Consider the following 288,358-nt stretch of genomic DNA (forward strand, 5'->3'; position numbering starts at 1 on the left):
GACCCTCGAAATAAAGTGTAACTTGTTTTAGAAAACTAACAGCTGTGTATTGCAGTAACTTTTTGATATATTTTTTAAAAGAACATTTTTAGTAAACTTAACTGCCAGGGAACATAGACCAACATAACAAGCCAGCTCATAATTTGTGTCTGATCTACAAATATTCTCACTCCCAGCTAAGAATTGTTTAATTAAGCTTGATGTCAGATCATGCAGGTCAATGTTACAGAAACAGACACTGCAACAGAAACTGAATAACAGTGCCAACTCTTTTGGATTGTCTGCTTGGATGTGCCTTTTATTCTTTTGTTAAAACTAAAAAGATATCCCCCATTCTATTATATTAGAATGATTTCTGAATCATGTGACACTGAAGACTGGAGTAATGATGCTAAAATTTAGCTTTGCATCACAGGAATAAATTACAATAGAAAATCTATAATAGAAAAAAGGTTATTTTAAATTGTCATAATATTTTACAATATTACTGTTTTACTGTATTTTTGATCAAATTTAAATGCAGCCTTGTTGAGCATAAGAGACTTCTTTCATAAAAAAAAAAAAAAATCCTATTTATTATTCCAAACTTTGGACCACCTATGTAAATTTCCATAATTTGCTTAAAATGCTTGCATAAAAAACAACAACATATAAAGTACTATATAGTGAACCAATATAATTTCTATCAACAATGTAAGCTATACTTTAAAATGACCCAGTATACTGTACATAGCCCTATATAACATTTTACTTGTTTTATGTGATGGAAAGATGCAATTAATTAAAAAAAAATTTTTTATCTGTTGTTTCTTTGACACAATATTTGATGTAAGATTCTTATGTATAAATGCTTCATCCGCCCAGAAAGACCTGGTCTAGAAACTTCTCTCAGAAGTGATTTTTACATACACATGCCATTATGTAAAGCATTTATGATCAGATAATGGTGCGCAGATCATCTTTAGTGGCTGACTGTAGCATATATTTCAGATTGGCAGCACAGAATTTTTTGAGAGAGAGTGTCAAATGGTTGAATCTTCTTCTTCTAAAAAAAAAAATCCAGTCTGACATTCCAGGGGCCCATCCCACTGTACTGTCTCTTAGTTTTGTGTGTCCTGACCACCAGACTAAACTAATCACGCCTACCGTTTCATTCCACCCATCAGACATCTGCCGTCAAATCACAGTCAAAGAGGTACACTCTGCTATAGATTGCTAATGTCTGTACTTTCTGAGTGTACAGAGCAGTTAGGAGAGAAACATCTGGATGAGACAACGCTGGAAAAAAATAGTTTCTCTGCAACGTGGCATTTTCCATTCTGGCCTCTGCAGACACTGAAAGCAGGCCACGGAGGAGGTGTAATTATTCTCTGCAGACGTGGCGCTGTCTGAGAGATGATCTAACAAGATCGCAAAGGGTCACAGACTCCCTGAAACACATTTCTATTATAAGGGGGGGGGGGGGGGGGGGGTAAAAATGAAATCTACACACACACACACACACACACACATATATATATATATTTATATAAAATTATAATGTACTATCAAGCAATAATATGTGTTTTGAGATGACGTGTCAAAAAATGTTGCATCACAAATGCTGGCCCTTGATTTATTTTGATTTATTGCCCCTCTTTTGGTTCATTTACGGGAAATACCTCTCTTGGGGCCGGACTGAAAATAGCTCGATTCTGAATTACACACCAGACGGTGGGATTTCGACCACCATTTCCTCAATAAAGTTCCACAGGCTCTTCAAAGATTCCCATCCTTTAAGGAATAAGGTGCCTTTTCATCCTAGTTCCTGTTTAGACTTTAGGTAAACTCTGGCCAACGGGACCAGCGAATAATATCAACACTGGACGGGAATATATCATCACACATTAGTTCACTGTACATATACAGGATGTGTGAATAAATCCTATGATTTATAGAGCAGGTTCAGGTGGCTCATGCTGATAAATCTGAAATATTATTTAGAAATCACCATATTATATAACTTATATTGTCAGTAAAGCAATTAATTTTCATCCTCCAAAAAAAAGTTGCGATGGGAAATACATTGACAGAATGTGTTTGGCAAGAGAAACCTCTCCTTGTCATTACGTCAACTGAAATGAGCCCACACAAACTGAACGTGTCTTTGCACAGTGAACCATCTCATTGTCTCAAGACCTGCTCTGTAATTTGGAAATAGACCCCATAATCTTTGCCAGTGTGGCTACTGTGCAAACTACTACCACATGCCACACACTCTTTTATTTATGTGATTCAGGTGCATATATCATAGTGAAGGCTCTGAATCCAGCTTTGATAGTTGTAGACTTTGAGTACAGGTCCAGTGCTCAAAGGCAAAATGGTAATTGCTAATTTATTGCTAAGCTTATTTGTTTGTTTGTTTGTTTAAAAGGGTCATGACGTGAGAAATCAAATTTGCCTTGATCTTTCGACATAATATGCAGCTCGTTTTTGATATTGCGGGATCTGTGACGTCACACAGGCAAATACATTTGCATATGACTGCCTCCATTGCAAGACATCGACCAATAGTTATACGTCATCGCACCATAGGCCCCACCCACTGGAGTTCAGTAGCTTAATGGCTGACATTTGCCTGCACTGGATGTGAGCATCGCGTTGGATGTAGCGAGTGGACGTTGATACTGGGTGCTTCTCGATGTCCTTCAAGATGGCTGATTACGATCGGTTTCCGGGTCACTGGCTGGAGGACGTAGGAGCGAAGAAACGAGGAAGCATCAATTTGAGGATTGAGAAGCACCCATAGTTTCCTATGATGTTTACTGACAAGCCTTAAAGGAGCCGCCACTTAAAAACGGATAATTTCAGACAGAAAATTATACCTTTCAAGAAAGAAGGTTGAAAATGATTGTTTTTCTGCATTTATATTTGTTTTGTTGTACAAACAACCCTTTTAACATATTAACATATTAAAATAATAATAAATAAAAAAAACATGTCATGACCTCTTTAAAATATGAATGGATGACGGTCAATACTACAATATAAAGTATTTATTTATTGAATGCGTTTTATTATTTCATTTAGAACATCAATGGGCAACAAACAATATTGTGAATTTATTTATTTATTGCCATGTTTTTTTTTTTTTACATCAAAGGACGATGGTCAATTTTGGGAAATCAAGTATTTTTAATTTTTTTTTTATTTAATATCATGTTCTTTTATTATTTAATTTAAAACATTATTGGTCAATATTGTGAAATCAAGTATTTATTTTTTTAATCATTTTTATTTATTTGTCATGTTTTTATAACATTTAATTTAAAATATTAATAAAATTATTACGGCAATTTTAATTTCTTTGTGCTGCATCGGCAGTGTACAGACAGTATTAATCTCCATAAACTGTAAGGCATGCTAGATGCAGATTAAGCCATGGATCTAACAACACTGTCAATGATGCCGCAAATCCTTTTCAGTGTAGGAATAGATGTAATCTGTGGCCATAAAGTGGCCATCTCATCCGACAGTAAAGATGCTGAGGTAAGCCGTGTTATGGTGAGAACTCTGAAAGCGTGGAGAAACAGATGGGAGCAATGTACTAGACAAAATACAATGGAGCTTCCTCTGTATTCCTTATTTCCTTTATTACAAAGATGACTTGGACAGATAGACATGGAGAGAAAACATCTGGTCGTCGATTCAGGAAGACAATACTGGTAAACTGACAGATGGAGCGAATGGACAGATCAGTTAGAATGTTATGATTCCCTAGAGTGTCTAACTAGATCAGAATGCAGCGTTGGGATGTTGGCATCAGATGCTCTCAGTGGGACGGCCTGTCAGTGGTTGTTCCAGAATCCTGATCTGCTGCTGGAGGTGACCTGGTGACGTGTACAGTAAAGACTAGATGAAGCCCAGTGATTATGTTCAGGTTGTACTCAAACTGAGATAGGTTGATTTTTATATGCAGATGTCTACATTTTTTATAATATATGTGAGACTCAAAGAGAAATTTCAAGCAAGTTTAGTAGCTACATAGGGTCCAAATATAGGATTCTATTTTAAACTTGAAAGAAAAAAGTTGTTTGAACAAATTTAAAACAGAAAATATGTAAAACTCAAATTTTTTAACCCCACAGTATATTTAAAATAGAAATTAAATACTACTTACACTGTTTGATTTATTTTAATTTGTTCCTTGAGGTTCACTTATAGCGTTAAATATATCATTTGTAACCCTCTGTCTGAAATGATCAGTTTTTTAAGGGGCGGCTCCTTCAAGGCTTGTCAATAAACGGCCACTGTTATGATTGGCTAACGTCACAGCATAGGAAGCAGTATCAATGTTCACCCACTATTGCACTTGACGTATAACTATTGGTCAATGTCTTGATCTGGAGGCAGTCATATGCAAATGCGCTTGCCCGTGTGACGTCACAGGTCACCTGATTTCAAAAACGAGCTGTTTTTCGAGGTTGATTATTAAATGCTTTGTTTATAATGAGGAGGATGATTTGAGCTATGAAACTTGCAGGATGATTTATTGGTACAGAAAGCTATTATATGTCGAAAGATTAAGGCAAATTTGATTTCTCATGTCATAACCCATTTAACACCTCCAGGAGAACTGCAAAATGATCAGTCCCTGCAGCCTCCTCTTTTTTATTTCTCTTCCCTTTTTTCCATTTCCTCGCCAACTGTGTGAACAACACTTCTATCATCTCACTGCAGCTCAATTTTAATCAATTCCTTTTATAATGACATTCCTAAAGGCCGTTATTCCGTTATAATCCCCACAAGGAGCATTCGATGCCGAAGACATTTAAAACATTTGACAAGCGCCGATGACAAGAATATTAAGAGTAGAAATATGATCTCATAAAAATGTCCTTTTGTTGCCACATCAGCAGCTTTCTTCTGAAATCTGAATCATATGAATAATCCATAGAGTCTTTCTACTAAACATTATTTAAAGACAGAAATGAAAGCAGCATGGAATTAACGCTGTGTTCATAATTAGCTTCAGGCCCCATCTGGAAAGATTTTAGTGATTTTTTCTCACAATTCTGACTTTATAACTCGCAATTGCGAGATTCCAAAATATAAAAACTCACAGTTCCTAGAAAAAAGTCAGAACTGCACGTTTATATCTCGTAATTCTGACGTTTTTTTTTTGTCAGAATAGTGAGGCATAAACTCAGAATTGGAAGGAAATAGTCAGAATTGTGAGCAATTAAAACAAGCTTCCCTATTTTCGAGTACTATAGCGCTTTAAGAAATCTTACAATGATCATTTTGTCATGTTTCATTGAGATATTTTTTTCTGTCGGTTTATGCATAAACCTACATTATTATGTAATTTCTTATTTTTGATCTTCTTTTATATTTTTATTTTCTTCTATTATATATGTTTGCAGTAAGTGCAGGGCGTTTGTTGAGATGGAGAAGTCTGCACACTGGCTGAGGGTGTGCTTTTGTTACCTTGATCAGAGTACATGATTACACTTGTCTCATGGATGCATGGCATCTCACTCTGTATAGTCATATCCTATAGGCTCAATATTTTAGAAAAAAGAAAGGAATTCTTTTCAATGCCATGGCATGTAGCATTTATCAGTAGAGTTTATCCTTTGCACATTTTACTGTTTTCAAAAGTACCAAAGGGGAAAAATGCACATATTCTAGATTGTAGTTATTTGACACTGGATTTGGCCAGTCCTGAACTGCTTCTTCTGATACAGTAGTTGTTAATTTTTGCAGGGAAAGCCCTGTTTGAGCCTGTAACCAAGCAGCTGTGTCTGACACCTGATATGTGTGTGTGTGTGTGTGTGTGTGTGTGTGTGTGTGTGTGTGTGTGTGTGTGTGTGTGTGTGTGTGTGTGTGTGTGTGTGTGTGTGTGTGTGTGTGTGTGTGTGTGTGTGAGAGTGCGTGCATGTGTGTTTGTGTGTGTGTGTGTGTGTGTGTGTTTGTGTGCTATATTTAAGTAAACAAAATCACACTATTAATTTCATTAATCATGAAAAAAATTAATTCCTCTTACAAAAGATGTGGGAATAGATTTAGGCACTGCACTTAAATTAGGGTGGGTAATTTAATTTTCTGAGAGCAGGGGTTAAAGCAAAAAAAAACCTCGGCCAACCCCATTCCACAGCCTGTCACACACCCAGCTTCACAGCAGTTTTTTCTTCTTCTTGTAGAGAAGAACATTTGCATTTAAAGAAAGGCCATTTTGAACTGCGTTTCTATTATTTACACACTTTATATATGAAATTTCAATGTTTTCAGTCTAATGCTTTTACAAGACTTGACTCTTTGTGATGTAGTCATACACATAATTAACCATTTGCATAACTTTAACACAAGTTTTTATTTCTCAAATAATAAAAGCCAACTGAGCTTTTGCCGAAAAGTGAGCTACAGTACTATCCCAATACATAATATAATATCCGTTTTTAACCTAGCCATTATAAGTAAATAACATAATGTTATTTTCTAATTGTATCTATGTTGATTAAATGAAAAGTGAACAGCATGAGCAGGGCCGTAAATTATTTGTCAAGGAGATAACAGATTCTTAAACATGAGAATCAGTTTAAATGCTGCAACGAATGATCCACACTACAAAATGGAAATGCAGAATGTTTATGCTTATTTTTGACAAAACACAATCACATATTCGAAACGGGAATGGTCTTAAATTAGAAATGATTCAAGGATTATATTGCATAGATGTTACATTTCAATCAAATGCCAATGCAATACTTCTGTGTCCAGAGGCAAATGAGCGATTTATATGAGCATCAAAGATTGGTTTCAGCAACTTGTTCTGTTCATTTAATTCAATTCAATTGTTCACTCATGAAGACAGTCACTTGTCGCCACCTACTGACTTAATGATGCAAGTTGGACAAACACTCCCATTGCTGATACTGGTGAAATATAACATATTCGAGGACCATATAAAAATATGAATATTTATTCAAATTTGTTCATTAAAGGCTCAAATCTTTCCAGTATGTTGTTGACTTTGAATTATAATAAATGTGACTCGGCTAGCAGTTTTGTAAAAGTACATGTTTTACTCAGTTTACTCATATGCAGTGAGCATGAAGCCCTTATATTGTGTCTGGTGATTTCTATTTGCAAAAACCCTTGATGACAAAAAGAAACATCTAAGTATACAGCCGACTTTCATCTGTCATTTAAGGCTGTCTGAGAACTGTCCCTTCATTTGTCATGCAAAGAAAGAAAAGCGAAGGAACTATGCATAAGCTATACTTGTATCCTTGTTGTATACCTATGGGTTTCTTTGCCATTCTCTGCTTTATCCAGCCGGCGGGAACCATGCAGATCTTTTTGACACGTTACAGTTGTGAAGAAGGCTTCTCCAGTCACATGGCCTGGATGGTTGAGCATTCCTTGCATTTTCTCTTTTCAATCCAGCCATTCCACACAACAAAAGATCAATTGTGTGGACACCACAGTAGCATGAGCGAGTTTCCATCTCTATTCCCATCACTTAAAACCAGCTTGGCATGGGTGAAGACAGTCTTACTCTTGTCTTTTGGTTAGTTGTTGAGTGTGATGTGTAAATAGGCTTACAACACTGCTGCATTCTGTCCAGGGTCTATTTCCAGAGTTACATGGTATTGTTTTATCAGTAAATAAATATTCATAGATATACAGTATGTTGTTTGCCCCTGCTGACAGCCCTGGTTTAGTACAGCTGCATTGCCTGTCAACATCTCCTCTGTGCTTTCATAGGCTACACCCTTAGCAATTATAAACCAGCTTGAACAATGGGAAAAAGCAAGTCGCTGATTCACTCTTTCAGATTCTTTTCGGGTAAGAACCTGTTCTACATCAATGAGAACAATGCACTCACTTATATTTTGTGGATCTGTATTCCACACACCTGACACAGCTGATACTACACACAAATGTGCTATAGACATATTGGTATCCAGCAAACACCCATTTCTAAAGTACAAAAATGTGCTATAGACATATCCAGCAAACACCCATTTCCAAAGTACAAAAATGTGCTATAGACATATTGGTATCCAGCAAACACCCATTTCTAAAGTACAAGCAGTGTGCACAGTCATTTGTATTAAAATGAGACTTTGTCCCTTGAGCTGCTGATTGTAATACATTCCTACGCAGCAGCTTGATGACTACATTTTGCGAAACAGCTCGTATGGCATTTCTTTGTTACTCTCTTGTGATTATGACCCTTGTACTTCTGTAGAATACCTCCCTAGTGGAGCCATCCGTAGGATTTGTGGTTTCCCGGGAACATCTCCTTGAACAGTGTCCCTAAAGCGCAAGCTTTATTTATTTCAAATTAGTTGCGCCACCTTTTTAGTGATAGGACATATAGTTGACTTGCCAACATCAACGTCAATGGCTTTGGGTCTTTTTGCATTCAAAAATTGTATAAACGTTTTCTTTGTTCGTGGGCTTTTGCCTTCATCAATAGGGCAGTATAGAGCTCTAATGTATCACGAGAATGAGAACAAAACTGCATTCCAATAGAATATAGTAAATGTTTAACTTAGGCTGTGTGATGTAGATTCAGTTTACATTTAACAGAGATCTTTAACAGGGGGTCAGCAAATTTTTGTAACTTCAACCAATCCTCAAAAAGCAAGAATTCAGAGTTTTTAATCTTCTCTTCACAATAAAATGTATCATGTAAACTAACCCAACAAACCGTTAATAATAAATAATGTAAATACATGAATGTATACATCTCTCAGTCCACCAAGGGGGTCATTGGGATGAAAAAAAAAAAACATTCAGACACTCAATTTACAAAATGCTGCCTTGAAAATGGATTTGTTTTATTGAAAGGGTAACATTGCCCCCTACTGGTGCCGAGGCTAAAAATGTAAGCCTACTGACAGAAGTCCATTTGCTTCACAAATAATATAAAGATGTGATTTTGTACTGTAACCAATATTACTTCATTAGGTGCCTTAAAGGGATAGTTCACCCCAAAATGTTGTCATTACTTACTCACCCTCAAGTGGTTCCAAACCTGTATGAGTTTCTCTCTTCTGTTGAACACAAAATTAAATATTTCGAAAAATGTTGGTAACCAGACAGTTGATGGTAACCATTGACTTTCATAGTGGGAAAAAAATACTGTGGAAATTCAATGGGTTCCAATAACTGTCTGATTACCAACATTCTTTAAAACATTTTCTTATGTGTTCAACAGAAGAAAGAAACTCATACAGGTTTGGAACAACATGAGGGTGAATAAATGATGACAACATTTTTGGGTGAACTATCTCTTTAAGGTGTTGTGTAAAAAAGCATTTCAAATCAAGTTGAAAGGGCCATTAAAAAGGTAAGAATTATATTAAGCATTTAAGCGCTCTCTTAACAGTTATATTAACATAATTTGTTGAACAATATATATTTGTTAAAAAATATTAAACTAAAACCATCAAAACATTTGCGTTACTTAAAATAATATAAACATTATCTGATATAAAATAAAATATATAAAAAACTAAAAGAAACAACAATTTTAGATAGTTGCAAAGGCAACATTTCTCGTTTGCATTTAGTTTAACTCAATGTACTAAAATAACACAAAAAAATATAAATACTATATAAACATAATTTAAAAACAAACTTGTAAAAATGACAAAACGCACAGAAAAACAACTAACACTTTAACGAAAATTAACCCTAGGCAAGAGTGGAAAATGATCATCAAAAAATTATTGCATGTCACTTTTAACATAAGTAAAACATTTCCAATTGGATTTTTGAAATATTTGATTTTATGAGTTGTATCTCCCAGGATACATTGCTCTATTAGGGTATAAATAAAAGGCTTAAGTCAATGTTTCTGTGATTTGTTTGATGCAAAAAAAAATATGTAATATGCTGCATGTATGACATGTCTAAATGTCCTAAAATTGAGGCATATACATTTCTTATATTTGTTCACTGCTGAACAGTTTCGTCTTCAACCTCAGTTGTGGGAAACTCAAGCCCTTGAGCTCCACTGTCCTGCAGGCATTAGCTCCATCCTTAATCAATCATATAATGTGATTTATGATACAACTTTTGTGTGAACTTTTGTATGATAATTTTAAAGTAACCCTAAAGACTGAAGTTAGACTTTACAGGTGTGTTTGTTAATCTGGTAACGTAGCCTATCTCAGGGGATACACACTTTTCAAAATGCGGTAAATAACAGCATGATCAACATATGACCTAATTTTCTCTTTCCACATCTTAAGACAATGTTCACAATTAATATTAGCAGGTGTATTGTTTTTATTTTATTTTATTGTTTTCAGGAAAAAGTCAGATTAATATATGCCTACTTTATACAAAGTCAGAATGTCCAGCACTATGGGCGGACATGTTGGCTTTAGGTCAAACTGACAAAATGAGCACAGCAAATTTGAACCAAGTCATGTGACCCACATACTCCAAACAGACTCAACTATGATATTGACAACAGCACTGGATGAAAAATGATTTATCGTGCTTCCTACAAGAGACATAAGAATAATGTGGTACACGTTGCCTGTTTTGGGGTTAAAATGAAAATATAAAATTAAAAACTAATTCAAAATATTAATAAGAACTATAAAAGTAAAATAATTAATAATAATTTGTTACATTTATATAGCGCTTTCTCAGCACTCAAAGTGCTTTACATAGAAGGGGGAATCTCCTTCTCAATTATATTAGTTTTAGACAAACACCAAACATTCACAAAGTTTTGTTTTCCTCCAGGTAAATACAGGAATCTTTATTTGAATTATCATCTGGAGACTTACAACAATTCCAAGCAGAAAAGTGTAGCATGAAAACAACCACACTGTAAACGGTTAGATTTCAACATTGTTATAATTGACAAGAAATCTGCCTTATATCTGCACTTCATGATGCTCTGCTGAACAGATTTCCTTCAGTGGTCCCGAAGATACGTGATGATTTATCTGATGTGTGATGAACGGTCCCAATTCATAATCCTCAAAGCAGCACGATTCTATTAAAACATGGTTCAACGAATCAAAATAGAGTACTATCAATAGTACTTTGCAATTAATGACAGCTGCTTCTCTCACCTTTTAGTTTTTTAATGTATAATATTTCATTTTAGACCGATGTAGGTAACAGTTTTCCCAGTCTTTTTCAGTGTTTCCAGAAGAACATCTGTGTCTTTGTCTGACTCAATGAAGACCTTCTTATTGGGGAGATCAATGTCAAACTTGACATCTGCTAAAAAAACAACAACACACAACTGTACTATGAACTATGACAAAGACTTAAAGGGGCAATGCCCACACATGAAAAGGCACATCTTAGAAAAGAAAAGGAAATTAAGCTACATTTAGGATGTTTTTATCTAATGTAGTTTCACTTTCACAAACATCTAGTTTAAATAGCTTTGACAGGTTTACACACGGTTAAAAATGACTTACAGGAGTAGACTGTTTGAAATATGAAATATTTAAATGCCTACCCAGTTTTTTAAGCACTCGAGTTACTGCACCAGAGCATCCCTCACATGTCATGTCAACAAAAAACTCGTGAGTCTGTCCGTGAGAGAAGAAAACATATTTGATTCAATTAGAGAATCACAAGCTAGCTACAAAGCTAAGTGTCTGTGAAGTTATATTTTTTTTAAAGTGATTTACGATATCCAGATATCTGGCAGCAACATATAAACTGATCGTTGTGAGTTAAATTTTTTGATTAAATGTGAAATTACCGTCATGATCGATCCGATTGTCTCTGCCAGCTCAAAAGTCTACAGTGCAGACTCGCTTTTGTTGGGACTTGCTGCACATATGATGACGCGCTGTTTAGTTTAGGGCTTATCACTAAAATACTAATATTTTTGACCAAAAGTGTTCAATTGGAACACCAACTAAACGTACATATATCCACTGAAAGGGCGCATGTTGTGAGACTCTTCTATAATAGATATCACGTTTGTGTTACGGTTACAAGAGTTACAATGTACAAGCGTTTTAAAAACGTACAATAAACAATTGCTCGACGCTCCCTCTGCAGGGATAATAATAATAATAATAATAATAAAACAAGCAAGCAAACAAATAAATAAATAAGAAATAATGAAATACAAAAAAATAATGCTAATTAGGCTATGTACCGAATGTGAGTGTTTCGGCATAATTTACGTTGCCAAAGGCGTAACATGGGATGTGGATAGAATTTAAGAGTTGAACTCTTTATTTTTTTTAAAAAAGAAACATTTGTTGTTTGTCATGTTTGTTGTCAACATTTGTCATGTTTGTTGTTTTGCTCTGTACCATAGATAGCCATATAGACTGTAAAGGCAGAAGTGAAATCAGCTGACCGCCACGTGTTAATGGTCATGTGACAGCAGCAGCAGTTGGAGGACGCGCGCGTCGCGTTGCGTCGCAGCAGAATCAGATCTCAGCCTGATCTCAGCGGACAGGAGACAGCAGATTCGGATCAGATCATGTCTGCTCATCTGTTCGCGTCTGTGTTGATAGCATATCCGGGTTCAGATAACTTTATGAGCTTCATATAGTAGATGAATATCATTGAGCTGTGTTTGCGGTAAGTCCAAGTCTGTCATCTCATGTATGTAGTAGCTATACATTAGCTAGCATAAACAGGAGACAAGACCTTCAGGTGTGACAGCGTCGACAGCTGAATGCTGTCGGGAACTTCAGGGCATATTACTGGTTATTTTTGAAAGCATTACAATTTATTACTAAAGATTACTGTCGTGAACGCTCTAAAGGGAGCTCTAAAAATACACTTCAAGATTGAGGGCTTTCCTTTCTTTCCTGCTTTGCATTCTCATATGTGTGGGAGTCATGCTCCGATAACTGTAGCAAAAGAGCTTTATGAGGCTATCATTTGTGGTTTAATCATTTTAGTTACAGCTTTTACTCAGTGACTGAATGAGTTTGCTGAATTGTCTAACATCTTTCCACATATGTGGTTTGGAACAGTTTCAAATAGTTGTGACATCTTTCTGACATACACAACTGGTGTATTTCACACTCATGATGAGCATTAATATCTGAGTGTCACGTTTGACTGCATGTTAGAAATATGGCAAACGTCAAAAGAATGGTCCAAAAAGTTTTTTATTTTTTTTATTTTTTTTTTTATTTAACAGGGACAATACACTAAGCATTGCTACACTAGACAACCGATGCTGTGTACATGGGGCATATAGCGTAAAGTTAAGAGAAGATATCATGATCGCCCTTCACAAACAAGGAACAGGATACAAAACGATAGCGAAGGCACTAATTGTTCCTAGAGACACTGTTGGAAGCATAGTTTGCAAGTTCAAAGTTAAAGGAACAGTGGTTACACTACCTGGACGGGACAGAAAAAATAGGCTATCAATGGCTGCAAACAGATTTCTGAGAAGGCAGGTTCAGAAAAACCCTTGAGTGACTGCAAAAGACCTGAAGCAAGACTTGGTGGCAACAGACACTGAGGTTTCAGCTTGCACAGTAAGGCACGTACTAAACGCATGCGTTTTCCATGCCGGAACTCCAAGACGTTCACCACTATTGACCCAAAAGCTCAAGAAAAGTCAGCTCCAATTTGCCCAAAATCATACAAATAAGCCACCGACATTTGGGGGATTCTGGTCTGTGGAGCGATGAAACAAAACTGAAACTTTTCGGCCCTATAGATCAGAGGTATGTCTGGAGGAAGGAGAATGAAGCATATGCTGAAAAGAACACTGTCTACAGTTCAGCACGGTGGGCTCAGTGATGCACTGGGGCTGCTTTGCATCCTCTGGCACTGGAAACCTGCAGCGTGTGAAAGGCTAAATGGATTCATTGAAGTATCAGGAAATCCTAGGAGAAAACATCATGCTGTTAGTGAGGAATCTGAAGCTTGGGCGTCATTGGACCTTCCAACAGGACAATGATCCCAAGCATACCTCAAATTTCACCAAGGCTTGGTTGCAGAAGAAGTCCGGGAAGATTCTACAGTGACACAGTCACCTGACATGAACCCCATAGAAGATCTCTGGTGGGATTTAAAGAAGGTGGTTGCAGCACGCAAAACCCAAGAATATTACTGAACAAGGCCATTGCTCATGAGGAATGGGCTAAGATTCCTCAGAAACGCTGCCAGAAGCTTGTGTCTGGTTATACATCCTGTTGCAGCAGGTCATAACAACAAAAGCGTGTTCTACTAAGTACTAAAGATTCTTGCCATGAAAGGGTTGAATAATTTTAACACAGCAGAAGACATTAAAAGTTGCATTTTCAGATGAATTTGGGAATACCATTTGTTGTGTTGAGCCATTTCAATTAATTTTGTTTGATTGGTTCATTGCAAACAGCTGAAAGTCTGTACATTTTGCCAATGAATCTGATTTGCAATGGAGGTTAAATCATTTGGATATATCTGACAACTAGACAACGCATTAATAATTCTTTCCTCATCATTTTCTCTAGATGCATGATAATACAGATTGTGGCTGCGAATGATGCAGTAGTTCATTTGAGCTGCTGTGTGAAATTCTCACTTCTACATTAAAGTGTCAGATATGACTAATGTTGATTGTATAGTCGTTTTGCATGTTTGAAATCCTCATATTGTTTTCAGCCTCAAGAGATGACCCAGAAAGGGCACTGTGTGCGTCATGCGTGTGTTCCAGGAGGGCTATTAACTCTGTTCATTTGTCTGCGATCACAGTTCCTGTAGATGCAGCGTCTCCGCAGGGAAGCTTTTGATCAGTGAAGCTATCAGTGGCAAATTACACCCTACCAAAGCAAACATGGCCTCTGATATCAACTATCAGGATGGTAAACCAATTTCCTTTGCAATATGGTACACTGATTGTGACTACTGTTGTTTTTTTTGTTTTGTTTTTTGGCTAAGCTTAGTGAAAGATGATGTTATAAAAGAATGAACAAACATACACTACTGTTCAAAACGTTTGAAGTCAGTAAGATTGTTTTTTTTTTTGTAAGGAAATGAATACTTTTATTTTGTAAGGATGCATTAAATTGAGTAAAGACATGTATGATGTTACAAAAGATTTTTAATTCAAATAAATGCTGTTTTTTTTAGCTTTCTATTCATTAAAGAATCCTCAAAAACAGTGTATCGCGGTTTCCACAAAAACATTTAAGCAGCACATCTGCTTTCAAAATTGATGATAATAAGAAATGTCAAATCTGCATGTTAGAATGATTTCTGAAGGATCATGTGACACTGAAGACTGGAGTAATGATGCTGATAATTCAGCTTTGCCATCACAGGAATAAATTACATTTCAAAAATGCATTAAAACCACTGATCTATATAGAATGACATTATATAGATCAGTGATTAAAACCAAAAACAGTTATTTTAAATCAAAATGGTAATAATATTTCACAAATTATTACTGCTTTTACTGTGTTTTTGATCAAATAAATAGGCAGTCATAAGAGACTTCTTCCAAAAATAGAAAAACATCTTGCCAACGCCAAACTTTTAAACAATGGTGTATGTGTTTTTTTTCTATTCAATGTTTAATATTATATGAAAGCTATATCTGTGTGTTGGTCCTAGGCCCAGATTTTTCTGGAAGAGCCGAGAGCCCCACTGAAGATGAGCCCATCTGCTCACCTGGTTCCCCAAGGCAGACCGAATATGAACGGATCGGAGGAAGAACAGGATCCTCGTAAGCACTGTGATCTTCGCCTATTAAAACTTTTATGTTCATTGACCTATTTTAATTGTTTTATTTTTTCCAGTTTTTTTCAGACCATAATTCATTTACTAAAAGGAAATATTGGCACGGGACTGCTCGGATTGCCTCTGGCTGTCAAGAATGCAGGACTCGTGGTAGGACAGAACATTTAATTTGGAGATTAATGCATTATGATGTTGCAATTTTATTTTTAACTGTTCTTGTGTTCTGGTTTATCTTGTATCCTCATTGTGGCAGTTGTTGTATGTCCTTATCTGAACATGATCTATTTCAACATCATGTCAGCCTTTCATTTTCATTTATCTATTGCTTCTCAGTAGATGTGTGTTATGAGTGTATATTAAGAACTTCCACACCTTTTGGTTTTTGAACAGGCAACACAAACCGTGATTGTTCATTTTTGTGGGTTGTCATTTTGTTCCCACTGACTGAGATCTGGTCATGTGGTAGTATAGGGTGTAGCAAAAAATAACTATATTGTTTCTATAAACTTTGGTATTTGTATTGAGAAACAGAAACCTAAGCACAATTAGTATAATATAAATGCAAAAAATAAAAAAGACTAATATTTCATCACTCCTCTAATACTTAATACATTATACATGACTATTTACATGACTATTTTAATATATTTACATTTAATATGAATATACCACATTTCTGCCAAAATACCATGGGCACAGTTAGTGTTACTACTACAGCAAATCCATGGTAAACATTGGTGATCAGGGCGACTTCTAAGAAATTTTAGTGTCACTGGCATGAAAATAAAAAATAATAAAAATAAAAATGCCTTTTTCTTTACAGAGTTTAAGGAAACAAAAGACTAGAATCATAAGATTTATTTTTAATTTTTACATTTTTAATACTTTAATTATTCATATTCTGGTTTCAAGATTTTTGTTTTCCTACCTCGATGTACACTACCATTCAAAAAAAATTGTGTCAGTAAGATTTCTGATGTTTTTATTAGAGAAGTTTAAGTATTTTATGCTCTTTGTTCAAAAAAAGTAACATTGTGAAATATTATTACAATTTAGTGTTTTAATGTATTATTAATGTGCTATCATGACTGTTTTCTATTCTAATATATTTTAAAATGTAATTTATTCCTGTGATGCAAAGCTAAATTTTCAGCATCATTACTCCAGTCTTCAGTGTCACATGATCCTTCAGAAATCATTCTAATATGATGATTTGATGCGCAAGAAACATTTCTTACTATTATCAATGTTGAAAACAGTTGTGCCACTTCATATTTTCTCAGGATTCTTTGATGAACAGAAAGTTAAAAATAAGAGTATTTGAACAGTAAATGCCTTTACTGCCAATATTTTATCAATTTAATGTCCTTCATTCTGAATAAAAGTATTAATTTACATGTTAATTGTACTGACCCCAAACTTTTGAAGAGTAATATGTCAATTTTATTTATTTTTTTAATATATATTTTTTAGTCATGACTTTAAAAAAAAAAATAGCACACCCTCAACAATCTGCGTAATTTAGTGCCTCAGTCATGTCCATAGCACAAACTAAGTTTAGGAGCCATGTTTACAGCCTCTGAAGAGCACTGAAACCTCTCTCAGCATCAGCTGAGGACACAGGGACAGTCTGACAGTGTTTCCACCTAATCAAAGATGACACAGATGTGTAGCCACATCCCTGAAGAATGCCTCCTGCCAGACGAATATCACGCTTTCACCTTTTTGTCAGTTGTATTTTTAGGGATGCTTTGTGTAGTTGCACCACAACATTACGATTCCTTATCATATAAAAACCTTTCCTCCCAAATTGGTCTCTAGAGTGCATAGTGGGGATGCACAAACCTAACCAGTTAAATGTTAATAAGTGTTGTGAATATGCAGAAACCCTGCGCGGGAGTGTTTTTTCAATCCCGCTGCTGCTGAATTTCTGACCACTACCGCCCGCGCCCGCAATATTTGTGTCCGCTCCCGCCCGCACCTGCAAACATTGTAACAGCTTGTAGAAACTGTGAAAAATGACACAAACTTCAGGGCTATATGCTAAACGTTCAGAACAGCAGACATACAACTTTGCGTTTGCCCTTCTTTGGTTTATAACCACAAAAGCAGATTTTAATTTCCTGCTCGCGCTCATCCATTCAATGGCTGTGAGAATAGCGACCAGCATCACATTTTTCAAAAAAGACACAAAGGTATCACAGAATGATCCTATGCGATACGTGCCGTGTATTCTAAATGATCTGGGGGTATACGATATGAATTTTAATGTATTAAACGGAAATCCTGACCTTGCCTGATGATCTGTGCTGCGCGTTCATGAGACAGCACCGCAGTTCACCCCGCTCGCGCAGAAAAACACACTATTTGCGAGAAATCAAGATTAACAAAAATAAGCTACAAACACAAAATATAATCCACATCTTCTTCTCTGAGGTGAATATACCTGTTGTGTTTGACATAACAAGTAGTTTTCGCACATACATCAACTGTCATTCTGACTGTCATCTTACAAACGGAATTCCTGTCCGAAGTTGAACTCTGAAGATATAGCCTACCTAACTCAGTGAAGAAAGTTCCTTGACACTTTTTTTTGGGGGGGGATTTCTATGCGTTGTATTTGTATTTACCTAACGAATGAATGACATAATGAATGAATCACTTGGCCTAGCCTACTACAGAATGCTTTAGAGAAAGAGTAGGCTACACGGCACATCGCAGGGTTATTTTTTTGACCGCCCGCTCCCGCGAGATTTGCGTTGGGTCCCGCAGGAGCTCAATCCCAATGCAGCCCTTTAGTGCACATTTTGTGTTCTACACTGATAACAATAAGAAATGTTTCTTTAGCAACAATCAGCATATTAGAATGATTTCTGAAGGATCATGTGACACTGAAGACTGGAGTAATGATGCTGTAAAATAATTCAGTTTTGCCATCACAGGAATAAATTACATTTTAAAATATATTTAAAAAAGAACAGAGTTAATTTAAATTGTAATTATATTTACAATGTGGCTTTGATTTTCAACCAGTTAAGTTTGTATAGTGTATTTATGTTCAAAAAGCGGGGTGACGGTTTGCAAGTTAAACAAGCTTTATCATTGGGTTGATGTTCTCCGTCTCTTCTTATGTTGCAGGTGGGGCCTTTAAGTCTTCTGGCCATGGGAATAGTGGCTATACATTGCATGAACCTCCTTGTGAAATGTGCACATCATCTAAGCGTAAAGTAAGAATAAACAGCTTGAATGATTTTAGAAATACTGCCCCTCATGTTTTTGACAGGTTTTCTGACACACGACACCCTTTTTTTTATTATGCCATGGTGGATTTGAGTTTTGTTTTGTTTGCTTTATCATTTGCATCTGGCCAAAGAGTTAAATATTTTTCAAAGCCTCATATAGTCAGTGTTAAAGGGATAGTTCACCCCAAAAAAATTAAATCCTGACAGTTGACGGTAGTCATTGACTTCCATAGTATTTTTGTTTCCTACTATGGAAGTCAATTGCTGCCGTCAACTGTCTGGTTATCAACATTCTCCAAAATATCTTTCTTTGTGTTCAAAAGAAGAAAGAAAGTCATACAGGTTTGGAACAACTTGAGGTTGAGTAAATGACGACATAATCTTCATATTGGGGTGAACTATCCCTTTAAACACGAATCTACCACTCATATAGGGCTGTCACTTGAATTCATGAGTCTAATTAGTTAATTAATGAATCCATGGTTTAATAATTACATTTTGGTGTTTGTTCAGGAACATTTTTAGTAGAAAATAAATATATTTTTGTTTTGTTTTGTCATACAATTGACCGTTAAATGACACTTTTTTTTTCTCTAAATGAAATATTGTCTTTATTTAGGATGGGCAAGCCCTTTCTTTCCTATGGAGATGCAGTGGAGCATGGCATGGAGAACGTGCCATGGCTGAGCAGACACTCTTTGTGGGGAAGGTAACTGAACGGCTTTGTTTCAGTGCTTACAAGGCAGTTTTTTTTTTATTCAGTAGACTGTTAAAGTTGACGTGCAGTTTGTGCTGTTCTCACCATAATCTTTGACCACTTGTGACTCTTTTAGAACCTGGTTTATGAGCAACGTCACTGTTTCACGTCTTGCACATGATAGCATATATAGTAATCTTAAACTACTGTTCAAATGGTTGGAGTCAGTAAGATTTTTAAAAATGTTTATTGAAGAAGTCTCGGTAACGCTTCCTTTTACAGTACAGTACTTACGTGTACTTACGGTGTACTTACCTAGAAAGTACTGGCTAATATAAGGTAAGTACATGGGTTAGGGGTAGGTTTAGGGATAGGTTCAGGGTTAGTACCTAGTTATTACCCAGTAATTATAATTACTATAATAAGTACATAGTATGTACATGGGTAACATGACTGTAAAAGGAAGCGTTACCGAAGTCTCTTATGCTCACCAACGCACCGTTTTAGCGGTAATATTGTGAAATTATTAAGTTTTCTATTTGAATACATCTTAAGATATAATTTATTCCTGTGATGACAAAGCTGAATTTTCAGCATCATTACTCCAGTCTTCAGTGTCACATGATCCTTCAGAAATCGTTCTTCTAGGCTTGATTTGCTGATCAAGAAACATTTACTATTATTATCAATGCTGAAAACAAGTGCTGCTCGATATTTTTGTGAAAACCGTTATTTATTTATTTTTGATGAATAGAAAGTTCAAAAGAACATTATTTTTAAATAACATTATAAATGTCTTTACTGTCACTTTTGATAAACTGTATGCATCCTTCCTCAATAAAAGTAATAATTTCTGTCACAAAAAAAAAAAAGAATCTTGCTGACCCCAAACATTTGAACAGTTGTGTGTGTGTGCTTACTGGTGTGCTTGTCTAATAAATAAACTTGTGACATTTAGATTACTAAAAATTACTAAAAAATAGTTAGACCTGTACCTGAACATAATGATTTGTTTTGTTTTTCGGCTTTCAGGCGTGTGGTAAATATGTTCCTCAACATAACCCAGCTGGGCTTCTGCTGCGTGTACTTTGTGTTCCTCAGTGACAATGTCAAACAGGTGAGAGATCTTTAAATACAGAAGAAGAGACATTTTACAGATTTTAATAAAGGTTTTTTTGTCCACAATAAAATAATAAACTTTAAAATCACTTCGCATAATTTCCTTTACTATCATATTATTAAATATTCCTGTTGGCCAATTGGTTGAACAGTGATGTTAGATGCCAGAGTCATTGGTTTTATTTGCGTAGAATGTATAAACTGCTAAAAAAATATTTCCCCTAAATGGATTGTCTCTTTGGATAAAAGCTTCAGCCAAATGTATAAAATGTAAATGCGTAAAAAAAAAAAAAAAAATGTTGTGACTGATTTTGTTTTCACCACAAGAGGGCAGCATTGCCTTTCACTTCATTTGGAGTTTAACCACCTGGGTTTGCTTCTCCCCAACAAAAAAGATGTTCTTCCTTTCTTTATTTTTGAAACTACAAGTGTAAAATTCTCTCAGTACAATCTGTCATATTGTTATTAACATAAAGTAATCTTTCCATTGTAGGTGGTTGAGACTGCCAATGCGACAACAGTGAACTGTCACAACAACGAGACAGCAGTGACTGTCCCCAGCTACGACTCTCGCCTCTACATGCTCTTCTTCCTTCCCTTTATCATCGTGTTGGTGTTTATCCGCAACCTCAAGTACTTGGCTCCTCTGTCGTTTGTAGCAAACATTTCCATGTGTGTCAGCCTGGTCCTCATATACTACTACTGTCTGACGGTAAGACACATTAAACACGCAACACACACAAAATATATACACATATAATAGTGCACAAAATATGTTGAAAGTGTATCTTTGTTCCATGCATTGGTTCATTATTTATTGTAAATCAGCCCACAATCAAAAAATATTTGAACACTTAAGCCACACTATGTAGGAATGTAATTGCATTATATAACAAAGTATTAATCCAATTGGTATTTATTTTAGACACATTTATAGTACACACTTTTCAGGCAAACATTTTTTTTTACAAAGTCTAGTCACACTTTATGTTAGTTGTCTTTAGCTACTGTGTACTTGCATCATAAAATATTTTTAGTTACCATGTACGATAACACTTCACTTGAAGGGGTGTGCATACGACTGACATGACACCTTCATGATCATTTCATGACACATGTCATGAATATGAAGGAGGTTTTATGCATGTTTATGACAACTGCCAATAAGTGTCATTCTCTCAATTATGACATTTTTAATGCAAATATGACATTGTTTGAGATGTCTTTGTTATGACAACTTGACATAAACCAATACATCATAACCTGTCAGTGTCTTTATCATGACAACTTGACATTACGAAGACAACACAACTGCCAACATAAATATGTCATAAACATGACATAGCAGATTAATTAAGAAAACTTAAGAAACCACTTAGCTTTAGGGGTTTAACATTACATTAAACTGTCATGTGGTTGGTTTTGACATTGGCTGTCATGAGGCCATTATAACATTTTAATGACAAATTCTATTTGTACCACTGTAGTTGAGGTCATGAAAAATATTCATGACACAGTTATAACGGCCTCATGACAGCCAATGTCAAAACCAACCACATGACAATTAACCAGACTTCCTTGTTTGTTTAAAAAAAACAAAAGTTTTATTTTTGGCAAATGTAAAGGCCTTGAAGTGAAATGAATACTCCTCAGACTGAAGGAAATGCAAATTCATGCCTGCAGTAGATACAATAAATGGGAAAAGCAAAGTAACTTATTTGAAAAAGTTACTCTGATATTTTGTTGTACATATAAAAGTAATGTTACTTTACTAGTACTAGTGATTTACGTAATGAGATATTCATGTAACTAGTAAAGTAACACTACTTTTAAATTTACAACAAAATAATAAAGAGTTACTTTTTCAAATTGTGTTACATACATGTTTTCAGTGGTACTATAAGTGCACTTGAAATAATACAATAGATCCTCTGCTCCAAGCAATTTGCAGGACCAAGCCTTCTCCCCTGGGATGCTGATTCAGTCTCAGGTGTTATGGATATAGAGTTAAGTGTAAATAACAGGTTTCCGGGTTGTTTTTCAGAGCCCGTTTCCTATTGAACAGCTTTAAATGCTTTAAATCGTACCCTCACACCTGTAATTGGCAAGGCAGCTACTGAGAAATGAGCAAGTGGGTAGCACAATTTCTCAGTGAGGGAAGAAAGATTGTCTTGGTGGAAACAGCAAGAGGAAGTTGCATGGCTGAAGATTGCAAATTGGTTTGTTGTTCGCAAAAACATTTTTTTATGAAGAGTCAGGGGTTTCAAGAATGCTTACAGGGCTGCAAAAAGGACTCAAAATGTTCCTCTAAATGCTTCTTGAACCTGAACAGCACATCATAAGATCACCTGATTTTATTTGCATAACATTTATGCTCTAAAACATTATTTAAAATTTTTATTTAAAATCAGTGTCCTGGTTTATACAAAAGTATAAGACTTTGCAAATCTAAATCATATCATCATATACTGTAGTCAGAGATTTTAACAGTTTTAAACCCACATTTGAGTTATAATGAACAATTAATAAGAAATATTTAAGATAACTATTTAACTATATATTTGTTCAATTAAATTGAATAAAAATAAAAACAAAAACTTGCATTAAATTGATCAAAAGTGACGGTAAAGACATTTATAATGTTGCAAAAGATCAAATATAACTGTAAATTCTGTTCTTTTGAACTTTCTATTTATTAAAGATTCCTGAAAAAAAGTATCACAAATAAATGAAGCAGCACAATTGTTTTCAACATTGATAGTAATAAGCAATGAAGACTGTGTATCTAATGATGGTGAAAATTCAGCTTTGCCATCACAGGAATAAATTACATTTTTAAAATCTATTTAAATAGAGAAGAGTTAGTTGAAATTAGAATTGAAAATTTCACAAAATTACTGTATTTTTAAATCTAGCTTTGGTGAGTATAAGATACTTAAATTAACTTTGTACGATAGTGTATATAAGTATACTTAATTATAATTGAAAAGAAATTGGCAAAGAAGAATGCAAACCAGCAGCATTTTCTTGGTCTCAGGCTATTGGACCTCGCTATATATTCATGTCAACTTTTTTGAAATATTCTCAGTGTCACAGACTGCCAGACATGTTTTTCTTTTTTGCATCCTCAGAATATCCCATACCCCATCAACCTCCCGCTGGCCGGACGGGCAGTTGACTATCCTCTCTTCTTTGGAACGGCAATATTCGCCTTTGAGGGAATTGGAGTTGTACGTTTTTCTTTTGCTCTGATATTTTGTTTGTCACCAAAGAAGTAGTATTCAGGGGAAAAAAGTTCAATTCAAAAAGATGTCGCTCTCGATCTTCATCATTTACAGGTGCTACCACTTGAGAATAAGATGCAGAATCCCAGAAAGTTCCCCATGGTTCTGTACCTTGGCATGGGCATCGTCACCACCCTCTACATCTCCCTGGGCACCATCGGCTACATTGGCTTTGGAGAGCAAATTCGGGGCAGCATCACATTAAACTTACCGTTGTGCTGGTGAGTGCCAGGGAATAGTTAATGTGTATTGTCTTCTAGTCCCACTTTTTTATTTAGATTTTGTTGATGAAGATGATGAAAAAGATTCATGTAAACTGAAATTATACAAGATTTCATGGTTTCTAGGTTGAGCATTAGTTAGTCTAATCATTTTATTAAAGTATTACTATCATGCTCATATCCATAACTCATATTCACAAAGCGGATTAAAAATGGATCAACACATTTTTTTTTATTATTCGTGGAGGTGTTGCTCGTTCAAAAGTTTGAGGTAAATACGATTTTATTTTTATTTTTTAAAAGAAAATAATGTTTTTGTTCAGCAAGGACATATTAAATGGATCAAAAGTGATAGTAAAGACACTTTTTTTTAAAAGAAATTAATATTTTTTTTCAGCAAGGATGCATTCAATTTTCTATTTTAAATAAATGCCGTTCTTTTGAACTTTCTATTCAACAAAGAATCCTGAAAATAAATGTCAGTTTCCACAAAAATATTAAACGGCATAACTGTTTTCTACTGATAATAATAAGAAATGTTTCTTGAGCAGCTAATCATCATATTAGAATGATTCCTGGAGAATCATGTGACACTGAAGACTAGAGTAATGATGCTGGAAATTTAGCTTTGCATCACAGGAATAAATTACATTTTAAAATGTTTACAAATTGTAATAATATTTAAAACATTGCTGTATTTTTGATAAAATAAATGCAGCCTTGGTGAGCATAAGAGACTTTTTTTCAAAAGCTTGATTACTAAACTTTTGAAAGGTAGTTTGACATAAATGACTGCAAAAATAAGAAATGCATGTAATGTGTGTCTGTTCTGTAGGCTATATCAGGTCGTGAAGCTGCTGTACTCTTTCGGGATCTACATCACCTACGCTCTGCAGTTCTACGTGTCAGCAGAAATCCTGATCCCGCCGGCGGTGGCGCGCTGCGGCCCCAGGTGGGCGGTGATGGTGGACCTCTGCATCCGCGTGGCTCTCGTAGGCCTCACATGTGAGTCATGCTGCAACAGAAACACCTTGACACACCTCTTCACTCCAGCAGTCTTTCAGCCAAATCCATGAACCATTGGGCCGCTCGCGTCAAAAGTCAGGAACGTTGTCAACGGCTCATTTGCTTGGGCACACGTCCATGCTAGTGTCAAACGTCACCTTTTCACCGCGACTCGAGGTTGTTCAGGCACTTCGCAGGGCATTTGTCATTGTTAGATGAAGTCTATTTTTACCTTTTGTCACTTTTTCTGAAATAAGCCAAACCTTGAACACAACACTGCCCTACAAAGGCAAAAGACCTTAACTTGCAAGAGTGTTGAACTGAGAAAAAGGACTTTAAAGATTTTTAGTTGTCCAGCCAAAATAATTATAGGCAGGACACTGGAAATTAGTAGTTTTAGTAATGAAAAGGATCTAGATAAATAAATCTTTGCGCTCAAACTTGACTTTTGACCACTATTTTGAAGTTACTGTACTCTGCCTTTGTATTGTCTGCAAAAAGCGAGAAGTCACACCAAGGCAAATTCCAGTAACTTCCTTTGCTTTGTTATATGGAGCAGTTTGGTTGCCTATTCATTATAGTTGACTAGCCTATTTATGCTATAGGCTGCTAGCTAAATTAAGTAGATTGTGATCTCTCATTTGTTTGTCTAATGCATATTTTGTGTTACTTGACCTTGATGTCTGCGTTTCAAAGCCATGTCAACTATCATTTTTCTTTGAGAGCAATGGGCCATCCTTAAATGCTATTAGTAAAAACAACCACTCAACTAAACTTGCTTTACCTACACTTTTATTCAGGTATCGTGTGTCAGAAGTGCTTCAGTGACAGATGTATGACACAGGCTACACCGTAATTTAAACGCAGCAAATTTTAATGGACAGTAAACAAAGGCAGAATGCAGTAACTCCAGGACGGCACAGTAACTTCTAAACAATAATAGCAGAGTACTCTAGCTCAATTTGAGCTTTCCAAACAAAGGCGAAGAACAGTAACTGGCGTTACGGTGTTCTGTCTTGGTTTCTTCTGTGCTTTTGGAAGTTACTTTTAAGACAACCCATTATTTTCTCGAATAAACAACGGAATTGACTCAAGATGCTTATTCACATGATAAAGGAGATCTTGAATGTCCCAAAAATATCAATAACTAATTTTCGACCAAAAATGAACTGTTCATTACTGTCTTTTGCCTTTGTAGGGCAGAACAGAGAATGTTTTCGGCGTGTGACTCAGCCCTGTGATAGATATTCGGATGGAGTGCTGAAAGTAAATTGGTTGGACAATGTAGGTGGGTTGAAGAAGGTGGTCAGGTAGTGTAGTGGACTAGTCTGGGTTTCCCCATACTGCCTTCCCGCAGCGCGACTTTATTCACGCTGAAAGGCGGTATGGATACCATGGACCAAATTTTCGCCTCATTTAGGGAACCAATCACAGAACGGGGAGGGAGCAGCAAGACGATGACGCGTCTATGTGACACACCGAAGCAGTTTGTTTATACCTATGGATCAAACATGGCAGTAGACGCGAAGTTACCTTTCGATGCAGCCTTACGGCCGTTTCACACATAGGTTTCACACCGCAAGCGTGAGCGGCATTTGAGCAGCGCATCAGCGTAACTAGATCGTCACTGCAGCTGCAGACGCGCGAGAGTATTCACACTGGAAGCGTTTGTAGACAGTGTCACAGCAGCGGCTCCAAAGCTACATGTCGTTAGCCTCATAGCATAATTGCTTAAGTCATTTTGTGTTTTTTCTTGTTTTCCAAAGACATTGAAATATGACTTCGGCATTATATATAAGCGAGCAATTCTTTACAAAGACAACTATACATTTGTTTTTAGAAGTTGGTCATTTTATAACATTGATAGTCTTGAAAGTTTGTAATGGGGAGGTGTACAACATTCGCATATAAGTTAAATGTAATACAACAAAACAACCCAGAAAATGGCTCCAATCTATTAGTTTCAGTCATACTTTCGATGTTTACAAGACCGCAGCAACTCCGTGGATAAAAAACAAAACACACAAATAAACCACACACTCGGGTTTGATTTGGGTTGTGCTAGCCTGTAGCTGTCTGTGTGTTAACGTTACATGAACTAACGTTTATATATATTTTCTGGCTAGTTTACTTTAGTTTTTATTTATTTATATAATACACAACTTTCACCCAAACTGAATAATTAAAAACAAGTTTTTACCGGGTAAATCTTCTATAAATATTTTAGAGTCTTTATTTTCTTTAATCTGCCTACTCAAGTTCTTGTTAAAACTTTTTGTGTCATTTTTTGTGTGAAATCACATTTATTTTTGTCCATCAAAAGTGTGCTTTCACTTTAATTTAGCGTGAGCAATGCAGCAAAAAACAGATTCGAAACCCCCGCTTCACTGCTGCTCACGCACCGCTCCTGCTCGACGCTCACGCGCTGCTCCCGGTGTGAATGCACTCATTGCTTAACATGCACGCCGAAAAAAATACGCGCCGCTCACGCATGCGGTGTGAAACGGCCGTTAGATACACGCCATCGTGTAGGCTACACTTAAATCTCTGACCCATCGGCCATCGTCGTCTCCCTCGTCTAATTTCTGTCGCTCTGCATACGTCATCTGGTATAATCGAAACGATTGGCTATGAGCTACGTACAGGCGCATTTGATAGACATTCTTAGCACCCAATAAACGGCTCTGGGCATTCGTAAACCACGCCTCAAATACGAGAAAATGAACATGTGGTTCCCAGACCCAAGTCTCAACGAGAATTGGGTCTGGCGTTAGCCAGGCTAGTAGTGGACCTGAAAGCGTGCCTCTTTTGCTGTAGATGAAGGTCCTCTTTTTAAAATATCAGTGAATGGCACGTGCCTGATCAAACCACTCTACTTTCAGCACAGCAGCTACATCCCTTTAAATGTATTTTTAGAAATATCTGGGGTTAGTGTTTTTTTTTAAGTTTTTTTTTAGCAGTTGTATTGATTTCCTTTGAAACCCGAGGTTGTTAATTCCTGTTTGACACGTGAGGTGGCCGTTCTGCTCTGACAGTGTTTTCTTCACTAGGAGGCAGTCTTGAACACTGCTTCCACTTATATTTGTTAATCTTAATATACTTTAATTTGTCACAAGTGTCGCTCATCAGTAATCACGCCACCTAACCCTAGCCTCGTCCTGTTCGCCACAATGCTGTTCTTTTGAAGGGACAAAACTTATTTCAAGATATATTTGCTGATACAAGCATTAATATGCAATTTGTCCTTGTTTTTAAAACGTGACATTGCCATATCTTGAACTTTCTCTTTGTGCCAACCTCTCGATGCCTTAGTCTTTGTGTTTTCTAACTTTTGTCCTGGTTTGCAGCTTCGCCTGAAGTTTTCAGTCCATTTGGATTATCTCAGTGTAAGCACAGAATAAAGCATAGCATTCTTCTGTCTGCTCAGCAGTTTGCATCAATATTCACTCGGTAGCATTTGCATCTTAACTCTTCTTTCTTTCTTTTTTTTAATTCTGAAACCGAACTCTAACACTGGAGACTCTCTGCATTGAGGGCAGACAGGACGTGGTTGAGAGTGCCTTTGTCTTGAAGATGAAGAGACCACCAGACCAAGAGACTGTGACGTCTCATTTGTATATCTCCAGAGAGAAGCTAGAGGGCTTCATCTAGCACACAGAGCTGAGGCTCTTCTTCCACCTTGTGTGATCACAAGTGCATGCAGAATCCATCAAAGGACAACAGCAGCTGTGCTGTGCTGATAGTGTGGATGCAATAAGCATGCTTTGCAGAGAATAACGTTAGAAGAACACTGTGTTTGACAAGAGGACTAATCCTTTACCCTTAAGGGGCTTCACTGCTGTGCTGACTGACATATAGGTGGCATATTGAACATGTCTAGAGCTGCTTGTGCCAAAGGAATAACATCACTTCAAAAGAACGTGATCGGTTACAAAACATGCTTCTCATTTATACAGATACACGGCACAAATCAATGCACATCAACATACAAAATCTAAATATGTAGGGAGAGCGGTACTAGTTGTTCCAATAGAAAGTTGTCATAAGGGCTGTATTTAAAGTGTGTTTTAAGTGATGTAATTTTATATAATTTCTTTAACTATAATATATACATACACTCACTGGCCACTTTATTAGCTACGCCTTGCTTGTATTTGGGTTGGAGCCCTTTTGCGTTCAGAACTGCCTTAATTCTTCTTGGCATAGATTCAACAAGGTCCTGGAAACATTCCTTAGAGATTGTGGTCCATACTGACATGATGGCATCATGCAGTTGCTGCAGATTTTTTGGCCGCACATCCAAGATGTGATTCTCCCGGTGCCATCAAAGATGCTCTATTGGATTGAGATCTGGTGACTGCGGAGGCCATTTGAGTAGTGAACTCAATGTCATGTTCAAGAAACCAGTTGAAGATGATTTTAGGTTTGACACGGTGCGTTTTCCTGCTGGAAGTAGCCATCTGAAGATGGGCACGGTGGTCATAAATGGATGAACATGGTCAACAACAATACTCTTTTAAACTGCATTTAAACTATGCTCGAATGGTGCTAAGGGGCCCAAAGCGTGCCAATAAAATATCCCCTACATCATTACACCATCAACAGCAGCCTCAACCCTTTCATTCAAGGCAGGATGAATCCATGCTTTTAATGTTGTTTATGGCAAATTCTGACCCTACCATCTGAATGTCACAGCAGAAATAGTGACTCATCAGACCAGGCAACATTTTTACAGTCTTCTATTGCCCAATTTTGGGGAGCCTGTTCAAATTGTAGCCTCAGTTTCCTGTTTTCAGCTGACAGGTGTGGCACTGGTTTGTCTTCTGCTGCTGTAGCTCATCTGCTTCAAGCTTGACGTGTTGTGCGTTCAGAGATGCTCTTCTGTAGACCTTGTTTGTAATGAGTAGTTATTTGAGTTACTGTTGCCTTTCTATCAGCTGGAACCAGTCTGGTCATTCTCCTCTGGCATCAACAAGGCATTTTTCGCCCACAGAACTGCCACTCACTGGTTATTTTCTATTTTTCGGACCATTCTCTGCAAACTGCAAAGGTGGTTGAGGATGAAAATACCAGTAGATCAGGAATACTCAGATCAGCCCGTCTGGCACCAACCATGCCACGTTCAAAGTCCCATAAATCACATTTGTTACCCATTCTGATGCTCACTTTGAACTTTAGCTGATCATCTTGACCTGCCCTGCATCTCAATGTCCATACTATCCACCCTAAACAGTATGTGAGATAAAAATAAGTGTGTCCCAAAGCATAGTATGTTGAAAAGAGTATGCCAGAAGTCCCCGGATGGTCTACTATTTCCTGTCGATTTTCGATGTGTGGGTCCGTGCACACTCTATAGGCTTATATTGCCCACAACCCAGAGCGCTTTGGAGGAGGAACTACAAACACAAGTAAAAAGTGTTTAAAAAACTACAAAACATGGCGGATATGCGCGACCGATGGTGAGAGGTTTAGATAAAGGTTTGAGTGACTAATCAAAGCTTAACCTGATAAAAAATATTTATTTCCTATCATCCGTTATATTTCATATGCAATAACAATGTGCACTTTTATAAAGATTCATTTGACCATTAACTTTTAAATGCATCATTATGCATTAATATGAGGAGAGTTCTCTGCATGAAAGATCCACGACTGCAGATCAACGTGCAACTGCATTTCTCTCCAATATGGTAGGAAATTAAATGAAATGAAATGTGGAGGATTTTAACCGTGACAAGATGATTGACAGGCCCGTTTACTGTGACAGGATGTGACAGAGAGCAACTGTTAAAGATGCAATTGTATGACGTGATAGTATGTCCCAAAGCTTGTGTACTCTTTTGCTACACACTCAAAAGTATCTACTTTTTCTTCACAAAAAGAGTACATACTTTTTGGGCGTAGTATAAGTAGGCGAATTGAGACGCAGCTCATGTCTACATTCCTTAGTGCAATGAGGTGCTGCTGCCATGTGATTGGCTGACTACATATTTGCGTTAATGAGCAGTTGAACAGGTGTACCTCATAAAGTGGCCGCTAAGTGTATTAATGTTTGATATTTTTGTATGTTACTTTTTACATTTATATTAATATAGATTTTATTATTTGTTTTACTGTTTAAAGTGATGTTGGGTGACGTCACTTCTTGTTGACGTTCGAAGTATTGTCAAACAAAACGGAGGCTAGCTAGACCCTCCCTCCTCCTCATCCGCGCACTAACCCCCCAAATCCTTCTTGTCAGTTATTGACTGGAACAGTTTATGTTTGTGGTGCGGGTTTGCCCAGTTTGTTTTTGTTGCCGTTTGTGGAGCTTGGGGTGTCTACAGAGACCGTGTTTTTTTTTACAGTGTGTTCAGGGGACAGGCAGCTAGCGGATATTGAGGAGATGTTTGCTGTATGTGAAAAAAAAAATGTTTTGGCCTAAAAAACGTGTGACATCGCTTAGAGCACCTTAATAGGCTCTTTAATGGCACGCTCCAATGTGACAACTTACTCCATATAGTGGGACATGGTTCATGCAATTAGGTTAAAATGCGAGTCGGTTTTAGACAGTAATGCTGGAAATCAGTGTCTGTACTGAAATTGGCTTTCATAAGAAAATGTACCCTAAACATACCCGTCAGTGGGGCATAATTGTATGAAAACGAATGAATGCAATCGTTCAAATTCATATGAATTAGCCACCAATTTCCCAAAATGTTAAATAAATGGCATGAGATGGCAATTTATAACCTGAAACCCTAACCAACGGCTTGCAGTTCACTACTCGCTACTCCTAATATGTGTGCACTAACTTGGATGCAGAGGACAAATTCTGAGTATGGGTTACCATACTTGGCCTTTACATGTCGCTTACACTAGATTGTGTTATTTCTGCAACACGAAATACAATTGCAAAAAACAAAACAAAAAATTCTAAACAGGTTTCTGCCTTAGGCTATCTAGCCTGTAAAATTCATCTAATACTTCAGGCTAATGTTAGCAATAACCAGTTTAGCATCTGTAAATCATATCATTTCACATACCCTGTTTTTTGTTGTTGCTCATTTTAATTTGAAAAATGAATGAACAGTTCTCTATACAGTGTAACACATTGTGAATGTTGCACCAATATTTACTGTTTACATGTATCACTTTCATTACATTCATTCTTCTGCAAAAGAAGGTTTTCTTTCGAAGAATGTTTTGCCCATTTAATGCAAGTCAGCAGGGTCTAAAACAACACTGGACCCCATTGAATTTCATTGTATGGACAAAGAACGCTGATATATTTACATAAGAAAGAACTTCATGTTTGGAACAACATGCAAGAGAATAAATGATAAGAGAATTGTAATTTTTCTGTGAACTATCCCTTTAATAATACAAAAGAATGATAGTCTTTGTTTAAATCGCCGATAATTCTTCTTCAGCTGCTTTCAAAAACTCCCTTAGGACTTAGGACTTAAAACTCCCTAGTCTTAGGACTGCAGAAATAGGACGTTTTACTAATTTCGTCTAATCAAACATTTTAAAGGTTAAATGCCTTAAAGGGATATATAGACTGGAAAATCTCAACTCACTACAAAAATCATCTGACACACACTGATAAAGCTTATTTAATGTTGCACGCTGTATCCGCTCTTATTAATTCATGAGCAGTTGCAGAGTTTGTCTGTGTTGCATTACTCTTTATAAGTTTAATTGCTTCTGATAATCTCCCTAGACTCATGTTGTACTGTCATAAAACTGTTCCTCTCTGATCTGATGTTTTATTTTCCTCTTTGTGCTTAGTTCTAGCTGTTCAGCTTTCAGATCTAGGAAATGAAACCGGATTAAATACTCTATTCAATGCTTATTTGCCATTTTGCAGGCTCTCGTGTTGTGGTTTGATTTCAAACCAGGCTTCAAAGGAACGCAGACCAGCTTACCAATACATAAATGCTTTGCCAATTATGTTTTCCTCTTTTTTACTAATTCCTCTTTTAGGCTCTATTATTCTTTACAATTTGACGTGCAAATTGAGAGGAAAATTGTGTGTTTTCCATTTCAATGAGAGTAAGTCACATCAAGACTGATACTTTGAGACAATGGGCCCTATTTTAACGATCTGAAACGCAAGTATCAAGCGCAAGTAACTTTGTGGGCGGATCCCGGCGCTGTTGCTATTTTACCGGCGGGATAAATGACTCTTGCGCCCGATGCAAGTTTAAAAGGGGTTGGTCTGAAATAGCTTCATTATTCATAGGTGTGGTTTGGGCGTAACGTGAAATAAACCAATCAGAGCGTCATCCAACATACCCTTTAAGAGCAGGTGCGCATAGCCTACGAGTGCGCGGATTAGAACCACTGATTATATAATGAGATGTTCCTGATTCACCATCGTCCGTCGCGTCTGGCCTCTGAAAAAATCTTTTAAGGCTAGCCTGCCTGGGCCTGGCCATATTTGAAACGTCTCACTCAATCGTTCGTTGTTTAGGTCTATATTACAGCCGTTTAGGCGTGCACTTTATTTGAAATGCAGCATGTGATGTTGTAATAACTTTCAAATGGTAGAGCCTGTTCCTTTATAACATAGCCAAAGGTCGGTGTATTTTTGCTTTATACAATTTAGGCTTATTCTCAAATTCATATTGTGTTGGGGGGGCGGGATTATTACGCAATTTTAATCGGACAATTTGACCGGAGAGATTTAATTTTGTCGGACATTTCATTTTTTTCCCGGCCGATGTCCGGTTATTACCGGACAACGGAAACCCTGCCTAGGCTATATTATGATCAAACTCTGTCCATAAAAGGTAAACTTGTGAAGAAAAGAATAAGGAATAGTTTAATAGTTATTAGATATGTATTTTTTAATAGTTTTAAAAAACTTTTATAATATCTCAATTAAGTTAACATGGGGATGGATTTTTTATTATTTTATTACTTTAGTTTGAGTGGATGGTGGCAATTTTGCCATGTTCCCACTTTTAATATTATTTATTAAGGAATATTCCAGATCTTTTTTTTGTTCTTGCCTTTTTCTAACTTAAATATTTCAAGAAAAAAAAAGTTTTAATTAGTAATCAATGTATATGTCCGTCTTTTGTAAGGCGTTTGTAATAACCCTGTAACTAACAGAAGCCAGTTCTTAAATTGCATCATTTGACTAGTAGTAGAAGAAATGGATCTTATGAATTCTGATGCTGTTAGTTTCTCTAAACTGTAAACGTGTTCAAAAACATTGAACAAAGTCTTTTATGCTCACCAAGGCTGCATTTATCTGGTAAAAAATACACTAAAAACACTAATGTTGAGGTTTTCTGTCTTAATATATTGGAAAATCTAATTTATTCCTGTAATGGCAATGCTGAAAATTCAGCATCATTACTCCAGACTTCAACACATTAAAAATTACATTTAGAGATAACTAATAAAATCTATTTCCGTGTTATATATTAAAATGAAGTATTTATTTCTATATGTACACTTAAATGCCATCTAGGTGGATAAAATATTTAATATGTCTCATTCTTTGGCAGTTACACCGTTCGACAGATTCAGTCTTAACTTTCGTAAAAAAATGGTGCAAGTCATTTTTAATTACAAAAAATCAACAAATACACTATATACATTTTAACATACCTGATGCATGCTTTTAAAACAAGTTTGTACAAGATTTTCACATTTCTCATCTTGACAAACCTTATTTGTCACTGACCCGGCTATTGACTCTGCAGAAAGTTAGACTTCTGACCACGCTGACCCCGCTCTGTGATTTTTACAGGGCCTACCACTTCGTGGTTGAGTTGCTGTTGTTCCCAATTGCTTTCACTTTGTTATAATACCACTAACAGTTGACTGTGGAATATTTCACAAATGTACTTATTGGACAGGTGGTAACCTATATCACGGTACCACGCTTAAATTTACTGAGCTCCTGAGAGCGACCCATTCTTTCACAAATGTTTGTAGAAGCAGTCTGCATGCCTAGGTGCTTGATTTTATACAACTGTGGTAATGGAAGTGAATGTAACACCTGAATTCAATGATTTAGAGGGGTGTCCCAATACATTTGGCAATATAGTGTATGTCCTGTCCTGAAAGATTAAAGCTGTCGATCATCTTGTTCCCTTCAGAAACTAATGAGTTTCTCAAGGTTTTTTTATGTTGGGCACTGTGGGCAATGGGCATGGATCCTCTGAGCTGTAATTGGTGTGTCAGCAGGGACTACGTAGTTGTATCCCTCCAGATGAATGAGGAAATAGATCTTTACATCTTTCCACACTCCTCCATCTCCCCCCAGCTGTAAACAGTACTTAGATTAACCACAAAGGCTGTGGAAATGCACACAGGAGATGGGTAAAAAGGCAATATGTCACTGCTTAGAAGTCAATCCAGTTTAAAGCTATCAGATTGAGAAGAGACCACAGCCATGATGCCTTCCATCTGTTTACACGTCTCGACTGAAGGATACTTGATTCGACTGCTGTTATAAAACATGCAGTGGTTAAGTAGTGGTTCTTGAAATCACAAAACCTTTTAAGAACATCAGTCACTCTGCAAATAAAGACGTGCATCGTAAAGATACATTATCATTCATTCTCAAAGTCTCTAAGAAATGAGCTCGTGCTATATGTAAGGCAAGAAGAGTATGTCGAGAACGTTAGATTAATCTACCATTTGCCCTGAAAGGGTGATAAAAATCCTTGTTTTGTCCTTTGGCTCATAATCACTGACCTAGTTGTATGAACTGTGTTTCATGTTGTTTGCTTTCAGATTAATGTGGTCTTACGAAAGTTGTTGTTGTCCTGTTCACCTGTTGTCTGCCTTGTTTTTGCTTAATTGAGGTTGAAGAAAGGAGAGCATTGTGTAGACATCAGGGGCCTCATTTATAACCGTTGCGTACGCACAAAACAGGCCCTGATAGAGGCGTACGCCACTTCCGACGCATAAGTTGTGATTTATAAAAACAAACTTGACGGAAAAATGTGCGCACCTGCACGCAAACTCTGACCCATGCGTACGAACGTTTTGGAGACGGAGCAGTTTGGCGACACCGATGGTGAGCTGGAGTTAAATGTCTTTTTGGTCACTTTTAGACAGAAAATCTAAAGAAAATTATACATAGGCTATACAGAAAGAAAATACAAATATAATTTCACTCACCAAGCATATCACTTGAGGCAAATATTGATCCCTTCTTAAATGTCCGCGCCAGCGAGCGCGTGGTGCCGTTTAGTGAAACTAACGCCTATCTAACGACAGAGTCCTAATCATAAAAACAGTGCATGTTCACAATAACAGTTTAAATAAATAAAAAAATGATTTAAACTGTTTTACTTCTGATATAAACATTTAGATTAAATATGCCATTGTCATTGATGGAGTTAAACACTTAAACATGAAATCATTACTGAGAAGTTACAACATTTTTTATATTCAATAAATATAAATATTTATGCAACGCTTTTGAACACTTTTCCTCTGGCATGCTGTGTTTTAATATTTTAACTAAAGAGATAATTGCTTATAGAAGATTGTCTGAGAAAATAGTTTCGTGCAAATAATGCACAACAGTCTATCTGTTTCCATTAAAAATATAAATCAATAAAAAATACTATTTGGTCAGTGGAAAAGATTGTGAAAACTTTCTCTGAAATGTATTTTACACTATTTGATTTATTTATTCAAAAACAAGGCAAGGATAGGCTACTAAATCATTTTTATTAATGTAGGCTAATGTGACGGCACATCCGTATTAGGCTATTTCATATTTTCCTAATGTCTATACCGTTAAACATGTTATCACGTGGATGAATAATCATATGCAAATGATATGCAGATGAGGATATGCATAGTAAAACTAGGCGTTGTAAGCTCCATATATGGTTATTTCGAGGAGGAGACGCGTGTGCGCACAATCTTCCGCTGACTGAGATTTATCGGGATTTATAAAGTGAATTCTGCGCAGGTTCTGGCGTACGCACGGTTTTATAAATCTGAATTTTTTTTTGCGTACGCCATTTTTGGCTTTCGGGCGCACGTACACTTTTAGTAAGGATCCTACGCACAGTTTTATAAATGAGGCCCCAGATCATGCAACCAAGCTAGCCTATTATGAAGGATACACAATACTCCTATTATTCCCTTTTATGGAGTCTTGATTTGGTTTTTGGGATGTACTAGAATATGCTTTCATGCTTGATTGATAAAAAAAAAACTACATTATTATTCTATATTCTACATTATTACAGCACCTATCTCTCCTATCTGGCTCGAACGCGTCGTTATTACCTGTTTAGATGAAGCTTCTCATTCCAAAATACGAAAAGTGCTGTCATTGGTTAGCTGGCAGTGTGTTGGGATTGGCACCGCTCAGCTCGTGTTTGGGAAATGTCACGCCCCTTTCCATAACCGCAAGTTTCTTCTACTCGGATGTATTAATGATGGTGTAAATTTCAAACTAATTCAAGCCTGATTTAGACTTAAGAATGTTAACAAATAAGAGGATCGTTCAGAGCGGATTTCATGCACGGACTTTGCAAGCACGGATTTCACAGGACGTTTCAGAGTGGTATATTTGTTTTTTTGCAATTCTCTTATACATTTTAGATACGATGTTATACACAATAAATCATGCTATTTTTTTTGGAAAACTATGGTAATACAGACCGTAATCGATCACAAAACCATGGTTAATTTTCCTTACAAAAGCGAGAGGTTTTAAAAGCTACAGGAAACACTATATCAATACTGTAATGTTAGTTAGCAGGCTAGCGGAGGTAAAGCTTTGCCCTTTGCTTACATCATAGCAACTACATAAAACTTATAATGGGAACTGTTTATAAGAAAGAAAAAAAACATTCTTAAACTATGAGAAAGAAAATCAGCAACCAGTATTGGAATAGGCCAATTTGCTTGTAAAAAATTGGCAATCATAATCGGTCATGAAAAATCATCATCGGTGCATCCCTAGCAAATATTTTGTAAAATACATTTCTATTTAAAAAAATAAATAAATAATTAATTTCAGTTACTTTTCAAGATTGAATTATTTCTCTCAAATTAACCATCTTGGATATTTTCCTTTCATTTCGAACATTGCAGTGCATTCTGGGATTGTTTTCTTTGTGATTGTCTCCTTTTGGCCAAAATCTGTCTTAGGAGACATTTTATAATATCCAATGTTTAAAATATCCAAGAAATTTAAGATATTCCTGCGGCAGCCAAGTGGGCCAGTGAAATGGACCATAAAAATAAGAGATGAATAGTACCAAATGGAACATGGACATGCATAGCTGAGCATTTATAAGATAAGACCTCGTCTCCCTGTTTCTGTTTGCCTCACGATAGTGGTCTGACAGAACTTAAATTCCTTTTTTTTTTTTTGCATGACTGCATGCATGCACATGCAACTTGTGGCATTATCATTCCCATCTAGTTCTTACATGCACTTGATATGCATGTGGCAGGCACACACAAGATACGCTGAATAAAATGCATGGTCCGTTCATACTTTGCTGTTAAAACAACAGTGACACACATTTCCTGCAGCTAGCACTCATTTCATCTACATTACTCAGAACAAAAGCATCCTGTACAAATCATGATACAGTCTTTTAATGACTAATTCACAGCAAAAACAGCTCTTCAGAGTTAAAAATTCTTTCAGTTTTTTTAGCAAGCTTCCTAATGCTGTTCAAAGAATGTTAAGCTCTAACCGTAGTTTGAATGTAAAATGCCTGAGTTGTTTAATTCTGTAAGTGTCACAGTATTGTGTCTCTGCTTTGATTTACCAAGGTGAGAAAACTGTCTGTCTTTCATTTGTTCAAGACTTTGTTAAGAATCCTCTCTGTCTGGTTCATGTTGGATGAATTAAGTGCAGAAAGTTCCTCTGTTTGCCTTGCTCCCCGAAAGCTCATTTAGAATTCATTGAAGAAAGTTGTAGGAATTTGGTGGGTGTGTGACGTGTAGAAACAAGAAATCAACGCTCAATCAAACCATTTGTACTTCTTATAAAGGCTCAATTCTCACAGTGGATTGCCTGCTCGAAATCGACTTCACAGAAGAGCACATCAAAGCTAGCTCAGAAAAGATGAGAGTGGTATTACTGGGTTTCCAAGAGTGCAAGCGTGCCTGTGCACGCTCTTAATGGAAAGTGGAATGGACAGTGCGTGAGCCCCCTCTGGTCCTGTACTTTTTCTGGGAATGCACTGCTACTGCTGACAGCACGCTGACACATGAGCACCAGGGCATTCTGACTGTGCCGTGTTCCTCTACTTTACCTCAGGAGCTGCTGAAACTGACCTCCCGTAGCCCCAGGGAGGCTCCAACCCTGCTTCCTTCAGTCCTGCTGAAACAAAAGGAGACACCTGAACCATGCGGCTCCAAAGGTCTCTGAAAATGCCATTCAGTAAAGAGTGAAGGTCTTTGAAGCTATTATGTGACTCGCGTGACACCAGGCTCACCGTTCATGTGACGATCTGACCTTTAATCGTTTATAGAGACCTCCTAATCATTGCTTACATCTGACCTTTTACTGTATGTATTTCCTTAACATTTTTCTTCTGTTAAGTGAGGGATAATGTACAGTCAGATATGAAGCACAGCTACTTGCCAGATTAGGGCTACACTGTTTTGATAAAAATTGCAATTTAAAATGTGATTTTAAAAAAGGTTTGCTGTGCTTGTTTTAAAGGCTGTACAATTTGGAAATAACAAATTATAAGATAAACTATATAAAATTTTAACTCCGAGAAGATGCAGAAATAGTGTGGAGCAGCATTTACTGTAAACGGAGCCGCTCTGAGACACTAAAAACACTGGCGGATCATTAGCTGCTCGCGTGTAAAAACACTGTGCTGCGCTTCACTCTGAAACACACTGCGCATTTATTTAATTTAAACCACAGCCCTATATCACAATTTATGTTAATTTCGATTAATCATGCAGCCCTATGTCAAAGGAATAAATAATGCACATGAAATAGTTTATTATTATTATTATTATTATGTGAAAAGAAAGACAATGGAGTGATATGAAACAATGCAGTTGCTAAAGAGTACTTTAGAGTTGCTCACTGCTAGTGGTCAATGAGATATATAGATATACACTCACCTAAAGGATTATTAGGAACACCTGTTCAATTTCTCATTAATGGAATTATCTAATCAACCAATCACATGACAGTTGCTTCAGTGCATTTAGGGGTGTGGTCCTGGTCAAGACAATCTCCCGAACTCCAAACTGAATGTCAGAATGGGAAAGAAAGGTGATTTAAGCAATTTTGAGCGTGGCATGGTTGTTGGTGCCAGACGGGCCGGTCTGAGTATTTCACAATCTGCACACTTTAGGTCCCTTAGTGCCAATTGGGCATCGTTTAAATGCCACAGCCTACCTGAGCATTGTTTCTGACCATGTCCATCCCTTTATGGCCACCATGTACCCATCCTCTGATGGCTACTTCCAGCAGGATAATGCACCATGTCACAAAGCTCGAATCATTTCAAATTGGTTTCTTGAACATGACAATGAGTTCACTGTACTAAAATGGCCCCCACAGTCACCAGATCTCAACCCAATAGAGCATCTTTGGGATGTGGTGGAACGGGAGCTTCGTGCCCTGGATGTGCATCCCACAAATCTCCATCAACTGCAAGATGCTATCCTATCAATATGGGCCAACATTTCTAAAGAATGCTTTCAGCACCTTGTTGAATCAATGTCACGTAGAATTAAGGCAGTTCTGAAGGCGAAAGGGGGTCAAACACAGTATTAGTATGGTGTTCCTAATAATCCTTTAGGTGAGTGTATATATATATATATATAGTGGCATATTTTTTACCTTTTTTAATTATCTGCTCTTGCAGATAGGTAAATTAATAACTAGTTATTGGCCGTTTGGCTGATGTGCAGGATGTGACTTTTATTTTGACAGCACGCAGGACTTATTTTATCAGCGCTGAAATGCCACCCTACTCAGTAAAATATTGCCGTTGGCCATCAAAAAATCTATATTGATCGACCACAGCTTACTGCCAAGTCTCTAGATATGCCTTGGGGTCCCTCCTTTAAAGTAAGTCTACAGGAAATTTGTAAATTGTGAGCACGATAATTATAAATGAGATTGATAAGGTAAAAAGGTTCATGTCAGAGCCTTGACCTAGTAGTTAGTGATTGCATGTGCTCCATCGTGTTGAGCATTGATCCTCATTCGAGTTGAATCTAGTTTGTCATCTCCTAATCCAATTCCCCCCTCTTTTCCCCATTTGTCCTCTTTCCTCTTTTTAACGACTTCATCATTAAAAATAGGGAAAAAAATCTAAAGAAATCTTAAATGTTCAGTACTGAATTATTAGTGAAATGATCCCTAATATTCCTCAGCTAAGTGATTGAGTAATTTAAGCAATTGTGCTGTTAGGTAGCTGTTTACCATTTTTCCTCAAGATAAGTGCAAGAAGATGTTTTTACATTGCAATTTAGAGAGGTTCCATAGAAACGTGTCCAAATGAAATGAAATACACAAGCATCGATTTTAGTCCTCAGGAATGATATATCGTCAGTATATGATGCTCATTTTGACCATAATGATAAATACTCATAATTAGGAATGTGTGCGTTCAGGGAATCTAAGACATTTTCCCAGCTCTTTCATATATCCAATGATGAGATGGTACATTCAGACCTGTCAGTATGTTTCTGGAGTAGTATTGTAACTGAGATTCGACTCATAGTTCCATTTATAATGACATTATAGTCTCAGCTTCAGTATCTCTCCTCGTTCTGACCATAGGAATTTTCTTCTCTGCCATAAGAAAGACTGAAACCAAAGTCCCTTTAAGACAAGTCATTTCACTTGGCGGCCATCTTTGAAACACCTCTCAGGCATGCAAGTGCCGCTCCTATCTCTTTGAATGGGGCAACATCAAATTCTCCTAAACTGTTCGCCAAGCTTACAATAAAATGTTCATATTTAAATTCATATCTGTTTCTATAGGAACCGGAGCTTCTAACGGCAGCTGCAGTGACGCAGTGACTTTACCAATCGGCGGTTGGCTCCTATTTAGAAGGCGGGACTTATTTTGCCATATTGAGCACTGCACCTTTCCCCATTTGAAACAATACGAGTGACACGTCTTGTGTTATTCTAAAGTCTGTTGTGAACTTTTTTTCTTCTAAAGAGTAGAAAACTCAGAAGCGAGGACCAGGAGACTTGGTTGTATCTTCAGCAGGATTCTTTATTGAGAAACACGAGCTGTTGGTAGCTGCAATCATCGTCAAGTCTGACTAAGGGAACGTTCCCTTGCAATCTATATACATTTAGGGGCGGGATATACATTTTGATGAGACACTATTGAACAAAGCATGTAAAAGAAGTATACAGGTTTAGAAACCTGCCCTAGACTGAGAGTGATACCAATCCTAATCCAATCAGCATAACTATTCAAACTGAGCCAGGGTCTCCAAGAGCCATTAAAGACAAAGAGTCTCAGTAATCTGATTCATTTAACTTACAATAGAGAGACCAGGACTGGCAGAATCTCTTGCTGGAAACTCTGATATAATCATCATTTATACCTCAAATGCTAAATTCAGTCTACTAAACTTTCTCATTTTATATACTATTGTACTGGAACCTAAATTAAACATTTAATAAATTTGTAACACTACAAGTCTTTCCTGAAACACGCTATTTTTCATGGCTAATACCTCAGCTTTCATGACGCTAACGGTCCCCGACATTGTAATGAGGTGTTATGTTGAGTTTCCTCCTGTATTTGAAGGCTCTTCTATTCCACATAACATATTCCTTGTGCCTTTCTGTCCCTCTGTCAGTTTAATAGTAGCTCATTCTAAAATGCTGCTGAGAAATAAATAGCTTTTTCATGACTGATATGTCTGAGATGAACTTATTAATTTTACATAACGGCCACTGACAACAGGCCTTCTTCATGGACTGAAAGGATCCATTGAGAACATCTCAATGGACTTGTTATTGACAATATATATGTATTTATTTCTCTATTAATTTTGAGAATGGCCAAAGGCCTTTTCCTCACACTAGAATGTTTTCTCTGCAGCCAGTCTGTGGCTCCTGAATAATGTAATAGACAAGCAGTTTCAGCTTTTGGTGCGTTATATGATTTATATGAATGGTTGCTCACTTTCTAAGGAGCACATGTTAAAACATTAATCTGACTTCTGATGTGGTGCGTATGCAGTGAGTCATATGATCGCCAGCATCAAACTTTCATTAAAGTGAAGCAGGCCTGTTTGTGTCCAACAGCTGCCTACCGTGTGTGTTGTCCTGCTTCGTGATATTCTGAAGAGAGATATTTATAAACAGAACTACAATTTTTTAGGGTATTTCTTTCCAGAATATCAGATGGATTCTTAGTGCTATTCAAGTGTTTTCAAGATACTTCCTTGAGGCAAACATTCATTACTGCTCAAATACAGGCAACCCCATCTGTCTCCTGGCGATGGACCCGTGATGAGCCTCTTTTTATTTTTCAAACAGTCATTGTCTGACAGTCAGGAGTTGTTCAGAAGGGGATAATGGGTTATTTGTCGCAGTGTTTGCGCTCCCCTCTGTAGTTTTGTCACAGTACACCCCAAGAAATCATCACATGGCAAAGGGGGATTCACGTTGTGCGTGAATATAAATTGGATTCTTATTAAATTCTCACTTGTGTGGTCGGATTACCCTGGAACTTTCAGAGCCTGAAATAAACAAATTAGCCTGGCCAACCTCCAACGTCAACCAACCAATTTTCTAGTCATCAGAGCCGGGAATATTTTGAAGTGATGTGTTGTCAAAGGCGAGGCACTTTATGTGGACTCCCTCGCTCTGACCCAGAGCTGACATTGCCATGCTCTGTTGTCTCTGAGTGCTGAAAAGTGCAGATATGCCCATATGTCTTGTGTGTTTACAGCTGTGAAATATGTCCCTGAGGTCTGCTGCATTTGGTAATTAAGAGACTGAGGATATGTTATATATGTATATATAGCTTCGGATATTGTGGCCTTGAGACTCGTTTTAGCTCATTCCTGGTCCTGTAGTGTTGTTTGCATTGTAATTTGCAACAAAAAGCCAAGGATCTCCTAATGTCACCACCAAGCCTAATAATCACCACACAGGCTGTTGGTTGTTTATTACCTCCTCTAAATGTGGTCACAATTATAAAGGGAACATTTGGATGGGTGGATACATCCTGAAGCATCCATACTTTTGATAATGATGTTGTTCCAATGGAATCAATCCCGATTTTAACTACTGCATCAAATACTGGAGACATTATATTGATCTATTCATTGATGTGATGATTGTTGTGAATGTATTTACATTAAAAGTTATTGGATTGACCATAAAGACATTTAAAGTGTTAAAAAAACAAGTTCTTTTGATTTTTCTTTTCATCAAATAGTCCTAAATCATGGTTTACTTTAAACGCATCAACATTGATAATAATCAAAAATGTTTCTTGAGCATCAAATCACCATATTAGAATGATAATGTGACACTGAGGACTGGAGTAATGATGCTGAAAATTCAGCTTTACCATGCAATGGATAAATAACCATTTAAAACAAAGTAAAATAGTAGTCTATTTTAAATTGTAATAATATAATAATAAAAATTAAATGCAGAATGAGAGCATACGTGACTTAATAGCATTATCTGAATTTGTGGCCTTGATTATTTGATAACAAATATTAACAGATGAACAGATATTATTTAAATAATATAATTTAATTTATTTGAATAATAATTGCATTGAAAAAAGGACATGAACCATTGCATTATGTCAAGTTACACAGGCATTCACATTTTCTTTAGAAAGAGTAAAAGTCTAGTCTGCTTGTGGCATTTTACACCAGTAAATGTGCTTGATATGCACTGGATCTGATAATGAATTTCATACTGTGCTGCTGAGCCTATAAGACTGTGCTCTGGGGTTAAATATGATTAACGAGAAATGATGTCCATTGCCAACAGCTCTTAGATCCTCTGTTGCTCTACACCTTTTTTCGCTTGACACATTTTAAGTTTCTATGAAGGTCTGAAAGTGGGCTTCTCATACTCTTCCATACATAAATCAATTTGCTTCAAAGCACAGTTGTCAAACTTGCTGTGCGTGCAAATCAAATGCTTGCTGTGCAAGAACTGGCTTTATAAAAATAGCTTCAATAAAGTGGCAGACCTCATTAATATAGAAGCCCTTCAATTGACACAGCATAGCCCTTTCCCTTTCCAAGAGGAGAAATGTGCTGACTCCAGTCGTGGTTTCATTGACATGTCAAGGTGAGCCCAAGGTGAGTTCTGAAATGGATGAGGGAAACTCGCTCGGACCTGGGATGTGCCTGACGTCCAATTGATGGCCGAGAGGAATGGGCCTGTCTGATTAAACACTATCTTTCAGTGGTATTTTGGACGGTTCGATTTTTAGGATGTGGATCCAATGATACAGGACTGGGGATGTGGCCGGCTGAGTATAGGGAAACCAGATGGCAGCTGTCCTCGATACAGAGCTGGCCTCGATCTCTGAAATTTGGAAAAGGACATGAAGTACAAAACACTGAGCTGGGACATGAGGATGTGGCTCCAGCTGTTGTCTAATATAGGCTCTGTGAAATCTTCCTGACTGAATGATATTTGATTGTTAGATAGGGCACTATGACATCAGCAAACTAAGAGGATCTCGAATCTTTTCAGATATATATTCTTCATACTAATAAAGCAGAATGGCTTTAATAAATAAAAAATATGATTATTCATGATAAAAACAAATCTAGTGTAAAACATAAGTTTTTTGGAAATGTTCTTTATATATTTATGATGGTTTCATGTGGTTTTTGAACACTTGTATACCATCTTCAAGAGAATTTGTCAATTTACTGTCTCTGAAAATGTCATGTGGTGGTGTAACCATCAAGTAAAAAGTTATAACCGTTTCCTTACACCTTGACACACTACGCATCTTAATCATTCTTTTTTAAAAAGTGTTTTTTTTTTTTTTTTTTACATGTTTTTCATTTTACAACCTGAACTAACCTGGCCTTGTTATAAAAATGATCAGATTTTGCATCACATGACTTTTTTTAAATACTTATAATTACGCCAAACTACGTCAGTTTTCTTTTCAAAATGTTCATTATTATAATGAATGCTTTTGTCTTTATGAAATCAGTTTTTTTGAAATCAGACTTTATTCCCTCAAAATATAATTTAGAAATTAAAAACATAAAAAACATGCATTAAAAACAAGATGTTTATTCAGATCATTGTATCAATTTATGTATAAATTGCATTTTCAACGTGTTTGTGAAGAAATAAATAGCATCAGGTCATTGACCCATACAATAATCTTTCTGCAAATTCATGTCCTCTATCATCATAGTCCAGAACGATTGAGTAACAGGCCGAGAACGCCTGTACATTATAGTTTGTTAGAAGAGCAGAGGTCCATCAATTGATCCAGCACATGTCCTTAATGTGCATTTACTTTGCAGCTTTTAAAGCCTTGTTCTGCTCTCGGTCCCAGAGGGGGATCTGTCACCTGTGCCTCCTTTATAAGCTGCTTGGTGTGCGCTTCTCAAATCTTCAAAGTGACCTACATCTCAACCCATTTGGACTATTTGTCTTCTTTGGACTTTAATTTGGCCACAACACCTCTCAAAGAAAGGCATGTCCTTCGAAAAGATCAACCTTTCAATGCTGATTTTTGCAGGATTCCCTGGTTGAAAGAATCTTATGTGTCAAATGAGAAGCCGACCATCCCTACAAAATGATAATAAGTGACAGGAAGTGCGCCATGCGCTCAAATGTGTGTGTTCATGTGTGACAGACAGGAATTTGCAATGTGAGCATTTGAAGATTTAAAAGCTGCGGTGTATTCCCGCCGTGCATAGTGTGAAAAACACAGGAACATTTGGAGGGGAGGGGATTGAGAACATCAGAGGTGGCTTGTTTGATTGAGAACAAAGCCTTTCCATGCCCACATCTATCTCCTTAGCAACAGATCAAGATAACTCATTCCCATAGCACCACACGGCATGGCCACTGTCCTCACCCAAACATGAAACACACTCATCGGCATTAAAGGTTTAGTTCACCCAAAAATGAAAATCCGGTCATCAATTACTCACCCTCATGTCATTCCAAACCCGTAACACTTTCTTTGGAACACAAATGATGATGAGGTTTCTGTCCCTCCATTGAAAGTGTATTCACCCAAAAATATGACGCTTTGAAGCGTTCATAAAGAGATTGTAAAAGAAATCCATTTGAATTGAGCAGTTTAGTCCAAGTCTTCTGCATAGACATGATCACTTTGTATGATGAACAGATTTCATTTAGGATTCTATTCACATGTTGATCAGTAAATGTACAAATAGCATTTAGATTTGGTCAAGGAAGGAAGGTTCATTCCCGTGTTACGCAGCATGTTTGAGCTTCCGCAAGAGCCAATGAGGTTCATTCTCGTATTATGCAGCACGCTTGAGCTTCAGCAAGAACCAATGGGGTTTGTTCTTGTGCATCGAGCAGTACGGTTGAGCTTCTGTTTATGTTTGCTGATCAATGTTTATATGTGAATAAAAGCCTGAATTAAATATCATCATATACAGTGATCATGTCTATTCTGAAGACTTGGATTAAACTGCTCCATTCATATGGATTACTTTTTACAGTCTCTTTATAAATGCTTTGATGCATCAGAGTTTTGGGTGAATAGACTTTGAATAGAGGAACAGAAAACTCTCAAAAATATATTCAGTTGTGTTCCAAAGACGATCGAAGGTCTTATAGTTCTCTTACTAGAGGTTCTCTCGTATTGTCAAGTCAAGTCAAGTCAAGTCAAATATATTTATATAGCGCTTTTCACAATACAGATTGTATCAAAGCTGCTTCACAGTATCAATCAAAACAACTTAACAGTGTTTGTTTATTACTGGAAAAGACATCCAAGTTTGGTAGAGCTGATCAGTGGTATGATGGGTCATTTAATTTGAATATCCCCAACTGAGCAAGCCAAAGGCAACAGTGGCAAGGAACCGAAAAACTCCATCAAGTGACCCGATGGTGTCCTAAAACTCCATCAGATGACCCAATGGAGAAAAAAAAAACTTGGGAGAACCCAGGCTCAGTCGGGGCCAGTTCTCCTCTGGCGTTTAAGAAGTAGAGGCCGAATTTACAGTAACTGTAAGATTAAAACTGTAACTTCTTAAAAGCCTGACGATCCGACGGTAGCTGCTCGTATCTCAGCCTGCCTGACAGACATTTCTGGCTGGATGAAGGACCACCACCTTCAACTAAACCTTGCGAAGACAGAGCTACTTGTGGTCCCGGCCAACCCAACACTTCATCACAACTTCTCCATTCAGCTAGGCTCGTCATCCATAACTCCATCAAGGTCAGCTAAGAACCTTGGGGTTGTAATTGATGATCAGTTGAAATTCACAGACCACATTGCTAGAACTGCCCGGTCCTGCAGATTTGCCTTGCACAACATTAGGAGGATCAGGCCCTTCCTTACAGAGCATGCCACACAACTCCTTGTCCAAGCACTTGTTTTATCCAGACTGGACTATTGTAATGCTCTCCTGGCTGGTCTTCCAGCTTGCTCTGTCAAACCTCTACAATTGATCCAGAATGCTGCAGCCAGAGTAGTCTTTAATGAGCTGAAGAGAGCACACGTCACTCCTCTCCTCACACAATTGCACTGGTTGCCAGTTGCCGCTCGCATTAAATTCAAGGCACTGACGTTTGCCTACAGAACAACCACTGGCACTGCTCCCTCTTACCTAAACTCATTACTTCAGACTTATGTGCCATCCAGAAACCTGCGCTCTACTAGCGAATGTCGTCTTGTGGTACCATCTCAAAGAGGCACAAAATCTCTTTCTCGGACCTTTACCATGGCTGTTCTCTGTTGGTGGAATGATCTGCCTAACTCAACCAGAGCTTCTGAGTCAGTAGCCACTTTCAAGAAACTGCTGAAGACGTATCTTTTTCGGCAGCACTTGATTCAGTAGAAATAACACTTTCTCTTCTATTCTATAAAAAAAAAAAAACTGCACTAAAATTAAACTGAGAGGGGTTATAGCACTTACATATTGTTGTCCTACTGTTAGTTTAACTGCTTCTATTGTTCTCATTTGTAAGTCGCTTTGGATAAAAGCGTCTGCTAAATGAATAAATGTAAATGTAAAAATTGTATATGAATGCCTGGCTAAATAGATGTGTCTTTAGTCTAGTTTTAAACTGGGAGAACGAGTCTGAGCAACGAATAATATCAGGAAGGCTATTCCAGAGCTTCGGAGCTAAATGTGAAAATGCTCTCCCTCCTTTGGTGGATCTGGATATCCTAGGAATGACCAGAAGCCTCGAATTTAGTGATCTTAAAGAGCGCGATGGATTATAGGGCGATAGAAGATCCGTTAAATAGACTGGAGCTAAACCATTCAGAGCTTTACAAGTCAAAAGCAAGACCTTGTAATTAATACGGAACTTTATAGGTAACCAATGAAGTGATGATAGAATCGGTGTTATATGATCATATTTTCTTGATCTAGTAAGAACTCTAGCGGCTGCATTTTGGACTAACTGTAGCTTGTTTATTGAAGATGCAGGACAACCAGCTAATAAAGCATTACAGTAATCTAGTCTCGAGGTCATGAATGCATGAACTAACTTTTCTGCATCAGGGACTGATAGCATATTACGTAGCTTAGCAATGTTTCTAAGGTGGAAAAAGGCTGTTTTTGTAACATTTGAAATATGCTTTTCAAAAGACAGGTTGTAACACCAATGTAACACCCAGGTCTTTTACTGTAGTGGATAAAGTAACAGGGCATCCTAATAAGCTAAAGTCGTGCTGTGAAAGGTTTTGTGGACGGTTTTTAGAACCGATAAGTATTTCCTCTGTCTTGTCTGGATTTAATAAAAGAAAATTACGCGTCATCCAATCTTTTATATCTTTAACACAATCCGTCAATTTGGATAATTTAGCGTATTCATCTGGCCGTGATGAAATATATATTTGAGTGTCATCGGCATAACAATGGAAACTAATTCCATGTTTCCTTAGAATATTACCAAGTGGCAGCATATATATTGAGAATAATAAAGGGCCTAGCACAGATCCCTGCGACACTCCATAGTTTGCCGAAGTTATGATCGATTTTTCTCCATTTAAGTAGACGAAATGGTAGCGGTCAGATAAGTATGACCTGAACCAGCTTAATGCTTGTTCTTGAACACCAATGTAATTTTGTAGTCGATCTAAGAGTATTGTGTGATCTATAGTATCGAACGCAGCACTAAGATCAAGTAAAACGTACTCGGTTACTAACGTAACCTCGGTTCTCTCTAGAGAGGGAACAAGTACTGCGTAATAGCTTACGCTAGGGGAAAACCTCTTTTCCACGAGATATTGAAGCCAAAAATTATCCTTAATTTTTTATTAATGTAAAACGCTTTGCAGCAGCAAGCAGACACAGGCGAGACAGCTCGCGCGCCTATTGGCTGCTCTTGCGGCAAATGCAGCAGCCTATCGAGAGAGACTCTGCGTGACGTAATGACCAATGGGGGCAACTCGCGCCCATATTGTCACGTCCCGCCAGAAAAGGGCGTGGTCTCACTCTATAAATATGCTCGTTAGGCTGGTACAAGCTGGTTTTCATCGCCGAAGCGAACCAGAGCGTATTCCAAGCACGGCAAGATGCGCAGTACTCGTTCCCTCTCTAGAGAGAACCGAGGTTACGTTAGTAACCGAGTATGTTCTCTTACGAGAGTATCTCTCGTACTGCGTAATAGCTTACGCTAGGGGAACACAATGCAACACGCCGTGCGTACAGGGATCCAACACCAAAGTCCCAGGGGCCGAAGCCCAGGGCTCATATAGTGCATAATCACCATAAACTCACATAGAGTGGAGGAAGAGAGGCTGGAAGCGTCATTCCTTATAAAATAGCACCCAGCGGGGCTTATCATATGAAAATAAACGCGCAGCCAGGGTGAAAGCTTTCAGCCTGATCTGGGTGGCCATACGTGTGTCAACACTCATGGGGCTGCAGTAAACTCAGCATCTGGGCCGCACAGCGGGGCAGATAGCACTGAATTTTAGACCGCCAAAAGCTTAGCTTGTAAGGCGGGTACCTCCAGGTTATAGTATTTTATAAATGTAGACGGCGAGGCCCAGCCCGCGGCCGTACAGATATCTTGCAGGGAAACCCCGCTAGACCATGCCCACGCACTGCAGGCCCTTTGCAGTGTAAGCGAGCGCAATGGCATCCACTATCCATCTGGATAGGCTCTGTTTTGAGGCGGCAAGTCCCTTGGAGCGCCCGCCAAACAAAACGAAAAGCTGCTCAGTCTGTCTGAAAACAGACGAGCGCGACACATAAGCTCTTAATGCCCTGACGGGGTAAAGGAGACTCGCGTCCTCCTCCTCATTGAGAACCGCAAGGGCGGACAGGGAAATTACCTGGGCCCTAAACGGTGTATTGAGGGATTTCGGCACATACCCGTGCTTAGGTTTGAGAATGACGTTCGAGTCATTAGGCCCAAACTCTATACATGTCGCGCTTACTGCAAGTCCCCTATGCGCTTCACTGAAGCGAGAGCCATGAGAAACAGTGTTTTGAACGACAGGTGTTTCATGTCCACCAGCTGGATTGGCTCGAACGGGGCGCCTTTCATGGCCTCCAGGACTGTGGAAAGGTCCCACGTCGGGACTGAAGGGGGCCTGGGAGGGTTTAGCCTCCGAGCTCCCCTAAGGAAACGCACGACTAAGTCGTTCTTCCCCAGCGACTGGCCAGACACCGGTTTTGCAAACGTTGCTATGGCCGCCACATATACTTTGAGCGTGGATGGGGTCCTGCCCTTATCCAGTAGCTCTTGAAGGAAGGAAAGCACTTCCGAAACCCCGCATTCCACAGGTGAAAAGCTCTGGGCTTGACACCATGCAGAGAAAACAGACCATTTCGAGGAGTAGAGCCGCCTGGTAGACGGAGCTCTAGCCTGCGCGATCGTGTTTAACACTCCTTCTGGGAGGCTAGCGGGTACCCGTTGATGGCCCATGCGTGCAGGGACCACAGCTCCGGGCGAGGGTGCCAAATCGAGCCCTCCGCCTGAGAGAGGAGGTCTCTCCTCAATGGTACACGCCATGGGGCAGTGCTGGTCAGCTGCATCAGGGCAGGGAACCACGTCTGGTTTGTCCAGAGCGGAGCTATGAGCAGCACTGGGCATCCGTTTTCCCTGATTCGTTCCAACACCTGAGGCAGGAGCGAGACAGGAGGAAAAGCATATAGGGGGCAGCGGGGCCAAACATGAGCCAGCGCGTCCTTGCTTTTCGAGAAAAACTTCGGGCAATGAGCGTTTTCGTGGGACGCGAATAGGTCCACCTGTGCTCTGCCGAACGTTTTCCACAGCAGCTGGACCGTCTGCGGGTGCAGCGACCACTCCCCTGCTGGAACATTGTTCCTGGACAGTCTGTCTGGTCCCACATTCAGGTGACCAGGCACGTGCACTGCTCTCAGTGAGAGCAGGTTGTGCTGAGCCCAGACCAGGAGGCGTTCCGTCAGCCTGTGAAGGTTTCGTGACCTGAAGCCGCCCTGGCGATTTATGTATGCCACCACTGACATGTTGTCCGACCAGACCAAGACGTGGTGGCCTGTTACCTGGGGACAAAAACGCCGTAGCGCTTTGTCGACTGCTATCATCTCCAAGCAGTTTATGTGAAGGAGCTTTTCCCGTTCTGACCACAGGCCAGCTAGCGGTCTGCCCTCGAGCAGTGCTCCCCACCCCGAGGTGGAGGCGTCCGTAGACACCACCTTCACACTCGAAGCGGTCCCCAGACTCACACCTGACTGATACCAGTCGGTTATTTTCCAAGGTTCCAGAGCTGAAACACACTGTAGGTCGACCCTGAGGCGAAACAGACCCGCTGTCCATGCCCTGGGTGGAACCCGCGCTTTCAGCCACATCTGCAGTGGGCACATGCGAAGCAAGCCCAACTGGAGTACAGAGGCCGCTGAGGCCATCAGCCCCAGCATTTTCTGAAACCTTTTGAGCGGAACTATCGAGCCGTGGCGGAAGGATTTCGCGGCGCGCTGAATATTTAGTCCGCGCTCTGGTGACAGGCGTGCCGTCATGGATAGCGAGTCTAACACTGTTCCCAGAAAGGAAATTTTCTGACTGGGAGACAGTGAGCTCTTCGCCCAATTGACTGTGAGGCCCAGCTCCTCGAGGTGCTTGAGTAATGCGGCCCTGTGTTCTATGAGCTCCGATCATGATCGAGCTAGAATCAGCCAATCGTCCAAGTAGTTCAGGACTCGCATGCCCTGAAGTCTCAGGGGTGCGAGCGCCGCGTCCATGCACTTCGTGAATGTACAAGGTGCTAGGGACAGGCCGAACGGTAGGACTGTGTATTGATATGCCTGGCCCGCGAAAGCGAATCTCAAGAATCGCCTGTGATGGGACGCTATTTGTATTTGGAAATAGGCGTCTTTCAGATCTATTGACATAAACCAGTCCCCGTGGCGCACTTGCACGAGGATTTTCCTGGTCGTAAGCATTCTGAACTGGCGTTTCACAAGCGCTCTGTTCAGCTGTCGCAGATCTAAAATGGGTCTGAGACCCCCATCCTTTTTCGGTACCAGAAAATATCTGCTGTATAGGCCCCCTTTGCTCTGAGCCTGAGATAAAGGTTCTATGGCCCCTTTGCTCAGTAGTTTCGCTATCTCGGCACGAAGTAGATGAGACACTTCGTTTTTCACCGTAGTTTCGACACGCGCCGTATAACGGCGAGGGCGTCGAGCGAATTGTAGCGAATAGCCTCTCTTTATAGTGTTCAGCACCCATTCTGATACCCCGGGAAGCTTTGACCACGCATCTGCATGAATAGCTAGAGGCACCGTGTTTACAGCGTTCGAGGCGGGGGGCGCGCTGATCACAGCGGGCAGCCTAGCCGCGCTCAGCTTTTCTATGGCAGATTGTGCAGAAAAAGTAAGCGGGGCAGATCCCGTAGGATTCGGCGTGTCTGTGAGAAAATGTGGGCGCGGGACTGCGGGCACATTTACTACACTGAAAACATTGTCGGTTAGAGCCGACTGAATGTGTGTTGGTTTCGTTTTTACAGAAACCAAGGGACACGCAGCATGCAGTGTAAGCGGGCATTGTGACATGGGCGCGTTCACTACATTGTTTGCACAATCGACCTGAGTCGATTTTATTTGTGCTTGCTCTGCACCGTGGCGGGCTGTGTCTGGGTGTGGGAATGGGCACTGGGGCGTGGGCATTCTTACAACACTCATAACACCATCGGCCGTGGCCGGAACAGCAGAAAATGCACTCTTTATTGGATTTATCTGGGTAGCCGTAAAAACGGCTTTTGTGCGCAGGCAAACGGGCTGAGACACCGGCTGGCTCACTGCGAAATACACTGGGACAGTCGCGATGCTTGGAACTGACCGAGCGAGAAGTTTTGGTGGAAATCCGGCCGCAGCGGGATCTGAACACCGTCGCTTTCCTAGAATGGCTAGGAAGACTTTGAGGCCTTGGGCTTGATCTCAATCCTCGGCCGGGGCCCGCGCTGAGGGGGGCGGCGTCCAGCAGAGCGAGAGCGCGGCCTTTGGTCTCGGGCGTGGCGGCGCTGTGTAGCGGCGGCGGCGGGCGGTGCAGGTTGCGGCTGAGAGCTGCGAGCAGACGGCTGTTTTGAGCGGCCTGCAGCGGAGCTCGAGCGCTTCGGAAGGAAGTGCTTCATAGCCTGTGAAGTCTTCTGCACCTCCATGAATCTGTCCGCGAAATCTTTGACGGCAGATCCGAAGAGGCCCGCTGGTGAAATGGGCGCGTCGAGGAACACAGAGCGCTCGGCTTCCGTCATCTCGGACAGCGTCAGCCATAAGTGTCTCTCAGCCACGGTGAGAGAGGCCATATTTCGTCCTATGGCCTGTGCAGCGGCTTTAGCAGCGCGAAGAGCGAGGTCTGTAGCGCTTCTCAGGTCCGCCACGCAGATCGCTTCGGGTCCTTCCTCGTCCAGTTTAAGGAGAAGGTCGGCCTGGAAGATCTGCAGGATAGCCATAGTGTGCAGCGCTGAAACTGCTTGCCCGGCGGCGGTGTAAGCGCGTCCGTGCATGGCTGACGTCACTCGGCAGGCTTTAGATGGTAGCGTCGTGTGAGCGCGCCGTCCAGCGGAGGGCGGGCAGAGATGAGATGCTACAGCTGGTTCCACAGGGGGAACGGAGAGGTACCCTCTGTCCTTCGCGCCATCCACCGAGGAGAATGCAGCAGAGGCAGAGGTACGCAGCCTGGTGGAGAAGGGGCCGTTCCACGACTTAGTCACTTCCTCGTGTAGTTCCGGGAGGAAGGGCGCGGGCCTTGACTTTGACGGAGCCTCGTCATTTCCGAGAAAACGTCCGTCCAGTCTGTTGCGCGGGCGCCTCCCAGTCGAGGCCGATGCTTTCCATGGCCTGAGAGAGCAGACGCATCAGCTCAGTCTCAATGCCGGCTCTCTTACCAGTGGTTTGGCGGGAAACGCTAGCGGAGGGGAGGTCCACGGAGCTCGCCCAATCCTCGCTATAGGATGCCAGAAGAGAACACGCCTCGGTGGGTTCGTCGAACTCGTGGTCGGACGCGGCGGCAGGCGGTGGCCGTTGTCCGTCAGTGAGCGACTCGAGCGAAGCCGGCGAATCTGGCGGGCGAACCGGCGAGCTTTGGCGGGCTGGAGAGAGCTTGGGAGCGCGCTGGGCGCGGCGCTTCTTGCGGCGCGGCACCACGGCGGGCTGTGGTGAAGGCTCGGAGAATGATGCCAGGCGAGTCCTCAGAGTCACCATAGGCAAAAGCTCGCAATGAGGGCATCCGCCGTCAGCGAGCGCGATGGCCGCGTGATCCTTACCCAGGCAAGACACACAGATGACGTGACGGTCCCCGTCGCTGAGTGGGGCGCGGCACGAGCCACAGGATGGCATCTTTAAAAAGACGCAGCTCTTTTGTGATGAGAAGTGTGAGTCGCGTCAAGTAAGCGAGCAAACACTCTCAGCAGAGTAAGGATACAAAGTGATATAAAAGGATATAGAACGCCGGAAAGCGCAGCAGGTACGGCAGTTGAAGGCGGCGAGGCCAGCGACTCCAGAGCTCGTCCCGCTGAAAAGCTTGCTTCGACGGCGCGGCTTCTCACTCCGGATCCAGCGACGCGTGTGCTTCGCTGAAGAGATGAAAATCAGCTTGTACCAGCCTAACGAGCATATTTATAGAGTGAGACCACGCCCCTTTTCTGGCGGGACGTGACGATATGGGCGCGAGTTGCCCCCATTGGTCATTACGTCACGCAGAGTCTCTCTCGATAGGCTGCTGCATTTGCCGCAAGAGCACCCAATAGGCGCGCGAGCTGTCTCGCCTGTGTCTGCTTGCTGCTGCAAAGCGTTTTACATTAATAAAAAATTAAGGATAATTTTTGGCTTCAATATCTCGTGGAAAAGAGGTTTTCCCCTAGTGTAAGCTATTACGCAGTACGAGAGATACTCTCGTAAGAGAACTAGTACTGAGATACAGCCTTGGTCCGAAGCTAAAAGTAAATAATTTGTGTTTCTAACAAGCGTAGTTTTAGTGCTATGTTGTGGCCTGAATCCAGACTGAAACTTTTCATAGATGTCGTTTTCTTGCAAGAAAGAGCCGAGTTGAGCGGACACAACTTTTTCTAATATTTTTGACATGAATGGAAGATTTGAGATGGGTCTGTAATTTGCTAGGTTATTTGGATCTAATTGTGGTTTCTTAATAAGAGGTTTTATAACTGCCAGCTTGAACGTTCTTGGAACATGACCTAAAGATAAAGATGAGTTAATAATATTGAGAAGAGGCTCTTCCACTATAGGTAACACTTCTTTCAATAGTTTAGTTGGTATAGGATCTAATAAACATGTTGTTGTTTTGGATGAAGTGATAAGTTTATTTAACTCTTTTTGTTCTATGGTTGTAAAGCATTGTAATTGTTCTTGCGGGGTGATAATTGCGGCTGAATTATAAGGCGCGAGCAAGGATTGAGCGTTTACGATTGTGAGTCTGATGCTTTCAATTTTCTCGGTGAAGAAGTTCATGAAATCGTTACTACTAAACTGTAACAAGGTATTTTGTTCAGACGACGTCTGTTTATTTGTTAGTCTAGCCACGGTATTAAATAAAAACCTTGGATTATTTCGGTTGTTTTCTATTAGTTTGCTGAGGTGCTCAGCCCTGGCTGTTTTAAGGGCCTTTTTATAACGTGACATACTGTCTTTCCACGCGATTCTAAAGACCTCTAAATTATTTTTTTTCCATTTGCGCTCTAAATTACGGGTTTCTCTCTTTAAAACATACGTAGTATTATTGTACCATGGTGCTATACTTTTTTCTCTGACCTTTTTTAATCTAATGGGTGCAACAATATCCAATGTTCTAGAGAGAATGGAGCTCATAGTGCTAGTTAATTCGTCTAGTTCATCTGTTTGTTTGGGTTCAGGCAGCAGCTGAGTCAGATCAGATAAGCTATTTGAGAAATGATCTATGGTGGATGGAAGAATTGTTCTACCTGGTCGATAACGTGGCGCAGCATGACATATTACGGAAGTGCGTAATATGCAAGTTACCATGTAATGGTCTGTGACATCATCACTTTGTGGAATGATATCTATATCGGTTGGATCGGTTCCATATGATATAATTAAATCGAGTGTATGATTAAGACGATGAGTTGGTCCGGTGACGTTTTGCTTGACCCTGAAGGAGTTTAATAAATCTGTATTGCTTAAGTTGCTTACACTACGGGTAAAGTTATCTTTTCTTGAGATCTGAAGCCAAAAAATTATCCTTAATTTTGTATTTATTATCAACGCAGTGCAGCGGACAGCAGACCATAGCAGGCTGTATAAGTGTGCTCATTGGCTGTCCTGCAGCAACTACAGCAGCCTATCGGTGAGCCCCGCGTGATGTCACGCCCTCTACGCGTCACAGCCCGCCAGAATGGGAGTGGGAATGGGAGTCTTTAGCGAAACTCTTCGCGTCGCTGGATCTTGAGAAGCCGCCGCCGTCGAAGCAAGCGGCCAGCAAGCTTAGGAAGCGTCTGGAGAAGCCGGCCGTCTTCACCGCCTTCAGCCATCCGTGCCTGCTACGCTATCCGGCGACAAAAGTATCATTTTATCTTCTCTCTGTGTGTGCTCGCCGTTGCGACGCACACATTTATTTATCTAAAAGAGCGCGAGGCGTTTTTATCAAAATGCCTCACTCTTCCTGTGCCTCGGGCCGAGCCCCGCTCGGCACCAGAGACCGCCATCTCATCTGCGCTCTCTGTCTGGGCCGTGAGCACGCAGCCATCGCACTCTCTTCGGGCGGCTGCCCTGAGTGCTAAGATCTTTCAATGTCGACTTGAGATCTTCAACGACAACGCCGCCGCTCCGCCTGTCTCTGCTGGACAGCGAAGGAAGATGCGCAGCTCCCAGAGGCCACCGGAGACCGATGTGGCGCCCAGAAGCTCGCTGGAACCTTTCCCTCGCGCTTCTTCTTTTTCTCCTGAACCAGAGTTCAGCCTGTTGAGCCCCTCTTTTATATACGCTAGCCACTCCCATTCTGGCGGGCTGTGATGCGTAGAGGGCGCAAAACGCCCTCATTGGGCGTGACATCACACGGGGCTCACCGATAGGCTGCTGTAGTTGCTGCAGGACAGCCAATGAGCACGCTTATACAGCCTGCTATGGTCTGCTGTCTGCTGCACTGCATTGACAATAAATACAAAATTAAAGATAATTTTTTGGCTTCAGATCTCAAGAAAAGATAACTTTACCCGCAGCGTAAGCAACTTACGCAATACTCGTTCCCTACGTTTCTAGAGAGAACCGAGGATACATTAGGTAACCGAGTACGGTTTGTAACAGCAAAAGGGTGAGTAAATGATGACAGAATTTTTGGGTTAACTTATGGCTCGTTTCCACTGAGTGGTACGGTACGGTACAGTTCGGTTCGGTACGCAATTTTTTGCGTTTCCACTGTCAAAAGTTGTGAAAGGTACCAAAAAGCCGTACCGTACCACTTTTTGGGTACCCTTCCGTTGGGGTACCTACGTACCACAGTGGTACGGTACTAAAAGGTGGAGCTAGACTCACTGCAGAACGGTGATTGGTTGACAGAGTATCGTCACTTGCGCGTGCTACAGGGGGATTAGAAGCATACAGTTGAAATATAATACTGTTATTGTGACACGAAATTTAGTTATAAGAGTTTTTCAGGCGAGAAAGTAGTTTTTTAAAACTCAAATCTGTGGTTTATTTATAGATTTATGATAATTTGAAGATCCATTCCAAGCAATCACCGGACGCTCAGCGCTCGTGCACCCCGCCTGGAGCAGCCTTTCCCCGGCTAGTCATTCTGATGTTTGCCGCTGACTCTGACGTCTCTGTAGTGGTTAAACATGAGATATAATTCGTCTTGTACAGACCTAACAGGCGATCTTTGGTCTCGTGAATCTATAATTCGTTCCCTGGCCAATAGTTTTGGCAGAAGGCTAAGTGAAATTTCATATATTTGAGCGCTGAATTTGTATATTTGACTGAATTGTTTGCTTTATGTTATTAAAGCTTTACTGTATATCTTTTTGTACCTTTTACTTTTATAATGGCTATTATTGATAAAACTGAAATTCAACAAAAATAGTTTTGTCATTTTTTTATTTTATTACAAGATCATCTGTAATGTTGTTTATTGCAACATTTGTACCAATGCAATATGCAATACATTGCCTGGAATATGTTTAATATTTTTAAATTTAAACGAAAAGAGGCAGGGTTGTGTTTTATATTTAGTTTTGTTATAAATATAACGTTACATACATGCAGTGAATATAATCAATAGGCTATGCGTTGCCTGAACCACATTTGTGTGCTTATAATTAGGGCTGCAACAACTTATCGATAAAATCGATAATAATCGATTATGAAAATCGTTGTCAACGAATGTCATTATCGATTAGTTGGTCTGCTTACGTCACGGGGAACGTTTACTGGTGATTGGTTGAAACAGGCCAATCAGGATGCTCTCTGTCTTACACGCGCTTCATGAGGCACACACGCAGGCCCCGTCCACACTACTGCGTTTTCGTTTAAAAACGGAGACCTTTTGCTACGTTTGCACCTCCCGTCCACACTAAAACGGAAAAAACGGAGACCCAAAACGGAGAAGTTTAGAAACGCTGCCGATCCGTTTTTCGTTTTGAATCTCCGAAGGGCATTTTAGTAGCCTGGATGCCAGCCCGAACCCCGCCCACAACATTTTTTGGTCGGGAAGTTCGGTCTGGACTCGCTCCATTGAGGAGTAATTATGATCAGTCAAAAAATGTTCGGGCCAATCAAATTGCCAGGGCGGGCTTTATACGATGATGGACAGATGATCTGCAGTTACGTAATCCTCACGTTATCAAAGAGCGCTTAACTGGTTTCCCTCACAGATGACTGCAGCTGGAGAACTGAGATGTACAGATTCCGCTATCGTCTGTTGTAAAAGAAATCGACAGCGCATTCATTTTAAAAGACGAACAGAGAACTGCAATCAAGGCATTTGTCGATCGGAAAGATGTGTTTGCCGTCCTTCCTATGGGATTCAGCAAAAGTTTAATTTATCAGCTGGCTCCGATGGTAACTGAGAAGATGGGACGCAATGAAAACCCTGTGGTCGTTGTGGTTTCTCCTTTGGTCGTACTCATAGAGGACCAAGTAAAAGAAGCAACACTCGTTATTTTACTTCTTCCAGCGTGCGTGCATTTGAGTTCTGTAGTTGACAACTGTGCTATGCAAAGTAGTTGACTTACTGCGTTGCTCTCATTGGTTGTAGGTCTATCCAATTGAGTGCAGAGTTTTTGTTTTTTTCCTGGTTCGGTTAAGACACGCCTCATAATCAAAGCCCTATGGAGCAGTATCAGACTCACATTCTGACTAGAATATGAGTATGACGAAGTCAGGCTAGCGTTTTAGTGTAGACGGGTCAAAACGGAGGACTTAGAAACGATGACGTAGTAAAGGCTCACGCTCGGCTCTGTGATTGGGTGTCATCAGTCATGGCGTATATCTTTGCTAGCAGCTGTTGTACAAGTAAATTCTGCATTTTACAACGCTATAACTGCTTACATGCGCCGGAGTCAAGCTATTATTCGAGCGATCTGTGACAATTCCCGTGTGCAGCGGCGGCGTTGACCGTACATGGAGCGTCGGTTTGGGGTTAACCCAGAGCATGGTGGGATAATTTTATCAATGAAGTTGTGTTTACACCGGCACGCGCATGCCCAGTGTTGGTGAATGGTCACGTGATCCGCGTTTTCAGTCGTTTTAATGTGGACGGAGATCAATTCTAATACGCAGCTAAAACGCTGGTGTGGACGGAGATTGTATTCGTTTTAATTATCCGTTTCTAAACTAAAACGCAGTAGTGTGGATGGGGCCGCAGTCTCTCTCCCTCCGTTGCTCTGCCGCGCGCCCGCGCTACACGGTTTGGAGCACAGTCTCTTCTGTCTCGCATGCGCGCTCTTGCTTGCGCGCTCAAATCCCGGTAGTTTGAACTAATTTGCGAGCATCAGGGAGCCGCTATCAATATGCGGGTGACTTCCAGAACTTCCGGGAGACTTGGGATGTCTGTATTTTGCGTCTCGAGCATCAGGTTGCGCAATCAGTTCACTCGCAACATAAGTGATGGATTGAAATAGTGCTACCGCAGAAATATTAAATTAAAACGGTCTTTACAAAGCGAAGCACTAAATATAAAGGCAGTTAATAACAGCAGAAGTAAATTATTGTTTTTTAGTCACTGTACTCAGTGGTTTTCAGCGAATGTTTGTGCACTAATGCATCATTTTTCCTGTCTTTGTAATCAAGCCTGTTAGCTTGCTGCGTACCTCCATTACGTTCTCTTTATATAGCATTTGTCTACTATTAAGTTTTAATTGTTTTTCAAACGCGATCTACTGCGGCTCTATGTTAACACGCTTGTTTTCAGTCTTTGAATTAAATTAAATGAATTGTATATTTGAGATGTTTTTAGTTTATATCTTCACATCTGAACAACATTTCTGTAAATTTGTTTTAACAAAAATTGTGTTAAAACAATATGTTGGATATAAATGTTTTTTTTTTTTTTACATTAATCATGGTTGTCAACTTGCCATCAGCAATTATCATTAAAAACAATGCAAATATTGATATTTGTAAAACTCAATGTGTGGCTTTTGCACTTTTTAAAGTACACTTTTACACATAAATATCCTAATTTAGGGTTTTAGGTAACACTTTATTTTACGGTGTCCTTGTTACATATGTTACATGTACTTACTGTAGTAATAACAGTAAATTATGCATAATTACATGCAACTAACCCTCAACCTAATCCTACCCTATTCCTATAGTAAGTACATGTAGTTACTTAATATTACTCTGTACTTAAATATATAATTACACTGTAACAAGGACACCTTAAAATAAAGTATAACCGGGTTTTATTTAGTTATAATAAACAAAAAATCGAATTGAGATTTTTATCAGATTAATCGATTAATCGGAAAAATAATCGTCCGATTAATCGATTATCAAAATAATCGTTAGTTGCAGCCCTACTTATAATGTTTAAAATGTATTTAAATTAAATCGAAAAGAAGCAGAGTGGTGTTTTAGAACATATTTAGTTTTATTGTTGCCTAAAATGTACATAACCGGAGTAGCAGAGCGAGCTGAGTGGCACATTCAAGAACGCGCTGTTCCATCAGCAGAATAACTGGACTCGCGTCCTCGGGATCATTCTCCTGAGTCGGACTTTGCGTGGCTACTTCGTATAGAGAAACACCTAATGCCAGCGCTTGTTTCTTGTGACAAACATGCCGAGAAGCAAGAACAAGATCTGCTGTCTGTCATCCATTGTTGTTTACTATGTCGCTTTCTTCGCGCGAAAATGACGTTGATCGCTTCTTTCCGGCAAACACCACGCCTATCAAGTAAGGGTACTGTTGGCAGTGGAAACGCTAGCCGGATCATGCTGTACCGATCCGACCCGTACTGTACTGTACCGTACCGTACCGTACGCCTCAGTGGAAACGAGCCATTAGGTTCCCTTTTAGTTCAGCTTCTGGCTCTTTACATTTCTCTCTCTCTCTCTCTCTCTCTCTCTCTCTCTCAGCTGGAAGTGGTGGCGCGGTTTAACACGATGTTCCTTTTGCTGTTTCACCACAGGTGTTCTCGCCATATTGATCCCGGAGCTTGACCTAGTCATCTCTCTGGTGGGCTCCGTGAGTAGCAGCGCTCTGGCCCTCATCATTCCTCCCCTGCTTCAGATCATCACCTTCCATAATGAAGACATGAAGCTCTGGGTCATGGTGAAGGACATCGGCATCAGCCTCATTGGCCTTGTGGGCTTTGTGGCGGGGACGTACATCTCCATCCAGGAGATTGTGGCACGGAACGGCAGCAGACACAACAGCACGCACCTTCAGCTCCTGTGAATGTTGACCGAGTGACAGATTAAATGGAGGCCGTACAGACCCACTGAATCATTTACTCACTACAGGCTCCTTTGATTTCTGCTGAATTCCTCTTGGGATTCTTCGTACTGAATGTCCGTAGATGGCTCATGGATTTTTGATGTGCTTTTGTCTTTCAGTTTTTGCAGCACTGAAGTCTTATAGTATCGAGTTTCCCAAGTTACATTGGTTTTAAAGTCACTGTTTTAAAATTTTGGGTAAAACATAGCCAAATGTAAAGCTGAAAGTCAGAATAATCAGAATAATCTCTGTATTGTTCATCTATGTTGTTTACAGTGTTTAAATGAACCCATTCTCAGTATTTTTTGTCACATTAATTTTTGATTTATTTGATGTTCACAAAGTATTGTTTACTCATTCAGCCTTATCAACCGTCTTATTAAAAAAAAGATATTCAACAGATTCCATCTGTTTAATCTAGCAGAGAAATCTGTTGATATAACATTCGATTTTTTCTAACTGTTTTACATATGACCTGATCTCAATCAAGTTATGCAGTAGTTTTAAAACAAGCTCTAGATCTCATGATGTTTAGCACCCAAATGACTTAAAGTTCAGGCAAACCAACAGGAGTGGTTTAACTGCAAGTATGTTGAGTAACTTTAATTTTAAAACTTAACACCAGTACGGTTGTGTTAAATGCTTATTACTGAGGTACTTGAATTGTTTTCCAGTTTGTTTGCTTCATATCAATCTGCTGTATATATGTTAACGGCAGTGCCAAAGTTTTTGTTGTTGTTGTGGTTTTTTTTTTGGATAATTTACTGTACACTTAGTTGCACTCATTTCCAGCTGTTGTAATTGCATTATTTGTTTTGGATTTGTTTCATTTTTGCCTTATTGTACATATACTGTAAGTATTTTGACCATGCTCACCTTGTTGAAAATGAACATATTTTAAAACTTTAAACTTGGTGAAATTATGTAAAAATGATATATAAAAAAAAAAATGGACAGACATCATATTACTAGTTCATTTATGTTGATTATCAACATGAGAGTTTCATGGTCCACTAGTTAAGTTAAATCTGCTGGCTGGTATGTGCTCTGTGGTTGAATTAAAGAACGGATAGCCTGCCTTGATGTTTATTAGTGTACTGCCTCTTCTTCGGGTGTGACTTTTCTCTCTGCATCTGTTGTTGTAGGACAGTGGTTTCTAACCGAAAGTATGCATGCTCCAAGGGAACTTGGAAAGGTTTTGTATTTTGAAATTGTTGAAATACTTCCTGTCTCAAGCCATCTTTTTACAGAGTAACTGTTGACAGTTGTTTCTGGATGTCAAATGTGGCTTTAGTCGCATTAGTTTTAGACATTTTAGAAAGAGCAACACTTTCAGGAGGGGTATTTATAAATGCTTGGTTGCTGGTCATTCCTCCATTCTCATTGGTGCCTGTCTGTGACGTACAGTATACCAGTATGGCAATGAGGCTTTTTGTGAGGCTTTTTTTACACGGAGTAATAAAAGGCAGATGTCATCACTGAATATCAGCATGGCTATGATTACCATACATGTAGGATTTGTGTGAATTATAGCTTTGTTTATTCATTCATTTTAATTGAAATTGATGGAGATTGGAATAATAGTGTTTTGCTCTTTGACAGATCAAAAGGAAATTGCTATGGTACTAGGATGTCATTTATTTATGAGGAAAAAAATACAGTGTGGATTAAGACAAGTGTTGAGCATGTTCTATTATGTAGTTCTGGGCCTCAAATGTTTTTACTTTTCTTCAGCTGCTCGACAACACACAAAGAACTCCCAGTGTCTGTCAGTCTGGATGTGAGGAAGGTCAAGTAATATGTGACTTGTGTCAAGAATCATTACAGAAATGTTTCTTGTTCAATACAAGTCAAGCTCTGGGTATTGTCTGTGGCATGCTGCCGATTACAATAGGCAGTAACTTTGGAGGCCTATGGGAAAAGGCATTCCACTAAGTTTAAAAGTAAAAATGGGGGCTCATACTGTTAAATCCTTCCATGCAATAGTGAGTATTATTTAAGGTGTCACAGTCACATTATCAACTGATTTAGATTCAAGACCCAGCTTTTACATTGAACATCAAGTGGAAACCCAACACAGAAATTGTTTATTGTGCAATTTCAAGGTTTCATGCTCTCGGCAGCCAGTAATTCACCACATAAAAACGTATTGTGTTTGGCACAAACCATGTTTACACTTGCAGCAAGTGAACCTCTATTTAATATAGCCTGAGTCATGTTTTCATTTGTCTTGTCTAGTTTTTCTTCATGGTATTTGAGGACCATGATACAACCGATCCACACTGGCATCTGGGTAATTTGGCTAGCTTCTGCCAAGAGAGAGATGAATTTTATTAATTTTTACAAAACAAATGCGAAGCGTGTCTCGACTCGTGAGAAAGTTGCATGGCCTACGAGCTGCAAACGAGTTTAATAAGTAACGATAATACATACAGTTAAACCAAATAATTAAATATTTTTTGTTAAAGACACATATTATAAAGTTGGACAGACTACCGCAAGTTTGAGTGCACTGATATTCAGCATTGCCATAGTCGATGTTGAACATTTGGAAATATCTGGCTGCTGATTATATCTCAAGAGTATGTATTTGACCATATATTCAGCGTAATGGCCTGCCTGGAGAAATCATTTAATCATGTCCAGCCATAGATGCTACTTGACAGTCTATCTTTTGAGCAAAACCTAAGCAGTGTTGTAGAATAACTGATTTGAGCTTTCTGTGTGACGTTTCCCTATTTTATTCTGAAACCCTGAGGCATAAATCTACCATCTACAAACTATTTGTCCTCGCTGACCCACAAAGCTCCCTGTCAGAGATCTATACTTTACTTCCCCCGAACCTGCTTTGAATGGTTAATGATGACTGGCAGCACACTATGAAGAAAACTGCCCTGGGATAGTGTTCATTTCTAAGGTGTGTTGTCTTGCGAGTATTTATTGTTTGTAAAACTCTTGAGGTGCTGAAAACAGCATATGTTTTGGCAAGCATGTTCTTCTGGTGTTCATCTATGAAATCAACCACGTATCAGAAAAGGGTTATTTACTTTAAGTCAAACACCGCTTCCTTTGCCCACAGTGCAGTGAATATTTCTTATATGTGACCCTGGACCACAAAACACTGTATGGGTCAAAATTATAGATTTTTCTTTTATGCCAAAAATCATTAGGATATTAAGTAAAGATCATGATCCATGAAGATATTTAGTAAATTTCCTGCCTTAAATAAATCAAAATTTTATTTGCGTAAGTGGATGCAGCACAATCGCCAACAGAAATGGAAACCTTTAAAAATGATTTTCTCAATATTTCGATTTTTTTGCACCCTCAGATACCCGATTTCAAATATCTCGGCCAAATATTGTCCTATCCTAACAAACCATACATCAATGGAAAGCTTATTTATTCAGCATAAAAAATGGACACATAAGACTGCTTTTGTGGTCCAGGGTCACATATTTTCTTATGTTGCACTGTTAAGCACAGTGATCAGATTTTATTAGGACATATTACTATTAAACATTGTCCTGAGAATGAATGCAGAGCTCAGATTCCAATGGCATTCATAGGAATGTCTACATACTGTATAAAAATATGATTGTTTAATAAATATTTGATCAGAAAATTGTGCAGAGTGGGGATTTCACAGTATTCCACTTATGATATCCAACCACCTTAACACGCAAAAACACAAATATTTGCAGGATGCATGGAAGTGATTTCCATTGCAACACTCAGGAAAATAATATTCTTTTTGCATTTTTTCCAACATTCAACTTCATGAATCTATTGTGAACTGATAAACTGCTCTAACTTCCCACTTGTAATCCATTTTCTTTGTGTTAGTCAGAAAACAGGCAATAATATAATTTTGTAATAATTTGATATAATTTTATCAGTTAATTTGTATTAATATATTTGTGTAAAATAATTTAGAATATTTCAAACATTCTTTTTCTGTAATTGAGGTATATAATAAAGTAATTTCATTTAGCATAACCCTATTCCTTCAGCGACAATATGCTCACAGAAGTAATCTATCAAAATCTCATATATCATACATCCTCTTCACCCTAATAAAATTGATATAATTAAGTTCATTAAATTGAGATTAAATGATGTGTGCATTTAAGTTCATAAACTTAACTATAACCGGAAAATTCTCTCAACATGCATAATAACTCGTTTGACATCCTCCATTAGCACTTCAAATATTCACTAATTGTTTTGTTAGATCTTTCTACAATGTAATCAAATATTTAACATGTAAATGAGACACCATGATCAGGACGATAATGCTGAAATTAAAAATCACCGAACAAGTTTAAAAGAAATAGCATTTCAGACTTTTTAAAAACGTATTATATTCAAACATTACATTTTTAGGCATTTGAATGTTATACTAAATCGATGTTAAATCAAATCAAGCAATATTTTAATTAAAATAGTATTTCAAATGAACATTATCAGAGGTTTTGCTTAGTTTTGTGGCACCATCTTTTACATTTAGATGCCAATTAAATATTTAAATAAGAACTTATGTAGATGATAATGTAAACAAGAAACTCAAGTTCAAACTGTGCAAAATTAAGCATGTACATATAGTGACTCAAAATATGTTCATATTTGGTACAACAAAATTCAAACAATAAAAAAAAATATTCAAATGAAAAAAGATGCATCATTGACTTTTGAAAAACTTTTGAATAACATGAATTTTAAGAATGACACAGTGCTTTTTTCATTGTGCATAACTCAACAATTGAACTTGAAAATAGCAAGTACAATCCTTTTATACTCTTTTCGAAAGTTGTGGTTTAGCACTCCATATATAACACCATTTAGGCAGCTGTTGAAGTATGCCATGAAGTAGCTGGCTGTGAAGAGCCATTCTGGTATATCTTGACCTAGTCTAGGGTGGATAGCAACCGCCAGGCCTATAAGGTTCAACGGAGCCCAGCAGACAGCGAACAGCACAAACACCACAAACATGGTGAGAAAGTTCCGGAAGTCATGAGGCTTGATCTTGGGCCGACTGTCGGGCTTGACCCGTCTGCGGACCTGTATGACGAGGATCCAGATGCGCAGGTAGCAGTATGTGACGATGCCGATGGGCAGAATGAAGTGTACCACCACCACCGTAATGGTGTAAAGCGAGCTCACTGACTGGGCGAAGGTGCACGAGTAGACGCGTGGGTCGTACTGCAGAGACTCCACAAACCAATTGGGGACGATTGCCAGGACAGTCAGTGCCCAGACCAGCACCACATAGCATACTGTATTCTTGTTGGAGAAGAGCTTGTCGTACTTAAGGCTGTGGCAGATATAGCAGTAGCGGTTGATGGCGATACCTGTGATGTTGAAAATAGAGCCGATCACGCTGAGCCCCATGAGGAAGCCACTGATTTGGCAGTGAATGTCGCCAGCGATCCAGCGGTCATGGAAGATGGCCGTTAGGACGAGTGGGTAGGGGTAGATGGCTACTACCAGGTCTGCTATTGCCAAACTCACCACAAATGCATTGCCTGTAGGGACGAGAGAAAAAGATCACTGAAAACAGGGTGTAGAGATATTTCGTGTGGAGTTTTTTATTTTTTTATTCTCTACTAGAATATCACAAATAACAAACTCAAGCATAGAAGGAAATGTCTAGACAACACGTTGCAAATGGGCCGTTGCACGGTTATGCAAGATTCAACCTGATCTCATGAGACAACGCAACTGGTGGCAATTTCGAAGGAATTCGCACAATGTGATTTGCACAGACACTTGCGATTTCAGTGGGGTGTTAGCAGATCTTGTGAAAACATGAATGAGAGAATTCATGCGAATTAGCCAACAATTCGCTAAAACATTATGATTAGCCAAGAGAGAGTGTTGGCAATATCATATCCCCTTCAGAATCCTATATTCTCGATTCCACCTAAACCCCAATTCCTGTAAAAACATAGTGTGTAATTATGATATCTTGTTTTAGCTATTAAAAAGAGCTTTTCTTACCAGGTTAGTGCTTTGTTAAGCTAGAAGGATAACGTTCAAAAAAGTTAAATGTTTAATTTGACCATTTTTAGGTTTACTAATGTGTTCATCCATCCATTCTCCAAAACACTTGTCCTTTATTGGGCTGTGGGTATAATGTGATGTGATGTGTAATTTAAAAGCATCAATCTCATGATGATTAAGAATAAATACACCATAAAGTGATTTCTATTATTTCTAATCTGAATAAATATGAATTCAAAATGGTCTCAGTCATTGGATCCTGTGCAATAGGATCTTGCGTGACACTGCCATGACAGTAGAAGAAGACATTGTGCATTACTTCTCGCTATAGCGCCCATTGTGGAAACATTAAAAATGCAAGGATTGTCAGTTATTTATTTGTATAGTGTTTTTAGGGTGCTTTCACATAGTTTGGTTCATTTGGTCCTGACCAAAGGCGAAAAATTATACCTTGTAGCATTTTTCAGGGGTTTCGGTTCGTTTTCACACCACACTGATTGCTCTGGTCCGAATCAGTTGATGAGTTGATGAAACCAACCAAAATATAGTCATGTGACAACATCCACATCACTCAGTTGGCCAGATGTGTCTTGAACATATTTCCATAACTGCACTTCGATTGGTCTGAATTAACGTGCGGGGAAATTCCAACAGAACTCCTGGAAGTAAACAAAGAGGAGGAAAATCCGGCTGACATGCGGAGAATTCGCTCACAATTTATGTTCAGAATCAGCACGAGCTTTATCCTTTCGTAAATCCCCTCATAAACAACAAAGTCTAGACGTGATACAAATAAGAGATTCACTGTGCAGTGCGGACAACTTCAGTGTTTATGATGAGAGTTTTAGTGAGAGTGCAGAATGCGGAAAGTCAGTCATGGCTTAAAGGGATACTTCAGGATTTAGCATTAAGCTTTGTATTAGTAGAAAACTTGTAGTACTATTTTCGAATTACCATGCTTTCCACCCACATATCCCCCTGAGACAAGAGATTTATGTATTTTTTGTCTGGAAAAAATCCTCCGATGACGCAAAAATCGTCATTTTGCGTCATCGGAGGATTTTTTGACCAGAGGCTAAAGACTACAGTCAGTAGTAGGGGCTGTCCCGCATGTTCTCAACCCGCCCACAGAGGGTGGGATCTCACTCACAGAATGTACACATAGTGTCAGCCATATTTTTTTTGGAAGCTAAGCTAGCAGGCTCTTGTTCTGTGGAGAAAGCTGAGTAGTAGGGGTTACCATCCTCTTTTTCCCGGACATGTCCGGCCGTCGATGTCCGGGATTCAGCTTTTGCTTTCTGCAGTCGCCATTCATTGTTTGAATGAATGAATGAACTGAATTCATTCCGATTGGTGAATCTGAATGTAGTGTTTACATGAACGCTAAACAAGTGATCGGTTGATGTGCGTTTTAACATTGCTAAGAAAATTCCCGCTCCTCCGTGAGAGATACGAGACCGGTGCGTCTCACAGGTGTCGCTCATCGGTAATCACGCCACCGGCTTCGCGTTCCCGCGTCCCGCGGCCCTCACTCGTCCTGCTCGTCACAGTAAACATAATGAATGGCGACTGTAGAACGCAAAAGCCGAATCCCAGACATTTTGGGCGATCTCGAAAGACATTTTCGGGCAGACTCATCACGGAGACTCACTAGTAGCCTAGACTTGTTGTTTAACTACTGCGCTCTGTTACCGGTAGGCGTGGCCTCCTAGGGCAGCGAAGCAAGTGCATTCTGGGAGTTGTTGTCTTTCATCCACATAAGCCAAAAACACATTTTCTGGCTTTTCTCAGTCTAGAAAGCTCCAAATTCAAAAATAATTTCACATTTCTTCTACATAAATGACCCATTTTAAATACACATTCATCTTTCCAGAGGTGAAGTATCCCTTTAAAGGGAGCGCTATTGACAATCTAAATAATAGTTTTGTTTGACTACGGCAGCTGGTTTAGTCCAAAAACGTGCAGTTCTTTGGCAGTTGGGTCTGTTCGAGGTCGGATCACATTCTCACCACAAAGAGAACCGCTCCAGAGTTCATTTGAAAGCGTACCGAGACCTCCTCGCACGCTTGTTTGGTCCGCTTTTGGTGCGCACCCGAGTGCGCTTGCTGCTTTCACACCTGCCCAATCGAACCGCACCAAGGGGGAAAACGAACTCTAGTGCGATTCAACCGAACTAAATGAGGCAGGTGTGAAAGCACCCTTACAATCCATGTTGTTTTATAGCCATGTTAGCATGTTTGCGAGTTTTGCGCACTTCACCATCTGGACCCAAAAAGACTTAAATTCTGACTTTATAATTGCAACAACATTCCGAATAATTTGCTACAAGGCATGATTGGCTCAAGCTCAAAAAAGAAGCATCCGTGAACAAAGATAGCAGATTTCAAATTGCGTATGCCATTAAGATTATTTTATCCAGGTGTTATAGACTAATTTCAACATGCAATGACTCATTAAATCAAGCATGCAAAGTTAAAGCATTTGCATTCATATACTTGAGGCCTGACTGTAATGCAATAGAGGAACCGCAGAACACCTGACTGAACACGTGAGAAAAGCTTGTAATCATACAAATCATCTCATTTAGCATTAACAGTCCAGGATGGTAAAATCTCTTGTTGGCCTCTGTTGTGCGACTGAAATTACCAGACATGTTACCTTTCATGTGTGGATTATCATTCTTTACTTTGCAACGAACTTCAAAACCCAATCTGTGTGATAAGCCCAAAACAAATAGACGTGCTTGAAATGAGTCACAAACAAACCTTATGTGCAGTAAATATCAATATCAAACTGTGTGTAGACAAATCCAGGGGTTTCAAACAATGACCTACACGGTATAATTGGATCTTGAAATGTTTGAGCAATGTCTTCATACTACATTACACTGTAGCTCATGTAGCTAAAGATGGCACACATTATAGGACCAGTGATTGGCCTTTCTTCTTTAATGAAAGGATTTGCTAGTTCTGTGTAACTACATTAACAAGCTTATAACATCTAATGAAACAATTAAAACGTGTCCATGCCTGTAGAGTACTTTGAACACGTGCATTCATTTTTTTATGAAAAAATAATGAAACGACTAATTAAATTGTTTTATTTTGAATTTCAATATCTATTTAAAAGGCACCTTTGAACACTCCAGGTACTAGATGCTCCATTAAACAAGTGCTGCATTGTGCCAAGCATGCCTCACATCTGCGCTAATCTCCCACGTGTCTCCCCGCAGGGCTCGTACGTGAACAACGCAGTTATTCCAAATGATTTTAACCCTCCTATGCCGGTATCATTTTTAACATTTTTGATATTTTAGTTTACTTTCAGGTGTTTTCTAAATTGCTCAAACCAGAGTGCCATATCTTCTGCTTGTCGACTCAATCCATCAGGGTAACACTTTACTTGAAGGGGTGTACATAAGACTGACATGACACCTTCATAACCATGACATGACATATGTCATGAATATGAAGTAGGGTTTATGCATGTTTATGACAACTGTCATTAAGTGTCTTTCGCTCAATAATGACATTTTGAATGCAAATATGACATTGTTTAAGATGTCTTTGTTATGACACCTTGACATAAACCATAACATCATAACCTGTCAGTGCCTTTGTCATGACAACTTGACATTAAATTAATTTAAACTATCATGTGGTTGGTTTTGACATTGGCTGTCATAAGGCCATTATAACTGTGTCATGAATATTTTCCGTGACCTCAACTACAGTGGTACAAATTGAATTTGTCATTAAACAGTTATAATGGCTTCATGACAGCCAATGTCAAAACCAACCACCTGACAGTTTAATGTAATGTTAACCAATAAAGCTAAGTGGTTTCTTAAGTTTGATAATTAATCTGCTATGTCATGTTTATGACAGGTTGTGTTGTCTTAGTAATGTCAAGTTGTCATGACAAAGACACTGCCAGGTTATGATGTATTGGTTTGTCAAGGTGTCATAACAAAGACATCTGAAACAATATCATATTTGCATTAAAAATGTCATAATTGAGCGAATGACACTTAATGACAGTTGTCACAAACATGCATAAAACTTCCTTCATATTCATAACATGTGTCATGTCATGATTATGAAGGTGTCATGTTAGTCTTATGCACACCCCTTCAAGTAAAGTGTTACCTCAATCAGCAACTAATGAGAGCAGTAATTGTTACTTTATTTGCCTTAACAGTGTTTCACATTGAGGTAGAGCTCATCTCAGTTTTCTGAACATGTTAATGGTGCATCATTAACATGTCATCTCAGTCATCATCACAGTGCAGAAATTGGGGACAGGTTTGCATGATCGACTCCAGATATTCAGATCCAGTGATGTGGAAAAGTGTATGTAGTTACAAAGGTGTCAAATGATATGAAGACACGATGAAGTACTGTAATTCTGGTTTTGTTTGTTCAAGATTTTCTGTGTTGCACAGGTAGCACTACACAATTACTCCACAGATCACCTTGCCTTGCTCAACAGATATCTGTGATGACAGGACACATGTAAATTCATGCCTACAGCCTGTCACTCTGAAACAAGCTTGCAGCGTTGTTCTGCGAGTTCAGTTAGGTGATCAAAGTAGTAGACTTTTTACTGATGGATGTGTGTGATTTTTGATGGACTGGATTGTTCTTCATATGAACTCTGTTGGCTTTTTCTCCCTTTCTGTTTGCCACAGTTGCCTTGTGCTTGCTTAGTTGGGGTTTAAAAGATACTTCATATTCAGTAATATTATCAATTTTACTGTACTGACACTGTTGAATGAGAAAAAAAACTTGAACTGAATTGAGCTGGATGATGACACTGTTGTCTTCTGTAGAGCTTCTTTACAGCTCAGATTGAATTTGTTTCATAATTGATGAATTTCGCAACATTGACCCTGTTATTGAACTGAACTGAATCAATATTGAACTGACTTAAGCTGAATAACAATACTGTTGTCTTGTCTGCAATAGCTGAATTGAACTTATTTGAAAATTTATGAACTGAAACACTGAACTGAATTGAGCTGAATAATGACACTACTGTCTTTTTAGAGCTTCTTTACAGCAGTATTTGCATTTGTCTTACATTAAAATTTGCATCATTGATTAGTGATTAGTAGAGATAAGTTATTCATAAGTAGATTAAATGGCATCATTTGCAGGTGGTGGAGTAATAACTTCTGCTAATTATTCGATTCCAGATTGCAATTAAAAGACAGGGTAGGCATATTTGTTCCAGAATTTTTTGTTGTTGTTGTTATGCAGTCTCTTCACATTCTGATAGCAATCACTAAGTTAAGTATTTATATGTATATCGTCTGTGGAAGGTGTAGGACCGTAAAATGTTTATACACCTCTGCGCACCTGCTCGCGCAGACATCACACGTCATCAGTGCGTTTCATGCTATGAGTTAGACAAACGTCAGTCACCGAGCACCGCAACCGAAACAGCAGCCACCTTTTACAGTTCCCTTCTGAACCAAAACATCAAGCTTATCTTGCTTTCACGCCATAACTACTGTAGCTTGGAAGAAATGGATACTGGTGATGTTATACTCGAAGCGGTTTGTTACTTAAATTTATGTCTCTCAATGGCAACAATATCATCGCCTAAATGAATCTGCAGCAGTCAGGTGGTACAGGTCAGTGCTCTTTAAGCTGTTTATGTTCATTATTATTGAATTGTTATGTGCTTTGAGACATGAGGTAGTTTAATGCCGTTTCTCATCCCGTGACGCTTTGCAGACTCTGCTATGTTCGATCATGTGTTTTGAAGGAGGCGTGACTTTGGAGACGCTCTGAAGGGAGGGTGGGATCTCATGCTTTCAAATCTAACTTGCCATTGCTAGCTTCTCTGAAAATGTCCTACCAATTTAACAATGTAACATTATTATAGTTCTATCATGACTCTTCTAGTAAGAGTTTAGCATGGTAATGGATATGACATTGTTATTGTTATTGTACTGTTGATTTTTGCTGCTGCTACTGCTGCTGAGCAAGTACTGAGCATGTAAGACATGCTGCTGCTGCTGCACAAATAGTATATATGAAATTAGCCGTAGCAGATCTATACAGGTGGAGCTGGATCTATCAGCCTGCTCTATCTAGAGTTTCATGACAGAACTTGGTATTTAATTTACATATGTCATGATTCTGCCATCATGTTATTGATTATTCCTAGTCGTGTGGCAGGATCATGACAGAACCAATGTATTGTGTACAAGCGCATGGCCAATTGTTTGGCCATGTGCTTGTGGTGTCTCGTTACGTCACCCCGCCCCCTTGTTATCCTCGTCTTGTCATTATTGTCTAGTCAGTTTCACCTGTCCTCGTCATTAGTGTTCCCCATATAATCCCCTTGTGTTTGCTGTCCTGTGTCGGTTCATTGTTTGACGTTGTGTGTTTCTAACAGTGAGTATTTCATAGAGAAGTCAGTTATTCAAGAAGTGTCTGTTCGTGTCTTTATTTTGTTCCTGTCTTAGTCTGGAGTGTTCTACCCTGTCTTGTTTACCCCCTCGTGGGTTTTGTTTTCCTGTTTTTGTATCAATAAATCCTGTGTTCATTGCATCTGCTGTCTGCGCCTGGGTTCACCTTCCTCCACGTAACAGAATGAACCGACCAGAACCGAACCCAGCAGACATTACGTCCTCTTATGTCAGGCATAACCTTGATGATCTTAAGGATTGGTGGCACAGGATCATCGCTGACTCTAAGAGGGGCAAACTCCCGATTCCCTCCCAGGGAGAGTTATCATTGTGTGAGTATGCCCGGGTCGCCAACGAGAGGAGGTTTTTCCTGCCTGATCACCTCCTAAACCGCTACCTCATTGCGGGTCTCAACTCTCCTCCACCCCTGGCTGAACGGGAGAGCCTGGTTTGCCATTCGTTCGCTGATGTGGTGGATTGTTTATCGAGGAGAGAGTCCCGGGGGTCCATCTTGTCTTCACCACCAGTCAAGCTGCCAGTTATTCCGGAGGGTCGTGTCCTAGGCGTCGTTTCCCAGGGGAATCAAGCTGGTTCCACTCCCGTGACGTCATCCGGACCCGAAGGTCTACTCGGCAAACGAGAGAGACGGCTGTCGTGGGAGTCGACTTCGGAGTCCTCTTCCACTGAGACTGCAGTCCCTGCTGTGCTTCCGCAACTGGTCACAAGCCCGGCTACGTCCTCTGCACCGCGACCCAGGAAGAAGAAGAGGAAGAAGGGAGCCTCTTGTCCTCCGTCTCTGTCTTCCCCAGAGCCCGCTCCAGCGAGCGCCGTCCCAGAGCCCACTCCAGCGAGCGCCGATCCCAAGTCAGCTGCTGTGAGAGCTGCGGCCGATCAAGCTCCAACAAGCGCCGTGCCAGAGCCCGCTCCAGCGAGCGTCGATCCCAAGTCAGCTGCTGTGAGAGCTGCGGCCGATCAAGCTGCAGAAGCAGTCCTGCGATCGGTATCAGCTCATCAAAGGATGCCTGTTGTCATTGCCGCTGAGGCTTTAGATAATTGTTTGTCAAGTCTTGTCAAAATCCTTGAACCTGTCTGTCCTGCCTTGTCCTCAACACCCGAGCCTGTCACGGTGAGCGCAGCACCCACGCATGTCTCCGTGAGCGCTGCACCTGGTCCTGTCCCTGTGAGCACAGCACTCGATCCGGTCCCTGTCTGTCCCGTCTTGACCCCAGCCACGGTATCTGCCACTGTGAGCGCTGCACCCGAGCCTGCCGCCGTGATCGCTGCACCCTGTCCTGCCCCTTCGCCTGCTATGTCCCATGTCAGGAGTCCCGGTTCCTCATCCTCTGTGTCCTCGTCTGAATCTGTTGCTGCTAATTCCCGGTCTGTTTCCCCGTTCGTCCCTGTTTCCACTAGTCCCCGGTCTGTTTCCCCGTTTGTCCCTGTCTCCACTAGTCCCCGGACTGTTTCACCGTTCGTTCCTGTCTCCACTTGTCCCCGGACTGTTTCCCCTGTCACCATTAAACCCCGGACTGTGTCGCCCAAGCCCCCTCCTCGTGTGTCCCCCTCCAAACCTGCCCAGAGTTCTCGTCCTCAGCCCTCATCCCATGGACCCAAGATCCCCAGTTCCCCCGTCCACCCTGGACCTTCCCCCATGAACTATGTGTTTCCTCCACCTCCCTTGCCTTGTATGTTGTTCTTGATGTTTCACCCGAACCCTGTTATTGTTTATTCATGTATGCCATTGTTGATGTTCACCATGTTTTGTTGGTTCTTGTCCATGTCTCGTTCAGTCTTGTCTTGTGCTTAGTGTCCCTTTGAGGAGCGTCTGGAAGCCGCTCCTTAAAGTGGGGGTTCTGTCATGATTCTGCCATCATGTTATTGATTATTCCTAGTCGTGTGGCAGGATCATGACAGAACCAATGTTTTGTGTACAAGCGCATGGCCAATTGTTTGGCCATGTGCTTGTGGTGTCTCGTTACGTCACCCCGCCCCCTTGTTATCCTCGTCTTGTCATTATTGTCTAGTCAGTTTCACCTGTCCTCGTCATTAGTGTTCCCCATATAATCCCCTTGTGTTTGCTGTCCTGTGTCGGTTCATTGTTTGACGTTGTGTATTTCTAACAGTGAGTATTTCATAGAGAAGTCAGTTATTCAAGAAGTGTCTGTTCGTGTCTTTATTTTGTTCCTGTCTTAGTCTGGAGTGTTCTACCCTGTCTTGTTTGCCCCCTCGTGGGTTTTGTTTTCCTGTTTTTGTATCAATAAATCCTGTGTTCATTGCATCTGCTGTCTGCGCCTGGGTTCACCTTCCTCCACGTAACAACATAAACAATAGAAGGCAATAGAAACAATAGAATGTAGTTCAGTCAGTCAGCAGCTTTCTCCACAACATAACTTCCCTGACATGCTGCTAGTGAACTGAGGGCTACTTCATTGTTTTTGTTCCCTGTAATTTTTCCCTCATACTTCATACTCTGGGATTCCCTTATGCATTTATGCACATGCGCACTCTTCGAAAACAGCGATGATTTTTGACACGCTAAAATGTATACATTGAAGAGAGCTACGAACCACGTAAGTTTGCGACGCTGTTCGCGAATGTTCGTTGGAGCTATGGTTTCGGGAAACACCAAATCGTTCAACTGCTGGTAACGACAGAACTTGAGACCATAGTTGGCTAACAATGTTTTTGGGAAACGCACCCCTTTCTGCTACTTAAATAAATATGACGACTTCAATGTCACAAGAATTGAGGTCAAGAATATTTTAAATTTGTGAGCTATAAATACATTTTTGGCTATTGATGAAAATGGAAATGGGACACAAATTGAATTTTGTCACTTGTGCGTGACTCAGTCTGAAATGTCAGGACCTGTGATGGAATAAATCATCACATTTATCACATATTAGCTTTGATCCAGATCCACTATCTGTAATGGATCTGCCCTCACTGAGCATCAAGTGGGCGAGAAAAGTACAGCTGCACGTGTTTAAAATGAAAACACATTTAAAGACCTACATAGAGCTATATAGTGCCTTATAGTATTGTCTGGTCATTGCTATACACTGAAAATTTTTCAATACCAAAAATATTATTTTACACTTTCACATTTCAACATATTGAGAAGTTTTTCTTACAAGAAAAAAAAAAAACATTTCCCAGTAGTGCAAGAAAAATAAACTATATAGATAATAAGTGTTCTCTTCTTATACACAGTCCTGCTTCTCAAGTAAATGTATCTTGTTTCAAGGATCTTTAGATATTTTTCACTGAAAGCATGGTGAAAATACTGATACAAGAAAATGTTGTTTTGCAGTGTACTTATGTCAAGGCTATGAAAGAAAAAAAGAGAGAGAAGGGAATCACCAATAGATCATATGAGGTGCAAATAATGTGATGGTATCTCTAAACAAACACACACATCACATTGCAGCAAAACACTAGAGCTCTAATTACTGGGGGTGTGTCAGCAGTTCATGAACCCCTCTCACTGCCAGCTCCTGCATTAAAATGGTGTTAATGGCTTCATATAGAGGAAATATTGACAATACAAACCACAGTTTGTTTAGTGTTCCTTCAGGGAGTCTAATCAACAGAAATGAACATCACATAAAAGAACATTTCTGTCTGGAACTATTTAGTTATCTAAAAGACTGCACGTGTTGCATTAGCCAGATAATTATAAGATCTATATGTGTCTGGTTAACAGGTATCTCAGTTTCAAGCTCTGTTTGAAACTTTATTTCTCATTAAAAAAAAAGGGGAGATCATTAGAAAAGATCATCAAATGTTTCTTATTGGTTGTATCTTTTAAAGGTCAATCATTAGTTGGTCAGACAAAGTGACTGCACATTAGAAACACTTTAAAGTTTAAATCTCCTAAGGAAAAGGTCAGGCTGTGCTGTGTTCATGAGATAAGACCATGCAGTGGCCGGAGGTAGATTGAGATGTTGCAACTCACGCCACAGACTAAAACTGAGAATGTTAGCAGAGCCGCAAGCAGAGGCATCCATAGAGCAGCTGATACCACCATGCTTTTGTCTTTTCAGTTTGACGCCTCATGTGATCATAATGGTCTGGAAATCATTGATGAGTCGATTACTCTGTCTGAATCTTTAAAAACAAAAGAATGAGCAGAGATAACTGATAGTCAGTTATTGGTACTTTAATATCGGGTCAGTGAATAAATATCACCATTTGACAATGGGAAATGATGCCTGGTGATCACAGTTTGTTGTGCAAATTGTTGTTTGCATAATTAATTGTTTTTCAGCCGTTAATTCTCAATAAAGTTTAACAGTTAAACAGACAAAACTATGGTGAAAAGTTGTGACAATTTAGCTCGCAAAACAATTGTGCATAAATATGATTAGTATTGCATTATTATTATTATTAATAACCTATTATTGTTGTTGATGTTAGTTGAGTAGATAGGCCTATTATTAGTATTAAGAAGGAGTTGGAGTATTAAGTAGGAGTTGAAATAGTAAGGAGTTGAAAAGATAATGACTCATGCTGCAAAACATTATTATTATGAAGAAGAGGAAGAAAATTAAAAAGATGAAAAATAATAACTGCAGGGGGAAAAAGGGTTGATTTGGTTTGCTGGTCTTACAGGTCAGACTGCTCTGTTGTCTTGTTTTAGCGGGATTTTGGGCACTTTTATTAGTTAGTCAGGTTTAAAGACCAGCATAGGTGATAATAATAAATATTCATAATGCTTTTAGACTAATGCTTATTTATTTGCAACTCTGTCAAGAATAAAACCATTTTTAAAATGATGTTCTGTTCTTGATCAATCAGAGATATCAGTCGATATCACTAATAATGTTACTTCAGAAGCTTATTGCCAATAAAACACAAATACATAAACTGTCAGCATGATGAATTATAGAGATGAAGACATTTACCTGCCTTCCTGAGCTTTCTGTTTCTGAAGACTGATACAATGACCAACAGGTTGCCCAGAACATCTACTATAATCGTAGTGATCAGAACACTGGAGAGTAAAGTCACCACCCAGGGGAAAGAGATGTACTTGCTGTCCCGATTTCCTGTCGAAATGTTTCTCAGAGGGGCGTCCGTTCCCTCCACCATCCTCAATTCATCATTACAGGGCAGCAGTGAGGGGTCCAGTCCTCCGTGCCACGGGTATCTTCCGCGCAACGGGCGCATCCAGACACCGAGCTGCTGCGGGTCGTGCTCCAGTTCAGTTGTGCGCTTTTACAGCTGCCATAAAAGGATTTCGAGTTGATAAAATGGAAAGCAGTTATTAAATCGTGAATCAAAGGAAAATAGTACCGTGTCAAATAAACATGCGGCGATTCAGACTCGTTTTTAGACATACAATCCCGCTTGACAAGCGGAGGGACATTTGTAATCCAGCGTCTCTTTGGTCGATCATGGGAATTTATGAAGCGCGCTGTGCTTGTCAAGATGCCCATTCATAAATCGGATTCATGTGCACATGAAATACAAGTCGTGTTCATTCACTTCTTAACCGTGCGTCTCTCATTCACAATTCTGCCTCCAAGAAAGACGCCATGGCTACAATAGTGGATAAACACCTCCCAAACTTCAAAAGTTCTCACTTCGTCACCGTCAGACGCAGTTGGAGATCCAGAGACCTGTTTCATTTATATCCGCATGTGCTCTGACTTGTGTTGCCTTCGTGTGAAGCTGGATGCTGCTGATGCTCGTGCTGATCATGTGAGGGCAGCTGGTGACTACAGCTTGGAGAGCGCAGTTAAAGCTCACTGTCGTGTCCCAATTAGCAGGTGTAGGCTACACGAGAGGACACTATAACCACAATGCGATTTATGGGGGGATGGGGTCGGTCTGACCCTTACAGCTGCCCTAAAAATGTTTGAAACGAAGTCGGGGGTCTTGGAAGCCCATTTCAGCCACATGAAATATAAATCTTAACCCTCTGGTGTCGTTCGGTCATTTTAGACAAAACTATTTTTTTTGAAAACTACTCTGTGACTTTTCTGGCAGTCATATAAAAAAAAATCGACTTGATTTGAAAAAGCTAAATGGTGGTAAAAAAAAAGTCACATTTGTGTTGTTCGCACTCTAACAACACAAATGTGTTTAAATCGCTAACTCGCTAACAAATGCGCTAACTCGGGCTCAATCGGCCCAAATTAAGTCCGGCATCCGACCAGCACGGAAGGAATTTATACAACCTCAATCGTACAAATTCGTACGTTTTTTTGCTAATTCGTACATATTTTACGAGTTACCAAATTCGTAAGATTTCGTACGAATGACCTACCCCTGACCCCGCCCCTAAACCTACCCATCACATGGGTTTAGACAAATCGTACAAATTCGTACGAGTCAGGTCGTACGAATTTGTACGAATTAGCCACCTTTTAATCACTCGTACGAATTCGTACGAATTGCTCGTGAGATAGCATTGGTCTTTACGTGTTACTGTCTTCTCTCGTGGCAAAGTATTTTTGATTAAATGCAATACATTTTCTCATATGTATTTTCTCGTTGTTTCATCTGAATCCATAAATGAAAAGGTTTTAATGATATCCGTGCATTAATTAAATGTTAGCGAATGTTTGACTATTCCTTTTAACTCTAATGAAAATAATGTCCAAATCAGTTAGAATGATCAAATGTAACAATTTATTATGTCAGGTAAATGTATCATTCACATTTCATAATCAGTTCAAAGATAATCAATACAAAACATTAAATGCTCTGGAATAAAGAGGGGAAATGTTAACCCGACATTAGAAATACATGATGCTGAGAGTCTTGGCGACTTGAGTCTCAGCATTCACGGGCCACGGGCTGATCTGAGGTACAGAAGGCCCCGAGGCCCTTGCTCATTATATAGACAGAAACTTCTTTCACATGAAACATGTGCTAACAATGGATATTTGCATTCAGAGGTTACACCTTTTGAGGGTAGGAGACCATTTGTCTAGAGACCACATTCCTTTGTGTGCCAGTTATCTCTAAACTCTTTAAAACCTTATTACCTTTTGTTTTACTTATTTGGGAATGAGACACTTGTACCAGTCACCCCGAGACATTTCGAATGATACTAAATATGTATAATACTCAATGATAATTATTCACATTAAACCATATAGATTCTTGTGTGAGTTTGGGTAATCTCTGCAAGAGCGGAGGATGAGGGGAAGAAATGTAGGATGCGGGAGGTGAGAACTTCGTCTCAATTGTGCCCAAGGGGGAGTTCAAGTGTTAATTTGCAGCAAGGTCCTTTGTCTACCCGAGGCTCAGTCTTACAGAAATTAAAGGGAAATGCAATGCAGAAAAAAGATCTGTTTGTTTTGATTTCTGTTCTTGTCTGTGTTTGGTTAATCTGTTAATTAGTTCAGTTCTGTCTTTCTCCACCCCCTGCCTGTTTGTTTATATGGTTTTTGATTTGATTTGAGTTTCAGTTCAGCTGTGTCTCGTTAATTAGTCTCATTAGTTCATCTGTTTTCTGTCTATTTAAGCCTTGTGTTTCTTTCAGTTATTTGTCAGTTATATGTTGCATTTAGTTGGTTGTTCTGTACCTGTACCTGTACCTGTACCTGTACCTGTACCTGTACCTGTACCTGTACCTGTACCTGTACCTGTACCTGTACCTGTACCTGTACCTGTACCTAGTGGTGGGCAGATCGAGGCTTCGTGAAACACTGAAACAGTTGAAGCAAATGTGCCGTATTGTGTCGAGTCTTCGAAACAATCCGACACCCGTCTCCATGGTGACCCTAGTGGTCAGAACAGTGTAAATGCAACAAAAACCCAGGCCAAACATGCATAAAAACCTCTTTCACAAATCTATTGCAAATGTTTTATTGAAAGTAAAATCTTTCAAATGTAATTATCTAATCATCTAATAAGATTATCAAGTGTATATTATTTTATCAATTGTCAGAGTTTGTTTTGTTAGTTCTATGAATGGCTAATGTCTAATTAAATAGTCTACAAATGTATAAAACTGATCAGAGATCAGGTAAAACCCACAGACACTTGTTCAATGGTTCTCAGTGAATCCTCATGATTCATGGGTCGACAGAGATCATCGCCCCCAGCGGTGAACCATTAAAATTTTGAATTTTAAATTTTGAAATCACGTGACTCTGGCAGTTTGATACACGCTCCGAACCATTGATTCGGGACAAACAATTTGTAAAGGCTTCGAAGCTTCATGAAGCAGTGTTTTGAAATTGCCATCACTACCTGTACCTGTACCTGTACCTGTACCTGTACCTGTACCTGTACCTGTACCTGTACCTGAGATCCGAGATTTTTTTTTGAGTTTGTCTTTGCATAAAGCTGCTGCACTTAGATCCTGTTTCATCCCTGCTGCAACCTTCTTATAACAGAGTGACATTGTAAAATATCAAGAGTGCAATATAGACACACTCGACCTTCCCCCAAACATACATGAACGGGTGTGACTGAAACACAAAGTAGCCTATAAGGTTTTGCAAATGTGTAAAATAAAATCAATAATTTAGCCACAATGCAGAGAAACAACGGACAGCAAGGAAGGGGTTACACTCTAAAACATCAAGAGTACAAAACAGACATTCACTTAAACACACACACACAACACACTTATACACGCATAAATTATATGGTTTGGCTGTAACAATATGGAAAAATTGAGCCAGAAGACTCAAGTAAGAGGTTGATATCAGATTAATTAAGCTCTGATAAAGAATTCCTTTTCAATTTGTTACATATTTATTTAATTTTTATGTTATATGTAACAAAATGTTTTTATCTGTGTTCAGGTTTGACGGTAGTAAAATTAATGGAAAAACTGACACTTCAAATCAACATTTCAAACTACAAATATCTAAACCTTGACAAAAAGTAGTCTTTGAGAATTTCTAAATATATATCCAAATCCACAAACTAATAAAAGTTAGTTTTTATGTAAAAAAAAACAACTATAGACAAGACTCTTTTTATAGAGCTATATTATATTAATCTAGTGTGCATCATTATATAAGTTTTTCCCTTTTTTTACCAGATGACACTAATCTGCCTTCAAAAAATGTCTCTATTTTAACAAATCGAAAAAAGTGTATTATTTTCAATGGGAAAATATTATCATAATTATTGTATATATATGAATTAGTAACATAAAATTGTCTGAAGTATAAAATCATTGGTTACCCGTAAGCCAATCACATAACGTTTGGTTATGACGTGTGTTATTCGCCAGCTCAGCCGCATCGAACTTCCACTGTAAACATGTATGATGCGAAAACGAAAACATCGAGCGAAATACCGGAGTGATGGCTGACCGAGTTTTGCTGCCTCCTTAACCTGATCCTCCGTGAGTGCAACCAAGGGGGACACAATCACAACGATCGCCTTGCCGGCCTTTGGCCTCCCCAGTTTCTCGCTGACGATCGGTCTTTAAACTTTTCCCAAAACCTGTCGGCAGTAGGGCCACAACATCACCTCCATTCAAAATGCTTAACAAACACTCTTCTTGTTCGGGCTTCAGTTTGCAAATGCCGGGAATATTCTCCACAACAGAGCGAATTGCATACCGTGTCTCCATATCCGCGGTCGTTTTCGATTTCCCTAACCTAAAATACAATCTTAAACTCGGTACTTAGCGTCTACGTCACGGCTCTCAGCCCGCCCTCTGTTCGTTGATTGGCCGGCTGTTTTCAGGCCGGAGGAAAACTGAGAGATAGGTTGCTATCTCAGACTAAGTACAGAAGCGAACTGAAATTGAGAGGAATTACGAAGTCTGACATAGTCAGGCTAAGCCCGAACCCCTCCCACAACACTTTTTGGTTGGGAAGTCTGGACTCGATCCATTGAGGAATAATTATTATCTGTTCAGAAATTGTCGGGCCAAATTGCCAGGGCGGGCTTTATACGATGATGGACAGATGATCTGCAGTTTACGTAATCATCACGTTTTATTGTCGAGATCTAATCCTAAACGGAGAACTTGTTCGTATATTCACCTTTTCTATTTCTCTCAAAAATTCTTTTCGTGTTTGCAAGTTCTCCGCGAATCCTTAAATTCTTTTTACAACACCGGCAAAGATCGTTTACACTCATTATTTTACTACTTCTTCCAGCGTGCGTGCAGTTGAGTTCTGTTGACAACTATGCGTCGCTCAACATACGTCACTTACTGCGTTGCTCTGATTGGTTGTAGGTCTATCCAATTGAGTGCAGAGGTTTTTTTTTTCCCTGGTTCGGTTAAGACGCGCCTCATAATCAAAGCCCTATGGAGCAGTATCAGACTCACATTCTGACTAGAATATGAGTATGACAAAGTCAGGCTAATAATTTTGAATGTTTAAGTCATAACTATGACTTCATATTTTTGACATTATGCCATAATTTGTCATAATTTTGACTAAGTATGTCATAATTAGGATTTACCAAAGCATGATTTTTTTATGTAAAGAAACAGGACACAACTTAAGCAAAAGCAGTGCCATCCTTGCTTTATTTCATTGACTTTTGACATTTCAGAAACTTAAAAATCCTCCAGCGATTGCTCCATTACACAGGTGTCATTTTGAAAGATGCATTGAAAACTTGTAACCCCACTTCATTCATCAAAACAAATATGCAAAACCCTTGCACCTCAATGTTAGCCATTGCAATATCTTTACTGTATATACGTATGTGTCAGCTACTGTTTTATTGAACGTGAATGCTAGGTTTTTTCCCATGAGGGTGGCATAGTCTCTTCTTTGAGCTGTAAGATGAAAAGTAAATTTGTGAATTATGAGGTTTGAAGTTTCTTGAATAATTCTAATAAGTGAGTTTCTTGTAATATAGACTGTAAAGATTATTTGCATTTTGATTTCGTTATCTCTTGTTTATATTGCCCTTAGTTTTCTCAGTGTTGGTTGTGCTATGCACGGTTTTGTTTGTTTAATCATTGTGGATGCTCTTCTTTTGTTTTATTTTCAAAAGTAAAGTTATTGTTGCTAAACTAAACTGCTGTTCCTCTCCTCATCTCCTTCTTAATCTGGTCTTGCTGAAAAAACGACCTGTTTACCTTAATTGTAATATCCCAGCAATCCCATCATTCTGTTTTCTAGCGGATATATCACAAATAAAGCCCACACTGGAATACACATCATCCCTTCTTCTTTCTATCGCCAAGAAAACAATTTTGATCAATTGGAAAAATAAAATCACCACCACACAATGGCTACAGTTATTAATAGACCATAATAACAAAGAAAAACAAATTCTATCAATCCCAAATGACCTACATTTAAATATATATATATATATATATATATATATATATATATATATATATATATATATATATATATATATATATATATATATATATATATAAATATAGCACCGTTGCTGCCTCTCTAAACATTAGCATGGCCACATGATGGGTGAATTAATGGCCCGCAGCGATTACATACATTAGGTAAAATGTGTATGCATCAATATTACTGAACATTGTCCAAAAATATATATAGTGTGTGTCTCTTTTGTTTTTCTTTGTCTTTTATCAGATAAAATCAACTAGATTGTAATTATATAAAGAAGAACAATAAGACCATATTTACTTTGCATTTTCACAACTTTCACACCATTTTCACACTTTTTTTTCTCTTTGTTTGTTTGTTTATTGGTTTCCTCTTTTACTATGCATTTATTTTTTATTTTTTGTAAGTTAGATTATTTTGTTACACTTTATTTTGATGGCCCATTTTAGACATACTAACTATAACTAACTTTGCAACATGTCAGCTAACTCTCATTAAAGTATTAGTAGAGTATTCGTAGACCATAGATTATGGTAACACTTTACTTGAAGGGGTGTGCATAAGACTGACATGACACCTTCATAATCATGACATGACATATGTCATGAATATGAAGGAGGGTTTATGCATGTGTATGACAACTGTCATTAAGTGTCATTCGTTCAATTATGACATTTTACTGCAAATATGACATTGTTTGAGATGTCCTTGTTATGACAACTTGACATAAACCAATACATCATAACCTGTCAGTGTCTTTGTCATGGCAACTTGACATTACTAAGACAACACAACCTGTCATAAACATGACATAGCAGATTAATTATCAAACTTAAGAAACCACTTAGCTTTATGGGTTAACACATTAAACTGTCATGTGGTTGGTTTTGACATTGGCTGTCATGAGGCCATTATAACTGTGCCATGAATATTATTCTGGACCTCAACTACAGTGGTAAAAATTGAATTTGTCATTAAAATGTTATAATGGCCTCATGACAGCCAATGTCAAAACCAACCACATGACAGTTGTAATGTTAACCCATAAAGCTAAGTGGTTTCTTAAGTTTGATCATTAATCTGCTATGTCATGTTTATGACATATTTATGACAGGTTGTGGTGTCTTAGTAATGTCAAGTTGTCCTGACAAAGACACTGCAGATTATGATGTATTGGTTTTTGTAAAGTTGTCATGACAAAGACACTGACAGGATATGATGTATTGGTTTATGTCAAGGTGTCATCAAACAATATCATATTTGCATTAAAAATGTCATAATTGAACGAATGACACTTATTGACAGTTGTCATAAACATGCATGAAACCTATATATTTATGACATGTGTCATGTCATGATTATGAAGGTGTCATGTTAGTCCTATGCACACCCCTTCAAGTAAAGTGTTACCTAGATTTTTAGGTTAGGGGTTCGGGTCAGTAAATAAGTTGACATGAAGTTGCAAAGTTGTTTATAGTCAGTAGAGTGTTTGTTGGAGGAGCATCACGATAAAGAGTTAGCAGATATTAAGCAGACAGTCTACTAATACTCTAATGACTGCTAGTTCACATGTAGTTGCAAAGTTACTTATAGTTATTAGAGTGTCTAAATTAATTTGAAATAAAGTGTTACTGATTATTTGTCTGGTATTTGTATTCTCCAGTCCTATATTTGCTTTGGTGTATCTGTTTGTATTGTTTTGGTAAAAAAAAAAAAAAAACATCGGTGAGGGCTTTATGGCTCATAATAAGCTGTCAGTAATGGTATATTTTCTGATATATATTCCACCGCCTCATCATCTGTCAGTGTGCCAGGTCCATAAATATTTTATCCTTTAGGTTGTCATTCACGGTTGGTTTATTGACAAGTTTATGACAGCATAATAGTGGCAAGGCATGTAGGAGTACATACACTCTCACTTACTTCATATTATTATTCTGTGTAAGATAAAAAATATATATATTTTTTTTTTCAGAATTTTTTTTTGAAATTTTTATGAAACTAAGTACAACAACTAAATGTATGATTAATGTGGCAACTGTCCAATATTTCATGCTCCACCATGATGCCATGTATGTACAACAGATTTACAATCGTCTATCAGTTTCCAAACAGACAAATGTGTCAATTGCTGGGGGTCACATAATAACCAGACTTCATTGTTTGCAGAGTATGATGCTGAATGAATGTGCGGTGCGGTGCTCTCCAGCCACCGTATTTAACAATCCAGATGTGATCGAATATTACCAATAAGACTGTTTATCATGCTACGAGTGTACACACAGGGTATCCCTTTAAAAGTAGGACTCGCTGCTTCGTACCAGTGTGTGTGTGTGTGTGTGTGTGAGTGAGTGAAATGGTGTTTTTTTAGGGGTGTAACGATGCCCTCATGTCCCGATTCGATACATATCACGATACTGAACTCACGATTCAATATTATTGCCATACTCCAAGACATATGATAAAAGGTTAACAAAAAATGAACTGTTGATTAAAATGATAAATTTAATATTACATTGTGTGTTTAAATTAATAGGGTTGGACTTCTGGAAATACAGGACAATAGAGACACCAGAATAACAATATTCATGATTCTGAAGCTGAACATTCAGAATTATTATAGACGAATATGCTTGCACTCTTTCACTGACTAGATATATTTAAAATAATGTAGCACTTTTTACTGGTAACATCAGACATTTGGAATTATCAGGACACACATATATTCCCCATTGCATTATTATACATTATATTCAACATTTTATATAGCAGTTTAATGTAGTACTGCTGACACTAAAACTCGAATTTGAAAACTTTCCTCAAATTTTCATTGGGTGAATTATACACAATACATATTGCCACTATCCACGATACATATTGATGCATTTTTGTATTGCGATATATTGTGACACGATATATTGTTACACCCCTAGTGTTTCTTATGGATCTTGACTGGCATCTGAATAATGCTCAATGGCAGGGCTGATTACAGACATTTGGGCCACAACCGATCGAGTTCACAAAAGGTTTGTATGAGGCGACCCTTTTATGCTAATGATCATCCTGGATGAGCTTCTGCTTTGAATCGATCAGTCTCTTGATCAGTTTTGTACTGAATATTGAGGGAACGGTGCAAACAGCTGCTCGGTTGTTGATAATCTTTTCACAGCGTGTAATTGTGGACATTAAAGTCACCATGAAATCAAATTAGACAATTCTTATTTCTTATGGAATGTTCGTATTGCTGTATTTGTCCTTGCACATCTTTTTTTAATTCATCATAATCTTTTATTAAACTAACTCTTCCCCTCTCCCTTGCAATCTATTGTGTTTACTGGCGCGAGGGCGGGACAACCTGTCACTCACATAAGATCGACCAACAATCCAATCAATTCCACAGGGACAAAATAAAGAAAGAAAAAAAAAGACTTTTTTTCTTGTTCGAGAAGACATTTCACCTGGATAACACGTTCAAGATGAGTTAGGCTACTCAGCACTGTTATTAGTTGACACTTATTTCTGAAACCCTAAAGGGTCCTCAGCCGTGAGGAGATTCCTCTGCCTCAAGACAGAAGTATACATTATGTATATCATATTTCACTCGAACATAAATCTTGTGAAATTGCTGAGTTACAGACAGCCCCCGGCGAGCTGAGTCGCAGCTCCTCTGAGTGTTGATCGCTTATGTTTTTCTATGATACTAAACACATTTATTCTATGTGTGAAAGCTAATGAGTCTCCCTCATCCATCGCTAAATTCATTCTGAGATGTCTGGAATGGTAACAGTGTGATGCCCTTTTACTAAAAGTAAATAAAACTAAAATATCTATAAAAACACAGCATTGCATAGCTATTAAAAAATGTAGGTGTTACCAAATAAAGCACATTTCTATATATATTTTTTATGCTATAGCATTCAAAGGTTTGAGGTTGGTAAGATTCCGTAATGTTTGTGAAATTAGTATTTTATTCTCACCAAGGCTGCATTTATTTGATCCAAATATAGTATACTGTAATTTTGTGAAATATTATTACAACTTGAACAGTCTGATTTCTATTTGAATATATTTTGAAATGTAATTTATTCTTGTGATGCAAAGCTGAATTTTCAGCATCATCCACTCCAGTCTTCAGTGTCACATGATCCCTCCGAAATCATTCTAATATGATTGATGATTTAACTCTCAAGAAACGTTGTGCTGCTTAATATTGTTTTGTAGAAACCGTCAAACATTTTATTCAGGATTCTGTGATTAAATAGAAAGTTGAAAAGAACTAGAATAGAAATATTTTGTAACATTCTAAATGTCTTTACTGTCACTTTTGAGCAATTGATCAATGCATTCTTCCTGAATAAAAGTTTAAACGAAAAAAAAAATCAAACTTTTGGAATTTTTGAATCCTTAGGTAATAATGGTAAATTGAAATACAACACAGTGCATTCAGTATATTAAACATAATTTTATTTAATATAGTTCATAGTATTTTCTACAGAGATGGGAAATGGCAAAGACAACACAGATTCTCTCACAGAGGAACTCATTTTAAACATGGGTTTCATCCCACATTGAATTTTCAAAATATAAAAAAAGAGAACGAAAAAATCCATTCGCACATACCGCACCCACTGCACAAACATCCGGCAGATCAGAATAACAAATAATTGCGACAGCTGCCATTAATATGTACATCAACACTGCACTATGTCATTTGAAACACTACAGGCTAAACACTACAGTCAGTGAGGGAAGGAAGCAGTTTCATTGAGCACATGCAATACAATTTGGTGAAACATGCACCCGTCTGATAAATGAATCTCCAAAGCTTTTCACATTCAGGTCATCTTTGCATCCAATAAGATGTGCTGTGGTGGGAATCCCTATTCATAACTTCTCCAAAAAAAAAAAAAGATGACATCACTGTTATGAACACAGATCATAGACAGAAGCGCTTTAGAATATAAAATGCAGCTGTTGTTTGTGATGTACACACACACACTTCTTCAATCAATCCAATTTCTTTCATACTTTGGCAGTATTTTTTATCTTTTTAATGATAAGTAAGCATTATGACAGTTAAGAAGCATAATTGAGCCATACAAAGCTGCATATGGATTTCTTATGGCCTTGTTAGATTGCCTTGGATCACTGGAAACTCTTAAAACTGCGTAACATCTGCGGCACGAGAAGCTAAAGCCAGTGCATAGTTCACATGTAAAATTACTATTCACAAAACACAGCAATTCATACACATCTTAACAGAACAGCCAAATTTCCCAAGAACCAATGACACATCAACTTGCGGGGGAACTATATTTGATATTTCACATTGTGTACTTAATTTTTGATCCAGCAGGGAGCCAGCCTCTGCTGCAGTCGACTGTACAAATCAATATAACCACTATACTGCTGTTTTGTTGTAGTGAAATGTGCTTCTACTGTATATACCCGGCATCACTAAACACGTTTACTATGGCACGCTTGAAAATGATTCAAATGTCTTCAAAGAGCACCACACCTCAGCTAAGTTTACAGGAATATTTTTTCCGTCCCACAGCTGGCATCCAATCTGATAATGACATGCATCACTACAATCAGTCATTTAAAAAATTTGCTAATAACAATATATAGTTTTCCCAACCAAACCGGACGGGGTGCGATTGAACTCGCAATAACAAATAAGGGCGCATTATCTCTAGACACTACTGACGTCATTTACAGTATAACCACACTGTAGTCTTTTTAAGGTCATGCAATAATTCTACAGATTCGTAAAAGGCAAAACAATGAGAAAAGTCGCATTTCACACAGATGTATTTGTTTTCCCTGAAAGTGACTATTAATACTGATAGTGCTTCTGTGGCTTTTAGCCAGTGAGCTTCATATACTATACGCACGAGACAACCGTCCCCTCTATAATCATACGGGACCTTTGATCCACCGCAGACTCCTCTTTTTGTTGCCTAGAACATGACCTCCTCACAGCTGCCGTAGTCACTCTCCACCATGTCTGAGCCAGTATAACTGCGAGCGGTCCTTCTAGTGAATCCGCCGCTGTCCGCATAGGAAGGCTGTGCCACGCTCAAACGCACACTGAGCCTCTTATGGCTGCTGGAGACGTTGTCCAGGCTGCGAGTGTGCTGGGTAGGGTAGTAGCTTATGGCCGTGTACTCATTAGGGCACTGAGAGCTGGGCAGCGGCAGCCCGTCCGGCCCCAAGAAGTCATCTAAGTTCTGGTTGCTGTAACAAGGGGGCAACGGAGCACGGCGGTCGGCCCGGTCCAGCGGGAAAGGGAAGCCTCCGAAACGAGAGTTCCTGCGCGACTCTGTGGAAGTAGATGAGTAGGTGCTTTCCACAATGTCAAACTGTGGGAACGCTTGAACGGAGGGTCGGCCATAGTAGTCTGGATCAGCTGGATACACTGTGAAGGAGAATTATTATAAATTGTTTATTTGTTCTTTTAGCAAAGGGTTGCACAGATTTGATGATTAGTTCTGCAAGTAGTAGATGAGTTGGGTCTATGTCGAATTGTCGGGCCACATGACTGTTGTAAGGTGCACTTGTGTTCTAGTAATACAAATTCTGTCTCAAACATTATTTTCATGATATGCTCGACGGACAATAAATGGCCTTGTCTGAAAGTTTGGGGTAGGTACGTTTTTTTTAATCTTTTTGAAATAAGCTCACCAAGGCTGCATTAATTTGGTCAATACAGTAAAACATTAATATTGTGAAATATGATTATAATTTCAAATATCTGGGTTCTATGTGAATATATTTAAAAATGTAATTTATTCCTGTGATGGCAAAGCTGAATTTTCAGCATCATTATTCCAGTCTTCAGTCTCACAGTTGTGCCTCTCAATATTTTTGTTCATTTTAATGTGTTCTTGCTAGTGCTGTCAAATCGATTAATGAAGGTTTTTGTTTATGTAATAAATGTGTATATATTTATATAGGTTTATATATAAAACATAGGTAATGTGTATATATATATATATATATATATAAAATATATGTATGTGTTTGTGTGTGTATGTGTGTGTATTTATATATATATGTATATATATATATATATATATATATATATATATATAGCCTATCTGTATATTTGTGTATGTGTGTATATATATATATATATATATATATATATATGCATACATAAATGGGTAAACACACACATATACATATATATAATATATAATAGATATATAATAGATATACACACATATATTATATAAACAAAGACTATGTTAGATGTCATTAATCACGATTAATTGATTTGACAGCAATAGTTAAAAAAATAGATTAAAAAATCGTACTGATTCCAAACTTTTTTCTTTTTTTTTTACTATTTTGCCTAAATGTATAAAGAAAAATAAAATCAGTAATATTAAATTCTACATGTGAATTTAGGCATCACAACATTATACATTTTTTCTGTAGGCTATATTGTAAAATTGTATATACATCACCATTTTGAATGTGCTATTGACAGTTTTTAAGCCATAGCTTTTAAGGAGAGCGACATGTGGAGAAACTCTCAGTGCAGAAAACAGAAGATAGAATTGAATATGACCTACACATGCTTTGCATTGACCTGCACAAGCACACGCAGCTATTTGTCCTCCGCCTCTCTCATCTTTCGGGATGTGACTAAATTCTAAATTAAGTGAAGAGCCTGTAGAAGCTGGGAAAATAATCAATAAAACTGTAGTTCTCACCTTCGTAGTCATGCTCCCAATTGTTTTTCCTAATTGAGTCGTTGTCAGAGCTGGTGGAGGGTGGAGGAGGTAGATTGGGGGCCACACTGCAAATCACAGGACCCTGAGGCCTCTGAGACCGGGGTCCCACCTGAGGGCCGAGCTCCCGCTGTCCACGAGGTTTGAGTGAACGGAAAGGACTGTTGTCCGGATCACATGAGCCAATCAGAGTGCTGATCTCCATGGGAGAGCTGATCTCAGTTTCTTTCATCATGTTTTTGGGTAAAGTTGGGAAGTAACCGTTGGAATCTTGCACGCAGCCGGACTTGTGCTTCTTTTTGCTGATGTGACGTTTCCGGAAACACACAAAGGCCGCGACGAGGAGGACAAGCCCCAATATGCCTGCGCAGATCTCTGCGATTTCCACATAAGGAGGGGAGGTGGTGCGCTCACAGTGGATGGAGTTCCCCGCCATTGAACAGGCGAAACCATCCAGACAGGGATTTGGAGAGCAAGCAATCTGACATCTGCAAAGAGAAGGAACAATTGACTGAATGTAGGAGTGTGTGTGGGCCACACTGATCTAGATACACTCAAACTCAGATACCACAGCTGAATTACTATTCAATGGAAATGGTATACGCCATCCTGTATGTCATTTATGGATTATCAGAAATTAATATCTTCTTCATTCTAAACGTCCAGTGTACCAGATCAATTTTTTTTCAAATGCTATCAAGCTACCATCTGGGTGTTTTTGCACAACTCATCAATGAATAAATGGGAATGCAAATTAACTTGTGTTATGAAAAAGTAACTCGGATATATTGTTGTAAATTTAAAAGTAATGCATTACTTTACAAGTTACTTGAAAAATCTGATTACATAACTCACATTTCTTGGAATATGTTAATGTGTCGAAAAAGAAATATGTACAAATATATATATTCTTTTTCATATAACAATTTCGAGTGAAAATGATTTTCAAATACCATCTGTGATTTTAGATGGTATTTGCACTAGTGCTCCAGGAAAAAATACATTATAAATAATATGAAAAAAAAAAAAAAAAGACTTTAAAAATAACTAATTATGCAGTATACATAGTAAATGTGCTGTTATGTCTTGCAACACTAATGAAAATTATATTTTTTACATAATTATACATTACAATCATATATTACATATCATGTGCAGATATCATACAGGACATTATTGCACAGTTCCCCCAAACAGAAAAACAAAACAAATATTGCATTATTTGATAACTAAACAGTTTTTGTAAAGTTTCCCGTCTTGGGCTGTGCATAAACTGTAATTATGCTTTGATGCACACAGAGACAGACACACAGAAGGACATCTATTGATTGAAATTCTCACTCCATGACTAATTGCCTCTAATTTGCTTTGGAGTATTATATGAATGAGGACAATCAATAATGTTTTAAATTGTTAACTAAAAGGCGAGTTACGGGAGAATGTCAAACGCACATATCACATGTAACCTGTGTGGGCTCGGGTTCATGAAAGATATAAAGAGGCAGAGTACACAAGTATTCATTTTCATGCAGATTAGTCAGACTTCTCAATGCCTTCACCAAGGACATAATATGCATGTGGGATTTCAAGAGCTCCGCTGTGTGAGTTTTACCTGTTTCCAGCTATTTGTGTGGAGCAGTTGCAGATGTACCCTTGATGATTTGGCATACACGATCCATTGGCACATGGCTGGGATGCACAAGGATTGTCCGGCAGCTTGCTGTTCTCACAGAGAGAGCCATTGTATAGCAATGGACAGATACAGCGAAACCCTGGAGGACAGACGTTAAAAAAAGCATCTTTTAATGGCCAAGATAACAAAGTCATATCCATAGGAACTTCTCTGTTCTGAGATCAAAGTAGACTGACACTGGAGTATTGAGAGATCTTTTGGATGCAGATCATCTCCCTAGCTTTATTTCCATATCTGTGTTGTGTTGCTTATCCAAAGACAATTCAAGCATTTTGGTTTGTTGTCCCTTAACAATCTGTCAAGGGACCTCTTAAATGAATTCCCTACTTCACAATTGTATTACATGAAACAGAGATGAAAACCAAAAATGTGAAATATGTTGAAGAGTGAATACATTTGCATCACTTTAGCACACTTTCATGAACCATCCATGTGCTAGTTTAGCACTATGGCAGGTGTATTCAAATTAATTAGAGACAATTTCCAATAACGTTTAGTTCACTGTCATTAGTTAATGCATTAGAAACTAACAATATTTTTTTTTTACAGCATTTATTAATCTAGGTTAATGTTCCTGTTAATTAACTAATGTAAACGATTCAACTTTATTTTAAAGTGTCTCCAATTAATAAATTGTTATTGTTGTTGTTGCAGTGCAATCTGTATTTTATTAAACCTTATCTGTTTTTATATACAGTATATACTATTATTTTGGTTTAAAAAAAATGCATTTAATTTTACAGAGATGTTTGTGTGCAGTTGTGTGTCCTTTAACAATTTGTTACTACTGTATGTATCAGAAACTAACAATGAACCATCATTTCTTACAGCATGTTTTTAAAATATCATTATTAATCTATGTTAATGTTAATTTAATAATAGAGTTGTTCACTGTTAATTCATGTTGCAATATATCATAATGCATTAGTTAATTTATAACTTGAAGTGTTAAAAATGTATTATTTTTAATTAGTATTTTATATTAACATTAACCTGGATTAATAATGATATTAAAAAGTAATGTTCATCATTAGTTGATGATACTGAATGATTTTTGATGTATGGATGATTATAATGCAACATCATGGATCTGCATATGATGAATTCCTGCTGCCATGATCACTAGAAAATGTCCATAAACATCTCTGTAAAATTAGTATTTCATATTAACGTTAACCTGGATTAATAATGATATTAAAAAGTAATGTTCATCATTAGTTGATGATACTGAATGCATTAACTAATGTTAACGATTTAAACATTATTTTAAAGTGTTACCAATGAATACATTTTTATCATCACAAACCTTTTCCAGTTTTATTATTTCTATACTACTATTTTGCCAATAAAATGCATTTCATTTTACAGAGATGTTTATGGACATTTTCTAGTGATCATGCAAGCAGGAATTCATCATATGCTGATATGCATATGCATGATGTTGCATTATAATCATCCATATATCAAAAATCGTGGTGTAGACAAGCAAAATGGGAAACTATATTGTGCAAATGGCATACAAATTTGGTGACCCAATTTGCATACCTTATTTTATAAAGAACTAGGTAAAACAATATAGACAGTGTGTGAGTAGAGTATCATTGCTTTCCCACCTTCACTGGAGTCTTCGACACAAGTGCCTCCGTTCTCACAAGGATTACTGGCACAGATCTTCACATCAGAGCAGCATTGGTAGATCCCAAAGAGTGTGCCGATCTGCGGGCCAGTTCCTGTCACCCCCTCCTTTCCTCTCACCACTTCTCCATTGAAACGTAATCTCTCCAAACAGCCAGTGAAGCCCAGTCGCTCTGCATCTGTGCTGGGATTAGAGCCGGCCAGCACCAGCGCCCCACCGGACTGAGTGAGCTTGCAGGGTTGTGGCAGAACGACAGACTTGGAGTGGCTGGCATCAATGGTGAGTCTAAGGGTTGTGCCATTGACCTCCAGAGAGACATGATGCCAGCGGCCATCGGCCACAGGGTGGTTGTCCACCTGTATACTGGCAGAAGCCATGTTGCCACATCCATATCTGAACCACAGCTCCTTGTCCACCAGCTAGAAACACAAACACAAAAGAGTCAACGACAAATAACAATGTTCATGATAAAGAACAGGGGGAAATTTAAAAAATAAAATAAAAATCTAGTTTAAAACACATATGGCAAGTTTTTGCAATGTTTCTGCATGTTGGTTGAATGAAGTTGAGTGTGTTTGGAAAGTGAGTGTAGCACTTTTCTGTAACCCTTTATTTCTACTGTATAAGTAACTTTGCAACTACATGTGAACTAGCAGTCATTAGAGTATTAGTAGACTGTCTGCTGAATATCTGCTAACTTTATTGTGATGCTCCTCCAACAAACACTCTACTGACTAAGCAACTTTGCAAGTACATGTCAACCTATTCTACTAACCCATTTGCCCTAACCTAAGAATCTACTAATCCTCAAATGAGAGTTAGTTGACATGTAGGTAAGGGTTAATGAGAGTTAGTTGACATGTTTGTAGTTGCTAAGTTATTTATAGTTAGTAGAATGTCTTCTTAAGTGGACTATCGCAAATAAAGTAACCCACTTTTCTTCTAAAGCTTAAAGTTTGAAACTTTTCACATACATACATGTCACTGTAAGTATGAATTGCATATTGAATGTAATTTTGAATAGGTATTTTTAATTAAAGAAAAATGTCAATGTCTGATGAAAATACTTCATCACCTAAAAACTATACAATTCGGCTTAAATAAAGTTACATATTTATGGATTATGTTAAGGCTCTTGCTGAGGTAGGTTACATAGCTTGTGTTTTGGCTCAGTTGGGAGCGTGTGCTCTCAGCGCTCGCTCTGTGGGAGATAAGAAGCCCTTTGAGCATTGAAGGTAGCTGAAAGACAGAGCTCGATGGAGATTGCAGTTAGTTCTTGTTAAACCGCATCAACGACTTTGTGATGCAAAGCAACAGTCCAATCAGGAGCATCCGAAAGCACACTGACATTATGACTCCTCAGCATTCCTCCCACAAATAATAGATCACTCACAAATGCATGTATTACTTTCCTGTTCTGTGCATTAAAAAAACATAGCTCGTGTGTGCACTACACATTTGAAAGTATTACACTGATGCTAAGAGTATGCATTATTAAGCATCATCTCCTTCACCCCAGCCTCTTAATTGCTGCGGCAGAATCTTCAGAGAGTTTTGTGATGTAAGAAGTGAGCACAGAGCCTTTTGCTCTGATCTGATACCAGTCAGCCCATGGGTTTTGCTCATTTGCTTTCATTGGACAGAGATGCTGTTTGACTTTGCTGTACTGGGTTGAGCTGAGTGTGCAGTGATGATGGTGGTGAGATAATCAAATTAAAGAAGATAAACTTTTCCCAGGAGGACTCATCGAGGGTGAATGTTCGATCTGAGTTTTGGTTTCTTGAGGGCAATGCTGAGTTTGACAGGTAAGAAGACTGTTTATCCACCAGAGTCCACATATTAGAAAAAAACATATAGCACATGATCTCGCTGTGCTTGTAAATCAGCTACAAAACAACAGATATCTAAACATTTATGGTCAAGCAAGCAGTGTAAAGTATCCTTCAAAGGAAGTGATATTCTCTTCCCACCTGGAGAAGATCATGAAATTCTGCTGATATAGTTGGTAACACTTTACTTGAAGGGGTGTGCATAAGACTGACATGACACCTTCATAACCATGACATGACATATATCATGAATATGAAGTAGGGTTTATGCATGTTTATGACAACTGTCATTAAGTGTCTTTCGCTCAATAATGACATTTTGAATGCAAATATGACATTGTTTAAGATGTCTTTGTTATGACATCTTGACATAAACCATAACATCATAACCTGTCAGTGTCTTTGTCATGACAACTTAAACTTAAACTTGACAACTTAAATTAAATTAAACTGTCATGTAGTTGGTTTTGACACTGGCTGTCATGAGGCCATTATAACTGTGTCATGAATATTTTTCGTGACCTCAACTACAGTGGTACACATTCAATTTGTCATTAAAAAGTTATAATGGCTTCATGACAGCCAATGTCAAAACCAACCACATGACAGTTTAATGTAATTTTAACCAATAAAGCTAAGTGGTTTCTTAAGTTTGATCATTAATCTGCTAGGTCATGTTTATGACAGGTTGTGTTGTCTTAGTAATGTCAAGTTGCCATGACAACAACACTGACAGGTTATGATGTATTTGTTTATGTCAAGGTGTCATAACAAAGACATTTCAAACAATGTCATATTTGCATTAAAAATGTCATAACTGAGCGAATGACACTTAATGACAGTTGTCATAAACATGCATACAACTTCCTTCATATTCATAACATGTGTCATGTCATGATTATGAAGGTGTCATGTTAGTCTTATGCACACCCCTTCAAGTAAAGTGTTACCTCCTAAACAGGGCAAATTAGCGTAATTCTGAAAAAGCTCTGATGGGAGTGGATAACACAGTAGTCTCATCCCAAGACGTCATATGACTGACGCTTTTGACCATACGTCAACATCCGACGTTTTAGGGTACCCTTTAACGTCAGTTAGATGACGATCCTAGGGCGTCATATGTCTGACGCTTTACCTTTAGCGTCAGTTACATGACGCGGGTAGGTTTAGGTCTGGGGTAGGGTTAGGATTTCATAGTGTCATATACTGACGTTAAAGGGTACCCTAAAACGTTGTCTTCAGTCCCCTTACGAAAAATATGTTTATTCAAGTGTGCTATTAGTACACTTCTTTTTCGTAAGGGTAGGTACTGACAGTACTTTTTTAATGGCAAAAGAGGGTTTGCGCTGGCGCAAGATGTTAGTAAATTTGGCCCTTAGTAGTGAATGACTGAATTGCTTTTAGATTAAAGTATATTCACTAGTTTGGGGTCAGTAAGATTGTTTAATGTTTTGACGCACTGTGACACATTTCTCCTATAACCAGAATAAAAAATTTGTCTGACTTGTGCCACAGTAGACCTTCTGTTGGTTCGGACCAGATGGGATAGCCTTCAACGCCTCGGGCATCGGGTTGTGGTTTGTCCTTCCTTGAACAACGGTTGGTACATTCCCACCACTGCTGACCGAGAGCAACCCACAAGCCTTGCCATTTCAGAGATACTCTGACCTAGTTACCTTGCCATAACAATTTGGCCCTTGTCAAAGTCTCTCAGATCTTTAATCCTGCCCATTTCTCCTGCATCCAACATGTTGATAACAAGAACGGATTGTTTGCTTACCATCTAATCTACTCGGACCTTAATATGTGGCCTTGTTAGGAGATGATCAATGATATCCGCTTCACCTGTGTCTGGTCATGATGTTTTGGCTCATCAGTGTATATATTTATAAATAAATCTAAGTCGATCTCTCGTCTTTGATAAAATGCTGCTTTACATTACAGATCTTAGAAGCATAATTTTGCTCCCTACTGTTTGGAAGAGTCTTGGCATCGGGAGCGTGCCTGTGATGCCTTTCAATGCCGTCTAGATAGGTTTCGTAACAGACCTGATGCGAGTCCAGTTAAAAGAAAAACCTAATTATTGCGATCAATGCCCCCATGCTCGGACTCCTCACAGCATTAAAGGGTATCAGTTCCACTGTATCTATCCCGCAACATATCTTGTTTCTCTTAATCATGTTAGATCAGAGCTGTCGGTATTCATAAATGCTATACCGCTGCTTAACTGACAAGTCACCTTTTATTCCCTTTCTCTTGTCAGAGGTGGCTTTGCTCAAATAGGCTGAATTTCCATTTGAAAGTAAATACTTAAAAGGTAAGAAAGCGTAAAAAAATGTTAGCTGAGGAGTAGATTTGAATTTTGCAAGTTTCAAAAACATGAGCTGTCGCTCCTCTCAAATGAAACGATTGATAAGACGTGAAGTGATATAAATTTGCTGATATGCAGCGGAATGTTAATTCTCCAGAGAGACACATAAATTATGTCATGCATGGCTATGCAGCATGCGAAGATGTATGCCCTAAAGATTTCTTGGATGACCATGTTTAACAATTCCTTTTGAAGCCCCTCTGCAACAATGAGATAGTCCATCTTGCCAAGTTCCAAAACCCAGAGGAAAAGTGCACTTTTGATGTTGCAAGCCACTTAAATTGAATATTCAATTATTGCGCATAAATGAGGCGCCCTCCAAGAGATACGTCATGTGATTTTGAAACAGAGGCCGCTGTTTTAATTCATGTTTTCCGCATTCTTTATATTTCTCACAATATATAGGTTTTCTTTTGTGTAGTCCCTTCCTGTAGCTGAAGCTTCAAAGCTGCATTAAGAGGTTTAAATAAACAATTACTCAAAGATCCCTCACTGTGCCTCTGAGAGTAGTCAGCCATGAATTCATCATAACACTCATTTCAGAAACACAGGTTGATTTATCACTGATGTGCTCAAAGGGCGGGATGAAATCCACATCACAAGTTCTTTACTTCCCTTGTGAAATGCACTCTTGAATATTAACGTGTTTAATGCGCAAGTTAGTCGTTCATGAGAATAAACAAGCTTTTGTTGCGCACATTTGGATGTTGTATTTGTCATGGGGTGGAGTGAAGTTTCCAGTGATCGTTCCATTGTTATCTAGATGGCAGGGTTTTCTTTGCATTTTAGATTTATACCTGGCTTTAACATACACCAGTGCACTCAAAATAAGCCTTTTGTGCAAGAATGTGGCAGACAAAAGAATAAGTTAAAATTCTTTTGTCAGAGTATTTGAGAAATGTTGTACCTCTAATGTTGCCCAGTCAGAGGCGTTGGTGGTCATCACTGTGCCTTCTGCAGCAGATGTCTTGAGTCGAAGAGACAGATGGAAGTTCTCGTTGCCCTCTTCTATTTGATAGAGGTATTTCAGATAACCCTTGCCGTCAAACCTCACAGCCGATTCTGCAATGCAGAAAGCATAAATAGTAAATACATTTGGCAAAATGTGCTGCAACAGTCCACTTCCTGTTGAAACTAAGTTAAACAGGCCTACCAGTATCTCACTAAATAAATTAATGTAAAGCATCTTTTTTACTTCCACTTTAAATGAATATTTCACCAAAAATATATATATATATATTTTACAGACACTACCATTCAAAAGTTTGGGTTAAGATTTTTTTTAAGGATATTAAGTATTCAGCAACACTATCGATCAATAAGTTATGACAACGTGTTTTTACATTGCTTAAACTCATCAAAACAAGTTAAGCAATTTTCAACTTTTTTAAATAAGTAATACAAGATTCAAGTCAGTTTAATGTAATTTAAGTTGAAATGACTTAAACATCCAAGTTGATTGTACTTAAAAATCTAAGGTTTCTTAAGCATAAATTGTGCATATTAGAATGATTTCTGAAGGATCATGTGACACTGAAGACTGGAGTAATGATGCTGAAAATTCAGCTTTGTCATCACAGGAATAAATTACATTTTACAATATATCAAAATAGAAAACCGTTATTTGAAATTGTAATAGTATTTCACAATATTACACTGTAGTTTTGATCAAATAAATGTCAGCATAAGAAATTATTTAAAAAAATCTTACTGACACCAAACCTTTGAACGGAAGTGCACATGAAACACAAATCAATGAAAGCACATAGTGCCCAGGAGCTGTCAAGATCTAAAAGAATAAATCTAAAATAAAAGTATCAATATAAATACAAAAGTACTGTAAATTTAATGTGTTTGCTCCTAGTAATCAATAGACTGATTTTGCAGTCATTATTCACAAAATATTTTCCCCTTTGGCATAATTCTCAAATCTTATTAATGTTCTCATACATTTAAACATAATGTGCCACAACTCATCACACTTGACGTCAATTGGTTATTGTATGTCTCATGTCACACACAATGAGCATGTGCAATGTTGCCATATAGCTTCAGACACTTTGAATGATAATAAAGTCATAGATAGACCTATTGGTTCTCAACCCTTTTGACTCCAAAGTATCCCATTGTCCACAAAAATATTCAAATGCCCCATGACTTTTCCAGTCATTCATCATTTACTGGATAAGGATTAAGGATAAAGATTTTTAAAAAAAAAATCTTTACCAGCATTACTGGAAAAAAATAAATACATTATATAGAAATCAAAATGATACTTCATCATATATTCATGTTTCTAAGACACAGGGATCCTAGTTTTTCAAAGACAAAAACAGTTAATGAAGGAGCGATTTATAGGAAGTATTTTGATTTAAATTTAAAGCTTGTTTTGACTTATTGTAAATCATTTTTAAAGTAATCCTGAAATTGGGCCCTGGCCCTCTGATTGAGAACCACTGATATAGACTACTGCTTTTGTCCTGATTGGAGCTTGAAAGCCCCTGGCCACAATATGTTTTTGTTGTATGAAATGGCGCAGCTTGAAATATCTGCTAAATGTTTTCTTTTGTGTTCCCTGGACAATGAAAATCCTAGGATTTTGGAATGACATGAAAGGGCATTTCATTTCAGGTTAACTGTCCCTTTAAGGTAAACCCAGAGCAGTCAAAACAAAGGTGCAACTAAGTGAGAAACTTGATAATATTCAAGGCCTCTGGGTTTATCCTCAGTGGAATGCAGAATAAGAGGTGGTCTGCCTACCATTGCAGGAGCACACACTCTCCCAGCTGTGCTGCGGGGTGATGAAGTTCGCCCGTGCAGTGGCGTAGTTACTCATTCTCCCCTGCCTCATCACTACTGCGTTCCTGCAACCCTGATGTGGGCAACCAGCGCCCACACAGTCACCATGCTTCAGTCTCAAGACATTCAAACCCAGTAAATCTCCTTTATTTGAAAGGAACCCAGTCAGGCGTTGAACAGACACTGGCTGGACGGAGCCATTTGGAGCTCGACGGACCAGCAGTACCTCCATGTTGACGGAGTTCGGCTGTTGTTGCAAGCTGGCGATGTGCAGCTCTTGTCTGGGTATGTTTAACTCCAAGCCCAGGCTGTGCTGGAGGCCTCTCCAGTGATCAGACACAAACTCTTCAGCCGAAAGTCCAGCCAACTGCAACGTAAAGCCCTGATTCAGAGCATGTTGAGCGCCAGCCCAAACGTGGACCTTCACTCCAGCCCAAATGCTAAATGTTCCATCGGACACGCTCACGTTCAAGTGGTACAGGCCTGGCTCCAGGTCCTTTTCCACCACGATCTTTCCATCCACTGTGTCCACAGAGAACAGGCCTCGGTCCAGGGCATCAGAGACCAGTTTGTAGGACAGGATGTCTTGGGGATCTTGGTCCGTGGCGTGCAGCTTGCCGATGACACGTTTGGAGAACGTCCCCCCAGCTGTGGTGATGAAAACCTCTAGTGGAGACACAGTGGGTGGATATCGACTCTGCTCTGTGATGTTGATCTTCACCACGCATATAGAGGACAGCGGAGGGTGGCCGCTGTCAGTGACCTGTAGAGATGATATTTATGTGAAGTGTGAAAAAAACATTGCGACGTGTGAACAATACACTGACCTTTGAGGAGTCGCTTTAAATAATTTAAAATGGAGTGGTAAAATCCCTGGCCCACAGATAACAATCAAGTTTACAACCATATGTCAGCTTGTGCTGAACCATGCAAGTCATATTTCATTTGAAGGGATGGTTCACCGAAAAATGTAAGATTCTTTCATCGTTTATTCGCTCTTATGTTGTTACAAGCCATATGACTTTTGTTTTGTTTTTTATTCTGTGGAAGACAGGAAGGAGAAGTTTTGAAGAATGTTCATGCTACTCTTTTCTGTATAACAGTTATATCAGTGAATGGGGACCTGGGTTGAGCACCACATAGAATTTGATTAAGAATGCTTTTGAACTTCCAATGCAATTCTTTGAATTTGAAAATTGAGGTAGCAAAAAAGGATTCGGGATTCCAATTCAAATTTATAGGTAACACGTTATTTTACAGTGCCTTTGTTACCACATGTAGTTACTATAGTAATTATATAATTTGTGCATAATTAGATGCATATAGCCCTAAACCATACCCCAATCCTTCCCGTATAGTAAGTACATGTAGTTAATTATTATTAATCAGCACTTAAATGTATAATTACACTGTACCACGGGAACCTTACAACATAGGGTTACACTTTATTTTAAGGTGTCATTGTTACAGTGTAATTGTACATTTAAGTACTGAGTAATATTAATTAACTACATGTACTTACTGTAGGGTTAGGGTAGGATTAGGATTTGGTTGAGGGTTAGTTGTACCTAATGTAATGTAATTATGCATAATTTACTGTTATTACTATGGCAAGTACATGTAACATTATGTAACAAGGACACTGTAAAATAAAGTTCCACTTGGCCACTTGAATTCACCATGCTGATAAACAGAAAACTGCTTAATATATCACTATGCTATTGACAAAACACAACAGACCTTTTTTTTGCCCACAAAATTTTGCTGACATATTGCTAATGTTACCGCACCGTTAGAACAACATAAGGATGAGTAAATGATGACAGTCTTTCATTTTTTGGTTGAACTATTCCTTTAAACTTATAACAAGCATGTGTTGTAAACATGTGTTGTACTCGTAACTGAAGTTAATGAATGAAATCTTTCACCTGGATTTTTAGCAGATGCTGAGGCTTGGCTCTCCTCCTCAGCGGGGAGGATACGGACAGCAGTCCTCCTTGGTCAATATGAAAACTCCTGTCCTCATTTCCCGAGACAATATGGAAGGAGAAGGGAGGGCCGTTCTGAGGCGTATCTCTGTCTGTTACCAGCAGCTGCAGAATCCCTCTGCCAACAAAATCCCCTTCCTGTATCCAGAAAAACACCATTAATCAAGCCGCACATGCTTGGGAAAATAGCATCTGACTTTTAGGAAAGTTGTGGATGTCCTTTCTTAAACAAATAACATAAATAGATTATGTATTTTGATCAGGACGATTCTCGCTCTGAAGTGAGTTTTATTGTATTCTATTGCATTGGCAACAGAATGAGTCTTGGTGACCAGAGACAAATCATCAGAATGGTTGGAAAAGAATAACCATGATCAATCTGCTCTGATGTTTGTATGTTTCTTTCTGTTTTTCAAAATCTGTCACGGTATTTTGGTATTTCTGTCACGGGACTAATTTTTAATGTCAACAAAAAAACAAATCTAAGCTTGAAGACACACCCCAATTCTGTCTAAATGAAAGAACAGCCAGAACAGATGGTGATTTTTATCACTCTGTCTGCATTTGTCAACAAAGTGCTACCGATTGGATTGACGTGCTGCTCGTCTCCGTTCAAGCTGGCACAACTGGAACAGGTAATTGAAACAGAATGCTTGGCTGACAGAGCTGAGCCTAATTGCTACTGACCACCTACATGGTGCCGAATAGCCACTGCACTCTAAAGACACAGACACCTTAGGTGAGGTAAATGGGGTGTGAGAAATATTTCCAAGTCAGCAGAGTTGGCCCTATAATTAGAAGCAATGGATCCGGCTGACTCTGAAGGGGTAAACAGGCGGTCCGAATGCTGGCACAGAAAATATATTATGCATGGCTGATTGGCTCTTTAGCCTGAACTCTTGCCTTCCCCTATGCCCATGTGCAGCTTAGAGCAGAAATGAGATGACAACTGTGTCCGAAACTTGAAAACAAATCAGTATATGAAGGCATCTAGTTTTTGGCACATTTGATGCAGTGCCAGGCGCGAAGCAAGTGGTTTTTTGCTAGTTTCAGCTTGACGCAGTTATCATTTTCACGTCCTGCGTCACGTTGTTTAAATAGCAAATGCATTTGCGCACATTTGTGCACAAAAATAAAAGGATTACAATGTAAAAGATTATTATTGTGTACATATGGTGGAATCCGGCTTGTCCCGTAGATGATCAGCTTGAGCTTTAACCTCGCGCACGAGTAGATCCGTTTCCTCTCTGGAGACGTCTTTCTGCTTGCAAATTGCGCCATGTAAAAAGCAATCCGCTATGGCGCGAGCGAAACTGGCTTTTAAAGGTAATGGGAGAGGAGACTCTGATTGGTTTATTGCATGTTATGCCCAAATTACACCCATTACTCATTAAGAGAATAGGGACAACCCTTTTAGACCATTTTCCCGTCGTTAAACTATCAAAAGTGGATTCGGACACACCCTAAGTGCACTTGCGCTGTGCGCTTTAGACCGTGCGCTTAGATCGTTAAAATAGCGCCCTATGTGTGAATACTATTGTAATCATTAAATATTTGCTTGGTTATCTCTAATGCGCATTTGAATTTGTTCTAGATCGTTTGCCATGATATTACGGTGTCTTGGAAGACTTAAAACTGTCTGTTTGAAGAAAGTCAAGTCATTGACTAGCTTTGCAGGGAGGAAAAAGGGTAGGTTTTGGACGACGTGTGTGTTTTTACCTGAAGAACGAGGCTGTGATTGATCTGCGAGAACGTCGGTGGGTTGTCGTTGACGTCAGATACGGTCACTGTCACCTGGACGGCAGAGGATAAAGGGGGATCGCCTTCATCGGCAGCTTGCACAGTTAATGAGTAGTGGGTTATCTGAAAGGCGAAGGGCTGTGTCAGTGGGATTATGAAGATATGAACAGTCAAATATCCACAGTAGTGATTAAAATGTTAATCTGTGATCAGAGGATATAACTAAACAAGCAAGTACGTGTTCTGGGTTGCGATTCAGGAACTCACCTCTTCCCTATCAAGCATGGAGCGGACCGTTAAGTGTCCGGTGCGAGGGTCGATGCTGAACTGCTGCTTTGGATCACCGTTCACAATGGAGTATATGATGAAGTTATTCGGAGGCCCATCAAGGTCGACGGCACTTACCTGAGACAGATGCACAGTGAATGAAAGGAAGATGAGCACACCTGAGTGGTTTTAAGCAAAGCTTTAAAGCTCTGGATAAGAGACGATTCTTCTAATCCAGCGGTCTCTTTCAGACACGCCTAATGTCCCAATGAATATCTGAGAAGGCTGTGAGTGCTCATAAACAATCAATCACCATTAGCTGATTGCTGCAAAATGTTTTTTTTCTGATTGCTTAACTGCGGTAAATCATTTGCTCAACAGCTGCCACAATAGCTTGTTTCAATCCAAGCACCATATTGACAACAGCTGTCTTCACTTTGCTTCATAGAAAGCATTGTTTTACGTAAAAGAAAATCCCTAAAACAAGACACATTCAGTTAAAAAAAGGGTGAAATAAAATATTTATATAAATATTAAATGAAAAAAATAAACTTAAAATGGTAACACTTTACAAAAAAATCTCATTTATTAACATTAGTTAAAGGTGCTATATGGAACTTTTCTTCTAAAATGAATCCTTTTTTTATTGCCTGTGTGTGAAGGGGTTGTAATCACACATTACAATGATCCACTTATCGGGTTTTGCTATTACCTCTGAAGGCCAATATTCATATTTATATGTGAAGTCTCCGGGTCGGATTTACCGCAAAATCCATCGGATGTGACGTGCATGCGCGCTCCCGAGCCGCTCTCCTTATATACAGTCTATGCGACCGACGGCACTGCAGCTGATGACATGGAGTCTGATAACACCCAAAAACGACCTGCCTCCAGCACAACACACACTCCAACACTAACTCCACATAAATATAAAAAACAAAACAAAGTTTTATCTGCTGAAGCTCGTCAGGCCAAACGTGATTCTGATCGACTCAGGACGAAAACACGGATCAACATAGGCAGAGCTTTTGAATTATTAGTAAACTCAAATGAAATAGCAAGGTAAACTACATGAGACATGGAATGAATACAAAAGACTGTTCCAGGATAAGAAAAGGTGCTTTAGGATACTTGTTTTATGTACTAGATCTACGTTATAGATCGGTACGCTATAACGTAACGTTAATTCATCCCACTATCATATTGTTTATAATAAACATTTCCAGACACGTTCAGTACAGTAATGTTACTTCCTACTGTCTTACTGCACTGTAAAACCTGATGAGTTAGTTCAACTCAAACCGTTTGAGGACACCGATTGCCTTAAATCATTTAAGTTTATTAACTCAAACAATTTAAGCTTAAAAAAATATTTGATTTGTGTTCAAGTAACTCAATAACTTATTGTTAAGATAACTTGGGTAAATAAAGTTAATAGTACTAATTCCATTCAGTTAATATAACTTAAATCTATGAAGTACACTGTAAACCCAAATAAGTTGGCAGAACTCAAAATACTTTTATTAGTATGAACTTAGTTAGCTTTAAAAAGCTAATCTGCTAACATAGCAAATGCTAACATATTAGCAATAGTATGTTATACAGAAACACTTACTGTATGAGCACAGCAATATAAATGGATCATTTGCTCTCAAATCAAGCTGCATGCACCACTTGTCACCATGATGGTAACTATCCTAAAGCCAACATTAACAGAAATTCTTCTAAATTAGCATAACAAAACATGAATCACTACTAAATCTCACACATAACATTAATCTTACACACAAAAAAAAACATTATATTACACTTAATTTTTGCATTTACTCTCCCTTTCGAGTGCCATCGGCAAAGCATGCTGGGAAATAGACATCCCAGCTGTTTCAGTTAAACTTAAGTTCGTCTAAATTAAAATAAATAATTTCACAAAACTCAAAACAATGAAACAGTTCAGTTTACTTAAAATATATCAGTTCAGTGAACTTGAAAGAAAAAGAAAGTGCTAAATACTCATAAAAGTTAATTTGACAACTAATTTGTTTAATTTAACCCTTTAAGGTACGCACCATGAAAAAAGCAAAGGAAAAATTATTTCTCTGCATTTTTTATTCAATTATGATAACAATAACAACAATCAAAAAAAAAAATTTAATTAGACCCTACAGTATTTTAGATACAATCCTCTACCAAACGGTTGAGACGTCTGTTCATAATAAAAGAACAAAATTCAAAACAAGTCATATTAAGTGCATTTTCTTGACCAATAAAAAAATCTGATGGCTGCTATTGATGGCTCTTACAATGCTAGTCATATAGTAATACACAAACATAGTCAATTTTAAATTATGAAATTAATAGTAACACCAGAATTGGTATTAATTCTTCAAAGGTATTCTTGATATTTACCATAATACAGTACAGAAATGGTGAAAAAATGATATTGATCAAATATTTTTCATCAAATATGTAATTGAATAATATTAAAATTAATAATTTTAACAACACTAACCCTTTTTTTCATTGTAAATAGCTAATTTTAACAAAATTAGCTATTTTATTAGCTAATTTTTACTACCTTAAAAGGACAACTCAACCGTTTGGTAGAGCATGTTTAAAAAAAATTATTTGACCCTTATAAGACTTATTTTTGTTTAATTAAGTTACATAATTCTGTTTAACAACTCCGATAATATGTCAACCAAATAGTCTTACCTTTAAAAGTCCCGCCGATATGCGTCATCAAAGGAGGAGCAAATTTTCGCTGTGTCATGTGCTGTTTGAAGGAACACTGAAATGGCATGCTGCTCACAGACACAGTGCCATCTAGTGGATTTTTTTAGCATTGCACAACTACACCAAACGGTAGAGATGGCTCATTCAGGTTGAGTTAAGCTTGATGCATTTTTCAATAAAATATAGTGACTTGAAGTGTGGTCTACCAAATGGTTGAGTAGTACCTTAAAGGGTTAAGTTTGTCCTACTCAAACCAATTAATTATTTTGAGCATTAGGGTTTACAGTGTGTTACACTGACATTGTTCAGTCTAGTTCACTAACCGTTTTCGTTATCATTATTATACATTCACCTGTGTTGACATTGTTGATTGTGAAAGATACACGAATAGTTAGTGAAATGCCGTAGGCTATGCTAGATAACATCATATGTCGGCTAAATGCAGTCAAGGCTAAATGCAGTCAATGTAATGTTATCATGGTACGAGCATGGAGCATTAGTTCAACTTCAAGCTGATAAAAGTAGCCTATTATTGTAACGTTGCAGTGGGAGTTTACATGAGTTTCCAGCATGTTGTGTGATGCTTTCGCCGTTGCGTTGAAAGTCTCCGTGTGGCCGGTAGTGAATGCTCGCTCCTGAGATCGCACACGAGCACGAGCGCTCTTGTTGCAATCTGAAACATCACCACTAGAGGCTGCTAAAAGTTCCATAGAGCACCTTTAAATAATGTATTAGTAAATGCTGAAATTAATATTAACTAAGATTATTAATAATAATAAATTCTGTAGAAGTCTTGTTAATTCTTAGTTCACGTTAACTAAAGTCGTTAATGAAACCTTATTGTAAAGTGTTACCCTTAAAGCTGCAGTCCGCAGTTTTTCCTCTTTGTCGCCATCTCTGTTCGAAATCTGCAATTGCAGTCATTCGCGGAATTATCAACTTTACGTGAGTTGTACCTCGACACGGCACAGCGCGGATGAATCCAATGTTTGAGGAGAGTGTGCAGCTGTCAGTCACTGCGCCGGTGTGGATACTGTCATTCAGAATCACACATTCTACTTTTTGGAAGTATGACCAACATAATAATTTTCACCGGAAAATGTCATCTGAACAAGTAAGTAACATCCACTTTTGTTCTTCTGACCAACTAACTGAAAAAAATCCTTGCAGTAAATTGCGCTGATTAAATCTAACGATCGTTTATCATATCACGTCAAACCATGAAAATTATGCTTTGTGCTCAAATTGTTAATGTTAACAACGTCAGCATTGCGTGACTACATTTAAAGCTCTTCAGATATGTATCCTTGTTTTCGCATGGGGCGGTTGCAGTCTCTTTTTCCAAACTCTCAGTCCAAAGTCTTTTGTATTTTACAACGGGTGAATCTCTAGTTGTCACTGGTGATTTGTCGTTTGAATCTTTCTGGATCCGCCATCAAATTGATAAGTTTAATTATATCAAGTGCTGTGAGAAAAGGCTATAAATCTACACCTCCAACATCCTCACTCGCAATATAGCCTACTAGCCGAGACTCTTCTTTATGTGTACAGATGTGACGTAATGACACAAAGACATGCTCGAATCTCCCGCGGAAATCCACCAGTACCACTGGAATTAAAAACATTATTACAAGCTTACCGCTTTGAATCGAGCTACGGCAAGCAGATAGTTTTGAACACTGGCTGGTTATGTACTTGCTCAAAAATTTATTTTGGATAATTTTTAACCCCAAAAAGTTACGGACTGGAGCTTTAAAATGTGTCTTTCACAAATTATTAAAGAACTAAAATTATTAAAACTAAAACTTTTAAATAAATAAAAAATCAAGCTAAATAGAACTATTTAAAAAAAACAATAACAAGGACAAAAGCACATGATTAAATTATTAAACTTAATTATTAAAAATAAATATTAATAAATACTATAATAGTATATAAATAATACTAGATTATTTATTCATTTAACCAGTTTGTTTATATAATATATGTGTGTATGTATTATAATATTTATATACACAAACATATATATATATATATATATATATATATATATATATATATATATATAATATAGAGAGAGAGAGATTATCAAACTTTTATTTTAGAATTTTAGATTTATTTATTTTAGATTTGACTGCACTAATATATATATATATATATATATGCAGTTTTGTTTCTCAAGCAAATGTATCTTAATATATTTAGATATTTTTATTATAAGAAAATGATCATTTGCAAGGAATAATGGAGTCAGCTTTAGCCTTATTTTGAAAAGCTTCATCACTGGATGTTCAGTGATAGTTAAGGGAAAGTGTGATACCTGCAGAACCATGTCCCCAGGTGAAATGTCCTCTGCAATCACGGTTCTGTAGCTACTGCTGTTAAAGACAGGCGGGTTGTCGTTGACGTCTGTGATATTGATGATAACCGTGGCAATTTCACTGAGCAGTGGTTTGCCCCTTGCCCCTTCCACTGACAGGTAATACTCGCGGCACAGCTCAAAATCCAGCGGAGCGTTCAGCGACAGCAAACCTGTGGCACAGAGCAACAAAATAACATCCAGTCAGTCCTGGCTGGTATTCTCAGTTCTTCTCAGAAAACATCCAGCATACATTATCTCTTTATCAGTTTGCACAGAAATACTGACCAGTGCAAAACTAAAAGTGCAAAAATTGCATAGAAAATTAAAGTGTGTTCTGAAAAAAAGATCTAGCACCATTTACTTAAAATGCTTCATATTCAAAAAGGCTTGATATTGCTTCATTAATCTGTGAACAATAATGGCAAAATACAAAATATCTTGATGAGTTTGTATGAGTTTGTTCTGCAGTTTCCCAGTAATAGAAGCACAACTGATCTGGGGGTTTGATGATGAGCTCATTTACAATTCTCATATAAACTTGTTTCTAATGTGAAGTGTGATTTATTGTTCAGTGTCTATTTCTGCTGTACCGTGTGCCTAACATACTGTATGTTCAGTAGTGCTGACAGAAACGTTCGGATAGAATGGGAGTTAAAGCATTTCAATATAATACCGGCTGATTTTCTTTTATCGCTGTATAAGCTGACCGCTTGCATTCAATCTTGACTAATAACTCTCATGTACTTCCCAGTGGAGTTGGACTGAATGCATGACATCTTTTATGCAATGTTGCATTTCTGTTTTTGCAAAGCGCTTGATTCCTACAAGAGGCTGATTCATCTAAAAGTATTTGAAGATCCGGTGGGATTTGCTCTGTGCATTATGGGTAGACGCTGCTATTTGTATGTCTCATTCTCCAGCAGCAGAGAAAGTTGACTACTGGACTTCTTGCTGATCTGTCTGCTCACATTATCAGAGTAAAACAAGATGGAACAGAACAACAAAAGCATAGGCATTCTTGCTTAAAGCTCAAGAATCGAGTTTTCAGTGCAAAATTGCTCTGTGTAATGTTTCTTTTCATTGATTTAAAAGATCAAGGGCTATGTTGTGTCACTTAATGGCTTTCTTAGAGATCCACCACCATATTATAAACAGCGCAGTGTTTTTCCTTGGCACATGTTCTGTCAATATAGGAGTGTTTGTACTTGTGTTGAACAGAGCTTTTGTTCCATGCAAGAGTGGACAGCCATAGTAATCCTCGTCTAAGCAAAATGAGCACTTTTCAATGTCAAGTGTGATGAAGATGCATCAATGTTCTCTGCATTTAGCCATGAATGGCTGACTAGGGCTAAATGTGTATTTATCATTTAATTGGAGCGTGATGATGGCTGTTATGGGAACAAATGGCTCAGCCTTCATTAAAATAACAGTCCATATGGACTGCAATAACCATCAATGTCAGACATCAGCTTACATCATTTTATTTTGTTTTTGGTTCGAAAGAGACCGGCAACTGATATTGTCGTGAGAGGGGCAATGTGACACTGAACCATGGGTAATAAGATGTAAAACTGTGACATCTACTGGAAGATGCAAAAACTGGGAGAAAAAAAATATTTCATGAAGGTTTATATGATTCATGAGTTCCTGGAATGACAAAATCATGTGCTTAATCATGTCACAATGTCTAAAAACAGTGTTGAAACTATAATACAGCTTTTCTTATCCTCTGATGTTGATGTCACACATATGAATGTTTTATTGACAAGGGATTACTTCCTTTCAGCCCTCAAACACATATCATGTTGAATACCTTCACCTTTTTTCATAATTGGTGTGATAATAAATGTCTTGACTGACGATCAACATCCAGATCAACCTACTGAACAGACTGCACTTCATTGTCATTCACAGAAAGAAAAACAAAATGCTACCTCGATCCATCTACCTTGACTAAAGGTAATTTTGTAGTTAATTTGCCTACAGTAACCTGCTAAATGAGTCACTTGCAATTTATTAACCTTTTTGAACATGTGCAAACATGTATGTTCATCCATCAGGTTAAGATATGCATTGATATTCTTATTTGTATAGTTATTCTTTTTATTGCTGAGTCATTTTAAAATTGCTGAAGCAAACATGTTTTTTTTTTTAAATACTTAGGGAATCTTTCCTAAGGCTATTTGCAATGAGACAAACATAACTGGTAGGTAACTGTCTATACCTCCCAAATTATGATTGTTCACCAAAGTAGGCCAGGTAATTGTCTAGTATGGTGACCAATGATAGGCTACTAATATATAATATATTTATGTAACTGCCAACAGTAAATTAAATGTATTTATTTTTAATTCCTACAATTATTCAGTTTGACCTTGCATGAAATGAGAAAAAGGCTAAGTGTAATACAGTGCAAGTGGTGTAATGTATGATTGATGAGTTTCATTTTCACACACAAAAAAAAAGTGAATACTAGTGCAATTGTAAAATGGCTCAATTTCTTCATGCTGCACACACACATACACACTCACACTAAATATTCTCATGTACAAATTGTTTTTGATTATTATAGTGAAAATGTGATTAGCTACCACGTTTTGGTCAGACAGGGGGACACGAGAACAATCGAAGATGAAAAGTTTGACAACTAGGTAACACTTTAGAATACGGTTCCTTCGTTAATGAATAACTACACAGGAACAAATGAGTAACACAATATTAACAATCTAGTAACTACTATTAACTAACAAGGAATTCTGATTAACGAATTAGTAAGTAACAGCGCACAGATGAAAGTGGTAGTTCACTATTAACTAATCAATAACTACTTTTTTTAATGCTTCCCAGAGAACTACTGTAAGAATCATGGTAACTAACTAGTAATGACTCAAGTGTTACTACATACTTCTAAAGGAATGACTAATTATTTGGATCCGTATTCTAAAGTGAAGATCACGGTAACTAACTAGTAATTAATCAAGTGTTACTACATACTTCTAAAGGAATTACTAATTCTTTTAAGCTTTTGAGGTTTTTGGTGAAGTTTTAGATAGTAATTCCCATAGAAGTATGTAGTAACACTTGAGTAATTACTAGTTAGTTACCATGATCTTCACTTTAGAATACGGATCCAAATAATTAGTCATTCCTTTAGAAGTATGTAGTAACACTTGAGTCATTACTAGTTAGTTATCATGATTCTTACATGAAAAGCCAATCCTAAAGGGTAGAATCTTCTAATCCTTCACAAGATATTTGCACACACGTATGAGGTAGGAGACATTAATAAAATCTTTTTTTTTTTTGCGAGGTATAGGTTAAATAATAAAATCACTGTATATGGTATTTGGATGGCCGATAACTCAATATGTTCCAGCCGTCACCGTGACTCTGGCCAATTTTCTGGCATTCCTCTGGACTGGCATTGAATCACTACAGGACAAGTAAGGTCCCGACAACTGCATTTAAAAAGCCATTTCTTTAAAATTATTCAGTTCTCTAGGAGAGAGCATAGGCTAATTATTTCCCAAATCATAAGTCTGCTATGCTATTACATATTGATAAACCTTGTGTATTTGTTTACAGCAGTTATTAATGTTAATGTAGTGCTAGTCATTTGTCCTGCATTAGTTATTGATTAGTTTTGCATGAACTATTAATCTTCTTCAGTAGTTCTCTGGGAAGCATTAAAAAAAAGTAGTTATTGATTAGTTAATAGTGAACTACCACTTTCATCTGTGCGCTGTTACTTACTAATTCGTTAATCAGAATTCCTTGTTAGTTAATAGTAGTTACTAGATTGTTAATATTGTGTTACTCATTTGTTCCCGTGTAGTTATTCATTAACGAAGGAACCGTATTTTAAAGTGTTACCGACAACTATTATTAAAAAGCCTCAGGTCTTCTTCAAAGAAGGGGAGATTTCTATTGGATACGGTCAAATCATGCAAACTTTACCAAAAGAGTTCACTGTACCTCAAAAGAAATATTGCTGATACAACACTGAAGAACTGCTTTTGAACTATGAATAATCTAATCTATTTTATTCACTTGTACCATATAAAGGTTTTTCCAGATGACACATCTTAAAATGGATCACTGAACTCTAGGCAAAGAGAAAAAAAAAGTCCAAAATATAATGCATACCCAGCAAATCTGAGCTTGACTTTTATTTGCTATGAAACTAGGCAAAACTACACAGTGGATTTACAGCGTTTGGAAGGGAATTACCTCTAAATAGCCCATTGATTTATGCAGAATGCTTGCTATCAGGCAGAACAACTGACAGTTTTGTATTCTTTGACAACTATTAAAGAGTTTGGCTCAATCCTTGATAAAAGTCCTGCAGCATGAAGGCTCAGAGGATTTGAAATAAGAGGACAAGAGCAAGAAAGAGAGGGGAGACTAGGACTGAACAGATGGGAATAAACATGCTAACAAGTGCCTGTGTGGATTCAAAACATGTCAGCACAGGTTCTTCAATTTAACATGTACTCATGCTGAAGAACATTCCAGCTTTGCACAACAGTAATAAAGCCACAGAAGATCAATGGCGGCATGCTAGTAATATATCTACTTTCTATGAATGCACGTGGATCACAAACATATTCAGCCTCAAACTCATTGTAATTTTTTGTGACACTCACTTAAAGTTATATAGGCTACAGTTACTGTAAGTCTTTTCAGTTCAGAATGTGGTCACACTTTAGATTCTCACTAACTAACTATTAACTATGACTTTTCCCTCAATAAACTCCTAATTACTGCTTATTAATAGTTAGTTAAATTGTTAAGTTTAGGTATTGGGTAGGATTAAGGGATGTAGAAAATGGTCATGCAGAATAAGGCATTAATATGTGCTTTATAAGTACTAATAAACAGCCAATACCCTTTAATATGCATGCTAAAAAACAACTAGTTAATAGTGAGAATTGGACCCTGAACTAAAGTGTTACCTAGATTTTTTTGTAAATTTAATGAAATGGATAATGAAAAATAAAAGTGTTAGAGGTATGAGAACTTTCATGAAAACTCTATTAGAATTTTCATACCGTTTACAAGAAAAGATTACATTTAATCACTTAAAAAATAAGTTATAACTGTCAAGTAAAAAGTAATTTTTTACTTTACTTAGTTTCCTTACATCATTAGGTCCCACTTTATATTAAGTGGCTTTAACTACTATGTACTAACATTGAAATTAATAATTTGATACAATGGACTTATTGTACATGTATATACATGTTTTTACATTGTACTTATTTTTAAAATACCTGCATGTAATTACAGCTGTAATTAATTTATGTAATTGCATTTGTAATTACACTGTTGACCCTTCCTTTGCACCTTAACCCACCCTTATACCCATATCACACACCTGTCCCTAACCGTACCCGTATCACACCTAAATAGCAGCAATGTGTTTTGCAATACAACATGAACACAATAAGTACATTGTACTTATTTTTAGATGTAAGTACATAGTACTTAAAGCCACTTAATATAAAGTGGGACCCATCATTATGTCAAACTACCAAAAAAAAAAAAAAAAAAAAAAAAAAAAAACTACCTCTAAAATTAAAGCATTTATAAGTGTAAAAATACTGACATGTTTAAAGCCTTGCCATATATTCCATGATTCATCATTACAAAACATATTAAACATTTACTAGTAAAGAAATCTAATTTAAAAAGCCCTTACCTGTCATGGAGTTTATCTGGAATCGGCCGTCTACATTGCCAGAGAGGATAGTATATCGTACAGGCTCGTTATCAGTGCCATCTATGGGGAGGGCGGACACGCTGATCACCTCTGATCCGATCCGTAACGATTCTGGGATCTGTACAAAGTACTCCGAGCTAAGGAACAATGGCTGGTAATCACTCAGGATGACCACGTGTACTGTAATTGTGGCAAAGGAGAAAAGGTGGCGAGGGAGGCCTCGGTCGGTGGCTTTTACTTTCATCTCATAGGTGAACTTGGTCTCGTCGGCTAGAGATCTCTCCAGTCTCAAAATGCCTGAGATTTCATCTAGGGAGAAGAAGCCGCTGTCGACGCCTTGAAGAGAGTACCTCACCTCTGAGTTTATACCTGGAAGAGTTATATAACATAATATTCTCAGTATTATAGTGCAGGAATAGCAGATCAACAGATGACTAAAAACAAGAATATATGGTCTCAAAAGTAATGTTACATCTATTTAAATACACTAATAACTAGGCTTTAAGCCCAACGTCACATGAACAACATGTCTCATTGCATCCGCTTGTCAAAGAAAGTGTTAACAGCAGTATGAACTGAGAGCAATATCTATGGAATTAAGGTAATCAGCTAACCTAGCAAAATCTTTTTTTTTTATTGTTGGCGTTTTATTAGATTTAAATATATATATATCAAAGTGTTCGTGAGAATAAATAAAAAAATCTGCATATGTGATGGACATTGGTTATGCTCCTGTTTGTTTGCACCTTTGAATGTATCTTGAGTAAAACAGCTCCATGTTTAACGAAGCACATACAAAAGACCTGAACCGGTTGAAACCTTGATTTATGTTTACATTGCAAGATTGTGTTCACATTAATTTTGCACATTTGTGCATTACTTATGCTTAGAAAGGATAATGTCATTAAATCACTTGTTAAAGAAATATTATAAAGAGCAAAGGAGTTCCAATTCACATGAATCCCTGTGACGGTACTCTACAAGTTCACACACATCTCCAGGTGTGGTCTGTTCCTCCCTAATCATGTTTCTCTGTCAGAGCCTTCAATCCTACATCAAACACTGCATACCTTAAGCTTTTCAACCTGCATGTGAAGGGTCAAAGAAAAAAGCTGAGGGGCTTTTAATACTTTCTGAGTGGATAAGTCGAAAATAGTCTGTGTGTTTTGCTTTAAAGCAGCCATTCGTGACAAGAGAAACAGTGCCATACCTGTGTCTGGGTCTTTGGCATAGATGACAGCAATAGGTGTCCTAATCGTGGTGTTGTCAAACACAGTGATGTCATAATGGCTTGTGGAGAATTGTGGCGGGTTGTCGTTCATGTCTTTTACCATGAGTGTGACGTCTGCCTGACAAGAGCGGCCACCACCATCAGTCGCTTTGACAACAAGATCATACTCTGATTCCCGCTCCCGGTCCAAGACAGCAAGGGTGTATAGCTCACCTTTAAAAAAAGAAAAGGCATATGCTTGAAACTAGGCTTTATTAAAATAATTACAATAACAGGGAACGGTTAAACACTGTGTTGTAACATGTAGGGTATTTAAGACAAGCCTTGACTAGTTATTTATTTGATAGATGTGTGAAACAGATTATTTACTTGAAGTTAGTGGTTTCATTTCTTTACCATGGCTGCAAAAACAAAGAAAGTTGTTGTTTCAAGAACTTTACACTACAGACCTGGACACAGTCCTTTGTTTCTAACATTGCCTGAAGCATTTCATGCATCTTGTATCTTGTTAACCCAAAATAACCATCTTAAAAGATGTTACATTTAGATAGGTTGCTCTGGAAGAGATTAAGTCACATAATCGTATCATAAATCAAATATTCTCATTCTTTACAAGGAATTCCAAACATTCCAAATGTCCTGGGAAAGTTGCCTCTTATCTTCTTTGTTGGTTTGATTTCCTCGAACAGTAAGCAAAAGCAATCTCAAACTTTTCTTCAATCTCAGACTGCAGTGAATGCTACTAAAAATCTGGAGGAGGATTGAGAGATCAAAATTACCAGTTTTGGAGTCAAGATGGAACTTGTCTGCATTAGGTCCATGAAGAGTAAATGACACCTGGCCATTTGTTCCAATGTCGGGATCAGAAGCAGAGATCTTCAGGATGAACAAGCCTGATTGGGAATTCTCCACGACTGCCTCTGTATAAAGTAACTGGGAAAAGGGACAAGTGGGACAATTTCCAATAAAATAGGTTGCCATCAACCAACATCAAATTTCAGAATTTCTTCAATTTAGGTTCTAGTATGTAGGCCTTTCTACAGGCACTTTTATATCCCATGTCGGAATATATTTATTATTATTTTATTTATTTTTAAATTAAAATCACATTAAAGTAGACACATATGAAACATACTGATATCTTCTGGAGAACGCCTGACTTACTTGCTCACACAAAGGACTGTTGTCATTGAGGTCAAGAACATGGACCTCAACATTGGCAGAGGTTTGAAACCTTCCATCTGTGGCTGTTATCTTAAGGGTGTATTTGTCTTTGTCTTCTCTGTCAAGCGGACTTTTGGAAATCACTGTCCACTCCTCCCCTGCTGCTGTGACTGAGAACTGGCCCAATGGGTCTCCCTCTTCAAAGATGAAAACAGCAACAGTATATGATTAAAACCACCATACGTAATTTTGCCCATGCAAAAAATGTTTATACAAAAGTCAAAGTTGAGGTAAAATGTCAAAGCAGAATTGTAAAGACAGACAGCACAGAATAATTATTAGAACTCAGTTTCATTACATTAAAAGTGTTATATTAACATTATATTAATAGACAATAATAGTTTAACTAAACCAGTGACTTTGCGTACCTGTTATATAACATACAATCTGTCTATTATCTGCAGACACATCTTTATCAGCAGTTGTCAGAGTCACAATGGTTTCTCCAGGCCCGGTGTTCTCTAGGATGGACCCTTGGTACAGTTCCTCTGTAAACTGAGGTGGGTTATCATTTTCATCACTGATAGTCACCTCAACTAGAACTGAAGAGGTCAGTTTGACAGTGTCGCCATGATCAGTGGCCACCACATAGAATCTATGAAGCTGTTTGGTCTCGGAATCAGCCTCCTTTAAGGCAGTAATCCAGCCAGTTTGCGAATCAATTGTAAACATGTCGCCAATATCATCTGACTCCGACTCGATTGTATATGAGACTTCTCCGTTGACGTTTGTGTCTGCATCATTAGCTGTCACTTGAATGACCGTGGTGCCGCGGGGCAAATTCTCAGTCAGGAAGGCCTTATAGGGGTCAGCCTCAAACATAGGCTGATTGTCATTAACATCTTGAACCTTTATGTGAACAGACACAAGAGATGCTACATCGGTACCATTGTGATTTCCTTGAGCGATCACATCAATCTTGTATATCTTGGTTTTTTCATGGTCAATGTTCTTCTGCACTACAACTGTACCGCTATCTTTGTCGACAGCAAAAGCATGTTCTTTGTTGCTGTCTATAGTGTTACCATCCACCAAGCTGTATATCAGTGGCATATCAGCATCCGCCTTGACTGTGCCTATCTCATATCCGATAGGGAGGTCCTCAGATGCTGAGAAAGTGTACAATGGCTCGGTAAACCGGGGCAGAATGACCTCCGGTGGTACCACCTTGACCTGTACTGGCACAGAGGAGTTGTAAAAAGGAATGCCTCCATCTCGAGCCTTAACTTTGAAGGTGAAAATCTTATTCTCCAAACCAACCAGACTCTCTTTGACACTGACCATTCCGGTAAAAGGGTTGAGCTCAATAATATCTTCAGTAACCTCCTCTGCTTCTTCTACTGTGTAAGTGACATCCGCATTTTTACCTTCATCTGCATCATAAGCCATTATCTGTATCACTGGTGAGCCTTTGTTTACTGTTGACTGAATGGACACCTGATACTCTGAGACTTTAAATTGAGGGACGTTATCATTCTCATCTGTTAGAATGATCTTTACAGTGCAAAATCCCACTCTTCCTCCACCATCCTTAGCCATGACCTTAATCGCAATCACTCTTTGCGATGGATTTTCTCTGTCCAATGACTGTGAAGTCACAATTTGTCCATCTTCATCAATGGAGAACTTCTCATCGGCAAGCTTGTTAATAATGGTGTAGTCTACACTGCCGTATGGCCCATCATCCGGGTCAATAGCAGCCAGACGGATCACACGAGTTCCCACTTCTGCGTTCTCTGCCAGATCTGCCTCGTAAATGTTCTGGTTAAAATAGGGGCTGTGCTTGTTGCCGTTTGTCATGTCAATGTTAACAGGGGCAGTCTTCTGAAACACACCATCAGAAACTGCAACGGTGAGGTTATAAAATTGATCCAGGTTTTTCTTGCACAAATTAGAGAATGAGATAAGTCCAGATGATTCATTTATAGAGAAATATCTCCCCTCGTTGCCAGACAGGATCTTATATTGGAGGTCATCCTTACTATCAGGGTCTGAAGCCTGAACTTTGATAACGATGTGGCCACAAGTGGCCATTTCATCAAGAGAGGCCCGATAAGATGGCTCACCAAAATCTGGAGGGTTGTCATTGACATCTATGACGTTTACAATGATGTGAGCCTCACCGCTGAGCGGTGGTGAACCTTTATCTGTGGCTTTAACTTTCAGCATGAACTGCTGCATGGTTTCATAGTCCAGTACTTGCAATGTCACCAAAATCCCAGTTAGTGGGTCAATATCAAAAAAATCACTTTTGTCAATCAATTGGTAAGTTACCTCTGAATTCCTGTTTGAATCTCTGTCAACAGCTGAGACCTGTAAAACAGATGTGCCTATTGGAAGGCCCTCAGACACATCTGTAATATAAGGCAGATTCTGAAAGACAGGGGCATTGTCGTTTATATCTTCCAGATCAATCTCTACTTTGGCTTCGCTAAAGGTACCAGTCACCGAATCTGTGGCACGAACAGTCAAAATATGCTTTGTTTGAGTCTCAAAGTCTAGGAAATCAGTGACACTTAAGACCCCTGTTTTGAAATCAATGTTGAAAAACCTGGAGGCATTGTCTTCCTCTAGATTGTAGATAAGGCCGTATCCTTCTGGGTTTCTTGCTTGCACATGCAGGATCGTTGTAAAAGGAGTAATATTCTCAGGTAATTTCAAAGGGTAGTACAGGCTTTGAAATATTGGATGAGAACGATTTTGCACTTGGACGTAGAGTGTCCCAGCGGCTGAAAGACTCGGCTCACCATCATCTGATACCAGTACAGTGAGCACATACTTATTCATAGATTCAAAGTCTAAAGGTTTCTGTAATGACACATCCCCAAGATAAGAGTCGATTCTGAAGAGATTGAAATCATCCTCCAGTAAAAATATTATAGATCCATTCTCACCGAAGTCTTCGTCGGTTGCTAGCACTTGGAAGAGAACATCCCCTGGTTCAGTTTCCTCCGATATTATCAACGAATGAGGCAAATTTGATATTTTCGGAGCATTGTCATTGATATCATCTATATATACCTTAACATGAGTTACATCCACACGTGGTGGATGCCTCATGTCACGGACCTCCACGGAAACATCGAACTCATCCCGTTCCTCCCTGTCAAACGGAACTCCGGTGGTCTGCAGGACTCCAGATGATGGAACCACTGCAAATTTCCCATGTGGGTTCAAAACGGTGTACTGCAAGGGCTCGTTCAGGTAGCTACCTGTTGCTCTCAGAATGGCTAAAATTTTCACAGATGCAGAGTTCTCCGGTACACTGACTACATGCATTCTCTCCTCAAACTTCAGACTAGTCTTTGTTGAATTGGTGATATTGCATTTCACTAGGGTAGTGTCTTTATATAACCCATCGGAGGCAGTGATCTTCAACTCATTATGGGACTGTAGTTCAGATGAATCATTCACTGAGATTATTCCAGTGGACTGGTCTATTTTAAATGCATTTTTATTACTACTCTCCGAAATCATGTAGGTGACTGCTGAATCTGCATCGTGAGCTGTCACTTGGATCACTTTCATGTCTTCAAAAACTGGTGAGGTGACGGCAGTTTTATAGACAGGTGAAGCAAATTTTGGAGGACAATCATTAAAGTCCATGACACGAATATTTACTCTGCATGGCTTGGAAGAACTTAGCGATGGCTCGCCGGAATCCCACACCTGAACGCTGAAGAAAAATTCAGGTGTTGTCTCAAAGTCTACTGTAGTCTTTAAGAAGATGGTACCCATACTTGGATCTATTTTAAACACTTTCTGTGCTGCAGGCTCAAGGATTTGGAAGACCAGAAGAGCATTTGTGTCTTTGTCCGCATCTGACGCCTTGATCACTAACGGTGTGTTGTTCTCACCAGTCACCATGCTGTTTATGGTCGCAGACTCACTAATCTGCCCATAATATGTGTCCTGATGGAAAATGGGGGCGTTGTCATTTTCATCTATCACATAAATGTAAATTACAGCATCAGATGAGACTCCCGCTGAATTTGTAGCTCTTATTTGCAGACGATAGGAGGGGTGCTGCTCAAAATCGAGTGCATTTTGGACAGATAGCAGTCCAGAGTTGATGTTGATGTGGAATGTCCCATTGGGGTCGCCTTGATTGATCCTGTACAGCACTGAGGACGGGCAACTGGCGGAGACAGATAGCACAGGGGAGCCAGGAGGCATGGCCTCACTTATCTCAGTGATGTATTCTTCGGAGGAGAACCTGGGTGGTGTGAATTCAGACAACTTTACAGTGATGGTAACGGGGCAGAGGGCACTGCGCTGGGGAAAGCCCTGATCTGTAGCTTTTACTGTGAGGTGATACTGCTCCTGCGGAACTCTGTCTAATGCATCAAATACACGAATGCTTCCCGTCTCCTTGTCGATTTCAAAGGCACCATCCGCATTCCCACCTGGACAAAAAAAGGAGATTATTAATATTTACTTGAAGAACATTTTGTTAAATGTCAAAAACAGATTAAATGTGATTATAATTTTTTTAATTGCCACCCAAGAGTATTAAAATAGTAATAAAGAGTAATACAAAATTGAGTATTAAGGCAAGATTTCATTAATTCATATGAATTCGTGCTTGCATGAATGCTAAAGAAAAGTTAGTTAAAAAGCAAAGGCAATATAGTGCTCCAGGCTAATGTCTTACCAGAGTGAAAGGAATAAACAATCTCTGCATTGCTCCCTGTATCCTTATCCAGGGCTTTGACTCTTAGCACTTCGATGCCAGTGAGTGCCAGATTACTTATGGTGCCCTCATAATGAGTATTCAGAAAAGAAGGGATGTGGTCATTACAGTCTTCTACATGCACAACAACCTTCGCAAAGTTCTTTTTTATTGGGATCTTGTCATCTCGTACCTGGAAAGATAAAGTACATGGGTCAATGTGTGTGGGGTGCAAGAGTTGGGGAGTTAACTTTTGAACACTGATGACCCTTTTAGGCACTTTATTGAGGTCAGGAATTTTTCGGGAATGTGGATGTATGGTTTTCCCCTGTGCTCTGACCCCATTATGCCAGGGCCTCAAGATAATTATTCAAGATGATTTAACTGGACAAATAACAAAATAATTTCATGCCCATTTAATCAAAGTATAATTTTTGTCTGGCTTGTCCGTAATTGTAACAGATTGCTCAGGCCATTATTACTATTTTCATAAGACCTTGAGATGAGAGTCTAGTTGAATCAAGTCAAGTGTCACTTTACCATCACAATCAGAGTATGAGTGGAGATGGTCTCATAGTCTAGCTCCTCTTTAATGACAAGCACACCACTCCTTTGGTCCAGGTGAAAGTACTTGAGGCTGTCTGGGTTGAGGCTGCTGTGGATGGTGTAAAATAGTCCACTGTTGGCATCTGCATCATGAGCACTAATGTGAAGGATCTCCTTCCATGGAGATGTGTCCTCTGGCACTCTTACTTCATAGAGGCTCTTCAAGAACATGGGCCGATGCTCATTTATATCCACTACTTGAATGTAGGCCTAAGAAAAGTAAGACAAAACATCAAACTCTCAGCTGTTCATTGGCTTAAAATGAGACACATTAAAATGCAGACCTAATAACAATGGTAAATATTTCATCTCGCAGAGATGCAGAGGTGCATGCTATGAATTTATTGAGTCTGCGCTCAATGTGTGATAGATTTGGCATGTGTGCTCATACTTGAGTGGTTATGGCCTGAAATCCATCTGTGACTCTGACTGTTAAGTTGTAATGAGATTTTCTGCCAGCATCTAGACGTCTTGCTTTCACAATGCTCCCTGTGTTCTTCTCAATGTAGAAGTCCTGCTCTTCATCACCACCTAAGACAAAATGTTAGCTAGTGGTTAGATCAGTGGTTCTCAACATGGGTCAGAGGTTTGTTATCAACCAACCACACAAATGTACATATTAAGGATAGCAAAATAAAAGCCTTATGAATTTTTAAAAGAAGGTTTAAAAAACCCTTCCCATGTATTTTATTCTTCAAAGGGCTTGCATCCAATCAATCTATATGGTATTTTGGTGCATAATCATCTGTTACTTCACTAACTGGTCGATTAAATAGTTTATGTGTTTGAATTTAATGTTATATTAATATCATTTAAACGTATGCATTTCAATATTCCATAATTACAATAACCCATGACAATAATGCCTTACAATGTTTGCTTGTGGGTCTTTTCATTGCTTTGCCTCCAAATTAAATAGGTTTTGGGTGTATTCAGTGCATTTAATTATGAAGTTCTGTAAACATGTCGCTTCTGCTTGTGTCACGTTTCAGTGTGTTTAGTTCTGTTTTGTAATCTTGTTTTCCCCTGTCTTGTGTGATTTTTGGTTTAGTCCTGTTAGTTTTCCCGCTCCTCGTTTGTGTTCAATTCTCTGCACCGGTTTTCAGTTTATTATCTCGTTTGGTTCAGTTCATTTAAACCCTGTGTTTTCCCTCAGTGTTTGTCGATCGTCGTCAATGTATGGTTGTATGTTAACCCTGAAGTCCTGGAGTTCTGTTCTTTTGTTCTCGTTTGTTTTTGGATGTTTTGAAGTTTGTTTAATAAATCTATTATATTGAAGCCCTTGTCCTCGTCTTCAGCTACCTGCAGCAACCCTGACAGAACGATCGACCAACATCTAAAAATGGGCCGAAGGAGGAAAAACAAAGAGGTGAGCCCCTTCGAAAACCCAATCCTTTTCCAAGAGGAGCGCTCACTTGAAGAATACGCTGGTCTTTACCTAGAACTCTATGAGGATGTGACGCTGGAAGAAGAAGAGCTGACTAAGAGTTTCTGGGGTGGTCTGAAGGACCCGCTAGCCCAGTTAATTCTGGTGAAGGACCTCAATATGTCCTTTTTGGAGTTTGTGGATCACACACTGTGGGCGTGTGGATCCACATACCTCGTGGAAGATCTCCCACTCCAGCCAGTTCCAAGCCCGCCAGCCCCTGAGCCCATCACCTGCACGCCAGCGCCTGAGCCCATCACCTGCACGCTAACGCCAGAGCCCATCGTCTGCCCGCCAGAGCCTGAGCCCATCGCCTGCCCTCCAGAGCCTGCACACCGCATCAGCCCTGCCACCAGATCTGTCCCTGGACTTCCCCGGCTGATATCCTGTATGGCTGATCCCCCGCTGATATCAGTGCGATTAGCCAAAAAGATGGCTGCCGAGGCTGGGGTTCACGTCAGCCACATCCAGCCAGAGACCGTCCAGCCAGAGACCGTCCAGCCAGAGACCGTCCAGCCAGAGACCGTCCAGCCAGAGACCGTCCAGCCAGAGACCGTCGCCTGCCCGCCAGAGCATGAATCCAGCCCCAAGCTTCCTGATGTGCTGGCCCCGTCCAGTTCCGAGTCCCCTGATGTGCTGGCCCCGTCCAGTTCCGAGTCCCCTGATGTGCTGGCCCCGTCCAGTTCCGAGTCCCATGATGTGCTGGCCCCGTCCAGTTCCGAGTCCCATGATGCGCCAGAGCCAGAGCCCGTTGACCCAGCGCCAGAGCCAGAGCCCGTTGACCCAGCGCCAGAGCCAGAGCCCGTTGACCCAGTGCCAGAGCCAGAGCCCGTTGACCCAGCGCCAGAGCCCGTTGACCCAGCGCCAGAGCCAGAGCCCGTTGACCCAGCGCCAGAGCCCGTTGACCCAGCGCCAGAGCCAGAGCCCGTTGACCCAGCGCCAGAGCCAGAGCCCGTTGACCCAGCGCCAGAGCCCGTTGACCCAGCGCCAGAGCCCGTTGACCCAGCGCCAGAGCCCGTTGACCCAGACCCAGAGCCCGTTGACCCAGACCCAGAGCCCGTTGACCCAGACCCAGAGCCCGTTGACCCAGACCCAGAGCCCGTTGACCCAGACCCAGAGCCCGTTGACCCAGACCCCGTTGACCCAGCGCCCGTTGATGTCAAGTCTGTTTCCGTTCCTGAACCTGTCCTTCTCCCCAAGAAAATTTTGGGGGGGGGCTATACGCCTTCGCCGTGGCCAGCCAAAGATCCACGGAGGCCCGGAAAAATAACACCGCCGTGGCCACCTGATGGGTCTTCACCGCCGTGGCCACCCGAAGGGTCCTCACCGCCCTGGACGCCCGAGGGTCCCACAGCTCCGCCCTGGACGCCCGAGGGTCCCACAGCCCCGCTCTGGACGCCCGAGGGTCCCACAGCTCCGCCCTGGACGCCCGAGGGTCCCACAGCTCCACCCTGGACGCCCGAGGGTCCCACAGCTCCACCCTGGACGCCCGAGGTTCTGCCTGCTCCGCCGTGGCCACGCCCACAGCCTGCACCGTCGTGGCCACGCCCACAGCCTGCACCGTCGTGGCCACGCCCACTGCCTGCTCTGCCCTGGCCACGCCCACAGCCTGCACCGTCGTGGCCACGCCCACTGCCTGCTCTGCCTTGGCCACGCCCACAGCCTGCTCCGCCCTGGCCACGCCCACAGCCTGCTCTGCCCTGGCCACGCCCACAGCCTACTCCGCCGTGGCCACGCCCACAGCCTGCTCCGCCCTGGAGGTTTCCCGGACCTGCACCATGCCCTCGTCAGCCTCCAGGGCGCCCACCCTCCCACCCCTTTGGATGTTATACGGCGCGAGGACGCGCCTTCAGGGAGGGGGGAGGTACTGTCACGTTTCAGTGTGTTTAGTTCTGTTTTGTAATCTTGTTTTCCCCTGTCTTGTGTGATTTTTGGTTTAGTCCTGTTAGTTTTCCCGCTCCTCGTTTGTGTTCAATTCTCTGCACCGGTTTTCAGTTTATTATCTCGTTTGGTTCAGTTCATTTAAACCCTGTGTTTTCCCTCAGTGTTTGTCGATCGTCGTCAATGTATGGTTGTATGTTAACCCTGAAGTCCTGGAGTTCTGTTCTTTTGTTCTCGTTTGTTTTTGGATGTTTTGAAGTTTGTTTCATAAATCTATTATATTGAAGCCCTTGTCCTCGTCTTCAGCTACCTGCAGCAACCCTGACAGCTTGCCTTTATTTAGGTTTACAAATATGGTTTGAGCCATAGTGTACACTACTGACTGCTAAGATCAATATCAATTCATTATTATAATAATATTAAGATGAATGCATTTTAATGTTTGATTTTAAGTTGACTTTACAATACTACTTTACTATTTTGTTTCTGTTTTGGGTCACCTCTCAGTGTCCAATATAAAATATCATGTCCAAAAAAAAACACTGGGTCAGAATAACATACTGTTTCAAACATCTGATGGTTTACCATCGACACCTCTGTGTGAACCTTTGTGGGTGAAACTGTATGCATTACTTCAGGGCTAAGTGAGTAACATGAAGTGTTATGACAGCAGGATTCAGGTGAAGTGTAATCCACATACAATCCTCTACGATTAGCATTAGTAGAATAATTACATGACTATCAACAACAACAACAACAACAACAAAAAGCCTTGATGAAAAGTACAAGCATACTGTAAATTTCACATTTGAGAGTATGGGTACCAATCACACAGTTGCTCTCTTAGACCCACATGAGTCTTTGTTGTTATGCCCATCCAGGTACAATAATGACAGAAAACAAGGCCACATCAGGAGGCCACTCCTGAGACACTGTTCATGACATCAGCACTATTGTTTAAGGGAAAACATTTGGCACACGTATAAAAAAGACCAGACGTCTTACTCAGTGGGGGAAAATTCATGCCTGCTTTAACAGATGGTGTTTATTAAGCATTCCACCTATGGAAGGCTATCTGGTCCCATTTTAATACAACATTCATTTTAAGTGGCTCTTCACTATGTTTATTTCCAAACTTTACAAAGCAGTCTTTAAGTGGATTTATCGTCCTCTTTGCTGGAGGCCAACCATCTCTAATTTTGCCCTTGATGGAGACTTTGAGATAAATTCAAGATGTTGTGTTGCTTTTTTTTTTATCAATACATAATTGGCTTCTCAAGGGCTGAAAACTAAATGATAAAAAGTTAGGGTTGGGGATAAAGTTAAGCAGACTAGAGATGATTTTATGTTATCATTTAACTTCCAAAACTGCACTGAGTCACTGCACAGATTTGTAATCTTATATTCTAATCAAACGTGAATATTTTTTTCTTTTTGCCCTGCTCTTTATGTAATTCATTGATTTTATTTAAATTATAGAATATTTAATGTTTCAGTAAACAAATCAACTATACACTGTTAATTCAGAAATCTAAAGTAATAATCCATAACTTGTTATAATATTTGTTTGTTTTTTCCGTTGGTTTTCAAGCAAATTAAATAGGTGTAGGGTTCACAGAGACTTTTAACTATGAATTTATTTAATCACATCACTTCTAACTGTCTGGCTTAATTTAGAAATCCCCAAAGGTACAAAATTACATTAAAACTCATCATTCAACGCACAAAGTATAAGGCAACATATAAGGGATCTGAAATGTACAGTATGATACTGAGTATTTTTCTTCAAATTGACCACAGTTTTCTGGTTAAAATATAATGTGTGTTCATATTTAAGAGTAAGATCACACATTTAAATGAATGCAGGCCTCGCTGTCATTATATCATGTTCAGTAGAATCATGCTGAGATAAAACAAGTTCTGAATCCACAGGTGAACTTTCTTCATTGATTCATTTTCCCTCCCTACTACAAATGCTTCTGATTTATTTCCACTGAAGCTCATTTCTCTCGGAGTGAGTCTGCAGGGCTGAAGGTAAGAATGTAGGGAGTAGAGTGAAGGTCAGGTTCAGCCCTTAACTGCAGGCGAATATTTGCTGCTTGCACGGGCACAGAGAGACTGATGGCAGCTCCTCTGGCGCTCTGGCTTGGTATCTGAAGAAATGTGTCACTGCTAAGATCTACCTCCTGGCACAGATCTTATCACAGAGAGGGAAGCTATAGCATCACAGTGACACCCGACCCCCTACATGCCGTGTGCCCATGACAGCTGTTTTTCTTTCTTTTTGCATAGCTATTTTATAAAACATGAATTTATAGGCCTACTCTACTGTTAACTCCAATTTTTTCACTCTTTGTTTTAAACATAAACATCACTAAAAGTAGTCAGATTTATGCTTACCGTATTGACCGTGAATCTTGTTTATGTTCATTTACTGTACAGAGCAATGATGTGGTAAATGATATAGCCTTGCTTACCGGTTATGTCAAAAAAGTGCAGGCTCTTCGAGATCTCTGTTTGGATGATTCCCACCATGTCAGAGACAGGATCTGTCTCCATCACCACATAGTTGAAGGGTGGCTCATCAAAAGCCAGTACCTCAGAGCTGGACTCAGGTTGGGGCAGCCATTGAACATGCAGACGGGCCTTAGACATTCTTGGAGGGTTGCCTTGGTCTGTTGCTTGTATCTATGATAGTGAAGGAGAAAACAAAAGGTGAAAAAGTGAATTTTCCTCCCTTTTATTGTAATTTATATCTAGATTTACTGGAATATATCATGTCATATTTGTTGGGCAACTATTTTGTTTATGTTTGTAGAATGTTTTACTAGGGTTATACCAAATTAAATTGTACTTACTCAAATAAGTACTAAGTAAAATTAATTAACTACATGCACTTACTATAGAGTTACGATTAGGGTTAGGGTTTAATTTAGGGTTAGTTACTTGTAATTATGTATAGTTTACTGTTATTACTATAGTAAATACATGTAGTATCATGTAACTATGTCACCTTAAAATAAAGTGTTACCACAAATTGCTCTGAATTTGCAAAAGTCACTTCTGAATTGAAACAAAATATTGTGAATCACACTGATTCACTGTCAACCTAAAAGTTCACAGCCCTAGATTGTATCCATACCGTCAGAATACTGTAGTTGCCCCGAACAAACTCTCCTCGAGCTGTCACCACCCCGGTCTCAGGATGGATATCAAAACGATCGTCACTGCTGTCTTCCAGGCTGTACGTGATCATGCCATTGGGCCCCACATCGTCATCACGGGCCACCATCCTGTAGATGTCCTGAGGCTCCTCCGTGGTCTGCTGTTCGGGTAGTTTTATCTGGAAAAGCTTTTCACTGAACTGAGGGCTATTATCATTCTCATCCAAGACGTCGATGATTACGGTGGCAGTGGAGCTTAATGGAGGATCTCCTTCATCTGATACCATGACCTTAACAACGGCAGGTGTGGAAAACATCTTTAACATCATGTGCACAAATCGAAACCACATCTCTGTCAACTCTCAAAGTGTTAGGCGTGGTTATGGATATGACAATGTAGATATGATTGGTCTTGGTGGAATAGATCTGCTATTGCTGCTGCTACAGAGCAAGTACTGAGACTTGTCAATACATACACAGCACGCTGCTGTGAACAAGTAAGACATACTACTGCTGCACAAATAGCACATCTATACAGGTGGAGCTGGGGAAGATGGAGGGTTTCTTAAAGTGCACTGCAAATGCTATAAGTATAAGCTTCAAGTAATTGAAGGTTAAGCAGCGAGCCATTGGCTACTGACACAGCAGGAACCAATCAGATGTGCCCTATCGAGAACGATAAGGACCTATCAGTCTCTATCATTTGTTTCATGACAGAATTAAAAAAATAATAATAATTTGTCTTTTAAATAAACAACAGTTTCACTGAGCATGTAACTCTTTGTTGCATGCATTATGAAATTAAAAGTGTTTTCTTGCTCCTTACTAAAATCAAAAATGTTTTTTAAAACATTATATTAGAGGGGAGGGGTACATTTAGTTAACAGTGTATGACAAAGGAATTAATCAAACACAAAACTGGCTCTTAGGTTAGCTTAATTCAATTTTACTTAAAAACTAAAAACAAAGATATTTAATAAAGCACAATACAAAAGTCTAAATATAAATATAATAACTGCAATATTCTTTATTTTGGAATATAGAAAATAGTGGCAGCATTCATTGCATCCACAGCACCAGCTCCTTTGGCGTCATATAGGTGACGCCATATGACATTTCGTCGAAATCTTACGCACATGGCATCCTTTAGTGTCAACATAACACGCACTGTTATGGGTAGGTTTAGGTCTGGGGTAGGGTACGGTTATGACACCTAGGGATCTGCGTCTCATATTCACGCTAAACGATGCCATGTGCGTTGGATTTAGACGTGCGTCACCTGTATGACGCCTTGGGTTCTGCGTCTCATATTGATGCTAAAGGATGCCATGTGCGTAAGATTTCGACGAAATGTACAAAGCGTCACATGTATGACGCCAAAGGATGAGAACGGGCTGAGGATTCCTATCCATTTTACTTTCCCTCAGTGTTGTGGATTTTTTATCGGTCTAAGAATGTTTTCTGAGGGAAAATCTCTAGAACCTCCGTGGCAGAAAAAGGTTTAGAATGACCACAGAATGTAGTGTAAGAAAAAGTTATTTGTTTATTCAAAGTCTAATAGTCAAAATTATTAATTATTGTACTGTCCGCCTAAGCATCATGTCATTCATCCAAAATTGAATACTGTTTTTTTTTTATAGGACAAACTCTGAACAATCTTCATGAATGTATTTTCTATATTACAACAGTGCCATATCAAATGAATCATGATTCAAATCATTCATATTTGATTTGTGAACCAGATCAACCAGTTTGTCGGAAAGAACTGATTCTTTTTAAAATTGGATTGATCTGGTTCACTGATGCAACAACGACTCGGTGATTTGGTCACATTGGATCTCAAGTTAACAGCACTTTAGGGGAGATCATTATGAGTGAATAATTTTACAATTACTCAAAGCTTTTGCATGGCTTCAGAAGACTTGAAATAAGTCAATCACATTTATAGTGTTTTCTTTTTGTTTTTTGTTTTTTTAGCTCAGGGACACTGTGAATTGTTGGCAAAGACATACCTGAAGGTTTTTCAAAATTAAACAGAAAAAAAATTAACAGTTTGAAATGACATAGAGTGAGTTAAAAAAAATAAGACTGTTGCACACACTGGAAATACAAACAGCAACATGTTCTCAGCAATCAGCCAGAGAAAGGCTAAGTCCTGAGGTTCGTGACCTAGTAAACGAAAAGGAGCAAGTGAACCAACCTCAATGATATGCTCTGCTTTTTGTTCCCGGTCCAGAGCAGCAAGGGTGCTGATCACACCTAAACAAACATACAGAGGAAAAACAGACAGGCTGATCAATGCCACCGGCCTCAGATGGATGGCACACCTGTTCGTTCACCACAGGCTGCCCATTTTACTCTCCCTTCTTCTCACAGGTTTGTTTTTCAAGCTTTATTTGTTTTGTTCCACAGTTTATATTAGGTCAACCTGTGGTATACAAGCCGTGGGAACAACGGTAATTTTTCATATCCGCATCAATGAGGATTTAGCCATTCTAAAAGACCAGACTTTCCAGTTGCCAAGAAACTGACAGAAAATGAGCCAATTGCTCAAAAAGCAGTGTTGTGAATTAATACAAGAGGTTCTCAGACACAACACTTTTTACAACTGAGTGTTATAGGGGCTTGGTTGAGTGTGCTTAATGACTCAACAGTTAACTTCAGGCTAAGGGTGGACAAACTGCACTAGTGACAGTGGTTTACCACCACTGCAATAAACACTTGAGAGTGTCATTTCAGTGGAAAAGACCAGGCTGAGACCCATAGCATCTATCAACCTGTGCAGCACTCAAAACAAACCCTGCTGGGCTTTTATGACAGCCTGTATTTAGGCAGGTGATCCTGAAAGTGTGGTTTTGGCATTAATGCCCACCTGTGGAAAGTCCGCCCTATCGTGCATGGGACAATGGGCAAATGCATGGATTTAAAAATGTCTTTAGTGCTGTTAGCATTCAAAATATTACAAAACAACCCTTTGTGTCTCTATTCTTGTGTCTTAATCTCCCCTAGAGCATTTAGCATTTGATAATGTAAACTCTATTAGAAATGGTTCATATCTAATAAATTCTACGGTTTTGTGGTGCTAAGCTGTTGAGGCGGTTAGCTTAGTCAGTATTCATTCAAGTGATTAGTCATCTCAAGCTGTCCTGTCCTGACAAAAACTCTAGAGAAATCTAGTCCCTTTAGCCCTGGGAGAAAGAGGCAAAACCGCACTGAAGTGGTATTTGTTGCTGTCTTGAGATGTAGCATAGATTATATTACACTTTTATATTCATTTAGCATTCTCCTTGATCCTCCTGCACTATACAGTGCACGCATACAATATTCAAGGAGCTATGTCCCTTTTAAGAGTAATGGTTCATACTAAAAGAAGTTTTCGCCTCAAACTTCCAGCCAAACCCATTAGCCCTTTAACAATGGAAATGAGAGCTCATCTAAAAAAAATTGACGGGTCTAAAACATCTACAAGTAAGCATTTCAGGAGAATACAACCCAACCCCCTGTCTTTTTTGTAATCCTTGTTTATTAGCTCAGGGTGCGGCAGATGAAACAACAAAAAGACTAGACTTAGTCAAGACAAGTGCAAGCTTGCAATGCTGGTTAATGCGGTTCTAATTTTCATAGTTACTGTTCAAAGGCTAGGTTAAGCTGCTGCAAAAGGGTCAGATGTGTTGTGTTTTGTGATTGTGGGCCTGCTAAACAACTATCCTCACCCTTGACACAAAATGACACACTGATCACAGTATTCACAGTAATTAGAGGTCCTATTCATTGTGCCCTTCACAAGGCATACCACCCTTATGTAAAACGTGTGCCTAGACATGTTTAATCGATCCATCAAAGGTTGCATTATCGCATGGCATGAATCACCAACGTCAAAACTGATGAACAAGTACTTTCTGACAGGCCATTTGAAGCATAAAGTTTACCTGTTTTTGTGTCTATGGTGAAATATATGCATTGAGAATCAAGGATCTGGAAAACAAGCTTCCCCTCAGAGGACTTGTCCATGTCTGTGGCAGATACTTTCAGCACAGATTTGTCCTTTGGCAAATTTTCTTGCATTGAGCCAAAGTAGACAGGCTGGGACAGCTCAGGGGGATTGTCATTAATATCCAAAACTTCAATGTAGACCTCAGTCCAGGAAACCAGTGGTACAGTGCCCAAATCTTTTGCATAAACTGTCAGCCAATAGTGTGGCACAGCCTCACGATCCATAAGGCCTGCTGTCCGAATAACACCTGCAAAATGAAATGATCCAGAATCACCAAGCAATAACAACAGCAATATACTGCACTGCAACATTTAACATACATAACAAGTAAAACAATTTTTTTTAATTTGTTTTCTAATTTTAAATTCTGAAATCACTTCATAACCCAGTGTGCACAAGTATTGCTAAACGCATCCCAATAATTATGTATTCAAAGAAAAATAGGTGCATGTAATGTAACAGATGTTAATGGAGAACTCCGGCGCAAAATGAACCTTTGGTCTAATAAAACATTGGTACCTAGTCAACCGTTCTCTGAGATTTGTTTTCATGATAATCGAATGTAAAGAGTTGTATCTCTAAAAACTGTTTAGCGTATAACGCTAGTAATGGGGGCATATAATAAGTAAAAAGAAATCGCTAGTTTATACCACTATAACAAGGCTCAAAATAGCCCCACACGAACACAGTAACATAATGAGGGTCTCTACATGCAAAACGAAGCATTGAGAACAAGTGTACAGACCGTTTAATAAGAAGATAAAGATAAAGACAGTCCACTTCGTGTATACAGACAGGAGCCATCTTTGGAAAACAGTCTCGACTAATCAAACCACGAACGCCATTCATACAGTTCAGAAGTTCACTGAACTTCATACAGTTCAGCTCACTTAGCACGTCGTTCGTGGTTTAATTAGTCGAGACTGTTTTCCAAAGATGGCTCCTGTCTGTATACACGAAGTGGACTGTCTTTATCTTTATCTTCTTATTAAACGGTCTGTACACTTACAAAGTTTTCAATGCTTCGTTTTGCATGTAGGGACCCTCATTATGTTACTGTGTTCGTGTGGGGCTATTTTGAGCCTTGTTAGTGGTATAAACTAGCGATTTCTTTTTACTTATTATATGCCCCCATTACTAGCGTTATACGCTAAACAGTTTTTAGAGATACAACTCTTTACATTCGATTATCATGAAAACAAATCTCAGAGAACGGTTGACTAGGTACCAATGTTTTATTAGACCAAAGGTTCATTTTGTGCCGGAGTTCTCCTTTAAGGCTGTGGCTTTTGAAATTATTAAAATATTTCAACATATGCAGGAGAAAGCCATGTATCACATTGTCTTTACATATGTTTGGTATGCCTAATGACTGATCTGTAAATGTTTGAACATGCAGTGTTGACCCAAAATGCTGAAGGCAGGTACTGTAAAAGAGAAAGTACTCTCACATATCCATGAGGTATTTTCCTATCTAGGTAAATCATGTGAGACAAACTTGAAATATTGTAATCACAAACATACCTGTTTCTTCATCAATCGTGAAGACGCCAAGCCCTGAACCATCATGGATGTAGTATCTGACTACTCCATCTCGTCCTAGGTCGTTATCTACAGCCGTTAGCGTCAAAACTGAAGTTCCTATTTTAGCATCCTCCATAACGGCTGCGTTATGCACAAAATGAGTGAATAGAGGCCGGTTCATGTTTTCGTTGACATCTAACACTTCAACCTCAATGAAACATGAAGACGATAAAGACCGTGGCTTTCCATGGTCTACAGCTCGAACAGTTAGATTATAAGACTGCTGCCTTTCAAAGTCCAGTTCACTCTCCAGAGTCAAGCAGCCTGTGGATGTATCCAGGAAAAACGTCCCTGCTTCACTGTTTTTTAGGTTGTAGCTTATGAGACCTCCGCTCTCCAGATCAAAATCAAAGCTTTCAACCCATAATAGCACTGTGCCTGGAGGAACGTCCTCGGGAACTTTGATCCTGTAGATTGTGGGTACAAACTTTGGAGGATTGTCATTGATGTCGTCCAGTACAACCACCAGATCTGCAATTGAGAATAGTTGTGTGTCCAGTTTGGCTTGATCTCTGGCTTCAATTGTCAGGTCATATCTACTAAAGGTCTCTCTGTCTAAAGGCCCAGTTACCTTCACCACCCCTGTAACTTCATCAATTTTGAAAAAATCGGCAAAGGTTAACAATGAAAATTTAAATTCTCCATTGTCATCCAAGTCAAAATCGACTGCATTGACTTTGAAGATGCTTTTCTCAACCTCTGTGTTTTCTGGGATGTTCACAACATATCTTGGCTGAGAAAATAATGGAGGATTATCATTTGCATCAAGAATATTAACGGCAAGAAACTTCCACGTAGAGATTTGTGGAGATCCCAGGTCATAGACAGTTATGTTGAGAATGTAAAACTCTTTTTGCTCTCTGTCCAAAGCACTGATAACCTTGAGGTCTCCTGTGTTCATGTCGATAGTAAAACATCCATCCTCATTTCCACTGGAAATTGCATAGACAAGCTTTCCGTTAAAGCCAGAGTCATTATCAGTGGCATTAAACTGCAACACAGATCTATTGAGAGCAAAGTCTTCCCTGATGTCAAACGAGCTCGGTGTGCCCATGATAAACTTTGGAGAGTGCTGGTTAATTATATGAACATCTGAGATAGACTCGTCTTCTTTGACCGTGAGAGACGGCTTAAATGACTCAATAAGCTTCTCTGTCAACTGCCTGGTAATTCCGGTCTCCTCGCAATATGTGGTGGCGCCTTCGCCCTTGCCAGTGATACGTATGGTCACGGTATTGGGATCGGCACTATATTTGCCATCTGTTGCTGTTATTTTAAGTATATATAAATTATTATCTGTGTCTTCATAATTTGAGGGAATTGCCCTAGAAAGTTTAATGGTGCCAGAAACAGGGTCAATTGCAAACAGTCCCTCGTCATTCCCAGATTCTATCCTGTATTTGATCTGTTGCAGCTCATCCAGGTCGAGTGCTGACATCTCTGTAATACTCTGCCCCACAGCAAAGTGTCGGGGGATGGAGGCATTGCACGCCACCCGCTCAAACACTGGAGCGTTGTCGTTGATGTTGGTCATGGTGATGGTTGCAGAGCATTCGCTCACTCTGTTAAAAGGGCTGCCGCTATCAGAGGCCCATACTCTCAAGTGGTACCATCTCTTCATGAGCTCATAATCGAACTCCTGAGAGGTCGAAATCACACCAGTCAGTGGGTCTATACTGAAAGGAACAGGACCTGTGTTTGCTATAGCGTAGGTCACAAAACCATTGTTATCTTTGTCCACATCAATAGCAGAGACAGCTAAGATGCTTGTTCCGATTGGGACATTTTCAGGCAGAGAAGCCTGGTATGAAGGCAATGTGAACCTAGGGGCATTATCGTTTTCATCAATTATATCCACAACGACACGGGTAACCGCTTCTCCATCATTTGCTGTAACATCAAACTCATAATGAGAGTGCTTTTCAAAATCAAGTGACTGAGAAGTTACAATTACACCAGTTTTGGCACTGATTTTGAATTTATAGCTGTCTGGGTTTTCTTTGATGCTGAAGGTTGTATTTTTGACACTCAAACCTACAGATACTCTAACTACATGACTTTTCGGTGGGGAAAATTCGCTGAGGGAGACATAGTAGAGTTCTTGTTCAAATGTCAAGGGTTTAACATGAGTAGGAGGCGGGAAATGCACAGTTTGTATTGGTGTTTGCAATAAACCACTTCGGTTACTTCTGTCTTTGGCCTGCAGGGAGATGTTTAGTCCAAATGGGTTTTGTGACCAGTCAATCCATTTTGTTGAGACAAGCTGAAAGCCACCATCATGCAAAGTTGATGGAATAATCTGAAAGCACTTTAGTGGATCCCCTTCAACTATACTTAAAGACGCCACTTTCTCTTTCTCCTTGGGTTCCATCTTGATGTTCACACTTATTTTGTCGTCATCCGTTTGCGGAATTACTGCACTAGTAGGTGCAACGAGGGTAAAGTTTTCTGTCACCTTTTCTACGGTCACAACAACCGTTGCTACATTTCCAAACTTCTGCACACCAGAAATTTTCTTTGTCCTGTCCTCTGCCAGCACTGTAAGTTCATACCGGTCTCTCTGACTGGCGTCAAGTCTCTTGACAAGCGTAACGGTCCCCGTGAAAGGATCAACGGCAAATGGGTGTGATCTAGTGGTGAATGAGTAATAAAAGTCTGCATTGCTGCCAATATCAGCATCTGTTGCAGTCACTCTCACCAGGCTTGACTTGATTGGTGTGTCCTCTTTGATTAGCACATGATAAGAGGCAGGGTAAAAGAGCGGTTTCAGATCATTTGTGTCAAGCACCTGGATCAATACCTTTGTTCTAGCTCTGTTCTCATAGGTACTTTCTGTAGCCTCAACCGTGAGAGTGTAAATGTCTCGTACCTCTCTGTTCAGCACAGCTGAGTTACTGCTTCTGGTTTTGATTCTCAGAAAGCAGAAATCTCCAACGGTTTCCTCCTCGGCTTTGAAAAGGCCATCATCATCACCAGAGACAACCTTGTACTTGATGTCCCAGAAGGTATCAGATAGAATGATGCCCACTCTGACTGGGCTCTCCACATAGGTCCTGGGGGCAGAGTTCTCATAAATGCTCGCATTATACAAATGATGGGTGAACCTCAGCAGAGAGATGTCTTTAACCAGGCTCCCCTGACATCTGGTTAACATTCCTAGGACTGCCATGACAGTGAGAATTATGGCTGTGTCTGTGAAAGCCATTCTCACCGTCTCAACATGGACCCGCAGACCTGAAGAGAAGGCAAAACAATTTACTTTTTTTTTTTGACAAGTAGACCATGCTGTGCCAATATATACTCTTACAATGAGCTGATATGACAAAGTAATATTGCAATGACCATTATATAAACATATACTAAAACCTGAAAGCACAAAACAGGCACGCATACACACACCCGCTCATCTCATTGTCCGTTTCACCTAGTAAAAAACCATAGTCACGTATTCTTTTCTCTGGTTTTGACATGTCTTGACAAGCTACATTACATTGTTTAACCATGAGAAGAGCACTAGAACTCTTTAAACCAGGTGATACATTTTCACATGGTAGGCCAGTCTTTTTTATCTAAGTCAACTATAATAAGTATATGGAAATGGGACATGTAACCTATGAAGTGCACTGGAACGCTATTGAAAACAGGCACTAAAATCGTATATTTGGGGGGTATCTGGATTGATCTCCCCCTCCTTACCCTCTTGTTCAACTAAATATTAATCATACCACCCAGCCCAGTTTAAAAAAACTAATTCTTCACCTTTACAATATATTCTTTATTAAAAACTAAAAGCAAAGTTAATTTGTTGCTATGTTTATTTTAGTTTAGTTTTGGAGTCATTTCAACAGTTAAATTAGTTTTAACTTTTATTTCAAATAACAAAAGTATTTTCATTTAGTTAAATAATCACACTGACTGAAAGTATACTTTCAGAGGGGCCAAATATTGTTTCACTAACTCCCAAAAACTTTTAACTACAACTGCACTTGTGTTTGGCAAAAAAAAAAAAAAAAGTAAAGAAGTTTGCAAAAAAAAGGCAAGCAGAGCTAATTAATGCATATTTAAAGTATTACTCTCTGCCAGTCTGCTGGACAATAATGTCAATGTCTGATAACAGTTTTAACTGCCATAAATCTCTCTATATGGGGGTGGGGAGGAAATGGAGCAATATTTCCTGGAATGCACTGTCAGATAGAGGCACTAACAAATAATAATCTGTGCCAGGTTAAACCTCAAACTGATAAGGAAACCTAGTGTTTCTGCGTGGGTACGTTTCAGAAACAATACTTTTTAACTCTTTTGAAATCTCCTGAAATCAAACAGGTACAAGTTGTGAAATCCCCCAGGCTGAGTCTGTTAGCAGTAGGATGTGCCGTGTTCTGCCCTCCAGCCTACACTCTCACAGCTACCTGCTGCCACACGCTCAGACAGGCAGCACACACTCGGATCATATTTCACTATAAGTCCTCACTTTACCAGTTTTGAAGATGTAATGACATTTAAGGATACTCTGAACAGTTTAGCATGCTATCACTCTTGTAATGTTTCTGTGTAGTAATAAGTCAAATTTAAGTGTAGCAAGCAACAAGACTACTCAAGAAAGTCACATCAAAGCAAACTGTAGCATAGCCTATGTTTAAAACGTACTACTGTAAACCACTAGTAAGCCAACAAACTGCACTCCTTATCTATTGTAAATAATGCAATTATTCACTTTCTTTTTAACAAACAGGATTTACTTTTACCTGCACTTGTTTAATGCTTTGTGGTGCATGGGTTACTATTGGATTACATTGGCTCTTGCTGTAGTTTTATTGTTTGCAAAAGTTGTGGCCAGAGCCAAGCATCAACATGCCCATGAATGCGTAAATTTAACAGCTATTTCAACTGCGCTGAAGCATTACGGATGACATTGAATATAACGTCTTCACAAAATATTTTTGAACAAGAACTGCCTGCTAATAAGATTATGACAAATGCAGTTGTTTAAAGTGAAGCATTCAGTGCATATCTGTATAGTTTCTACTGTATAGGAGATTAAATATTAAATTCTAAATGTTTGACAACATCTTTGTGTGTTTTCCCTATCTATCTATGTAAATGGGCATGAGGACCACACATAAATTCCCTCATGTCCACGCCTAGTGCCACAGGGAGGCAATTATCTAAATTACTAGGGGGGGGGGGGGGGGGGGGTTGGTTTAAAGAGTTGGTTCACCCATGTTACATTTAAAGAGTTGGTTCACCCAAAATTTACAATTCTGTCATCATATATTCACCATCATGTCTTTCCAAACCTGTAAGATCTTGGGAACATGCACAAATGAAAATATATATTATTTTAAATAAGAGAGATTTCTGTCCCTCCATTGACAGTCCACAAAACTACCACTTGAAGCATTACCACTTGAAGCATTCTGATAACTAATATTAATAATATAAAATATTATTATTAATTCAAACCTTTGACTTGTCAATTACAACATGACCTCTCTTCTGAACACTTTATTGCTGGGGTCTACATGTAATCTCATTCAAAATTAAATTATATTTCTTTCTAAATACCTAGTAATTTACCATCTCATCCATCAAGGGCCTTTAACATGGTGTGGTCTTTAGAGATTATATATTTAACATAGAGTTTATTGCATATTGAACATTTTGTGGTATTACACATGATAAGAAGGTGTGGTTTATTGGGTGATAAACTGAACATATTTAATTTAGGCTTTATAAACATTCGTCAACTCACACATCAGTTGTGGTAAACGTAAGCTCAAGCATGTTCGCTTGATGTGCGAGAACCAATGAGGTTCATTCTCGTGTTACGCAGCACGTTTGAGCTTCTGCAAGACCCAGTGAGATTCATTCTTATGTTACGCAGCACGTTTGCGCTTCTGCGAGAACCAATGAGGTTCATTCTCGTGTTACGCAGCGCGTTTGAGCTTCTGCAAGACCCAATGAGATTCATTCTCATGTTACGCAGCACGTTTGCGCTTCTGCGAGAACCAATGAGGTTCATTCCCGTGTTACGCAGCACATTTGAGTTTCAGCAAGAACCAATGAGGTTCATTCTCATGTTACGCAGCACGTTTGAGCTTCTGCAAGACCCAATGAGATTCATTCTCATGTTACGCAGCACGTTTGCGCTTCTGCGAGAACCAATGAGGTTCATTCTCATGTTACGCAGCACGTTTGAGTTTCAGCGAGAACCAATGAGGTTCATTCCCGTGTTACGCAGCACATTTGAGTTTCAGCAAGAACCAATGAGGTTCATTCTCATGTTACGCAGCACGTTTGAGCTTCTGCGAGAACCAATGAGGTTCATTCTCGTGTTACGCAGCTCGTTGAGTTTCAGCAAGAACCAATGAGGTTCATTCTCATGTTACGCAGCACGTTTGAGCTTCTGCGAGAACCAATGAGGTTCATTCTCATATTACGCAGCACATTTGAGTTTCAGCAAGAACCAATGAGGTTCATTCTCGTGTTACGCAGCACATTTGAGTTTCAGCAAGAACCAATGAGGTTCATTCTCGTGTTACGCAGCACATTTGAGTTTCAGCAAGAACCAATGAGGTTCATTCTCATGTTACGCAGCACGTTTGAGTTTCAGCAAGAACCAATGAGGTTCATTCTCGTGTTACGCAGCACGTTTGAGCTTCAGCGAGAACCAATGAGGTTCATTCTCATGTTACGCAGCACGTTTGAGTTTCAGCAAGAACCAATGAGGTTCATTCTCGTGTTACGCAGCACGTCTGAGTTTCAGCAATAAACCAATGAGGTTCATTCTCGTGTTACGCGGCACGTTTGAGCTTCAGCAAGAACCAATGAGGTTCATTCTCATGTTACGCAGCACGTTTGAGTTTCAGCAAGAACCAATGAGGTTCATTCTCATGTTACGCAGCACGTTTGAGTTTCAGCAAGAACCAATGAGATTCATTCTCGTGTTACGCAGCATGTTTGAGCTTCAGCGAGAACCAATGAGGTTCATTCTCATGTTACGCTGCACGTTTGAGTTTCAGCAAGAACCAATGAGGTTCATTCTCATGTTACACAGCACGTTTGAGCTTCTGCGAGAACCAATGAGGTTCATTCTCATGTTACGCAGCACGTTTGAGCTTCTGCGAGAACCAATGAGGTTCATTCTCGTGTTACGCAGCACGTTTGAGCTTCTGCGAGAACCAATGAGGTTCATTCCCATGTTACGCAGCACGTTTGAGCTTCAGCGAGAACCAATGAGGTTCATTCTCATGTTACGCAGCACGTTTGAGCTTCTGCAAGACCCAATGAGGTTCATTCTCATGTTACGCAGCACGTTTGAGCTTCTGCGAGAACCAATGAGGTTCATTCCCATGTTACGCAGCACGTTTGAGCTTCAGCAAGACCCAATGAGGTTCATTCTCATGTTACGCAGCACGTTTGAGCTTCTGCGAGACCCAATGAGGTTCATTCTCGTGTTACGCAGCACGTTTGAGCTTCTGCGAGACCCAATGAGGTTCATTCTCGTGTTACGCAGCACGTTTGAGCTTCTGCAAGACCCAATGAGGTTCATTCCCGTGTTACGCAGCACATTTGAGTTTAAGCAAGAACCAATGAGGTTCATTCTCATGTTACGCAGCACGTTTGAGCTTCTGCGAGAACCAATGAGGTTCATTCTCATATTACGCAGCACGTTTGAGTTTCAGCAAGAACCAATGAGGTTCATTCTCGTGTTACGCAGAACGTTTGAGCTTCAGCGAGAACCAATGAGGTTCATTCTCATGTTACGCAGCACGTTTGAGTTTCAGCAAGAACCAATGAGGTTCATTCTCGTGTTACGCAGCACGTTTGAGCTTCTGCGAGAACCAATGAGGTTCATTCCCATGTTACGCAGCACGTTTGAGCTTCTGCGAGAACCAATGAGGTTCATTCCCGTGTTACGCAGCACGTTTGAGCTTCTGCGAGAACCAATGAGGTTCATTCCCGTGTTACGCAGCACGTTTGAGCTTCTGCGAGAACCAATGAGGTTCATTCCCATGTTACGCAGCACGTTTGAGCTTCTGCGAGAACCAATGAGGTTCATTCTCATGTTACGCAGCGCGTTTGAGCTTCTGCGAGAACCAATGAGGTTCATTCCCGTGTTACGCAGCACGTTTGAGCTTCTGCGAGAACCAATGAGGTTCATTCCCATGTTACGCAGCACGTTTGAGCTTCTGCGAGAACCAATGAGGTTCATTCCTGTGTTACGCAGCACGTTTGAGCTTCTGCGAGAACCAATGAGGTTCATTCTCATGTTACGCAGCACGTTTGAGCTTCTGCGAGAACCAATGAGGTTCATTCCCGTGTTACGCAGCACGTTTGAGCTTCTGCGAGAACCAATGAGGTTCATTCCCATGTTACGCAGCACGTTTGAGCTTCAGCGAGAACCAATGAGGTTCCTTCCCATGTTACGCAGCACGTTTGAGCTTCAGCGAGAACCAATGAGGTTCATTCTCGTGTTACGCAGCACGTTTGAGTTTCAGCCAGAACCAATGAGGTTCATTCTTGTGCGTTAAAGCACGTGCGGTTGAGTTTCTGTTTATGTTCGTTGATCAATGTTTATATGTGAATAAAAGCCTAAATTCAATCTGTTCATCATATAAAGCGATTGTGTCTCTTCAGAAAATTTTGACTAAACCGCTCAATTCATAATGGATTAGTTTTACGATCTCTTTATGAACTTTTTGAAGTGTAGTTTGAAGTGGTAGTTGCATAGCTGTCTACGGAGGGACAGAAAGCTCTCAGATTTCATCAAAAAGATCTTCATTTGTGTCTGAAGATGAACGAAAGTCTTACGGGTTTGGAATGAAATTAGGGTGAGTAAATGATGACAGCATTTTCATTTTTGGGTGAACTAAACCTTTAAGGTGACCACCTTCTTGTGATCGTCAAGATGTCCCTTCATGCATCACCACCTTCTTATCATGTGTGATACCACAAAATGTTCAATATGCAATAAACTCAATGTTAAATATAATCTCTAATGACCACACCATGTTAAAGGCCCTTGATGGATGAGATGGTAAATTACTAGGTAATTAGAAAGAAATATAATTTAATTTTGAATGAGATTACATATAGGCCCCAGCAATAAAGTGTTCAGAAGAGAGGTCATGTTGTATTTGACAAGTCAAAGATTTGAATTAATAATAATATTTATAATAATATTTAATATTGAATCAGAATATTGGTTTGTGTCAACTAAAAAACTGACAATTGTCTTACTATTGTCATTAAAAACATACAGAGACCTGTGAAGTACACTTGCACAGTCATCTTCACATTAGTAATTAGTAGCATCAGCTTTCTTAATACCAGGAACTGTATATAACAAATATTTATGTATTTAGAAATAGAAAAATAGAGTAACAAGGAGTTACATCTGCTGCACTGTAACACTTCTAACAGCTTGACTGTAGCCCAAAGAAATGCTTACCACAGCAAAATAACAAGATGTTTAAAATCCCAGAAAGCATCATTAACACACTTTTGGATATTCACATATGTAGATTGTGTGCAAAAATCAACTGACAGAAATGAGGCAAAGAAGTTTAGCAAACTGACACCGCATGTCTGACATCTCAGAAACTCACCTGAGGTCCTCGACTGCCGCTATACATAAAACTTTTCCCAAAGTCCTCACACCTTTGTATTCCAATGCGGAAATAAAACAAATCCCTTTTCATCCATAATGAACACTAAGACTCTGCCAGAAAAGCTAGTGTTGATGGTTTCAGCTGATTTACCATGTTCAGGAGAGTAGTTGAGACACCTTACTCCCTGAGGAATCAGGTTGATCTTCCCCTCCCCAATCCTGATGACACTGTCCCTCCCTCTAAAAACCCTCCCCCTCTCCCTAAACTCAGCCCAACACCCATCAACCATCAGCCGGGCACACAGATTGGGGGCGTTTTTACCCTTTCTCTCTCTGTCTATCTTTCTGTTTGTTTTAGGCTTTGGGTGAGGTAGAGCTCTAAATTTTACACAAAGTTAAAATAGTCCTGTTCAAAAGTAAATACACACCTCACAGGTTCCATATTGATCTAATAGCATGTAACTCTTTGTGGTAGATGAAGTCACCCCAATGCTTTTGAAGATTGTGCACAAAATATCGAAACAGACTTAAGAAAATTAGCGTCTGATTAACTCACGAAAGCAAAACATAAAAGCGTTTCAACAGATACCAGAAGGTAATTATCTATAATCAGAACTAGCGCTACTGCTAACAGCCTGAAGCGCATAGTCTTTGTTTGACTGTTATGTAAACAGAGATCCCGTTCACACTATAGTGTAATGTATATCATTGAGACACAAGGTGATCAGCATTTCTTTAGCAGTTTCCCAATTAAAAGTTCTCCACAGTCACCTTATGATAAAGACACAAAATGGCTTCAGAACTGTGCATTGAGGTACGTCCAGATACTTCACGTGACTTCATACCGCCAGTGATGATGTAAACAGACCCCACACTTGGTGCCAAGACCTGCCATGGAGTGAGAGAGGATGAGCACATGGAGCAGGCATGGCCCACAAATAAGACTCAACAGACGGTGGGCACCGGGCCACTGGCAGCAGGTGGACTTTGACGAAGTGCACTTTGAGGATGAAGTGAAAAATGTGCAACCCTAAGGGCATTAATGAAAGATGCCACATGCGTCTCTATTTCACAATGCTGCTTATATGAGCAGTTATATGGACAGCACTTGTCCTTCATTGGGTGTTTTTCAGAGTGCGCTTAAAACTTTTGATAATGCTTTGCAAGTTGTGTATGTCATATGTTTGCATTGTTTTATGTCTTTGTTTTTATTTTTTTATTTTATACCTTCTGTACAGCACTTTGGTTCCACTTGTGGTGTTGAAAGTGCTGTTGAGTTGAGTTGAGAGTTGAGTTTTATGAGTGGAACACGACCATGTTTATATCAGTATTTTGTAACATCCTGTCCTTCAAGATCTTGCACACTGACATGAATTCAAACCATATCTTGATAATGGATCAATCATCACTTACAAAAATGCAAGTAAGGAAACCAAACCACTTAATCCTAGGATTCACAAACTAAAAGAAGCATTTCTTGGCACAGCCTTAGAGTGAAGTGTTCCCCATCAGTCAGCAATATAAGCAGTCTGATCTGTGTTTGACAGGCACACATGGCTTGAGTGACAGCTCTGTTTTATCTGCGTCCTCTCTTTCTTTCCTCTTAGATAATGCGTTGACCTTCCTCATTGTGAACTTCTTTGATTTTGTCTTCATTTGCCTTGGATTTGCATTAACCATCAGAGAGTTGTGAGACAGTGAAACAGTGCTCTTGTGAAAAGTGTTCTTGTGTTCACTGTAGCCTCCCTTCTAAAACTCTGTAAACTTTAATTAAGTTGTTGTACTCATTCAAGCTGTGAATATTTAAATTAAGTCACTGTCAGTCTTTCCAGACTTGGTGTGTAAATGAGCCGAATTTAAAAAACAAAAAATAAATAAATAAATGTTATGCTGAACAGCCCCCAAGGTAAAGTGCAAATGAATTATCGGTAGACACAAAATAATTCTTCGTGAATTTCTCCATGATATATTGTTTGTATTTTTATGCAATAATGCTGCGGTAATGTTATTTTATTACCAAACTGATTTAAAGGTAAACTAAGAAACGTTTTTACCTTAACCGAACAGCTTTGGAGTCATTGTAATGTTTATATTACTGATTTCGTGTTGAATGGTGGTCGTCTCGCACCCCCCTGGTGCCTGTGAGCCGCAAAACCACCCTTGCAACTTTGGGCCGGCGAGCCGCTCAATCGCGTCTGCCTGCGGATCGCTGATTGGCTAAAAGTCGGTGATGTCAACACTAACGCCAGCTGACTCTGCATGAGCGTGTGTGTACAGTAATGTCATGATGACTGATTTTATGGACAATATGCACTTTAGTTTCGTTTTTTAACTAATTAGACTTTAAAATATAGATGTTTGAAAACCGCCGAAATGATCCCAAACCAGCCCAAATTTTGACCACCCGCCCAAACCCTTTTTTACCCGCACAATCAAATTCAAAACCGCCCAATTGGGCGGGAACCCGCCCAATCTGGCAACACTGGACAGTACAAGTACTCCACAGCGACTCTAGGGGTAGCTGTTTGACAAAAACGGAATTTCTACTTAGTTCTGCTTTAAGTTTGAATTTTATATTAACAAATTTAAATTTAACACAGAATTTTGATGCACATCATCAATTAATACTGTTAAGAATGTTAATGCACATTACATAATGAGAATAGCACACCACCTACACTCCCGGGAAAGGTAAATCATAACGCAAACAGTCAGCAATAACAATAATATAAGACAAATTCAGCTCGTTCTCATCCCAAGGTGTCTTACATGTGACGCTGTGGACATTTCGTCGAAATCTTACGCAAATGGCATCCTTTAGCGTCAATATGAGACGCAGAACCCAAGGCGTCATACAGGTGACGCTTGTCTAAATCCAACGCACATGGCATCGTTTAGCGTGAATATGAGACGCAGATCCCAAGGCGTCATAACCGTACCCTACCCCAGACCTAAACCTACCCATAACAGTGCGTGTTATAGTGATGCTAAAGGATGCCATGTGGGTAAGATTTCGACGAAATGTCATATGGCGTCACCTACATGACACCAAAGGATGAGAATGTGTTGGGACAAATTCTAACGAGGAGCATTTTTTATATAAAAAATAAAAAGATACATCTATTTATGTATCTTTTATTTTATTTGAAAACAAACGGACAAAAATAAGATTTATTTGATTATTTTACTTGCTATCTTGAAATTAAAACCTTTTAGGTTTTCTATTATGATATACACTGTTTATATATATAATACCAGCAGTTGAGAGATTTTTTTTCAAACTGGCCAAAAGAAATGTCAGATTTTGTTCTTAAGTCTAGTTTGCCCTCTTCCTAGCATCCAATGGGGTATGTATTATGGTTGCATTGTTTGATAGTTTGCCAGTTTTATTTGCCTTGTTGTTGTTGTTGTTTTGTTGTCACATTTAGTAACTTGTTGTCATGAGTGTGGTTCTGTACTCAAAATGAACGTTTAGTTAATTGTTACCCTTTCATTGATCTCCCATACCCATCTCTTTTTCACTACAACTTTACAAAATACTGGGCATGCTGAAGCAATATTCTGGTCTGTTTTGGTATCTATTTTGTTGAGGTATTCGTTTTTATGCTATGCACAATATTTTAGTCTGTATAGTAATTTTAGTTAATTATTCTTAGGACTATGTGCCTTTTAAACATTTATGTTCCTTAGGACTATGTGCCTTTTAAACATTTTATGTTCCTTACTGTATAGCTTTGTATAGATGAAGCAGAAAATAGAACAATTCAAGACTGAAGGGAACAACTTGCACATAACTCTTTTTCTTCAAGGCTACTTGTCATTTTAAGTTGTAAAAATAATGAAGTAATTGAATTAAAGTTCAAAACATTCATGCAAACTATTGACTTCATTGTGTACTGTATACACGACCTAGCAAACACATGTCCAGGAAAAAGCTACAGATACTCACCTTTGCAGGGTTCTGAGTAATATCAAACATGACTAATGTGGAGAGGAAGTACTATAAACCACTGTTCACATTTACTGGCTTTCAGACAGACCTAGTCATTTGTCTGTCAAAGTAAGGAGCAGATGAATGACTGAAATACACAACTGCCTGCCCCTTGTAAACAGTATTCTGCACTCACTGACCACATGGCTGTCAGGAGACTCTTCAGCGATGTTGACACAGTGCTGATGACTGCTGGGAAAATGCAGATATCAAATTGGTTGAGATCAATTAGTGGTTAGTCTGTGAAGAATCTTTATGCAGCTCTTTTCCATACAGCAACAGTGATCAAAAAGGCTCTAAAATGGACAAATGAATGTAGTCTATATAGCTGTTTCCATCCATTTTTGTGATATCGCGATAGAAAATACTGCACTGAAATGCTAAGATGTGCATCAAAGTTCGAAAGACAGGCATAAAAAACATATTCGCTTAGTTGAGGCAGATCATTTCTTTATCCTGTAAAAAGACGTGCATAAACTAATAGAAACACATTTAAATCCCTCCATGCTCGACAGAGGATGTGATTGGATAACTGGACTAACCAGCAGAACAATTTCATTGCATTGCATCTCAAATGTTGATTTGGTCATTCTGAAATGCCTGAGACAAAGTTTGTTATCACAATGTTTGGGTATAATCCCCTCCCAGAACTATCTCATTCCCGATTACATTCCCAAACACCAGGCATCCGCATCCGAACGCAAGATAACATGACAGTTATTGCATTTCGTCTGCACGCTCTGAGGAGAAAGTCATTTGTGATGTATATGTATGTATATGAAAAAAGAGCTTTCCCGATTGCAGCAACCATTTTTATTACAGATATGTTGTGCCAATTTACCAGGAAGTGACAGTTTTGTTCTGTCTAAGACATTAGGTGGAAACAGTGCTTCATTCGCAAATGTTTTATGGGTATTGTAATTTTGCGCACAATTTAATTTAAATTCACAACTTTGGATGGTGACATAGCTACTTGTGTGTTATATTCTAAGTCTTGTGAAGCCGTACGAAAATTTACTCAAACTCTAATGACAGAACTGTTCTCAGATTTTTAACCCTCTTTACAATGTCGGTGTATGTAAATGAATAAGGTTTACTAGTTCTCCATGTTACCTGGGCCAAGAAATTCATGTTTATTTGTCAGCAAATGTCCACCGGATGACGCAAAATGACGCAAGAGTTTTGACAGCTCCAGGGCTTTTCTGAAAACTACAGATTGTACTTCCGCTTTTTTGTATCCCCGCCCATGGACAGTCGGATCGTCAGAGGGTTATTAACACTGAAAATTGTTTCATACTATGTCTACCCTTAAAACAGCATTATGGTAAAAATGGAGCACTATGGCAACAGCTTTCTAACCTGTATACGGGACGGCATTTTGATTCGGGCGGAACTGAAGGAAAGGCAGATTCTTTCAGTTTTATCCCCTCCGTTTGGCCTAAAACACTTTTTGTTCATGGTCATCCAGTTTGAAATGTTGACTACAGACAGATCTTTTTCAGATTTCCCATTGTGGCTTTCTCTCCGTATTTAAGATTATTTGCAGCCTTTAGCCGCTGCCTTCACTGGAAACCAAAAGTAACACACTCCCACTAAACATTTACTCTTTGGATTCTTGCACATGGGAACAATACAAGTCGACACCATTAAGACTAAAAGTTTGCTAAGAAGTATTTCCTACTAAAGCAAAGTTAGGTAACACTTTATTTTACAGTGTCATTGTTACACGTTATGTTACTATAGTAATTACTATAAATTGTGTATAATTACCGTAAAACTTCAAATAATAGCCGAGTCCCAAATAGACGCCTGTCTCTTTTAAACGCCTGGTGTGGCTGCAGGTTTGGGTAAATAAAGGCCGGTCTCAAATAGAGGCCGGGTCTGTTTTTTAGTTTCGGGTTGTATTTAATCTTCTAAAACCCGTCAGATCGTCCGCTTTTTGCCGGCCGCCAAAGCAAATTTGTGTCCCGCCAAAGCCTTTTTTGATCGGCGAGTGATGTAGAATAGAATGACTGCTGCGGTTGACAGGGCGCATAACGAGCAGAGAGAGAGAGAGAGAGAGAGAGAGCGCCGCGCACTCTCACGTCTTCAGTTCGACGATTTGGGAAAACAGTTCGACAGTTCGACGGTACAGTTCGACGATTTGGGAAAATAAAAGGCCGGGCTATTATTTGAAGTTTTACGGTACATGCAACTAACCTTAACCACACCCTTATCCTAACCCTAACCGTATGGTACATGTTGGTAATTATTACTCAGTACTTAAATGTATAATTACACTGTAACACAGACACCTTAAAGTAAACTGTAACCCAAAGTTGTATTTGACTGTATTTGGTAAGCGTATCCATAGTCTCACGTAGCCAGACCTTCAGACTGACGGCTGAAGGTCTGGAATTCATAGCAGCTTTCTTTGGCCAAGGCCCGCCCATAAGGCCGTTTGACCGACATGTCAAACAACCAATTACAGTTCGTTTCGTTCAGCGTCACGTTTCGGGGCGTGGAAATGTCCCCACAACAACAGACCGGCGTGCAACAAGTCAGTCAGCATAGAAAATCAAAGAAGGAGAAGAAAACAAGCAGTAAGTCATTGATTTGTTCGTGCACGTATAACAACAATGGCGTGCACTTCATCAACAGCCATACCGATGAGACGCTCGCGGTAAACATCTGTTTGAAGAATATCTCTCCACTTTTTAACACTCACAAGCAATTCTGGAGAACCGAACACAATGGGCTCTATGCACGGGGGTATTTCCGGTGAAGGTCTAAGGATGCTGGATTACTTCCGCCGATCGTAGAGTCCAATGCTATACCGAGAATTTATATTGGTTTTTATACTCTATTGCTATACTAAAGAAACGTTAGTCACAAAAACCGACAAAACAGACACCCCTCATTTTGTTTATGCTTCTTTGTTCATTATATTGAATAAACATAACTATATATAAAGTTACATCTAAACGTATTAAAGTTTCGTTTCAAAGACGAGAGGACAGTAAATTTTGAAGACTCTGCCATAATCCCGTTTTCCTCGGTTTTCCTCCGCTTTAAATCTCCCCAACCGGAAACTGAAGAGCAGCCTTGCATCAAATGCGGAACTTATGCGTGCATATAGCCTATACTGAATCGGCCAGCTGCGATGTCAGCGTCTGTTGTTTCATGTTTGCCCGCAAACGCGGCTGATATCCCCTTCGCAGTTAGGTACTTCACTTGATCTTCCATAATAGATAGGAGGGGACACACAACTAGTAAAATTGGATCTGCTGGGAATCCTTCTAAATGCTGACAAAGGGTCGGCCAGGCTTGGAAAATAATACTCTTCCCAAATCCCGTCGGCAAACAGGCTAAAATATCTCTTTTTGTCTCCACTAAGTGCCTCAAACAAAACTCCTGGACATCTCTTAAAGAGTCTATGCCTTGAACCTCGCATACTTTTGAGAATCCTACGTTTAGCTGATCTTGATAAATGCTCATTGTCACTCATGTAAACACAACAGTTTTTCTTCCGCAATCACACGTCTGCGCTTTGTTTCCCGGCGGACCGAAAATAAACGCGACACTCGCGCCCCCGGGAAATCCGATAAAATTCAACCAATCAGATGACGACTTCAACATTCCTGAAGTGTTTCCAGTTAAGTGTACCATATGCATCAGACGTTTAGCCAACGTTTCGTGGGCGTGACGTCTGAGGCTGAGACTAGCGTATCCATAGTAGACTGGTGGGAGTGGCCTTGGACGGCAACATGCCCAGTGCATTATGGGTGTTGAAGTGTGAAGTGGAAGACAAAAGTTTCTCTGTTTTCTCTAGTCAGGTTGTACCGATAAAAAAAAAAAAAGCCTTCCAACTGTATAGGAAGCCGAGTTTTATTGAAAGCCCATTTTCCCAGAGGTGAATAAATAATAATAATTGCGTGATTAATCATATTTTATTCGTGATAACCATTTCTACTTCTCTAGATGAATAATTAATGTTCTCTGGGCAGCAAAAAAAGCGCTGATGATCTGACAACACCAGCAAACATGTATGCTGGAGTTTAGCAATGTCCATTATGAAATTCTGCTTGAATGAAAGTGTCATACAGCCAGCTACTGTAGCCTATTGTGTTCCTGGAAGAACAGCGTGTGCTGTTTGTTGCTACTAAATCTGCGAGCGAACTTTCTCTGTGACAAACTTGAATAAATCCAATTATTCTAGGTGGTTTGCAATTGTGGTTGCTTAATAAATGCACTTACTCAGTGCTATACAAAGCATAAATGTAGCATTATATATATTATTCAGCGGTCGAAACAAGCTTCCATAGTTTGCAGTGTTTGGCCAAAGGAAAAACAGTACCTTTCTTTGCAGTCTGTCTGTTCGAATTAGTGGAGCAATCTGGATCTGAGGTTTGTCTAATTTGCAACAGAATTGCTTCTCTTAAAGAACCTAATGCGAAGACAAAGCACTCTCCAAATGTACTAAATTTGCTCAATTCACTCATATTAATACAATTGTAATCAATGCATTTTTTATATTGATTTTCCAATTGATGAAGTTATTATAGTTGGTTAAATGAAGTCCATGAGCACCTACAAATCACCTATTAGGTGAAGTACAGGATGTAAAGAACAGGCCAAATGTAAAATGGCCTCATGCAATGAAAGTAAATATAACATAAGAGCATATTTATCTTTCTCTGGGATTTTTCAAATGAGAATAATCGTGATTATCAGTTTAACCATTATTGTGCAGCCCTACTGTATAGGGAGTTTTAATAGTGAATGTCTGACTTTGATGGAGCACAGGCTGCACAACAATGATCTCTTTCCTCCAGGGCTATAATTATAGTCCCATAGTGTCAAAACAATCAAACATTTTTTTTAACGAATTTGGCAAACGTGTTTTATTTATAGTAAATATACACGGAACAAAGCTTGTCATCAACGTTCGATAAGCAATCGCATTTGCAACTGGCAATTTGCCTATAACTATATTTCATGTTAGGCTGAGGGCAGAATGTTTGACATCAAGAGCCAATGCAGATATTACTGATCATCTCAAAAATGTGTGACTGTTTTGATTATTATGTGAATTTCAAAATGTTGGTTTCAGAAGAAGCATGCGGTTACTAGGACAATAAGGAGAATTGATGGAACAGATTAACGGTTTTACAGTGCATTGACAGATGATCCATCATTAGTTTGCAACCTGAAAACACCCGATGAAAGCTGCCACAAAACAAACATGGAGAAATACCACAGAGGTACAATGAAACACATTTGTATTTGAAATATCCACCACAACAAAATATATTTATGTTGATTTTTTTCATCTTGACAGACCCTGGTCACCATTAACTTTTTACGAGTTAACATAACTCTTGTATGGAAAAGAGCAGTATGAACATTGTGCTAAACGTCTCCTTTTTTTTGTTCATTTGAAGAAAGAAAATCACACTGGTTTGGAATGAGATAAAGATGAGTAAATTATTTTTAAATTACTCTCAAGGTGAATGTGAATTTTTCTGTGAATTGTATTGTCTCTTTAACTTGATTCAATAGGTTACATTATCTCAAGCTGCTAATCATCTGGCATTTATTTGTTGAGATTAGATGACTTTTGATGAACTCTGATTGAAATTCTGGCCGATGAACAGCGCCGTTGCGCCTAATGTTTATTGCGTTTGGACCTGTCATGGATGCGTTAACTGCTTCATTAGATTGAGAACAACTGCTCGCGGCCTGCATAACAACTCTCACTGAGATCACAGCTGCAGCAGGAGAGGGATCAGGACAAGAGTTTGAGCTCACTCATATGTCAGTCTGACTCTGCAATGCTAATCTGAAAAATCCCATGCTGCCTGCTTCTGTAAGATAATGAAGGTCCCATCAGAGCGAATCACTGGGTTATTGTGTTCACATGACAGGGAACACTATGATCCTCCTGTATAATTGAACAAATCAGGTATTTGAATAGAGAGATATTAATCTGAATCGAGTCCAAGCACAGTTGAATGCTATTTCATGTTCAGCTTTAGGCTGCTTTGTCCAAGCGCACAAAGAATTCCCGTCGGTTCAGTTCATCTGACTACAAAACATTTGTGCATAATAATCTGCAACTAAACATGTAATCATAAATGCTTTAAGATTATCTTTCTAAAGGTTTATGTTTCGATCACTCAGCTGTTGGCAGTTTTCTTTTAGTGTCAACCCTGCCTGGCTGTGACGTAGATGTGTTGTTAGAGGCATTAGAGTTTGCCAAGACAAGTAAATCACTTGTAGAACCTTCTTTTCAAAAGTATGCTGCCATTCCATCTTCTATCCAAAAATGAGAGCAATTTTCTTTCAACAGGCCTTTTTGTCAGACAGTGAAGGAAATAGATGGAACTCTTTATTGTTGAAAATGTGTGACTTTTGCTTGCAGGTACATGAAAAAGTGGATTGAAGTCACTTCGAAAATGTAGTTTTTTTGGACTAGTCTGGATTGCAATTTTGATTGTTGAAGATCAAATGGACCTGTCAAAATTTAGAGGCCAAACATTTCAGATGCAAAGTTCAATGGGTCAGATTGGTGAATAAAACTCCCTCCAACACTCTTGAAAATAAAGGCTATACAAAAGGATGTTTTTGTAGTGATGTCATAGTTCTTATACTGTAGTTCTTGTCTTTCTACTATAAAGACAATTTTGTGCAATGGAAATGATCCATGGACGTCCCATTCTTCATGGAACCATAAAATTTGCATGAACAATTTTAAAGAGTTGGCCTCAAATGTGAGTATTTTGTCATCATTTACTCACCCACAATCGTGAATTCATATCTCCCAGTTGTGATTTTTTACATCTCATTTGGGATCCCGTTTGGGGTCCGTAAAATAAAAAATATATTATTTTATTCAACAACAATGCATTAAATTGATCAGTGACAGTAAAGACATTTATAATGTTATTTCAAATAAATACGCACACTGTTCTTATGAATTTTCAGTTCATCAAATAATCCTGCAAGTTTCCACAAAAAACTTTCAACTTTGATGATAATAATACATTTTTTTAAGCACCAAATCAGCATCTCAGAATGATTCTGAAGGATCATGGGACATTTTAAAATATATTAAAATAGAACACTTTTTTTAATTGCAATAATATTTCACAATATTACTGTTTTACTGTATTTGTAATCACATAAATGCAGTCTTGGTGACATCATGACATCTTTTAAACACCACCCCAAACTTTTTAACAGTAGTGTGCAATAGAAATGATTTTGTAACCCAATACATTTTGGCCATAGCAGAAGCAGAAAAAAAAACATATACAAATACTAGTCCAAGGCTGTGAAAAACGAAATGAGGCAAAATCAAACGCTGTCTCAAAAAAGGGCTCTGCAAGCCCGCTAAGCTATGAGTGGGCTGCAATGACTAGTTTTGAGTGTGAATACTGTGCAAATCTCCCATTAGTGTAACACTTGGAGAAAATGTGCATTTAATCCTATTTCACTTTATCAGTCTTATATGTAAGCTGTTCAAATACAGTCATGCATCATCCTACTCATTACTGCTTCACTGAGATCTAAGCAGCAATGCAACACTTCACGGTTGTTTTCATAATCTTACAAAAACAAGTCTGGGTATTACTCACTCCACACATAAAGTTGGAAACCCAGCAACTTTTCTTACTCGGGGCATTAGAGCGGCATGTTTTTATCCACCCTGTTCTGCCTTAAGAGAGCATGCCAACAGGGAACAAAAAGTGCTCGAGAACCTTTACCTCGTGTCACATCATCATTGCCTGGCCCTGCTCGAACCAGGCCACGAGGGTGTGTGTGTGTCTGGGGGGGGGATGTGGGCGGGTTGAAATGCTGTTTGCATACTGGATGAGAGAGGGGGGAGGATGAAGCGCAGGAGAGGCAGATGGCGCATGGTTGGGGAGAAAAGGGACAGTACTAGGCACAGCGCAGCACGCTCAGGAAATACAATCAAACTCTCAGCAGACCTGCTGAGTCTGACATACAACACATCTCTCTCTCTCTCTCTCTCTCTCTCTCTCTCTCTCTCTCTCTCTCTCTCTCTCTCTCTCTCTCTCTCTCTCTCTCTCTCAATATCAATCCCTCTCAAAACATCATATGGCTATGGCCATTTGCTAACTTGAATATGGTTTCCAAAAGGTCACTGATATTATGACCTTTTCTGGACACATTTCTGAACAGAAAACTGCAGAGACTGCAATAATGTTAACATTTGTGTTTGGATGCACATATGTCATGTTTGCTGTGTTACAGTAAGTCACATATTAAATGCAGGAAGTGTGGAGGATCACACAAAATCAGTTCAAGAGCTGTATGAGTTGTGTAGTAAATGATCTGTTTTTATTCAAATGATATATTATATTTGATATTATATTTAATACTATTTTAATATGACTTTTTAAAACTGCACATATCCACTTATTGAAAGTGTATGTTGCCTGAAGCGTTAAGTCCTGTTATGAAAGTTTTTTTTTTTTTGTAGTTTTCAAGGAAAAAACTTTAATCGCCAACAACAGAAATTGGAAATAAATTGTCTTTGAATTTGATCCAAGTATATAAGATAAATCATAGCAAAGACAGGATGATCATGACCCTGATGTGAAGCAGAAGGGTCTAAGGATTTATTTTTCAATAATGTCTGACTGTAAACATTTTTGTGCTTATTGGATGGCTCGATTCCTCAATTAATAAAATAGATATTAAATATTTAGTACAAGTTTAAATGTAATAACTGAGAAGAAAGAGACACAAGAGTGCCACAAACATAAAACTAGCACAGCTATAGGACATTGGTTGCCATCAATCAAAAATACACCTCATCATTATTACATTTGACCATAGAATGCTGCAAATGACCAATCAGAATTAAGTATCTCAGAGATGTGTGTATTAAATAGTAAAAAGTTATATTTATAATATAATATACACAGTTAAGCTCTGTACTTTTCCTAGATTTGATGACTGAATAGAAAACCGGTTTCGCCAGCTCACGTATTTGCTTGATTTCACAGATTTGCATGGTAAGACATCCTGTTGTGGAGGTTTATTGTCATTTTATAATTTATTAGGTCACTTATCTGCCCAAAAGCCTCTATCTCTTTCAGTGTCCATTAGTATAGTTTCGAATGACTGAGGATCTCCATATACTGTAGCTTCTTTTTTATTTCCATTTTTATGACATTGAAAGTCCACTATCCTGTCAGCCATCCTAAAATATGTCAGACTTCCTGATCCTTTTAAGCCTGGGGAAAGTGCTATATTATTCTGCTAAGAAAATAAGTGCTAAGACAAAGGCTTTGTTGAGGATTTGAGCTCTGCTTGTTGTGACAACGGAGTTCAGCTGCAGATAGTCAGAGCGGTGAAGAGCATTGAGATAAGATTAAATGGTTGTGTTGTTCTCATTTGGAACAAAGATCTTTTTGAGGAAGATGTTGTCTGGATGTTCACGCCAACAGAAGTTAAATGAAAGACTACTTTGTGCAGCAAACAGATAATGGAGCATGCAGAGTTCTACAGATATCTTAAGTTGAGAGCCTTTGACCATGAACTACACTCCCACTCACCCCACACATACACACAGACCAAAGGTCTGCCGGTAAATATTCAGCGATATCTAGAGAGGAGAAAAATAATTTTCATTCCTCAGTTGAAATCATTAAAAACAATTGTCTTAAAGCTATGAATAAGAGGTCCACAGACCACTGGGTGAGCGCCCCCTGCTGGCCTCACTAACACCTCTTCCAGCAGCAACCTGGTTTTTCCCTATGGTTTTTCCAGGAGGTCTCCCATCCAGGTAGTAACCAGGCTCAGCCCTGCTTAGCTTCAGTGGGCAACCAGTCTTGGGCTACATGGTGATTGGTGACATGGTCATTCCCCTTTTCATTCACCCAAATTTACAGATGGTTTGAATGTGGAAAATGGTGTGACTGCAGCAATGGTGACTGGACAGCAACATTATGGAATCCGCATTCCAAAACAATGCTCAATTTTCATAGCTGAAGCATGTTTGTAGAAGTACTTTTAGCTTTGGAATATATTGAAAAGACACAACAAAATAATTTTATAATTTTCACGGATTCCAAATCATGTCTTCAAGCAATGGTCGCCTTTATCATCCTTTGAGGATCATCCTTTAAAGTAGACAACTTACAGAATCAATTCTTTGGTATTATCTTCTGCTGGGTTCCAGGCTATGTTGAGCTTTCAGGGAATGAGCGAGCTGACACTGCTGCAAAGGTCTAAATTCCTCCCTCAGACCTTAGACCTACTGTCAATCAGCATATATTAAATAAGTGCATGGTAAGAAGAGTGGGATATGTGTCCAAACAATAAATTGCATGAAATCCACCCTGAAATCTCAAACAGACTTTTAATCTCCCTTAAAACTATTCAGTTTTTGCTGTGAAGATAGTCACAAATGCTGGCATGGCATTAAATAAGACTATACTGATACTGATCTAAGGAGGAGAAACCTGGATCCCCAGCAAGACGTTCTTTAACATCCATGAAACCTTTCCATTCCACAAAAGGTTATTTATAGTGGGAAAAGTGGAAAGTAGTTTTTTTAAGAACTGTTCACTTAAAGCTTATTTTGGGGAACCCAAAATGGTATATTGCTGGAAAAATCCCCCTTTGGAACTTTTATTTTACAATGTGCCCCTACTATTTTAAAGGTTCCTAATATTGTTTTGGTCTTCTACTATAGGTTTATATGCATTCAAGGTCAAAACACACTCACATTTTCTCATAATATACATTACTTTCCTCACAGTGTCTGAAAAGTTTTGATAAAGCATTCAGTCTCCCTAAACCCCTCCTTTCGAAAGCCTACTCTGCTCTGATTGGTCAGATGGTCCGATCTGTAGTAATGCGTCTACTCTGCTCTGATTGGTCACATAGCTCAGTCTGTTGTGATTGATCTACTCTGCTCTGATTGGTCAGATGGCCCGATCTGTAGTGATGTGTCTACTTTGATCTGATGGTCACATGGCGCAGTCTGTTGTGATTGATCTACTCTGCTCTGATTGGTCAGACGGTCCGATCTGTAGTAATGCGTCTACTCTGCTCTGATTGGTCACATAGCTCAGTCTGTTGTGATTGATCTACTCTGCTCTGATTGGTCAGATGGTCCGATTTGTAGTAATGCGTCTACTCTGCTCTGATTGGTCACATAGCTCAGTCTGTTGTGATTGATCTACTCTGCTCTGATTGGTCAGATGGTCCGATCTGTAGTTATGCGTCTACTCTGCTCTGATTGGTCACATAGCTCAGTCTGTTGTGATTGATCTACTCTGCTCTGATTGGTCAGATGGTCCGATCTGTAGTGATGCGTCTACTTTGATCTGGCTGGTCACATGGCTCAGTCTGTTGTGATTGATCTACTCTGCTCTGATTGGTCAGATGGTCCGATCTGTAGTGATGCGTCTACTCTGCTCTGATTGGTCACATAGCTCAGTCTGTTGTGATTGATCTACTCTGCTCTGATTGGTCAGATGGTCCGATCTGTAGTGATGCGTCTACTCTGCTCTGATTGGTCACATGGCTCAGTCTGTTGTGATTGATCTACTCTGCTCTGATTGGTCAGATGGTCCGATCTGTAGTAATGCGTCTACTCTGCTCTGATTGGTCACATGGCTCAGTCTGTTGTGATTGATCTACTCTGCTCTGATTGGTCAGATGGCCCGATCTGTAGTGATGTGTCTACTTTGATCTGATTGGTCACATAGCTCAGTCTGTTGTGATTGATCTACTCTGCTCTGATTGGTCAGATGGTCCGATCTGTAGTAATGCGTCTACTCTGCTCTGATTGGTCACATAGCTCAGTCTGTTGTGATTGATCTACTCTGCTCTGATTGGTCAGATGGCCCGATCTGTAGTGATGCGTCTACTTTGATCTTATTGGTCACATGGCCCAGTCTGTTGTGATTGGTCTACTCTGCTCTGATTGGTCAGATGGCCCGATCTGTTGTGATGCGTCTAAGTAGTAATACAATCTAAGCAGATTTGCTTTTGCAGCGCAGAAAACGGCGTCTTTGACATGTCCACACAACACAAACCAAACTCTTCCAAAGCTACAGCTACAACTACAGTGTCTGAGGGTCAAAGTAGACGTTGTTTTCAAGCAGCCAATAAAGACCATAGGCTGGCATTACGCAAATTTGTTTTAATGTAGGTTTGTGCAGGAAATAAGACTGGAATTGCTGACGACTCGTTTCAGGCATTTCAGAATCGGTTCTTTTTTTGGGAGACAATAACATTTAACTGAACTTTAATCTTTGAAACTTTAGACCTTTTACATTCACAAACAGCCATATTACACAATAAAGCTAATAATAAAATACGTGCACTTTAAGAGTGTAGGATACAGAGGAACAAATGAAGGACAAGATAACTAGGCTTTACTATCCCATTGAGTTTCCATACTGAATAACAGCTGCTATGGATATGCATTGTTAAGCAGCAAATGACAAAGCTGTACTAGGACCTGACAAATGGAAACCATGTACAAATGTGGTCTGGTTATAAGGAATGTTTAAACAGACTACAGCAAAGAGTTCCTCGTTTGGACAGAGTGTACTTTACAAAACCTTTCACCCAGTCTTTTATTCAACTGTTGAGCATGTCCCACTATTACAGTATCAGTTTCCCTCTCAGGCTTTGCCTCAGCAAGTCTGCTTGTGCAGGCACATGCATTCACTGCAGTTGCTCAATGATGCTTCAGGCACAGCTTAAACCTGGCAAAGTGTGAGCTTTCACAAGGTTCGGAGTTGTCTCAATCTTACCACCCTTGGAGCGTTTAAATCTAACCCAAAACATCAACAGAAATAACTGACTGATTGAAGTCAACTTCCCCACTGCAGATACGGATTTTGTTGAACTGTAATAGTTTAAAGTAATGCACTTTTAGAATGTATAAGTCACCAAAATAACTTTTACACCTAACATGTTAAAGATTACTACTACTACTGCTGCTACTTCATGTTAATAAGACCAAATAGGCATGTGTAAGGAATATTTGTATAAAGAATCCTGAAAAATAATGTATCACGGTTTTCACAAAAATCTTGCACCACAGCTGTTTTCAACACTAATAATAAGAAGAAATGTATCTTGAGCAGCAAATCAGCATCTTAGAATGATTTCTGAAAGGATAATGTGATACTGAAGACTGGAGTAATGATGCAACAGTTATTTAAATTGTAAGAATATACTGTTTTTCATATAAAATAAATGCAGCCTTAGTGACCATAAAATACTTCTTTCACTATACCAACTTGACTCTGTACTTCTGAAGTTGTGTAGTGTAATGCTCTCAAATAAAGTTGTTCTTAAAAATTCTACAAAATAAATAAAATCACATTGTATTTGTAGTCAGCAAAGCTCCATAGTAAGAGTGCTGCTTCTGTAGTCACCAGGTTTACGGTCAGTTATTAGTTTGTGCTACAATATTGAGTTGTAAATAAAATAATCTAAGTCTAAGTCTAGATCAAGCAGAAGAAACACGGAAAAATAAAAATAAAAAGTCAGTGCAGAAATGAGGCCTTACACAGGAGAGGCTTTTCTCTTATGCGTATATTGGATTTACTGTATGTATGATGATACTGACTTGGCATTTAGAAATGTCAGCTATATTTCACAACAGAACACAAAGTCTCTAGAACGTGAACACAGATTTTACTCATGCAGAGATCCTTGGATTGTGATGTAGGGCCTATTGTCATCTGTAGAAATCTGTTCTCATCTGAAATGGCAAAAGAAAATATATATTTAAGCAAGTCTCGTCTCCTTGGTGTACCGTAACCCTGAAACCGACCCATTAAAGGCGCCTGCATATCCTAACGGCTATGAAATTTAAAAGAAACACTGGTGAGTGACATATTTCTTGTCAGAGAACCTGCTGTATTATGTTTTTGAAGTATTGTCATGCATGAGTTCACCTGCAGAATGCAAACCTTCATTCATTCCTGTACCTCAGGGTGCATCTGTGCAAGATATGGGGTAACATTATCGTCCTGGGAGATGTGCAAATTGTTTGCCTGCCATAGAGAGAGAGATGCTGGCTATTTGTCACGTTTGAGTGTATTAGACAATCTACAGCTGAATGATGGGCCGTGGTGCAAGAGACCACAGTGTGTACATAACAGATTGATTTAATGGAGCGAATCTTGGGTTCCCCCCTTTGTTAAACATACTGAAATATGAACAAAAAATCGAGCAATTGAAAATATAATTTCTTTGTTTTTGATTATTCTCCAAATTTAGTAAATGGAGTTTGGCAAATATGTCTATTAGTTTCTATAATCAGATGCTAAATGTTTAACCCTTAAACGCATACCTCAGGTATTTAGTGACCCGTGACATCATTCACTACCCTCCTCCTCATTCATTTTTAAAGCTAGACATCAACTTTCTTAGTATTCCTCAATCAAATTGTTATAAACAATTTAACAAGAAAAACTAATTATTAAATTATTAAAAAAACGTCTGTTCTCCCATTCAGTTTTGTAAAACTTGTTTAGGGTCTCTAACGACCCGAGGTGTGTAACAGTGCAAGTATATATTTTTTCTGCACAACAATAATTTAATCTTTGATGACTGAATAAGCACAATTCACCTTTATTCCACCAGCAATCAAATATTACTGTCAATTGATGGTGGATCTGGAGAAGAAGCTGTCAGTGATTAAAATATTGATTTTGAAGATGTTGAATATATAGTATTGAGAATATGTTTGAGATGCCGAATATGAGCCAGATGCTGATTGTACTGGGAAATGAGTTCTGATGAGGAAAGTGATGATGATATAATACATCTGCTCAAACTGAACCCTTACAAGCTCCAAAAGGTAACAAAATATGCTTTATTTTATTCTTCTAATTGTTACTCTAATATCAGGAGAGATTTATATTGGAGATCCATCCGTGTTAATTATAAATCTAGGTCGCTAAGGACACGAATATGTAATATTGATTGGTGAAACATTAATGTATTTAAGGGATCAACCAGTTTTTCAAATGATTTAGCTGATGCACATATATTTCTCAATATAAGATGAGAAAAATCAATTCAGGAATAAAGAATGTGCATGCTCACACACGCAATTCAAGATACACTTTTGTTCTAGACATTCAGCTTGTTTGTAAAAACACGGATGCACCCTCATCTCACAATGTGTAAGCACAGCATTCCCTGGCAAAATATTACAATAACCAACAGCACTTTCAATCATCATAGCGCCAGAGGCTTATCTCTCAAAGCTTCTGATCTCTAAATATGAAAATCAAAAAGGGTATGTGTTGATAAGTGCTCTACTTGTTACTATTGGGATAGTTCTCCAAAAATGTACATTCTGTTTTCATTTACTCACCCTCAAGTTGTTCCAAATCTGTATGAGTTTCTCTCTTCTGTTGAACACAAAATAAGATATTTTGAAGAATGTTGGTAACCAGATAGTTGACATTGACTTCCATAGTATTTTTTTCCTACTAAGTCAATGGCTGCTGTCAACTATCTGGTTACCAACATTCTTCAAAATATCTTCTTTTGTGTTCACCAGAAGATAGAAACTGATTTTGTAACAACTTGAAGGTGAATAAATGAGGACAAAATGTTTAATTTTGGGGTGAACTATACCCTTTAAGGGGACACTTTTGCTATTGAGAAACCTTTAATCTGTTTTAAATAGGAAGTGTTGTTAAAAGAATAAATTACAAATGAGAATAAAGAGATATAACAAATATGAAAAGAATTCTAGCTACAATACTTCTGTCACACAATATGATTTTTTAAGGATCATGTGACACTAACGACTGGAGTAATGGTTGCTGTAAATTCAGCTTTGCAACCACAGAAATATATATCATTAAAAAGTTATTTTAATTTGTTATAATATTTCACAGTAGATCCAATAAATGCCTTGGTGAGCATAAGAGACTTCTTTCAAAAACATTTTAAAAAATGAATTATTCCAAACTGTTGACTAGTGTATAATAATAATATAACTTAATTATGATTATAAATATAATATTTATTTAATTAAGTAATTAGAATTATTTTACTGCTTATCAAATGACATACCATGCACCAATTTGTTAGTGTGTTCAGAGATCATGTCCTTCAACAGGAGCTGTGTGCATTGAAAAGTGAATTGCCATATTTGGTTGTATATAATGTATATAGCTCATGTTTAAGCACAGTATATGACCTCTAAGCACACTGACAAATCCCTGGGCGAGTATGTCATTTGATAAGCTGTGATTTTCTCCAATTTAGGACTGTATGAACAATGCTGTGTTTGAATAGCACACGGTACCTTTAGATCTAAACATTGTGTGATTATTTGGCACATATGGGCTGGCATTTACCTGCAGGCACATGCAGGGAGATTAAGAGTGACTCATGCACTCATCATATGGCCGGTGAATACAAGTGTTCTATCACATAAAACCTGAGAGCCTGATTAGTGCACTCTTTCATGATTCACCCGCAGAAGTAAACACATACTGACATAGAAAATTATATAGCCTCATATTGCTCATAAAATGATTGTAGGATACACTTTTGCACAGGAATTTCTCCCATAAAACTATTCAGCTTTAAAAAGTGTGCTTTGCTGCAATGCTGGCTATATATCAGACTGATTGTATGCCACTGTGGTTTGAGAAATGGTCCACTTAATTTTGATGGTCCACTTTAAACATTCTACAAACTAACTATAACTTTTCAACTATGTCAACTACCAGAGTGTTAGACTGTCTGCTTAATATCTCTTAACACTTTATTTTGATGGTCCACTTTAGACATTCTACTAACTATAAGAAACTTTGCAAGTACATGTCAACTTATTCTACTAACCCGAACCCTAACTAACATTCTACTAATACTCTAAAAAGAGTTAGTTGGTATTTAGTTGCAAAGTTAGTAGAATGCCTGAAGTGGACCATCATGACTGTGAAGTAGCTACAAATACAAGATCGCCATCTTGTGGCCACAGACAGTAATGACAACAACAAAAGAAGGCATGTAGCAACTCATAATGTAATAACAAAGCATAATGTAATAGGTATTACATCATTAATGTAATAAAATGTTTATAATGTAATATTTTTTGTCAAAATGTAATAAAATCTTGAGCTCATATTGCAATAACGATTTTCCAATGCAATAACGATTTTTCACATAATGTAATAGGTTATTGAGAAATATAGCCTACATTATGAACACACTGTAACTTATAATGTTATCAGTTCATGTGGTAATGGCAGAACATAATGTATAAGTAAAACAATGTTCACAATATAATAATTATCTTTCAATGTAATAAATAGATTATTGTAAAATAAGCTAATACACTAAAAGTATAGGATAATTAAGCTGCATTGTGAACACAACAGTTTCATTAAAAAATGTTGTGATTATGACAACCCAGACATAGGCCTACATTTTAAAAATGTTGCACTCAATTATAAAGTTTCTGCTTTGAATTATTGTAATACGTTTTTAATCATTTTTGAGATCATTTAAATGGTTGTCATAAAAACTTGTTTATATTTTACAAAAATGTCAAATGCATTAATAATTCTAGCTATTGTCACGTAGGCTACTGCTTGGTCAGTAAAACGAAGGAGATTAACTACAAGTTTTAACAAGTCGTAGTTAACAAGTCGATTAACAAGTCTTTCATTTGCATCCAAAAATACTCAGGAGAGTATAGCTACAGGAACATGAAGATCAAACGTTTCGTTACGTCACATTAGCCTACCGCAAAAAAAAAAAACATTTAAAAAAATGGAGAGAACTATAACATTCATAATTAACAGAAATGAGAACATATAATTAGAAACTATGGGAACAAACTAGTGGGCACAGGGAAATATCAAATTAAAAACACAATGAAACTAAACGGAACCTTAAAGCATTTGACAGCTGATTCTTTATGATGATTTTTAGCTATAGCTAAAATGAACCTCATTGATTCTCGCACATGAGCTTCCGTTTACCACAATGCTTGAGTCGGATGTTTATATGAATAAAAGCCTAAATTCAATCTGTTCATCATATAAAGTGATAGTGGCCCTTTAGAAAATTTGGACTAACGTTAAACCGCTCAATTCGTATGGATTAGTTTTATTTATATTTTTATGAACTCTTTTGTTTAAGTGTCAAGTGGTTTGTATAGGTTGTGTAGTTGTCAATGGAGGGACAGAAAGAGTTCAGATTTCATTAAAAAGATCTTCATGTTCCAAAGATGAACGAAAGTCTTATGGGTTTAACGACACAATTAATGACAGAAATTTCATTTTTGGGTAAACTATCCCTTTAAAATTATGCATTGTGCATGCCTAACACAAAATAATTGTATTAATTATAAACTCACCATAATGGCCTTGTTGAACTCATAGCGGGTGATATGGGAAAGGTGCTTTTTCAGGATGAATATTTATTGTCAGTTACCCTAATGTTTTCATAGGCCTAGCTGTCAATGCTGACAAAAATGTTTGCATGGCAATTTTTATACGTCAAAAGCTGTAAGTACCAAAAAGCAATTGTGTAAAAATGTCCTTTGAAAGTTACAATAAGTTGTTGTCGGGCTATGTTTGCTAACGGACTGCTGTTATTCCTCCTGCCTTTAGAGGTCGCAGTAACACTCTATTTCGCAGGATGAAATGCGGAAAGAATCATCATGGCAAAACATTTAAATACCACAACACACTCGCACTCACATGACACACATACCGGTAGTTCCTGAAGTGAAACTTTTATTGGTCTTCAACGCACTATATTGTTGTTGTTCTGTCAGGTGCCTTTAAGTTACGTCGTGTTACCTGTTTCCGGGCATGGTCGCTTGTGGTTTTGTAAAGCTCTCTTGTTAAACAAAATCCAAAGTTAAACTTCGTGTTTTTGACTTTATACCGTGCAAAATGAAAAGCTCGGTGTCCGTGTTTATCGTTCTTTTCGCTGCAAACGGTTTTTTGCTGGAAGGCTCGAGCCACTTGCACAGCAGGAAAATCTCTAAATTAGCCACGGTAAGATTGTGAAATAGTCTAATCAGGATCACACTACGTTTTCTTGCATTTGCTCATTTTTATTATTGAACAGGTGTGGGGGTTTTCTTGGCAAAACTGCGGTAAACAAGATCCTGCACAATTGAAGACTCTCCATATATCTCCAGATCCCATTCTCATTCCAGGACAGTTAACAGCAGATGCATCAGGCACAACATCAGTAGAGCTGGTGTCTCCTCTCTCGGTAAGCAAGATCACTGCAAACATGCAATTCTGGGTCTCAAGATAAATATAAAAATGGATTAGTCTTTCTATAATCATATGTCCTTATAATATGATTATAGAAAGACAAATCCATTTACGGTAGATATTTATCTTGAGACCCAGAATTGCATTGCAGTGAATATCTCTAAAAGCTTATGTAGAGACTTTCTGTAGGATTTTCAGAAATGCCAGAACAACTTCCTCTTCTTGGTTAAAAAAGGTAACATCATGATTCCGTACGGTACAAAAAAAATACATATTTTTTGGTGGAAAGAGGAACTCTTTTTTGTTTTGTGATTGACATTATTATATATTTTTAACATAACATGTATTTAAGAAAATGTCCGGTAACACTTTATTTTACGACCCGCAAACAACTGCGTAAGTACACCGAAATTACAGTGTACGTTTCTGTAATTATAGTGTACCTCCGTGTAGGTATAAGGGAACAATATGTTAAGTTTTGGGTTGGCTAATAAAGGGGTAACAAGCATATATACAAGCAAATTATTTATAATGTAATTATTTTAAAACTAACAGGTACCTATTATGTTAATATATTCCAGGCAAAAATTGTACGTCTGTTGTATATAAAAGTTATCATCACATTTCTGGCAAAATATGTTCTTGTGCAATTTTACAGGGTACTTTTGACATCTGTGGGTTGAAAATGAAACGTGTATGGCTGTATGTAAGCACAGTATGATAAAAAATGAATTTATTGGCTTTTCTTACTAGATTAAATAATGTTAAATCAAGAACATATTTTGCCAGAAATTTGATAACTTTTATACACAAAAGACGTACAATTTTTGCCTGGAATATATTAACATAATAGGTACCTGTTAAAATAATTACATTATAAATAATTTGCTTGCATAGCTTGTTACCCCTTTATTACCTTATACCTACACGGAGGTACACTATATTTACAGAAACGTACACCGTAATTTCAGTTTACTTACAAAGTTATTTGCAGGTTATATACTATCTGCTTGTTACCCCTTTAATACCCCAAACTTAACATATTGTTGCCCTATACCTACACGGAAGTACCCTATAATTACAGAAACGTACACTGTATTTTCGGTTTACTTACGCTGTTGTTTGCGGGTCGTAAAATAAAGCGTTACCAAATGTCCCTATGACACGTATTACACTGCCTATTATTTCATGTATTGTTTATACAACAAGTTGACCCAAATTCTTGTTAATATAAAAATTAGACTTTTTTTAAGGTTGAAAAAACACTCACTTTTTTCTTTTTTTTTACACACACAGCCTACTGCGACAAATCAGGAATCAATACATTTGATAAAATCACTTTGTAATATTATTTATAACAAATTTAAAGCTCCAGTCCGTAACTTTTTTAAGTTAAAAATAATCCAAAATAATTATATTAAAAAAAACTTATTCTGCCAGTGGTCAAAACTATCTGCTTGCCATAGCTAGATTCAAAACGGTTAGCTTGTAATAATGATTTTAATTCCAGTGGTACTGGTGGGTTTCCGCGGGAAATTCGAGCATGTCTTTGCGTCATGACGTAACACCCATACACATAAAGAAGGAGTTTCGGCTAGCCGGCTATACTGCGCGTGACGAGATGTTTAGATGTATAGGCTTTTCTCGCAGCACTTTACATAATTAAACTTATGGCATCCAGAAAGATCCAAACAACAATCATCAGTGTCAACTGGAGATTCAGCAGTTATAAAACCCAAAAGACTTCGTACTTTGGATTTAAGGTGGCTAGAGAAAAAGAAAGAAACCGTCTCATGCGAACACAAGGATTTAAACATCGGCGGGACTTTTGAAAAGTGCGTGAACTCCGTGTTTTGAAGGGGTTCAAAACGGAAGAAGAGACGGCTTTTTTCTGCTGAACAAGTAAGACATTTCAATAGTTCAATCGTGTAACAGAACGTTTTCTTAATTCACACAGTTATGGAGTTTCCTTTGTTGTGCCTTTCTCGTTTTGCTATTATGGAGAATATGAATTCTGAACTACGCAGGTAGCTGCTAACCATAAAACACATTAAATTTAACATTAGTCACGCAATGCTGATGTTGTTAACATGAACAATTTGAGAACAAAGTAGGCTATAGTTTGCACGGTTGCTGTAAATCGCGTTGATTAAATCTAACGAAGCTTATCATGTCGAATGCTTTTTCCCCCTTAGTTGGTCAGAAAAAAAATGGATTTTACTTACTTGTTCAGAAGACATTTTCTTATGAAAATTCTTATGTTGGTCAAACTTTCAAAAAGTGAATCTGTGATTCTGTATGACAGTATCCACACAGCGCGGTGACTGACAGCACCACTCGCCTCAAAGCACTGTGTTCATCCGCGCTGTTTCATGCCGATTTACAACCCACGTAAAGATAATAATTCCGCGAATCACTGCAGTTACAGATTTCGAACAAAGAGATGGCGACAAAGAGGAAAAGATACGGACTGCAGCTTTAAGTAAATATGAATTGCATGTTTTGATTAAAGGGCTATTTAATGATCATAAACTAATTTGTTTGTAAGCTAGTAGTGTGCATAGGAAAAAACTATAAATATCTTTGTTCCTGCATTTTTTATAATACCTGTGTTACAGATGACTTGCTGAAGAAGTTACATGAAGGCTAAAAATGTACATCTTTGCTTCATTTTCATAATTCCTGATTTCTTAAAAGATGTTGTTGAGATTGTCATGTTTGTTATGCTCCAAATACTACAAAGTCGTTAAAAAAATACAAAAACGAGGTGTAGAAGGTTATATATATTTACCTTGCACCATAAACCTCTGAAATCAGTTCAGAGTTTCCTGGCAATTCTTGTGACCTAGTTTATGCCTTAAAGGACTGCTAGTGACAGTGGCGGATTTAGCAAATTGGGGGCCCAAGGCAAAGGTAGTATGGGCCCCCCTTAAAAAGAGAACGAAAAAAAAATATTTTTTCAGAATTAAAAAAAAAAATAAACCATTAAATGGCACTTTCTAGAGAGTTTTGTGCAAAGAAATATAGAAAAAAAAGTAGGTCTAGCAAGTCTTATATTTCTGTAATTCACACAGATCAAACACAAATATGCTGACTGAATAGATTGCTAGTTGAGAAACACTGCTTTAATTAATGTTTTTATGATGACTTTGTGAAAGGTTAACTAAACAGCATTAGCCGTCTTACTGCTGGCCAGTAAGTTATTTGGCAAATTTCATTCATACAGATCTGTATTATGCTATAGTTTCTGATAGTGTTAAACATTTCTTACAGATAATCACGATGATCATTGCGTTTGTCTTACTGAATGTGGTAGCTTTATGCAATTACAGTTTGTCTATAAGCCTTTTTTTTATTAATGCCGACAGTAAAATGTTGCCAGATATTGCTACGAAAAAAAAGGAAAAAAAAGTAATAATCCGAAATAATTCGGATTATTGTCTTTTGGAAATAAGATTAACAAACTTCCTAAAGTGTCACATTAAATCAGAAAAACAGGTCCAGAAGACTAGGCTACTGCCACCTTTCCATTAGGTGGATCTGGCAACACTGGATCTGGCACCCGCGCGCGCCCTCACTCACAGCGCGCTCTCAAGCCCCGTTCACTGCGCTAGCTTGTCGCAGCAACATGAATTGCAAACACTCATATGAGGTGGTTTAAATGGCTAATTAATCATTCAGAGAGCTTGCCTTGACATTTTATTTTTGAATGTAAAAAATGACAGAGTTCCGGACCTCGGTCACCTCATAGCTGGCTACGGCCATGGACTTGTAACATATCGTTATTCGTTAGCATTGTTGTCATTGTCAGCGGGCATCATAAAAAAGTTTCTGCAATTTTTGCTAAAAACGTTTTGCTTTCCTCCCGCTTCCTGCTTTTCAGCACCGCTTGGGTAGCTTCTCTGTCTGTCACTCTGTAGCCTACACTGTCTGTCCAATCACTTATTTTTCTCCGTCAGTTTTTTGGCGCATTACAGCCATGTCACTTTCGCTTCGCACGCAGAAAGTGAGATAATGGAATAACTTAGTCCAAATGTCCAATGTAGTGAGGTGGGGGCCCCTCTCCTGTCTGCGACACTAATGATTTGATGCCTTTTTTCGCAAATGTTTTTTAGAAATATATAATTTGCGAAAAGTAAAAAAAAAAAAAAAAAAAACTTAAGTATAATTTAATGGGGCATTTTGGGGGCCCCTAGGTAGCTCGGGGCCCAAGGCAATTGCCGACCTTTGCCTAATGATTAAGTCCGCCCCTGGCTAGTGAAATACATTTTTATGCCTGGAACCTCTGTTGGGTGTCTTGTGACTATCACAAGAGGCTGTAAACCTCCATGATAGTTTGTGCCTTCATAAGGCATCGTTTTAAAGGGCTAGTTCACCCAAAAATGAAAATTCTGTCATTGATTACTCCCCTTCATGTCATCCCAAACCCATAAGACATTTGTTCATCTTCGGAACACAAATAAAGATAATTTTGATGAAATCTGAGAGCTTTCTGTCCCACCATTGACAGCCTACGCAACTATCACTTTCAGAAAGGTAGTAAGGTTTAACCCTGATTTTATGAAGTGACGCGAGTGCTTTGTTTGTGCCAAAAAAAACATAATTTACCACTTTTATTTACAAAATATTTATCTCCGACACGTTCACGAGAGCAACGTGATGTATGCGTGTTGATGCGAGAGCAAACATTGTTGCGTGAACCTGCAAAGAGGTTAATATTTAGTTAATAAAGTAGTAACTTATGTTTTTTTTTTTTCCCAAACAAAGCACTCGCATGACTTCATAAAATTGAGGTTAACCCAGTGGAGTCACATGGATTACTTTTATGATGTCTTTACGGCCTTTCTGGGGCTTTAAAGTGGTAGTTGTGTCTACAGACTGTCAATGGAGGGTAAGAAAACACTCAGTTTTCATAAAAAAAAAAAAATCTTCATTTGTTTTCCGAAGATGAACGAAAGTCTTGCAACATGAGGGGGAGTAATTAATGACAGAATTTTCATTTTAGAGTGAACTATCCCATTAATAACTCCATGTTTACTCTGTTATCTGTTTCAGGTGAATGTGACATTGGACAAAGAAGTAGCTGGTGTGTGGGTGAAAATACCATGTCTGGATGAAATAGGAAGTTGTCATTATCCTGATATCTGTGACCTGCTCAATCAGCTCATCCCCCCAGGACAGGACTGTCCCGAGCCTCTCCATACATATGGCCTGCCCTGCCACTGCCCGTTCAAAGCTGTGAGAGTCTCCTGATTCACAAGATTTTATTGAATGTGCAAGAACACAAAAGTTCATCATGCATTTTTTTAGAGGCATAACATTGTTCATATCTTTTTTTCCAGGGTGATTATTCTTTGCCGACGTCAGATATCTACATACCAGAAGTTGAACTGCCTGGCTGGCTGACTAATGGCAATTACAAAGTACAGGGTGTTTTAGGAAGCTCTGAGAAGGAACTGGGATGCCTCAAAATCAGCTTCTCTTTGCATTCCTTGATGTAACAACACTATTAAGCAGAGATTATTTACTGTCCTATGACACTGGTTAGGGGTAAGAAGAGAAAACATTTCCTGATTAAAGGTAGTATGTGATTCATCTACTTTTACCTAAGTTTCACTTTCATAACTTTTTAGAACGTGAGCACATTTGTTTTGAACTAATTAGAAATCTCATTCAATTGTTTTTCATCAGATGCAAAATTCACTTTTATATGGTGTTTGCATATAAATGAGTCTTTGCAGTGTGTGGACACAACCATCATACAATGAAAAATCCATTCTCTCTCTTTTTTTTTCTTTTTTTTTTTATCCTAAAAAAATCTAAACACTTGGTAGAAACTGTAAATGTCCCTAGATCAGATTGCTTCACAAACCACTGGACAAAGTTTGACAGCTGAGAATCTTCATGGGTACTAAAAATCTTTAGATCATAAACTGCACAGGTTTTATTTTATTATTGTAATTAACATGAATGTTTTAACAACTGATTGTTTTCCTATCGTGATGTTTTAACAACTGATTGTTTTCCTATCGTGATTTATGCTGTTGTTCTTTTAGTACAAATGAAGTTCAGTGTCAAATCAAAGCTGAACCAGTTTTGTTTAAAAGGGAAATATCTCTTCTTCTTTTTTTCTTTTTTTTTAAATAAACATTCAAACAAGTTTTTAGTAGTTGTTTTACATTTTCTCATCAAGTCTGAAATACTTTACATCATTTTTGATTTTTAACTTTTTTTAAATACTTTAAACTTTGTTTTTTTGTTGTCTGCACATTTATAATTTTTCATAAACAGCCCAGCAGCGCCATGTTTTCAGCTGAACATGTTTGATAAAGAGTCAGTGTGTTAGAGTGAAAGCAAAGGTGTATAGGTTTTAACTGTCATGGTTGCAGTTATCATCTTTATTGTTGAGGTTTCTTAATGTTGTGGTTTCTTCCTTAAAGGGTTGTCATGGTGTGAATCAACCTGTAGATGTCGCTGTATAATTGTTTTTTATAAATGCATAAAGTTTCACGGAAAAACATATTTCAGTAACATAACAATCGCATGACACACTCACATGACACATCTGTGTCAGTGATAAGCACGTGAATGTGCAGTGTTTTAGAGTATCATATCTTTAACTTGTAGTAGCCTAAATACCTCTTAGATAATTAACCAAAAATTAAAGGTGAGACTAAACCGTTCAAAATGAGGAGCTGCATTTCCGTGTTTATCGCGTTATTCGTTTCCAACTGTTTTTTGCTGGAAGTCTCGAGCCAATGGCCTAGCAGGAAAAGCTTTGCATTTAAGAAGGTAAGAACCTGAGATTGAAATCAGACCGTTTTTGATATTACTTTAGTGGTCTTTGTATTGTAATGTGCTGCTTTGTGATCAGTTTAAGAAATTTTCCTGGGACAACTGTGGAAAGCCAGATGCCCCCATATTTGTGAAGACGCTACATGTGTATCCAAACCCAATTCCTTCACCGGGATATGTATTAGCACCTGCATCGGCCACCACATCAATAGATCTGCTCTCTCCTTTGCCTGTAAGTTGTAATATTGTCGTAATACGACTGATATGCTTCTTATTGCCTATTGTGATCATACCAATTACTGTTGTTTTAGTATTGATGCTATTTTTTTCCATTTATAAAATAGATTTTTTATTTTATATAGCCTAATTTTCGTCAATATTTATGTTTTTTATTTAAATATAATGGTACCATAAACCTCTGAATTGAGAAAGTACCCCATTATTCCCTTTATTAACTAGCTTTAACAAACTCTTGGTGTCACAAATGTTTTTATGTCTGAGACTTTTGTACTTTACGACTATCCTAAGAGACGGTAAACCTGTATGACCACATTTCAGCAGCTGAACACCATGCCTTGTATCTTCATACGATCATTTGGATGATGTCATTTTATTTGTTTCAGGTGAACTTGACACTGGAAAGAGAAGTTGATGGTGCATGGGTAAAAATACCTTGTGTTGATGACCTAGGAAGTTGTTATTACCCTGATGCCTGTGACTGGTTGGTTGAGTTCTTTATGGCAATCACAGGACTCTGTCCTCCTGGCGTTCCTATACGTCCCTGCAGCTGCCCGCTCAAAGCTGTGAGTGTTGGCTGATTTACTGAACATCTAGTTTCACATGCAGCAAACTTTTATGCATTGTTCTATCTGTTTTTAAAGTTAGCATGTCACTCTGTTTTAGGGTGACTACGTTTGGCCATCGACTGGTACCTACATCCCAAATTTTTCACTCTCTGACAGACTGACTCATTTCAGATTGCAGATCATTTTAGGGAACTCTGAAAAAGAACTGGGATGCCTTAAAGTCAATTTCTCAGTGGCATCAGTACTACACCAACACAATGAAATGTAGTAATTGCTGTCCTACAGCAGTCTGCTCCGGTCCTGGCTTTTTGGAAAGTGACAAAAGAGACAAATGTTAACAGAACAGAATGTCATAAACAGAGAGCCTGCTGGAAGTCATTTGGCACTTAAAGGGATAGTTCACCCAAAAATGAGAATGATCCCATGATTTACTCCCCCTCAAGTCATCCTAGGTGTATATGACATTCTTCTTTCGGACGAATACAATCGGAGTTATATTAAAAAATGTCCTGGCTCTTCCCAGCTTTATAATGGCAGTGAATGGTTGTTTCTGTTTTGAAGTCAATAAAAGTGCATCTATCCATCATAAAAGTGCTTCACACGGCTCCGTGGGGTTAATAAAAGGCCTTCTGAAGCGATGCGTTTGTGTAAGAAAAATATCCATATTTAATAGGCTACTTTACAAACTGTAACCACTAACTTCTGCATTCGCGAGAGACTGGCGAATGAGATTTGAAAGCTGCAGTAGTACTTTTTTTTTTTTTTAATCCTTTTTTAGCTTGATCGCCTCTGGTTCCTGTATGATTCTGTTTTATGGAGCAGAGTGCACAGTCAGTCATGCATATTAAGATTGGAATACACTACATGACTTTTACAATCTGATTTTAAAACCCTATATAGGCATCATTCACTTGGTGACTTTCAAATGGTAACAGAGAAAAACGACTGAGAATCACACACTACCAGACTTTCAAGTTGGTCCGGATGCAAAAAACTCAAGAAAAATGTACCTCATTGCTAGGAAATGCATGACAGGTATCAAGATATCCCCTGACTGCTACAAATCCAGAGTCTGTGCTGTGCCCATCAGGACTCTGACTTAAAGGGATAGTTTACCTTAAAATTAAAATTCTGTCATCATTTACTCGCCATCAAGCTGCTCCAAACCTGTATGAATTTATTTCTTCGGCTGTCTGATATATTTTAAGCTGATTTAAAAAGAAAAACATTGTGTTAATTTGTCATGTCCTAGCAATGAGGCGCATGTTTCTGTTTGAGTGCGGTGTTGTGTTCAGAACAACTTGAACGTCTGGTAGTGTGTGATCATCAGTCGTTTAGTGCAAGATGGCCAGTTTTTTCTCTGTAACCATTAACAAAGTCAGCAAGTAGTGTTTTAAAATCTGTTTCATTAGTCGTGTAGTGTTTTCAAGTTTTTTTTTTGTTTTTTTCATTGACCAAACTGCAAATCAGGGCAAAAGTTGTGTTGTGTATTCGATATTTATCGAATATATATTTCATAATGCTGATACACGTCTCACCAGGATATGTTCATACGGCCCAAAATCACCCAGGTTTGTTCTCCTCCTGTAAACATTGTTTGCATTCCTGATTTTCCAGCCTGTCTTTCAAGAGCCCTCAATCCAGATGTCCAGGTGGAATACCAACCGAAGCAGATTTCCACTGTGAGCAAGACTAGCCATGTTCTTCATTTTTAATGATCACCTAACCCAGATGTACCATCACTTGTAAACAAAGAAACAAATCCGGACATGTGAAATGTTAAGATTATTAAAATGCACTCAAATTTCTCTATGATATTTAGAACTCTCAGAAGTATGTGCTCAGCATAGTGTGTTGTTTTAAGCTTTTTAATTAAACCTAACTTGATAGATCTCTCAGATGCTTAACTCTCAGTAGGACTTCTGGGTTTTATTTCGCCCTCTGAAAACACTGAGGTTTTCCGAGGCCTTGAGGCTTACACTATGCCTGGGGTCGGAGGGGGAGCAATGGAAAGAATGTTATCTCCTGGCTGACTGAGAGGCTGCGTCTGGGTTTTTTTTTTTTTTTAAGAGCTTTGTGGCACAAAGCACGTTCATAAAGCTTTGTGGCACATGCTCCTGGCTGGCACACTACATGCCTTTACCATGCAGAAAAACAACATTAAAAACGAACAATGAACTTAATGCTCTAAAATATTCATCAACTTGTTTTAAGGTAATCCTCTTTGTCACAAAATACAAAAAAAAAATAATTATATATCAAACATGGTTTCAAAACAATTCGGATTTCATGCCAAGTATGAGAGGTGTGTTATGATGAATGTTAACTTCTTAACCCGCATCGGCCCGCGAGCGGGCCGTCGAGGGCGTGGCTATACTTTTATTACCTTTTTTAAGCTTTGTTTTATAACAAATATTCATCTGACTATCATAAACTATGCATCATTTGAAAGCTAAAACACTCAAGAACCATGTTCTAGACTTGTTTTTGCAATCAATACACCAAAGAGGAAAGGGTTAAATAAAATGCAAAAGGACTGCTCATTTGAAAATGAGCAAAATGAACCGCTATACTCATCTTTCATCTCGTATGGTTCAGATCAGTTCGGAAGAATCCAAGAAACAACAGCATACATTTCAATGTAAGGGTCCACTCTTCAAAATGCATCCCACTTTTTAATCCAAAACAACGAAAAATAGGGGAAAAAAATGAAATATCCTCCTTTGTTTTCATGAGCGTTTTCGAGATAGAGTTCGCATCATGTTCATTTTCAAAGAAATATCGATTCTAATCCATATTCCAACACTCAAAAGCCATCTCACCCCCGCAGTTTAGACTCTTCCGGATCGAATGATACATCCTATTTCTCTCTTGTTCAATCACAGGCTCTGTTACAGACCAAAACAGTAAGAGAGTCCCTGACAGGCTGAGCGCGCTGTCCATCGCGCAGCTGGGCTTTCGACTGGATAAAAGCCTGGATAATGCTATCCAATGTCCTTTGAGCTACGTTTTGATTGATGGGAGTGTCACTACTCGATCCGTACCGGAAACACGATCTGTACTGCGCATGTGCGAGAACGCGTCTCCTTCCTGTCTGATGTCGAAACCATTTACGGCAGTTGTTGTTTGACACTACACGATCCGTATGGTAACCATGATCGTAACTGAAGCCCCTTAACTGACTTTTATTTATCCTTCGTCATTTTATTTATTGTTTATTTATTTTTATCTTTAATTTATTTTCTTCTCCCTAAAGTTGTGTTATTCTACGTGTTCCGTTTCCTGTTAACACTTTTATTTTTTTCAATTCTGTTTAAGCCAGTTACTGTTGTCAATTTTACAAACACATATGCATTAAGTGTGGGCAGTATGATGGTTGTAGTGTGCGATCAGCCTCCTCTACAGAAGTAATATTGTAATATTAACAATATTAGGGTACTACATGTAATATTTCATTTTCTAAAGGTTTGTTCTACTTATTTCAGCATACTTTAACAAATGTCTGCACTCAAGAAAACACAGAAACACTCAGAATAACATTATTTATTTATTAATAAATGAATTCATCCATACCTACCTCCATCCATCTATCATCCATCCCTCCTTCTATATCCCTCCCTCCTTCCTTCCTTCCTTCTATATTTATCCCTCCCTCCATTTATCCCTCCATCCATATCCATCCCTCCCTCCATATCCATCCCTCTGCCTATCCATATCCATCCCTCCCTATCCATATCTCCCTCCCTCCTTCCTTCTATATCCATCCCTCCCTCCCTCCCTCCCTCCATATCCATCCCTCCCTCCTTCCTTCCTTCTATATCCATCCTTCCTTCTATATCCATCCCTCCTTCTATATTCATCTTTCCCTCCCTCTCCCTCCATCCCACACGCTCTCACTCTCACCACACGCTCTCACTCTCACCACACGCTCTCACTCTCACCACACGCTCTCACTCTCACCACACGCTCTCACTCTCACCACACGCTCTCACTCTCACCACACGCTCTCACTCTCACCACACGCTCTCACTATCACCACACGCTCTCACTATCACCACACGCTCTCACTCTCACCACACGCTCTCACTCTCACCACACGCTCTCACTCTCACCACACGCTCTCACTCTCACCACACGCTCTCACTATCACCACACGCTCTCACTATCACCACACGCTCTCACTCTCACCACACGCTCTCACTCTCACCACACGCTCTCACTCTCACCACACGCTCTCACTATCACCACACGCTCTCACTATCACCACACGCTCTCACTCTCACCACACGCTCTCACTCTCACCACACGCTCTCACTCTCACCACACGCTCTCACTCTCACCACACGCTCTCACTATCACCACACGCTCTCACTCTCACCACACGCTCTCACTCTCACCACACGCTCTCACTATCACCACACGCTCTCACTATCACCACACGCTCTCACTCTCACCACACGCTCTCACTCTCACCACACGCTCTCACTCTCACCACACGCTCTCACTATCACCACACGCTCTCACTCTCACCACACGCTCTCACTATCACCACACGCTCTCACTCTCACCACACGCTCTCACTATCACCACACGCTCTCACTATCACCACACGCTCTCACTATCACCACACGCTCTCACTATCACCACACGCTCTCACTATCACCACACGCTCTCACTCTCACCACACGCTCTCACTCTCACCACACGCTCTCACTCTCACCACACGCTCTCACTCTCACCACACGCTCTCACTCTCACCACACGCTCTCACTATCACCACACGCTCTCACTCTCACCACACGCTCTCACTCTCACCACACGCTCTCACTATCACCACACGCTCTCACTATCACCACACGCTCTCACTATCACCACACGCTCTCACTCTCACCACACGCTCTCACTATCACCACACGCTCTCACTATCACCACACGCTCTCACTATCACCACACGCTCTCACTATCACCACACGCTCTCACTCTCACCACACGCTCTCACTCTCACCACACGCTCTCACTCTCACCACACGCTCTCACTATCACCACACGCTCTCACTCTCACCACACGCTCTCACTCTCACCACACGCTCTCACTCTCACCACACGCTCTCACTATCACCACACGATAGATTTTTTTTCTCTCTCACACAACACTCTCCAGACACGGATTTATGAGCTATAGTATGTTGGTTGCCTTTACATTAGAATAATATTTAATATAATCTAGATATGAAATGGAATAAATAGCATTCAATACAAAATGAATATGTCTCATATATTGAAATCAAGTTTTATGTGATAAAATATTTGCTTTGTTGTGCATTAGAACCACATCAGGCATTTAGTACAAAATAATTTATTGAAGCATCCAGATACTTCACCACGTGACAGCAGCTAGGCTCCTGATTGGTTAACGCGGCGCGAATTGACGCTAAAGTTCAGATTTTTCAACTCCGGCGGCAGACGCGAATTCGCGTCAAACGCGTGAATGCACAAAAGCACTCAATAAAATCATGCGCGCGGAACGCGTCAGACGCTCGAACTTGCCGCGCGAATGAGGCGTATTCGCATCTACCACGGCGCGCTCTACACCTCATTCGCGCCGCAGGAATTTTTTACGCGCGTAACGCGTCTTTGCATTGACTTAACAATGAAATCACTCGCGAATGTAACGCCACATTTTGTTTGAAGGTGTGCCTCCTCTAAAAGTGTCCGCCGTCCGGGTGAAACAGTATGCTATTTTTATTTACCCGCCACGGTGGCCGGTAGGTGAAGCGAGTTTACCCGCCACAACACAAAATCACCCGCATTTGGCTGGTGGCGGGTGCTAATTTCCATCCCTGCTGCGTACCCAGTCCTGCGCTGTAAGAAGGTCTCTTACAATGATTGGCTGTAAATATATAAATAATGGCACAAAATAATGAATCTATTTATCTAGCATGCATGCAACTGCTTGATATATGACCAATAAAATAATTGACCTTATCAGTGTCCTCTTCAACTACAACTCTTTTGCTGAGCGACAGCTGGTGGTGGTGGATTTTGACACCCTAAAGACAGGCTCAAGGTTTCCCTGAAGGAGTTGGGATGCTTCCTTTGTCCAAAATGCAAATCTTTGTCCATGCCTTTGGAAAATATGTAAATGTAGGAACTCTATTTTTATAAAAACCTTTTTATTGTCACTTTTCTAACAGTGGCTAAATACAACCAAGATAATGAAATTTTATCAGTAGAATCTGTCATACCCTTCTAGGCAAAACCTCTCCATCAACTGAATGCACCACCACTGGCGAATCAATGGCACCTTCTCCTAAAAACACACACACAAAAAAAAAATACATATTTGATACATATGAGTTTGATGGGATACTTCTGTGAAAATCCAGCTTACCTCTGTGAATAGTAATGGACAGGAAGTACAGGTACTGAGAGCATACTGTGAAATACAAATAACACTGTAAGACTTTGATTTTTTTATCTAATTATAAAATATCTATTTTATTATCTACCTCTGACAAATGAATTATTCTTACCATCAACATGTAAACAGCACAGGAATTCTCTGAACACTGTTGAAGAGAAACCTGTAAAAGGGAAAGTCCAAAGTAATTTTAACAACAGTAAACAGTAAACAACTGCTAGCTTGTTTTAACATTTATACATGCATACTTAAATTAGCTTTACACAATTCCATCCTTTAAAACATACCCCAAGGTCTCTTCCTGTTTTTTCAGTCCAGGATCCTGGGTCAATGGAGCTTGCAATGTGCCTGGCATTCCAAAGAAAACACAAAATACATAATATGTAATTAAATTATCAGTTATGTATACTGATAATGAGGATTTTAAATGAACTTGAAGCCTGAGAACGTGGATCTTATGTGAACTTAAAGCCTGAGAACGAGGCTTTTATGTGAACGAAGCCTGAGAACGAGGCTCCCTTTGCAAATTGTAACCAAATAACATGCCTGGAACAAGGCTAGTAAATCAATTATCTTTAGTCTCAACCTAAATATGGTTCTGTAACTGTCATCTCCAAAACCATCAGGACGAAGAGAATCAAGGAAAAGTATCTCCCTTTTAGCTACCAACATAACCTGCAATGGGTATTTTGTTAATATCCATGAAAATAGAACGCACTTAATCCTACCTTTTGTAAATGATACATCTTTTCCCTTATGGAAAGAACATTATAAGTTACTGAACACGCATACATTAAAATAAATACCGTTTCTGGCAGTGGTCCAATCAGATCCAAACCAACCACCTCCCAAGCTTCTTTTACCTGCATGCCACAAAATTAGTATTAGTCAAATGCTGGTAAAACTGTACACAAGCTTGAGACTAGCTTGTTAGTTTCATCAGTATGCTAAAACATTGTAAGCAGTACCTTAATGGAATGCAAAACTGGCACAACAGTCTTGATTGGGTCATTCAGCTGGCAGCGGTGACAACATCTGACCTAAAAAGCAACACATTTTTTCAACAAATTGTCTAGAAAAATAGCCAGTTGATGAGAGGCGGTATTAAAATTAAGTGACATGGCATCTGTGGCTTTAATATGTTAAGTCCATATGCTACTGCAGTTGATACAAGTTGGTGATAATACAGTAGACAACATTTTAAGTGGATAAAGACCTTTTTATTAAAGTTATATATGACTTTTGAACAATACCCATTCTTGTCTTAGGACAACTTCGATTAACTTTTTTGATCCACATCAAATATAACTTTTAAAACAAGGAGGTATCAAACAAAGGTGGCAAAAGTTGACACAATCTTAAGTATAGATATAAGATACCCATTAAGTTTGTAAAATTACCCATTCTTTCACGTCCTGGATAATTGTAGACCAATAGTAGCCAGCAATAACCCGGTTTTGAGTGCCTCTGACGCCACTATGATTGCCAGTCCCAGGATTATTATGGCACTCCGTGAGAACAGACCTCTTCTTTTCCTCTGACAGGACAACTAGCCGCATATACTGCATACTGGGGCCGATGTAGAAGAGTCTGTCGTCTGTTTTAAAAGGAAAAAAGAAAACGTCTGAAAGAGTTGAAGTTCAAAGTAAATAGAAAAATATCATATTACTATCTGATATCTGACAGGTTTAACTACATTAAAGTCACGTATTAATACACAGATATGGGAGCTGAACAAGTAAAACAACTCAAATTTAAACAATTAAAATAACTTGATATTTTAAACTAATTTATTCATTTAGCACATGAGGTTGTACCAGTCAGTCAGTTCTCTTCTATTTTTCATTATAAAATCTTCCGGTTCTTTCTTACCCCCGGTTTCACACAGACAAGGCCCTGAGTGTAAAATGCATATTTGAGCTGTTTTAACTAAAAGCAACACCGTGACTGATACATTTAAAAATATGTCAGTGCCATTTTTTGTCTCAAGATACACACGAGTAATGTTTATTTTTTCTAAAGCATGTTTATAAAAGCTGGCAGTAACGATACCCTCATTTCACAATTAGATACATATCACGATACTGAACTCACGATACGATATTATTGCGATACTCCCAAGAAATATTATAAAAGGTTAACACAAAATGCACTGTTGATTAAAATGCTAACTTTGATATTGCATTGTGGGTTTAAATTAATAGGCTTGGAATTGGTGCTTGTAACCCAAGGATGTTTCCACCAGAATAAACATATTCATGATTCTGAAGCTGAAAATACTTAATTATTTTAGACGAATATAGCCTACTTAACATTCTGGTAACATAAGACGTTTGGCATTGATTATCAGGACCCACAAATATTCCCCATTTATTACACATTATAATCAACATTATAAAGTAGTTTAATGTAGTAGTACTTACACAAAAACTCTGAAAACATCAAATTTCTTCCTCACACAGTAATTTTTATTTTGGGTGAACTATCCACGATACATATTGTCACTATCCACAATACGTATTGTTGCATTTTTGTATTACGAAATATTGTGGCACGATATATTGTTACACAACACAATTGAACTAAGGCATAATCCTGGATTAGTCTTACTTGTCATAGTTACCTTTGATGATAAAATTCGCAGATGACCGTTTCACTTTCCGACGCTCAGCGGGATTGTCAGGCATTTCTCCTTTTAAGAGAAATTCTTGAACTTTCACATAAAATGCAAAAGAATCCATGTTTTTTTCGCACATGCAGGACAGTAAAGTACAAATCGTGCCAGTAAAGTTCGGATCGAGTAGTGACAGTGAAGTTGTCGTAAAAACATTGATGATGACAGGAAGTGGCGGAAAAACTTCGTTCTCGCACATGCGCAGTACAGATCATGTTACCGGTGTGGTGAATAATCCGGTCACTCGGTGTGAATAGTCCGGGCGTAGGACCCAAGCAATCCGATTGGTTCAAAGCACGTTTTATAGGTAATCGCTTTGGTGCCTGGTTACAAATCATACAAAATCACTTTATTATAGAAGACGTTTGTACTACGGTATAACGAGTCATTAATGTATTTAATGTATTTTAAATTATACGTTTCATATACTAGTATTTAACCGAAGCTATAGATTGTGAAATTAAACATTTCTCGTTGTTAGTGTGTTTTTTAGTTAGCTTAGATAGTAGCATAGCATACAGCTAACGTTATCCGATGATCGTGCTATGAGCTTTACCTGAGCTTATACCACTGCACTGATACTGCCTTACCGTATTCACAGCAGTTAGTAGTGCAATTATAATTATGTCATTATTTTTTATTGCAATAATCGGCACAATATGTTACACAATATGTTTATTTTTTAAAAGAGCCATAACATAATATTTATTTGTGTGTATTACTATTTTCTTATTAACAGTTTAGACATTTAAAATAATTACAGAATGTTAGCTATGTTTTGTGGGTATAAATATTTAATTGGTTGTCAAGCCTTGACTAAAGACAGTATAATAACATTATGGAATCACAAATCTTAATGTAATCAAACCCCTTAATTTATATAATAATCTTTTATTTTAAAGAAATACCATTTTTAAGTGTGTTTTGTGACAAAGTTATTTGTTATTAAGCAATAGGGTATAATATGTTTTTTTTATTACAAGCATGTCATTTGTGTACTAATGCATTATGATGTATGGCATAATTTAATCTTAATACAGAACATCATACAATACAATAACATTTAATGTAATAAAATTAGTGAACCAAAACTTGTATAAAAATTTAATTAAATTTCACAATACATAATGAATTCAACTGAATTATGAGATGTAATATATTACATTTTTATTAACACAAAACTACAAGCAAAATGCACATCGTTTTAGGACATTTATAGAGCTTTTAAAAATACACAACAATACAAAGCAGCTTTAAACAGAAATACTTTTGTATGTCTTTACTTTCCTAAATACTTTTGTGATAGTTCTCTGGCTATACATTGTGAAGATTTAAAAACAATTAATGTCGAGTTAGCTGTGTTTAAATATTTAATGAACTGTAAGGTTAAAGTTTGAGAACTAATGAGACACAAATAGATGCAGTGTCTTTTGCTGTATGAAAAGTCAAATCTTTAGTTTGAAGTATATTCATGTTGTATATGCAGTCAATTCTTTGTGGAACCATCCTAAGGCCTACATGATGCAGTCCATCAATTTAGTGGTGGGGTCGTGACCTGGTAGGCGAGGAGGTGTCATGGACTGGCTTGAGGGAACTCTGCAAAAACACACACACATGCTGCAACACGTCATGTGCAACTGTACATTTGCACAGTCTTTAGTGCTATGGAACATCACTCACTGTTTTTACTTAGATGGGCACACTGGAAGGCACAACGCAGCAGGCGTAGTGAGCTCGCTGAACCTTGTCGTCATTTCCCCTTGGCATGATTGGGTCGTGACCTGCAAAACACACACATGCTGCAACACGTCATGTGCAACTGTACATATGCACAGTCTGTTGTGCTATGGAACATCACTCACTGTTTTTACTTGGCTATGCAAGCCCAAAGGTGCAACGCAGCAGAATGTAGTTGGCTCGTTGAACCTGGGTGTCATGGATGGACTGGCTTGAGGGAACTCTGCAAAAACACACACACATGCTGCAACACGTCATGTGCAACTGTACATATGCACAGTCTGTTGTGCTATGGAACATCACTCACTGTTTTTACTTGGCTATGCAAGCCCAAAGGTGCAACGCAGCAGAGCGTAGTTGGCTCGTTGAACCCGGGTGTCATGGATGGACTGGCTTGAGGGAACTCTGCAAAAACACACACACATGCTGCAACACGTCATGTGCAACTGTACATATGCACAGTCTGTTGTGCTATGGAACATCACTCACTGTTTTTACTTGGCTATGCAAGCCCAAAGGTGCAACGCAGCAGAGCGTAGTTGGCTCGTTGAACCTGGGTGTCATGGATGGACTGGCTTGAGGGAACTCTGCAAAAACACACACACATGCTGCAGCACGTCATGTGCAACTGTACATATGCAAAGTCTTTAGTGCTATGGAACATCACTCACTGTTTTTACTTGGATGGGCACACTGGAAGGCACAACGCAGCAGGCGTAGTGAGCTCGCTGAACCTTGTCGTCATTTCCCCTTGGCATGATTGGGTCGTGACCTGCAAAAACACACACACATGCTGCAACACGTCATGTGCAACTGTACATATGCACAGTCTGTTGTGCTATGGAACATCACTCACTGTTTTTACTTGGCTATGCAAGCCCAAAGGTGCAACGCAGCAGAATGTAGTTGGCTCGTTGAACCTGGGTGTCATGGATGGACTGGCTTGAGGGAACTCTGCAAAAACACACACACATGCTGCAACACGTCATGTGCAACTGTACATATGCACAGTCTGTTGTGCTATGGAACATCACTCACTGTTTTTACTTGGATATGTAAGCCCAAAGGTGCAACGCAGCAGAATGTAGTTGGCTCGTTGAACCTGGGTGTCATGGATGGACTGGCTTGAGGGAACTCTGCAAAAACACACACACATGCTGCATCACGTCATGTGCAACTGTACATATGCACAGTCTGTTGTGCTATGGAACATCACTCACTGTTTTTACTTGGCTATGCAAGCCCAAAGGTGCAACGCAGCAGAGCGTAGTTGGCTCGTTGAACCTGGGTGTCATGGATGGACTGGCTTGAGGGAACTCTGCAAAACACACACACATGCTGCAACACGTGCATTTGTACACGCAAAGTCTGTTGTGCTGTGTAACATCACTCACTGTTAGGATGTTGTGACATTACAAGGCCATTTTAATGACACACTCCACAAGATAAGATATCTCAGCCCAAAATTGACTGAAACCTTCCATTCGTCTCAGTATTATAAGGCTGATCTGAACAACAGAAGATTAAATTTCTTAATTAAAATATATACTATATAGTATATATTTGTACCAAAATGATACCTTAAATTGCGTACCTCAGGAATCAGTTCACACATTACAAGGTCGATATGTTCAAGCTTTTTTTCCTTCTTTTGCTTAAACACAATGTTGTCAATGTGTCCTAGAAGTTCCTCAACATGTGCTGACAAGGCTGGATGAAAGCTCTTTGGTTGTGACATTTTCCCAGTCTTCGTTTGCCACCATTTGTTCCACGTAGGTTTCAGTGAGCCTTTCACAATTCTAAATACATAAGTAAGTAAATGTGTCCCCTGCCCCTGAAATTTATTTGATAGATTTTCATTTACCTTCAGACAAGAAATGTGACTGTCATCCACATGTTTCTTGATAGTGAAGGATCGCCACCAGAGAACGAACGTGTGCACCTGTAAAGCAGTTCCACCATGTGCTTTACAGAGCTGTGCAATCCTTGTGTCAAGAATCTAAAAGAAATAGTAGATATCAATAAAAATTTCGTTGAATAATATAAGAAGTACATTATAGGAGGTTCGTGTACAAACGACCATACAAATAAGCTGCCATTGGACGGATATGGAGGGCTCGCCTGAGTCCCAAAATTTCTCCAATCATGCATTCATGTCTATGTCTCAGCACCCTCTAACAGAATCCACGGTTTCGAGAATATCCAAGAAACTTAATTTTTCGACCCAAAAAAACTATAAGGTGTACGTGTATCCCTTATAGATATTTTGGGTCTAAAAAAAAAGTTTCTTGGATATTCTCGAAATCTTGTATTCTGTTAGAGGGTGCCGAGACATAGACATGAATGCATGATTGGAGGCTCTAGAGCCTTCCAGAGCTGAGATATGGAGATCCCACAACATTTATTCCATTGGGGCAAATAGAGACTGAAATTTTGGGATGAAATTTGGCCCTTTTGCAGCTTTTTGTTTGAACGTTTTCTGGAAACCAGGACTAATCAGAGCTATTACAAATATGTCTCAAAAATGTTATCAAATTAAAATTCTAACGTCGTCATTCAGCCATGGGAAACTTTTTTCCTGTGGACACAGTGTCTCGAAATCTTCAACTGTGGCCTGGCATCTCGGAAACTGAATGAGTGGCCGCTTTCTGTCGCTTTCCTCACTCAAAATTCTCATATACATTTCCTAGAAAAAAAATACTTTGTAATTGTCTTATATATATAATATTATATAATATATAACAGACTTCCATTTATTTGACATCTTACCTCTTCTAGCTCCAAGATGTGAAAGCGATCCACTGAAAACTGACTTTTTTTTTCAATTTCTGTAAACACATTTGGATCAGTCAAAAATTAGTTACTTATTGTACTTTTTTTAAAGCAAATCAAATAAAGCATACCTGTGCGTGATGCATCACCTCCTGCCATGTCTGTCTTCAGGCAGTAAGAATCATGGTCATCATGAATATTCACTGAAAAGGTTGTATATGTAATATTTTAAATTTGCCATAAACATCTACTTCAAAAAGTGGACCATCTATTGTAATGCACTGCCTTTCTCACCATTCAGGTTAATGTTACGCCGCAGGAATGGTTTGAGTTGGGACACATTGGTTTTCTGGCGGAGAATGTTGCCTGATTTGTCTGCAAGTGTAGCAACCCCTTTTCCGGTAATGTCTTCGACTAGAAAAGGGCCGGTCCAGTTCCCCTCTAAACATCCACCTTTGCGCCCCTCTTTTCTTTTGTTTGCTTTGAGTACCTCCTCTCCTTCGTGGATGTGAAATGATTTCACATTTTTTCTTTTCCGGGACTCGTACTCCGCCTTTTGCTTCCCCTGTGCTTTTTCGATGTAATCCCGTGCCTTATTAAAATATTGTATAATAAACAGAGTTAATAGAATACCTTAAATAATGTGAGTTATTACTTAATTATAGTTCATACTACAGACAATTACCTTTGTCTGTACTGCTGTCACCTCTACTATCCGTGTGGGCATTACAACCTCCGGATCCTCAGGTACAAAGCAATCTGTCTCAGATACTACCTTTGTGTTTAGAACCTCTGGCGTTTTTGGGTGCCGATGAAACATCAAAAAGTATGGTGTATACTTTGTAGAGCCCTAAAAAAAAGTGTTTCAACAAATTACATTTAAATAATCAATTGCATATAATCATTTCTTTTTTAAGCAGTTCCAATCACCTGCTTTGAGGTGTTGATGGCATGCACCACATCCTCAAGTTTTTCGTCCCAGTCATTCTGCATGTCATTGCAGTACTTTGACAATGACCTCTTTATAGTCTGATTAGTCCTCTCATCCTGCCCATTTGACTGAGGGTGGTACTATGATGTGACACACTGCTTCACTAAATAAAGATAACAATTTTGACATTTACAAAGCACATAATACCATAGTATAGCCAGGTCCATCGCAGAAATTGACTTGTAGTTGCCAGTGGGGTTGTAAACGCGAATACGATTCAGCAAACCATCCAAGACCTTTACAACATAAACAGAAACCGCTGTAACCAGAGTAACAACTGTTGAGCAAAAATGTAATTGTTTTTTTATCCATACATACCCACAAAATGAAGTGGTTTCCCTTTTTGGGGCTCTGTCCACCAACAATTCTTGGAATAAGGACCGTCTCATTCTCATCAAGGTCCTTTAAAATATTTTTAAGTAAATAAGTAAGTAAATGTGTCCCCTGCCCCTGAAATGTATTTGATAGATTTTAATTTACCTTCAGACAAGAAATGTGACTGTCATCCACATGTTTCTTGATAGTGAAGGATCGCCACCAGAGAACGAACGTGTGCACCTGTAAACCAGTTCCACCATGTGCTTTACAGAGCTGTGCAATCCTTGTGTCAAGAATCTAAAAGAAATAGTAGATATCAATAAAAAATTTTTTTAATAATATAAGAAGTACAAATAGGAGGTTTGAATCCACGGTTTCGAGAATATCCAAGAAACTTTATTTTTCTACCCAAAAAAACTATAAGGTGTACGTACGTTATAGATATTTTGGGTCTAAAAAAAAAGTTTCTTGGATATTCTCGAAATCTTGTATTCTGTTAGAAGGTGCCGAGACATGAATGCATGTCTATGCCTTCCAGAGCTGAGATATGGAGATCCCACAAAGCATTTATTCCATTGGGGCAAATAGAGACTCGCATACTCGTGAAATTTTGGGATGAAATTTGGCCCTTTTGCAGCTTTTTGTTAGGTAATCATTTACTAATCACGTGTAATGGAAATTGCAAAAAACATACATAAAATGTTAGTATATCACTTGTTAATCATTTATGCATGTTTTGTAAATGATTAGTTCATCATTAACTAACCACTTATTAATGGCCTATAACTGAACATTATTATTAAGTGTTACCCAAGTCTCTATACATTTTTACTATATTTTATCATTTAATCACTTCACATTTAATCTCCAGATTAATGTAGAAAAACATAAAATAACTAAATATATTTATTTTATATAGAGACAATATATTTTAACTACTTGTTTAATGACATATTTTTTGAAGGCCAGTATCACTGATACTAATAAGGCTACTGATGTCTTGATAAATATGGGAAATAAAAAGAAATTGAATAAAGCGTACAACACTCTGCACTGCATAATGTATAAATTAGATATAAATGAATCCTTTTTAAAGCTACAAAAGTTCTTTAGTTAGGAGCAGTGAGTAATGTTCTCTGTTCCAACGTTACATTCTAATAATACAAATACATTTATTTACATAATATAATACTTACATAAATGTCACTGCAGATTAAGTATTTTCAAAAACAATATTCACAGTATAAGTATGAACTGTAGCTGAAATATAGCCATGGCATTGATGCATGAGGTCCACTACAGTGGACAGATGATTAATCAGATTTTTCTCCCAATCTAAAATCAAAACTTGGAAAATTGAACTGTGATATGATTAATTAGATATTGCTTGATGCTGCAATATGTTTTTATCTTCAAGAGTCTCCTAGGAAAGAAGGAATGGTTGGACTAGCCGAGGTGGGCTGGTCCAGGCGGTGTACTTCAGCGCTGATCCCTTAGATCTCACATCTCCGAAAACGTCAGATCATAATTTTAAATAGGCGCTATCTGTATAAACAAACAACATATTTGAGATTGAAAACAACTTCATTGTCGACTGAAAAACTCTTAAAACTACATTTCATACACAATAACAGTAGTATTTTTAAATTTCGCGGTGTTTCTCCTCTGCTATTGACGCAACTTGAGATTTTAAATATTAGATATAGAATATACACAATTTACATATACAATATGCAATTTAATTTAATCTTACCTTGCATATAGCAACGGGAGTTAGCATTATACATAAAGCTACCACATAATAACACTAAAACAGCTCACGTTAGCTACAAGTTATCGCGAGAACAGATTCAGATCAGGCATACTACTGGCATACTAATGGGGTCCTACGCCCGGACTATTCACACCGAGTAACCCGATTATTCACCACACCGGTACGGATCGAGTAGCGACAGGGAGTATTAGCCAACTAAAATCGATTGCAGTGATAGACAGTTCATGCAAGCACATTCGTCAAATTCAACTGCGCAAAGTTTTCATTCACATGTGCGCTTTCGCCACGCGCGCAGCACGCACACATAGTTAGCCGACCAGAATGTAAACAGACACATAAACGCGATGTTTTGACACATGGAGCTTGCATAAATGCACGGATTTACTCTAAAGCTTATATCTGAGCATCTGTATCATGGATCGTCGACTACAGAAGAGATTTGAAGGTTTTTTTGCAGAAAATGACGAAGAGCAACAGGAAGTAATAGGATATTCATTATAAGTATCAGTTTATTGCAATTTATTTGGGTAAAAACCACGTTTGTAATTACAAATGTTCTAAAACATTTATGTTTTTCTTTTTATATATTTTATACATTAGTTGGAAAATGAACACTTCTGCAATGTCTATACATGTAGTGAGAAATCACTGTTTTTGCTATTAGAATTGTTCAAAATAAAGATAATTTTGGTAAAATGTTCAAATGTTGTGCTGAAATCGTTTTTTTCTTGTGTGGTTTGAAGGGCATAACAGTTCTGAATTGTTGTTGCAGACCTATAGTGTTTACTCCCTATGTAAAGTGTTTGGGTGCCAGGTGTCCATTTGGAGTCTCCAAATTGCATTTTGGAAAGGACGCCTATACTTTTCTTGAATAAAAGCTTACAGAAACTACATTTTTGGGAGTATCATCCTCAAATTTGAATCTAAACATGGTCAGACATTCAATTTTATCTTTATGGTGTTTTCAGGCCCTTAACATAAAAGTCTGATCATTTTTTCCCTAAGTGAAGTTAATTAAAAGAAATCGTGAGTCACATTCATGTAAATTTTACCTTGTTTTACTCTGTTCCTATGCTACTTTGAGTAATAATGACTCTTGGGTAACAAAGTTTCAAGTGTCTAGTTTAAAAAAAGATCAGAGTTATGAATGTGGACCATAGGGTTTAAGAGCTACAGACATTTGTATTTGGGTATGTCATTTTCAGAAAATTCTCAAAAAATGGGGCGCTGGTTAAGAGGTTAAGGAAATTGGCTTGATTTATTGTTCTCCCTTAAAACCCTGACCTCATATGTGATAAGCCTGTTAACTTTGGCAAATCCTATGTTAAATCCAAACATACTGTTTTATGCGATTGCTGTGTTTCTGTTCCTGTAGATAACTACCAGACGACTCGCTTTATTACTGTCACCACTAAGCTGCCGAGACCCTGCAGCTGCCTGTCAATGGAAAGTTTGTCACTTCTCAGCAACAACTGCTCTATCGTTTTTATGACAGATTAGAGACCTTGCTATAAATAGACAGAGTTTCGACAAAAAGGAAAGTCTCAAATTACCCAGATCATCCAAAGTCGACATATCGTATTAGAGCTTAATATATACCAAACAAGAGGCCAAAAATAGATGCATCTCTGACACTTAACTGTATTACACCATATATAGAGCAGTGAATGTGATCAGGTTTATATTTTGTCCACTGAACATTTAACAATATTTTATGTTATGAAAGGCAGTGACGGATTGGTAGAAATGTTTAAATACCCATTTGTCTCTCTTTCTAAATTTAAACTTAAAGTTTAACTCATTTGTCATTAAATTGACATTGGTGATGAAATCTCAACTGCAGCCAGTATAAACCTTGTTATGTTTACATTCAGCATGTGCATCCACATACCTCACCACTGACTATGGATCACTGCTGTTTTGACAGTCTCTCTAAACAATTCCTCTAAAGCAGTAGGGTGACAATATGGCCACTTAAAATACAGTACAACTTAAAATTCTCTCTGTTGACCCATGTGAGCCTCACATTTTTACTCCTCAATTAAACCTGCTGCATAATATGGCCGTTTTACTGTCAGAACTCATTTTCATTTGGAGACAGATGACCAATATTATGCTTGGAGAAGGAAATGTCCAATAAATTTGTTCATTTCAATGTTTTTTCTAGCTGGCCAGACTGCCAAACTGTAACTATTTGTCTATCTGTCTGTTAAGGCATAGCCTGCAAGTAACCCTCAAAAATCAAGATTTTTGAGGTTTAGAACAAGATACCAGGCAGACAATTAAAATTGAACTTTATTAGGGAATTATTATATTGAACAAAACAAAACCTTAAAGTCGGCATGAAACGGAAGGAGCGATAATCATTTCTTCCCTCACATTACATTTTTACTCAATCATTTTGAGGAAATTTTATATTCATAAATGTAAGTGCCTTAAAACAAAGTCATTGTTTTGCTTTTCAATAATAATAATTTGGGATTTAATCTTTAAGAATGTTAAAATTGAAAATTGGAAGAATTGGTTTATTGAAGAAATTTAAACTATTAAAAGACCATGTATTATTTTTTTCATTCATTTTTATTTATTTCTGTTTCCTTTTTATACACTGTGATAAGTTGCTGCCTTAAATTTTTAAGTTCAATCAACTTGGATATTTAAGTAATTTAACTTAAATCACATTAAACTGACTCAAAAATGAGTTGAATCTTGTATAACTTATAAAAAAAAAGTTGAAAATTGCTTAACTTCTTTTGATGAGTTAAAGCAAAGTAAAAACATATGTTGCCATAAATTATTGATCATATATATATATATATATATATATATATTTTTTTTTTTTACAGTGTAGAGTTGTGCTCTGTTCTTTAGGATTTTTATGTGATTTTGTATTGCCTTATTCTAATTGTGTTTTCCTGCAATAAAAATGTATTATCTTCCCTATTGTGAAGTCGATATCGAAGTGGGCGGGACTTGATTTTGTCCATGGGTAATTGGTTGGATGGTTGTGGTTTGTTATTGCTGTGATGTCATGTGAGTGGCAGGTTGCCCCGCCCTCGCGCCATCAGAGAAGAAATGTTGCTGGAAGAGAGAGGGGAAGTTAACATGAATTTTAATAATTAATATATACTGATAAATCATTTATAATAAACACACTGCCATATTCTATTAAAACAAATGATTTCATGGTGACTTTAAGATAGGCACATTCTTTTTCTCTTTTTTTTTTCAAAGTCATTTGCACTTTGGGGAGATTCGAGGACGCTGCGGTGACATCAGTTTACGTGCACGGATTCACCAATTTCCCGCTTGTCTCGGCGTAAAGTTGCTCATGTAAATGTAGCCTGCGTTTTTGTAACGCAGCCATGACCCTGCAGTTCCCGCCCCTCGGTCCCAGCCTCAGCCTATTCGAGCGGATCAATGAGAGCTGAGCTCATATTTGAACTGCTGCACACAGACAAAAACTTACTATCGAAGACGGGGTAGAAAATAGAGACGAGGCAGTGGAGTATGGGTTGTCACTACAGCAAAAATTGTGGCCAGGTCCCCCGGAAAAGGGTAAGTTAATAGGTCGTTTTAGTATTTTCATAAAAAATGCCAGTTTACAACCCGCAGCAACGTTAGAGATGTTGCAAATACACCACGTGTAAATGTATGTATCATGGGAGCCAGTCTTGTTTTGTTCTCTCAAATCACTTGTTACTTCCTCTAATGCGTTAGTCGATGCGAAAGCTCTCACGTTAGTTTGTCGACTTGTGAAAGTTTTAATTAGACACAGATGACGGGTTCAGCACTGTTGTTTAAAATGTGCTTCTGACATCCGTTATGGCCAATTTAAGGTGTGCTATATACATTTAAAGTGTTATCACTTTGCTCAGTTTTAAATTCTTCCGCATTTCGGTCAATAACAAATCAGGATGTACGAATTTGTATTTTAAACATTTACCATTATCTGCAAATATTATTGATTTAATGGTGTTGATAAATATACTTCGGTAACTTACATAGCTTAGTCAATATTTTCTAAACGGTGTTTATATTTTCAAAAGAAATATGTTTTAAAAATACTACTTTTTAATTCCAAACTATAATTTTCAAGAATTTTAATGGGACATTTTGAAAACATGTCTGTCATAGAAAAGGCATAGTCAATTATTTGAATTAATTGCATTTTTGATGTTTCATTTCATTAGTACCTCTAGAACCTCATTCACGCTTTAAAAATGAGAGACAAATCCGTGCATTCCTGGGGCCTTTAAACATTCAGGGGAAATCTGGCTTTGATAGTGACAGGGTCAAGCTTTCATTAGCCCAGATTGCTGAAGGATTTAGATTCACTGGGCTCGAATGCGACAGACACAGGGTCCCAAATTTCTCACTGCAAGTTTTAATGTGACCTATAAACAGACAAGAGTTCCTTTGGTCCTGTTAATCACATAGCCATGTGTCAGTATACTTGACATGGACAACTGGAGAAGCGTGAAAAGTCTCTGAAGACTAAACACAGAAAGCTTTACACTCACTATTACAGCCTGTATTGGAGTGGAGTTGCATCAAAAGCACATAACCACATGACGACGGTGAAGTGTAATAAAGCCAAGGGTTCATTAAAGTTCCAGAACATTTGGTTCCCTGCCAAAGAGAGCCAGCAAATACATAACAGCGTTGTTGTGTGGATTACAGAATTATGAGATGGAAGCCGTTTCTTTTCTTGCTTTTTATTTCTGAATTCTCATTTAAACAGTCTCACATGGCAGAGAGAATCTCAGTAGAGATTAACCAGGATGATTTGACTCTTATTTGTTGTTCTTGACTGAGGGTGTTGGCTTAGACGAATAGCATGTTTGTATTATATGCAGAACAAAAAGGTGAAGTTTAGCTGCTGTTTTCAATATGACGAAAGAGAAAGGTGACCAGGGGCCATCAAGCCCCCAAAATCATGATAAAAATAGTTACAAGTCATACTGAAGTTATGTGACTTGCTTTGTACGAGTTAAGAGAGAAATTTAAGTCACCGATAGTCTTCGGCGCAGCTCTTGAATCTTATTTGTGTTTAAAATTTGTTTTGTGTGAAAAGCTCCAGAAACAGTGTTGAGAAACACTTCTCTAATCTGAAGTCAGGAGATTTTGCTCTCGGTGGAGAGACATTTTGCACTTGTGAGTGTTTTGAGGCTGTGTGTGTAGGCTATATCTCTGCAGACATTTGGCACGTAAGCTTCAAACCGTTAAATCACCTGTGAAATTCAAACATTCACACTGGTATGTAGAGCTGCACCTTTCTGGATGAATTGAGAATCAGATTTTTTTTTTTATTTAATTTTTTAACTGAGATCATGATTCTGAAAAGATAACCAAACAAAAAAAAAACGTAATTTTAATTAGTTTGAGGGAATGTTACAATGACTCACTCATAAAAAGACTTTGAATGAATCTCTTGAAATAATGATTTGATGACAAATACATTTTTTAACACTCATTTGTCGCTACCTACTGGCATAACGATGCAATTGATTTATTATAATCGCTGCCTTTAGACATCAGTGTTCATATCCGAAGTAAGCTCCCCCCCCCCCCCCCCCCCCAACACTTCTGTGATCTGAATTACTGGAACACAGAAATAATGATACTGTGTGTTTGAAAAGACTTTGTGAAGCTGTTTCACAGTATACACGAAAACTCCTTTCTCTGGGTCAGCGGCAGCACCAACGTAGATCTGCATGTTCGCTCATGTAGGCCTACTTGTCAAAGGATTAATAGACATGGCTGAATATAGCGATTGCGATCTTTTTATGATTAATTGTGCAGGAATATGGCACATTGATTCTTTACTCCCTATGTATGGATATATGAAAGCGTTCTTTCTGAATTGAGAGCATGCTAATAGTCAAGTCATCTTCATTTATAACACTTTTAACAATATAGATTGTTCCAAAGCGGCTTTACAGTGATAATAAACCAAACAATAAGTGTGTTAAAGTTTTCAGCTAAATGAAAGCCATTTAGAGAAGTTATATTGTGTTGTCTTCTACTTTAGCTCAGTATCCACTTTGGATTTACTCTAGTACCATTCAAACAAGTCTTGGGTCCGTAAGAGATATAATACAAAATAAATGATTCGGCAAGCCAAGTATGCATTAAATTGATCAAAAGTGACAGTAAAGACATTTTATAATACAGCTTTCTATTTCGAATAAATGCTTTTTATCATTAAGCATCACAACTGTTTTCAACATTTATAATAATAAGAAATGTTTCTTGAGCACTGAGCAGCATATGCGAATGATCTCTGATGAATCATGTGACACAAAGACTAAAGTAATCATGCTGAAAATTCAGCTTTGCATCACAGGAATAAATTATATTTTAATAGGCCCATATTAAAATTGTAATAATATACCATAATGTTACTGGTTTTACTGTATTTTTATATTTAAATTTTATATTTTAAATGTTATTTATACATTTTAAATTATTTTCAAATAAAGCATAAGAGACTTCTTTAGGGAAAAAAACATTCTTACCCACCCCAAACTTTTCAACGGTTGTAAATGTGTGGGATTTTAATTTTTTGTTTATCTGTTTTTGTTCTTATTAATATGATCTATATAGAATAGGCAGTGGCCTTGTATACATTTGTTAAAATGTTTATTATTTAGAAATGAAAAGTACGATTTCAGTTCCCCTACCTATTGAGAAATACAAGTCAAGTTTTCAAAGTGAGCTGCACTACTGCAAGTGATTTGTCGATGATGTCATGCTTGTGCAATCTTGAGTGCATATCTCACCGGTAATGTAAGACTGCCTTGGAACGCAACAAATATCAATTTATAAGACACTTGTGAAAGCGTTGCACATGTAGATCCAACTTGTCAGCTAGTTTTTGAATGATTAATCTCCTGTGTCTGCTGCCGTTAGCTGCAATGCAATAAATCAAACTTGTTTTTTTGTTGTTTTTTTTCTTCATTTAGAAAAAAAATAATAAAGCACAAGAAGGTGAGAAGCACATAAAGGACATCAAACTTCAAGATGCAAGTGGTAAGTGCTTTCTCCCATTCATGTCATGTGAACGTGCATGATGCATGTGCTATGGTTATTATCTATTAATGTGTGCTTTTCATGTGAATGATTCAGAGCCTTTTGAATGTCCCACGATCCCATTGTGAAGTGTGTTTTTCTTGGCAGAGCCAGGCTTTGGTAGTGCTGATGTTAGGTTGCAGGGACCTGTTAATATTCTTGCGTTGCTGGCCGTGGGCGATCCTGGCTTGCGCTCATGGATATATTGTTTCAGATGTACCGTTGAGCAAACAATGTAGTGTTCAATTGTTCTCCCCTAGTTACACACTCTTCTGAGGAGCAACGCGCTGGTTTGGAGAATCAGTTGGAGACTTATGAGTGGCAGCTAAAGATACTACATGCAGTTTTGACTGCTTCAGGAGACCAGGAGAGAGAGCAGCTCCTCAAGGACCGTCCTGGAGACATTTGCACTTTAGTCCACAGCATTACAGAGAAGGTAGGGTGTAAATAAAAGCTCTTCATATTGAAAGCCTTTTCTTTTTGTCTTGTGAATGGAACTCTCGTAGCAAGTTCATGCAGCTTCATGTAGCCATTCAAGAAAGACGACTATTCTGATCCCAGATTATGTCATCAGCTTATACATTATGGAGCTGTCAGCAGCAATAAACAAGACGTGCTTTTCCATTACAGCATAATTGGGATCATGGCTGTTTCTGCGCACTGTTGTTCTGATTGTCTGTACAGGGTTTGGGAATGTGTGCTGTGGTACATCTGTCCTTGTGCTAACCTCTGACCAACAAAGCTAAACCTGTTTGCAGGGAGGGATGTTATTCATTGGCCTGTAAAGAGGACTGGCTTGTGTGCTTAAACGCCGTAGAACACGGCTTGTTTTAACAGGGGAAAACAAAAGATGACGTTTTTTTTTTTTTTTTTTACCTTTCACCAAGAATTTATTTGTGGTCTAAAACCTTGTAGACTAATTTATCATATAAAACTATATATCACTGGTAAACTAGTTGAGTTAAACACGCATACACACACACACACGCATATTTACTTAGCTATTTGAATGGGGACATTACATAGATTTGTATTGTTTTTAATAAACAGCTTTTTATAAATACTATAAATCAAACCCATACCCTAACAGAAAACTCTCTGCATTTTTACAATTTAAAGTGCCTCTATTTTGCTATTTTAAAGGTTCCTAATTTTGTGTTGGAGGTCTCCTACAATAGGTTTACATGCATCCAAGGGCAAAAAACACTTTAATTTTCTCATAATATACATTGCAACAGTTCGATAAAAGATTCAGTCTCTCTAAACCCCTACTTTCCAGGAGTCGACTCTGCTCTGATTGGTCAGATGGCCCAGTTTGTTGTGATTGGTCTACCACTTACAGTGCATCGGAAAAGAATTGTCATATTTGAATTTCAGCTCTGGAGGCTCAACATTTGATGCAGAATGATGCGAACTGTAACGATGACGTTGGTTTTACGGTATCAATTTGAGTCTGAGTCCTCATCCATGCAAAATGGATTTGCTTTCACAGCGCAGAAAACAGCGGCTTCTTTACATGTCGACAACATGAACCAAACTCTTCCAGGCCTCAGCTACAGCTACAGTGTTTGAGGGTCAAAGTATATGTCGTTCATGGGCAGTCAATGAAGACCATAGGCTGGCATAATGCTAATTTCTTACAAACGTACATAGGTTTGTGCAGGAAGTAAGACTGGAATTACTGACGACTCATTTTAGGCAGTTCAGAATCAGATCTTTGTTTTGGGAGACAATAACTCCATTGAGACTTAATTTATCTGCATTTTGATCTTTGAAACTTTGCAGACCTTTTACATTCACAAACAGCTATTTAAACACTAAATGAAAGGTGATATCCGAATAAGGTTTTGTCCGATTTAGCTTAGTTTCTTTCGAGGTTTAAATAGCTAAGCTAATTAAATGTTTTATTAATGTGATTGTAACGTGTAGATTATACAATAATAGTTAAATGTTTAGTTTTTTATACAACATGTGAAATAAATCTAAATGTATGGCTCTGCTAACTGGCTGTTATCTAAAAAAAATTGTAAGGTACATCCTGGGATGCTTTTCAAAACCGAAAGAGTTCATGTATGCTTGTTCGCTACGTTTCCATCACTATGAATTACAGCTATCCATTTAGTTTTGTAAATAATTTTTTTACTGGGGCATTTTTAATAATAATTTTTTTTTTTTTTTTTTTTTTTACAAGGTAATAACATTTTTATGAGAAATCAGTCAAGTTTGTTCAAATGTTTGACTCTGATATTCAGATTTTGGTCAAATTTTTTTTTTTTTTTTTTTTTTTTTTTTTTACAAATTTGGTAAAGGTTATTAAGTAAGGGATAATGTACATCCAGCCGGTTGTTATCGCTGAATAAACCCATACAGGGTGATCAGGAAATATTGTTATTGTGTATAATTTTTTATTTATTGAAGTTTTCTTCTTCTGATTATTTTAATTTCTGCTACTCTGAATTTGCCATGAAAAAAGCCATTGCTGCTTAAATGGCATTAAATAGTAAATAAATAAATGCATGATGTCTTGTGTTAACAGGTAAAGACTGAGATAACCGCTGATCTAAATGATCTCCATGAAAAACAGATGAGGAGCACCTTAGAACGGCATCAGAGCACAACTGAAGGTTGGCTGCACATGGAATGCTAACAACAGATGTCATGTACTGACACAAATGCATACATGTGAAGTACCAAGTCACTTTGTCAAACACATCTAGGTAATTATAGCAATATTCATTAATTTGCTTTGCAGAGCTACAGCGATTACACAATGAAGAGAAGAACGTTTTAAATGAGTCGCATGCAGCAGCTGAGAATGCTTTGAAGGTAAAGCATGTCTATTTGTAACATCGCTTCTCTGATTTGCCTTAATTCATTTGATTGAGAACTGATCTAATATACTTCCCACGTCAAGCCAGTCATGCCAGACTTGACTTTGAAATGATTGGTCTGAACTTTCTATGAACTCAGGATCAGATTGAAGGGCTGACATCAGAGCTGAAGCTGTTCAACGAGTTAAAGCGCAGAGCGGAGGAGTCCACACTCAAGAGAGACCTTCAGAGAAATATTGAGGTTTGTTATGAGAATGGAGATCTATTGTCAAAGCATGCTTCAGATAGCTGTAGTATTCAGCTGCATCTGTCTTTTCATCCCAGACTCATGGCAGCCCTGGTGAATTCTGGGAGCAGGAGCAGGAGAGCCTGTTATTTGTCATTGAAATGAAGCTTGAGCGGTTGCAGGACCAGGGGAACAAGCTGCTGCAGATGGAAACACTGGTAACTTTTACTGATATCTAATTAGAGGGCAAGGCTGTAACCATCATGTAGACATAGACCAATTTAGACCAGATTAATATGCAGTTTTCAATAGCAGATTCTTTCATTTTTACATTTGACCCCCTATCTAAAAGTTACATCCATCTTGTTAAAGGTTTATACTCTCTCTCTGAGTAAGATAAATGATGTACAAAAATGAGAGCAGGGGCACATCATTTGTGTATTCATGTGGTCTATTTGAATGTGGCAAATTGACCTATTTGTTTGCAAATAGAAATGCAGAAGTTTCCAACTGAGGCCAAAACCCTGATACGCGTTTCACTAACTTTCTGCTGCTTGTTTTGTACTGATTGTCAGGTAGAGAAGAATCTCTCATTAGAGGATCAGCTCCTGCATGTTCTCCAGCAGAATGAGGACTACAGGGTCCGGATAGAAAACTACCAGAGCCTCATACAGTACGTTTACTTCTCTTTGCAAACTATTATTATAGACCGAGTATTTAAAGTGCCCCTGTTATGCTTTTTCAGATATTACATTTCCTGTGGTGTTTCTTTAGCTGGTTGTGATTGTAAAGGTCTTCAAAGTTTCAATGATCAAAATGTGCAGATAAAGGGAGTTATTGTCTCCCAAAAAAAACTAATCGATCCTGAACTGCCTGAAACGAGTCGTCAGTAATTCCACTCTCACTTCTGTAACATATCTATGTAGGTTTTTAATAAATTTGCATAAACAGCATCTGCTTTGACCCTCAAACACGGTATTGTAGCTGAGGCCCGGAAGAGTTTGGTTCAGTTTGTCGACATGTCGAGAAGATGATGATTATCACAACAGATTGAACCGTCTGACCAATCAGAGCGGAGTAGGCTCTCAGAAAGGAGGGGTTTAGAGAGACTGAATTCTTTATCGAACCGTTTCAGAGACTGAGAAGAGAGGTGATAGTGCAATGTATATTATGAGAAAATTAAAGTTTTTTTTTTTTAACTTGGGTGCATGTAAACCTATTGTAGGAGACCTCCAAAATTAAATTATCAACCTTTAAAATGGCATAATAGGAGCACCTTAAAATATTGAAACAAAGTTTTGTGCTTTTTTTTTTTCCATGTGGAAAAAGTTTGACAAGTTTTACTGTAAATATGTCATGTATTTTAAGTTGATCCTCTCAAAAACACTCTGCTTCTGTAGTGCTATCAAGGCAGTATTCTGCTTGTTGTCCGGCCCAACAATGTTTGGGGCAGGACTTTTTGTTTTTCCAGCCAATGACAATAATTTTAGCAATTCTGTTTGCTATTAAGTCGCACAAAAATTTAATGCATCATCTCAGCAAGTTTTTAAGGACTTTAAGAAGACTCCATATAGACGGAATGGACTCGCCATAATATATATATATATTTATATATTTTTGTGTGTGTGTGTAGTTTAACGTTCTAGTCTGTTATCCTCCAAATATGATAAAATGTGGTAATTCTGAGCTTTCCTGGTATAATTTTATTCTTGCATTGGATTGAACATTTGTTAGCTCAATTATTTGTATGTGGCGCCACCTGGCGTTGCTTTTATGAACATTTCTCTTGCTATTTACATGATTGGCCAATTATGAGTTTGAAATTTATTTTTAATAGTGTGTGTGTGGTTCAGGTATACTCAGGGCTGGACTGGGACAAAAAATCGGCCCGGGCATTTTGGCCCAGACTGGCCCACTATGTTAGCCTGGATGCCAGCCCGAACCCCGCCCACAACATTTTTTGATCGGGAAGTTCGGTCTGGACTCGCTCCATTGAGGAGTAATTATGATCGGTTCAGAAATCGTCGGGCCAATCAGATTGCCAGGGCGGGCTTTATACGATGATGGACAGATGATCTGCAGGGAAGTAATCCTCACGTTATCAAAGAGCGCTTAACTGGTTTCCCTCACAGATGACTGCCGCTGGAGAACTGAGATGTAGAGATTCCGCTATCGCGTCCGTTGTAAAAGAAATCGACAGCGCATTCATTTTAAAAGACGAACATAGAACTGCAATCAAGGCATTTGTCGATCGGAAAGATGTGTTTGCCGTCCTTCCCACGGGATTCGGCAAAAGTTTAATTTATCAGCTGGCTCCGATGGTAACTAAGAAGATGGGACGCAATGAAAACCCTGTGGTCGTTGTGGTTTCTCCTTTGGTCGCACTCATAGAGGACCAAGTAAAAGAAGCAACACTCGTTATTTTACTTCTTCCAGCGTGCGTGCATTTGAGTTCTGTAGTTGACAACTGTGCTATGCAAAGTAGTTGACTTACTGCGTTGCTCTCATTGGTTGTAGGTCTATCCAATTGAGTGCAGAGTTTTTTTTTTCCTGGTTCGGTTAAGACACGCCTCATAATCAAAGCCCTATGAAGCAGTATCAGACTCACATTCTGACTAGAATATGAGTATGACAAAGTCAGGCTACCACTATATAACACAACTGAACTTTGCACGCCCTTGAATATGTATACCAACTCCTATTAAAACCACTAATGCCATAAGTGAGGAGTGAGTAAGAGTTAACCGATGAAATAACTACTAAGTTGAACTATACTCCACAGTGATGAATCCTAAAGAAAGCTATAAGCTGGGATAGCAATACCGGTTTTTCCCACAGGATTTTGGGAAATCTGTGGTGAGTGCACCTCTGTCCCTCTAGGGGGGTTCAGGGGCATGCTCCCCCGTAAGAAAATGTGCTTTTTAATGTTAAATTCATCAATCTGGTGCACTTTGAGAGTTAAAAATTAAGAGCTCCAACCCATATTCAGTGTGCAAATTGAACAAAGAAAAACCCAAATCTCTTTTAGTTGTGATATAGTGTCTGTATACATTACACTACTACATAATAATAGTTATAATATTAATCCCATGGCAGTAATAGCCATATGTTGTAAAACAAATGCACTGAAAAATAAAAGCAACTTTCATAATTAGTTTCGTAGCCTACTAATTTCTATACAGAGATAAGCACATGATCTTTTATTTTGACGGAAACGGCATCGAGCTTTTATTTTGAAGAAAAACATGGTTTACAAACTCGTCTCATTATAATTCTAATAAAATGCGTCATCGTCAAATATGCAGATGTGTAAATAATGCGTAACTGGGTAGTGGGTTCCTACATAGCCTAAGTGTTGTGTCAGTAGCCTAGTTCTGCTTACCACAGTTCTCTGCACTCACTCTCCTTATCCTCCTCACTATCCTCATCAGACACTTGAAGGGCCTTTGAAGTTTATTTTTTCACGCTATTTCTCTGCACATTCCTTGCGTTTCTTCTCCATCACTCTGACTATTTTGACAGATACACACTGCTCGCTCACTCAGAGCTCAAAGGGGGAGGAATTTAAAGATGTGATTGGACCAGCCCAGTGTCAATCAAGAAAATAACCAATGGGCTGCTGATCTACGCGTTTCATGCGCCGGTCTGTGAGAAAAAGAAAAACCTACGCTGACTTTTGTCCAATGCATTACACCGGCACAAATATCCCAGAGCCGCCAATTAAACAAAACTAAACGCAATGGGCCGCCGATGTACGAGTTTTATGGGCCGTTCAGACAAAAAAATAAAAAATTAAGTATGAGATGTATCGGCCCACAAAGCACGTCGACCCGCCCGGTATGCCCGATGGCCAGTCCAGCCCTGGGTATACTCCATGTTGTGGGGACATTTTTTTGCTCCCCATGAGGAAAACTCATATCATTTTTTTTTTTATACATTTCTGTAGTTTGTACAGTATAAAAATCATTGTGTCTATGGAAACTCAACACATGTGTGATGTATAGACTCCAAAAACCTTGTTGTCCTCTTTCAGACGACTGTCCAAGGAGCAGAATGAGCTGCAGGAGGCGCTAGAGAAACGTTCTCTGCAGAACCAGAAGCTCAGCCAGGAGAAAGAAGAGCTGCTCTTTAAGCTCCTGCACCGCAGAGACTCGTGCTCCTCCTTTCACCTTCCTTCAGTCATACCCACTGAGGTGTCTCCCAGCTGACTCAACATTAAGCCTCGTCACTGTATCCTCACCCTGCCTGGCCGAGGTGCCTTAGCAGCGCTTTTGTTTTTTTAAATGCCAGTTTATTATGGAGTGCTGTGAACATGCAGTGCTGAAATGGACTTGCACTGCATTTATCATTTTAACTGGCAAAACAAATATTTTTGTACATTTTATTTGAAGATGATGCTTATCAGGAATTTTTTTTTTTTTTTGGCTGCATTTATTTGAAATGGCTGTGGATATATGCAGTAGTTATTCAAGTCTTTTTTTTTTTTGTTATTGTACACAGTGTATTAGTATTTTTTTTATTATTTTTTATTTTGTGTATTAGTATTTTTCTTTCTTTCCAGGAAACAGCAGTCAAGCAGGTATTGTGATAAAAAAAAAAACGATTATCTTCTTGCCTTAAGACATTATTGGAGCCCAAGCACTTGTACATGTAGCATGAATATTTGGTATCTTTTCAGATGCACTTGCACTTTTATCTCAGTGTTTTTATTCGTTAGAGAGATAATGGGCTTTTGGTGTTTACCCGTATGCTTTATCCTACACTTTGCCACAGTATCTTCGTTTTAAGTCCTGCTTTTCAGTAGTAGGTAAAGTTCTTGTGTCCTATTGGGTAAAATCTAGTCGTTTTAGCTCGGGCAAACACAATGTTTACTCCTACAACCAGTACACATGTATTTCAAGAAGAGAATAGCCGTTTTCTACTATGATACTTTGTCAAAGCCAACTTTAAAAGAATAATCTGAAACATTCTGAACAGAAACATTTGACTGAGCTTCTTAAAATTATTTCATACTTTAAAAGCATTTTACGCACTGATGGCCTTCTTTTTGCAGTGATTGATTTGCCATTTTAAAAGCGTAAGTGTTAACGGGTTGCCTTTGTGCCCATATCTCTCCCCCCTTTTTCTTTAAGCTATTGTGATTCATGCAGCATGATCTGTCATATATACTGTATGTTTACGTCCAAATCAGTGCCTTTGGTGTTTCCTGTAAAAAATCAAGCAATAAAAGCTGCATCAAAGGAATAGTATTTGAAGTTCTGCACATTTCTTCCAGAACAAAATATTTAAACAACACAGATTACTATTAAAAAATGACAACACAATTATTCAGCATTATTATGGTTGTGGGAGATGGCATGTTTTTCTTTTTTTCTTTTTCTTTTTTTTTTGTGAATGATTATCATAATATTATTTGGTCACCTTATATTCTCCACATTAATGCAATTTATGAACTTCAAATCATAGTTTGATGGGGCTAAAATGTTAATACACAGACTTTGTCCCTAGGGGGCGCAATGACTCAAGATAAAAACAGGCGTGAGTATTTTGTTGTTGTTCAGACAAGTTTTCAAGTTGTCTGGGTGTTTCACCATGGCCTGTCGAAATATTTTGGCAGGATAGTTAAAAATTAGTCATTCGTCAGTCAGTAATTCTCTGAAATTACTGGATTTCTGTTTTGTCATGAGTTTGTGTGTGCCTCATTCACGCATTATGATATTAGAACAGTCTGGTAGACGTAGGCCTACAGACAAGCCTTTTTAATCCACATAGATTAAATAATATATTAAAACTTTAAGATTTCCTTTAGCTTTCTGGCCCACAACTGGCATTTCCCCTTATGGATAAGGTCACTCACCTCACAACTTTCACTGTTGCATGTAATGAGACACTGATTGGTGGGTGTTTCTAGTGACAAATAAGAGCATAAAGCCTGGCTGACTGACAGATTGAGACGTTTATCCTGTGGTGCCCCCATATTACACTACACCAGCACTTAACATGCAGAAGAGCCTGGCTCTTTTTGCTGGTTGTGCGGATGTTAGGTTCACTGGTTCCCTGACTGTTTGACATGTTTGGACAATACCTGCCTAGCCACTAAGATAAGCACAGGTCACCCCCTGTAGTGATGTCAGGAGGTTCCCAGAGCATTTAACAGCCACCTGGGAGAATCTCAAGTGTTTTCATTCCAGCCAAAGTGAACATAGCAACATCTGACTTTATAGTGTAAATAAAACAACTACTTCATTCGATTTTTTATACAAGAAAAAGCAACAATATTACGCATTTTCATATGTTTGCAATGAAAATTATTGGGTAGGACTTAGTTGGTGAATGTGCATTTGCTCATTAGAACATCAGGCCATGACTCTAAATAGCCTAATTTAAAACAGCCTACATAAGATATCTGACAAAAAAATAACAGACACATTTATTAATACAAACGAGGTTGAGAGTAATATACGGTCTGACGTCAGAAAACTGCAGTTTTGTGCGATTTTTGATCACGAAAAATCAAACATGGCGCACCCTGACGAGGTCTGCTATTTGAAAGCATTTAGTCAAATACATTAATTACAGCCTTAAAATTTGCCTTCTAATAGGCTATTATAGGATACAAAAATAACCCTTCTGTTTTTTTTGTTTTTTTTTTTAGCTATTTGCCTAGTGGGTTAATAATAACTTTATTTGCATCCTATTGGGATAGCTGTGTATCTTTTTAAAGGATATGGGCCTAAGGGAAAATTCGGCAACACTTTGTAGGCTATAACCAAAGTCATTATGCTTTTTGTAATGTGTAGCCTATATAGCATAGTTAGTGACCTCCTTATATAGCCTAGGCCTAATGCTTAGTTGTAGTTTATGTGTTATTTGATGTGCGTGTTTTCATCTGGAAGAGGTATTTTGAAGAGTGTCTGCTCATCTGCAACGCATCTGTTTCCTGTCATATGTCAAATAGACATTTAGAAAATGTTTATGATTTAGAAAAAAAGTGACTTTTTAAAGACGTTTGTCACTGCAGACAGCAGATTCTTTCCAGACAAAGCGCTCTTTAAAAGAAATATTGGAGACGCTACGTGTTTTAACCGTTTAAAAATCCTATAAAATCTAATCATTTGTAATCTTAAAGCATGTTTTTATCTTGGTTGTTTGCATAATATTGCCTAAATTATTTTTTTATTTTCATACTGATATTTAAAAATTGTCGCCTGCTTTATTAAAACAGTAGCCTATAAGAAAACTGTATTTTTGAAAGAGAAAATCAGTAATTCAATCCCTTGCTCCACTGAGTTGGCGGGAAGGCGCGCGAGTTTACTCACCTGAGTTTACGCGCTGTCTCTTTATGACATCATCACCAGCCACACGAATGTAATACAATACCTGTCTTTCATTCCATTATCTGTTAATTGCCCAGCCTAAGCGTCCCCATATGCATTAACAGTGCTCAAAAAATAATGTGTTGCTATTAACTTACATTTGCTCCCATGTCGTCTGCGAAATGCGCGCACGTTCGAGTGGTTTATTTATTACAATTTCCGTATAGGCTACAGCAAAGATAACCTTTAAATTGTCAAGGGTTGGAGGCAGACACGAATTTTCTCAAATAAGATGATTGCTATTTGGGGCTGCTGAGTTGTTCCTTATCACTTTGACTTAGAACAAAAAAAAAGGTGAAAATTGCACCCCGGGGAAAACAGCTTTGATTAAAAGGTGTGGGGCTGGTTATCACCCCACTTTTTACACACCATAATCAGCTTGATTTCCTTAACTCCTGTTTCAGTACAGCAGCATGATGTTTTAAACACGATATGGGTAGACTGATCGGATTTAGACCAGTGGATCATTTCACAAACAAAAGGCTACGATTTTTGTAATTCTTTAGACACAGGCTTCATGCGCCTTGCACGTTATAGCCTAACGTGCATTGGGATTCGCTTTCACGTCAAGTAAAATAAAATTAATACATTTTAATAAATTGTGTTTTGATCGATGTCAATCCACTTTACACAATGTTTACTTGTGTTTTACATGAATGGGACAACTCATTTGTTTGTCTAGATTTATTTTTCACAAATGCACAATCTACACAAAAATACATTTTCAATAATGAAAATGTTTTCAATTTCTGAAAATTAATTTTGATATTTAGTAATCGTCTTGTGTGGCCTTGATATGAAACGAAAAAAAGTGTCTCATTAACAGGATGAAATAAATAAAAGAAAAATAAATGTTTGCATAATCACTATGGCAAGTTCTTTATAACTGATTTTAAATCAGTTTTTCTGTAGATGTTTTTTTTAAACAAGCAGTTTTGTTTTAAAAAATATTGTTCTTGACTCATATTATTGACTCATTGTTTAAAAATACGTTGCATATATATATATATATATATATATATATATATATATATATATATTAATAGCATAGGCCTACATTTAGAATACTTGCATGTTTATAGGGCAAGTAAAGCATGTCAGTACGTCTTTATGGTTACACCGCTTGACATATTAGCGTCATATTCATTAAATGCTTTTTTTGTAAAAAAAAAAAAAAAAAAAAAAAAGACTTTTAAAAATTAAACAAACATGATTACAAATATGAACGTATGTTTTAAACTATTACAACAATACGATGTTTTTGTTTTTGTTTTGTTTTTATCTTTATTTGTCGTTGATCCATGTTTCACAGTAACAGGACCATTAATCTTCATAATTCCTTCACATTTATAGGACTAAAAAATCATGCATAACCTCCCCGAAAAGACAGTTGTTTCTCGCATCAACCGGAATAGGGCCTACTGCTAAATGTTCAAGAAATTCCGTTACTCCCTTGTACTCCTGGTTTCACAGACGAGGCTTAAAGGGATAGTTCACCCAAAAACGAAAATTCTGGAAAACAATTAGCCTACAAAAGGTTCCATCAACTATTACCGACATTCTTCAAAATATCTTCTTTTGTGTTCAGCAGAAGAAAGAAATGTATACTTTGCAACAACTTGACTGTGAGTAAATGATGACAGATTTTTTTTATTTTTGGGTGAACTATCCCTTTAAGCTAGTCCCAGACTAAAATCCATTTTGAACTGTTTTTACTAAAAGTAGCCTATAACTTGCACTGACATCTTAAAATATGTCAGAGCCAATGTTTTGTCTCAAGATGCACACCAGTAATGTTTTCTTCCAAGTCATGTTTATAAAAGCTACCTAAATATCCTAATTGAATTAAGGCCAAATCCTGGCTTAATCTAAGCCCTGTCTGTGAAAGCAGGCCATAGACTTCAGAAATGGAAATTGTGTACGTCTCGTGCTCATGAGTGTAACGCCATCAGTCACCACTAGAGCGCTCTGTGCTGCAGTCATGTGACCCTCCCAGCGCTGGCTCCATTCCTCTAGTTCAGAATCAGATCAGATAAGATACAACATGTTTGCACTGACTACTCGTCTAATTTGTCGGGATGATAGCGCCATGTGTCTGGTTGGTTAATAAATCAAGAGATTTGACGGGTAGAGCTGATCATTGAAATGATACCCCCTTTTAGATAAAACAACAGTAAACGTATCCCAAAAATTAATTTAATCATCTTTTTTATTTAAATGTGGATGACTCATTATGAGGTAGCCTATGAAAGTACGTAATAACAAATTATTAACCTATTGCCAGTGGTATATTTTTTTAATATAGGCCTAATTTGTAGCATAGCCTACTTATTTTATACACTAAAATGCACTATGCTTATTTTTCCTTTTCTTTTAATCTGTGAACAAATTCATTATGGTTGCCACTTGCTACTGGTTTCAAATATCCCAAATTTAGACAGAGCGATAGACTGACAGCTTAGATGAGGTAGTGAATGAGTTGTTTCTGTCTCTTTGAAATATGTGCTCAAGGTCTTCAGAAACTCCTTCATATGTCTTCAGTTGCCCAAAGATATATGGTGAGTTATGGCATTTTTTGCATAGCTCTCATACAGGTGAAAACATGCAGAAGAGATTCAGTTTAGTTAATGGTACACCAACCCTGAAGCAAACTGTCCCAAGGAACAAAACATAAATTATCGTTTAAAAGCTGACTACTGTACTGCCTCTATAGACAAAGTTGGACGTGAAACTGACACCACATACACACAAACTAAACAGCTATCACATATTAGTGCTAAATGCTGCTGTATTGCCCTCATGGGTTCAAGGTCACTGGTGTGCTCTTAAAAGGTGACTCCCTAATGAGTCTGTTCTTGGTCGATACAGGCTGACTAATTACTTAGACCAGGAAGTCTGTGTGCTTTATGAAACTGCCACCAGGGATCTTCCTCATGAGTTTTTCTTCTTTTTTTTTTTGGATGGCACAATAGACCAGTGTTTGAGGTCGCAGAGCATTGTGGTATAGCGATCACTGATCGTACCCTCTCGTAAACTCTTGTTTAACGACACACATGGACTCAACCTATTTATATTAACAATATTTTCCAGGATTAATGGCTTGTTGTCATCTTATAGCTCTGCAACTGTGGGCACCATACGAACCCGTCAGATGTGATATTGGTGCCGGTATTAGGCAAGGATTGCACCTGCGGCGGCTGAGAGCGGGAAGGAACGTGAGTGACATGTGCCTTACATCAGTGCTGGGTGATGGACAAGAGATGCAGCTTAGCAACATTCTTTCCATACGCAAGTTCTCTCTCTCTCTCTCTCTCTCTCTCTCTCTCTCTCTCTCTCTCTCTCTCTCTCTCTCTCTCTCTCTCTCTCTCTCTCTCTCTCTCTCTCTGTGGTGCCATGTATATCATATTTGAAAGAAGAAACAAATTTGAAGTCAATCATCAGCAAGGATTCTACTCTGATCAAACGTTTCCTGCCTTAATCCATCAACCTGTTAGCACTTTATGAGTCATTCAGAGTCATTTAGTTAAGAGCAAAAAGCCTTATACTTGAGATAGAATTATACTTGTGCTTATTTTTGCACCCAAAAATGAAACTTCTGACATTTACTCACCCTCATGTCCTAAAAACCTGTATGATTTTCCAGTGGAACATAAAAGAAGATATTTTAAACAATTTCCCATACAATGAAAGTCACTATGGGTCTAAATCGACATTATGACTTTGTAGTCATGACTTGTATACAATAGAGAAATTGATGTTCAAACATTTTTGAATGTCTTATTTGTATTTGAAAGATTTTTTTTCTCTACAAAGAAAGTCAATGTGTTGTTTTTGGACCCCACTGACATTCTTTGTAGTCAATGACTCACTGTAAAAAGAAAATAATAATCTGTTGTTTCAACTTAAAGTAAGTGTTCCTGCTGCCTTAAAAATTTACGTTTAGTCAACTCAAATATCCAAATTGTTATTTGGTGCAACTCCCCATTTCAAGTTGACTAAACTTAAAAGTTTAAGGCAGCAGAAACACTTACTTTTTTAAGTTGAAACAACAATTTATTACCAGAGAAATAGAGACATTGACTGTCAAAAATTTGCCAAACAGTAATTCCCAATTCCACGATTTTTATTTAATTTTATTATCATTTTGTCTGTGTATTTTTTTTTTTTCCATACAATGAAAGTCAATGGGGTCCAATGTTGGGAACTTTCTTTGTATAAGAACAAAAACATTTCCACAGATATATTTCAACCATATACAACATGAGGGTGAATAAATGATGACGGAATATAAATTATTGGGTGAACTGTCCCTTTAATGTAAATACTGGGTATTACAAAAGCATTTTATATGAAAAATCAATGCCCAGTTCAAAGATTACACCTTTCAAACATCAGAACGAAAGATCTGAATGAAGCAGACGTCGTAAGAACACACAACGTAACGCCAAAACAAACAATGCATCAACATGAAAACAGGAAAACAAACAGAGATGTACAAAGACTTAATTGTGCACACCAGGGAGCCGTTTGGGCTGGTTAAAGTCTCTATTTAAAGCCCCGTCACCTTTAGGGATTTCACTGGAAACATACGCCACCACAGGAAGACCCCAGGGGCAACGGAGACACCCCCCTCCCCTTACCCCATCTCCCCTTTACAAAGGAGAGGCACCCTACCTTGACACCTGTCAACACATTAGGTGTCAAATAAACTACCTTTCAACCTGGGCCAGCAGGTAGGCAACTGAAAGGCCTTACTTGACAGGATGGATCAGTGTTCTTAAGTCCTTGGGCACAATACTAATGGGGTCTGTGTGATCTGTTGCCTCAAACCTTTCGACAAAATCAAGTCCAGCTTGAGACACCCTAATTTGTGAGTAAGTTTTATTGATATTTATCGGTTTGTAACTTTCTCAGAATTATTATTTTAGGAGTATTGCAGCGAATCTTCCAGCTGTCAGGATCGCAGCTGTATGCCAATAAATCTTTTTTTTTATTTTTTTATGGCTACTTAGGTGGTAATTTATCTTTGAAAATTCTAAAGGTGTCTGGTCTGGATCAGATAAAGCCACTCTGACGTCCCTCCACCCCTCCTTCAGGGCCAGTGTGGCAGAGATTCACTACAGGAATGAATTGAGAAAGTAATTATACGTTTAGCACACTCCCTATTGTAGGGGAGACCAGGGCTAGTTGTCACACGGAGAGTTTGTGATGAGAGCTACGTCACGACTACTGTAAGGTTTTGCATCATAAGTTCAATTAAACAAATGCTGTGGTTTTGTCGGTTGGCGTCAAACCCCCAATTCAAAACCCCATTTTAAATTAGAATATTTTTGTGGACAGTAAGGATCATTCAGGTGAGAATTCACAATAGTGTGAAGGTTTTAGGGATTATTCATGTTCATTTTTCATAACTATCAGGTCAGGGCAAGTTGTCACATGTTTTAATTGTTATATTGTAATACAAATTTTAAAAAAAGGCATATATTTTGTTACCTTTTACATTTTTGTTGTTTCATAATTTTTTTGTTTCATAAATATTTTAGTATTTAAATTAGCTGAAAAGCCTATAATAGCCTGTTTATTGGCAGGTGACTGTTTTCTCCACTGTTGGATTACAACATTGAACCCTATTGACTTTCTTTGTCATAACTTGGTGAATGCCGGTAGAGAAACTGACTTTAAAAAATGTATTTTATTATATTTGAATCAAGTTTAAGTTTACTAATAAACATTAGTTAACTACATTAGTTAGCATGAACTAATAATGAACTGCACTTAATTGGGCATTTATTAATCTTTGTTCATGTTAATAAAAGTAATGTTGAAATTAAAATCTTGGGTTACACTTTATTTTAAGGTGTCATTGTTACAGTGTAATTATATATTTAAGTACTGAGTAATATTAAGCAACTACATGTTACTATAGGTTATAGGATTAGGATTTGGTTGAGGGTTAGTTGCATGTAATTATGCATAATTTACTACTAAAGTACATGTAACATATGTAACAAGGACACTGTAAAATGAAGTGTTACCAAATATTGGTAACATTAGTTAATGCACTGTGAACTAACATGAACAAACAATGAACAGCTTTGTTTTTATTACCTAACATTAAAAAAGATTAATAAATACAGTAACAAATGTATTGCTCATGGTTAGTTCATGTTAGTTAATACATTAACTAATGTTATCTAATGAACCTTATTGTAAAGTGTCACCATTGTGTTTGTATGTTACCTTTTACATTAATGTTAATATGTTTTATATAATAGTCCTATTTATATATATATAAAAAAGAAAATATTAACAGAAATGTAAAAGGTAACACAAAAATAATATATGCAAATATTTTAATGGATTTTTAATAAACATATAAATATATATCGTTTTTTTATGTTTTTTTTATTTTAAGAAACAGCTTGATGTGTAATAGACTGACACCTAGCAACAAGTTCCTGTCTCGCCTGAATATAATGACACGTTAGTATGTGAACACGCAATGAAAGTACTTGAAGGGAAGTGATTTGGCATTAAAGCAAGTCTGGCTACAGCATGGTCTGCAATCACTGTATTAGTCACAGAGGCGGTCGAGTGTATTTCTGAAATTTTCAGTTGAAATATTTCTTTGAAAGTTGTCCATCGTGGTTGTTAACCACTACCAAATAAAGTGCTGAAACATGACCCTTTAGAAAGCACTTAATTAGAGTTTGAACCACTAATATTTCGATGTACTGCCTGTACCACTTTTACCGACATCTATAAGTTTGACGAAGTAGTAATCCCAGTTGATTTAACTGCAGCATGATGCCTTTTGCGTCACTGGAGTGTAGAAACACGCAGTGCAGATGGAAACATGCTTGTCAGTCACCTATCAGGAAGAAACAAAAACATACCGTGTCATAAACACTGACAAAGAGCATTTGTTTGATGTTGGACGCGTCCCAACGCAAATAGAAAAACACGGATGAATCAAAGATATTGACATGCAGAATGTCATGTAACTGCTAATTGATACAGCGAGTTTCATAAACCCAAGATTCATCTCTTACACAGCATGAGGAATGATCTTTTTCTTCTTCTGTAGGATGACTTGGCAGTCACAGCTTACAGAAGGTACAACAGGTTTAAGATGTAAAATCTGGAAGAACATCCTAGAGATATCAGAGATCAGTAGTCTTATGTGGTGTCTGGCTTTTTTAAAATATTGACATGTTCAGTCAAGCAATTTGAATGCCATCGTCTCTCAATGAATGGGGAAATTCTTCAACTTTGCTTCCTCTCTAATGACCTTTAAGTAGGCTATGTCAGGACTTCAGACAGCGTTCCTGTGCGCTCGGTTCAGGCTGACAAGATCAAGTATCTCTTAATGCTTGTAATTCACTGTAAATCATGGTGACAAATGACTATTACCGAAATCTTTCCATGGATTTTGGGAAGTGTGAAAACTCACCATGCCAAGGGGAGCTGAGTCACTTTAAGACAAAAACAAGTAATGTTCAGTTTATGGTGAAGGTGTTTCAAGTCCAAACTTGAATGATGTAACCCTTCATCAGCAAAGAATAGACTGTTTACTCAGAAAGGCTTGAATTAAAAACTCTTCAATGTCAGGTGCTTCAATGCCTGTCACCTGAGACACCACAGTCTGACTCGTATTGCTTGAGGCCTAATCATTTTGGACTGCTCATTTGTCAGATTATTTGAAATAAAATGCTGCATGTTTTTTTTTTTTTTTTTTTTACATGATTTTTCATGTCACCTTCCCAAGCATATTCCAGTAATGTCTTTTTGGTTGTGATGATGCATTTCATAACTCATTTGGAATTTCAGATGTTAATAATAAACAGAAATGTACTTATATTTTATAATTGCTAGTAATGTAAAACACAAATGCTAATAGTATTAAATGATTGATGGGAACCCAGAACTTTCAAGTCACCATGAAATCAAAATGGACAACTCTTGTTTTGTTAATGGATTATTGCAGCATGATTAATGCATGCACATCATTACTTTTAAATGCATTTCCCTCCCTCTTGCCATGACATCTCTTCTCTGATGACCTGGCGTGAGGGCAGGGCAAACTGTCACTCACATGAGATCCACCAATAGCAAACCAAAACCATCCAATCAATTCCTGAAATCAAGTCCCGCCCTACATTTTTTCTTGTTTGAGAAGCCGTTTTACTTGGATATACATCACAATAGGGGGAAAAAAGTCTATCACAACTTTTACAGCTACAACGTTTTACGCCGACTTGTGTGCAGAAAATAAATGACTTTTGGTTGGGTTGGCAATTCTTGCATGTCCGTTATTCCGTTAAAGCGAAAGCAAAACAAAACCGACTAAAAAGTTCTGACAGAGCTTCACTTGTTCAGTGGCTCCACAAACACATGAAATGTGTAGTTAAAGACAATAAATATTAATGAATGAAATATATTTTCACACCTTTTGTTTGTGTGATTTTATTTTATTTAATCTTACAAAAAGATTAAGTATTGTTACTAAATAAGGACAGTTGTCAAATTGCATTTATGCTCTAAAAATACATTAAAAAGTCAGTGTAAACACACAGTTTGCCAGAATTGTTTTAAATGTATTTATTGTAATTATCTAATTGGCAATGGAATTAAATATTGTTTTCCAAATATTTTATTTATATTAGTCTGTCATGGTGAAACAGAAGTAGCAACAGATCTTTTCTTCCATATTGTAATGAACATCGGAGTAATGCAGATTATCCAAAAGACAAAAAAAGTAGAGATAGGACTTGGTGCCAAGCATCGGTTGTTGGTTGGATGAAGGCAGTCGACTGTGCAACATGACATGACTTTGCGTAAACATACACGCCACTTTCAAGTCAAGTGGCGTGTTATACGCATTTTGAGCTATCCGCGTGTATGTCCACGCCGAAATGAACCGTCATCTTTTGCGTGTATGTCTACGCCATTATATGTCCGAGTGATTCCGCGTGTATGTGTACGCCGTTAAATGTACGAGCGAAACGAAGCAAAATGTATATTTACATCTGTGGAGCAATATTTTTTTTCCTATGATGGTAGGGGAAGACTCATAAATGGTATTAACCCCAGTGACGGGTAGGTTTAGGGACGGGGTTGGGGTAGGTCATATATTTATATATACAGTAATGTAACGATTGTGCGTATTGATAGCACGCCAAAAATGAAAATACGAATTGGCGTGTCATACATACGCCATTTCATGAGATCAGTCTGGATTGTAAGTAAGTGGCGGGGTTTATGTAGACTAAATGATTGAAGTCCACCATAAAGGCCACCAGAGAGAAGTTGATCATTTCACAGGAACATCTAATTACAAGGTCGAAAATTAAATAATAATAATAATTTAAAGACATGCATGGATGAATAGTTCACAATAAGATCAATTACATGCATTTAGAAAATATAGGTTGAATTTTCCTTTTATGGTGACTTTAAAGTTAACAAAACAGTTCATTTAGACCTTTTTTTTCTTGCTGAATCTGAAGTTACTCATGTATACATGTGATGGGAATGGCCCAGACTTATGGGTTTATAGACTATAATTGTTCACTATATAATTAGACTTGAAAGAATCAATCAATCTGCGCCTGAAGGGACATTGATGAGAAATGAATCGAATGTGAGGTCTTTCACACAAAGAATAGAGTTGGTGCCATGCCTTGTTTGAAAGATTATAAAAAAAAACTGTTATATGTCACAACAGATAGACACAGCTAATTTTTAAGAAACAAAGGCCTTGCACACACCAAACTTTTATATGAACAGCTTAAGCCACGCCTTTCAGTATCACAGAAACAGACAGGAAGTGAACAATGAAACATGAAACATTTCCTGAAATACTTTTTTCTGATGCAACATGCAAAAGGATCTGTAAAAAAAACGAATAGTAAAAGGTGACATGCTGCTAAACGTCAGAGCAATTGTTAATGTCATTTGGCTTTGGCAACAAACCACAACGCTAGTGACTAATGACGCTTTAATTTGTGGTTGCTTCTCTGGTCATGTTAGGAACAGTGGCTGCGAGAGAAAACTCTCCCTGAACAGCCACACCAGAAAACAGTTGAGGGATTAAGGCATCAAGCATGTGAAAACAGATGCTGCCTTAAATGAAAGCGGTTCTGTCATCTCTCTAGCGGCTCCTACACTTCAAGGTCCATTGCGGGGCACACAGAGGAACGATTTATCCCTTGTTTTATAAGCACTAAATATAAGTTAATGCCCACTAAACAGAAAGAGAGCTAGTGAAAATCAAACATACGAATATTGTGAAGTTCCTAACAGGAGGGGGGGAGTCAGAGTAAAGTATTTGGCCGTTGGAGGTGAAGAAATGTTAATCCTGAATTAAACGATCTGGCACTTTACAAAATACGAGACAATTACACGGATAATTATACCAAGCCTTCACACAGTGCCCGTGGGTCACAATTAGCATAATGCAGGCTTCACACAAGGAGCACTCGAGCGTCTCCAGGTGTGCCTATTATTTACAGTGCACAGACCTACTGACAAGGTGAGGAGTGTGTGGTTGTGTGTGTATGTGTTCAGGTGTGAGAATGTGTGTGTGTGTGTAGGGGGGGGGGGGGGGGGGGGGGGGCATAAATACATATTTGCAGCAAGAAAGATGACTGCCATTGTGATTTTGATCATCGGTCTTGATAATTTTTATAATCTTAGAATCAAAATTGACCTTTTTACATACATGTTCATTTTCTTGTTGTGCACGCTTCATGAGTACATGTTATTCCAAACATATACACCTTAAACGCATACCTCGGGTCTTTATAATGACCACGGACGTCATTCACTACCCTCCTCCTCATTCATTTTTAAGTTAGACATCAACCTTCTTAGTATTCCTAAATCAAATCATTATAAACAATATAACAAGAAAAAATTATAAAAACTATAAAAGAATGCCTGTTTTCCCTTTCATTTTTTGTAAAAATTGTATAGGGTCGCTAACGACCCAAGGTGTGTAACGGTGTAAGTATATTTTTCTGCACAACAGTAGGCTAATTGAATCTTTGATTACTGAATAAGTGCAATTCACCTTTATTCCACAATGTGGCAATGTCTGATCCACAATGATGAAGTGACATTTCACTCATAGTTACCGCAGGCAGAAAACAAAAGCATAGGAAGTATCATCAGCAAAACTTGAAATGGCTCAGTGATTTACTGCAGAGCAAGAACTGAACACAATCAAATATTAGTGTCACTGTCACTTGATGGTGGATCTGGAGAAAATATTGATTTTGAAGATGTTGAAAATGATAGTTTTGAGAATGTGTTTGAGATTGTGAATATGAACCAGATGCTGAATGTACTGGGAAATGAGTTCTGATGAGGACACTGATGATGGTATAAAACATCTGCTCAAACTGAACCCTTACAAGCTCCAAAAGGTAACAAAATATGCTTTATTTTATTCTTCTGTAATTCTTACTCTAATATCAGGAGAGTTTTATATTATTGCGACATTTAGAGATCCAACCGTGTTAGTTATAGATCTGGGTCGCTAAAGACCCGGATATGTAATAATGATTGGCAAAACATTTATGCATTTAAGGGTTAAATATAATTACTTGCAGTAACCTTCCTTTTCCACTGATGTCACATAGACCATGTGGGCTGACAGATAATGTTAATTTAGCTAATTCTGATTTGTAACACCCACTTTTCCTAATTCAACCAATTCCCGATGGATAAAATCAAGTCCCAACCTGCATGTTTTCTCATTTAATATCCTGTTTCACTACACCACATACAGAGGTAAATTAGGTTGCAAACTGCAATTGACATTGACTTCAATCATTTCTAAATTTTACTTCAATAAGCATAATACACGAATTATATACACCAAATCTCCTCCTGACACAGCTAAAAAATAATCAGAGTTCCCCCTACAATTTCCACCAGAAATCTGATTAGTCTTCTGGGATGTATTTGAATTGATTTTTGTGCAGAAAACATATTTTGAATAACCTTTAGATGATCTAAACACATGAATTATGCAGTATTATAGTAGCATTTATTGGGGTTTAACTGCCACACAGCTAGTTCATATGTACCAGTGAGTTTCTAAACGGTGTTTAATTGTATGATTCCTCTAATAGGGGCCTTGGAGGCAGATCTTATGACATCTTTCTTACTGGATATTTTAGCCACCTCAGGACGGCCATCTGTACAGCCAGCTTGGCTTCTCTCATTAGATCACCATCATCTATTGCAGACGACATGTTCACAGCCAAAACATCTGTCTTTACTGTAAAGTTCAAGCTGGTCTGTCGACACAAATAGAGCACATTCACAAATAGGCAAAGTTATTTGGTGTTGTTTCGCCCAAAAATGAAAATTCTGTCATCATTTACTCACCCTCAAGTTGATCCAAACCAGAATGAATTTCTTTCTTCTGCTGAACACAAAATAATATATTTAGAAGAATATGGGTAACCAAACAGTTAATGGACCATTTTCTTTCCTTAATGGGGGGGGGGGGGGGGAATACTATGGAAGCCAATTGGGTACATCAACTGTTTGTTTACCGACATTCTTTAAAAATGTCTTATTTTGTGTTCAGCAGAAGAAAAAAAATCATTCAAGTTTGGAACAACTTGAGGGTGAGTAAATGATGACAGTATTTTCATTTTCAGTGAACTATCCCTTGAACATTTAAAGGAATGACTAGTTCACTTAAAAAGCATAATTTACTCACCCTCATGAGTTTTGTTCTTCTGTGGAATATAAATAAGATATTTTAGTGACCATTGACTTTCATTGAATGGACCCACAAAAAAAAATCTTCTTTTATGTTCCACATACTGTAAAAGACTTAATTGTTGAGGGCAACTTTAAGCATCCAGATTTTTAGGTTCTCTCAACAATTCTCTTAAAAGTTGCCCTAAATAACACTACTTTGTTTTGTCAAATTAAATTTCTTGACTACAGATTTGGTAACTACAGATTTCTTGTTGACACTTAAAGGGATACTCCACTTTTTTGGGAAATAGGCTCATTTTACAACTCCCCCAGAGGTAAACTGTTGAGTTTTACCGTTTTTGAATCCATTCATCCGATCTCCGGTTCTGGCGGTGCCACTTTTAGCATAGCTTAGCATACATCATTGAAGTGGACAAGACCATTAGCATTTCTCAAAAAAAAAAGACCAAAGTGTTTCGATATTTTTCCTATTTAAAACTTGACTCTTCTGTAGTTACATCGTGCACTAAGACCGACGGAAAATGTAAAGTTGCGATTTTCTAGGCTGATATGGCTAGGAACTATACTCTCATTCCTGCGTAGTAATCAAGAAACTTTACTGCGTACCATGAGTGCAGCAGGCGCAGGCAAGGCGCAGGCAGTCCCGGTCACGTTGGAAGTTACCGAGCTGGGGACTATTTTCAGGCGCTGCGTCATATCATTACGCCTGCTGCACTGTGCACTCATGGTACAGCAGTAAAGTTTCTTGATTACTACGCAGGAATGAGAGTATAGTTCCTAGCCATATCAGCCTAGAAAATCGCAACTTTACATTTTCCGTCGGTCTTAGTGCACGATGTAACTACAGAAGAGTCAAGTTTTAAATAGGAAAAATATCTAAACTCTTTGGTCATTGTTTTTTGAGAAATGCTAATGGTCTTGTCCACTTCAATGATGTATGCTAAGCTATGCTAAAAGTGGTACCGCCAGAACCGGAGATCGGATGAATGGATTCAAAAACGGTAAAACTCAACAGTTTAACTCTGGGGGAGTTGTAAAATAAGCCTATTTCCAAAAAAAGTGGAGTATCCCTTTAATATCTTAACTGAACTATGCTATTATTTGTAAAAGAGCAATCATCCTACTAAACAAAGGTAACCAGGAGATATATCAATAGTTGTAAAATGCTGTACATAGCCCTCAACACAAGAAACACAAACATTCATTCTGCGGGAACTTACAAACCCTTAATATTTCAGCAATATTGTTCAATGTGAATTTATTTGTTCAGACAAGAGTGTTTGACTGGGACAACATTTTCGGGAACTCTGTTGGTTGTATGTAGTTTGTTTCTTAATATTTTTTCTGACTCAAAGGGTTTTTTAAACTGTAAAGTATGTAGTTGCCTTTTTACAGGTTTGGAACGACATGAAGATGACTTGTCACTTTTGAGCGAAATATCCTGGTAAATGGTACCCATATGTATAAGATAATTTCATCATATCAACCCACATAACTTGATCTGATTTATGTGGTGTTTTCCCTACACAGTTGACCTTTGAGTGATTTAACGTTGTAATTGAAGTACCGTGAAGTCATTGGTCCATCTGACTGCGTGTCATTATGGACGCTCTGGCTCCAGTCCAGGCCCTGAGGGCCGCTGTCACGGACATCATCAGGACTTCCTCTTCTTGAGCATCAGGGCCCCCCTGCCAACACTACAGCCACAACAGGGGGTTTAAACCAACTAAAGACTCCTCAGCCTGTCAGGTTTGAGCTTATAGACTCCTTCAGCTTGACATTCTGCAACCCTGCTGCAATCATTAGAAAATGTTTAAACTGACTCCATAGGACATTTTCTGTGCGTTTCCAAAGCAATCATGCTAATAAATCAATCACGTCCGCTGCCATCTCAAGCGCAATTCATTTCCATTGTGTTTCCGACTCTTCAGTCAGATAATTATACAGAAAAAAATTTGTCCAGACGCACATTGACAACACATTGACATAACTGAGAATAAAAATGAGGCAGAACATTCTCTCTGCTGAGCAATTCTGCATGCGGACAATAAACAATAGCAGCTCGCATTTGTCTCACCAAACTGCCAGGCGCAATGGTGCGCCTCCCCGCTGTAATTTATGCAGGGCTGAAAGCCGTTCCAGCGTGGATCAGGCCTTCTGCTGGTTGCACTCATCCTGGTGCCCAGACCTGCTCTCTTGTTCTTCCAAACAACTGTGACTGTTTTAATTCTGCTCACTGATTAGCCCGAATCAATTAAAATGGCCATGCTGGGCCCAACAGCAGCACAGCATGGGGCACTTAGAAACGCATTCATCAGACCCGGCCTCTTAATCATGCTTTAATTACAGCGCGGCTCTAGGGAGATGAAGAGCTACATTAGTGCAGCGCTGCTTGTTCCTGCTATGCGAACGGTAAAGTTGCTTCACTTGAGCAAAATGGCTCAGTTCTAATGGCTAATCATAATTTTTCAGGCAGGTAATAACGTTTAAAGTAGAAGCCATCATACGAAACAACCTGACATTTTGTCAAAATGCTACTTTGATTGTTGAACTAATTTCAGGTTGATTTTTAAACACGTCCGTCTTTTCCTAAACACAATCAAACAGGATGGTTATTTAAGAAATTTACAATTGGTTTCAGAACAGCAATAGCTGTGTTGCATCATGAATTCAATACACTTGGTTTTCTCTCCTGACAGAGACGGATTTAATGCTAAACTTTTATATAGGGTATCACTGAAGAGCGCTGGAAGATAATGTTATTTTGAAGGCAAATCAATAATGATTGTGGTTTGTCAATTAAAGCTGCTTTTACTCTAATCCTCCCTTATTGTGGAAAGACTCGGGCATAAAGGGGGAAAAAGTGAATCGGTTTAATGCCATCTAATGATGTTACCTCCAAAATAGCCCCATACTGCTGGGAACAAGCTAATCCATGCCTGGTCCTTTTCTAGTGGTCGTTTTCAAACTAGCCGCCACTCCTCCCACTCCTAAACCTCTCATGGAGAGCGAATACAATAGACACCTGCAGGAGCCGCCGTCATCCCAGGTTCCCAAAAACAACTCCCTCATTACGAGCGGCAGGACTGGAGCTCACTGTATTATCACGAGTGATTAGTGATCACTTCCTAGGCTTCAGCTCTGCGGTGAGTGGGCATTCCAGCGTTGGAGTGGCCTTTCATCTGGTCATCGCTTTCATGGCATGTGGTGTGATATGAAAACATGCCTGGCCTGAAAGACTAGTTAAAGGTGCACTTAGTATGTATTGTGTATCACATGTGTCGTCCTCATTTTAACATATACGTAAATAAATGAATGATACTTTAATATAGTTTACACTCACACGAGATGAAGAATCCAGTCTTAGTAGCTTAATGGAAGATTTATTTAATATGTGTCACCTGTTGTTGTTCATTAAAACTAAAACTGCAACAGATTATTTTCGGAAATGGGGTTAAAGTAAAGTATAGATAAGTTTATGTTGTCTTGACAACTAATTGAAATTAAATATATTTTTCCTTTACAGGTAATCTGCAAGTAATCACATTATTACTGCATGGCAATATTCTAGATTCAGTGTTTAAATATTCTGGTTCAGTGTTTGCTAGCTAGTCCTGTGGCGCTTTTATTCCTCTGAAACCTTCCACCTCCCCCAGCTCCACCTGCCTAGATCTGCTACATAATTTATGTATGTCTATTTATACAGCAGCAGCAGCAGCATATCTTACATGCTCACAGGTGTGTGTCTGTGTATTTATTGGCAGTAGCAAGTCCATACTTGCTATGCAGCAGCAGCATCAATAATCAACAGCAGCGTAGCAGATCTAGTCCGCCAAGACCAAATAAAGTAAAATTGCCATATTCAATAACGTGCTAAAACTATTTAGAGAGTCATGATTGAAATAAGTTTAAGTTCTAAAATGACTAAGATTAAATAAAAAACATAAAATTAGTAAAACTTGAACTGAAATGAAAACTGAAAATATAAAAATAAAACCTAATTCAAAATATGAATAAATACTTAAATAGTATATAATACTTTAATAACACTGCATCATTAGGGGCCGACATGATCACATGACCAGACAAATATGTCTCACTTAATAAATCTTCCTGTTATTGGACACTATTGCTCACTGAATAAATTAATCATGACTGACTGCTAATAGCTCATTACTTTTTTTACTTAAAATTTGTCTAATTTAAAAACGTGCCCAGAGGGTTTTGACCGTCCAATCCAATCCAATTCATGCATCCTCTTGCCACAGGCCTCTTTAGCTCTCAACCATTCAGGAGCTGAAAAGAACACAGATTAAAGCTTTCCTTTAGCTGTCCCTACATAAGCCTGTCTTCCTCTGAAAGCCCCAGGGCTTTGATGATTCACTTTTGTGACAGGTGGAATGGACATAAAGGATTCAGGAAATTAAGATATTTAAGAAGATTCTTAGATTTTTTCTCTCTTTTAATGCATCAAAAGCTGAAACAGATTGGGAGTTAATTGGTCACATGAATTTATGCCTGAGAAAATATTTACTTCAAGTCATATGTTGGCAGTTCACTTAGTGTGACATTTAGTGTGAGATCTATGCTTCTCCAAATACTTTCAGCGGATTCACACACACGGAACGTCCAATCACAGTCCATATCCCACCACTTTTGGGAGTTGTCTGGAGAGAGTTATTTCAGAGTGTCGGCGGTGGAGGTAGAGCATCCCTGTGTGCCAAGAAAAGCCCTCGCAAGGGAAGAGCGGAGGACAGATGGCCCTTCCATTTGAAAACAGTGTTTGGTGTGCTGCAAGAGACTCTGGAGATAGTTTGGACTTTTCAGCAAGTTAAGAGTCACAGAAAGCAGATGCTTCTGCATATGGTTTTCTTCAAATTATTCATTTCATTAGTGGGATTAATGCCCTAAAAGTTATTAGGATTTATTTACTTAGTTAGTTCTTCCTATAGCCTTAACTTAAGGTGGCTTTGTGTTTATCAAGAATGAAGATCAAATCAGGTAGTTACCTAGCTAGCTAGCTAGCTAGCCTGTAATTTAGTTAGCTAACTATTTATCCTCTGCTTACCCTTCTGCCAAGGTCTATGTGTTTACTTTCAGATCACTAGTTAGTTAGTTAGTTCATTCGTTCCACTATTCTACCCTTCGGTCAGGATCCCTGTGTTTACCTATCACTATATAATTATATAGTTAGCAAGTCAGTTAAGTTAGCTTTGCTTGGTCTCTGGTGCTAGGGGAGATGGAAAGGATATTTAATGTTCAGTTAGATTTTGACCCAGTCTCACTCTTGTTGGGTATACCTAATAGATGCATTACTTCGTCTGCTAATAAGACATTGTATAATATTCTATCCTTTGCTGCCAGGAAAAATATTTTACTTAATTGGATCAGTGATAAATCTCCATCCCTTAAAGGATGGCACAAGATAATTTTTGAGTTGATTCCCCTGGAGCGCCTTACCTATGTATTACATGGAAAAACAGGCCAGTTTTACAAAGTTTGGACCCCATATCTGGACGCTTTGGAACCTTGTCTTCGCCCTATTATATTACAAGGAACATTATAACTGTGTAACTTTCTGGACATTTAACCTTATTTTTGTCATCCTCTTCATTTTTTGGAAATGTTATTCTATACATGTTATACATTATATAATGCTGTTGTTATTTTATTTTCCATAAATATGCCTTAAGGTATGGTCCTGTTTTATATAAAAATCTGAGCTACCTCTTTTTTTTTTTCTTTTTTTTTGGGGGGGGGGGGGGGGGGGGGGGGGGGTGATGTCTTGTTTTATTTGTATTTTAAGAAAATTCAATAAACATAATTATATAAACAAAAAAAAAGTTAGCTTTGCTTTGTTTTGATCCTTCTATCAGGGTCAAGAATAAACATCAGCTCATTATTTATTAATTTATTTAGTTTGTTCCTGTTTCTACACTTATGTGTTTATCGAGACATCATCTCACTAGTTAGTTAGTCAGTTAGGTTTACCCTGTTTTCATCCCTCTGTCAGTGTCTATAAATGTTTTATTGGTAATCCTTTAGATTAGGGTACAACTATTAACTGGTTGCTTATTAGCATAGGATATTGGCTGTTTATTAGTACTTAAGCACATATTAATTCCTTATTCTGCATGACCATATTCTACATCTCTTAATCCTACATAATACCTAAACTTAACAACTACCTTACTAAATATGAATAAGCAGTAATTAGAAGTTTACTGAGGCAAAAGTCATAGTTAATAGTTAATAGTGAGAATTGTACCCCAATCTATAGTTTGACCGTTTTATTAGTTTTAATAATTAGTCTTTCCTCTGTTTCTACCCTTCAGCCAGCTAGGGCCCATAAGATCAGATCACTAGTTTGATAATTAGTTATTTAGTTAGTTAGTTAATTTTTTCCCGTTTACACTTTTGTGAGGGTTCTGTTTATCGAGCACAGACATTATCTCACTAGTTAGTTAGTTTTCCTCGGTTTACTTTTGACCCTTCTGTCAAGGTCTACATATGCTTTAGTAGTTTTTAGCGATAGTTTTTATAGTTAGTTAGTTAGCCTTCCCCCTGTTTCCACTTCTGTAAGGATCCTTATGTGTTTAGGGAGCATAAAGATCAGATCACTTTGATCTTGAGTGGCAGATAATAAAGAATACAACAAGTCAGAGACAAAGAGCACAATATCAGAGACAAGCAGGTAATGAATATGGCATTTAGAGCAGAGGAAGTGGGCGTCCCTCATCAAGTGGGCAAACTCTCATTAGAGGTAAATCCTTGACAGATTTCACAAAGCACCCTTTTGAAGTCTTGGCTCACTCAGATACTGCCATTCAGAGTCTTCAGTTGTAAAGCTTCTCAGAGAGAGCGAAAAACCCCACATGAAACCATTTCAGCACTTTACAGAGTAAATCTGAATCTCAGGCGGGAAAAGAAATGAGTTTAATTTAGGGCCATCCTTACATGCTCGCATGTTAAAAACAAATCTCTGTAAAATGTCTTTTGAGTGTGCGCTTACAGTTTATTAATACTGAGAGAGACAAAAAAACACATGCACATCTACAAAATAGAGTCATTAGGCAAAATATTAACATGGCTGCACTGAGCAGGAGTGAGGAAAGTTGCACGCTTGGTAAAAATACCTTCCTCTCCCTGGCAGAGGTGCCAAGCCCCGAGGCAGAGGGGGCGTGGAGTTTGGTGGAGCTTGCCGGCACCTCGGAAAGCCCAGAGCAAACAATCTGTCGTGACAACAAGATGGTACCTTCATTATCGGCTTCATCGCCCCACACCTTCTCCTCATCAGCAGAACGGGCTGACAGCTGAGGTGCCAAAGCTAGGCGGCCACTGCTGCTCGGCACTCTGGGAAAGGGACCGTTCCTGGTGTGCTTGGTGTCCCAGGTGCTGCAGATCGCATATGCTTGCGCAAAAACTCACATGGAAAGTTATTGCGCTCAAACGCACATACACAAACAGACCAGCATGTACACACAGCTACAGATACTGTTATTCCAAAAACAATGAATAATCCCATAACTATCGAGCTCATTTGATACGGACACAGCCAAGGAGCCAAAACATTGAGCCGTTCATTTGCATTGTACATCATTCTCTAAAAAATTGAAATTTCAAAATGTTACTGTATAATAGTTTATCTAAATCTAGTTTCAAGCCAAACTGGCTTCAATAATAAAAAAGGCATTTTTAAGTGAAAAATTATATATTTTAAATATTATTATAAAACAATGCATTATAATAATATATTTTTGCACAAATATATTTTTGAGACATTTAAGGGAAACACTTTCGTTTAGGGTCCAATTCTCACTATTAACTAGTTGCTTATTAGCATGCATATTAAAGGGTTAGTTCACCCAAAAATGAAAATTATGTCATTAATGACTTCGACACAGAGGAAGACTTGCATTTTTTTGCCCAGCCATATTTATTTGAACCCGAATACACCGACACACCAGATAACACGTCAGCAGCGTCTTACGTCAACGCGGATTGACAACAGAACCGGAAGACAATACAATGCTGAATAAAGTCGTAGTTTTTGTTGTTTTTGGACCAAAATGTATTTTCGATGCTTAAAAAAATTCTAACTAACCCACTGATGTCACATGGACTACTTTGATGATGTCTCTATTTTCTTTCTGGACAAGGACAGTATACCGTACATACATGTTCAATGGAGGGACAGAAAGCTCTCGGACTAAATCTAAAATATCTTAAACTGTGTTCCGAAGATGAACGGAGGTCTTACGGGCTTGGAACGAAATGAGGGTGAGTCATTAATGACATAATTTTCATTTTTGGGTGAACAAACCCTTTAAAGGATATTGGCTGTTTATTAGTATATATAAAGCACATATTAATGCTCTATTCTCCATGACCATATTCTACATCCCTTAATCCTACCCAGTACCTAAACACAACATCTTCCTTAACTATTAATAAGCAATAATTATGAGTTTATTAAGCCAAAAGTCAGAGTTAATAGTGAGAAATGGACCCTAATCTAAAGTGTGACCCATTTTAGTTATAAGGCATACTGTTTGCAACATATATTTGGCATATAGAAAAAACATTTAGTTTTTACGTATTGAAATGTATGGAAGCTTGTATCCACCATGGAAACTTCTTGACTTCTTGCTTTTTTCCTCAGAATTGCGAATATAAACAGGCAGAATATAAACTATTGTCCCAGTTGCTGCAGAGCGCACATGCATACGGATAAACTCACATGCAAAGTTATTGTGCTCAGACTTATAATACGCAATCATATGCAGATACACAAACAGAACAGTAGCCTATGTTCATACAGCTATACGGATAGGCCTACTGTTATTCCAAAAACAATGAATAATCCCATTTAACCATCAGGCTCATTTGATATGGAGACGACTGCAGAGCAAAAACACTGAGGCATTAATTTGGATTGTACACTAAACATCATTCCCTTATTTTATGTGTGGCACGCAACCGCTGCCATAAATTCAAATCCTGCCAATTTGTCTTTGTTGATAATTGGCTTGAGATGATAGGTTTGGTTGACGTTGAGGTGGAGCAGCGGAACTGCAGCGACAGTGTTTTTGTTACGGCCGGGTAATAACTCCAGACTCTGTGATCTCTGAAAGGTTCTTCGGGTCTAAGTGTTCCTCGTTTCCTCGATGTTGAGTGTCAGGGGTGTGGGGTCTGAGCTGTACACTTCCCCTGGGGCGCTGCAGGTGTGTAAGCCGGACCGACAGCGCCAGGAGAGTCCCGACATAAAGGAAGAGAAAATAAACAAAATACGACGCAGGAATGCCACATTCAAATTCTATGAAAGCCCAAGCTGTCAGGCCCCTTTTGAGAAGTGAGGGTCCTTTAAATCTGCATAGTGCTAATTCAGTGACTTCAGATGGAGGGATGCTATGTGTGAATCAGACAGAATTCCCTAAAGCATGGCATCCGGTGGGATAGGGCTGGGCCTCCTTGACTAATGTGCCCGATTTCACACATCCCATATAACACCTTCACAACCGGCACCTGAACCCGTGTGAGCGCGAGTAATAAGAGAAACTCAAAGTGACTTGTGCGAATATTGATTTTCAAGTTAAACCAATGATTTAGCTCTGATACAAACAGAAGCAGTCCTTACAGTCATGTTGTTAGTCGTTTGTGTATGTGCGAGTGCATGTGTGTGTGTTGTATCCTCACTGCCATAAAAACAGCTTGCGAAAGCAGCACGTGCACGAATGTTAATACACGCTGAGATGCATAAACAGGGCACATCACATTGTGTTTGTCATCCAAGTCACATTCTCACACTGTAAGTTACCCATAAACCTCAGAGATATGTTGATAGGCCTGTCATCATCTTCGCACAATTTTCTTCGCAACTCCATGCAACCTAATTAGAGACCCAAATGTGCCATTGACAAATGCAGAACGTCTCGCAATATTTGAGTACATGAACAATAAATTACCATAAACAATACACTAATAAAACACATTAAATTATGCCATAATCTCAAGCTAATTATGTACAGTCAAAACTAAATAATCACATCAGCCTTTATGAATTCTGAAAAAAAAAGACTCCTATCCCAACTAACAAGGCAGACACCCAACACAGACTGAAGTTAGAGGCATTCAAAGGCATCAATTATATATATATATTAGATTTTAAATATATTTTTAAAATGTACAAAAATGGCTAAATAATGTATTGGTATTTGCATATACTACATATATTATCATTATTTGAAATATATTTTGGTTAGGAATTTTTTTTTTTTTTGGCCAAATGGGAAATGAGCTTTATAAAATCTTTATAAATGATATATATATATATATATATATATATATATATATATATATATATATATATATATATATTTACATATATAAAATGTTAGTCAGTAGAGGGGATTACAGGCTTGTTTAATAATTTTCTTCAAACTGCAGACAACGACTTCAGTTTGAAAGTTGTACTTTTGACTATATGTGGGTCTAGGAAACTTCTTGTGCTTATAAAAAAAACAACAATACAAAAAAAGATTAGTTTCGTGAGAATCGTGATATTGAAGCTAATCTTCTTTTTAGCTTCTCAAAATAAACTGTTTTGTAATTAGTGTATCAAAAGTATTATGAGCCGGAAACAAAGCTGCGTTTCTTGACATCCCTCATAGGAGAAGGACAATAAGTCTGATGGAAAAGACTTGTCTTTACATGCCATCTGTCCTCAGCTCTGACGCTTGCTCTAATTACTGCTTCTCCCTTGGCTAATGCTCCCTCATTAGGCATCGGGAGCATGTGCAATCCACACAAGCACTGCGAAATTTGCACTAAAAACGCTAGCTGGAGCCATAATGGGATCAGAAAATCTGTCTGGTGCGAAAGGCAATTCACACTCGCGGCTAAACGCTCATTTTGCTTTTCTGTCTCTCTTAAATTTGTGCATGATCCACTACAACAACGCTGTTCCAGTCTCAGATTTTTGCTCCAGCATGGAAGTTTCACTCATGTCCTCATGGACTGCACAGTGCTTCCTTAGACATGAAAATTGCATTGAAAGACAGCAACATATTGGCATTTCAGCAAGCACTTTCAAAGGGAATTGTTTTTGTTCATTCCCTGTGCAACAGTGTTAATTGATCACTGTTTAAAACATCTGAGAAGTTCTCAATGGTTTATGAGAGCAATTATGAGTTTTTATCTGGAAAGAAATCCATGTTATTATCTTCAGGTGGGTGAGTTCTTGCACACCACACAGCACTTTCTTGACTTGTTTTTCTTATTGTGTTCGATTTTTGTGGTTCATTTCTCCTGTTTTGGGAAACCAACAAAGAATAAAAGAAATGAAAAAACACTGAATGTTTTGAAGTAATTAAAAGTCGCTTCTAAAAACTCGTATCAGTCAACAGAGGCAAAGGCTGCCTTTGTTCTAAGCTCAAATTTGTAATTGCTCCACAGCAGAAATCTGCCACTGTTTGCTGTTATCTTGTTATCTATCAAAAGAATGAGGAATGGTAATCGCACATAGCTTCAGAAATTTGTCATCATTAAAGCTCAAGGGTTTTCAATGCATTCCTCCGAAAGGACTGTTGGCATCAGGTGCCAAATGTGATTACAATAAAAAAATACTAACCACTGATATGAAATCTCTGTACATATATTCCTTTATTGTGGTGGATGTTATGTTCTTCAGCACTTACCTTTAGTATTTAACATATGTTGTCAATGCAGTCAAACACATGTATCTTGTTCACTTCCTAGCTGATGTCACAGTGTTTCAATAAAGAGTAAAATCCAGCCCGATCTCATGGCAATTCGTACGAATTTTACGAGGTGGCTAATTCGTACTAATTCATACGACCTCACTCGTACAAATTCGTACGATTTTTGCTAATTCGTACATATTTTACGAGTTACCAAATTCGTATGAATTCGTACGAATGACCTACCCCTGACCCCGCCCCTAAACCTAGCCATCACGTGGGTTTAGACAAATCGTACGAGTGAGGTCGTATGAATTAGTACGAATTAGCCACCTTTTAATCACTTGTACGAATTCGTACAAATTGGTCGTGTGATAGCGTTGGTAAAATCATATCTTAGTAAGATATGTCAACATTTGATCCACTTCAAAGTTTTTTTTTAAATTGTTATATTTGTAGATATTTGAGTAAGTTGAAACCCAATACTTACGTTTAAAAATGTAATAAAAGTTATGAGCATCACTGGCGCGCAATAAATTCTGGGATAGGCTAGGCCGTGAAGGACCCGTCTGTTGTATCCTTCATTGCCCGGGAAACGAAGGATGCATTTCGAGGCCGCATTTTGAAGGAGCCTTTGAATTTGGGCAGCCTTCGTCGCACCTAAGGCGAACTCTTTCATATTGCACTGCATACTGTCAGTATTGTTGACTATTACTGACGGTAAAGTTGCGCTGTTGACGCTTGCGCAGCCTCTCGAGGAGAAATCTACACACATTAGCGCAGCACACACACACACACTCAGTTAACATACTGCCTATAAGAAATCTAAATGTGGAGTTTTTATATTTTTAACATATGTTAAGCAACCTCAATTATTTTTCCTGAACACCATCACGATTGGAAATGTGACATTGATTCCCTGCTACAACAGTTCAATAAACAGTTAAAATTAAGTCACTTACATTTTAGATGCAATATTGCAATATTGGCTGTTTTTGTTCTGTTTCAGCAGCGAAAATAGTTCCAAACAAAAATCACAGCAGAACCACGGCGCATCTCACAGGAACACTCAACCTGTTTTCATTACTGAATGATTCAGCATTTTGAACGAATCGATTGAGTCAAGATTCAATGACCCATTCATAAACATCTGTCTCATTCTTGAATGAATCAGCCGTTTGAACAAATCGTTTGAATGAATGAATCAGTGACTCACTCATTAAGACGGTCGCCTGCCGCCACCTACAGGCGATTTCGTGTTACGTTTAAAAGTAGATCATTCTTTCCAACGTTTCTTATTTGTAAATTTAAATCAATTTTATGACATTATTTAATGTTTATTTTATGGAATTGTAATTTTTCAGTGTAAATGATTTAATTTGATCAGCCCTATAGTGTCTTCGAAATAATTGAATTTATTGATCAAATTTAGGAATTTAAAATGAAAGATGAAGCATAATAATATTGGGGGAGGGGATGCCCTTTAAAGGTGCAGATATTACAATATGCCGATTTAAATATCAAAGCTGATTGAACACTGATGAGAAATATTGTTTCAGAATAAATTAACAAAAAAAAATTATGATTTTTTTAAAAAAAAATCCGGACGAGAAACTTTTTTACTCGGACAAGTGAATGACAGATTTACTTGTCCGAAGGACAAGCGTATGAAAAGGCTTAATGTCGACGTCGACCCCTGCCTATAGCAATGTCATCAGGATATAAACATACACCGATAGGTGGCCCACCTTACCAGGTGCGATATTTTTTTTTCACAGGATGGTAGGGGAAGACTCATGAATATTCATTAGGGAACTCATCCCTGATTGCTCTGATGACCTACCCCCTAACCCCGCCCCTAAACCTACCCGTCACTGGGGGTCTGATGACCTACCCCGGTGACCACGTCATGGTCCAGAATTTATAGTTTACCCACCTCTTTTTTTACCACTACACCTCTGGACGCAGCAAAGGTGTAAAAGTGCTTTGGGTTCGAGTTTTGAGTTTGGCTTATGATCTTGTTCCCCTCACTCCTTCCTGTCTATCCTACATACAAAGGTTCCAAACCTTTTAGAGACGAATTTGTATTAACAGAAACTGGGAGTGTTGTTGAGGGAGAATATAAGATGTGATTTCAATATACATCTTAATTTTGTTTATCATTTTAACCCTTTGATGCGCAAGCTATGGATACCCCCTCTAATGCACAACATGGGTCTAAAAAGACCCGTATTCATTTCCTATGTTATTTCATGCATGGCTCGGCATTTTTTTGTTTCACCTTTTGAAATCACTTTATTTGAGCATTTTATATTTCATGATCTATAAATTTCTTGATTTATGAATATTCAAAATATCGTGTTTTCAATTATCACAAATTCATATTTTAATATTTTCTAGGTTTTGTGTTAATACATCAAGTTTACACACATGGGTCTAAAATGACCCATCTATGCAAGCGTGATAAAACAAAAGAATAAAGAAAACTTTTTGTTAAAATAACCATTGTCACAGTTGTTTAGATCAACACATTTACTGTAACACTTGAAATATGTTTATTGGCCACTTTGTTACGCATAACACACATATAACCGATAACACTGAAATTGAACTGTAGTGTAGTGCAACTGTAGGGGGATCTCCCCACCACCAATGTGCAGCATCCACCCGGATGATGCGACAGCAGCCAGTGCACTAGTAATGGATATCAAGGTCAAGGTAACCTTAGCCTAAACGTTGAGATATAAATGAAATATAAACATGAAATATAAAAAAGCAGCCGTGTTGAATTGTGAAATGTGTGGCAGGTGAATAGTTTTCTGCAGTAAATATATTTATACTATTTATAAATATCAAAGGTTCCTATTTGGGTCATTTTTGACCCATGTGTGTAAAATTGATGTAGAAATACAAAAAAACGTGTTTGTTTATTAAGTAAGAAAGGAAAAATAAAAATAATGATTTGTGGAAATCAAAAACAAGATATTTAATGAATACCTGGATTCATAAATGATAAAATACATTTCTTTCAAATATTCAGCAAAGAAACATGAATACGGGTCTTTTTAGACCCATGTTGCGCATTAGAAGGGTAGTGACACAAAAACGATTTTTATTCGAAAAGTAAGAAAGGAAAAATTTAAATAAGGATTTGTAATGATCTAAAACAAGTTAATTGAGGAATACCTGGAATACTGAATGATGAAATTAATTTCTTGCAAAGATATAGAAAATGAAAACTCAGTCGGGTCTATTTAGACCCATGTTGTGCATCAAGGACATTAATTAAGTCAAATTGTTTTAATTGTTTTAATTTAAATGTTAGCCGGGGCAAAACAAGACTTGGCAATGTCTAAGAGTTCGGAGGCAGTTTATATAGAGGGGAGAAGTGGATGCACCTGTGCAGGTGATTAGACCTAGGTACGGGGCTGATGGGAAATGAAGTTCAATACTCTGGTGACGGTGTCCTTCGGTGATTGGAGAGAGCCACAGAGGTGCGATCTATGACAGCAACACAGTTATTGAACTGAATTGAAACAACACTGAAGTAAATTGAACGGAATAATGACACCATTGATTAAATGTAAGTTGTTTCATAATTTATTAATTTTACAACATTAACATTTGTTTTCCTGTTTATGAAAAATATGTATTGTATAAAGCGCTATATAAATAATGTGACTTGACAAACAAATAATATGTATATTGGAGGGGCCATGTCCCATTAGGGTGATCCCTCAATGACTACATGAGGTGTGAGAATATGACTTCCCTAAAGTTCAGCATTAATCTTTTAAATTATTTTTTTAAACAGATGGCATAATTTCCTGAGATAGGCCTGTAATATTCAAAAACAGTGGTTAGCTCCTTCTTCAGAGCCATAGAGAAATCTTCAGAGGTGAGTGAGGACTGAAGCATGGCTCCAGTCCTGTACTGTTCCCAGCTCTCCTCTCTCCCACACAGAGACCCACACCCAGCCCCTGTCCATCTGCACCGCCAGGCACCTCAGCTGGGAGAGTCGCAAGCACCAGCTTCCCTCTTCTGTTCAGGTCAGAGTCCTTCACACTCAATGACATCATCATTGTCTGTCAGTCACAGAAAGCCGTGGGCCTCCTGTCTCAACACAGACTTCAGCCATGCCAACAAAGTGCCTCCAGCACTTAAAGCCCAAGCATTACAGATGAACGCAGATCCGCTGTAGTGAAACCGTACATCAAGAGACCTTCTTTACGTGGGCTCCGTTTGTTTGCTGCGCCGGGATGTGCTGAGTAGCTGGCCGCCTTTACTGTGTGCAGACGGCGATAGAGAGATGTGAGCCAATCCAGCCATCTTGTACTGAGGATTCAGGGCTGGACAAGCGTTTGCCATCTGTAGCTGCGGCAATGCGTGAGTCTGCAGCCAGCCCACATTGTGTCAGGCAGCAGCAGCCCCGGTACTGAGGGTTTTTTAAGAGAGCGTTTGAAATATCTCACCCCTTTCTGTTGTACACTATCACCCACTAATGGAGCATGAACTTTTAGGGGGTGACATCAATTACTTCAAAAGATATAATGAGTGTAAATGGTTTATCTTAAGTGCAAAAGAGGAACTGCATGGGAAGGAGCTCATTATGTAGTCAGTGATTATCACCTGCATATTAAGTGTTGTTAATAGTTAAGGAAATCATCATGTTACACTGCACTGGAAGTGTCATTATAGGGCCTCAATATACTTGCTTAAATAATGACGGAATTGTTTAAGGAAAAATTATATTTGTTAAAAGTTACATTTAAAATGAAGTCAATCTGTCATTTTTGGACATTAAAAAACTTTCTTAGCCAAACAAAAATATGCAGAGATATTATATAGCCTATTAAAGGTAGGGGAGGTAATTTTCGGAGAGGCTAGCATTAGCGGGCTAGCTTTAAAGCATGAGATCCCAGCCTTACTTCAGAGCGTCTTCAAAGTCACGCCTCCTTCAAAACACATGATTGAACACAGCAGAGTCTGCAAAGAGTCACGGGATGAGAAACGGCGTTAATGTACCTCATGTCTCAAAGCACATAACAATACATTAATAGTAAACATTTCATGGTCCTACGCCTTCCACAGACTATATTATAATATATTATATAAATTCATAGAAATAAATTTACCCCACTTAACTTAGTGATTGCAATCAGGATGTGAAGAGACTTTCAACCAGCATAACAAAAACTGTATGTACAAGAAGAAAGTTTTGTAAACTACAAAAATGTGAAATTGTGAAAATGGTGATGTCATGCTCATGCGAATTCTGTGTTCAGTCTATACTAAGCGCGTAATGTGTCTCTTTACTGAGGCTGTACTGAACGGGACCACTAAAATGACTCCAGTTATCAGGATCATCTACTCAGAAACAAGTGTTACCATAGCAACCCAGTCAACCTTTATTTCCCACCATCACCCTCAGGGTCTTCCAGCTGACAGTAAGGTGCCTTAAATCACAGCTCAGGCGAGAGAGACACATGCTAAAACTTCTAAAGTTTGCTCCTTCAGACTTTTCCATTCTGTTCCTCACCTAACCGTTCTGTCATGTCGCATTGGCCACTTCTAATCCAAAAGACTTTTCTATTTTAAGCCTTATTTAGGAATGATGTTTTCATATGTGATGACTAACTGCTCTTTCACGGCATGAAAAAAATAGCTTTACGTAGCCTATAAAAACTCTCAGAATTCAACTTCTTTTCTAGTCTAAAAAGTGCATTGATTGAAACTAAACGGCTAATATTTGTTAAATAATTAGTTCACTTCAGAATTAAAATTTCCTGATAATTTACTCACCCCCACGTCATAGCGTAGCGAAACGATCCGTCATTTTCAAAAATAAAAATGTATACATTTTAACCACAAATGCTCGTCTTGCACTTTTGCACAAAAGACAATCGTTTGGCTAGATAAGACCCTTATTAGTAAAACTGCAATTTGGATCTTCAACCTGTTGGTTCCCAATAAGTCCACTATGGAGAAAAATCTGTGAATTTGGACATTTGGAATTTCGACTGAAGAAAAAAAGACAAATATCTTGGATGACATGGGGTGAGTAAATTATTAGGAAATTTTGAACTAATGCTTTAACATGTCATAATATGAGATCGGTTGATCAGAGAATTCCATCTGAAGCAAAAACAGAATACAGTGATTATGTTAATGTGATTATGCTCATAATTAGAGTAACCAGATCTAAGCTCAAGCATTGCAGATCAAAATCACACACAAAAAAATCACACTTCTGAAGCTCATGCAACAGATTTACATATTACTCCAAAAGAATGAGTCAGACCATGTACCAAAGAGCCCAGTGATTATGATTCAACAATGATCATATATACAGGATTGAAGAGGTTTGCCTGTAAACATCTTAATTTGCTTAATCCTTAATTACTCTGGTTATTAAAGACGATTTAATATGCATTATTCAACTTTCTTTAGAGTGTAATGTTGCTGTTTGAGCATGGAAAAGGTCTGCAAAGTAACAAAGAACAAAGTCACTCCAAAGGGAGTTATTCTCTATATTAGTGCGTGCGCACTGTTTCTGGACTTCCTGAAACACCTTCATAGTCTTTTGTTGTCATCTGGGAATGAACAAGTCACAATATTCCTAATTTTAATAACAACCACCCAAGGCGTGAGAAGAGGTGAGGTCATTGGGGCTGCCTCATTTCAGTAAAGTAATCATTACATTCCCAAGTCATCAAGAATTTACAACCTTCATCTGATTCATTTTTGAAGGCATCATAGATGTATCCTCCTTTGCTTTTGATATCCCACAAATCTGTGCTTTCCATTCTGCGACAGCTGAGCTAAAAAACAGAGATGGCATCTGAAAGTTTCTGTTGGTGGTCAGTTTGTATGTAAATGTAAATTTTTGACCAACGTTTTCCACTTCTGATGTCATTTCTATTGAGAAAATACTAGTCATTAAATATTTGCTTAGTTCTCACCAAAGCTCGCTCTATTTTTAAACCCTCAATCACTATTCCCTACGTTAGTCCACTACAGTTCACTTGAAGGAGTGAATGACAACGAGTGAGTAAATTCGGACAGCCGTTGAGTGTACATCGGCTGTACACACTCGTTTGTTGCGGTGCAATGTGGCATTGAATGAGTGCACTCAATAACGTCAATGATGGTTTCAGACACCACTACAAATGGCTGTTCCCTCAAATAATGCCCTATTTGAGGGTATAGGGGGGCGATTCGAATTCAGCCATTGTCTGATAAGGCGGAGAGTCAGCTTTTTGGAAGAAGGGGCTTCAGAGAAACAGGAACTAAAAAGAGTGTTACTGACAAACTGGGAAAAAAGGTGCTGCAACAATGTAAAATATGTGAAAAATAATGTTGTTTTTTTACATTTAAGCATGGAAATCTATTCAAGTATAGACCCTAAAAACAAAATCAAGGGCATAATATGGACTCTTTAACAATAATCAAGACTTAATCAGATGTATGTGTAAATGTAACCAATGATCATTTCAGTCTGACATTAACAGTTTGTGCAGCACATTTCAGCCTGGATTGTTTTATGAATCTGTCGAATTAATAGGCTTGGCAAAGAGGGTGATATTGAAGGATGGCTAGAATAAAACTATATTTAACACGAAAACAAACCCACAGCCAGTATTTGACAGAGCAGGAGAAGACGCTCAACACTGTTGCTCATTAAACATGCAAAGGGAGTATCATAAAGTCATACTAGCGAAACAAAATGTTCTTGTCATCTCATGTGAGTGTGCATGTTTTTTTGTTTTTGTTTTTCAGTGTAAAACTTTCTTAATGAGGAAAATGTACTTATTTTGTTTCTGTGGTATGACCCTTCTTTGCATCTCAAGAAATTTGTAAAAAGTTCAGTTCTTTGTCTAGTCTTTGTTTTTGAACCCAGTTTGTGACTTACCAAAACCTACCAAAATGGAAAGTGCCACACACACGCAAGAAACAAATCCACTTCAACACACACAACAACATTCACATTCACACACAAAAGAGAGTCGACATCCTTCCCACACCTGAGGTGGCGAAGCTCTCACCTCCCGATCGCAGGTGTGAAAGCAAATACAATGGATCTTTATTCAGGTTGAATCACGTGAAGTCTCATCAAACGCAACACAGGTGTGCGGCAGACTTTCAGATCATCAGACACTTTAGAAGGTGGATATTTGATCTAATCACTCCATCAAGCAGCATGAGAAAGAACCTAATCGTTCACTTCCAGAGAGCATCAACAAGGGTACACATCTGTAACAGGCCTGTGATTTGTGTCGTTCCATTTGGGAAATCAGTGCCGTATTTAACCCCATTTGGCGTGATGGGAAGACAGCAACACCAGCCGTTATACAAGCCGCAGCTCCGCCTGCACAACCCCCGTGGTCTCATTTTATGCAGTGCTGCATCATAAGGGAAAAAGAGGATAGAGTGATGTTTACCTATTCACACCTCTGATGAGTGCAGGAGAATTGAATTCATGCTGAGAGTGGAATAATTGATTTGGACGGCAGCCGCGCCAGGAACATCTGGGGTCTTTCTCACACCGGCACATCTTCTGATGACATAATAAAAGAAGGATGAACTGCGAGGCACAGGCATTTACACCAATATTTCCCTGTAAATACATTAAAAACTCGAAAGTGTTTCCTAATGAAATGAATTAGCCTTTTCTTTACAGTTGTGGTGTGACTTTGTTAATCGAATCTTCAAATATATGATTTAAGTCATCTTTAATTATCAGATTATAAACACGAGTCAACATATCTTTTGGTTGGATCGCCACTTGAATGCATCGCTAATATCTAATTGGGGCGTACCGGTTGACGTTTGCGCCCTAACTTGGGGCTCTTTCCTCCTGCGCCCCGCTCTTGTTTCTGGCATCTGGTTCACTGAGTAAATTGGCTGTACAGACACCCTTCCTCGCTCTCCTCGGTTCTGTGGCGCTCCCATTTAAAAAGTGAGAAATTATAATTATCAGAATTATGCTTTTAATGATGCGTTAATTAGACTCCTACAGTGAGATTAGCAAGTGCTTATGAATTATTAACTGTGAAGTCTTTCCAGAATTTGAACAGGCAGGATGCACTAAATTTGCTTTTTGGTGATTAGCGTGCTGGAAAATAACACAACAGACTGTGGTGCATATGCTTATGATTACAACTTTAAGTGCATTTATTTAACTCTATCACACACCGGCGGTTTTGTGCCAAGATTCTGTGCAACCAACTTCTCGGGCAAAGAGCCTTGCGCATTCGTACTTTCTCATTAACAGAAACATATGATGAATCATTCGCTGCCAAAGTCTTTTTTAGCACGCGGCAGATATATATAGCAAGCGCTCTTTCTGTTTGGTGTTTTCGCTTTGATGCTTTGACAAGGTCACTGTAATGATGTATGTGCTTTCTTTGCTAATGCATTCGTCAAATCTTCTCCTTCACTCTGTCAGCAGCAGGGAAAACAATGAGGATTCATAGCGCACCTTACTGAACCGCCCGTGAGCGAGCACGATGGACGTTAAATAAACAAGCCTCCCCGCAGCCAATCCTGGCTCGTGTTACATGAGCAAAACCTAACAGAGCATGGTAAAACTATTTGGGTAATCCCTAGTTGTAATAACTAAGTCAACTGTTTTGAATTGAGAGAGCAGCCTCTGTCCCAACCACAGTGGACATGGCCGGCCTCTTTAGCCCAGAGTGTAACGCTTGGTCTGAGCTGTCCAAACTTTTGGATGGAAATAGGCCTGCTAATTTGCAGGACATGCGGCACCACACCCCACTTGGCATGCATGAGTGAAGAGTGCACCCAGGATACATCACACAAAAGACCATTTAAAGGCAGGGGAGAAGCCTGCTCTTTGCCCGCAGTCCATTTTAAACAAATAACCAATAAATAACCCATGTCCAAATGGCCAATTTAGACCGCGCCAGCACCAATTGGTCTGCGGACTATTAGTGAACAAAAGAGACGCCTGATTGAAGCCTACATCTGTGATGCCATAGCGAATGATTGAGTTATTCCAGAGATATCCAAGCCGTCTTTCTCTTTTTAGTAAGACATAAGGGATATTCAGTCAGCTAGTTATTATGGCAAAAGAAACCCGACTGGGTCCCGATACAAAGCAGAGGGGTCTTGTATCACCCTGAAAGGGTTTTTTCACTTACCTAAGAAGTAAACAAATGGACATGAAATATTGATTCGACGGGACAGTGAAAAAGTTTAGGCACTGGACAAACATTTTTGACACCAGATAATCACAGATGACAAATCACAATCAAGTATTCCAGTTGTGTAATATACTGTATATATAAAAAAAAATTGTAACGTTTAACATACTAAAAACTGTATATATTTGATTTACTAATATATATATATATATATATATATATATATATATATATATACACTTACTGTGTATATAAATAGGCACAGAAGGCACCAAGTAACATGTTGTTACTATTGTTATTTTTTAAATATAATTATTGTAATTAATGGGGTTATAATTCAGTATTCCCATCAATTATGTACATTTCAAACATCTTTGCGTTCATTAAAACCTATAGGCTAGTTGAGTTAAATCATTCAATTTGCATTCATAGTGTTAACATATCTTCAATTAAAATACGGGCAATTAAATAAGTAAATATTCATATGCCTCTTGTCATACACACAAAAGGGAACAGACAGATGGTAAGGTGAAATGGATTATTCAAGTAAAAGCAGAGTAATGGGACAACAGCGGGAACCAGACGATGGTGAAAGGATGGTGACTTGATGAAGACTTAGCCGGCGATGACTGAAGTGGAAACTGTGCAGGTGAAGGATGAACACGATGACTGGAGATCTGGATCGGGATGACGGACAGGAGGCAGGACGATCTCAGGTGAGTGTTCAGGTAAGGAGTCTGACTGTTTACGTAGCAGTAACGTTGACGAGACCAGATGACCAGTGAGGGAGATTCAGGTTGATATAGGCTGTGTTGATGAGGGAGTGCAGGGAATCAGTATCTAGTGATGATCAGCAGCAGGTGTGGTGATGGCTGACTGAGAGCAGGTGGGGACCAGAAGGGATGCTGGGAAGTGTAGTGCAGGCAGGTTACAAAGTTGGTGACTGAGCTAGTGACTGTGACACCTCTGTATATACGTTATGGAATAATTTTACCTTTTAGATTAATCTCTTTTTGCTTTGTCTGTCATCAGTTATTCAGTTAGTATCAACTAAGTTGTCCAAATAAGTTTTTTAATAAAACATTTTACATAGTATTTTACATTAATGACACTTTAAAAAATGTATCTAAATATTAAAACTATATATTTTCTTTACACATTTTAGTGTGCTTTTTCACGACGAGGAACAACAAGAAAAAAGAAAATAAATAAATAAATAACCTATGACAAAACAACAGCACATTTGAGGATTTTTTTTCTTTTTCCCTTTGACTGGACAGGTACAGGATACAAATTTATAAATGTTGTAGAGTTACTTAATCCTGTGAATGTATATTAAAATAAAATATCTACTACACTTATGACTCATAAGAATGACAATGGTAACAATGATTGTGTTCAATACAAAAAGAGAGATAAAGTGCATTCTCCTGACTAGTGTCAGCTAATAAAACTTTAGGCACAGCATTAGGCCTATATACATTATCAATTAATACAGATAACACTCCATTACTAATAATTTTGGCTTTAACAGGGGTCATTGGCAATGAATGCACCACATCAATTACCTTAAGATGTTCTATATTCTATATTTTACATTTTGTGCTGTTACAACTAGCAAACGTTTCTATTTATTTCCTATAATACCACATTGTCTGGTGCATCATCATCCTGCATATGCAAAACTTATATCTAAATATGTTACAATTTAAAAGTAAATCCACATCATTCTTAAGGGGGGCATCTCCCCCCCCCCCCCCATCTCCCCCCATCCTACAACTGTATAACTCCTTCAAACCCTGTCTCTTTTTGTGTATTTATATATAACAATATATATATATTTCATTTCAGTTTAATTAGACAATTTTCAGATGTCAGAAGCTGCTTCCGTTGAATCGAGGCACTGCTGACATGCCCATGGCAATCACGGATTAATGGATTGTTGCATGGAAGTACCTCCATACATAATGCAGCGAAACACTGATAGTGCTCAAAAAAAAAAAGAGTTCATCATATCAATTTCCCATCTGACAACGTGTGACTTATGAAGTGTATTTTAATGAACTATTGTTTCTTTGATATTTCCTGCTATGCGTTTTTCTCCACAGGGTGTCAGTGAGTGTGTTAGTGGGCCAGAGGGTAGATAACACAATGCAATATATTTTATGAAGAGACCTCCAACAATCGCACCGAGCAAATACTCGTCGGCAGGTTTTGTTTTTGCACAGGTTATGCAAATCAGTCCTCGTTGACTCACCGACTCGTTATAACATTAATTAACACAGTGCTACCTTGCTCAATATTTGGTAACAGAGCCACTGTCTGCGGATGTAAAAATTTACAGGATTCCAATTTTAATGAGAGAGCAGAGCACAGGTGTGCTAATGAAGGGATTGGCTCATTTGAATAAAACCATCCTGTTTGGGAGAAAATTAATTAGCAACACTGGAGTAAACGTTGACACCTTTGAACAGAGATGGTGAAAATATACCATAATGCAAATTTGCCTTTAATGACAAAGGTGCTCCTGTCTTATATCTATTTAGTAAAGTTTGTTAATCAGCATTAATCATTGTGTTATCAGAGGTTAGTTAGCCTACTTCAGACATTTAATTGTGGGACTGAATAGTCACAAGGTCGAGTTCAAAAAGCAGCATTTACCAGCTTTCCCTCTTCATGTTTAGTCTCCATTTGAGGCTAAATTTACATGATCCTCACTCTGCCCGTCTCAATTTTCCTTCCTGGATTACCATGTTTAAGCCTTATTTTCAGGAGACAAGATGAGCTAACTGCAGCTTATTAAAAACTATGAGGAGGAATTTTACTGTGACATTCAAGACAGAGCAGATAATAGGGAAATACCATGTCTTTTCATGAAGTGTAGAGGAACGTAGTCTTAACCCGAGGCCTGATATTAAAACGTTCTTCTGCGCTTAAAGCAGCAATTAAGGAGCGTTGTGAAACAAGTGTTAGATACTCAAAAGTCTCTCACACGATACTTCTGAGTTTAACACTTTGAATACCCACTTGAGGCTAATGCTTATCATAGTTGCCGTTTCATCCGCTCTATCTTGGAGGGACCACACATTTTCCACATCTACTGAAAACTATGGCTATAAATCTAAAGCTTTACATTCAGCAGGCCTTTAGCCTATGGCTAAATATCACGTTATCATCCTGCACAGTGTGGCCTGAAATAAATCAGTGACAGGGTTTCTTATTTTCTTATTTTTAAGCAACACGGACCAGCACTCAGTCATCTGATGCTTTTTCAGGACCCTTAATGTTATCTTGCAAAAGTTTTTGATTTTGCTTTATTAAAAATAGAAAAATACATAAGATATAAAATATTATAAATATAAGTAATATATTAAAAGAACTAACTGTAATTAATTTCATACTTTTTTCAGCTAATTTTTTAGAAAAAGAAAAATTTCTATGCCCAAAAATGTGTACTTTCATAAGCATTGAATTTGTTGAACTTATTTCTGAACCATGATGAAATATTCACTCACCTAAAGGATTATTAGGAACACCATACTAATATTGTGTTTCGCCTTCAGAACTGCCTTAATTCTACGTGGCATTGATTCAACAAGGTGCTGAAAGCATTCTTTAGAAATGTTGGCCCATATTGATAGGATAGCATCTTGCAGTTGATGGAGATTTGTGGGATGCACATCCAGGGCACGAAGCTCCCGTTCCACCACATCCCAAAGATGCTCTATTGGGTTGACATCTGGTGACTGTGGGGGCCATTTTGGTACAGTGAACTCATTGTCATGTTTAAGAAACCACTTTGAAATGATTCGAGCTTTGTGACATGGTGCATTATCCTGCTGGAAGTAGCCATCACATGGTGGCCTTAAAGGGATGGACATGGTCAGAAACAATGCTCAGGCAGGCCGTGGCATTTAAACGATGCCCAATTGGCACTAAGGGGCCTAAAGTGTGCCAAGAAAACATCCCCCACACCATTACACCACCACCACCAGCCTGCACAGTGGCATGATGGATCCATGTTCTCATTCTGTTTACGCCAAATTCTGACTCAACCATCTGAATGTCTCAACAGAAATCGAGACTCATCAGACCAGGCAACATTTTTCCAGTCTTCAACTGTCCAATTTTGGTGAGCTCTTGCAAATTGTAGCCTCTTTTTCCTATTTGTAGTGGATATTAGTGGTAACCGGTGGGGTCTTCTGCTGTTGTAGCCCATCCGCCTCAAGGTCGTGCGTGTTGTGGCTTCACTGCTTTGCTGCATACCTCGGTTGTAACGAGTGGTTATTTCAGTCAAAGTTGCTCTTCTATCAGCTTGAATCAGTCGGCCCATTCTCCTCTGACCTCTAGCATCAACAAGGCATTTTTGCCCCCACAGGACTGCCGCATACTGGATGTTTTTCCCTTTTCACATCATTCTTTGTAAACCCTAGAAATGGTTGTGCGTGAAAATCCCAGTAACTGAGCAGATTGTGAAATACTCAGACCGGCCCGTCTGGCACCAACAACCATGCCACGCTCAAAATTGCTTAAATCACCTTTCTTTCCCATTCTGACATTCAGTTTGGAGTTCAGGAGATTGTCTTGACCAGGACCACACCCCCAAATGCATTGAAGCAACTGCCATGTGATTGGTTGATTAGATAATTGCATTAATGAGAAATTGAACAGATGTTCCTAATAATCCTTTAGGTGAGGTAATATAGTATATACATTCACCTTGTGACCATGATTGACAACAAAGATCTTGAATGTGACGAGCTAGTAATCGACTTCAGAAGTTGGAAGTAGGACATTTCCGATAGCATCGGTCGATCGGCAGACACATACCCGTTTACACCTGGTGTTTCATGCTGCCTTCACGTGCTATCGGAAATTTCCTACTTCCCACTTCTGAAGTCGATTACTAGCTCGTCACATTCAAGATCTTTGTTGTCGGAAAGAACAGGAACTATGGAGGACACTAGGTTTATTCTTGCCTATAAATTGGGAAAATCTTATTAAAGCCATTCATTGGCCAACATTCACTACGCTATCTATAGTCAGATTGCTGACGATTGTGGAATTTCAGTCAAATACAGGCTATTTTTGCTGTGTATAATACTTACATCAATGATCATGTAAATATGCATTACTTTAACGACGAGGCATGGTGATGTAGCAGTTGTGGAAAAAAATGTAATTAAGAATACCAATTCTCCCCTCAATCGCAAATTGTTCACCGCTCTGCCATGTTTAAAAGTTTGTGACCCACCCATCTTGGGAACTTGGGTATCAAAAAAATTATCCCTGAACTTCCCAGTGGTAAATACGACTTGAGTGGGCATTCATGTCTAATTTTCAACTAGGAAACTGGTATTTATGATAATTCTGATAGCACATGAGGGCAGCATTAATCCATCTCTTTTGTCCACTTTCAACCACTTCTGTCCTGATTTCTTTAAGGGGAGGGTCTATGGGCATGTAAATGTATGGATTTCTTCAGATCTTTGGATCAATTGGACAAAATAAGCTTGTACATATACATTTGAACGTGAAAGCAGACGATGGAAAAACACACGGGGAGCATCAGCTTTTGTTTCTGCTCTGACAGCCGCAAGATCACGTGAGTGAGTGTTTGAAATCTGAAATGGTAAGAGAACATTGTGCTTGGTAAATTTTTCGTCTTCAAATCAAACTTGGATCTTCAGCCAAAGAAAGTTTACATCCCGTCTGGCTAGCGCACTTACCCTTAATGTTTATGTGTTAGGTCAGTAGGCGGAGAGTAGGCGTGTGTTCGAACGCATTTGACCAAAAAAGCAATTCGGTCAATGCGTTTTCGGCTATCTTTAGAAGTGGTCAAAAGTGGACAAGCTCAAAAGTTTTAGACCCCGTTTACACCTGTATTTAGCATCATCCTCTTATGATCCAATCGACCAAAACGCATCTTAATACCATGTGTAAACAGGGCCTATTTGTCCATTCGGGTTCAGGTCATATAGCACGGGTTTTCCGAGAATACGGTTGTGCGTCCTGAAAATATACGGATGTGAGTTTGGTTACAGAATGCGATTGTCACTCGTCACCCGTATTTTTATACTCCTTGTTGGAAATTTTTGGTGTCTTGGTGTGCAACATAACAGATCCGCTCAGATAAGGCGATCACACAATGGAGATTCCGCAAATATTGGATTCATCCGCGCAAACAAGCAGTATCGAAACACAACTGCTGTAAAAATAAAATAATATCCGCAAGTGACATTTTAAAGTATGTTTCAACCACAGGTGGAGATAGAGACCAACGTTTTAATTCTAATTCTAAAGATATCCATTGTAATTTTAAGCTATAATAATATATGCCTAATGTATTATTAGGTGCTAAGCAACACATTAAGTACGTTTTTCATCAGCATATGATGACCATTAGACAGAAGTGTAAGGATGCAGTGTAAACTTCTCAGTCAATGGTCAGTCTCTTTCTTTATACTGTCATCCTTAAATATAGGAACTGGTAAATATAGTCACAGCAACCGGATGGCCGTGATGCCGATGCACTGATTTCCATCATAATTCTGCACCTAGAACCAGACTGGGCCCCTTAAATAGTAATGTGCTAGAACACAAATAGGGGATGCGTGATCGCATTGAAGAAAACCTGCTGTCGGGTGTTGATTCGCGCTGTCTGGTGAGTGCCAATGGGGACGCACGTCAGTTTTATAGCTGAGCTGGGAGGAGAGGCGTTGGCAGGGGAAGAAATGCGCTCATCAATGTTTATTAATCACCGGCATGATATGATACTGTAGAATTGCAGTATTTTTACACACGTTGAGGATGCACAATCGTCTTTGGCTACAAGTCGATTTACTTAATTAGTCACAGGTCTGTATGAAAGCCATGCAAAACTGTTTCTGGTATAAGCAAAAAGCCATAAGTGTCATTCTATCAGCTGTCAGTCAAAGTCATCTGCTGGGCCTGCTTTTTCTGTTTTTAACACACACGTCAGAATGTCTCAAGCTGTTTGCAAGGAATCAAGCGTTGAATTTTCTACATGAACCGCATGAAACAAAGGAGCAACAGCTCACACATGTCAGAAAACCCACAGTGTATCCATTCAAATGACAAAAAAATGCAAGACGGAAGAGATGGGGACAGGAAAAAGATATAGAATTACGATATTTAAGAAATATCACGGTTGCGAGTGTGAAATAATTTTTTATACAATAGTTCAATAATTGAGAGGTTCAAGGGTTAGTTCACCCAAAATATGACTTTCTTTTTTCAGCCAAACACAATTGGAGTTATATTAAAAATCCTTGCTCTTCCATGCTTTATAATGGGAGTGAATAGCAACTGAGATTTTGAAGCCCAAAAAAGCACATCCATCCATCATAAAAGTAATCCATACGGCTCCAGGGGATTAATAAAGGCCTTCTGAAGCAAAGCGATGCGTTTTTTTTTTAAATCCATATTTATAACTTTATAAACTGTAAACGCTGGCTTCCAGCCAAAGAGTGACCTCTGACCCGACGCATGACGTATTGATGAACACGCAAGCGCAGAGGATAGATAAAAACAAAACACAGCCAGTCACAAATTGGTGATTTTTACACAAATTAGTAAAAATGAGAATTTTTAAAGAGAAATGTCAAGAGGAGCTTGTGTTTGTAGTCCAGACATATTTGTTTGAACCGCGAGAGGCGTCGACTCCCAGCTAAGCTTACGCTACTCTACATCATACGTCATACGCCAGGTCAGAGGTCACTCTTCCGCCGGAACTAGACTCGTGTACGGGCGTCACCGGCGGAAGCCAGTGATTTTTATAAAGTTATAAAAATGTATATTTTTCTTACAAAAATGCATTCCTTCGCTTCAGAAGGCCTTTATTATCCCCCTGGAGCCGTATGGGTTACTTTTATGATGGATAGATGCGCTTTTTTAGGCTTCAAATTCTCTATTCACTCCCATTCTAAAGCTTGGAAGAGCCAGGACATTTTTTTAATATAACTCCAATTGTGTTTGGCTGAAAGAAGAAAGTCATATACACCTAGTCTTGAGGGTAAGTAAATTATGGGATAATTTTCATTTTTTTGGTGAACTATCCCCTTAATATCAAGTATTAAATACTAACATTTCTGACAAGGTAAGTCCATATATTTATTCTTTGCAAAAAAGAAATATTTACTCTGCCAATCAAATTGGAGGACAACTATTGTAAATTATCCTGCTAGTAAAGTTGATTATGCATAATCAAATACTTACTCGGTATTATTTTGAGCATGTATCAATACAAAGGATATGCATACTTAGCATATTAAATGAGTAATTATCATTCATAGCTTTTGACTGATTAACAAAGGTGCCTACATATTTCGTTACATATTTCACAAGATTTCTATCTGCAAAGACTTGAATGATTGTTATGATTCTTTTGACTGCCTGTATTTGTCCATTCAACACGCTATTAACTGATGTTTCTGTGTAATTACTCTGTCTGTGTGTTTGACAAACACACAGAACACTCACAAAAGAAGCTGGTATGTTTTCAAAGAAGCAAAGCGGCATGTCTGCAATAATTCAAATATTTGTAATCAAAACAGAAAACTCTCACTGACTGTTTTGGGTACACACAAAAAAGCTTGGCCAATCAAAATGTTGTTGCACAAGCACAAAGTCAGAAGCAATTTACTTTTGAAAGATCGATTTAACCATTGATGAGCGTGCTTGGTTTAGCTCGAGGATTTTGGATCGTCAACAGTCATTGTCCATTAATTAGAGCTCCTAACACTGATTCACAAAAAACAATCAATTACTCTTCTAGACTTGACTGTCGGTATATACCCTATAATTGGGTGACTGCTTTCCTTTTCTCAAGTGCCCCACAGCCAATCGTTGCAGACCAAACAGGTGGCAGCAGAGGAAACAAGCTCTTCCAGTCCATAAAACTGGCTAACTAGCTCCTGAAAGTTGCAAGCCTGCAATTATCATATCATTTGTGTTGTAAATCACACTGCTTCTTGTCATGTTATCATCAGTTGCACCAATTTCATGCAACACATCTACCCCCCACCCCTAAAAAAAAGAAACAAATGTTAAAAAGTAAAGACATTTCAGGTCATTTTCACATGGACGAATAAAAAGTATGTTTCAGTTTCAATACACGGAGCTGGAATTGAGAATGTGGTTCATAAATCAGCACATTTGTGTGACATTGTCCCATAGGCATGAGATGGCCCTCCCTACTGTACGTTGCACAATAGACTCAAACGCAGGTAGCATGTACTTCCCCCTTCTCAAGTCTAAACATCCCCGAATCCAGCATACCCACCCACATACCAAATTTTGATCCTGTCACCTGGACACAGCAAGGGCGTGCAACATTTTTACAATGCCTTTTGTACATCATAATACCAAATAATTCTGCCTTGGAAAAGTGATCAATCTTAAAGTAGGATCCTGCATCGTCGTGTTTTAATTTTCCAGTGGATATCGCAATCATGGCAACGCTTAAACTAATAGCAAAGGTTGTTAAGTTTAGTCATTTGCACAGTTATCCAGATAATTTGATATACTTGTGATTAAAAAAGCCTACCTAATTGAACATTGACATTGTTTATAGCCTTACTGGGGTACTGGATGTTCTCACCCTCTAAACACATTGTAATTGCTCAGCTGCAGTTGATACAGCCACAAATAAGGCAAATTAGTCACTGTTAGATAGATAAACAACTAGATCTGGGGGTTTTTTTGACCCTCAGATATCATAAATTACACCACCTTATGAAGAAAACACATTTGAATCAATCATTTTAAAAGCAACATTTTAAAAGTCTATTAATACCTTAAAATTTGCTCCAGAGAAACAAGTGCGGTGCCATACTGAAAATTTTGCGCTTGACCTTTCCGTTGCTGCGTTTGCTCTGTATATTTCTATGGCACTATCAACGAGTAATTGCTGGTGAAGTGGGTTTACTTATAGAGTTAACGAAAGTCATCATAAGCACTGTAATGTTTGAAGCGGGTTTTGGATGAGTTAAAGCAATGTAAAAATATATATGTTGTCATAACTTATTGATCATACAATTCTTTTACGCATAAGAGACTTAATTCTTTCAAAAAACATAAAAAAAATCGTAGGCTACTGACCGCAAACTTTTGAACATAATTTAAATGATAAGTTTCATTAAATGCTATAAATGATGAAAAGTTATAGAAATAAACAAAAGTACTGCAAATTCATAAATATACCTGCTGTATATTTAGCCTATTTATCAAAATAATTGTATTATAAATTGCAATCACTGACCAGTTTTGTTTACAACATTTATAAGAAAGAGAATTAAAAGCAATGAGCAAAGCTGGGGTAACTTTGTCATTGGTTAGACAAACTTGGTTTGTAGGGTAAATAAGAAGCAGCACTAGTTTTGATTAACTTGATGAAGCCGAATCAGTATAGCCCACTCTCCGCTTGGCATCAGTCCAGATCAAATTACTGTGAGTTAGATGAATTATTTCACTTAACATAGTTGGGAAACATCACAGACTGCTCTCTACACCTACATGCTTTCAACCATCTGTTCTTTTGTTTACACCTCTTCATATCCATGGCAACAACATGGGGGCAGGTAGCTAGTCGGAAATATTTGTAAGTAGCATAGCCCTCATAACATTAATGAGCATTTGTTTAAAGCAATGTGCTTTGACACAGAAGGATATTCGGATATTGTTGGATATACCGTGAAGAAATCAGTCAGTCTAACCTATTTTACACACATAATTGAGAATTAGGCCTGTGTGATTGTCAGTAATTCACATTATGTTGCATCATATCTGTGATAAAATCACTTGTGTAGTCTTCAGAGTTAGCTCAACCTTCTATTTATCATCATGTGTTAACACTGATAGCGTCCTGTCTGTGCGATGATTACTCATACAGGCTGAGAGTGGTAATTTTGCATACACAAACACTGCGACTTCGGTGGCTATGTTCAACATGTTACATTAGTGAAGTTTGACTACCCACACAAAACGTATCGGGAGGTTATACATTTGTTGTTCTCAATTATATTTCGTTTCGATACGCTCACAGAACTTAGCTGCCTATCTGAAACAGAATCTGCAAGATTGAAACAGTCTTTGTTTACACTATTCGAGTGTGGAATGTTTTTGGGTGTTTAAATTAAGCCTATATCTGTCTGAAGTGTTGTGGCCTATAGCCTAAATATGTTTTTTTTAATATGTTTCAGAAGTGTTGTTTCCTGGGGACTTCTTCAATTAAAGAAGAATATGAATAGATTGTTCTTATATTATCTTTCACAGTTTATAGGCATTGCGACTGATAATGAGGCTATGTATTAACATCTAAGGTGATGCAATACGCAAATGTACATTTCTGTCACTCAGGCCCTTAAGGATTAGCTGGTGTAAATTACAGTAGAAGGTGACATGGATGCATTTTCAGCTGACTGAAATATATATGTATATATATAAATATATATATATGTGTGTGTGTGTGTGTGTGTGTGTGTGTGTGTGTGTGTGTGTGTGTGTGTGTGTGTGCGTGTGTGTGTGTGTGTGTGTGTGTGTGTGTGTGTGTGTGTGTGTGTGTGTGTGTGTGTACTACCGGTCAAAAGTCTGTAATAATTAAAAATATGTTGTTGTTTTTTTTGCTCATCAAGGCTGTATATATTTGATAAAAACACAGTAAAACTGAAATAAAACTTAAATACATTAAAACATTTTAAAATGCTCAAGAAACGTTTCCTATTATTATTATCAATGTTTAAAACAGTTATACAGCTTAATATTTTTGTGGAAACACTGATCATTTTTATTTGATGAATAGAAAGATCAAAAGAACATAATTTATTTGAAATAGACACTACTGTCACTTATAATTTAATGCATCTTTGCTGAATAAAAGTATATATATATAGAGTGTTTCCACAAAAAATGTTTCTTGAGTGCCAAATCAGCATTATCTATAAAATTATTTTAATGAGCCAGCAGATGAGATGCACACACTGTAAGCGAACCGTTAAATGATACAAAACACAAACTAAATCAACTCAGAAACAAGTATTTTCACAGCCCAGCAAAGGTAATGGTGTTTGATACTGTTTTGAACAGGTTTTGGCGTGACACTGTTTGCACATGTAAATCCAAAGGTGGAGATGTTTGTTCACTTTCAGGCACTTATATGTTCAGTGAGCATGTAAGTACACTATTTTTGGAAGGATTTCTGTCTAATGACACCTGTCTGTTTTATGTAACTGAACCAATTAAGCTGTGGCTCCTCATGAATGCGAAGTCTAATGAGCAGCTTAGAACATAATTATAATAACAAAGGATAAATAATTCCCAAACAGTCTTTAAGTTAAGGTTTTATTATCTAATAGTCTGCAGAAAAAAAGTTAAACACACAAGATTCCTGAACAATGAAGACAAACGAATGGGGTTACAGTGGGTGCTTATCACCTTAAAGAAACCCCCCCCCCAAAAAAAAATCTGCTATGAAGTGCTACAAACCATTCTGGGTCTTAGAGGTTAGACTGCATTTTTTTCCTCGTATTTAATTGAGTAAAGAAAAAAATTCAAACAATTCCTAAGCTTCTCTAGTTCACTGATATTTGATCTCAGTTCAAGAGCCGTTGTGGTAACGAACATGAAAGAAAAAAAAAATTCTCACACGATACATGTAAAATCTTCAGTGAGCTTTAACCCAGATGTAAAACACAAAATACAATTTTGGGTTTGGAGCTCAAATGCATAGAAAAGTTCACTCATTCAGAATAAATAGAACCATTTCAAATGGATATCCGACTGATATTTGTCACTTTAAATTTTGAAGTGTTTGCCTGGTTCGTAAAAGAATGACATTGTATAAAATACGCACATCCATTTTTTTTTTAGAAGTACATCTATGGCGTCTATGTACACCTATTGGTGTTAGACTGTGAGCATTGAATCTCTAAATCAATTTAACACTACAAAACATTGATCAATCTATTCATTAAGGTGTTCTTTTATTATTACTTTCGTCATCCAGTATACTTCTTTATGATGGAAATGTTCTGACTGATAACAAAGGAGCGAGAGAGAAGTGAAAACTTACACACACAAAAAAATCGTACAAAAAAGTCTCCATTGCTCTGAGATGGAATGTGATCCAAAATGAAGAGGTCCATGTGTATTGCATACAGAAGTTTTTACAGTCAAGTCTTTCGGAGCAGTTCAGCTGCTGACGTCCTATGTTCTGCTGTGCGCGATCAGAAGTCAGTGGCGGTCGACTGTGACTCAGTTCCTTAGTTTACACACCAAGTTTAATTCATGACAGTGTGTCTGTCTGAAAAATATGGTTCTTTTTTTTGTGTGGCAGAGATCCGTCATCATGACTGATGTTTATTACCCGAGATAACGCAGCCGCACGATATCAGTCTTCTGAAATGACGTCAATGTCCTCAGAGCTGCCCTGTTGCGTGGCCACCCTCCAGCGGCTCACATGTTGACTGCCCTTCCTCTTCTGCTGCGACTCTGGTGACTCTTCCTCCAGCTTCTGTCTCTTGTGCTTGGTCCTTCTGTTCTGGAACCAGACTTTCACCTGAACAAGAACGAGAACGAGAGGCCATTTCAATATATCAGCTTGTCTAGTTAGATATATAATTAATATATAATTATAGATAGTATTAGAAATAATCTATATTAATTCATTTAAAATGCATGTTTGAACTATTTTATCCTTTTTTTATTAAGCATATCTGCCCCATTACCTTGTTTGCTATTAAAATACTTTGGCGGCATTATTATGCCATATAAAAACATGCTTATGCCTGCTGCTTATGTGAAATATGATTGTTGTTGACGTAATGTCTCAATCTGGTGAGAAAATCATGTATCGTGATTGCACGATATGTGTGGAAACATATTCGAACTATGTGTGCTTGACACGGATAAAACAGTATGTAAAAAAAAATAATAATAATAAAAAAGCAGCAGTAAAGTAATTGTAAAAACAAAATGGCAAAGGTTTACAGAAGGTGTCCAAAAGTGTAAAACCACTAGAGAAAATGTGAAAATATTATAATTTAATAAAGGTCATTACAAATTATATTATCAGTATGAACATTTGAACGAAACTTGTAATTGAAAATGAAAAGTTTTTATTTAATAATGTATTAGAATACAACTATGTAAAAAAAAAAAAACATACCAAATAAAAGTCGCTGCAAAAACGTAATAACTAATTAAAAAGGTTAATTAAAAAGTCTAAAAACACAAGTGAAATTGCATTTTTATAATCAAATAAATTTTTATTTATTTATGCCCCAACTTTTGAACATTTAAACTAAAATGAATGAAAAAAATATATTTTTAATTTAAAAATGTATCCGTATAAAACTGTATGTTAAAAAAAACATCCAAAATAAAAGTAAGAAAATAACTAATTTAAAAGATTCATATATGATTCATATAACCTGTAAAAGTTGCTGCCTAAAATTTTTAAGTACAATCAACTTGGATGTTTAAGTCACTTCAACTTAAATTACATTAAACTCACTTAAAAAAAAGAGAGTTGAATCTTGTTTAACTTATAAACTAATTTGAAAATTGCTTAACTTATTTTGATGAGTTAAAGCAATGTAAAAACAAATGTTGTCATAGCTCACTGATCATATAATTTTTTACAGTAGGTGTCCAAAAGTCTAAAATAAGTTTCTCATAACATTTATTTATTTATTTATTTGGTTTATTTTTTTTATTATTCCATTTCTTTCCACGTTCAGATTTGTATTCCCCGATTTTCAGTGGTGTCTCAGACTTTTGAACCCCTCCGTATGTCACAACAGGCATTGCTCAAGCCTAACAATCCTACACAAGTACGTATGTGAATGTTTGTGAAGCCGATTGTGAAAATAACCAATAAATGCATGTTGTATACATGCTTTGGAATTTATACGGCCTCTCCCAAGGCAATGAATGATGAATTACTTCCGTCCTGTGAGGAAACTAAATGAGTAAATGCGTGTTCACATCCCATGCCGTTAGCAGTGTGTGTGAGTGTGTGTGTGTGTGCTGCATTCCACAGCGTGCTGAAGGGATGGACCCTCACGCCTCTGCCTCCTCACCTGTGTCTCTGTCAGGCACAGCCCGTTGGCTAACTGCTTGCGCTCGGCTCCCACCACGTAATGGTTCTTCTCGAAGGCACGTTCCAGCCGCAGCAGCTGCGACGGGGAGAAGGCCGTGCGGATGCGCTTGGGCTTGCGAGAGAAAGGCCCGTGTAGCAGCAGGTTTTCCGGGCTGCTGTCGTCACCTGGAGACAAGAAGCAGGGGAATAAAAAGCACATGTCAATTAGCCCAGTGGATACTTTTATAGTGGGATTTAAAATGAATAAACGAAAATCTAAAACGTTCACAACAAAAACACAAGGAAATGTGTACATTTTAAAGATTTTAAACTGCGACTTATGCGCCAAATATGTTTTACATGGAAATTTCACTGTTTAAATTGAAAGTATCGTGCTGTTGCAATCCTAATGACATCATTGGATTGCTTTGTCCTTTTTGAAGTGTGTGGCATTACAAAATGAAGTGATGTGGATTCATAAAATTTCATTAAAAAGTCTTATGGCAGCCATTCCGTTGACATTTCTTCATGTAGCAGATCGATTATCCAGAGGCTCTTTATGCTTTTATACAAAATAAGTGCTTTACATAGCATAGCAATGCTGACATTACGCACAGGATCGCACGTCTTAATTGAGCCACATGAGCTGATTTGAATAATTCCAGGTCAGTTCCAGACACGGCTGATGTAAAGTGTGTTCACACCGCATCATTCATACGTCTGTACACTCAGACAGCTCTCTGTGCATTCAAAGACGAGCCTTTAACCTTCGGCCCTCATAATATATGGCATTACCCTAATTTTCATACAAATGCAAGGCTGCTAAAAAATAAATAGACATCCATGGTTGAATAGATGCAAAAACATTTGAGATGAATATGTTAATTGTCAGTTAAGCAAATCTAAATCCCTTACATTTGGTCTGATTATATTCAACATGAGGCAATAGTAAAATTTTGTCCCCATCAGTAAGTATCAGAGCAAACGTGATCTTCGCTCGACCCCAGACAACATCTGGAGGGTAGAGTACGTGTGCCGTTTATTGCAAACACACAAAGAGGGGAAAACATTTTTCATAAACAAATGGATGTGTAATTTACGTGACCACTTTAGTGTTTGGAGAGCTATGTTTGAAAGGAATCTTCAGAAAGGTGATGACCGCAATCACGTATAAACAAAATATTCTCGCGGAGCGGTTACAGGGAGGATAGAAGTGACAGACCATGATCTTTTGTCACTGAAAAAATAACCAAAAGGTTTCAACGTTCGCATCAGGTGTGCAACCGCAAAATGTACATCGGTAACATGCAAATGTCTCAAATAGGTGTTTGCTTCAATAACGACTTTTTCTGAGCACGCAATTCGGCTGGGTTTATGAACGCGGTTGGTCCATGCCCACACATAGGCCGTGAAGCTGCTGAAAACATCGGTGGCGATTGCTAAAAGCATATTAATGCATTAAATGGAAGTTATGAAATATATTCAGCCACCCAGAAATACTTTCACAATTCCAAAGGCTGACTAAATCCTTTAAACCACATAAACTAATTTCATCTAAATCCATAAAAGTTCAGTGTGCACAGAACACATTGACATTTTTTAACACTGATCATCAAAGAAAGCACAATGATGCACCAATTCTGAGCACAAAAGCTCACTAATGGCATCACCAGAAGATGAAAAGAGGATTAGCATGAGGCTGTTCGGACTTTAAGTCTTTTAAAAACTCCGAAACCAAGCCTTTATCTGCAGACAATAGCTTTGAACTGACTCCTTTCAGACAAGCATTAAGCCATCACAGAGAAGCAACTTCAACTCTCAGCCTCAAACACAGCGATGCTTCATATAAACGCATTTCTAGGCATCCCACTGCGGAAAAGACAGTTGCAACATGTTTGTTTGCATGCACAGAATGACTCGTTCGTAATGGTCGCTGTTGCAAGCCTCCATTAGCAGAGACTTCCCAAAGGTCCTAATAATGTTTGCACTTTACTAAAAGGTGCATATTTTCTGTCACAGCACTGTCATTGACAACTGCTTTCAGCTGGTGTGCTGAAAACGCTTTGAACACCAGAGGCAAAAACAATGGAGACATCTCCGTGCAAAAATGAGGGGAGCAGGGCGGAAGAATGTAAATAATGAGTTCTACGCGGTTTGAAGGTGTTGAAAAGCCCTCCTTAAACCTTCCTCAAGGTGCACTGAGCGCCAACCAACCGAAACCGAATACTCAGTGTTATAGTGGCAACTTTTCGAAACTTTCAAATCAAAGTGAAATCTTATTATTTCGTGTAGGCTCAGTGCTCTCGGCCTGGCATCATCAGCATGTGTGGCATCACCTCCGTGTCTCTCGAGAGAGGTGGTGGATCAGACTAGTAGCAGGCCAGAACACTGACAGAGACTCAAGCCTCCTGAAGAGCCGGGAGACCCTCCGGGGGTTTGGATTTAAACACACACTGGCCTATCCACGGCAAGAAAGCCCCCAACACGAGGAAAAGGGAACCAGATGGCACCCAGATCAGCATTACTACCATTCCCTTGGCACAAACAAGCTTGGTCTTGTCAGTGCCGTTCTCATTAGAGGCAGGGAGAAGGGTGGCCTATAGTGGGAAAGAAAGAGACTGTACCCTTTGGTCTCTCCTACAGAATGAGTGTTCCCCGTTAAGCCGCCTCCCTGAAATTTTGATTCAATATTTTCCAAGCAATTTTGAAAAAAAAGTTATTATTATATATATATATATATATATATCCAAAACATTTAACTGTTATTATCTGCTATTATTGTTATTATATTATTACATTATTATTATATTGTTATGTAAGCTTTGGAATGAGGCCTCTAAAGAAAGACAATAAATCATTCTATCAATAGTTTTAAAAGTCTGCTGATAACACTGTTTATATATATATGTGTGTGTGTGTGTGTTACTTAACTGCTATTATTATATTATTACATTATTATTATATTGTTACAATATTTTTAAATTTTATTATGCTTTGGAATGTGCCTCCAAAGAAAGACAATCAATTATTCTATCAATAGTATTAAAAGTCTGCTGATATCACTGTTTATACATCTATAGGCCTATATATATATAGATATATCGTGTAGAGTTCACCCAAAATTAAAATTACTGTGTGAGAAAAAAATTCAAGTTTACAGAGTTTTAGTGTCAGTACTACATTAAACTATATAATGTTAAATATAATGTATAATTATATTAGTGCAATGGGGGAATATTTGTGGGTCCTCCTGATAATGGCAAATGTCTTATGTTACCAGTAAAAAGTGGCCAACACTATTTTAAATATACATCTAGTCAGTGACAGAGTGCACGCATATTCATCTAAAATCATTTGTCTTGGAGTATCGCAATAAAATTGTATCGTTCGTTCAGTATCTTTATATGCATCGAGTTGTGACATAAGGGTATCGTCACATCCCTATATATAACTGCTATTATTATTATTACATCATTATTACATTGTTCTCATATTATTACACTATGCTTTGGAATCCAGCCTCTAAAGAAAGACAATCACTGATGACATTGTTTATGCATCTGGAACCTCACAGATTTTTATTGAAACCTGAGAGTGCACAAATCTCAGAAAAATGCATCAGTGCCACTGTCACAGTCTGTGGATCGTACCCATAACACGAAAGCCTGCTCATGTACAACAGCAGGACGGTCTGGGATCCTGTTTATCTTGTCCCGCATGACGGATCCGAGGACATGGACACATCTCTTTACCCATTCAGGAAGTGCTAGAGTTAAAACCCATGGACACATTAGCACTGACACTCTCCTCGATAGGTGATCCGTTCCCACCCAATCCCCACGGCTGCATTTAGTCTTGTCTAAACAGTAGTTTTCTAGGTTATTGGACACCATCAGTGAGTGGATCGGCTGTGTGTGTAAACAAAGAGGCTCTATCTGAACCCCGGATCTGAGTAATAGTGACAACAACCTCTGACTTCCACCAATTACCTGAGCAATGCCCTCGAGGACTGTGGTGCAGCTCAGGACCCTATAACAGCAAATGTGTCTGGGCTTCTCATCACAGCCCTCCAAGCAGGCAATAAGTCAGACCGGCCAGAGCTACTGATAGCAGATTTAACAAATTGCCTGGTAAATAGGACCTCCTAGTATCCATTACACTTTTTAAAGGACTCTGCAAACAGGACTATCAAATCAATCAAATATTCTTGTCTTTGATTTTTTATAATAATAGTAATAAATTAAAGAAGTTCAAAGAAACATTCATCTCACAAAGATGGTGATTAAAATGTACAAAATTTAAATCAAATTAAAATAAAGCTCTTAAAGGAACAAACATTTCAAGGCTGTTTTTTTAGAGCTAAATAGAGGTATAAATAAAGAGGTTTAAATAAAGGTTTTATCCAATAATAAAAGTGCAATAATTGTTTTAAAAGCTAACATATATCATTAACAGTGTTTGCATTATTATGGTAGTTTTAAGAGCTGTAAATGTTTATGAGCCTTATAATAACAAATGTGTTTACTTTGTGGAAGAATCACAAATGTAAAAGAAAGATGTTGCATGTAGCACTTCGACTACCTCATAAAAATATTCGTCCACCCACAATAGTGTAATATAATTATTGAAATAGATTATGTATATCGTACATTTAAAAAAGAAAACGGAAACGACGTAGAAATACGGTGCATCTTTAAGAAGATACACAAATATTTAAATAAAAATAATTCAAATAACAGTAAAATAATGTAGTTTTTTTATTAAGAAATATACTATATTTATTGTATTAAAATTATCCTAAACGATGGAACGTATTATAAAAGTATATAATAAGTAAAAGCCTAGCCTACATTTAGCCTATTTGATCATTAATATAGGCCTAAATGTGCTTCTGAAAACTGTGACAATAATCGTTAGGCTATCTATTTATCTTTATCTTAATTATCTTTCATAATGAATTATTTATATTATAATACACAATGAGAGCTGAAAATGTATCAAACAAACAAACAGAAAAAAAAATATATGTATCGAACAACGTCCCCTTCTTTAATAACACGGCTATATCTGATCAAAACAAATTAGCGGTCTTTCATAATGTTATGACGACTACAAATTTATTTTGCAATTCACCTTTATTGGCAATTTGGCAAAATTCCTTTAATTTAAAGTCAAACCATTTTTAAATAGACTAACACAACTCGCACGGCATCATTTTCTCATGAGTCCTTTTTACATTTTTTAAATCGATATGTTTATAAAAATAGCTAGGTTAATATTCAGATGAGAGGTAGGCTATTTATCGCATCGCCCGTGCATGCGTATCGCCATTTATAACAATTTTTAAATAAAACATTAAATCAATAAGGCCAAAGAGCTGCTGAAAACATTGACTAGGCTACCTCACAGTCACACTTAAAATATTTTCAATCTTTTTGAAGTTATTAAGCTTTTCTTAACTTCAAGGGCCCCACTTCAATCTCTCACTCCATCTCAACATCCCAGAACTGATCTTTACCTTGGAATCGATGTCCCAGATATCTGTTCCTCAACACCCACGGGTAGAAGTTGAGGGGGTCCCTCTGGTGAGGGCTGAAGAAGGACTGTGTGGGGATCTGGAGGTGACGCAGAGACAGCCCGGAGTTGGTGGAATGAGTGGCCGGGTCTGTGAACATCATCTCTGGGCTGCTGCTGTACAGTGTCCTGCCTGAGTTCTGGAAGCAGCTCCCAAAGGGGGAAGGATGGATGGATTCAGAGAACCTCAGAGCAGTGGGTCTGATGGGCTCATCCGCAGAGGCACTTGAGGAATTGGAGTCTTTACCCACAAGAGATTCAATAGTGAAGCACTTCTTATTGTGCTGGAACATTGTGATGGGCTATAATAAAAAAAATACTCAATCAATTAAATGCAAAAAAATCGAACAGGAAGTGAACCGATGATGAACCGCACGTCTAAAAAAAGTCAAAAAGACAATATTTATATAGTCCCTCTGCAATCCATAACTTCATAAGGTTCCTTTGGCTCCTTCAATTTCGTGGGTTGCAATACACTTCCAATAGCTGCAAATAGACGTGTGAGTTTCTGTCACCAGTTGTGTTTAAAGTAATTCAGATCTCATCTCGTTTATGTCCTTGTCAGAGCAAACGTCGAGCATGTGAAGCAGGCATCAGTTCAGATGCAGTCAGATCGCTGCGAGCTCTTGTGATCGATGATCCGTCAGCTTGTGCGCCAGCGCTTGTCATGATGAGCCAACTTCAATACCTGCTCTCTCGGAGCTCCGACAGCGAGGTGTGCTGCGCATGCGCAGACCGGCGAGCGGCGCACTCGCGCTCAATAGCCATTTTGTGTTGTGTAAAGAAATTCTGTAGGTAGGCTATTTGACCAGAAAGAGTTCAACAACACATGAGGATGTGTCAGAACAGAATCTATGAAGGGTATACCTAGCTACATTTAAAATGTGTTGAAGCTTCAAAACTGAATCTTTCTGATGGCTTAGTGATCAGCAGGTTGCTTGTTTAATTTTATTACACTGTGACTGATGTTGTTTTTTAATCATTTTTATTTTATTTTATTTATTTAGGCTATTTTTTGCGAAATAGGCGGAAGCAGGTGAAAGGGATTTATAGATTTTGTTTTGCTAGTTTAAATGAACGGCCTCATAATTCGTCACGATATTCATTTAGGTTTTTATTTGCCTATTACTTTCTTGTCTTCTTACACCCCAGAAATAGCCTATTTATTTCGGTTAATAATTTTTCACACACTGTAGCCTATCATATTTTTTAAAAAAAGATTCTGAAAGTGTTTCCTTGCTACTGCATTTAAATGATCTATTAGCTATTTATCTTGTGTAGCAGGCTATCGGTAGGCCTACACTGTAAAAAATATTGTTGGTTTAACTTTTAAAAAGTAGCCTATAACCTGGTTGCTTAATACAATTTTAAAAATAAAATAGAGATTGGTTTAATCAACTGAAACTCAAAATGTTATTTAAGTTGATAAGTTGATTTGACAAAAGAAAAAATGTAGGCTACAAAAAATGTATTTGACCAAAAAAAGCCCTTTTTTTTTTTTTTTTTTTTTACTGTGTAGGCTACAACCAGTAAGAATTAAAGCCCACACATGTAAAAATTCGTTGTAGCACGTAAAATTAATAACAATAGTAGGCTAATAATAAAACAACATTCCAATAATAACATACAATATTAAATATCATTAAAATCAGCATGCATCCATGTCATTTGTTATTATCATTTGCAGCATTAGCATACTATAGTTTTCTTTTATTTGTTGTTTTAGCTATCAAATCATTATTATCTTCTCTAGGAATATCCTTTAAAGAGGTTTATTAAAGGATATAGCCTTTACAAGTGAAGAAAATTATAGAGAGAAAATTATATATTTTTTATTTTATAGATTTGTTTGCTTGGGCCATTATAGGTGAGCATTATCTAGTGAAATAATCAATATGGTTAACACATCTAACACTTATTTTTATTTTATGGATATAAATCGTCATCATAACAAGAGAACTCGCTCGGGAATCTGAGCTTAGTTAAGGAGTTTATGAAGGTGTCTTAATGAAGCAGACACAGATCAAGGGAACGGGGCATTGATCTCTCGGCTTGACATGTCTCGAGTGCCTCTCCTTGTCTCATTTGTCAGTTACAAACGCAATAAGTTGTTGAGAGAGGATGGAGGCTAATGGGGTGGATCAGAGTCTCGGAAACCCTGGACAGATGTCACCCTTTTGAGAAGGAACAATCGTGGCTCAGGAGCCACACAAAAGCCCCCCTGCTCAGGCCTTTCACAATCCACCCAGCGGAAACCCATGTGAACCACGCAGGGCACAGACCCCATTGAGCCCCAAAGCAGCCCGTCTCCAGCCCTCTTGTGCCTCCCTTCTCAGTCCCTCTGCATATAATTAATAGCTTTCTCTGGCCAATTTTGTCCCCTTTGCCTCAAATACAAATGGCCATTAACATCTATTAATTTTGCCTCTGGCAATTGATTGCAGAGTGTGCACAGCTGAAAAGGCTATAACAGTTGGAGTTTTTGTAAGCACTCTGGGTGTGAAGGCGAGTTAAAATGTGATTATTGTTCCCCTGCCTGGAACTAACTGGTGTTAAACCCTCTTTGAACACGGAGAAGCCAAGATTGGTTATTTTACTAGTCATTAGCTGACTCAGAGAGGCTAAATTAAATGGATAACAATCAATACCTATTGACTTGAGGAACATTATGAAAAAATAGCATGTTCATGAAATCCCTTATTCACAATAAAAAAATGAGCAAATTAAAGATACATTACAAAAAAGGTCAAATTAAGCTATCTAATTGTACAACTTCTCTTCTCAGACCATAAATAGAATTCAAATCTTTTAATAGTGTTATCAGACAGCCACAGTAAAAACCTTTCTAATTTCCGAATGCATTATTTGCAAAGTATTTTTTTAATAAAAAAGTTCATTTTGCAATAATTCAGCTCTTGATTCTAGGATTTAGATTAAAAAAAAGAAATGCTAAAAAATATATATAGTAAATATAGCTAAAAATCTAATATGATGATAAGTGACTAAATTATAGTCCTTTATTGTAAAACAACTGAAAATAAAATACAAATAGAAATATTATGACATTCAACAATATTTGCATGATGTATCATGTATTTGGTAAAACTAAAATAGGCCATAAGGATCTCAAGCTCACAGTCACTGTGTACTATGGCACTCAGTGTTAGTATTTATTTGCTCACGTAGCCTAGTCTATTTATCCACTAATAACTATACAAAGTAAATGTATTACACGTCTTGAATGCTGGGACAAAAACTCAAGGATTTGATACAGGCTTTTTGTTAGTTACTGTTCAGAAATGTGGGTGCGCGGTCAACCACATTGTGAACAAACAACGCCCTCTACTGTACCAATGTGTAAAAGACACAGAGCACATCCATTTAAACAATGCATTTAGACATGCTTTTAAAATCGATCAATTGGAGGGACAGAAATCTCTCAGATTTCATCAAAAAGATCTTCATTTGTGTTCCGAAGATGAACGAAAGTTTTATGTGGTTGAAACCACATGAGGGTGAGTAATTAATGATATAATTTTCATTTCATTTTTATATTTAAGCCTCGTTTGTGAAACCAGGGGCTTGTTATTTCCGGATTATATCCAGATTAGTCAGAACAAATACACACACTCATGCATGCAACATTAGTACCTGCTAGTTAAGTGAATCCTTGTTGAAGCTCCGCATTGTGTGTTAATCACTGAGAATGAAGAACATTCATTATTATTATGTTTGACATTCAGATACAAGTAGAGAGTTAAGTGACCTTTTACTTAATACAAATTAGCTTTTTTATTATTATTACTGATATTCTTTTTTTCAGCATATTAGAGAAAGACTAAAGTCCTTAAAACTACAAAAAAGTAGGCCTAGTAGCCTATGGAAGATTGATACTGTGACAATAAATGTTCAAAATCAAAACAAAAGCTTCATCATTATGGCCTCGTTTACACTGCAGGGGTCTCATTTATAAAACTGTGCGTAGGATCCTTACTAAAAGTGTACGTGCGTCCGAAAGCCAAAAATGGCGTACGCAAAAAAATATTCGGACTTATAAAACCGTGCGTACGCCAGAACCTGCAGAATTCACTTTATAAATCCCAGTCAGCGGAAGAATGTGCGCACATGCGTCTCCTCCCCGAAATAACCATATATGGAGCTTACAACACCTAGTTTTACTATGGATATCCTCATCTGCATATCATTTGCATATGATTATTCTTCCACGTGATAACGGTAGGCCTACAAGACATTTGGAAAACATGAAATACGGATGTGCCGTCACATTAGTTACATTAATAAAAAATAATTTAGTAGCCTATATCCTTGCCTTGTTTTTGAATTAATAAATCAAATAGTGTAAATTACATTTCAGAGAAAGTTTTTCTCAATCTTTTCCACTGGCCAAAGAGTATTTTTAATTGATTTATATTTTTAATGGAAACAGATAGCTAGACCTTGTAGTGCATTATTTGCACGAAACTATTTTCTCAGACAATCTGCTATTATCATGATAAGCAATTATCTCTGTAGTTAAAACATTAAAACACAGCATGCCAGAGGAAAAGTGTTTGAAAGCATTGCAACAAATATTTCTATTTATTGAATAGAAAAAAATGTTGTAACTTCTCAGTAATGATTTCATGTAATTTAAGTGTCTAACTCCATTAATCAGAATGGCATATTTAATCTAAATGTATATATCAGAAGTAAAACATAGTTTTAATTATTTAAACTGTTATTGTGAACATATTTCACAGAACACTGTATTTATGATTATAATGAAGATTTACGGTTTTAGATAGGCTGCGTCAGTTCACTTAAGAACAAAGGGATGGATATTTAACAAAGGGATGGACATTTAAAAAGGGATGGATGTTTGCTTCATGTGATAGGCTTGGTGAGTGAAATTATATTTGTATTATCTTTCTGTATACTGTATGTATAATTTTCTTTAGGTTTTCATTCTAAAAGTGACCAAAAAGACATTTAGCTCCAGCTCACCATCGGTGTCGCCAAACTGCTCCATCTCCAAAACGTGCGTACGCACGGTTCAAAATATGCTTAAAGGTGCGCACATTCTCCCGTCAAGTTTGTTTTTTATAGATCACAACCTTTGCGTGGAAACTGGCGTAGGCCTACGTACGTTTCCAGCCCCGTTTTGTGCGTACGCACGCTTTATAAATGAGACAGGGGCCTCATGTATAAAACTTTGCGTAGATTTCATCCTTAAAGTGTGCATACGCACATAAGGCAGAATTTGCGTACGCACAAAAGTTTTCAGATTTATAAAACCGTTCGTACGCCAGAACCTGCGCAGAATTCACTTTATAAATCCCAGTCAGCGGAAGATTGTGCGCACGCGCGTCTCCTCCCCGAAATAACCACATATGGAGCTTACAACGCCTAGTTTTACTATGCATATCCTCATCTGCATGTCATTTGCATATGATTATTCATCCACGTGATACCATGTTTAACGGTACGAAATACGGATGTGCCGTCACATTATTACATTCATAATTTTTTTTAGTAGCTTATATCCTTGCCTTGTTTTTGAATAAATAAATCAAATAGTGTAAAATACATTTCAGAGAAAGTTTTTCTCAATCTTTTCCACTGGCCAAATAGTATTTTTAATTGATTTATATTTTTAATGGAAACAGATAGACATTGTTGTGCATTATTTGCACGAAACAATTTCCCCAGACAATCTGCTATTAGCTATCAGTTAAAACATTAAAAAACAGCATGGCACAACAAATAGGTCTGTTTCTATTTATTGAATATATATTTTTTGTAACTTCTCAGTAATGATTTCATGTAGCTAGTTCAAGTGAAACTCCATTAATGAGAATGGCATATTTAATCTAAATGTGTATATCAGAAGTAAAACAGTTTAAATCATTCTTTTATTTATTTAAAATGTTATTGTGAACACATGCTTCTTGACGGTTTTGTAATGAACACCGTAGTTAGGACCGATGATGAGGAGCGATTGTGCTTCATGACTGTATTTGCAGACTTTGACATTTTATGATATATGTACATTAAGGAAAATATTTCCTTTTTACACTGTGTTCTGCAGTTCTCTAATAAAAGGGTATTTCATGCTATTCTGTATCACATGTAGTCGCACCATGTCCTCATGGGCTCCCGTTGTGGACAATGTGACTGTAAGGCAGCGCTGATTATTATTATTATTTTTTTTATATACATTTTGAATTACGTTTGGATTTTACTAGATGTATAGCCTAAAACAATCGGCACAAATAACACTGTTGGATTTAATCTTCATGATAATGTGGATATAACGTATGAAATGGAGTGAAAATTAAATGTCGTTAATTCTTATAATCGTTCTTCTCACATTTATTTTCTACAATCTAACTTCAGTTCACTACCTCACCATCTGTGTCGCCAATTCCCTTTGTCTCCAGAATGTGCGTACGCACGGTCAAGAGCATCCTTACAGTGCGCACTTATTTACGCCAAGTTTATTTTTTTATAAATCCCGATATGTGTGTGGAAAAATGCGTACGCATATTTCTATGCCCATTTTGTGCGTACGCAACGTGGCCCCTGGTCTTGATTCCCAATTCTGATTTGTTGCCTATCCGATTTTTTTTACTGTCCGTTTACACGTTCTTTAAATTGTGATCCATATCCGAGTCATGTGTTTACACTTGACTGAAACATCGCGCATGTTTAAAGGGGTCTTCTTGCTCAGATGGACGAACACGCAGCGAGATCTCAGGGGGCCTCATTTATAACCGTTGCGTACGCACAAAACAGGCCATGAAAGAGGCGTACGCCACTTCCGACGCATAAGTGGTGATTTATAAAAACAAACTTGACGGAAAAATTTGCGCACCTGCACGCAAACTCTGACCCATGCGTACGAACGTTTTGGAGATGGAGCAGTTTGGCGACACCGATGGTGAGCTGGAGTTAAATGTCTTTTTGGTCACTTTTAGACAGAAAATCTAAAGAAAATTATACATAGGCTATACAGAAAGATAATACAAATATAATTTCACTCACCAAGCATATCACTTGAGGCAAATATTGATCCCTTCTTAAATGTCCGCGCCAGCGAGCGCGTGGTGCCGTTTAGTGAAACTAACGCCTATCTAACGACAGAGTCCTAATCATACAACAGTGCATGTTCACAATAACAGTTTAAATAAATAAAATAATGATTTAAACTGTTTTACTTCTGATATAAACATTTAGATTAAATATGCCATTGTCATTGATGGAGTTAAACACTTAAACATGAAATCATTACTGAGAAGTTACAACATGTTTTATATTCAATAAATATAAATATTTGTTGTGGATGCAATGCTTTTGAACACTTTTCCTCTGGCATGCTGTGTTTTAATGTTTTAACTAAAGAGATAATTGCTTATAGCAGATTGTCTGAGAAAATAGTTTCTTGCAAATAATGCACAAAGGTCTGTTTCCATTAAAAATATAAATCAATAAAAAAAATACTATTTGGTCAGTGGAAAAGATTGTGAAAACTTTCTCTGAAATGTATTTTACACTATTTTATTTATTTATTCAAAAACAAGGCAAGGATAGGCTACTAAATTATTTGTATTAATGTAGGCTATGTGACGGCACATATTAGGCTATTTCATATTTTCCTTATGTCTTGTACCGTTAAACATGTTATCACGTGGATAAATAACCATATGCAAATGATATGCAGATGAGGATATGGATAGTAAAACTAGGCGTTGTAAGCTCCATATATGGTTATTTCGGGGAGGAGACTTCCGCTGACTGAGATTTATCGGGATTTATAAAGTGAATTCTGCGCAGGTTCTGGCGTAGCCTACGCACGGTTTTATAAATCTGAATATTTTTTTGCGTACGCCATTTTTGGCTTTCGGGCGCACGTACACTTTTAGTAAGGGTCCTACCATAGGGATCCTACGCACAGTTTTATAAATGAGGCCCCTGGACTGGTGGGAACATAGGCCTACAACACGATCTCATAAAAGTAAGTAGGCTATCTATAGCACAAATTTTATTTCTCATGCCATTTATACGCCAAAAATAGTTTTTGCTTGCATATGATACGCACTGTAAACGTGCGTATTAAACGCCATAAAGTGCGTATCATTCACGCAAAAACTATTTTTGGCGTAAATGGCACGTGAAAAAAATCGTGCAATAAACGCACTTTCATGAGATCGAGGCGGGCTTTAACGAGGAGCAGTGTGTCCGAAATTTTAGGATGAACAAGCCAACCTTTGATATGTTGTGTCAACTTGTGTCCACATTCCTCTCCTACGACGACACAATGTTTCGTCGGGCCATCCGTCCAGGGTTTCGCGTCGGGGTTTCTCTCGTCATTAAACCGCGGAGACGCAGCCTATGCCTCGGAAAATCCGATCTGCCTGTTTACATGACAGTCGCATTGGCACATATCTGATTTAGTTCCACATATGAACGAGGCCTGAAACCTATGGCGTTATATATGTGCCTCATTCCTGAGCGAGTAATTGTAAGTTTTGAGCACAGAGAACTATATTTTGCAAGCACATTGCATTATATTTTGAACAGAAATTAACAATCGCAAAAAAAAAAATTCGTTTGAGCAAAGAAAAAACGATTCCGTGCTCTATAAATGTATTTGCTATTATCCATATTAACGTGCAATAATAACTCCTCTCACGCAGTTTACTCAGGTGCTCTCTCACAAACTTATTCTCTGCGCTCCTGTCAAGTCCCTCTCTCTCTCTCTCAACCTCTTAATTCTGTGCGCGCTCAACTCTTGACACACGCGCGCTCAACTCTTGATACACACGCGCGCTCAACTCTTGATACACACGCGCGCTCAACTCTTGATACACACGCGCGCTCAACTCTTGATACACACGCGCGCTCAACTCTTGATACACACGCGCGCTCAACTCTTGATACACACGCGCGCTCAACTATTGACACACACGCGCGCTCAACTCTTGATACACACGCGCGCTCAACTATTGACACACACGCGCGCTCAACTTGCAACAGCGTTACAAGTGTGCCACAAAATCAACCAATCGGAAAATTAGAGGTCAATTGTGATTGGCTGTTGGTCTCCAATCACCACGCAGCACAAAGAAGAAGAAAAAGGAATTTTATGGATAGATGTCTTCTCTAGTATGGAATGCCAAAGCTGACTTAATTAAAAATAAATAAATACATAAATAAATAAATATACGAAGAAATGCAAAAAAGCAAAAATACATAAATAAATATACAAAGAAATGTAAAAAAAAATACAAAGAAATGAGTATTTATACTTTTATTTCCTTATTTATGTATAATTGTATTTTTTCACACATTTTTTATTTATACATTTATTTATTTCCACTTTTATTTATTTCCACATTTATATATTGTATTGTATTATATAAATTGATTTCCAGGGGCGATCAGCATCATATACTGCATGTCCAGTTCTTAATATTAATCGATAAACTACTCAGTTATTATAATAATAAGGCACTATGGCTGTTATCAGTAAAATAAAATTAACAAAAGTCATTAAGTCATTAAAAGTCAAAATCTTAATACAGAGGAGAATGTTTTTACACTGCAATTACAATTGCATAAAAGTCGTTATGAGATTAATGTTAAAAATAAACCATTTGAATATAGAAATATGAAATGATGGAATCAATTAAATTGTATGTTTAAATATGAAACTAAAACAGCCAGTAGGTGGCGGTAAGTCACTGTCTTAAACGAGTGAGTCATATCATTATTTCAGACCGATTCATTCAAATACTGAACTTCGGGGAAAAAACACCACGTGCTATGTTCAACTGTACAGCTCAGGTATCAAAATTATGGCGGGGCGACGTGGCACCAACATTAATAAAAAATGTCAGCATTTAAAAATGCTGTAAAAAAGCCCATGTATGAGATAATTTTATTCCCGAACTGAATGAATCAGTATTTGAATGAATCGGTCTGAATTAATGATATGACTCACTCGTTTAAGACAGTGACTTACCGCCACCTTCTGGCTGTTTTAGTTTCATATTTAAACATACAATTTAATTGATTCCATCATTTCATATTTCTATATTCAAATGTTTTATTTTTAACTTTAATCTCATTACGACTTTTATGCAATTGTAATTGCAGTGTAAAAACATTCTCCTCTGTATTAAGATTTTGACTTTTAATGACTTAATGACTTTTGTCAATTTTATTTTACTGATAACAGCCATAGTGCCTTATTATTATAATAACTGAGTAGTTTATCGATTAATATTAAGAACTGGACATGCAGTATATGATGCTGATCGCCCCTGGAAATCAATTTATATAATACAATACAATATATAAATGTGGAAATAAATAAAAGTGGAAATAAATAAATGTATAAATAAAAAATGTGTGAAAAAAGTACAATTATACATAAATAAGGAAATAAAAGTATAAATACTCATTTCTTTGCATTTTTTTTTTACATTTCTTTGTATATTTATTTATGTATTTTTGCTTTTTTGCATTTCTTCGTATATTTATTTATTTATGTATTTATTTATTTTTAATTAAGTCAGCTTTGGCATTCCATACTAGAGAAGACATCTATCCATAAAATTCCTTTTTCTTCTTCTTTGTGCTGCGTGGTGATTGGAGACCAACAGCCAATCACAATTGACCTCTAATTTTCCGATTGGTTGATTTTGTGGCACACTTGTAACGCTGTTGCAAGTTGAGCGCGCGTGTGTGTCAAGAGTTGAGCGCGCGTGTGTATCAAGAGTTGAGCGCGCGTGTGTCAAGAGTTGAGCGCGCGTGTGTATCAAGAGTTGAGCGCGCGTGTGTATCAAGAGTTGAGCGCGTATGGAAAGCCGTTAGGGCCAAAAACACGCGAATTTTAACGCGTATTTCACGCGTATTTCACGCGTAAAATACGTGTATTTTACGCGTGAAATACGCGTTGATTATGTCACGCGTATTTCACGCGTATTTCACGTGTAAAATACACGTAAAATACGCGTGAAATACGCGTGACATAATCAACGCGTATTTCACGTGTAAAATACGCGTATTTCACGTGTATTTTACACGTAAAATACGCGTGAAATACGCGTTAAAAATCAGTATGAACGGGTCCGTGTCATTGGCTGCTGAAGACTTGGGTCTAACCATTTGTGTGAGCTTAGAGGGGTGTACCTTTCATAGACTAGGCTACCACCAGTTTACATTCTATAGATCAGCTTATTCAGGTTTTTTGTATAACCTATATGAATAATATATTTAAATAGCAGTTTTATGACAATTAATTTTTTTTATGACAATTAATTTTATGACAATTTAGATAAAAATAAAATTAACTTGTTTTTCTCCACTCATGCCTTTTTGTAAATAAACACATTAGTGGACATTCTAGCTTTAACATCAAAGCATTAACGTGTGTGGGGAAATCAGTTACAGTGGAGGTAACCAATGCAGGTTTATGATCACTGCAGGTTTAAGATACAGACCACTGTAATCAATATCTGTCTTTGGAAAACAACGTGAGCTTTTGTTGTGCTTACATTTACAGCTATAGCAAGCAGGGGGCGCTTTTTCAAACCTTTTTGTTCTGAAATTGGGCACTCAGACAAACTGTAATTAGGTATACAGGTGATATTATCAATTTAAAGGAATTTAATGACTTAAAGTATTTAAATATGTTATTTAAGGCTTTCAGGATTAGAATGAGAGCTTGTGCTCAGGTCAGGACAGGTATAAGAACTTGATTTGGCTTTCCTGACAGCAGAAGTATTTTACAGGTCACCTTGGTAATTGGTATTAAAGCAATTTATCTGTAAAAATGATTAGACACTTTGGTAAAACACCATATAACATTTAAGTAAACATATAAACATAAAAATCAGTGACGTAACTTTGTTTTAAAAAGTGGGTGGAACAGGTGGGGTGGGGGTTGCTAATAAAATGCTAAATCAGATTTATGCTACAATAACATTACGACGTCCAGCAATCGATTTAAATAGTAGGCTACATGGGGTTTAATTTGTTGTTTAATGAGATGAAGTATAATAATGTATGTTGTCAGTGTGTTGTCTCTAATATTTAATGTTAGAATATTTACTCTGCATTTTCTGTTTCTATAGAAAACCACACACTAATACACCCACAACTAAGTACAACCATTCAATCCTTGTTAATAACTGAGTTGTTGGGGTGACAAATAAACAGGTTACTCTCAAATTTCCAACATATTTTCACCAAGTCTCTTACGGACACCATGTGGCATATTTCATACCTAACCAGCAGTTTACTGAAATGAGACTGCTATAAAGCCAACTCGTTTTTTTTTTTTTCAGTTCCCCACTTACTTTACCTTCCTCAAGCTGACAGAACACATCCAAGCTTGTGATCATAAATTCATACAAATCATCTGCATGATAAAAGGTACTGTGGGTTAGTTTGTTAACATATTACTATTTTAAATCAGAATTGATTTCACTGAAAATGTATTACATTTAGAAAAAATGAAATGAAGCTGAACTCTGCAGGGCAGAGGGCATTGACCCTTGAGGACCGTGTTTGCCCATTGCATTCGGAGCATTCCAAGTGAACCCTGCTGATGTAAAAAAAAAAAAAGTGTAAAGGGTTAAATTAGCAATTTAAAAGGGTAGTCATTGCAGTGTCACCTGTAAATCTATCTTTGTTATCATGGGCGTCAGTTTGGTTTGAAATGTGCTGGGGACAGAGACGCATTCGGAAGTGCATTTTCAGTGCATTTTCAGAAGTGCTGGGTACAATGACGTATTAATTTTTTTTCTCTCTTTCGGGCAGGTTATGTTTTCAAAGACGATGTCCTGTAGCTCAGGCACGGCCCCACTTTTCAACAGGCCCACCCAAAACTTTCACACACACAAAAAAATCCTTTTACTATATTCTAATTTTGTCAATAATTATAAAAAAAAAATTGCCAAAAGCTCATAATTTGTGCTCAAGCGCACGACCGCACGCATAAAGCTTGCCACAAAGAACCGGTAAAAGTAATGATAATAAATGCGTCTAATACGCTGTGAATGTGAATGTGCATTATACGCCGAGTTTCGGTTAATTTATGAGACGAACTCCAATTCACTCGCCGGCGCCTCCATGTCGTGATTCTGCTATATTTACTTCTTATTTATTAAATAAATCCAGACAATTGGTTCATGAAACATTGATTAAAATTAAGATATAATTAATATAAAACGAAAATAAATGTAAAGAAAGGCAGCTGTTCTGTTTGAGGTCTCTGTGAAAGTTTTAAAGAAGTCTTTTAGTGCCGCTTTCAGAACGCTCACGTCCGTAAACGAGAACTGACACGTTGTTTTTTCCCTCATAAATGCGAACAGAAAAATCAATAAAAAATGTATTATAGTGTTGTTTTTTTTGCTGGGTCAGACAATGATTGCCAAATTTCTCTCTCATATTGCTCCTCATAACCACTGAAAACGGTCCAAAAAATCGAACCAAAAGTCAAATTAATATGGACGGGAGTTAAAAGTGGTGGGTGCAAAATGACTCATGACGAAATCTGGTGGTACGAAATCACCGCATCCCCGAAATCGACGCCTATGTCTGTTAGCTTTATTTTATTAAAGCCTTCTATGATAAAGTTGATAAATGTCCATGTAATGACACTGTGAATGTGGAAAATAAATTGCATAATAGATATAATTTATTGATCCCAGGTTTAAATTTGGTCATGTCACCATTGCTCACATTTAAGAAAAGAAATAAAAGCGTATGTGAAATCTTAAAAATTAAGATTACTTGTACATATACTCTACTTATGAAACTAAACAGTAGAAAATATATATTTGAGTATTGCACAGTTTAATTTATTGCATTTGTATTATTGTACTATTAAAGCATTGTATGTTTAAAGATATAAAGGATATGGAGCTAAGATAAAAGGATATTAAGCTGCTGACAAGTCTGAGGTAAGTACAAATTGCCCTGAATATTAGTTAATAATATATGACACTGAGGGAGGACTTGAAATTATGACCTGGAATGGTTTCCTGAGGCTGTATTGCAGAAACAACTTCAGTCAGAGTAATATCTTGTCTTAAGTAACCACTGTGATTTCATTTTGGAACCAATTTAAAACACTGAACTTGTCAGATTATAACTTGGGGCTTAAAGGTATAGTTCACCCATTTACACCCTTATGTTGTTCCAAAGTTTCTTTCTTGTGTGGAACTTCCATACTATGGAAAAAAATATTATGGAAGTCAATGGGGACCAGCAATGTTTGGTTAACAATAATCTTCAAATATTAGTAACCAAACATTCAAAGAGGCTCATGCATGTTTGAAACAACATGAGGGTGAGTTAATGAAGACAGAATTTTAAATTGAGTGAACAATACCTTTAAGATAGGACGTTTCTGTAATTTGGTCCCTGCAAGCAAGGTTATGTTGTTTTAACAGATATTCATTACAATTGCATTGATCAAGAACCACAGCTGTAAACTTTTCCACAATCAAATGTTAACTTTTAATATTAGAAATCTTGAGTTGGGTTGATTTGTTTTACAGATAAATTCCTACTTTTCCTGTAGCTCAAACCGTAGAATGTTAGCGCTTGCAAAATTCATGCAAGGGTTCGATTCCCAGGGAAAGCAAGAACTGATAAGAACGTAAATGTGTACATTGAAATGCAATGTAAGGCACTTAGGATAAAAGCATCTGCCAAATGCCAGGGACTGCAGATGAAATTTAGCTCTGTAGCTAATTCTGGGACAGTTCTTTACTGTCCATTGTCCCTGTTATAATAATAATAATAATATGTAAATGTACTAATATGCAAAAGGGGGCAATCTTGGTAAAAATATTTGTTCATAAAAATGCAATCTATCTATTTTCTTTGGGCTACACAAGAAAACGACGAAAAAGAAAAAAAGAAATAGGAGGATATTTAATTTTGGTAGCAGTAAAATACTTCTGCTGTCAGGAAAGCCAAATCAAGTTCTTATACCTGTCCTGACCTGAGCACAAGCTCCCATTCTAATCCTGAAAGCCTTAAATAACATATTTAAATACTTTAAGTCATTATAAATTCCTTTAAATTGATAATATCACCTGTATACCTAATTACAGTTTGTCTGAGTGCCCAATTTCAGAACAAAAAGGTTTGAAAAAGCGCCCCCTGCTTGCTATAGCTGTAAATGTAAGCACAACAAAAGCTCACGTTGTTTTCCAAAGACAGATATTGATTACAGTGGTCTGTATCTTAAACCTGCAGTGATCATAAACCTGCATTGGTTACCTCCACTGTAACTGATTTCCCCACACACGTTAATGCTTTGATGTTAAAGCTAGAATGTCCACTAATGTGTTTATTTACAAAAAGGCATGAGTGGAGAAAAACAAGTTAATTTTATTTTTATCTAAATTGTCATAAAATTAATTGTCATAAAAAAAATTAATTGTCATAAAACTGCTATTTAAATATATTATTCATATAGGTTATACAAAAAACCTGAATAAGCTGATCTATAGAATGTAAACTGGTGGTAGCCTAGTCTATGAAAGGTACACCCCTCTAAGCTCACACAAATGGTTAGACCCAAGTCTTCAGCAGCCAATGACACGGACCCGTTCATACTGATTTTTAACGCGTATTTCACGCGTATTTTACGTGTAAAATACACGTGAAATACGCGTATTTTACACGTGAAATACGCGTTGATTATGTCACGCGTATTTCACGCGTATTTTACGTGTATTTTACACGTGAAATACGCGTGACATAATCAACGCGTATTTCACGCGTAAAATACACGTATTTTACGCGTGAAATACGCGTGAAATACGCGTTAAAATTCGCGTGTTTTTGGCCCTAACGGCTTTCCATAAGCGCGCGTGTGTGTCAAGAGTTGAGCGCGCGTGTGTATCAAGAGTTGAGCGCGCGTGTGTATCAAGAGTTGAGCGCGCGTGTGTATCAAGAGTTGAGCGCGCGTGTGTCAAGAGTTGAGCGCGCACAGAATTAAGAGGTTGAGAGAGAGAGAGAGGGACTTGACAGGAGCGCAGAGAATAAGTTTGTGAGAGAGCACCTGAGTAAACTGCGTGAGAGGAGTTATTATTGCACGTTAATATGGATAATAGCAAATACATTTATTGAGCACGGAATCGTTTTTTCTTTGCTCAAACGAATTTTTTTTTTTTGCGATTGTTAATTTCTGTTCAAAATATAATGCAATGTGCTTGCAAAATATAGTTCTCTGTGCTCAAAACTTACAATTACTCGCTCAGGAATGAGGCACATATATAACGCCATAGAAACCGATCTCGAAATATCCGAATGCATGCCGTCGCTGTCGGGCGGAATCCTCGTATCTCCAAAACCATTATTTTTCAGGAAATAAAAAAAACTGCATATTTTTTTAGTTATTAAACATTGTATCGTTAAAGTTGGTATTATACATTATATTGCAATTATATACTGTTGTGTACCAACATTAACACAACATTTCCCCAAAATCATGTTTAATCGGAGATACGAGGTTTATGACTTGGGAGCAGGGAGATACGAGTTTACGCTGTCATTGAAAAGAATGGAACGGACGCAGACTTCGCTGCTGCCAGCATTGTTCATTAAAGTCCGCGGTCGCGTTGAGCCTTTTGACGAGACAAGGCTTTAAGAGCTAATCAAAGCTTATGGTTGTGGTTACATATATCTTCCTAAACTCTATTTTAAAAGTTTATGAGCTATAAGTGATGCAATACAACAACAAAAAAAACGAGCTGACTAGGCTGTCTAATAGGCGGAAATTAGCCTAATCTGCACGCAAACTTACCTTTGTGGCTCACGGGCTTCCTTCTGCTTTCGATTACAGCTTTCGATCTTTAACAAAACAGGCCTACTCAAATGTATCTAACCTAACTATTTTCACTCGTTATTACCTAAAAAACAGACAGAGTTATCCAAAGATAGGCTTACTCGACGCCAGTAGACAGCCGTTTTTTTCTCCCATAAAAACACTAATTGGGGTATTTTACATGCACAGTGCCAAGAGAGGGAACTTTGAGTCAGTAAAATAATAATAAAAACAATAATTTAATGGTGGTATCCAAAACATTCAATTCAAGTATTATATTATATACATTTTAAAACTTCAATGCACATTTATAATAAGCCTAGTAATAAGTAGACATTTAAAATACATCAATAACTAATATCATAGTTTAACAATAAAAAAAATATAATATTAATATAAAATAATATTTATAATATAATAAAATCACAGTTAAGGCTTGTGTATTTGTGTTTGTGAGTATGGTTAGCCCTTGTCTGTGTGCATGTATCTGTGAGGCTCTGTGTGTGTTGTTACATTGCCATCATATTTTACTGCCATACCAGTATTAAAGGAGAACTCCGGCGCAAAATGAACCTTTGGTCTAATTACACATTGGTACCTAGTCAACCGTTATCTGAGATTTGTTTTCATGATTATCGAATGTAAATAGTTTTATCTCTAAAAACAGTTTAGCCTATAAAGCTAGTATAACGCTAGTATATTGGGCATAGTGTAATGACAAATAAAAATCGCTTGTTAATACCACTAACAAGGCTGAAAATAGACCCACACTAACACGGTAGCATAATGAGGGTCCCTACCTTCAAACCGAAGCATTGAGAACTTTGTCAGTGTCCAGACAGTTTAATAAGAAGATATTTTAAACATACAGTCAACTTCGCGTATACAGGCAGAATCCATCTTTGAAATACAGTCTTTACCAGTCGATCTACGAACGCCGATCCAAGTGCGCTGGTGAGATGTGAACGAGCTATAAGTTGTGATAAGGTGAGCGCGAACAGCAGGCTTGGATCGGCGTTCGTAGATCGACTGGTAAAGACTGTATTTCAAAGATGGATTCTGCCTGTATACGCGAAGTTGACTGTATGTTTAAAATATCTTCTTATTAAACTGTCTGGACACTGACAAAGTTCTCAATGCTTCGGTTTGAAGGTAGGGACCCTCATTATGCTACCGTGTTAGTGTGGGTCTATTTTCAGCCTTGTTAGTGGTATTAACAAGCGATTTTTATTTGTCATTGATCTATGCCCAATATACTAGCGTTATACTAGCTTTATAGGCTAAACTGTTTTTAGAGATAAAACTATTTACATTCGATAATCATGAAAACAAATCTCAGATAACGGTTGACTAGGTAACAATGTGTAATTAGACCAAAGGTTCATTTTGCGCCGGAGTTCTCCTTTAAAGGAGAACTCCGGCGCAAAATGAACCTGGGGTTCATT

The 288,358-nt window shown here is 38.2% G+C and overlaps 8 protein-coding genes across 8 annotated transcripts; 4 read left to right on the top strand and 4 right to left on the bottom strand.

Annotated features, from left to right (window-relative positions):
- Positions 1 to 10,742: 10,742 nt before the first annotated feature.
- On the bottom strand, positions 10,743 to 11,854 carry atox1 (antioxidant 1 copper chaperone). Its single transcript, XM_056250410.1, has 4 exons — positions 11,741 to 11,854; positions 11,492 to 11,564; positions 11,094 to 11,244; positions 10,743 to 11,014 (listed from the first exon to the last, which is right to left on the bottom strand). Exons 1-3 carry the CDS (start codon positions 11,744 to 11,746, stop codon positions 11,120 to 11,122), a joined length of 204 nt encoding a protein of 67 aa, XP_056106385.1. The 5' UTR covers positions 11,747 to 11,854; the 3' UTR covers positions 10,743 to 11,014; positions 11,094 to 11,119.
- A 599-nt stretch (positions 11,855 to 12,453) lies between these two features.
- Positions 12,454 to 63,986, top strand: slc36a1 (solute carrier family 36 member 1). Its single transcript, XM_056250376.1, has 12 exons — positions 12,454 to 12,579; positions 14,701 to 14,810; positions 15,565 to 15,676; positions 15,750 to 15,840; positions 18,829 to 18,917; positions 19,552 to 19,641; positions 20,662 to 20,746; positions 21,242 to 21,460; positions 23,880 to 23,978; positions 24,087 to 24,253; positions 25,089 to 25,258; positions 63,458 to 63,986. Exons 1-12 carry the CDS (start codon positions 12,554 to 12,556, stop codon positions 63,724 to 63,726), a joined length of 1,527 nt encoding a protein of 508 aa, XP_056106351.1. The 5' UTR covers positions 12,454 to 12,553; the 3' UTR covers positions 63,727 to 63,986.
- A 4,500-nt stretch (positions 63,987 to 68,486) lies between these two features.
- mtnr1al (melatonin receptor type 1A like) lies at positions 68,487 to 81,765 on the bottom strand. Its single transcript, XM_056250391.1, has 2 exons — positions 81,097 to 81,765; positions 68,487 to 69,290 (listed from the first exon to the last, which is right to left on the bottom strand). Exons 1-2 carry the CDS (start codon positions 81,359 to 81,361, stop codon positions 68,521 to 68,523), a joined length of 1,035 nt encoding a protein of 344 aa, XP_056106366.1. The 5' UTR covers positions 81,362 to 81,765; the 3' UTR covers positions 68,487 to 68,520.
- Positions 81,766 to 92,973: 11,208 nt separating this feature from the next.
- Positions 92,974 to 149,872, bottom strand: fat2 (FAT atypical cadherin 2). Its single transcript, XM_056250358.1, has 24 exons — positions 149,729 to 149,872; positions 140,058 to 143,351; positions 138,469 to 138,780; positions 136,740 to 136,798; positions 134,518 to 134,829; positions 133,853 to 134,063; positions 128,460 to 128,599; positions 128,003 to 128,278; positions 127,445 to 127,655; positions 123,159 to 127,196; positions 122,731 to 122,927; positions 122,346 to 122,499; positions 121,546 to 121,779; positions 120,315 to 120,704; positions 114,572 to 114,783; positions 109,519 to 109,656; positions 109,231 to 109,374; positions 107,452 to 107,649; positions 105,485 to 106,286; positions 103,632 to 103,786; positions 98,502 to 98,943; positions 96,808 to 96,967; positions 95,178 to 95,683; positions 92,974 to 93,874 (listed from the first exon to the last, which is right to left on the bottom strand). The coding sequence occupies exons 2-24, from the start codon at positions 143,320 to 143,322 to the stop codon at positions 93,417 to 93,419; spliced, it is 13,014 nt and encodes a 4,337-aa protein (XP_056106333.1). The 5' UTR covers positions 143,323 to 143,351; positions 149,729 to 149,872; the 3' UTR covers positions 92,974 to 93,416.
- Positions 149,873 to 172,492: 22,620 nt separating this feature from the next.
- gm2a (ganglioside GM2 activator) lies at positions 172,493 to 178,575 on the top strand. The gene is made up of 4 exons (XM_056250402.1): positions 172,493 to 172,752; positions 172,826 to 172,975; positions 178,036 to 178,218; positions 178,323 to 178,575. The coding sequence occupies exons 1-4, from the start codon at positions 172,648 to 172,650 to the stop codon at positions 178,479 to 178,481; spliced, it is 597 nt and encodes a 198-aa protein (XP_056106377.1). The 5' UTR covers positions 172,493 to 172,647; the 3' UTR covers positions 178,482 to 178,575.
- Positions 178,576 to 179,640: 1,065 nt separating this feature from the next.
- LOC130084880 (ganglioside GM2 activator) lies at positions 179,641 to 181,007 on the top strand (the record flags this gene model as incomplete). Its single annotated transcript, XM_056250411.1, has 4 exons — positions 179,641 to 179,772; positions 179,855 to 180,007; positions 180,399 to 180,578; positions 180,679 to 181,007. Coding segments are annotated over 4 exons (636 nt in total), but the record flags the coding sequence as incomplete, so codon positions are not given.
- Positions 181,008 to 200,778: 19,771 nt separating this feature from the next.
- ccdc69 (coiled-coil domain containing 69) lies at positions 200,779 to 211,829 on the top strand. The gene is made up of 9 exons (XM_056250421.1): positions 200,779 to 200,826; positions 204,237 to 204,303; positions 204,603 to 204,778; positions 206,879 to 206,966; positions 207,095 to 207,168; positions 207,313 to 207,414; positions 207,498 to 207,617; positions 207,975 to 208,072; positions 211,433 to 211,829. Exons 1-9 carry the CDS (start codon positions 200,779 to 200,781, stop codon positions 211,605 to 211,607), a joined length of 948 nt encoding a protein of 315 aa, XP_056106396.1. The 3' UTR covers positions 211,608 to 211,829.
- A 49,897-nt stretch (positions 211,830 to 261,726) lies between these two features.
- Positions 261,727 to 270,394, bottom strand: emx3 (empty spiracles homeobox 3). The gene is made up of 3 exons (XM_056250398.1): positions 270,003 to 270,394; positions 264,486 to 264,670; positions 261,727 to 262,960 (listed from the first exon to the last, which is right to left on the bottom strand). Exons 1-3 carry the CDS (start codon positions 270,349 to 270,351, stop codon positions 262,793 to 262,795), a joined length of 702 nt encoding a protein of 233 aa, XP_056106373.1. The 5' UTR covers positions 270,352 to 270,394; the 3' UTR covers positions 261,727 to 262,792.
- Positions 270,395 to 288,358: the final 17,964 nt, after the last annotated feature.

Source organism: Rhinichthys klamathensis, unplaced genomic scaffold (genome assembly GCF_029890125.1).
Source record: "Rhinichthys klamathensis goyatoka isolate OS25496 unplaced genomic scaffold, OSU_Roscu_1.1 h1tg000068l_1, whole genome shotgun sequence".
Taxonomy (NCBI): Eukaryota; Metazoa; Chordata; class Actinopteri; order Cypriniformes; family Leuciscidae; genus Rhinichthys; species Rhinichthys klamathensis.

Coding starts and splice junctions, on each gene's coding strand:
- atox1 (XM_056250410.1), bottom strand. Junction 11,245..11,491: donor TCGAGTGCTTAAAAAACTGG/GTAGGCATTTAA, acceptor TTTTTTTAGCAG/ATGTCAAGTTTGACATTGAT.
- slc36a1 (XM_056250376.1), top strand. CDS start 12,554: ATGAATATCATTGAGCTGTGTTTGCG. Junction 14,811..15,564: donor TGATATCAACTATCAGGATG/GTAAACCAATTT, acceptor TGTTGGTCCTAG/GCCCAGATTTTTCTGGAAGA. Junction 15,677..15,749: donor GGAGGAAGAACAGGATCCTC/GTAAGCACTGTG, acceptor TATTTTTTCCAG/TTTTTTTCAGACCATAATTC.
- mtnr1al (XM_056250391.1), bottom strand. CDS start 81,361: ATGCGCCCGTTGCGCGGAAGATACCCGTGGCACGGAGGACTGGACCCC. Junction 69,291..81,096: donor CAGAAAGCTCAGGAAGGCAG/GTAAATGTCTTC, acceptor TCGTCCCTACAG/GCAATGCATTTGTGGTGAGT.
- fat2 (XM_056250358.1), bottom strand. CDS start 143,322: ATGGCTTTCACAGACACAGCCATAATTCTCACTGTCATGGCAGTCCTA. Junction 121,780..122,345: donor CCATCTTGACTCCAAAACTG/GTAATTTTGATC, acceptor CTTTTTTTAAAG/GTGAGCTATACACCCTTGCT. Junction 114,784..120,314: donor CCAGATAAACTCCATGACAG/GTAAGGGCTTTT, acceptor TCTGTGCCACAG/GTTTGCTGTCGCTGAACGCT.
- gm2a (XM_056250402.1), top strand. CDS start 172,648: ATGAAAAGCTCGGTGTCCGTGTTTATCGTTCTTTTCGCTGCAAACGGT. Junction 172,753..172,825: donor AAATCTCTAAATTAGCCACG/GTAAGATTGTGA, acceptor ATTATTGAACAG/GTGTGGGGGTTTTCTTGGCA. Junction 178,219..178,322: donor GCCACTGCCCGTTCAAAGCT/GTGAGAGTCTCC, acceptor CTTTTTTTCCAG/GGTGATTATTCTTTGCCGAC.
- ccdc69 (XM_056250421.1), top strand. CDS start 200,779: ATGGGTTGTCACTACAGCAAAAATTGTGGCCAGGTCCCCCGGAAAAGG. Junction 207,618..207,974: donor TGCTGCAGATGGAAACACTG/GTAACTTTTACT, acceptor ACTGATTGTCAG/GTAGAGAAGAATCTCTCATT. Junction 208,073..211,432: donor AACTACCAGAGCCTCATACA/GTACGTTTACTT, acceptor GTCCTCTTTCAG/ACGACTGTCCAAGGAGCAGA.
- emx3 (XM_056250398.1), bottom strand. CDS start 270,351: ATGTTCCAGCACAATAAGAAGTGCTTCACTATTGAATCTCTTGTGGGT. Junction 264,671..270,002: donor TCTGGGACATCGATTCCAAG/GTAAAGATCAGT, acceptor TCTTGTCTCCAG/GTGACGACAGCAGCCCGGAA. Junction 262,961..264,485: donor TGTGCCTGACAGAGACACAG/GTGAGGAGGCAG, acceptor GTTCTTGTTCAG/GTGAAAGTCTGGTTCCAGAA.